Raw genomic sequence first — 222,768 nt, 5'->3', positions numbered from 1 at the left:
GATCCGGCAGTGCTCCGCAGGCCTTTGCGGCCGTGCCCGCCTCTTCACAAGGCACCTGACAGCCCTTGTGTCCCTTGATTATGTCTGCTAAAACACTTCAGACAACACGCAGCAGTTCACGCGGTTTGTGTGAATGGAATTACGGCCGTTTCGCGTGGTTGAGCGGAGCCTGTAGTTTCATCTGTTCACTGAGGAGCCTTCTGCGCAAGGAGCTTCCGGACCGTCTGGAGAAAGACGCGGGAGCAGAAAGCCCCCGTTGTTTCGGCGGGGAGCGCAGTGCGGCGCCGCGGGCTGCAGCCCGGCACGATCCCGTACAGCCCTGCTTGGCCTGGCCTGGCTTCTCATAAACCCATGGGATTTCAAATAGTCTCTGAAACATCGAGTAGCCACAGCCTCTCCCCCCTCGGAAGTGCTGCGTTCCCTTCTTTCATCATAAACGATATGCATGAGAGTTTCGTATACGCCTGTTTGCCTTGTGAGCAAAGTCCTAAGGCCTCTGACGGTATATCCTCATTTCAGACCAAAGGAGGGGCAACAGGCCGTAGAAAACAACTTATTTTATGTGAAACAAACACGGGGGGGGTGGGGGTGGGGGTGGGGGTGGAAATGAAGCAAGTCAAAATGAGATCCAGAGAGAAAAAGCAGCAGAGAACTCCAGGCAGTTTCCATTGCACTGAGAAGTACAAGGAATAAGCAGATATAATTTAAGGCTGTTCAGGGCAAAAGTTTGGAGGATAAAAGCAGCACAAAGTAGTCGTACATTTGATCAGCATCCACTGCCTCTCTAGTGCTTCCTGTTTCTGAATTAATAGGTACCGTTAGGAGGAGGTTTGAGGGTAAGAACTATGATTTCTTGGGTGTAGAGTGTCCATGAAGATGCAAGAAAAGTGTAACCAGAACCTTAGCAGGTGACTTTTGAGGAGCTTAATTTACATCTGATTTCAAACTGATAAAGCGAAAATAGATGTGTCCTATAATTTGTCTTTTGTTACAAGAGGTGCAGTTGTGCAGCGACTCTGAAAACGACTGCAACAATATGTCTGTCCTCACAGTTCCATAAATAATATGGCAGAATAAATTATTTAATGTCCTGAAGCATTCAGACGCTATAATGACACATACTGCAGCAACGCTCACAGGGAAAATTACGATTTTCTCTTCAGAGCAGAGTTTGAATGGGGAGCCGTAAATAAGACAAAAGGTCATGCATTTAGCAGTGAAGAAAACAAAGGGCTGAATGTGCCTATAAGCCTACAAACACTCCATTGGCCATTGAGTGTACTGAATAAATTGGTGTCCTGTGGAAAAATAGTATGGTCAGGTAATTCAGTTTGCAATATTTTGCATATCAGATTAAATTATGAGTGCGCAGGCAATCTTAATTTTGGCTAGCCCTAAATTTTGCAGCAATTGTAACATATTTAATGTGCTTCAGTGCAGTTTCTCAGTGGGTTAAATCTCAACCAGAAATTTTAAGTCACCATACATCTTCAGGACACTACATAATGGGGTCAGACTTGTTATTAACAGATTTTGACCACGCAAATAATTTATCCTGTCATGCAAGCTTCAGCTAGCACCAATTACAACAAGCTATAGTGCTTTAAAAAATAAATTGGGACCAGACACCAAAATGCTTTGCCTTTCCTGACCTAACTGAGAGTTCAGCCACAGGAGGTTACAGTAATGCAGTATGCATTTATTTCATACATTGTTTTGGGATAATGAATTGTCCTAAAATTTATATACTATGATATATAGATATATACTATGATAGATAGATATATACTATGATAGGTGCACATGTCAAAGAGGAGCCTGGTTTCCTTGGCCTCCAGTCCTCCTATTTATTTGTTGTTGCTTTTATTTCTACCTAGCATTGGTTAATTAAATAGTTTGCATGTATATCTATAGATATTGACCAAGAAGTATCTCTACTGGAAGAACAGCATTCATTTTTTATACTTAGCTATGAGAAAATAAAAAGGTAGATTTTTGTCATAACAGATAGTTAATAGGTAAATAGTTGTAACAGATAAAAATCCAGGGGAAAGAAAAAAAAATCCAGGAAGGTAGTGAATCTATTCACATTTCTACTTTTTCTATATAAAATTGATCATTTATATTTTATTTAATTTTTTGCATGAAGCTTCTGATGCAGTTCTCTCTGCATCAGAAGTAGTATATAGGATTCCAAGTTTTGATTATCAGATCTTCCTCTGATCTGATGTGCAACCCTGGTCGTGGTGTGTAACCTTGTGCCTGGGTAGGTGAGGAACATCCAACAAAACGGAGCCTGGGCGCCTCTGGGAAACAGTGAGACGCAAACCTTGGCTGCATCGATTCCCGTGCATACAGTGGCTAACTCATACCTGTCTCCTAGGTATTCTGGTTTTTTTTACGTGTTTGTGAAGTATTCTGTTGATCCTTAGATGGAGTGCACTGTCCAAAAATAAACTCTTGTTATGGGAGTTTGATTGAACGGATTTTGGGCTTTACAGTCTTCAGGGTTTGCCAGCTAGGCATATATACATGGCACATGAATTGTGGTTGGTGCAAGGATTCATTTGCCAAAACTATGGCTGGCCATTTTCTTCTTTTTTCCTTATTATGAAAATTAGTGAATTTCCTTGGTCTTTTGGTTATTGCCTTTGGAATGTTTCCAGCACTAGATGAGATTTTTAAATCCAAGAAGGCTTAGCTGCTAAACGTTCTTTCAGGAGAAATGTATTTAAAGAGATAGACGCCACCCTAAATATCTTTCAGTGACCGTGACCCCATCAGTACGACAAAGCACTGCATGAAACAAAAGAGGCGTCGTTTTTCCTCCTCTCTTCTTCCAGTCCTTTGGTCTTTACCTTTCGCCAGCATTGGATTTATAAATGTAAACAAAACTTGTCCCTGCAGCTCGTTCTTGAGCAGTTGTAGAGCGCACTGGCAACGGCGCTGTTTGTTTTCGTTTTCCTACGTACGTTCTGAATCTGCTGTGACATTTTAATAATGAGCAGGACGCCCGAAGCACCCCTCGTGCCGTTAAGCCTTCTGAAGTATCATTTCCCTTTTACATAAGAAGTATGTGTGTGAGAGTGTGTCAAAGAGAGGGGACGGATGGGTTTTATTCCATCGGTTTATTTTTAACTTGTGATTCAAGTCTGAAAACAAGAGAATTGAAACCTTGGAATTCAGGTCGTAAACATACTGGAGAAAGTTTCTGTAAAATGGCTTATTTGATGAGAATTTAAAAACAAGCTGTAGCAGGCAGAACCACACAGACACATCTGCGTCTCCTAAACTATAGACGGCACCTGGTGAGATTCAGTCCATCCCGTGCTAGCTGGAAGGTGACCACGGCACTGTCAGGCAACACCCCTCTAGCTAAATCCGGGTGGTTTAGTTTTCAGTGCGGTGATGATACAGCGATATGGGGTGTAATGGTGGTTGTGCAAACTCCGTATCCCCATGCATTATCTCCCTGGCAACTTTTGAAGTGGCCCACGACGCTGCATCTTTACTGCGCTATTTTCTAAGTTAGACAAAGCCAGTATGGATTGCCTGTAGTACACTAAATACCAAGCATTACGTGTGTATCGCAGTCGCTGCTAGGACTGCGGTGCAGTGCAGACATACTGCGTGCAGCGCTAAACCAGCTAGCACAGCTCCTGGTGGCGATCAAGCTGCAGCAGCAGGGAGCTCCAGGTGGGCCAGGTGCTGGAGTAGGTGTCTTGCTGCTCGCATCAGTTATGCGAACCGTGCTCAGCTCTGTGCTGCCCCAAAGCCTACAGCAAGGGAGGGCTTTGTGATTCAAGTGGGATGCCAAACTCAACTTGCTGAGCTACCTTAAATAGCAAAATTTTCATCGTGCTTTGTGAAGGTGTTTGCCAGATACTTAAATTAATTCCATATGTCTGGCCTGTCAGCAGCGGCTCCGACCTTTCCCAGTTGGTCTCAGATGGAAAGGTTAGAACCGGTAATCAGCCTGCATTGCTTCAACTTTTGAAATCTGTCCAAACACCACTCAGAATTATTTGCTACAAATGGCCAGGTTCTACAGTAGCTGAAGAGACCTGTTTGTTTTCAGAATACTCATGCAAGACTATTTCTTAGAACAATACCACACTTCAGTTTGCATCTTTCATCCTAAAAACTCCTGAAGTGCTCTATGAATGCAGAGCTGATGCATCTTTCCACATAAGTCAGTGGAGATTTTACCTTTACGAATGAGGGAGGCAAAACAATTTAGACCAACACTGCATAGCACAATGTATGACAGTGAGCGTAAGGAGAAATTTTAGCCCAAGGACTCTGGACAAACCCTACTGTATGGAAAGCACATGAGCAAGAGTAATACATATAGCTACACTAATGTTTTTATTAAAATCTTTTGTTGAGAAGTGTCCCACAGTGAATTAAAGGACAGTCCTATCTGGCCTGAAGGGTAGAGACTCTGCTGTGTGAACCTGAGTGCCCTTCGTTGCTGCTGAAGTTGCTGCATTTGTTGAACTCCCTTGAGAATTTCGCAGTTCCTTTCAAGGGGAATATGGTGATGCATCACGGTGTGGCATTTGCTCAGCACTTTATGGGACAGAAGAGAACTGACCCTGGCAAAACTCAGAGCAGTTTCCATAGAATCTTAGTATTTTAATTCTCATTCTTTGATCAAGCCTTAGTTGTGCAAAACTCTCGTATATTTCAAAGCCTCCTTGAGTGACTATGAGATAAAAAGCCTGTTTTTCAAATGTGTAGCATCTCCTCTCTCTTTCTCTCTCTCTGATGTCAATGAGAGTTTTACCATTCAGTAGAAGTCGACCATAGATATGTTGGTAGCTGGTGCTGTATAAATATTTAATCTGGGGCATACTATTAGAAGTGTAGGCTGAAAATGGAACTCTTGGCCTACTATTTCATGGGAGTTGGCATACATTATCAGAGTAATTCTAGCATACATATTCTCATTTATCCAAACAGTGCATGTATTTTTTCCATATAGACAATACTGGACATATGTTTTGGTAGGAGCGAAGAACAAACTGAAACAAACTGTTTTCAAGACAAAACCAAAGCTGTATGTTCCTGTCCATTTTGAATCCCTTTCCCCACAGCCAAGAAACTGAATCTGCTCACAGAGCAACGAGAAGCGTTCAGTTAAAATAAGAAGATTCCCTCCGTGATCTGTTAGACTTGTTTGACACAGACCATAGCTGTTCCTGGGTGGTTGACAACACTGATTTCATGGCTGATCTAGTACGTTTCTGAGAAGAACATTAGTGTCCACTCGTCTGGAAGGTTTTTTATGCCAAGTGAGTTGGATCTGTCCATGTGGAAGACACACTTCACATAGCAGACTGTATCCTAGGCGTTACTGTGTTTTTCTTCACTCTTGCCCTTCAGGGTAAATCAACAGAAGGATGGAAATAGCAATCAGGCAGATAGAGAAAGTATCTTAATATTATCCTGGAGTAAATTATTTGTCTCATAATATTGGCACATAACTGAAGAACGTTTACAATAAACTTAACTTATTAAAAGCAGTAATTTATCCTCTGATTAAGCACTATAGTAGAAATATAAACAAAGGATAATCTGGATTTGAATTTACGTCTTCATCTGTCTCAGAATCGTCTCAATTTGGTGAGTTCCAGTGAAATTAACTGGAACTTCCAGTGCACCAGGGTGGCTGACAGACTGACATGCCCTGCATGACAGAGACATTTTCTGTGTTGCAAGAAAGGGCTAATCACAGAAAAAAACATTTTCAGTTTGGCATCCAGATGACCACCTACATTGACTGCAAGTGTGTCTGTCTAACACATGGGGGTATGGATTGAAACGAGAGGACAGGGAGCCAGGAGGCATCAATCCTGCCTCTGTTTCTGTCACTGATTCACTGGAACTCTGGACAAATTATTTAGTCTTTTTTTCTTCTGTTTAGGCTTCTGTAAAAGTAAAAAATGAAGTATCTGCCTTAGTCTATGGAGGCTTAAGTGATTAGTTTGGGTTAGTATGGAGGTTTAAGTGATTAGTAGAGTTTATATGCTCTCCTAAAATAATTCACCAACTTGAACATTTGGGGTCCCATCCATCCAAAAAAATAACAACCTCCACTAATTAATAATAATTTCTAATATCTTACCGATAAGATAGCAGGTAGAAATTTCCCACGTTATTCTAAATCGGGGACTGATTTGTATTGTTGATGCAGGAAGGAAAGATGAGCATGTGGATGCACACAGCAGCTATATTCTTAGTTTTTCAATGCACTGACTTGCTGTGTGACTTTGGAAGAGTCACAAGCATAATTTGCAATTTTTTTTTAAAAAAAGGAGCATGATTTGGATCTCTATATAATGGATTGGGGATTAAAAAAAATTTATTAGCTTTCCACATGAGAAAATTCTGTGTGTTTAGTTTTTTGGGTTTTGAGTTTTTTTTTAAGGGGGACTGTTAGATACCTGAACAGGTTGTTTAACTTCATACCTTAAGGCAACTGGGATGACAAATCTTTCAAAAATGTATAATTTTTCCAAGCAAGCAAAGAAATTAAAAAACAAAGAACTTTAAACAGCTAATTTTTGACTGGTCTTGTACAACCATTTCTCTGTTTTGCAGTGATCAGAGGAAAGTCTCTGGAGTACTTTGATAAATAGTCTTGAATTTCAAAAGTAAAAAGCAAGCAAAAATCCTTCGTTGGCTCTAGGACATTGTGAGAGGGATGCACTACGTCGTGACAAGATGCACTGTAATAAGCCAAATATTAGCAAAAAGCGTTGGACCGAAGTAGTGTGTTTTTGGTGAGGATTGTGACTGTTTGATTCAAGTGGCGGCGTGTTTGCAAACGGCTGTCAGTCACGCAGCTTGCAGGAGAAGGCTCCTCTCGGCGCCGTTGCTGAGGGGGCTGGCACGGCTCAGCGCACCCTTGGAGCAGCCCGAGACTTAACGGCAGCCTCGCGGCACGCCGGAGCCAAGGGCAGCCCGTGGGAAGGAGATTATTGGGCAGTACGGCAGGCGAAGAGAGCAGCCGGGTTACTGAAACCTCCTAGCTCTGCTTTCTCTTCAAGTTAGCCTAGCAGTCCGAGCGGTGGGCTGGCAGACAGAGCTCTTAAGCCTCTGAACAGCTGGATTCTTCCCTGAGTTACTTAATATTTCTCGAGTGTTTCCACCTGTGGGAGAGAAAGAGAATATATTTTGTGTAATGTTTGGGAATCTCTAACTGAAGTACAGAATCAGTATAAAGTAGTGTTATTTTGAAACCAAGAGATCAGAAAAAGAGTGATTTTGCAACTTAACAGTTACTAGATGGGGGATAATTTGTCTGTTTTCTAGTCCTACTCATTTATGGTAACACTGGTGAGCTCTACACCTTAATCAGAAAAAAAGGTGTGAACTGAAGCTAGTAGCTGATAAGCCAAGACAAATACTTAACACCTTAAACTGAGAAATTGTATCGCAGCCCCTTATAACTAGAGGTGGTTTTTTTTAACAGTGGGACCATCCTGTCTTTCCTGTTCTCTGGTAGATTTTGCATGCAAACAAATAAGCCACAGTTAGCGACTTCCGGATGGGTAGCTTGTATGGAAGGTGCTGCCCAGCTGTGTTCTCCGGAAACTCAAATGATTGATAAGGTGATAATAGAATGAGAAGCTCATATTACAGAATATAGAAGATGTGCTTAAAATATCAGAGTGATCAGGCTGTTCAGTACCATGTTGTGTACACCTCTGCACAGAGCAACTGAGGTTTATCATCTGTAAAGTTTGTTATCAGAAAACTCTGCTGGTAGAGCCTAAAGCAGCAAGGTACTTAAAGCACACACAGAACTTTACACCACTAATAGTTGATGAAAGCAATGAAAGTTATTCAAAGATCTTACTTAATTTGGACCATAGTAATTGAAATTAACTTCTTGGATTGGTTTAGTTAATTTGGTAGGGCATAAACAAATTTAGAGAGGGCACTGAATTTCCAGTAATGAATTGCAAAGTTATGTCTGCACCTGCCTTGCCTGGAGAAACTGCTTATATTTAGTTCATTTCAGGGCTGAAGAATTAATTTGGTGTGAGCAAGTACGGTTTGTCTCACAGTGACTGTGGTGTGTTGTATAAATCCCATCTAGTGCTTGGTGTTGCTAGGGTTAACATTCTTTGAGCAAGGGAATATATTTCTTTGTTTTTAGCTGCCAAGCATTAAGGCCCGTTCTTTGACATGAGGCTACTCCGAGGCAGCTTGGTGAGGAGGATCTTCAGTGGCCTGGGAACTGGAGGGAGAGAAGAGGGTGTTCCTCACTCCTGTTTTGCGTGGGTATCAGTAATGGGTGAATCTTCTTTCCTCTTCACTCGCTGGGCACTGGCAATCAGCTAACTCTCAGCCTTAACCTCTATACAAAGATAAATCCATATCCTTCTATAATAATCCCAAATGCTGTGGTTTACCATAGTAATACTGCAGTATTTGGAGGTTTTACAGTAGTTGCAGTCTTTTGCAATGAATTGCAGTCCTGACCGGACAGTTGCTGTGATCTGAGTCCGACACCTTCCTCTCTATCTAGTTGCTCTGCTGTATGGACTCAGGCTTCCAAATCACACCATCAGCAAACGGCTGCAAAGCTTGTGCCGCCTAAGAGATGCCTAAGGAGGAGCCTGGCCTTCGTAAGGAGGAAAACACAAGCAGCCCGGCTCCTTGAAGCAGCCCAGCTTTTAAAGTAAGCATAAAGGAGTGCTGCAAACCTTAAATATTCAAGGTCATCATGGAAAGGTGGAGAACAGGAAGATTTGATGTCCGTGTCCATGTCCGTGTCATCCAAAGCAATCCATGTTAAAGAAAACTTTAAAAGTGAGATAGCTGGTCTTTCTCAGTGTCTGGATTTTGCTTCAGAACATCTCACCTTTTACTTCGGACTGAAAACACCACGATTACCAAATCCTTGGCATTAGGCTTCACAGCAAAGTCCCATATAGAGCTGCTGTGTTTCACTACAGAGGTGTTAGTAATTCAGCAACGGATGAAGAAATCTGTCTGCAGTAATCACTAGCACTTGGCGCTGCTCTTACGCCTCTCATTCACAAATCTCAGTGGGCTTCACGTCCCAGCAGCAGCGTGCGGTACCGTCCGGCAGAGCAAACCGGGCGTTGCTCCGTTTTCGTGTTCTCTGAGCTCAGCTCGTTGGATTCACGCTATATTCTTAGAAGCTGTTAGAAGTTGTCGGGGATTACAGGCTGCTGCCTGAGGGCTCTTCAAGGACAGCCTGAAGTGCCTGGTAGAAAAAATAACCGTTCTTAGTTCTGGACATATTACACCTACCTGCCATATTAAAGGACCTAACATCTTCACTCGTTTAATTGAGGTAGTTTGTGGAGACTTTATAAATAAAGTTTCAGAGCAAACTGAGTTGATTAACTGAAATTTCCTTGAATGAAAAACAACATTTCAGTCATTATAGAAATGATTCTTTGGCAGAAGCATTGAAAAGAAACTGTAATAACAATGTAAATTAGATAGTGAGAAAGGAAAACATAAACAGATTAGAAGTACTGACTTGAGTTAGGATCAGAGCTCTTAAAACACTGCTAGCACTCTTGTCTTTCTGGGAATTACCAGATAATTGCAAAAGAGTATTTTGTATCCTGCAGAAAAAGCATGTTAATCAGCATTGTTGCCACAGCACCATGCTGTTGCATTTATCCAGTGCTACAGTGGAAGCTGTGCATGTTCTGGATCCTCTCTGGATTCAGTACAGATCTGTCGTGTGTGGCTGGTTTCCTCCGACTCAGTGCTGCGTGAGACCTTTTTTGTTTCTGAGAAGTCACAAACGTGTAACATTTTCCATCTGTCTCTCTGTCCTTATACCAGCATGTCACACTGCAGGACAGAGCAGGATTATCTCTTGGTTGCTATTAAAAATCGTTTTAGATCCAAATTCATGAACAGCGAAAGAACAATTTCACACATTTTGTTGTGGGCATGGAGAAAATCACATATTTATGTCAGAATGACCACCTTCCTCTATTCTGCTTATTTAGCAGTATTTTTTTTTACTATATACAACTAGTAGAATGAATTAATTCCTAGGATTACTCCGCTGGTTTCACTAGATAACTTTGAGGCCATGTTCATCTCAAGGTAATCCTGGGTTCACTATACCAATCAAAATCAGAAAAAAACCCTTAAGAAATAGTAGTCTTTTGCTCTTTTTACATCTCTTTCCACATTCGTAAAGCATTCTGCCTCTGGTGAGCTGTCTTAGATCTCCATGTCAGAGATCATATCAGTTTATTGTTAATGAAAGCTAATGCACAGCAGACCACCAGTGAAGCCCTGTATGAGGAACTTGCACATGGACAGGAAATTACTGCATTGTGTGCACGGCTGTTAAGAGAAATGCCAACAGAATGAATACTCATATAATGCTGAATGTTATTAAAAATGGATTCCCAAGGTATTCTAGATTGGTGTAGATTTTTAGAAACCATAGTTCTATTCAGCAGTTAGAATGCAAAGAGGAGGGAAGGCTGAAAAGCTGTAGTGACACGTAGCTTAAGCCTGAAAGGTTATTCAGTGATAAAGGAGCAAGATCCCATTATTGTTGTCTTGTATGGTTTTGATTGCTTTAGGGCTTGAACCATACCTCTCTTCTCTGCATTTCCTGCTGGTTAGCTTAGGTTCAGATAGCTGGCTTTCTAGAATTCCTTTCCTGAGTATTTAATCATTCCCCTGAATTATGAAGGAACCTGCCTGCTTGCCTGTGTCTGAGCTGTGGATCCCCCAGGTAGCAAAGTACTGCAAACTTATATAACCATAAAAACCATAAAAAAGCAAGCTACTTAAAGGCCAAATTCCAATGATTTTTGAAGAGCCTTGGCCTCCAGAGTGATTATGCACTGTAAATGGTGCCTAATATCTTAAGCCATTTAGGCATATTTGAAAATATCCTTTCTGTTGTAGTGCTCCACCTCTAAAATCGCTCAAATAGCACTTCTATACCTCAGAAGAGTTTTGAGAAGAAATACACTGAAACTATAAGTCATGCAAATGCTGTGGTAGAGATAAATACCCAGTGAGAGAACTAGCAAAAAGGTGTTTGAACTATTACCCGCGGCTCCTATGTATTTGAACCCAGAGTAACCTGGAGATGCTGGTCAGCTTAATGAAACTCAGCAGACAGGTGAGTGGCCACCCGTGGTTGGCACTTAGAGCAGAGCAGCCGTAGGTCTCTCCTGTAAGCATCTACAATCGCTACATATTCTGCCTTTCTGTACAATCTGAAACCAAAAGTGAATCATTGGCACCTCACTTGAACAACACTTAGAGCATTTAAGTGAGCTTGTGCTCTTGCGGAGCCTTATGTTAAACACAAATGAGGACCGAAGTCCTCTCCACGGGAGAGGTATGTCCTGCGGGGAGGCACTGCTGGATCATCGACGTGCCCTTACGGTGGTTTGAGGTCTCAGGAGGCGCTACAGTCCTTACGGAAACTGATCCCTGGGGTTTACACTGGAAGAGCTAAGAGTGGCGCTTCCCTGCGCTTAGCGAGCCGTTCGTCTAGAGTTTGGTTAAGACTCAGCAATTGCTCTAATGTACTAAACAGCCATCAGACAACGATTACTTCACTTATTCATCCCTAGAGGTCCGGCAGCAGGTGAAAGGCCCACTGAGATGAATTCAGCCTTGACGCAAGGAAGGGTACCTGCTACTTAATTTAGGGGAGATTATACTTACTGGTAGTAGGACTGAATTTAATTGGATCATGCTTGTTCTGTTTGGAATGGAAAGCAAAGTAACATCAGTTGCAGAAACAATTTCAGAAATGAAGTTGGGTTTGACCAGTGGTTTCAGGTGTGAGTTCGTAGATGTCTCTTTCTAAAAGCAAGTCAAACCTTGGTTGTATTCTGGTTCCCAGCAATCTTTCCTTTCTTCCTGCTGTAATGCAGCTTACATGCACCATAAACCTGTCACCTTAAGAAGGATCTAAGCTGTTCTGTTTGTTGGTTTATGGATGCAGTGCTCAACAAGGTCTAGAATTTAGAAGTACTTGGGGAAGGTGAGTTTAATTTCCAGAGCTACCAAATACTTCTCCGAGGACTTTTAACCATTGGCCTCAGAGGACTAATTTTCAGAAATATGAAGAGTAGGTTGCCTGTGGCTTCAAATTTGTTCTTATGAAGCCATATGTGATGTCTCGAAAGGGCTGTTTCCTGGCTCCAGAAGGATTTTTTAAAAATATTTATGTTTTAACAGCTTGAAGCTATTAAATAAGTGGTGTAAGCTGGGCTTTTCATTGTTTCAAAACAACACCTACGTTGGCCTGTTACTGATGTCAGAAATTGGCACAGTGTGCTCCTTGTCAAACTGCCTAATTGGGACTCTTGCTAGCTAGCTGGAAAGTAGGTTTTGACTTGATCTGTCTGATGCTGGAAGGAGAATTCATGGCACGGTTGTAAGAGACTAAGTTCTTCCAGTTAGTATTCTGATAAAATAGATCACTTGGCCATTTATTTTTATTGGGAGCCTTAGTGACACTGCAAATGAGAACCGCATGGGATATTTTTATCAAAAATTATTACAGTTCCTTCACTGTTGAGATGAGATGTTGATATATTTGACAACTGTGTGGGTTTGGTATACTATGTTAAAAACAATGTAAAATTCTTTGAACTTCAGTTTTAAGGACAGGGCCATTATAGTGATTTCTGGTCAGGTCTGTTACATGAAGCTTCACTCGATAATTCTTGCATCCAGCTTGTATCTTCTATTTGCCTATAGTATAGCTTTGAAAAAATGACCTTTATGTAAAGCCGTCAACTAGTAGAGAATCCTTTGTGTGCTCATTACATTGCTCCAGTGATTAATTATTCTCACCTTTTTTTACAATAATTTGAACCAGGATCCAGTATTTTATACGTCTGTTAAATAAGTGCACGTCTGTTACTTTCCAAAGCTTTAGAGCAAAATCCTCTCCCATATCTTGCTGGACAGAGTCCAAGTTGTCTACTTGAGGAATGATATGTAAAAAAGAGAATGTTCTAGCCAGAAAAGTCGCCACCCAGACAGAATTCTTGATACTGGATCAGGTTATCGGTCCAGATAAGTCATATCTTTTATACAGAGGAACATCTGATATAACAGAATGTTTGTCTCTGCTTTGACACGTGGCAGAGAGATTTCTTTCTTCCAGCTCCTGCAGTTGATCAGATTACAAGTTTAAACATGAGGTTTAACTCTATTATTGTTTCACATCCACAAGTATTTCTAGTATTTGGGAAAACTGCTAGACCTGTTTTGGAGTAAGGACCTTCTGGATGTTACCGAACTCTAGTTCCGTACTGTTCCTCTAACCTGCCATTCCTTTCCACCCTTTCCTTGATGAAAGAGTGCCTTGCTGTGCATTCAGTCATTGCTATCAGTAATTTTCATGTACCTATTTATCTGGAACAGAGAAGTTCTCTGCAACAACAACAACTACAACAATAGTGTTAATAATACCCGCAGTGAGACAAATAGAGCTGACTGTGAGTGTGCAAGGAAATACGGAAGGGGACATTCTGCACAGTGAGAAAGTCTGACAGAGATAATACTAATTAGGACAGGACAGAGCAGAAATAACAAATTGGCAGACAGTTGGAGCAGAGGACTACTGGACCTCTTAAAGGACAAGCAACGAACAATTCCTTTGATTTATGTTTTGTGTATCCCTGTGCCAAGAGGGATAGAATAGTCCCATGCCCGTGTAGTGTTTGCCTGCACATGACACAGAAGGAATGAGAGAACTTAGGTCTTGAGAGTGACAGCCAGTGACTCAGTGGGTAGCTACTTAGCTTCCCTTGTGTTTGTAAAATAGGAATGATGCATTCAACAAGAACTTAAGTGAGGCTTGATAAACAGAGAGTAAAGCATGCCAGGCATCTATGATAAAATGGACAATGATATTTTCTTCACTACTAGACAGAAGAGGGGACAATAGCAAAAAAGCCCACAAACCATCCTCTGCTGGGATGAAGTTGCGATTTCCCTGGTCTTCTTGTTGAACTAAGGTCTGTTTTTCTGAACTGAAAGAGTGTGTGAAAGGAAACCAAAAGCTAAGGTTTACTTATAGCTTCCTGTGCAACAAGCTAGCAGCTAAATCAAAATTTGCCTTTATTGTCATTATAATATTGATTTATTGATGTAATAAGACAGAAATTGATCTTATTCTTCCCTCCATTGTCATCTTCTCATCTGTATTTTCCAGGACTGCACTGATTTCCTAACAGTATAGCGCACACAGTAAAATTAAACCCTAGGTTGGAGACCCAATCAGAAGTCTGAGCAGAGATTCTCACCAAGCCTCCAGAATGAGTTCCAATTAGACTAATCATAGCTTGGAAATATGTAGTGACTTTGACTATCCAAAGGGCATGAGGTACTGAGTTGCTTTTGCAGATGGAAAATGTTGAGCTAAACCATTGGAAAACAGGACTTGGGATCTGGATTTATCTGCTTTTCCGTCCAGTATTGTTTAGATACCACATTTAGTCTACATTTAACATAATTTGGGAGGTTAATAGCTAAAATGTCTCAAACAGTCACAACCAAAGTCTTTGGACTGTTCTAGGTCCCTCGGTAGAAACTGCCTGGCCAGTATCTGCCTGCTGATGAATCAGACCTGCTCCCAGGTCTGGATCAAGGACTTGACTGGCTGGTGACCTGCTGAAGGTCATACGACACATCAGGGACAGGGCTGAGAAAAGAACCCTGGAGCTGTGACTTTCCCAATTTCCTTGCCTGAATCACTTCAAATCCTTGCAGTTGTATTCCTTCTGCAGCCTCTTTATGATAAGATTTTCATCACTGACTGGCAAAAAATAAGGATTTTATCAAGTTTGATTTTTTTGTAATAGTTTAAAATGAGAAGAACTGGTGAAAGCTGTTTTAGATACTGTGATGGACCAGAAGAGAAAAGCTTTTTATGATCTTTGCAGATCATATCAGTGTCTCCTGTTTTGATGGTAGTCAGCACTCGCTTTTCTTTTTGTTTTGGCTTCTCTCCGTGCAAGGTATTTGTAGCAAGGGATTATTGTACATCAAATAGAGCTCTTTCAGTTTTATCTTGTTGATTGCTTTTCTTGCCAATTGCCTTTAAACTGAATTCAGAGTTTTATAACTTGATGACAGATAACCACAACACTGAGATTTTTTTTGAAAGGTGAATCTTCTGTTCCCACCTATGTTTCACTGCCTCATCAAACAGCTCTTTGGTGCTATGAAAGCATGGTATTACTCAAAGTGTGTGTGTGTATGTGTGTATGCATACATATATATGTATATACACACACACAAACTTGGGCCTGATGACATCGTTCATGTTCCCTACTTAGGGTGGTAGGAAAACTAATGAGTGACTGTTCCTTAATCAACTTTTCCATACTTTTTGGGATTTCATATCTTATAGCTGGCACTATTTTTTAAATCAGTTGAACTGGCTTACGTTAGTTTGAAAAACTTTGTCCTGTGAAAACCAAATATACTCCTTTGTTAAATGCTAAGCACTTACTGTTAGGTGCTCAGCCTGTCTCAGGAGCAATTACAGTATTAGTTCATAGCACAGATCCAGAAAGAAAAGAGGGAGTTCAGTCATGGAGCTGTTCTTCAAAATATTTTTGCTAGTACCTTGGTTCAAAATGTCTTTCACCTGGAGAAAGACACTCATGTTAGATTTCTTATGGACTATGGATCTACTGATCCTTGATTAGTTCTTGTAGTAAGAGACCTGTGTGTTCCTTACTTTAGTTGTTGCAGAACCATCAAGGAGTTAAATGGGAAACGAGTACCCATGGAGGGGGAAGGAATGTTGAGGAGGAAGCGTGCCACTTGGTGGGGCACTGAAAAGGAGGAAGGCCCAAGGCATGGGGGACCTTGTGGTCCAACTGATACACGTCAGAGGAATGGATACCACCCAGGGTCATGTCTCAGGCATATTCCTGGAGCACAAGCCAGGCATGCTATCTATCTCAGTACTGCTCCCGTCCAGGAGGCTCGAATATGACAGGTATCCAAAGACTGGATCCAGCAGAGCGGCCTTGTATTTGAGTAAAGGAGGATCCCAGCTTGGGCAGTGACAGCTTCATTTGTACTTAGTTTCGCAGCTTCTTTCTGAAATATGCTTCACTCTAAATTACTGGTATACATATTGATGTGAACCCCATTCACACATAGCACATGGGGCTCAGGCTGCTGGGATGTTTTGGTTGTGCACCCTTTGCTCCTCTATGGACACGCGACATTCTCTGTAGTGAACCAAACCTTCTGCGATGGGAGAATGCAGTGGGAGAAGTGTTGCTTCTTCAGTGTATTTCAGAGTCAGTAAACCTTCACTTTCTCTGCTACTGGAATCCCTTTGACAGATCACTTAGCCTCTCTTCTTTGTAGCACTCATTCTAAAATTGGGAAGAAAACAATGCTCATTTGCACCTAGGAGGCTTTGGAGGCCTCCTGGAGGCAGTGTTATCAATGCTGATACTCCTGCCAGAACTGCTCAAGGGTGCAGATGTGTATTTTGCTTTGATGGGAGACTGTTCACCTGGAAAGGAGACCTTGGGACCTGCAGATTAGTTTACCCAGGTGCGGTGATTACAAACCTCTTTGTTACGACAGCACAAAGACTCCATAAGAAAACCTAACACAATGATTTTCTGACCTCTGGATCTTTTTTTTTTTTTGCTCTGATTGTTGCTTTTGGGGTATCCTGAGTGATTGTCTCAAACTAGAGTAGAATTAAATCCTGTTTTTAAGTTTCTCTAAGCACGAATATCACTGTTAACATACATCTCCAATGGAACTTGAATATTTACTCTGTTGTGGTCTGCATTAACAAATGCCTTTAGAAACAAGTTGAGCAAACAACGCTAACTGGCGCTTACTGGTTTTTGCTTTGATTCCTTCCAGAATAATAGCAAACTTGCCAGGTATCCAGGTTTGTATTTAAACAAATGCATTGAGAAATGAAATCGGAAGTTTGTTCATCTGATATAAAAAGCTTATAAGCAGTATAGAAAACATTTCAGTGAAAAATGCATATGAGGGTGTCAGACTCTTATGTTCTGCAACTGTTTTAAGAAAGTACAGCTTTCAGAGGACTTTGGGTGATAGCTTTACCACTTCCTCTTCAAATGTCTTTGTTGTGTGCTTTCTGGTACTATTTTTTGTGCCTCTTCTGCTGTACTTCACTGCTGCACAGCAAGTTTCCATGGATTTACCACAGAAGTGAGGGCTAAGTGCTGGTATTTTTTTAGATAACCTTTTAACCTACAAGCATCTGTTTACTAACTGGCACTCATGTTTGCTCTGAGATAACTTAGTAAAGAGAAGATTACTACAGACTTGTATATAAGTAAAAAGGAAGACAAAGATGGAGAAAGTAGTTTACAGTTCTAATTTTTTTAGTGGGATTTTCACCTCAAACGGTGTTGGTAACATGTCTGAAGAGAGTGTAGTTAGCCTGTGGTGTAAGCTGCACATTAGCCGGACTGGTCTGATGGGTTGCAGTCTGTTTGCCTTGTCAGTGGCCTGCGTGGGGAAAAGGGGTCCTGCAGCTCAGGAGTTCTGCTGTTCCAGTTTGGGATACATCTTCATGGTACTGAGACCTCTTTGAACAGCCAGAAAATGTGGATTTGTCAAAGAGCTTCTTGTGCTACTATAAAGTTTGAAGATTTATCCAGAGCCAGAACTTGTCATTAAGTTATCCTTCCCATTGCATGGTCAGCAAGATCAACTACAGAGCTGATGCTTCCCCCAAAATACAAACTGAATTTGTCAATTAGGTTTGCTGGGAAGACTGTGATATGCATAACTCATACGGAAGATTGATATCAGTCTAAAAACCGGGGGAAGATGGTGGAGGCCTGTGTTCCATAAGGGTATGCGTGTGATTTCTTCTCATGGCACTTATTTCAGCATTGTTAGCATTTTCAAGTTTTTGCCCTGTTTTGATAAATAACAAGGAATAGGAAAACTAATGACCTCTAAACTTATTTTAACAGATTTGGAAGGAAAATGTCAACCTGTTTCTATCATTCAGATTTTCTTTCTTTGTACCTGGGCTAACTTTCCTTGGGGAAGGGAGAGGGAGTGGTATACACGAACACATTTGCTTCTTGCGATAGGACACCCTGTGATAGGATCTTTGAGTGAACAGGGTCATTCGTGTACTATCTCTCAAAACCTAAGGCAGGTTTCTGCAGTGTTCAGTCCATCTGTTACCGAAATTGCCTTCACTGGACAGCAGCTGTGATGTCTTCCCTTCATGTGATGATGCAGAATGAAAGTCTCTCTGCATAAATTATCATAAAGCATACCCTGGCTCCACTGTTATGAAGAGAGGAGATCACTAAGTTACTGCGATGGATCTGCCATGTCACTGTCAGGACTTGCCTGTATTTGTAAAATGCTCCTCATGAACAATGGAAGTTTGTCTCCTGAGGAATTTCAAATGGGAAAGGCAAAACAGCATCTGGTGGCTGCTAACGGAAGCAGCTCCTAGTTTAGTTTGGTCGTCAGACCCTTCCATCGTCGGCCAAAACTTCCCCACGCAGCCAGTTTACATACCTGGGAAAAATGACTATTTGGGCTTAGTGCATTGCTGTAAATGGAGTTATGCTAGCTGCGGTATTATCAGCAGTAGTCAAAATTTATTAAACGCTCTATGTGAATTTATCGATTCTTTCATTAAGAGACCTTTTATGTCTCCTGCTGATGATGGGTTTACATACTGCTGGACTCGTAGTAAAGCCCCAGCTTTCTGAGCGTGACCGTATGCAGAGTGACGGCACTTCCCGATGCGGAGGTGCATGTGCTGTGCTGGTGAGCGCTTCTGGGCGGCCACGCTCTGAGGTTCGGTCCAAAGTGCAAGACTTGGTGCGCAGTCCACATGGGCTGGGGGCAGTGGTACATTTCACATTTTTCTAAATGGAGCCAAATGGAGCTATTGCAGAGCCAGTGCTCCACCTCACAGGGAAGGAAGGCGCTCCAGGCAAACCCTGCTCTCCATGAAAGAGTGCTGTAAAGCATATGCTGCAGGGCTCTCGTTTTACGAAGCCTACAGACTCAGATTGTTCCAAACCCAAAGAGGTTTTCCTAGTAGGGTGAAGTGCCTCTACACCCATCTCCGGATACAAGCCCCCAAAATATGGTGAGTTATAGTGGTCGTCTTCTTCACTAGCTTGCCAGCTTCAGTGGGAATGCAGATTATGCTTCAGGATCCTGTCACGCTGATTCAGAGGCTTCAGGAAACATAGCTTAGGTGGGACTCTTTCTCTTAGCACGCTGCTTCTGCTTCTGCCAAAACATAATTTGGCCGTTATCAGCTAGTGGGTTTTCATTTTCACGTGTGGGAGTACATCTGTATAATAAAAAGTTGTCTCCTACTGAGAGGCCTGAGTCAGAACTACTTTTCAGATCCTTCCTGTGGCTGAGGGTTTTTCATGCGTTTCAGCTTCAGTCAGCGTTTAAAACCAAATAGGCTGTATTCATGTGTTTTAAATAATGCAACTTGATCAAGGAGACCACACACAAGAGAAGAGCTGCAGAATCAGACCATTAACATGGACTGATGGACATTTTAAAAGAAGCAAATCTTCTCTTTTCTCTCTGCTACTTTGAGAAAGTTGTTTAATTGAAAGGAAGTAGTAATAATGGGAATCAAAAATGGAGCTTTGCTTGTGTCCCAATTAATGCTGTTCAAATTGTAGCCTCTGGCTGTTTTGATGAATGCGCTATCATATGGTATGTACATTTTGAAGCTGAAATCTGTTTATTCCTTTTATGGGGCAAAGAGTGAAGAAAAAATATTATCAGCTCACCTAATCAGAGCTGTGGCAGGAGGAGGGGGAAATGAAGCCCATGGAAACTTTTTGTTTGCGTTGTAAATTTTATTGTTCCCAAATTCTGTGCTGTAATAAAAGAAATTCTGCTACGCTTATATCTTTAGAGCTCCATATTTCCACCAACTATGCTGCTAAATCTTTTGTGGCTTTCTGCAGTTCCAGTAAGGATATGGTATTTTGGCTGTTCAGAATTGAGGTTTCCTAGGTCATTAAAGGTGTTGTGTCAGGAGTGTTGCTGGGACCACAAGGAGATAAATAAGGTGTCATCCAACCCTGGTCAAGTTATAGTCCTTGTGTTTAGCCACTCCACCTCAGTCCAGACTGGAAAAACAGTAGCACTGAAAGTTTTTTTCAACAGATTAAGGATCTATCTGCCTTTCCAAGGGTTTTCTGGTACAGCGAAGGCAGTGGAGCTGAATTGCCAAGTTCTCCCAGGGAAGAATATTGTGTATTTTTAGAACAGAAATGAAAAAACAAAACAAAACAGTTCCCTGAACATAATATCAAAGGCCTTTTGTATTGATATAAATGATTTGTATCCATGGTGGGTTAGCTATGCCTATTGCCTTTCTCCATCCTAACTGAAATATCCATGTTAACCTTATTCGAGTGCAGGCCATACCTTGACGATTCTTCCTCACTGAAACAATCTAGTCTTACATGAAATTTCTGAATCTCTAAGTCACTACAGCTCCTTCTTCAGCATCAGAATTGGATGATTCAGTGGCAGGCCAGGAAGTGTCACCGTTGTTACTAATTAGGTTGATTTAAGCCGTGAAGCATGGCATTTAATATCTCTTCTAAAACTTTTAGCATCCACTCTTATATTTCTTTCTGCTCTTTTTATCCAAATAAATTATTTTGCGTTTTGCTGAAATTTTATCTTCTCTGATGTTCTTTGACATTTCCCAATCTGATCGCATATTAAGTGGATGGAAAACCCATCTTAAATGACTGTTGGAATTTGCCACTATTTTGATTTTTGTTTTGTTTTTTTTTGTTGCTAACATCATGAGCTTCCATTCTGCCCATCTGTTGTCTTTGGAATGTTTATTTTATGTATTTTTATCACATATCTTCTTCATTTGCTGCTAGTGAAAATACCATTTTAAATACAAAAATGTTGTGAAACCTTTCTTGCTTTTTTAACCCCCCCCTCAAAAAAAAAAAAAAACAACTTTAAAAGATGTTGGAGTCTGGCTGCATTTGTTCTGAGTTTGAACATGTCTATTATAATGGGATTCCTGTTCTCAACCATTGCTTCTACAGAAAAACAAGAACTATGCTCTCTGATCGTATTTTGTATTAACAGCTTTGAACTTCCGCTATGTAAATTCTGCCCTAAAACAATTAAAAACCCAAGGAATGTGATCAGACTTCTTGGTTTCTCCTCTTGAGTGCTCAATGGGAGACTGGAAAGGCGGCGCACCTGAGCAAACTGCACCGGGGACAGTCGCTGTTGAACCTCCTTAACACGTCTCGGGAGCAGGGAGGGAGGATCCAGCCCCGCTTGGCGTGTGATCGCAATCTGCCTGCCAGATGGGAGCTGCCTGCAAGGCCCAGCTGGAAAGCTTTTGGAGCACGGGAGGAAAATCTGCGACTCTCTTCCCCTCCCGTCCCCTCTCAGTTGTGTTTATTCTAAATTCTGGCAATTGCAGTTGGATCTGTGGCTTGACTCCTTGCACGTGCCTTGCCGCTTGACTCTCCTCCCTCCCCTGCGGCCTGAGCAACCTTTTTATCGATCTTGTTTCTAGCACTGGTATCAGGAAGGTGCCTGCTTGCAACCTGGTCTCCCTCTGCTTTGGAAGTGCTGTGTACAGAGCATCATGATGAGAAACAGCAGTGTGTAAATACTGCATTTTCCACTATTTGTTCATTACCAAATCCAACAGTTCCTTAGGTGCTTGGTACTTGTGCATTTCACAGGGTAAGTTGTAGAGAGTTATATGTGGCTTCCTTTTTCTGTGGGTAGACATACCTTCTTCTAGGAAAAGAAATAATCCTGGATAGCCCATATGTTTACTACTAGATCTTCATATCCTTAATCATTTTTTAAAAGATGATATCATTAAGTGAATAAGATGAAAAATCAAAATTAATAATTAAGACTCCATTCCAAACCTACAGTCACCATTGCAGTTTGAACTATTGCTTATGAAGTAACACTGATCTGAATGAATTCTTTACACATTTACATGCTTTTTTAGGCTGGAATCAAACTTTTTGCATGTTCTGGTTACGTACAACCATTCCTGTATTATTGTGCTGTGAATTATTGTGTGAATGTCCTTTTTAAGGAGACACCTGTATGATTACATAACAAATTCTACAGCACTGCGTTTTTAAAGAGGTTAAGGGGAGATTCTTCCTGAATTAGATACTGTTGAATTTGCTTGGTGAAATCAACTGCAGGGAATCTGGTTTTCACTTGAGCCCTGGCTATTCGGCATTAAACTATGAAGATATTTTAAAGTGAAGCTGGGAAAGTTGTGTAACTCCACAGGGAGCGGTTTCTAGAACTAACTCCAGATTTGAATTTTCTCACTGTGTTTCTCCAATTTAGTGATTTGTTTGTTCTATATCCATGACTACGTAGCTGTGAGAAGCACGCTTTTTTCATCAAATCTGGCTTGTACGAAATATTTGCAGTCTTCCCAGTAATTCCTAGTTTGTTGGTTTCCAGGACTGTCCGCATCAATCCTCTGGCAAGGCCCCACCAACGTGCCTCGCTCCTTGCTTGAGGGAATTTCTTAGGTGTTTCATCTCCAGCTACAGAACGATGAAGCTGTCGGTACTGGTCTCGCTCCTCTCGGTCTGTGAGAAGGTTTGCCTGTGAATCAAAGACTTGTTATTTTGGAATTATGAAACTTGCTGGATCTTCACACTCATTTCATACAGTCACAGTTACCCTTTTGGGGTAATGAACTCAATTTACTGCTGATACAGGTCATTTGTCCAAATTCGTATCTGTAAGATTTTGTTTGGGACAGTATAAAATCACCCCACAGAGTTATGCCTATGTGTTTTTATAGCTTTTGCTTTTTGCCTTGGTAGCTAGTTAAACTTCTAATGAATGCGTTTTTTTTTTGTTTTTTTTTGGCAGAATTGGTCAAATGCTAATGAAAAGGCCGCATTCATCACTTTGTGATCACTGTGTCTTTCCTTTTCCCCAGACTGCTGATATGAAAGGATTGACCTTACAGCTCATGAATAATTTACTTTCCTATTAGGCAGGTTGTTGCTATTTTGTTGTCACCGCTGCCCATCTACTGATCTTGTTAGAGATAATTAATATTTGTAAAGCAGTTTGAGATTTTGGATGGAAGAGGTGCAAATGGTGACAGTGATCTATGTTTTAACAATAAATGCTGAACCAGTTCACTGTAAGAAACTTTCTTGTAATGATTGCTTTAACTTGATAAGCTCAGTGGAAAAAACACTATTTACTGGTAGCAAGTAGAAATGCTTCCTAAGAGCTTATCTATGTTGCACTTTTCACACTTTGTGGTAATCATCTTTTTAACACCAACAGGCAGTGCCTTGTCTCTTTCTAGCTTTGCGATCATATTATGCTAGTCATGTATCATAAAAATACCTGTGTTCTAAGTTCCTCTGTAATTCAAGTACATCCGACAACTATGTGGCTCTCCAGCAAGAGATCCATTCTTTTTCTATATGAAAAATAAGAACTTATCAAAGAATTTATGAATAATTCTGTCAGTCATTAAATTAAATAAAAAATAGTTCTTGTAAGGATTTCTTAACTTGATGTCCAGATAGTTACTGATGCCACAAAGAGAAAAGGATCTGCTTCTTTTAAAAGTTAGTTTAAGGCATCTTGATTTTTGTGCTACAGATCAGATGGTTACACTTCTGAGGGTTTGCAGTGGCACCGCTACTGAGAAGAGATAAAAATTTTGCTAAAGAAACTCTTGGTATTAAAGTGTAATAGGAAGTAGGAGAAAAGAGGAAATGACTTAATCCCGTTAAAAGTAGTGATCAAGCTTTGTAAGTGAACATGCTTTTGGAGGGTTTAAATCTCAAAAGTCTGAAGAATTTGAGGAGGCAGAGTTCATATGGTTTGAGTGTGGCAATTCTGCATTGCCATCCCTAATATTTCTCTTCAGTGTTTCATTTTAATTCTTACTCTTTTCTAGGCTTACATCGCTTCAATTTGGGAAGCTGCAGGACTTCTACTGTACAGCTTACCATCAAGTCAGAGATGCTTTCTCTCGACCTGATCTCCTATTTAATAGTTTTTCTTTTGTTTGTTTGGTCAGTTCTGGTATCAGGCACACCAGCAGCTTTAGGGGACTAACTTTCCTGCATCCTGGTGAAGAGCGCAGTGAAAAACTGCCTACTGTATTGCGCCGCCATCTGTCAAGCGGAGCTCCCATCCGCTGTGAATTAGTTTATGGGGTAAGGCACATTTTAGGAAGCCACATTTTAGGAAGTCACTAGTCTTCCTGAATTTGCAGCTTCCCTTGCTCAGTGATTCCTTATTGCTTTCACTTCGTAGCAACGTATGGGTATCAGTCACTATTTCTGTTGACCTGGTTCTTTTTTAACCTGGATACTTTGTGAACTGGAGCTGTTTTGGATGAGAAGTGGCAGCTGGGGGAATAAGGATCAATAACTATTCCTCACATAGAAAATTTAACTTAAGTTAAACCTGAACCACGCATGCATAACAAGTCATTTATGGATTAGTGGTACCTAACTTTGCACAGAATATCTTAGAGCAAAAATGCTGTAGTGTCGATGCATAGTTTTCATACAATGTTTTAAACATTTCCAGTTGAATGGCTACAGTGTTCTGCATGCTGTTCTTATGTGGCCTGGCTCAGGTTTGCCAGTTATGAAACTAGTGACATTGCTGAGTGATTTTTCTCAGGAAATAGTGCTCCCTCTGCTCTGGCCCAGGTCTGTGCTCGTACAGCATATTCCGCATTAGGCTGCAGCATGTGCCGAGGCTGGTGTCAGCTCAATTTCCTCCTCTTAAGCGTGTGCCAAGGGCTAGATGCCAAAAGCTGGCAATGAAACAGCACTGAGAAGAACCTAGACCAGGAACGAAAGGGGACATGGGAAGGATGCCAGGCCTTAAAGAAACGGGATAAAGCAGCTGCCGTGGTGGTGACTGAGAAAGAGTTGCATCTCCCAACGCTGTTTCCCTTAGCCCATTAGAACGGAGAGGAACTGTTAAAGCTAGATACAACTTTTTGTCTTTTTCTGTGATTATTTCTGGCCCATATGCATGTTGGCTTGGGGGGAAAAACTAACCAAAATACTGAACAAAACCTCTATGAAAACACTCTGTTCCACACATATTCGGTCATCTTGTCCTCTTTTCAGTGCAAAATATAATAGATGACAAGATTGGTGATATTGTTTAATGACTGTAAAGGGGTCGGCCTATGCGGTGATGAAGATGCTGTAAGAACCTGCTTAGAACGGTACTGCTGCCTGGAAATAGGAGTCTTCAACCTTGATTGTAAACAAGGGAGAGGATTGAGTATGTTCTTTGGCCTGTGACATGAAAACAGCTGTATGAGTAGTCCATATGGTTTCATACTTTTTTGTTGATGTGCCTAATGCCTGCTTGAAATACATTTCATTCTCCTGAGCTGGTGCCTCTTCTAAACTGCTGTTGGATACTGCGTCCACATTGCATTGCATCTAAGGGCATCCTTCTTCCGAGATGCGCTTTAATTATTCTATAAGACTGATCTTGAACCTTCTCAGAACAACCACAATTAAAAGACCTAGAGGTCAGGACCCTACACCCATTGCCGTACCCTCTTCAGGAAGACGCTATTGCTCCTCTTCCCTTTCCCCCTTGTGACTTGGAGAAGAAAGGAGCCCCTGCAAGAGAACTGGGAGAGCTCGCTTAACACGACTCACTCACGTTTGTTCTGCTGAAAAGGCAGAGAGGGTTTTCTGCTGAAGTCTGGTAGTTTCTTCCTGTAAATACGCTACTGCAAACTCCTTATCAGTTTGTAGCTATGTAAACCTGTGAAAAGCAGAATTATTCCTATAAAAATAGTCAACAGTATTGAAAATCCGTGTGGATGATTTACCTACTTATATAGCAGAAAGGCTATGCCCCACTATATTTATTACCCTTTTGAATGAATTTATAAGCAGCACTGTATATTCAGTTCTATCTGTCTGGTGATTTAATTCAGCAAACAGTATATGAAGTAATCCTTTTAATAATATCTAAGTAAGGTGAATTGATTTCTCTGGAGTGAGAGGAAGGTAACATTTTTCTAGAATACTATGGAAGCTTATGTGTATTTTAAAACAGATGCATACACAGGTCTGAAAAGCAGCTTAAATGGTAAATCGGCATGCAGCAAGTGAAGTGGAGAATTGAGGTGGAGCCATGAAAAGGAGCACAGCAAAATCCTTTTGCACCCAGAGCAGGCTGTAGAGCTAACCAGCGTTAGCGCTGATGCACAACACGGGGTTCGCAGCGAGCAGGCAGCCTGCGGCGCCGTACGGGCACGAGATGCGGCACCGCTGGGTGGCCTTGCTGCTTCGAAGGCGGCCCTGGCGGCTGAGCGCTGGCACAGTCCTTGGGCAGAGCACGCTTCGAGCCTTGCGTCCTTGCGAGCAGGCAGGCTGCGTTGTCCTCGCTACTGCCGCCGAAGCCACGCGATAGACGTGAGCGCGGCCTTCGCACGGCCGCTGGGCTGGTGCACGCGCAGGTGGCGGAGCTCGGCTTTGCACGCGCGTTTTACACTGCTCTGCGCGTTCTGGTGGTGTTGCGTCTAACGTACATCCCTTAAGTGTTTTGGAGTGCTTGCCCCATAATGTAGGATTATGTGCTTACTGAAAAGAGATATGTTTTTACAGGGATAGCTAATTTGATGTCACACCTCTGCAATGCTGTGAAATACCAGCAGAAACAAGACATAGATAGTTCTCAACTCGATGCATGTAGTCAAGGTCGCGGCTGTATTTTCTAGTGGTAAAATGAATAAAGAAATCCATTTGCTGTCTGTGAGGTTGAAAACTAAAATATGTATGCTGTGCCTCCACTTGGGCTTTGGAGACAGCTAATCCATCTTTTGTTCTTGATTTATTTTTTAGAGAGGTCAGTGCCTTCGTTTCTGAGCCGTGTTTTTGGAGAGCCCAAACTAAATGGGACTTTCTAAAGTACCGTAGTCCTGAGATCCCGTCTGTGCCTTGGCATCACACTGTCATTGCTTTACAGAGCCTGCTACTTTACATTTCAGAAGCTTTTTTAAATTCGGAGGAATTAAAAAGGTGAATTAAAAACAGCAGCACTTCCAGGGAGGAGTTTTTCGAGATGTTCAGTGTTTGGTCTAAGTCATGGTACCTAAGGGGAAGACTCGCAGCGAGCAGCGAAATCTCTGCCGCGTGCTTTGGCGAGAGCATCCCGGCTGTGTTCGCGACGGCGCTGCGCGGGTACCCGCCTGGCGGGCGCCAGCAGCCCGGCCTCGCCGCCGTCCCGAGGCGGAAGCGCGGCGGCGGCCGAGCAGAGGTGCTGGCGCCGGCGGAAAGGATTCGGCGTGGGGCTGGGGCTGCACTTGGCACGAGCCCTGCGGAGGGGCTGATCTCCGGAGCGCCACACGGGGCCGAGGAGATCCGGGGGGCTGGCGAGGCACCGGGGCATCCGGAGTCGGGGCGTCCCGGCACCGTGCTGCTTCCCCAGCAGCAACCCCGCACCGAGCGGGGATTTGCTCCCGCGCGTTGCTCGTGAAGTAACGAGCACCTTGGCATCGCCGGGGGCGGTTTGTAAGGAAGCCTGGCACCCTCCTGCTCCTGCACCCCGCTGCTTGGGCCGTGGTGCCTCCGGCTGGGCCTTTCCTTCTTCCCGGACCGCTGCTCCGAGCATCGCGCCGCTCGCTCTGCGAGGGTGGTCTTTCTTCCTCAGCCTGAAAATCGCAGATATTAAAAGTCCACAGCAATTGTTAATATTTTTTCTAGTATCATTTAACCGGTAGCTTCTCTCCTACTGTGTACAGTTCACTATTTTGCGGCAAAATATCTTTTGTCCTCTTTCTCTTCTCCTCCTTGAGGCATTTGAATCTCCGCATGTTTAGGCATCTGTGAATCTGTATATGTTTAATTAATAGCTAATGTGTATACCACTGTGACTGTGAAACAGATTTTTCTTACCGCACTGATCAGGGGGAGGGGGGAGAAGGAAACATGCCATAACGTTGGGCACACGAGAAATCGGTGCTCAGTGCCAGCGTGGATTAGCGCAGTTCTCTCCGCAAAGTCGTTGCGGCCGTAGCTGGAACGCGCTGGGACGTTCCTGACATTGTGTAAAGCGAGGGCGCCGCTCGAGCCCCGTCGAGGGCCGTCGCAAGAGGAACCGGCCTGTCCCGGGCGACTGAGGCGCGGTACGCACGGCTCCGTTTGCGGTGACGTGCGGTTCGTCTCGGGGGACTGCTGGAGCATGCCTCTGGGGACACAAGGAGAAGCTCCGCGTCTGTCCACCATCACATTCAGCAGAACTGCGAAAGAAGCAGTCAGTCGACACATGGTGAGTTAAAAGAGGAGAAAAAAGAGACTAAACATCAGGGTGTAACTGAACAACAGCAGAGCTGCTATTTTTGACGGAGATCTTCGAGCCTTCCTGGTACCGAGTCCCACACAGTTGCTGCATCTCTAGCAAACACAGCGTTTCCTCTCTGCATGGTTCAGGTCTCCAACCAGAGGAAGCTGCTTAAATAGAATTTTTTGTACTGCTTTTGGTAAAAAAAAAACCCTGCCTCTCTTGGGTCTCGGTGTTGTAAAAGCTTCCTTGGCTTATCGGTGGAATATCTATTAGGTGACACTTGTCTTCGCTCTGAAGCTCTGCCAGCCGCTGCCAGGCAGTGTCTCATCACACAGTAAATCTGCCTTTAACTGTGTCGGAACAAAAGCCTAATGCAGTGTGCAAAATAGAAAGAGGGAGACAAAAGTGATAAAAATCAAATTAGGTTCACTGTGCACACAAACTTTCAAACCCAAAGCACGCTGTTGCTGGGAACAGGGGGAGCAAACCGAGCTTTAAAAATGAAGACATAAAAGCAGATTGCTGTCTTTGCTTCCCTTCTTTTGGACTTGCTTTGCATTCTGCAGTCATGACCAGGAGGGACCACAATTAGGGGCAGGCAGATGTGCCGGTAGCTAATTGCTGTGCTGGTTTAAAGTACTACTTCCCTTCTCCCCCAAGTGTCTGTTACTGTTCCTGTGCCATAACTAACTGCCCTGCGGCAGCTGGCAAAGGGGGTCTGCGGGCACTTCATCCATGCGAGCACGAAGTCCGCAGCCCGGCCTCAACTGCTGCATGGGCGAAGGTGCCAGGCTTTATAACGGGGTGGCAAGGAGCGCTTGCACGCCACGTTCCTGGCAGCTGGATGAGGGTCCAGTGACCCTTGCAGAGCAGTGGTAAGAAATGGTTCGGGCGCGGTAACATCTCGTGGTGGCGAACGTCTGCCTAAGCCCATTAGCAGACCCAGTAGGAGCATTTGGCCAGTTCTAGGCATGTTGATACAGCACATATTAGCAAAGTGTGTGTGTTGCTTAGCTATTCTAGGAAAGTGTGGTTTATGCTACTGTAGTAACCCCCCCTCCTCTACGGTAAGCTGTCTCCCCAAAGAGGCATCTTTATCAGAACGACTCCATCTATTTTAGGCCCTCCGTCAGCACTGCCATGCTGCCCTAGGATCAAGCCTCTTCCACCACACGTCGGCAGAGCTAACTGGCAGAAGTGCATAGCGTAGATCAACCCTGACTCTATTTAAAGAGGAACGATCAGCTGTTCTCGCCCAAAAGCAGCAGCTTTATTAGAACGACTGAAAAAAATCTGTGCTTTATCAGGCCCCAGTATGTGTGATGCATTTTTGCTGAAGAGCCACAGCAGTGGTACTTTTAGCGTCGGTTATGGCTTACCATAGAGAGAAATGCCAAGAATACCTGCAGTAAGTTTTACGAGCTGGAAGACAGCCTAGCTTTTCTTCAGCCAAATCAAATACTTTGGGGTCGTAAGAGTATATTAGCTCCTCAAAGGCCTTCCTCGAAATATGTCTGAAGCTGACCCAAAGCCAACTGAAGTCAGTGGGGGGTGATCTATTGACTTCACGTGGCTTTTGATCCAGACTCCAACGGGGCCCTAAAACGCGGTTGTCTTTGTAGCATCGCCCTGCTGCAGCTGCTGAGAAGGCATTAAGCTGCACAGCTTGGTGTTGGCTGCAGGTCTGGGTTCTCCCTGAGCTTTTATCCAGTCCTTCTCGCTCAGGCATCCTCATGTATTTCCCAATCCAATTTTGCAGCTGCTGACCCAGAAATGGGTAGCTGGATAAGGAACAGACAGGCCCTCTCAGGACTCGCAGAGATTTGGGTTTTGGAGCGATCAATCAACAGCAGCCATTGATCAAGTGATGCAATTAGTATCGCCCAGGCTTTGGGTTCTGATCGTGTTTCCCTTGTACTTTTTCACTAGTTCTGTAGGGGAGTTTCGCCCTTCTTGCATCTTGTTTTTGAAAGCAGCTGCGTTATCTAGGCAGAGCATCAGCTTTAATTCTATTCAGTTCTGAAGAAAACCTATGTTCAGACAACGTTAAGGAGGGGAGGGATGAGGGAACGCTACTGAGGCCTGTACCATCCTGTAGCTGTTTTCTTCTGCCTGGCCGTGGCACACACTTGGAAAGGAAGCAGTTGCCACCGCAGAGGCTTTTGCTTGTTTGGAGGAAGGCTCTCAGCAGATAGATATTAACTACAAATGCTGTTTACTGTGAATGAGTAGGGAAAGCCAAGAAGTTTGCAGCTCTGTGTTGCACTCAGAAAACATTCCCCAGCTCCTCAATTTAATTTTTTCCCCTTGCAGATTTTGTCAGGCTGACTTTCACAACACCACAGTTATACCTTAAGAATTTGAAGATGCTGATGTGTCAAAATAAGTCTGGTTTTGCTCCCAAAATGGGATCGTATCCAAGCGGAAGAATTTAAAAAATGTGTCAAGTTGGCCCTGTGTGCAATTTTATTGTGAAATGCAAAATTAAGGTTTTGGTACACACCTGTATTACTCCAGCTTCATGAAGGTGTAATTTCCAGTGAGCTGACTAAGTTACATCTGTATGGAAATAGAGTATACCACAATTTCAAACTGTGGCATAGATTAGGGCAGTTTGCATTTCACTCTAAACGGGACCTGTGCTGTGTTGGGGGCCAAGGGCCTTTGGTGCAGGTAGTCAGTTGCTTTCAGCTTTACCTCTGCATCTCTTTTCTTCTTTTCTTGCATTACCTCGCTTATCTCTTTCATTCCGTGTCCTTCTTTTCCTCTTTTCTTCTGTTTAGCTTTCTCTCTTTTTCTCATCCTTATTATGCCAGTCAATCACAATGGGGTTCATTTGTGGACCTCACCATGTAATAGTAGTGATAATTACAAGTATTTTCCTTTTTTTTTTTTTTTTTTACCGTGTGAAAATACAAATATACAGGCAGTATATATTTATGGCTTGCACCAAGGGTTGGCTTTGCCATACAAGCAAGTCTGGGTGTCGTCTGGGCCCTAGCAGAAGGCAATGTTTTTTTTGGGGGAAAAAAATAAAAGAAATTGCTTGTTGCAGTGGTGCAGACTGAACAATTTTCAGTCAGCCTGTGCAGTAAACCCCTAGAGAGCCAGCCCTCGAACGTGCAGGCTGCTTCCCTCTTCACACTGGCTCTTCAGCTCATATAGCTGTGATTATCCTAAGCCACTTTGCATTCAAGTGAGTTGATGGAGGAAATCAGTAAATCCCTGTCTGATAAATTAATTCTGAAGCCAAGAACTTTGGAAGCAACTTATAATTGGGAGTGTTGCTGTTTTTCTGTATGCACCCAGTAGCATATAATCCATAGGATGAAACGTTCATGAATAATGCACTGAATCCATTTCTTTTTGTTCAGCCTGAGTTCCTAAAAGCTCATCCCTCCAGTTGGGCAACGACTAAACCTGTGATATCTCGGATATTATAATGAAACCGTTAGAGCTCTTGGAGCTGCTGAGCGCAAGGGCTGGGCTCCGAGGTCTCTGTGCTGCCGCCGTTCCCATCAGCATGGAAGGGTGTCCACAGGCGTTTGGCCACGAGTGCGGCCAGTCTGCTTGTTGTCACTGACCAAGCGAAGAGAGGGGCAGTAGGGAAGGGAGCCTTTGCTGCACAAAGTCGCGTGTATTATCTGTGATTATTTTAATGACTGTTGACTGTGGAGCGCTAGGAGCTTGTGTGCCTTAATTTGCCTCTAACTATGAAGAGAATATTCCTCTGATCACTAAGCCTGCAATATATCCACATTGCAGAGTGGTATAGATGGGCTACCTCAGATGCTCTTAGCTTGACTGCAGCACCAGGGACACTGGTATGGTCTGTAAAAACTGCATGGGACTTAGCCAAACTTGCCAGGAATGGGGCCACAAAGCTGTGGCTTCTTCCGGGACTGATCTGGTGAATGACGGGAAGGCTGTTGCACAACCTCTCCTCAAACGTGCCTTTTGGCAGCGTGCAGCTTGCTGAGCTGGCTACAGGCGCTGCCGAGCTGCTCTGCGCGCCCGGGTAGCGCGGTGCTGCCTTGCAAGTTGTTGCGTGTCAGAGCTGTGTGGCCGTGTCCTTTGCTGCTCGGCACAACTTGCTTCCAGCCCCTCTGGGCAACTGGAGGCTTCCCAGTGTGCGATTGCTCTTGGATTCTGCTAACATCTAGTTTTCTGAAAAAACCCTTATTTGTACAAACGTATCTATTAACATAGCGCTGTTTGCCACAAGGAAAAGAAATGAGCGCGTGCCGAAGCGATGAACGCTTGCGTGCTGCAGTCTCAGCGTGTGACCAGCGGATTGTTTTAAATGGTGACACTTGGTAAAGACATTTCCTTCCCGATTCAAGACCTCATCCGGTTGGAAGTGGCCGAAACCTCGCTGGACAGTGAGGGGGGTCCTTAACCTCGCCCTGCCCGGCCCCCAGCTCCGGCAGCGGCTCTTCCACCTCTTTCGGGGCAGAGGGGCCGCTAGAGGGGGATGCCGCACGCGTTTTGCTAGCGGAGCGCGCAGCTCTTGGCCCGCTGGGGACGTGCTGGGGGCCAAGGGCCGGGGGCCAGGTCCAGGCTGGCGGGGCTGCAGCGAGCCCGGAGAGCCTCGCCGCCTGCCGCGCCTTCGCCCTCGTCCCCGCTCCTGCCCGGCGGGACCGCGTGCTCCCGCGCAGCGGCTGGGCGCTGAGCCTCCGGAGCGGGGGCAGGCGCGTGCGCTCTTTTACGCCGCCAAACTCGGGTGGCCGACAGCGCTATGGCGAGACGCCGAGTCTCCATTCGTGCTGAGGACAGTTGCCTGCCTCCTTGTCGATGCGCGTCAATTGCTCCGCTGCTCCGCGTGGCTTTAACCACCACGGCTTTAAGGTTCTGAGAGATGCGCTCGTGGGGAAGGAAGGCGTTTGGCGTGCAGAGCTGCTGCGCGGGTCAGCAGCACCCACCGGAGACAAGTGTGCTGGGGGCCTGCGCGGAGCTCAGGCGTGGGAGCGGGGCACGGCAGCGAGAGCGTCACACGAACCTCACGTCACTGACTCTCTCGGCACAAGCCTGCTTACCCAGCCCTCTACGGGGTTTATTTGGGCGCTAACACTGAAATTTCTCAGTTTGATCCCATCCCCTTCTTCCCTTTCCTGGATCTTTCTTTCTCGCGTTCTCTCCTTTATTGACATTCCTTACTGTCCTAACCACTCTGTCCTAACAGAAAACCATAAAAAGAACATCGTCTCCTGTATTTTAACAGAGGTGAAACTTAGCTTACACAAACGAGCAAGATCCTCTGTGATCTCTCAAAAAAAAGGACTGGCCGTTTCCCTTCCGCCTCTTCTGGAGATTTGGAGAGCCGTACGGTTGGGCTGCGAGAGGAAGAGCTTCCTACTCCCGCGTGTTTTACGGAGAGGGGGTGCTTAAAAAAGCTCTCCACGCTGCGATTCAGGAAATGACACGGTCGTGCTGGAATTCACAATGAAGCTGCGAATGTAGCTGGAGCCCTCGGTCTCACCACGGGAAGGCCCCTTCGGCTGGCTTTATTCGGCCCTAACGAGAGGGCCGAATTCCCCTTGAAAAGCATGTTTTCCTTTTGGCCCCTTTCCCCCATCAGCTGCTGTCACTTTGAACAGAGGGCCCTGAATGCGGCTTCCCCTCAGCCTGCGTGCCCCCCTTGGACCGCGCCGAGCGAGGGACGCGCCGGCCTACAGAAACGGGCCTCTGAAGCCCCGAACAATGGCGCTTTGTGCGAGCAGAACAGTGGAGTCACAGTTTCCCAGGCTTTTCCTTTCTTCCTCTCCCTCCGCTCCCCCTCTCCCGCCTGGAGATGCCTAGCAATGAGGGGAGCAGCCGCGGCGGCTGGGCGATAAACAAAAGGGACGAGGGAGCCCCTGGGCCGCACGGCCTTCCCTCTCCCCGAGGGTCCGCGTCCGGCTGCAGGAGCTGGCAGTGATTTGTCTCAAGTGCAACAGGACTGAGTAATTTCAGCGAGAAACGCGAGCCGTGGGGGAAAGCAGGGCTCCAGCGATAACCTGAAAAACTTCACAGCCGTGCCTGGCTGTTGCAAACCTTGGGACGGAGGGTGAAAACATCTTGGAATCGGTCCTGTGAAGGCCGAGTGATGTAGCGCGTTGAGGTCCGCTGCTCCGAGATGCTCAGCGTTTCCTGCAACGCGCTGGGTGCCCTCGTGGCTTGGCGGCTCGCTGGTTTAGGCCACCCTCGCGGTGCCGGGGTCGTCACCCTGCAGCACTGCTCAGCGCGGTCCGAGAACCTGCAGCGAGGAGCAATGCAGTGAAGCAAAAAACGGGACACGTAGGCTGGATCCCTGCAGAAAGTCCCTGGGGATCTGTTCTGCTGTATAGCGGTCTCATGAACGAAGGAGTGGAAGCTCAGTTAATATGGGCACAACGACAGCGATACCTCACACACGGCTTTTCATCCACAGACGTGAAAGTACCCCGCAGGAGACAGCAGAGATGTTAAGTGCGTTTGCACATGGGGAAACAAGGGCATGCCCAAGGTCTCGGGGGCCCGGGCTGGATCCCCGCGCGCCCCATCCGCTGCTGTGCGCACGCTCCTCCCCGCGCCCCTCGTTGCTGTCGGGAAGCAGGAGCCGCTGCTGGCAATGCCCGGCCCTGGTGAGGCGTGGGCTAGCAAGGGAGCAGGTCTTTGTCGGCTCTTGTTTCTGGGCCTGGTTGGCAAATAAAATTAAGCATCACGTAAATCCAATGTACAATGTAGTGTAGCCTGGGGGTGGTTGACTCTGCTGCATACGATGGGACCGTGTACAGTGACCACCAAAAGCAGGTCCTCGGCGTGTTGGGGCAGCTGGCCGAAGGCGGTGGTGGCCAAGGGGCAGTTTCGCAGCCACAGAGCGCAGGGACGCACATACCTGTTTGCCCGTTCACGGCGCACCCCCCCTTGCCCATGCAAAGCTCTGGGCTGCCTTCGGTGCATGCGAGACTCAAGCAGGGTCCAGGCTTCGGCTGTGTTGTGGTTATAATTTATTCATCCCAAAGTACTTAAAAATGTGGCGAATAAATTTCATTATCATCATTTTACAGATGGGGAAACCGAGACCATGTGTGATCTAAATTAATTGCAGACAATAAGTAGCAGTGACCCAAATGTCAGAAAAACAAGTTAGTGCCCAACAACCACTGACGTGTTAGAGTGTTTCTTTGATTTCAGTTGGACTCTGATTCATAGTTTTGAAAGGTTTGCTTCATGGAATTAGCCCAGAAAATATTGCCTGCTTTCCCATGTCCTATCTTCATGAGCTACTGTGCTGTCTGTATCATCTGGAAAGAAAGTGGTAGGAAAAGCTGCTTTTTATTTATAGGATGCATAGTCACAAGCAGTCCTAATCTGCAAGGTGTAGAGCCACCAGTGATATAAATGGATCAAGAAATAGCTGCATCTTGCATGTGACAAAAATGGGCTTCATCGTACAAAAGAAAATTGCTATCATATAACCTACAGATGGGAGTTGAAAACATATAGTTCTTTGTATGATAGTCTTAATACCTGCAGGATCTGGCCTCGTATCTGTAGTCATTGATATTGCTAGATCTGATTGATTGTTCATAAACAGTAATTCAGGGATGATAAAAAGACATTGTTAAAAGAGCAGCGAGCTCCTCCTCTAGTGCAAGTTCTTTTTTTGGTCTGTTGCTACAGCAACTCCGTACTAAGAACAAAGATGACAGCAAGATATTAAATTCTGCACAACTCAATTGACTCTTGATTTGCCTTCTTTTTTCCCTTCAGTAACTGAATCCTACTCCACTAATTGCGTTAGATTTTAGATAGAAATTATGCCTTTCTGTGGCAAGAATTCCTGTATTGCTTTTCCCCCCTTCACCTTAGAACCTAATTAAATCATATTAACTTACTTAAATCCAGTGGGTGATTATAAATTTTGGATTTCTTGGATTTATTTCTTTTAAATGTCGACATTGTGTATTTTAAGCCACAACTGGTATTCTGTATCAAAATCCCCAAAGCCTTAATAGTCTTTAAAAAAGAAACAAACAGTTTTTGGCAAGTTCATTTTTGGCAAAGTTCAGTTCATGCCAATGGCATAAATCAAAAATGTATAATCAAAATTACTGTAACAGGGGTCATCTGAATTTATGAATGTTAAAATTGTTTTTTAAGGGAATACTGCATTTTGGTTCTGTTTTTCCCCCCACAATCTTGAATTCTTGTAGAGTGGGCCACTAGCAGGCTATTACATCTGTATCTCTGGCTTCACTTGTGCACATGCAAGAGCACCAACTTACGGTAGAATACAATTTGAGAAATGACCCATATAGTCTTTGATGGAACTGTCATCTTCATAGTCCTAAAACTTGACTGTCTGAGGCAAAGAGCTTCTACATGGAGATAGTTAAAGTTGAACCTTTGGAGCAAACATGTTCTGTCACCCTAAACTTGACTCCCTGTCATCTGCACGTGCATCTTGCAAAGGACTCTTCTCAGGCCAGGGTTAATCGTGTGCTCTTCACTGTGGCAAATGGGTGCAAAGAAAGAAAAGGATGAGACAAAATTTACAGTGCTACCAAAACCCTGATGGACTCCTGGGAGCTGGTAACCAGAAGAGAATAGCAGTACCTGTGCTGGGCAAGTCCAGATTACACCAGTCTGCACCCAAGCCTTGAACGCCGTGGGAAGCCAGCCTAGCACGTAGAGTGTCTATGCCATGCGGGCAGGTGAGTGGATGGCGCCAGCCAGCGCAGGACCGCTCTGTGGGGCCGACCCATTTCTCTCACGAATGCAGGGTGCAGGAAACCTTCACTCCTTGGAGAGTGAGAGAAAAGGGGAAAATGGAGACAAAGAAGAACAATGACATAAGGAGAGAGGAGTTTGATTGTAGCATGTTAAATATGACATATTTAGCTTTCCTCCTAAATAGCTGGAATACAAATAACAGTATTGCCTTGTCAGCTTCAGACTCAGCACGGTTTGTAAAGGAGTGACAAGCCCAGGCAGAAGTCTGTGTCACTGTGGTTTCAGTGCAAGATTGCATCTAAGGAAGAAGAGTAGCAGAAGGAACTAGGAAACAAGGTTCCTCTCTTTGCCTGAAAGGTGTTGTGCAAAAGCATGTAGCAGTAGGGTTAGGTGGTACAGGGCAAAGGTCTCCAACCTGTCCTATGTATAGGACTTAAGTAGCTACTTGGATTTCAGATGCACACCTTGGATATTAATATGCAAATAATAGTGTTATACAGATGATGCATCCTTCTGAAAAAGCCTGGGAAAATAGACCCTCTCCTCTTTTTTAGAGGCAGCTGTAAATATTTCACCCAGTGAGGAAGGATGTGGATTGTTTTGAATGTTTCCATGCTAAAGAAACATATCTTCAGTCACCTTTCATTATTCACCCAATTCCTCTATATTCAATGAAATCGAAATTGGCATTGGTGTATCCATTTCTTTGAAGAATAAACTATGCAGGCACAAACAGAATGTGCAGATCACAGCACAGGAATTAAAGTGTACCTTTGGTCGTATGGCCTTTTAATCTCTCTAAGGAAATAAGATGTAGCAGATCTTTAACAGGAAGCTGTTAGCAAGAGACGTTTCACAACTGCTTAAGCAACATGCAGTGCAACATTGGCCTTGTATAGTTGCGCCAAATTCTGAATAGATGGTGACCCAAATGCCTTTTACAGGAGAATTATAGCTACTGGAAAGAATTACAATTGCTAAGTTGTTTACCAAACACCTTATGTTTTTAGTATAAAGTAAATATTCTCCCTTACTTGTAGTGACTTGAATCATTGGCCAACGTGATGCAAAGTTCTACCGTTACTCTACAAAGGCCTGAAAATGATACCAGTGAGAAGGAAAGGTACTCAGATGGACTCATATTTTTAAAGTTCTGTTTTTCTTCTCTGAATGTTAATGTTTTCAAAGATACTCCTCTCATATTTTTGAAGATATTATTTTACTTATGGTCAGGCTGTTGGAAACGCAAAGAAAAACAGTAACTTCTGGGATGCTTTACCTGAAGAACACCACATTGGCTCCCAAACTGCATCCTCCTAAGCAAACTGTGAGGCAAAGAAGCCTTTCCAGAGAGTTCCCAGTAGGAACAGGCTTTTTGCCAGTGGACATTAATAAAGGTAGAACACAAATAACCTGGAGAAGAGATGGTGGAACCCATTTATAGCAAGTTTGTTATTGTAGAAATCTTGTTTGGCGTTGTCTTTAGCAGCTCACTTTCCAAAAGATTCGCAGCATTGCTAATGTGTTGGCTCAAGGCCATCATCCTAGGACCGATGGAGAACCTGAGCACAAACAGACTTGGACCCTGCCACCAGTTTCACTGCTATGCCTAGTGCTGAACATTGCTCCCAGGGCAGCTGAAGGTCAGCTCATTTGATCCTCCTAGAACTGTATTGGCAAACTGCTCAGTGTAAGGAAAGCTGTAGAGACAAGTGATAGCAATTTACTAGTTTGGCTTCTGGCTCCTTTTTTTCCCCCTTAAAATTGCAGCTTTTCTTTAATTATCGCTCCACGGGGGCTGCGCTCTCCCATGCCGTTTGAAGCGTGGTCTGCCAGCCAGTGATGGTAATGCAGCAGCTACCATTGCTCAGACAGGTTCTGAGTATTGTGCTGCTTATTGTGGGGTTGCTGGAAAGGGCTATTTCCAGTTTCCTGGTGGGAATGGGAAAGAGAAGTTACATCTAGAGTCAGCGTTTTAGCCAGCAATGCAAATCCGAAGCGTAGTAGCCAGACTATGGAGATCCTGCTGCAGCTGCAATACTAAACATAAGGAGAAAGGGGGCTGCCTTTTTTTAGATCTGCTCCCTAGTTTGTTCTTCCAGCTCTACATCCCCAGACACTGGAGTGACCGCGAAAAACTGTATGAGTACAATGCTAGAGAAATCCAACACGCTTTTCATCTGAGCGTCTCAGATGGCTCAAGAATGTCTTAAGCCTTTCAGCCTCCCGGAGTTTTCACATAGAGAACTTAAGGCATAAAGAAATCAAGAGTTTGTCTGAATTTTCCTTATGCTTGTAGTTATTTTGGGCACGAAGGCAGGGTACATCGATGTAGCTATGCAAGTGTCAAGTTGCAAAGGCACTGCACACACAAAGAGAAAAGGGTACAGAAGAGAACTAGTTCTTTTACTTGTTGAGGCGACTAGATAACAGAACTCTGCTGGCAGAGGAAAATACGCAGTGCTCACAAAACACTGTAAACAACTGCCGTATTACCTGTCTCCAACCAGTTTGTTTTTGCATTGGGAAAGGGCTATGTGAAAGTCTTTTCCCAGCAGTTCAGCTCCGTTAGGGCCCTGCGAATATACCCAGGGTAGACCTGCCGTGAGGACTGGATTCTTATCCCCTTGTTCGTATTTCGTGGCTTTTATTCCACAGATGATCCCGCCAAAACTGAGGGCTCTCTTGCAGGAGCAGCCGAATCCAAGTCTGGCTGTTCTCGGTGGTTTGTGCAGGTCACACAAGCCCCCCCAACTCTGATAAACCCAGGTATGGAGTAGCGACGGCTCCGGTTCAAAGGTCTCTGAAAGGCAGAAAGCGCAAGGAAGATTTGGGGTTGGGCAGTGCGGACTGCCTTGCTCTGGGACGGGTAACTGGCAGCAACGCTACGTCTGTTGGAACTTGCTTAAAGAAGTGGAGGGTTTTGACGAGTCTCTGGATGTGTGTGTCAGCGGAGGCTCGGCATGCCCATCCGGCCCGTCCCCGCGCCTGCCCGTTCAAAGCCTCGCCGCTGCCGCGGCTGGCGTGACCTGCCTTGGAGCAGCACCGTGGGCGCATCCCTGTGCAAACAGCATTCGCCCGCTGTTCCGAGGCAACTGGATGCGTTGTGTGCCTCATGAAACACTTACAGTCCGAGGCCGGACACAAAGAGTGCAAGACAGCTTCTGCCTAAAGAATTTCCTTTAATTTAGGAACTGCTTTAAGCAAACATTACCTCTGCTTCCTGAGCACACACAAGGCTACTGCCCTGGAAATAATCTGCATTAGCCTTACTGGAGTGACCACGTTGCCATAGTGACTGTTGGTTCCTCTGTACCTCAAGCTTGAAGTATTTATTATGATTAAATCCCATCCCATTCTTCATTTAAAAATCCTGTGTTGAAAGTGTCACAAAGCAAATTATAATTTAATCCTTCCTTTAGAAAACTATTTTAAGTAGAAATTCCACAAATCTTCTTAGACTCTGATATTTAGTAAAGATCATTAATTTGTGATGGGATTATTTTTCTTCAGACATTGCTGCTTCTTTATTTTTAGTGATATCTGAATAGCAGAAAATCTTGATACTATTATATAATTTCGTGTTTGCTTTTTTTTTCTCTCTTACCTTTGTAGCACAGACTATTTTGATCAAAGGTGTTTAACATCCTCAGATACTAAACTTTGACCTCAGAGAGAACCACACATGTTTGAACTAATCTGGCAAGAAAATCAAAACCTGTCCTGTGACACAGCTTGTTATCAGAGGATTTTGTACTTACCCTCCTAATATCTTTGAATATTAAAAGGAAAAATAACTGCTACTGGGATTAATCTATTTAAAAAATGTCTCTCATTTATCTTTTTTTTGTTTTTAGAGGAGAGATAGTTAACCCTTTTTGCCCATAAATCCAGTTTTCCAAAGAATGATTGTCTGATTGATATCAATCCTCCCCCCTTAAAGGATCCAGTCACTTCTGCTCTCAGATACTGCTAAATACCATTATCTTTCACCTGGCAGCTGTGTGCATCAATAACCATGCAGCAAGAAAAAAGGTTTCAGGTCTGATTACCAGTCGTCTAGGAGCAGATGTACAAAAACCTATGACTGAAGTTTTGGGGCAGAGATCTGGGAAAGAATGTGGCTGTTCCACAAAGGAAGCATAATTCAGTAATTTACTTCTATAAAGTTATTACGCACACAGTTGTGTGAAGAGGTGGTGCGAGATTAAGGTTCTGCTGGCCTGATTTTTGAATGAACAGGCCAGGAGCTGCAAGCAGAGCAGTCCATCAATGAGTTAGGTCATCCCAAGTGCTAGGAAACTCCTCCTATCATACCACTCCATTATCAGTTAAGACATATACCACACATGCAACTGAAAAAATGCCCCAAAAAAACCTGTGTTGACATGTGTTAGGGCATTCTTAATTTATTATTTTTTCTAGAACTATTTATGTTATTTCTCTGCCAGGCTCCACTGGCATTAAGGACCCAACCGTACTGGTCTTCATTGCAAAGGAAGACAGAAATGGAAATCTCTGTATTTTAAAAGCCTGTAATTGTTATGCAATGTTATGTAGCTTTCCTTGCTTTGGGAAGTTACAAACCATTGTTTTATACAACAGATCTTCTTTCGCTTCCTAAGGGCACTTTGTCCAGAGCCTTCATATCCCTGGAAGGGGAATTTGTTGACACCCCCCAATCTCCTTTGGCATCCCCTTTCCAACCCTGCTCCAAGCAAAGCTCTGGGCTTTCTGTTTTTCTTCCACAACCCTAAGCCCGGGTGGACTTCTTGAGGCACCTCAGACTCCCTTGGCAGGTAACGCAGCAGTTTGTTGCTCACAAAAAGTCAGGTTTCTGCTTGTCCTTGGGTAAGATCAAAGCCAACCTTTAGTGCTGGTGCATGCGGGGGGAGGGCTGGGGCAAGAGAGGTTTCCGTCCCCGCGTGTCCTGCTTTGCACGCCTGGCGCAGGGAGCGTGGTTGGATGGGTTGTGGGCTGAACCGCTTACGGATCTCATGCAGTCTGCGCTACAGGAGACCGCTGCAGGGCTGCCACTTGGCTGGCAAAATGGTTGTTATTATTCTGCTTTCTCACTACAGTAGTTCTGCCAAAAACTGAGTTTTTATGGAGAGCATGTGCTTTTGGAGCAGTAGCTAATGCTTAGTTTGAATGGTGCGGTGGAGAAGCGTATTAATGGAGAGGACTCTGCAGATTCTCCGTAACAGACTGAGGTTATCCCCTGAACTTTTTGTTTGATAGGTGATTTATTATGGTCTGTAAAATGCCTGAGACACTCTCATTTCTTCCTTTCTTCAATTACAATATCTTAGTATTTTTTCCTCTTTGTATTTGCACCTTAACACCTTGGAATCAGCTCTTAACTCTGCTCATCCTTGTCCTCTGTTAAGGTCCCTTCCACCTCTGATTTTACGGACAGCATCCCTCTAGGAAAAAAAAAGCAGCTTTCCATGTTCCCATTTTGTACAAGCTTGTGTTATCTTTCTAGTTTCATTTATCACAATCACTATGAACTTACTAGATCTCTGACCTCTCTTCCATTTCCCTTTTGTCAGCTGTTACATCACCCACCAAAAGTCCCTCACCTGACCTAAGCAAAATGCTGGGTAAGTTCCTCTTCCAGCCACCTCTCTGCACATGGCATTTTGACTCATTCTTCTCTGGCTTCTGCATCTTCCATAACTGTGAGTCCATCCTATTAAGTGATAATGTGTCTTACTGCCAGCTGGCTTATTTTTCCCTTTCCACTCTGCTGTGAAACTGCTCAAACCAAGCTAACTGTTGTGTCAAACCAAGCTAACTTTTATGTCAAAATGTCCTTGACGCACAGTGTCAGGGATATCAATGAGTAACGCAAATCAAACAGAGAGGGGCAGGGCCAGCGTGCTCCCTGCGCTGCTGATGGATGGACCATTTGGAGCGGGCACAACTTCCTGGCTTCCCCATCCCAAATTAATAGCTGGTTTTCCCTTTTTCTTTAATCTCAGTTCGGTGATTGCTGGGACGTCCTTCCAGATGTCTCAGTTGTCCTTAGGACTTCACTGGTGTTTTCCACATCCCCCCTCACCTTCCTTGCCAGGACAAGGGTGTAGGTCCTGGCACCTGAGTCTCTTGTGCGTCCTTTCAGCACTTCCCCAGGATTATTCACATTTTTCTTCACTTATTTCACGTGTGCCCGTGCTCTTTCCTACCCGTGATCCCTCGGCTCTACCTCTGCACGTGCCCGGCTGTCTAAAGCTGTTTGCTCCCTTCCCCTCTGCATGCCAAAGACACCGAGCTCCTTCAGCGCTGGCCGAAGTGGGGGAAACCGCGGCGGCTCAGCCCTGCCGCCGCAGGCCTGTGCTCTGCAGGCTGCCCCTTCCCGCAGCAGCGGCTTTGGGTCTCCGCACTGTGGCTGCTCCAAATTCAGAATGCTCTTCTGTGCTGCCTGCTAGAGCTAGGTAAATTATTTGTTTAATAGGCTTCACTTATTTTTTGTAAGTTGGCAGAATAACTGTGAATCATCAAATCTCCTTGAATTCCCTCCACACAAAGCACCAACAAAAGGGTTCATTGTGCACACTGGTAATTTGAGTTTAGCTGGGACTGGACAGAGAAATCATACAGCGGGTCTGGCTTCCCAGGAGGCTGGATACACAGGCATTGCCAGCACAAGCAATGCTATGTGCAATTTTGAAAACTCTTTGCTGACAGAAGTGTGACACAGGGTACCAACTACTCTTTCTTACTTAACTGGAAAACTCCTAAAAAAGAGCCTTAAAAAGAATTGGTTTGGTTTGCAGTCTTGCTCTCTGGACCCCCACACTTTCAACCAGCGGAGGAGAAAATATAATGCCAGAAGGCAAGGTTTTGAGTGGGAGGATTTAATAAAATCACAAGCAGTGTGTTGGCACTTGGGAAGGCCGGCCCAAACAGCAGGGCTTTAACAGAGTGCAGCCTTGTACGTCATACATTTGCAAAGTATGATTTTCCCAAAATAGATGTATTTCAGCACACACCAAGGAAACGGGGCAAGGGGTTAATTTTTTGGTGGTTTAACAGAAGGGAGAACAAACTGAGACTTCCACAAGTTAGCCTCCGCGTGCACTGTGACGTGGTTGCTCCGCAGTGATCATCAAATGCAGGAGTTTCTCCCTAGAAAGGTGCCTTTAGGTGTGCCCTGACGCTGAAGAACTCTCGAGTGCTAACCTCACTGCTGGGCTTAGAAAAGCAGATACTTTTCTGGTTTGTTGCTCTGAAGAAAGGGATTTGCTGTGTTTTGGGACCTGGAATATTCTTGACGCAGAGTTTTAAGAGATATAGCAGTTAGGGGATATTACGGCTGGAGCTGAATAGCCTTTGCATTAAATGTGTCTAGCAAACCTCTTTTATTCTGCTGATTTTATTATTGCTTCTTTGCTGTTAAACGCACTGGGACCGAGTTTTGCTGCGTAGGTACGGATCCGGCACGCCGTCCCGGAGGCGAGCCGGCGCCGCGACGGGCTGTGCGGAGACAGGTCCGTGTCACGTAACCTAGGCATAACCGGCACGCGCGGGGCTTAGAGGTGCCACCCCGAGAGCTCCCGTCTCTTAGTCACAGTAAGTCACATAACCTGGATGTATCTCAGCTGCCAACTCCGTTTATTTTTAATCTCATAATATTTAACACCTTTGCCCTGGAGGAACAGCCTATATAACCCGGCATACTGCTGTAACAGTGGGAGCTTACTAGTTTTATGGCTTTAGGCCTTTAGCCTCCGCAGCTGTGGAGAGGCAATTCCTTGAAAGCTCGGGAATAAAATAACGCGTCCGGGGTGTGAAGCCTTTGGAGCCAGTCCCGCCGCTCCCGGCCGGCTGGGGTCAGCAGCGCCGGGCTTCTCCGGGAGCGGGGCCGCGGCCCGGGCCTCGCGGCCGGCTGGGGTCTGAGGGCGCGGAGCGAGCGCCCTTCCCCCGGCGGGAAGCGCTCGCAGCGCGGGCGGCGGGACCGGGGCGGCCCTGCCCGAGGCCCCGCAGGTGCCGCGGCGAAGCGGCGGAGCGTCTCGTCAGTCAGTCAGTCAGTCAGGGAGGGGGGAGGGGAGGGGAGGGGAGGGGAGGGGAGGGGAGGGGAGGGGAGGGGAGGGGAGGGGCGGGAGGGCAGCGCGAGGCCCCGCCCCGCCCCGCCCCGCCGCGCGCGGCCCCGCCCCGCAACCTGAGGCGGGAGCGCCGCCAGGAGCGCGGCGCGGCTGCTCGCGGTCCCGCTGCCGCTGAGGCCGGGGCGCGGCTGCGCGGCGCGGCGGCCCCGGCGCCGCCAATGAAGGGAGCCGCTGCGGCGAGCGGGGCTGCGCCTGGGCGGCGGGGCCGCGGCCGGGTGCGGGGGCGCTGAGCGGCGCGGGCTCGGCGGGGAAGATGTCATCTCAGGCCAAGTTCAAGAAGGACAAGGAGATCATCGCCGAGTACGAGGCGCAGGTGAAGGGTGAGTGACCGCCCAGGGGGCCGCGGGGGCTCGCTGCGCCGCGCCGGGCCGCGCCGGGGGCTGCGGGAGCCGCATTGCAGCTGCGCGGCGCGGGGGAGCCCGCGGGGCCGGGGCCGCTGCCCCCTCCTCACCCTCCCCCCGGGGCGGCGCGGCGCGGAGCGGAGCCCCTTTGTGCGCGGGAGCCCGCGCGGGCACGTGCGGGAGCGGCGCGGGGCGGCGTCCGCGCCCCCGCGCAGCTGCCCGCCGGCCGCGACGGGCGCGGCGCTGCGTTGCGTTGCGTTGCGTTGCTCTGCGCGGCGCCGAGCGCGGGCGGCGCCGCGGGACGCACCTGGCGCGCGGGAGCCGCCGCAGCGGCCGGGCGGGTCGGCGCCGTTCTCCGCTCGCCGCCTCGCCGCGGGGGCCGGGACGAGCAGCCCCGTCGCCGTCCCCGCCCGCCGCCGTGCCGACGGCGCTGCCTCCGCGCAGCCCGGCTGGGGTCCGCGGTGGCGAGAGCAGCCTTTGGGGACGGTTCCTGCCAGGGGAAGGAGCGAGGCGCTGCGGCCGCGCCGGCTGCGCGGGGAGATCGCGGCCCCGGGAGCGCCGCTCGTGCGCGGGCTCCGCGGCGCGGTGGCTTGGGAAGAGCCCGCTGCGGTCCCGCGGCGCTGCGAAAAGTTCTGGTCGGCTTCTGCCTCCCGCTCGGGGAGGCCCCGTCGTGTGCGGCTCCTGTGCGAGGAGCCTGCCGTGCTTCGCCCCCCGCGAGCCCCGGGGACGGTGGCGTGCGAGCACCGCTCTTGCAGGACGGAGGCTTCCGAAGCAAACCGCCTTGCCGCTAAATACTAGAGCGAAACGTAGTCAAAGACTGCGCCTAGGGAGGCTACTGAGTGCCAAGCGTCAGGCTCCACGTTAGCTTTTATTACAACTAGACTTACTATGGAAAAGCTGATATCCCCTGAAACACTCTTACCGGTGCCTGTTGTCTAGTTAAAGCAGGTATGCTAATGTGTGCTTTCGCCATCAGACACAAAAAACCCTAATGCCTGTGTAGCTTCATCCCTATTATAAAAATGTGTTTTTTAACATCACTATCAAACTGTATTGACCAATGTTTTTGGATGGCCCATAATTTTGTAGATAACTTCAATTTGTAAATGCTGCTCCTTATGGGAAGGATTTGTCATTTTGTTAGTTGATGACAAAGAATTCCTTTACCCCCTTCCTAATTTACCCTCTTTGACTGTATACTTAATGCCTTTTCATTAACTTGCCCCTTCTTTCCCCCACAATTGTATGCAATTGCCTTCTCTGTCCTTTCACAGCTATTTCTTTTATATAGGTATGCATTCACTGTTTTGTTGTATAAATCTCTGATTAAAACAGACTTACTTAAAAATATAAAATAGCTTTTCTGTAACTGAGCTGTGAACATATAAACTAAACAACTTTCTTTTTTCACTGGAGGTCACTTTGTGCGTTGAATCTTGAGCTCAGTTCAACCATGTCTTCTCCTCACATATATCATTTTGAAAAACTGGCTGCCTGAATGCTACAATGCAGTGCCAGATGGAAGGATTTTGGGGAAGGGGGCTGTCTCTTGATTTGGTGCCATTGTTTACTTCCTTGCATTTCAGTCCTTTGTCGTTGGCTTTGAAGAATGATCTAACAGTCACAACATGTTCTACTTGGTGCCAATTACCTTTCTTCTTGTGTATAATTTGGGCAAATTGATGTTATTGCACCCTGCAGTTAAGCAGATGAAATATTCTTTTAGCCTGTAGTATCGCTCTGTTTTTGGAGGGGGGAGGAGGTTGCATTTATTCATAGAGGCCGCTCCGCGTTTCCGGGTTGTTTTTAAAGATGTACTGGGCCAGATGTGGTTCCTACTTCTCACATCCTTTGGGCTGTGGGAGGGCCGCTGAAGGCAGGATTGGGTCTAATCTGTTCCAAAAAGTTTTGCTGCGGACGTCTCCAGTACTATTTTTTTGTTGTTGTTGTTTATGGCTGTTTGGAAATACTCATTTGCCATGATTATTCTTGGCCTGGCTTCTACAGCCTCATGGCTTCCACATGTTGGATCATTGACATTGGAGTTGTATTGCAAGGGTGGTTTATTTCAAGACAGCTATCACGTTTTGGGCCGCTCTTCTGGACAGCAGTAATGCAGAGTTTGCTGATAGAACTGTGATGATTTTTCTGGTACTACTTCTTGCCTAGTTATATCTCCAGAAATACCCATTTTCTGATTTAGGTTGCCAGGTCTGTATTTTAATCTGAATAAAGGTTACTTCAGATCTGGCTGAAGGATGCCAGCCCTGAAAGGGAAGGGGACTGTTAAGGAGAGCACCCAAGGGAACCGGAGACCGAAGCTGTGAAATCAAGGGGAGAGGAACCGAGCTGGCGGGGGTGAGTCACCCCTGCCATGTTTGGGTTTTGCGGAGGTTCGGCTCCGCTGGGATCGGTGGGGTGCGCTGTGCCTGAAGCCGGGACGAGCCGGGCAAGGTCAGACCCCGAGCCGTGCGTGGCTGTACGCAGCTCCGTGCCCTTTGAGGCTCGGGGGACTGTGTCGCCAGAGGCGTTCCCAGGTCTGCCCGTAGGTGGATCGAGCTCCGCTGAAAATGCAGCGTAGCCTCTGCTAGGCAGATGGGCTGCGGCATTCGTGGGCTCTCGCCTCGGCAGCTGCGACCTCCTGTTGTCGCCTCCCTGCAGGATCGGCGGTTCTGCCCTTGTCACACTGCTAAACTGTCAGATTGGAGATAAAAATCTAACTCCGCAAAATCGATGCAGAGTTTTGCTGCAGCCAGCGTTCTCTCATTAAATAGTTACAGCGGGAGCCAGCGTGACCTGGCAGAAACGTTCAGTTTAGCGCCTTTGGGTGGTTGCTTCGCTCCCAGGGACCCGGGAGGGGCAGGCAGTTGGAACGAGCTGTGCGGGAAGGCAGCTGGGTTCCTGCTTCGACAAGGCCGTGCTCCGTGATTGCTCCTGTACCTCGCGCACAAGCGTAATGCAGTGGTGTCTTGTTGATGTCGGCGAAAAGTGACACGTGGAGAAGGCTTGTCATCGTCTAAATCTCCTGCTGAGGCTGTGATAGCGACCCAAAACACCTAGTTCCGCTTCTGCTTTCCTCGTCGTAATGACTGATTTCTTTGGACTTGATCTAGGTACTTCATGTAGGCCACCTCATTACCACAGATACCCTTTTTGTTCTCTTCATGGGCTTAATCGTTATTCTATTCTTATCTAAACCCATGCTACGTTAGCGAAGAATTTGGATCCCCAAATCTCCAGAGAATGACTAAAATGGAAAAGAAATAGCGAGAGAAAAAAGGGGGAGTGAGGGTGAAAGAGACTAATGGAAACAAACTGTTGGCACAGAACAGCTGACATATGAAGATGATAAAAGATGAAAATTTGAAGAAGTGACGTCTGGGTGTGGAGGCTGGGACCGAGTTCTGAATGCAGCACAGCAGAGCAGTGCACCTGACGCGGTCAAGAAAAAAGCAGGGAAACCCCGCGTGCTGGTTCCAGGTAGTACATCAGCATGGCAGAAATGAAGGTGGTTCACAGTGGAGGCTGGCCTAAAATTCCGCCCCCTCCAGTTTCTCTTGCCCTTAGCGCGGAGAGAGTGAGTACTGACACCTACTGCATCAGTTTCTTGCAGAGGAAACTTTTGAGACACGTGATGCTATGTTAACTGATAACCTCCTCATTCAGTGCGTCAGGTCCGGAAGAAAGAGGACCTGAGTTCTGTCTCTTAATCCCTTATCAAGATGGGGGCAACTAAACTTAAAAAAAGGCAAGTCCATGGGGTTGAAGAAACCATTGCTTCATTGCATCTGATATCAAAAATGAAAACCGCTTATTTTCCCGACAAAGTGTGTGATTTCAGATAGATCCTAGTTGAATGGATACATCTTTTAATACAGTAGCTGTTTCAGTGGTTTGTATGCAAAAAACAAAAGTTGCAGTTATCTGGGAAAGGAAAAAGGGGTCAATGTGAAAATCCTGAAAGTATCTTGATGGGATAGATATGGATGATATTCCAATATAATAAATCCCGGGAGAGCTAAGAGAAGTAAAGTGAGAATATTTACCAGGAAAAGTAACCCTGTGCTTGCTGAAAAAGAAGAGTGGCAGGAGGAAGAAAGTGAAATTTAACGAGAACTTTAGTTAGTTTATACTCAACCCAAAACTACACACTTCTATTATTGAAGTTACTGGGGAATTTCCTGCAGGATCCAGCCCAGACTGCAGTGTGCAGAAAGCCGAAGAAGAACTGAAAACGCAGGGGTGTAGGGCAGGGCTGTAGCGATGGTGTCAGCAAGCTGGAAAGATGTCAGAGAAGTTTAGAAACGGCCACAGTGCTGGCTGGCTTGGTCTGCGAGGGCAGTTTGAAGGGCCGGAGGGGTCGGCCAGTGCGGAGGGGTGGCTCGCAGCACGACAGTCGCCCAGCAGTGCAAAGACCAAAGTCGCCCAGGTATCGCTAGTGGAGTCAGAGAGCTAGCTAAGGGATAACAGGGCAAAAAAAAAAAAAGAAAAAAAAAAAGTAGTTTTGTTTAGACTAATAATTAGGGAAGTTTTGCTAAAAACCCACTTGCTCAGGCTACTGAGAAGTAGAGCAAAGGCCCCGGGTCCTTGGGAGACGGCGTGTCGGTAACAGGAGCGCAGGACCTGAGCCCTGCCTCTGACCTGTGTGCCCTGCGCGCTTCCGTGCCCGTGAAAATCGGTGCGTTCGCAGTTTGCGTGGGGACTGAATGACTGGCCTGAGGTGAATTAACTAGTGAACAGTCTTTATGCGCAGGGGTGATTCATCAGCCCTCTCTGGGGAATTGCATCTGCTCCGCTCATGGCGGGAAGGAGTCATCCTGGAAGTGCCCTGAGAAGATACAGGGCGTGCGCAGGGCGTGCGCAGGGTGCGCGTGATGCTCGCGGGGTACGTTGCCGTCGCAGGAAGGGGCTCCCACGGGGTGTCGTTGAGAGGAGGGCTGGGAGGGGGCTGATAGCACGGGGCGCTGTTACATGGTGGTGATGGTAGGTGCCTGAGGCTTCGAACTGGCGCCTCTTCGTTTTTAAGAGCGGAAATATCTAATCGTCGCTGTCTGTGTGGCTGCTGCAGGCTGTCCGTCCTTCCAGCTAGCTCTCTGCAGCGTGGGCCATCTGTCTGTTCGTGAGGACCTTTCTCGTTCACCTCTCGAATACGTTTGCTGCTGACGGGTGCGTTCCCGTGGTGAGGTCTCTCCTGTCAGTTACCGTGTCGTGGGTCCTTACTTTCCCTTCTGCTGCTGATCTGCATCCTTCTTCAGCTGTCAGAGGATGAGAGAGCTGGCCCCAGGACTGGCAACAGATGCTTGCTTGATGGCACCAAAAACAAAATATTAAGAGTACCTTTTAGAATGCAGGCTTTCTTTTTGTCTTTCTTAGATTAGCGGGTAGGAATGGTTGCATTAAAAATAAACGTCAATAAAGATGTAGTCACGTATTTACAACTGCTACATTAGAGCTACTTCTACTATACAGTAGATCCCTGGATGCACAGTTTAAAGCCAGTGTTTTCAGACATACGATCTTAATTGGTATTTGGCCAGAAAGATAAATCTTTTCTTCCTCATTACTGTCAAATGCATGATTTGTTGTTTTAAACGCAGCGAAACTATCCAGTTCTAATTATGTAGATGCAACCATTTGTGAGCATTATAAATCTCGGAGAAAATTGGGCATCCCGTTGATTGGCTGTTTAATTTCATATCGCTTCCTGAAGCTTTTGTTAACCCTGGCAAAATTCAGGTCGTTGTACGATTCCTTTAGTCACTGTTGGTTTGAAGGCTGCTGTGAGGCGGTAGCATCTTGTTGTGCCGCGCGGCCGGCAGGTGAACCGCGTCCCTGGTGACGCGGTGGGCAGTAGTCTTTTGCTGGCGCATCTGGCTGCGCAGGGTTAAAGACGTGATCCCTTCCACTTTAAGGACTCTTAGTTGCTGTGTGAATTGGGAATAAAACTAGAGTTTTGATGGCTTTAGTACATGAAAATGTTTTCCCGTTTTCATAGGAGACTTGGTTAATTTACCAGCTTTGTTAGTTTCATTTTACTTTTCCTGTTGCAGCAGCTGCATCCTTTCTTATATATTTATTGCTGTTTCCTACCTATTACTCTCTCCCCACTTTGCCCAGGAAATTTTAGGAATATTTCCATACCAAATTATTTTCTGGGATTAGCGCTTTTTCAGAAGGAAAGCTCAGTTGCCACTTGGAGGCATCTAGCCTTGAAACTTGACAGCCCGTTTAATAAAATGATTCTGTGCAAAGGAGAGGAAAGTTTACCCCTGTGGGCAGGCCGGTAGGTAATTGCTAAATATTTATCACAGAAACGGATATAAAATTTCCATTGGCTTAATTGTCTTGTTTTATAAAATCTGCGGAAGTAAGATCTGAGGGCCAGCTGGTGCGCTTTGGCGCAGCTCCCTGGGCTTCAGTGGAGCCTTGCTGGTGGAATTGCCTGCAGATAGCAGGAGAGCAGATCCTCATGCATCTGATCTAGTTTCTGATGTTAGACTTCAGAGTAAACGCTCGATGTTGTTCCCCGTTCAGCTGATTCTGTATAAATTTGTTTTTTATTACCTGCCATTTATTCTCCATGTCTGTATGTTTTCTCACTGAGGTCTGACAGCACAGTCCTGACAGACGTGTTTTACCGAAAGACCCACGCTCAGGGACTAGGAGGGCCATGTGCGGAGAAGAGCAAAAAGAGAAGGACGTATAAAGATTAATTGATACTCTCTAATGGAAACAAATTGAATCCATCAGAGATGTTTCCTATGAAGCAAGCATCCAGAGCGCTTCTGCAGAGAGGCCAGGACAGTTCAACTGAATCGGCAGATCCTTGGAAGCGGTCGACCGTCAGCAGCCACGTACATTCGCTGGTGGGATGGAGCTTCCTAGGTGATCGGAGAAATGCCTTAGGACAGGCCTCGTCCGCTGTCGGCGGGAGGAGGAGGAGCTGCTGTCCTAGTAACTGGTTAGAAATGCGGCGTGTGTGTGTTCCTGGAAGCCTTGTGTCTGATACAGGCCTGTACACGACTTCAGCTCTGTGTGCGCCCTGCTGACCAGCCTGGGCAGGGAGCAGTGGCACAACACCTAGCTTTACTGTAGCCTAACCGGAGGCAGAGCTGTCCTCTGCTGCTGTTGGTTCAGCCTGTAGCATACTATAATACAGGCAGTAAAAGTTAGGTTTGCGAAGTCACTGCAGCTGAGACTTCTTTTTAAAAGATTGCTAAATCCAAAGACTCTGAGTGTGTGGCCTAATTTAAAAAATGAGGAGCTGAACAGAGGCCTAAAAGCCTGTGTACTGGCTTTCTAGCAGAATATGGTTTAATCTAAGAAAAAATAATGACAATTGACATCATTAAAGCATTTCTTCCTCATAATACACATATCTTTGTTACTTGCTGTTTGAAGGTCTTAAAACAAAAGCACCACAGAACGGAGGTGTCTCATGGTGTGAAAAAGAGAAACATTACTTTCGTTTTAAAGATGGAGAAACAGTTGAACGAGGGTGGTTAAGTGACAAATAATGAACCTTCTACAGAACTCATTTCTGTTGAGTACAAGTCCTCGGCTTCTGCTCTTAGGCTGTGCTCATCTCCCTGCACCTTGTCACTTGTTCATAGAGCTCGATTATGCATGTGGACTCTGAGGTTGTGTTTCTCCTTCTTACCGTGCGGCGAGGGAGGGGGAAACTGAAACACTGAATTCAAGGCTGATTAGTACAACCTGGCCAGTCAGAACGGGGCAGAAGCTGCATTTAGCAGAGCTACGTTTTAAACCCTTGGGTTCACGTGGAAGCATCTGTTTAGAACAGAAGCAAGCAGCTACTCCTCGGGCTGACGGCCCTGGGGGAGAGCCTGCACTTCGGATGAAAAGGCTGCCGACTCAGCAGTCTCCCCACTCTTTCTCTCGGTGCTCCTTGCCAGTTGAAGCAGAGGGGAACGCGGGCTTCCCCTTTCTGTATTTCTCAGCTTATGCGCTGCGGATGCAAGACAAACAGTCCTTTTCACAAGGCATTTGGCTCCAGGATTTTTTTTTCCCCTCAGCTTAAAGGAGAAAGCTCTTGTACTTGCTTGGGCATGCAGTTTAAATCATCACTGGCGTTTCTCTTGGTCCTTTAAACTGGGATTTGCTGACTTTTCTTTTGCTTGAGATCCCCGAGTTTGTGGTTTTGTGCTCCAGAATCGTTACCTGCACAGGGAAATGCATTTCTTGCTGTCAGGATCACAGCAGGCCCTGTTCTTCATTCACAGAGATTTTTAGGGGTAATTAACCTGTATTTTGGCCCAGATGATAAAAATGACTGTTGACAGTACCAGGGAAAGCAACAGAGCCTTCCCAGGAGAAGTGCAGCACTCTGTTTAGGCTGCCCTCCTCTGCCCTTTGGTCTTGAGGGGAAAAACCCCAGACGGTTCTTGTTCCTCTTCCGGCTTGAAGCGTTGCAGATCGTAAGATCAGTCCTAATAAGGTTTGGTAGAAATCCACCAAGCTTTCACTGGCTTGCAGGTTTTTTTAAGGCCTTCCTGTCCCTTGCGCCCCAGGCACGAGGGAAAGGTTGACCATAAAGTGAGCGATCTGTCCCCCTTGCGACACGTCAGCGATCGACCTTTGATTTCGGGGAAGCTGCTCCACGTTGCAGTTAAGGCTGCTGGAGAAGCCCCAAAGAGAAGACTTTTGCTGTGCGCCTCGTTGCATGGCTGGGGTGGGGTGGGGGAGGCCAGAGCGCACAGCGCTTTGGGATTATGCTGGGTTTATTCACTGAAACTGTGTTTTTTTGTCATCTGGCTGCCTCTGCCTGCCTGGTGCAGATAGCAAGGACCTGTTTCAAGCCAGAGGTGCCTCAAAGGGGCTTTGGTCCTGGCCTAGGGCTGTGTCAGTGGTCCCAGACCCTAGCATCACGATCTCCCTGCTGATTAGTTTCAGTTCAGATTTTTCTCATTAAGGTGACTTGTGCTGTTATCTAACACGTTTTAAAAAAAATAATCAAATTCAGCTGTGTTTGGAAGTGTGCTGTGGTACAGAGGTCTCCTTTGGGCTTTGTTCTGCTTTGGAGGCCTACTTTATATCCTTGAAGTCCTGCCTCCCTAGCTGAAGGCCCTTGGGTGGGAATGAGGAGCAGCGAGCGTGTGCGTGCACGCGTGCACAGTGCACCGTCCCGAGTCGAGTCACTTGCTGTCAGCAGGTCACGGAGGCTCCCGTTACTTCTGTGTGAGCGATGAGCGCGGCCCTGCTCGCTTTGCCCTCTCCGGTAGGAATGGCCTGGGCCTCAAGCAGCCTTGTTACCTCTGTGATGAGAAGCGCTGTGCGCTTCTGATGATGAGTGCAAGTGACTGGCAGTGGGTTGTCCTCAGGGAAGATGTTTGACTTTGGAAGCTGCTGCTTCTGGTTCCTTGCAAGAGCTGAAGTTCTGCAGCCTGCCACACTGTGAGGCCTTTGCTTAGAGCCAATGGCTATTTCACTAGGAAAAAAGAATATTTTGACCTTTGTAAATCTAGCTGTTTTCTCGTTTAATAGCTATCGGGTGCTTTAGTGCAGTGGGCATTATTTATCAATCTATCCGTCTTCCTAATGATAGTAAAAACCTCTGACAACATTTATTCATGGCCTACAGCTAGTCCTGGTTCCAGGTGAAGAATTTTAGGGGCTGTAAGAGTCCAACCCCGAATACGCTTCATGTGCTTAGCTGACATTTATAAGCTCCTGCAAGGTGTAGTATTTTAAGTTCCATGTGCACAGTTTCAGCATCTGTCAAGAGCAGGATTTACTCTCCCATTCTGCTGGTCCACTGAAGGTGGCAACCTCCCTCCCCCATGAGCTGTTAATTTTTCTTTTTTCTTTCCTTGCCTGCATTTGGCTTTGTTTCAATAGCTGTTTGTCAAGCTACCACCCACAGCAGCAACAGCAATCGCCTTCTGAAATGCGTTTACCAAGCTTTAGAGGCATTTGTACTCCTGACATGTGGCCAGTGACTGAGAGCTGAAATAAGTAACACATGGCTTCAGTTCAGGGCTGGAGAAAGGAGTCATTACATGGGGGTTCGTATCGCACGTTGCCAGTCTCTTGCAAACACGGCATAAAATAATTTCCCCTTTCTTACGACCTGGATGGCTATTTAATCCTGAATTTTGATTTAATCCCAGAAGGCTTCTGCTAAGCTGCCAGCACATCTTCCTGTTTAAAAAAATGAGTATTTCTTACTAATAACTATTGTGTTGTGTTCGCCCCACCTCTGTGTATTTTATTGGTATGTATCATAGCAGCAAGGAAGGACATAGAAACGAGTAAACAGTGTTAGCCCACGCACTAGCAATGATAGTAATAGTCTATACCTATCGCTGACCTCCTTAAGCTTCCAGTCTTTACCTCCATGCTCCCTCTTTGTGCCTGCAGTTGTTGGGTGTAATCTAGGCTGTTCGCCTCTCCAAGGACCTGACTTGTAAACTGGTCTCTGAAAAACTGGCTCGAGATGGCTTACTCCGGTGTCCCTCTTCTCGCCCCCGAAAGGCAGCTGCTGTGGCTGGGGAGGAGGCGGCTGCTGAGCAGCACATTACAACATACGGTTTTAGGGCAGGGCGTGAAGAAGAGCGTCTGAATAAAACCGCTGAGGGACTTTACGTAGTCGTAGTGTTATTTCCCCGATTGGAAAGGGGTCGGCGTGACATGGCTAATGCGTTTCTCCGTGCCACGGTGCTGTGGGATCCTTGATGACCGTGAGTGGTCAGCAGCTCGGTTTTAGAGTTTGTGTGAAAAACAGCGCCATCGACAGCACAGCCGGGGAATATACAGCCTCTTGTTATTTGTCCCCGTCTCGGTGTTGCCCAAGTGTTGCCGTTACTCATCGGTGAGGAGGCAGCTGTTAGGATCCATTCCGTGGCAGGGACCGAGATGTTTTAAATCATCCTCTTTGGCTTAAATCGTCCCCTTTGTTTTAAAGACAAAGGTGTGTAAAAGGAGATGGTGTTAAAATTCCAGTGCTGTAATTGCTGTTGTGTCCTTGCATTTTCCGGAAGGCGGGTCCTCAGACTCGGTCGTGTGGGCATAGCCTGGTCCACGGCGGGAGCAGCGGCAGTGCCCCCGAGCCGCCTGCGTGCGCGGCAGGTGGTACTCGTGCGTGTGTTTGGGTATCACGTTGCTGCGGCGTGTCTGTCTACTTATGGGTACCCAACAGCCGGGAAACCCCCGGCAGGGGAGCCTGAAACTGGAAGAAAGACTGTGGCTGTAACAGGTTCCCTTGCTTGTGCGCCTCTTGCTGTATAACCATCTTGAAATGATGTGTCTCCTTGAAAGATGGACGTTAATGACAAAACGGCTTGTTACCTGTCCTGGTGTATTCCTTTTGCGATTGCTCAAGCCGGGCTGGCATTTGGGGGGGATTCTCTGTGAAGACGTTTGGCCCGGCAGGCTGTCAGTCTGGGGGTTGGAGAGCCCGAGAAAACTACAGAACCTCTCTGCGTCCAGCGGTCTCAGAAAAGATTTTGCATCTGAGCCCATTGCTGCTCTTTCCTTTGGAGCTGGGGAATAGCTTTGAAGAAAAAAGATGTTTCTTCCTTGCCATTTTCACCTAGGCCGTTGGGAAGAACAGTCATGTATATCGCAAGGGATTGCAATCCCTAATGCTTCTTGTTTTGCAAAATAGCTCTGTAAAATACTGCTCTGTCTTGTAGCATGACAGGTGCGTGGGAAAGCTCAAAGAGGTCTGTTTTCTGTTAAAATAACTAACAATAACTGATTTTTATGGTCAGACTTCTTAGGTAAGCAGTCTTTTTTTTTTATTTTTTTTTTTAAGTTAACTTTGCTATATTGCTTGTATTGTAAGATTAGATCTTTAAAAAGAAACCAGAATACAAAACCATGTAAACGATCAGAGATCTGGAGCTGGAGGTCTGGCTTTAATGATGCCCATTGAGAGAAAAGGGAGGGAGCCCTGTTTTCCACTGCCTTTCTCCGTCTGTTGGACCAACTTCGCCCTTTGCACATGTTTCACATTCACATTTGCACATGTGTTTTGTGGATCAGAGGCTCAAAGGTTTGTCTACTCCTGTCTCAAAGGCAAGTGCCAGGTGTTTGGGCAGAGCAGAAGTCCCTGTCGTGGACTTGAAGAAACGGTAGCTTCCCCTTCACCAGCAGATTGTTGTGTGTGTTTTTTTTTTTAAAGATATTGTAGCATTGATTAGTTCTGCTTGTTTGAAAAGTTAGTCACAGTCTTGAGGCTATTCTGTGTCTCGTTTGGAGCCGGAGATGCTCTCTGCTGCTTAGTCAGGATGGTTTGTTCAGTGAAGATGTCCTGAAGACCAGATTCTTAGGTCAAGGTTACTGGTTAGGTATTTTTAGGTTGCTGGCCTTTATATATGTGTGTGTGTATACACACACACACATTTATATAAATGAGAACATTTTTCACTCTGTCAAATGCATTGTTTAATCAAGAAGTGGTCTATAACTAATGGGAATAAAAGTCTGCTTTTTCTGTAGTAACCCTTGCAATATAATGAAAATATTGTCTTTTGCTAAGGTGAATAGGATTTCCCCTTACTGTACGTTGAAAGTTGACGTACTAAAATCAATTAAATGCTTTTCAGAAAGGCATCGGTATATGTAAGCTTATGGTCTGCCGGCAGCTGAGCTCTGAGTGAGCTTGGAGCAGCGAGTTACTGTTTGCACTCGGGGTGATGCATAAAGCTGCTGGCTGAGGCAAGGTCCTGCTGCACTAGGGTACCACGCACATAACCAAAAAGTACTTGCTGTCCAACAAGAGTGATTTAATGGTTTTAAATGAGCTAGCTTTGGGAAGAAGCCTGCATTTAAATCTCTCTCTCTCTTTTTTTTTTTTCTCCCTACTTCATGCAAATTTAACTGTATGATGACACTGTAAGTTTGTCATTGAGATTACAGAAAAACTCACGGAAGAGTAAGGGCTAAAGATCAAACTCTTGGTGAGGCAGTCTAAACCTTTTGTGTTGGCAAAGGCTCTAGAGAGAGTTAAAGATTTCCTCTGTGTGAAAAAAGTTTAACTGGTATTTGGAAAGACCCTAAATGATCTTTTATACAAGACAGCCTGTTAACTTTTGAAATTTTAAAGCTATAGATGTTTATCTGATCTGGAGAGAAAAAAAGTCCAGCCTTCGTTTTACAAAGTTGGCAGCATAGTAGGATTAAAACTGGAAGAGATCTTGATGACTGGAGCGGCGCGGCTGGTCAGTGATGACGGGGAGATGAAACCTCGTGCCGACTAAGAACCGTTGGGGAACGTGGCCAAGGAAAACTGCGTGAAACGGTGGGCCGTCGCTTGGCACGACGTGGGAACGGAGCTGTCGACCCTCCTTGAAACCGCTTTGCGTCCTCATGGAAAGTGATGCCCTACAGCTATGTGACACTAGGGAGACACCGTGTTTACCTGGTCAGTGAGGGAAGAAATACTATCTGAAGAATTAGCATGCCAAGAGCAGGGAACGTATTTAGCTCTTCTTCTTAAATTCTGTGTTGTCTTGTTTGCCCTTGGGAGGCAATAAGTTATTCCAGATTTACGCTGTTAGTGCAGAATTTGACCCGTGACCATTGTGGAATTGCATCTCGGGGTGCTGGAGGCGGGACGTGGAGGTCCGTGCAGCCCTGCGGCTGAAGGGAAGCCCTGGATCGCTTAGGAGTACAGTGACCTCCACTGGGAGGAGATGCGCAGACACTGGGCCTTCTAAGAAAGCACTGTTGTAGGCAGCTGCTTTAGCCTGTCTCTGCTGTTTTGGGGAGATGTGCAAATTCGTCCGGAGGGAGAGCATGCTCTAAATGACAGTGAAAGGGTGGTAAGTCCCGCTCCGCCAAAAGGTTATAGAGTTTTGTCTGAAAATACGACTCGGCTGCTGCTGAGTGCAGTATCGTTCTTTGAGGGTTTGAAGCAGTCCCCTCGAGTCGGTGGGGTGCTTCCCGTTGACTTTGGCATGTGGTGCTTAATGCCCTTAAGCTCATGTGCCAAAATCCTTGCCTGCTCTAGGGATTGTACGATATACGCTGCAAGATTAGAAAACAGTTGCACTGAATTCTTCATCTCGTTTTTCATACTGCTGCAACTGAAGTGTCTGCCTCGGCCTCTCTAAAACAGACAGTCTGCAGAAGGCTGGAGAACTTTAGGAAACCTGGCGAAGGGCTCCAGCTTTGCTACTTCCCTTTTCAATAGGTAGACGACCTTGTCTGTTGTCACAGAAAGTACTTAGCAATAATGTCATGCATGAGAGTGTTAATTTCCTACTGGGAAACTATTTGTACGTTGCTGCTCAACAGAGTGAAACCCCACCCTGTATGGGCTGGAGTACCTTGATGTGTTTTTATTTGGTAGTGTTGCCAAATGATTGCTTCTTTCTGGAGACGGGCGTATTTTTTTAAAAGGGCTGAGTGCTTCTGCAGTCAATACTGTGTACAGTTCAATATGCTGAGGTTGGCATAATCAAATACTATGCTTGAGGATTTAATATGATTGCCAGAGAGATCAGAAAATATTTTCTGTCTCCATGTAGAGGATTGCACAACTGGCCAGATACGTTGTAGTTTCCCCTGCAGCAGCAAAGCAATTCTCTGAGAGAGGATGCTGGGTTAAATAACACTTGCATTTCTGTAAATATCCATGTAACAGCTTCAAAATGTTTAAGAGTATTAATGATTTTACTTTCCCAGTGCTTCCAAAAGGCAGGCAGGAGTGTTACCGCTGTTCAGCTGATGGAGGAAATGCAGAGGTACAGAGACCCAGACAAGAGGAAAGCGGTTAGATGCAGGAACAGAAGTCAGGTCCTTGAACTCCGTGTCTTGCACACGGATCAGAACCTGCCCGTGCACCGGTGGTTTGCTTTGGTAAGACATACCCACTGTACCACCGCAGCTATTGTGTAGCCTATATACTGTATTATTCTCCTTTAACCATCTGCTTGAAACCTGGTTGTTTTGCGAGGCCCAGAAAACCATCTGAATGGCTGATCTGTGGTGAGGAATCGCACTGAGGTCCCCGGGCTCCTCTTGCCTGCCTTGCTATATTCAGCTGTCGTTTCCTGTCCTCAAGTGAGACTGTAGGCTCGTCAGGGCAGGGGCGAAACGTTCCTCTGTCTGCGGTGCAGAAATAGATGGATCTTCCTCACCAGAGTGCAAATAATACATAATTTCCCATTCTAGAGATTTACTGCGGCTCCAGGAAAGAGCAAGCTGTCACATAATCTTAGCTCCATCATGGGTAGGAAAATGTGGGTTATTTAACAGTATTGTACAGAAATATCGATATTTCAGGACGACTAGCCTTACTCTTGATGGAAACCAGTTCATTTCACACCTGAGGAGAACTGCGGTGTGTTTTGTGGCTAGCGCTGTGTACGTACATTGGCCAGAGAGAGATGGAGAAGAGGGGTTTGTTGTACAGGTTCTTTGCAGCAAATGGCTCGTAAGTGCCCTGTGGAGGTATATGTGTGTTCAACGTTTTGCCCAGAGAAACTGTAAGGCTGCTGATGTCTTGATCTCATAATGTCCCCATGTTTGGGAGCTCTTTGAAATGACTGCAACAGTCAGGTACAGAGGTTTTGCAAGACTGAGCTTATATTTAGCTAGATTTTCCTTTAACCACTCTTGATTTTACTTTCCACTGAGCACAGCCAGTGTTTTGTAGGGACTTTCAAACTTATATTTTTTTTTTTTACCATTAAAGTGAATGGGACTTCAGCTGTTGTACTGAATGAAACTGGAATCAGGATCTCCACTGTAGTTTTATTTTTTTGGGCAATTGAGGAAAAATCTGAGGAGGTATGGCAAAAACTGAACAAAAATAAAATAGCAGCGATGAACCAGTTCTAACTTACAGTATTATGGTACAGTATATATTCAATGATTTGGAAAACAGGCTGTCAGCAGCAGGTTTTTACAAAGCATTTTTTGTTTCTTTTAGAACTTCTTGTTTGATGGCATTCTGAGTTATTCACATTTTAAAAAGCTGTTTTTCCTGCACAGTGCTTCTATGTTCTTGACCTACTCTTGCTAAAATCCCTAAAGAAACAATAAGCAGACACACAGTAAGTGAAAATGTCATGTTATAAACCCCTGAAAGTGAAACCATAACAAAAAGAGTACTTATGTAGTCATTGCTCTTGTGGGATGGCAGTTTGAGACGCACTGTTGGAATAACAATAATCTGTTTCATTAAGAGGTCAGTTCAAAACTAAGGGTGACCAAGAAGAAGAGGAAAAACAAATGCATACTGTTTGCCTTCCCTCCTAAGCATATGGTATATTCCTGTACATCTCGCTGATTGCGCTGTTGATATAGTTCTCTACAACTGCTGCAGAAGGGCGCATACTTGTTCCTGCTTTGCAAATGCTTTCTGAATACTTTGAGATGACATCCATGTGAGAGGAGTGTTTAATGGATGGCTTACCTCTCCCGAGGCAGGGGAGGGAAGGAGATAATTTTGCAGGCCACAAAATCAGGGAATAACTTCTTTAGCATTAAAACTTCTTCTTTTATATTCAAGAACATTTCTTAGAGGTTACTTCACACAAATACATAGATAAGAACGTTTGTCTGCAGTTTTTCATTTCCAGACTCGAGCGTACTCCCAGCTGCCTCAAAAGACACAATCCAGACATTCTGACAGGCTTGTGACACACATCTTTTACTTTAGAACTGGGAAAATTATATCCAGCTAGCTATGAATCTTACTGTTTCCAAACTGTAGTGTTTTCAAACACATCATCCTTCTGGACATTGTGGAAATGTGGAGAGCAAGGGATCTGCTTGGGACGTATCTTTGATGTTGGAAAGCGTGGACAGGAACCCAAACCTACACTCCTGACTTCTGTGCCAGGCTTGGCAACCCACTGGTGCTACAGCCCTGAGTCATATGGCTTCTTTGCACCTCGGTTTCTTCACCTGAAGAATGGGGTTAACGATGCTATCTGTCTTGAGGAACGTGTAACACGGGAGGTTTCATGAAGAGTGGTGGTGTTTTGAGGATTTAAGAGGTAATGTCTTAAAGATGAGGCGCACCAGTAGAACTGGTTCTTCAGTATGAACGGGGTGGAACTGGGCTGCTTTTCTCAGCCACAGAGTGTTCTCCTTGCGGAGACAGTCTAGCTGCTCTGACAGCCAGCTTTCACAAAACGGCGGTGATGAACTCCGAGAGAGCAGCTGTGTGTCGTGGGAGCATTCACGCAGGAATAGCCTTCTCTTCAGATGTCCCACGTGTCTGCGTTTTAGAACCAGGGGGGAGCCCTGTTTATCCCATTTGTTCCCGGTGCATTTAGTCTCATCAGTGTGCCAGAAATTTGTTTGGAGGCTGAACCGCATCCTCACTGGTGAGGATGTTTGCTGCAATGTCCTCGAATATGTTGTAGCTCACAGTGACGATAAAAAGTTTTTTATGAACACCAAACTAAATGCTAAGCCAGCAGAAATTCATGCTGACCGTATGTCTTTTGGAAAAAAATAAGCCTTTAGTGAACTTTCCCTAGCTCTTCCTTAGCTCTTTTTAGGGGCTTTATCATCCTGCACATGTCCAGAACTCGCTAGAAAGAACTTATCATCCCCAATGACATCTTTGTGTGGATGCTCTCTTAAATTTCCGAGTAGCTCAGTTATTCCTTGTAATCTTGCCATCCAAATGACGTGGTACTTGCAAACCTGGAAGGACAGCTATTCTTTGCAGGGTCTGAATTGCCAACGTGTTTGCTGTGACTCTGGTTGCAACTTTAATGGGCATCAGACATCTAGAAAGTGGGAAGGGTGGTGCTTTCTTCTGGAACTGCTCTGATGCTGCTCCTTGATTTATTTATTTATTTATTTTTCTTTCTTTTCTTTTTTCTTTTCTTCAACTAGATGGTATCTTTAGGTCTGTCTCAAAATGAAACTGTGTATCCCTGGTAACACTTTCTTTACACTCTTCTGCTTTTGGCCTTCTTGCAAAACTCATTCAGAATTGCACATTGTGGAAGCTCTGTTCTCTTTTAATTGTTGTTTGTCATCATGGGAATTGCTTGTTCTAAAACCAATTATAACCTGACAAAACTGATCTGTCTTATTTACAAATATATCCATCTGGTTGTGGACTGCCTGATATCATTGCCAGAATAATATCAGGCCTTTTTTGCTACTGCTGGGTTACTGAAGAGTTCCTAAGCTGGCATCACGCAGAGTTGCGCGGCAGCTTGCAATGTGTATTTTTGCATGTGCGTCCTGTATAGGAAAGAGACAGTTGATTTTTAAAGTAACAAGTTCCATGTAAAACCAAAAGAGAGAAAACATTATTTAGAGTTTTGGATCTCTGTATCAGCCGGCACAGAGCCTCACGGCACTTTCGGAGCGTGCGATATGGTAGAGCGTATTAATCTAGCTGCTGAAGAGACGCTCCTCTGGGCATTGATATCTGATATTTCAGACCTCACCACAAGCGATGAAACTGTCCTGGCTGTTCTCAGGCGGCAGATGGCTGCTGAAGTGTAGCTGTAGCCCTTGGTTTCAGAAGAAGCATGTGCATGTACGTGTGTGAGAGATGAAGTCGAGAAACCTGAATTGCCTGGAAAGGACTGGAGTTAAGTATAATTTTAGTAGGGATTCAGTGCCTTTTAGCTGTTGTTGCAACAGCTCCTGGAGCTAGGATTGCTGGCCGCAAGAGGAAGAGTCAGCTTGATTCCTGATTTTCAAGGAACATGTTAGATAATTGAGAAAGGACTCGATTCCTACATGGAAGCCGCAGTCTTCTGGTAAGTTTAATGCAGAAAATAGGCAAGAGTAGGAGGCAAACGTGTGAGGAGCAAAGCTCCTATTTCTGTGCGCGTTCCTAGGAATCAATTTTGTAAAGGCTCAAAAAAGGAGGAAAAATGGATGATTGGTGTCAGGACATTGGAACTTAAAAACCATCGCAATCGGTAGCCCAAACTATTTCAGACTAAAATAGTCTCAGAAGTCTTTCCATGAATGTTCGGTTGCGCTTATAAAAGGTCTGAGATGTCATGAGTCAGTACTGATTTCACCCTCAGGCCAGCGATTCAAAGCTGAATATAGTGGATAGAAGCATTCACTGAAAGCATCAGTTTCTTGCCTGCTCTGTGTATTATCCCCAAAGAGCAGAAAACTGAGACATAAGTATGTAAACAGATTCCTCATGAGGGAAGGAGAGCAGGTTTGTCCCCTAGATGAAGTAATTAAAATTAGCATGTCTAGGTTTTGATATATAACTGGAGATGAGTGAATTAGTGTGAATAATGTATGTGACAAATCTGGGCCTGTTTTCGTTTGTGATTTATATAGGAATGAACTTTAACTTTTTTACTTATAAATAATCAGTTTTCACAGCCTGGCTCTAACTGCAGCTTTATAAATAGGTACAAACTGGAAATACAGAATGCCGAAATCTGCATTAAAAAAACCTGTGTCTACGTGAGTGTTTAAGTTTTCTATTTCCCTATCACCATAGTAACTGAACATCTTATACAGTGGTGAACTAATCTTGCAGAGTGAGTATGAGGTGGGACACCTCCATTTCGCTTGTGGGGAGCTGAGACGACGGACCACCTTGTCAGCAGCGTTTGCGGTGTGCAGTTTCCTTGACTTCAGCTGTGGAAACCAGGTGTGTAGCCAAAAGGAGGCATTTGGCAGCACTGCAGTGAACTCGGCCTAAATCATCCCAGTAGAGGGTTGGTGCCTGGGTGTGAATGCCAGAAAAGAAACTCCCGGATGTTTGATCAAATAAAAATAAAGATCCGTTTAAGAAGGTGTATATCCGCCAGCATTTATGGCAAAAATGCAGTAGGACCGTGATGTAGCCAGGGGGGTCTTGCGTGCGGGGGGTGCTGCTCGGCAGGGCGGTGCGCCACGACCGCGCTGACGGCTCCCGCGTACCGCGCTGCTGCTGCTGGCCTGGCGTGCGCCGGGCTCCCTGCGCTTATTTCCGAGGGATGCGGAGTCGCTCTGTGCACGCTCGGTGGCCCTGCGTACCCAGAGCGAGCGGCCAGCCGCCCAGGACGTGCACACCTTGCACCGCTGCCCGGTGGCCGTTTGCTTGGGGTGGTGTCAAAAGCGGACGAAGCTGCGCGCGCCCACGGTAGCTGCCTTCGCGCGGACGGCTCCCGCGCTGCTCGGCTCCCGCTTCAGCCCGATTCTAGCAATGACGAGGCTTTTCTTTGAATCCTGGGTTTTAGCTCACACCTTTAGCGTCGCGAGAACGTGTGCTTTTTGTTGTTGGGCTTTTTTTTAAGTGTTAGGTGCTATAACGCTGCAACTAGCGTTTCCGTTGTAACGAGGGTTTTCCCATAATTCTCTCAAGCAGTGTCTATTTCCTGTCGCTTGCAGGATTGTTAGCGTGTTTTTAATAAGAAGTTTCCTCTGAAAATCATTAGAAACAATCCTTTGGTTTTCCCCTGCCCCGTTTATCAGACCGTAGTTTGTTGTTGAAAAATGCAGGTGTGGTGCTCCGTGGAAAATAAACATTTTTTTGACCATGTGATTAATGTGAATATACACGGTTTACAGTTTAGAGTGATTTTGCTACTAGTCTGTTCACAGGGGTACGTAGTCTCCCAATCTCTCTTTTGGTTCTTTATAAATATGAGACAAGTAATGACTTATACTGAGTACAGTGGACTACTGAAAGCAGATGGTGAAATAGAAGAAAGCATAATAACAAAAAGAAAAGAGAACTTGAACCTTCTCTGAAAAAACAAGCTTTCGATATGCGTCAGGACTAAGCTGCTGTGGCCACTGCAGCTATAAACTAATGCTGTATTTTCTGTTACTTCTCTATTACAAGAATCAGTGAGTCCAAAGTGGGTATTTACCGCTGGGTGAATAATGCTGTAAGGTGTTCGCCCAGCTAGCGTCCCGTTTCTCAGCGTGCGTTGGCTTTGCCTGAAGCACTGCAGCCCTGCAGATGAATGTGGGTATTTGTACTTCTCGTTTTAAAGTGGGACAGAAATGTAGACGTGGTCAAAATAAGACTGAGATTGTACATTGTTTTTAGCAGCAGAGATTAATTTTGTTCACTAGTTTTAAATCTGAATAGAAAATCATACTTCCATGATGATGATCTTTTAAAGGAAAGATAATTAGATCTTTGTATAATACAGCTGTTGTTCATCCAGCAGTTAATAAAATACCCTAGCTGGAGGCAACATAATGGACATAAATTATGTGAGAAGGGATCTTGTGATATTTTGGGAGAGACGGGGAGAGTAAATAATCCATTAACACTTACAGTAAAATTGTTGGGATAAAAACCATGTATTTAAAAAACGTTCCCTTGCTTATAACTATTAATAAAATCTGTGGTTAAATTTACTTTTACATTTGCGTATCACTTTGGACAACAAAGACTGACTGATTTCCCACCTTGGTTTCTGGTTGAAGTCACAAGGTTTGATTCAAAGGCTGCTGAAATTACAGGGAGATTTTTTCATTGAATTCAAGGGTTTGGAATTACCTCCTAATAAGATACAGTCATGTAGCATTTAGATTTCCATTATTTCAGGGAAATATTAATATCTAATCTTCCATCTTTTCACTGAAATAATGACAATATTTTTATTCTTAATTTACTTTTTAAAAAACTTTCAAGAAAAGCATAAACCTCAGTTTTGATCCTAAAATTACTTTACCAGCATTCTTAGAAGAAGAGGGTTATTTGTGAAGGTCTCAGATGTTTTCTTTCATGCATTTTGCCTCCCCTGGTTTATCTGTCCCTAGCCTGCTGCCTTCCTCTGCTTCAGCATATTTTGCTTAATTAGTTCCCTAAAGGCCATTATGTGTGATTTTTTTTCCCGAAAAGGGAATGAGTGCAAGGCCATCAAAATGATAAAGACCTTGAGAGTGCTCTGGTTGTTGTTTTGTATTAACATATGAATGAGGCCTCTTCCCTCCCCCCCCCCCTTTTTTTTTCCCTGAGAAGCAGAATACAACTGTTGGGAGAAGTTTCATGTTTATCCCCCTGAAATAGCTGTAGCTTTGCCTCTTTTGTACGAATAACCGTTATTTTAGAATATTTCTAAGGGGAGATTTCTAGCCAGTCCGAAGAGCCCAGACTTAGCATTCGTGCTTCGCCAGTGCGCGGGCGAATTGCCGAATTGCGGCAGCGCGGGAGGCGGGATGGGAGCGCGGAGCCGCGGGAGCCCCGGCGGGGTGGCCTGCGCCCTGGCGGTCCCCGGCTCGGCGAGCTGCCTGCCCCAAAGATTTCTCAGCTCTTTCCCCCGCCAGCTTTTTTTTTTTTTTTTTTTTTTTTTTTAAATCCCCCCTCCAGACTGGCATTTTTTCAGTTGGCTTAATAAACTGCCTATTATTTCCACAACAAACCATCTCTCTTCTCTATCCTTCGAACTTCCTGACAGCTTAGACGTCCCTGGCAGATGTTCATCTAATCTGTTTATAAAAACCTCCAGTGATGGGAGATCCCACGTCGTCCCTGGTTAGTCTGTTAACTGGTTCTCATTAGACTGTTTTCCTCAGTATTTAAACCAAATTTTATCTTGTGGAAATAAAGCTGATTTCTTTTTGTGTTTCCCTCAGGGCTCATGAAAACCAATTGATCACCATCCTCAGTACAACATCACCTTATGTAGCGGAAGACTTAACCTGTCTTCTTTCAGTTCCCTCTTTTCGAGGCTGAACAAAACTTTCCTTTTAAGACTGTATTTTCTGTTTTTCTTACCTCTTTTGGTTCTCTCGCTTGCCTTGTCTCTGGTTTGTGTAAAACCTTATTAGATGTGATGTTCCAGACTAGGCACTGTGCGTTGCCGGTGCCAACTGGAGGAGAGCAGTCGTCCTCCCATCCCACACGTTATCCTCCTGCTTCCCTCTCCCGGAGTGGGAGATGCCCTTTGTGGAGCAGCCGTGCTCTGCTCGTCCCGCGCAGGCCGTGTTCTTCCGTAAGCCCCCTGCTCTGCTTCGTTGCCGCCTAGCCAGTTACTCAAACTTCTGAGTTTGGTTTTTGCATTTTTTTTTTTTGATGTTTAGTGTCTTTTATTTGGCCTCCTTCAATTTCTGTTACTGAGTTTTTAAAAAAAAATGAGGTGGGCGGGGGAAAAGCCAAAGCTTTGAGAATCCTAAGCTGCCTTCAGGTCCTCTTAGGTTTGTGGCAGTCCTGGGTACGAGAAGCGCACTCTGTACCGTCGTTTGGAAGAGCTGCGCGTAGCTGGCCCTGGGACGGACTCGGAGGCATCCCCCTTTAAAACGCTCCCTGTGCTGGATAGCAAATAGCCCTCTTCTGCTTCCCCAACCGGGTGGCTTTGGGATTCTCTCTCTGTTGCTTGTGCTCATCTCATACCTCTGTATAAGCCAAGCTTCTGATTTTTATTTTTTATTCTGTTGTAAAGCTGTAGCCAATAGTTCAGTGGAGCTGGTAAATTGAAGACAGTCACAAATGCAGTATTGTACTAGGTTGCTAATTTGACTGGCTGATGAGATAAACATCCAGGTTGGCTTTATCGCCATTGAACCCTGCCAAACTGAGATGAGTTGGTGACTCTCTCTTGTTTCAGAACTGCTCACCCATTTTTATTTCTCTGCCTGTTACATCATCTGTTCCCAAGCACCATCAGATTGACTGACTCCTCTTCAGTGGTCCTGTTTCTCATGTGAGCTATTGTGGTATGAAGCCGTGAACACTAGAGTTGCATTTTCTGTATACTTTGCTTTTACCAGTTAGGTACAGGATGCATCTAAGCCAAACCTGTTTTAATTCTCTTGTAAATCAGATTGGTGTCTGTATTACCATGTGCTAACCAGAGCAGACATGCTGCTTTTTCTTTTTTCTTTTTTTATCAGTAGGTTTCAGTGTGGTGAGTGATGCTTTCACAGCTCATTATTCATAGGGGGGTGCAAATGGAAAAGTAGGAATGCCTCAGTTCATCAGCATATGCATTTATCATATTGTTTGAAGTGGCATCTTTAGTGGCGTTGGCTGTTGTGCTCTGTATGCTATTGGTAGCTTGGTAATAAGTGAAATATGGCCTGGCCTCAGCAACTGGGAATTGTCATGAAGAAAAACTGGCTTCTCTTAGAATAAGCTTGAGCTGGAAGAGAAGGGAAGAACAGGGAAACATCACACTCCAGGGAAAAGATTGCTTTAGAGAAGCCATTAAACCTTTTTTCTAGTCTAGTTGTATCCTTGGTAAAGAAAACAAACCATTATGCTAATCCTCTATCTAAAATGTTTGACCAGCTCTTTCAAGGAAGTTGCTGTGGGTTCTGAGGGGGAAACAGCCGATGCACCAGAGGGTTGCATTGCTGGTCACAGGGGTCTTGACAGACAACTTGGGGCAACAGGAACCTCAAGGAGTTCAGCGAAGGGAAGTGCAGAGCCCTGTCCCTAGGGAGGAATGACCCCATGCGCCTGTACATGCTGGGGAACGACCGGCTGGAGAGCAGCTTGGCGGAGAAGAACCTAGGGGTCCTGGGCTGCCTGAGGAGGAGCATCGCTGTCGGGTCGAGGGAGGTGATCCTTGCCCTCTGCTCGGCACTGGTGAGACCCATCTGGAGTGCTGAGTCCAGTGCTGGCCTCCCCAGTACGAGAGAGACATGGACTTACTGGAGCGACTCCAGCAAAGGGCAGTGAGGATGGTGAAGGGACTGGAGCATCTCTCATGCGAGGAGAGGCTGGGAGAGCTGGGACTCTTCAGCCTGGGGAAGAGGAGGCTCGGGGGGGATCTCTGCAATGGGGATAAGTATCCAATGGGAGGATGTAAAGAAGATGAAGTCAGATTCTTCTCGGTGTATCCAGTGACAGGACAAGAGGCGATGGGCATGAATTGAAACACAGGAAATTCCCTTTAAACATACAGTAAACAAGCGTGTTTGTGTTTAAGGGGTGCTCGAACAGTGGAGCAGGCTGCCCAGAGAGGATGTGGGATCTCCATCCTTGGAGATATTCAAACCCAACTGGATGTGGTCCTGGGCAGCCTGCTCTAGGTGACCCTGCTTTGAACAGGGGGGTTGGACCAGATGTTCTCCAAGGGTCCTCAAGCTTTTGTGATTCTGAAGGTCTGGAGACACTCCCAGCTAAGAAGAGAATTTGTCAGTCTGGATTTAGCAAAGGGGGGAAAAAGTCTAAATGGGTGTTTGACTCCCCCCTCAGCCTTTCTTCTGGAGATTTATGGTGGTTTTCCTCCGGATCCTGCGGGCTCCTTGGGCATGGCAAGACGGGTGCTGCGGGGCACTGCCTCACCGCAGCTGTGCCCTGACAGTTGTTTCTGCAGTCTTGGAGCCAAAGTGTAACCAGGGGAGGGATGGGCTCTGCCGGAATTAATAAAAACAGATATTCAGATCATCGATTCCTTTTATCTGGATATTCTGCAGTGTGCTTGGCAGCCTTTGAGAAATTTCCTCGGAGAAGGAGAGGCCCCGTACTGTCCTGCCGGCTGCCGGGGCGCTGTGCTCGTGCATAAGCAGAGCCCGCCTGCTCCCGCCTGCAGCTCGTTCTGCTCCTAAACGATGTACTGGTGTGGATGGATATCAGGTATCTTCTGGCCTACTTTACTTCACCATTTTAGGTGAGATAGGCCAAAATTATCTTAATGAGTAGCTGTGAGTTGTTTTAATGCAGCTTGGAGAAGAACTCGTGCATTGAGAATATCATCAACTAAGAATACCTTTTACTGTTATAAAACCAGAAGAATTAAATCTCTGAGTAAGTATGCATTAAGCTACAAAATTGCATGAATACATGTGTATGACTATAGGTGTATCTTCCTCTGTAGCAAAAAGATATATTTATGCCCACCACTGGTAAGCAGTTGTTCTTTCCTTAAGAAAATAACTACAGATTTCAAATGCAAAACGTACTGAAATACTAAAATCGATTCCTGCTTGTGGATGTAAATCACTATGGAAATTATCAGTTTAATTCAGTTCATTCTGATCCAGACCACTACTCTCACATTTGCAGTTCTCTAGCTGAAAGTTTGTTTTCAGGAGATGATTTTGAAATGGAAGCTTCAGGTGAGTGTAAGCTCTAGACAAGTTCTGAACGGCTCCGCAGCTAGGGTGGTGCAGAAACCTTGGGACTGGAAAAACACAGTAAGCTCTGGACCTGGATTTTTAGGTATTGTGGGTGAAGTGTCAGGGAAAGGGGAGTGTTTATATACCTGGGTAAGAGAGAGAAACAGCAAAACAGGGAGCACAATCTAAGAGTGTTTCAGCCTCTAATAAATTTAGTAATTATTATCTGATAAAAAATTTATAGACAAACTTGAATTTGTTTCTCCACTCTGCTTCTGGCCAATTTACCTTACTGAGCCTTGATTTATAGTTCTCTTCGGTAAGAAGATATGCATAAAAAGTGCAAATATGAAGTTTTTTTGTTTTTTGTTTTTTTGTGTGTGTGTTTTTTTTTTTTTAAATAAAAGAAAGGCAGGGGAGCGATAGTCTTGGGTTCATTGTATGTTAAACATTTTAAAAGTGCACTAATAAAATAACGATGGGCTGGACTCCAACCGAACTAAAAATATTTCATGTAATTCACTAACGTCTTTCCTATTACGATGCCAGAATGTTTGTCATGACTTTGAGGAGGTAGCAAATGCAATTTGGAGGGAGTTTTATCTGTCTATTTTTAAAGCAGGACCTCCGGATTTGTGCATTGGGTGAAATCCTACTTGTGGAGCTTCCTGCTATTGCTAAGAAGGCACTTAAATGTTTCTTCTTGTTCTTGCGTTTCATTTGATCCAATTAGTGTACTGCAGGTCCCTTAAATAGTGCTATGTGAAGCTATTCAGTTTAATAACGTTTAAAGGAAATTACAGATGTTAAATGCTCGGCTTGCTCTGCCCTGTGATGACTGGGGTGGGGGGTGTGTGGACTGTATATAGCCTGTGGTCCCACGTTTGGTGGCAGAGCCGAAGCTAAACTTAGGCATTTCCCGTTTCTGGCCGCTTGCCGCTGCGGGGACCCTGCGTCTGCTGGCACCGAGGTCCGCGTGGCCACGAGCAGAGCAGGGCAAGGGGAACTGCTCGGTGACTTTCTTCTCCTCCCCGGCTGGCGCAGGGAACGGTTAGCGCCCCGTGCAGCTCGGGACGTGCAGTTTAGAGGGGACCCTTAGGAAAAGCGGGCTTGGGCCAGAAATCCTAGCATCTCAGCAGCAACGGGAGGCTTGTTTTGCTGCAGTGGAGCTTGTGCTTGGAAATGATAATCCCATGTTAAGACTGAAAGGCTGAAAAACGCAGTCCCCTTTCCAGCTTGTTCCCACCGTTGGAGTCCCCAGCAAGGACTGGCGAAGGCACGGAGTGACTCACCTCCCCGGGATGCACCGCCTCTGGAGCGGCTGTGAGTGCTAACCAGCCAGTGGGTGGATGGAGCGGCGCCAGTGTGAATATTTAGGAAAAAATGTTCACGGCTTTGCTTCACAAAGCTTGTCTCTGCTCTTCATCTGGAGAACACGCTATAGGGAGTTTTTTGTCTCTTCTCGATAAGCTGGGGTCTGTTTACACCAACTTCATACATACAATTATGAGTAATCGAATAGCGTACTATGAGATGCTTAGGCCAGTGAGTGTTAGTCACGTATAGATATATGAGTAGGTCCTTCCTTCTTCTTCTTCTTAGTAATACCTTCTTCCTCTTCTTATTAGTATTTTCTTCCTCTTCTTAGTAATATCCTCTTCCTCTTAGTAGTATCATGTATTTTTAATAATATATATTTTCATGGGACTTTGCAAAGTATGATGACCATTCTTTGACTATCCTAAGATCATGCTTTAGACAAAAGTGGGACCTGCCTGTGCCTCTATCTCTCTTTGCCATATGGTGCAACTCCTTACTCTGCAGTAAGGACACCACCATCCTCTGTGTTTCTCTGTCAGCGTTCAGTAGATGCCATTTTACCGGAGAGGGTGTCGTGAACAAGACCTATTAGTGATAGTAAAACTTAGCATTTTGTCCTATTTGCATTTATTAGCATGCACTAATTATTCCTAGAGATAATTACCCTTTACCAATTCACATTAATTTAGATTACTTTGAAAAGCAATCAAGAGGAGCAGGGAACGATAATACATCAAAGTGAATAACGGTATGTCACAAGAGAAATATGATGCATTTTTATGTAACAAACCATGTCAAGTAACAGCCAACCTTTTCCTTCAAACTGTAATTATGTGAACTCGATTTGATGGTTGGTGCTAAAGGCCATCAGTCAAAAGTGTTCCCCATCTTAAAGTCCAATTCATACATAACACTGTTATGTATCCCTTACAGTAAGGAAAAAACAAAGTCATCTTGTGAGGTGACAATATGAGAGTGCACCAAAAAAAAAGTGATAACAGCCATTCTACCATTGAAAAGTTGCTTCTCTGTCCCTGAACGAGTAGGTTTAAATTTTTAACTGCTTTTATTATCACGGGGCATCTGAAACTTAGGAATGCAATAAATTCTGGCCAGCTTTAGGCGATGAGGGCGGGCACTGGCCATGATGCTGAGCGGGAGATTTCAGTCTGCTGCTGCTTCCGCAGGGGTGCAAGCGATGGCTAGGCTGCGCCAGGACAGCCGGATCCGGGTGCTGGAGGGAAACGAGGGTGCGCCTGTGAGGGCCTGAAGGACTGTATGTCTCTGCGGTGCTGTTAAACGTTACCGTCTTTAGATCACTGCTAGCCTTTCCTGGGTTCGAACTAGGCGCACGGAGGTGAGAAACCCAGGGTCGCAAGAAACACACGGCCTACAAATAAATGCTTACTAAATTTTTGGTCTGGCTTACGGCGGGTAGATGCTGATCTGAAAGCCGAATGCAATGAGATGAAAGATGAGAGAGTCTCGGAAGACAAAAAAATGTTAGGTGAATAATCCTTAGAAAAGGGCAGGAAATGGCAAGATTCTGTTTAAGTCAAAGGACAGAATGAGCAATGGAGTATAGGTTTGGGGTTTCAGTGGTCATGTGCGTGTTGGAAGAGAATAAAAATGCCCTTACATTGAGATAGTGCTCAATATGCTTCAGCAGTTAAAAACCTGGTTTCTCAATTCAGTGAGATAAATCTCCTGTTTTTTCAATGAGCTCGAAACTATCTCTCTGAAGGATCTGCCAATGTTTGGTCAGCTGGAGCTGCTGTACAAGAACAACCTAATAACTTTGTGTAATACTGATCGATATCGACTATTCATAGATAGCACAAACCACCTTTTAGTCTGAGTGCCTGACCAAAGGAATCGTTCTCGCACAGAAGGCGATATATACTGATGTATCATATGCAATTCCTGGATTTTTTGCTGGCATTGACAAAATTTTAATAACTGAAAAGAAATCTCCATTTGGGAGGATTTGTATGTGTATTGGTTACAGTATTTACATGCAGGGAAGTCTTTGAGCATCAGTTTGATTAGTCTCCGGTAACACGGTGTGTCAGTAGGCAGGGCTGGGATGTTGCTCAGACTGGTTTAGTGTATTCTGCCGCAAATGCGGTGGCACATTCCACATTCGTTATTGCTGCTACCTAGGTAAATACCCCTAAGTTTATTTGTTCAGTGCTTCATCTTTCTGCTGTCAAATGCAAATAAAGAAGCTCTCTGAAACTGTATACTGTATCAGGAGATATGCTACTCATTCCACCGCAGTGGCTTATGTTAAAAGAAAATCAATAGTTATTGTATGATTATAGTCTTCTATTTAATCCTAGCACTGAGCAAAGGATATAGCCATAAAGTTATGAACTCATGTGAGGATCAGTGAGAGCATCTTGTTGCCTTTGTATAAAATCTTGTATTTAAGAAGATCTGTATTCAGCATAAGGATATGAGAAAATATAGATTTCTACCAAAAGTGTTTCAAATTTTAATTTGATTTTTTTTTTTAAATTATTTGGTAAGCATTTGTGTGCAATAGCAAAGCATCAAAGGAAACTAAAGGATTCTGAATGTTTTTCTGTATTTTGGAATCCAGAATCATGAAATCTGTTGCTGTATCCGAGCTGTCTGGAGCCTAAGGGATTCCTCAGACCATGCCATACTGCATTTTGCCTTTTCAACAGTAGGTGCAGTTCAGCGGAGCGGTTTCAGTCTACAAAGTGCTATGTGCTGCTGATGGTGAGCTGTTTACACTCATAGGCTGTGCCTTGCACCACCAACCGGGAACTAGAACGCTCTTTAAAATAAATTTAGCATCAGACACAAAAAAGGGCTTGTCATCATTGCTCTGTGGCTTTGGGTTTTGACCGCAGTTGTCCCGCAGCAGTTGAGATGAGTCGGGGCTTTTCAGATTGCCGCCTGGTTTAGACGTAGGAGGGCTGGGAGCGGGGCGCTCGCTGCGGAGAGCTCGGGATCCTGGACGCGGCACGGCCCAGTCCAGGCCGTCTTCCAACGGGCAGAGCAGCGCGCGTGACTCACTTCACTCTTCAGGAGCGGCGCTGTGTCACTAGTCCTCTTTAACCTTTGCAATAAAGAGATTGCAGTATTACCTTGAATTTTTTTAGGAGATGTTGGGTAATAGATGTGATGTGAACAAAAACACTCTCAGAACTGTCTGTTTAGGTGGTCTTTGATATACGACAGGAAAGACTTCACGTAGTAACTGGGCACCAGAATGGACAGTGCATTTGGAAGCTAGTAAAGTGAGGGCACTTCTGAGCTCTGCTTATATTGCATCTGCTAGCTTATAAAAATGTGATGTTTCTGGGGCTGCCAGAGTCGTAACTGGAGTGTTACTGCTGTCGCAGGAGATGGTGGATTCTTCTCTGTCTTGTATTTATGTGGCCTGTATCTCTGTGTACTATATTTCAAGTAAATGAAATACCGTGATGGCATGAAGATTCAAAATTCACATCTGGATCTGAGTTTCAGGCACCTTTGAGGTATGTTAGTTTATTATTGCTGTGGTTCACAAAAGCCTTGTTGTGGTGTTGAACAAATAAAGGAGTTTATATGTGTACATTTGGATTAGAGACCTGGACAAAGCATTTGTTTCTGGAGTTGATGATTTCCATCTCTGGTTAATAGACCCAGGATATTTGGTAATTTGAAAATCCTTGGTCTTCAGGCTGCTTCACCCAAGGCAAGTTTCCAGTTTCATAGGATTTGCTCATTAGTAAGTGAGGTGCCTACTTGCAACAGCAGAATAGAGGGGAAGTCCCAATTCACTGTTTTTTGGCACACTGGAGAAAGCAATTGTAAGTGTCAGCGGGAGGTAGGTTCAAAACAAGTGATTGGTATGAGCAGACCCCAAAGAGCTCCCGAACGCTGGATCAGCCAGCACAACTTGTTGATGGGAGCGTCTGACGCAGAACCAGGCCGTAATAATAAGAGCTTGTAGTAATAACAAGTGATTTTTTGGATGCTGTAGCTGCTGTTAGGTATACATACTGCATCCCGGGATGTCGGGTCGTTTTGCGTGAAGTGTGATGGAGATTGACAGCCCGTGATGGAGCAGCCGTCTCTGGCTGAGGCTGATCGTGGACAGAGTCGAGGAGGTTGTTCCTACCCTACTCTCTGCCGTGTTGTCAGGAGAGGGGATCCCCACCTTGCCAAGGCTGTGGTATAACTCGTATTTGTCTCACTCTTGCCTACTGGCTTATAGCGTACTGACTAATTGAGAGAGACCTTAGATCAATGGAAACGGGTACAAAGCAATTGGGTTTAAAGGGGTGGGTGGCTGCTGATACGGAGAAAATCTCCCAGACTCTCTAAAATTCTGACATTCAGTGCTGATCCTGGAGTCTCCGGTGTCTACCTTTGTAGCAGCGCTGTAGTAACCTACAGCTATGGGGTAATTAAAAGCTTTTATTCCCCTGGGCTGATTTAAAATAAGGATTTTTCTCTTCAGTATCTGAGAGAGCCCATTAGGGACACTTAGGGATCAGAATATGCAGGGCTGAATTCCAAAAAAGTGCTGATTAGAATTTTTATTTTTATTTTTTCCATTTTGATTTAACATTACCATACTGGGGGCTGTTCTAGGACAAGCCTGTGGTTTAGCTGACAGTCCTCCCTCTCCTGCTGAAACTTTAAGATGTTTGCTTTTTTCCTGATCCTAATCTGACAGGTGCCCATCAGCTCAGAAGCGTGTGCTTGCTGTTGCCACATGGGATCTGGTCTATCTTGCTTCTCAATAATATCGAAAATACTTGGGATCTGTCGGCAGTGAGTTATATGGGAAGCGCCCTGCCTGGGTATGAGGGGGAGCAACGAGGGGACTGTTGAACTGCGCCAAGGTCTGAAAGCAGAGGACTGAGGTCGGTGGAGCTTTGCGATGTGTTTACTGAACGGTTATGCAAACCGCAAGAAGAGCGAGGCGGCGGCGAAGAGAACGCGCTCCCTGCGCTGGGAGCTCGTGGTTTGTGCAGAGATAGCGAACAGATGGGTTGGGGTAGGGAGGAAGTGTCCCCAGTTTGCGTGCTAAAAATAAATCGCTGCGGATAGGGATTCTGACCTGAATTCCAGACGCGCTCGGTGCCGAGTAGTAGGCTGCTCCGGGAGCTGCCTGTGTGCGTGAATGTGTGTGTGTGTGTGTGTGCGCGCACGGAGAAGGGACGGCAGGGTGCTGAGCGGACGTGGGAAGGCAGGACGGGAAGCGGAAGGGCCCACATCCATCCCTCTGCGCGGCATTTCATCCGCCTGGACGCCCGATCTGGTGGTCTTGCTCCAGAGTCGGTCAGAGGAGGTACCTCTACAGTGCCCAACTGCATTGTATTTTGAGATAATGAGATTTAGGCTTTAATTTAGGTCTGGCTGAAGAGAGGGTGTTAAACAAATTCTAGAGTCAAGTAAATTTGGCTGAGCTGATGCAAGGAGCAGAGCAAGGATAACGCGTGGAGCTGAGTGAGGAAACGATGGCCTTGCGAAGAGCCAGGAGGATGCCCATTTCTTAAGAGAGTTAATCGAAGTGGACGATGATGATGAGTGTCTCAAGGGCAGAGGTTAAAGGTGCTGCTGAGCGAGCTTGCCGTGAGAACCAGGACGAAGCCTTTTGTAATTCCGTGCATGGGAATAGATGATGATGAAGTGATGCACCAAGGGAGCTTGGCCCCGAGGAAGGAGGCGTGCGACAGGACGGGTCTTTTGGGAGCTGCTGCTGTTTGGTGGAAGAGGAGCGTTCACAAAGAAGCTCTTGCGGTGAACTCATGTTTGGTTGCTCTGCAGTTTTAATACTGCTGAAATACTGGCTGACGCCTTCTAAGCAAAGACCACTTGAAGCAGAAAAGATAACATACATCTGGACTGCTACCAAAGTATAATATATTGCACGTGTATATTATAGGCTCAAGGAATTAAATTTGAAATAGCCGTGCCTATAAGCTCCTTGGACAAAGGAAATTCCAAGGAAAAAAACAGTTGTTTTCTTGCTAAGCTTGACTTGCTGTTATTATGAAGGTCACTTTGTTGCATATTTGGACAGCCATGAGTTACTTGTTTAACAACTCTGTACTTCTAAAAAATTTTTACTGTAGAAGAAAATATTGTGCCAGATTTCTGTCAAGCTATCAGTGGGGTTTTCATACATATAGGAACAATGAATAAACACTTTCCAAAGTCATTTTTCACTCCCAGACTGACAAATCTGGAGAAGAAGCTTTTTCCTGTCATGCAGATCAGTTAGAGAGAGAGATTAATTTTCATAGGGACTACGAATGTGCTACGTTGTTAAATGGAGTGAGAGCCTCTGATTAGATTCACTGCTGGGAGTGGACAGGGAAGATGTTTTATTTTTGTTTTTAGAAGGTCGTCTCCAGGGTTGTTCCAATGTCAAAACCTGTTCTAAAAGATGCCAGCTAGAAATTGCCTGAGGATGTTGACCCTTGGAGATGGGAACCAAGGGAAGTTCAGGATATCTGTGCAGAGGCACTGAGTATTCCTTTTTGTTACAGAGGGGGTCGAGAAGAACTTCAATAAAAATCCTTCAGATGGAATGCAGAATCATACCATAGTAATGCATAAAAAGAGATGCCTGTAATGCAGTGCCTCTACCTAAAGCCCGTGTTTTAAAGAAGGAAGTACCAATACACCGTATGTTGTAAACTCTGAATTCCTAAGAGTTTCTTAATAGGTGCTAGTCTGTTCAGCAAAGATCTCTAACATTCAGAGACTGTGTTCCAAGAAGAGGTGGGAAATTCAGTCTGGACTTGATTGCTGAAGAAACATAATTTCTGAACAGACTCTTTTTAGTTATCATGAATATATGGAAAATATATGTGTCAATATTTGGTATTTGTCAGTCAGGTGGTTGGCCTACGTGTGGAAAATCCTTTCTTATCTCTCTTTATAGCGTATTTCCAGTTATGATTCCTTCCTTGATTCTCTCTCCAATTAGCTTAAGTTAGCATTGGCAATGTTAGCATAGCTTGCATAAGCATCCAAGAGACCAAGTAAGATCTAAGGGGAGAAGGCTGAAAAGAAGCTGTCCGTTAGTTTAAAGCGGACAACAGCAGCTTAGTGTTTTTTTGCATCTCTGCTTAAAACTATCTTCTGCCTCAACTCAGGCATGCTCCGAGCTGGTTGCCCCATAAGATCTGAGGTCCATTGCCAAGCTGTTATTCCTAGCAGATTTAGCCAGGTTTGGTTTCTTTGAACTTTTGAAGGGGAGGAGGAGGAGGAAGAAAGAAAGTGCACCACAAGGGAGTATCTAGTTCCCCCAAAATAAGATGAAAATTGTCTCTTCTATATCAGTTTTGGAAGAATGAAGTGTTAGAACTGCATGTTCGAATGATGAATGTGGTATTTTCAAAAGCAAATATAGTTAAACAATTTCTAAATAGGAAAGGGATGATAGTGAATCAGCAGAGCGGGAGGATGTAAATATTGTATCTGACGCTGGAGACGCAGCTGGGATAAGGCATAAGAGCATAAGGAAGCTGGGAGATTCTAGGGTGTACCGGAAGATCTGTAGGATATTTTGAAAAGTTGTCAGAAGAAAACCCTGAAAATAACAAGGTGTTCTCAAGATACATATTATAGAGTTAAATGATTGATTTCCTTTTGTCCTCTGTTAGATTAAGTCTGATTCACCACTTCAGTTTTTCTCATTAAATTTCAGCTGTCAAGGTGGTGGAAAGGAGCTGACTCAGATTCGCTCTGAGTTCTCGTGAGCTAGTGCAGTGATGCTCTTGTTTTCGTACTTGGATTTCCAGCCGAATGCTGCGGAGGGAGAGTTCAGAGCAGTAAATACGCCCTTAATTTAACACAGTGTTAAAAGAGAAAATCTACAGTAACTGGCTGTGCATGCTGTTTTTAATAGAGATGCAAAGTGCTGGGTCTGACCTTCTTCAGGAGGCGCTCGGGTGCCCTCGTGTTGGCTCCCGCGCTGGCTGAGAAGGCAGCTAACGGCCTCGAGCGAGGCAGCAGATGCCCCAGTAGCTGTGGAACTGGAGAGGAGCCTATAGGGCTGTTTCCTACTGAAAGTCCAATCTGAATAAATAAAATGGAATTCGGGTTCTTCCAGTTATTTCCAACGAATAGATTATGCTAAATGAGACTGAAGTCAGAGGACGCTGTGCTGGATCCCGCACGCTGTCGTTTGTTCGGCGTGAGTCAGTGTCGGGGCGGCAGAGCTTGCAAGAGAAGAGCCCGACGTGGGGAATCTGAGGGAGTGCAGGAGGGAATGCCAAGCGGGACGCTGAGAAAGCACGGGAAGGCCGAGCTCCATCCTGAGTTAGCTCAAAGGAGAGGAAAAATAATACGCGGGTTAAAGGCCTGATTCCAGAGCGCTGCGCTGACGAGGCTGCCCATGCGAATAAAGGTTGCAGGATCGAGTGTTAGTTGTAATCGGCTTTGCTGCCAGCGGGCCCCTGCGGAGAGCTGCGTTTCGGTCCTCTCCTGTGCTCGCTGGTATATCGCCTGTGCAACGCAGCGCCCTATAGCTAGGGCAGCACTGAAGGCAAGCGCGCGCATGGAAAGCAAGCAGAAGCCTTAAATAGAAATACTTAAGCAGGGGAGAGGACTGGGAGATCCCTGACAGCAATCTTCAAAGTAAAACACAGAGCAGAACAAGGAAGTATACTGAACATAGATAAATGGGAATATTTTGACTAATCCTTAAGGCTTGGAATTTGTGTTGGCACCAAGAAGGGGCGGGGGAGAAGGGAAAAGAGCTAACTGGTCTCCTGAAAAAGCTAGTAAGGGGAAGCTGGAGGCTGGGGATGAGGCATGGTGCTACTGTGATGTGTTTTGCAGCTGTGTTAGAGGTTGGAGAGCTGCCTTCAGACACAGCTCAGATTTCCTGTTGTAGCTGGGGGGGCACATGAATGCTGAAATGGTTTTTTGAAAGCGTTGCATGGTTTTAAAGAGAGTAATGCGTAGGGTCCAAACAGCAATACACTTCCTAGTACTTGCCAAGATTAGGGCAGCAGTGGTTGCAATGTTAGTTGTTCTTGGGAGATCGGTGCTGGCGGAGGGCATTGGCTTGAAGAGTACAGCAAAGGCATACTTAGATAGCATTTTTTTCCTCCCTTGTGTACTGAATCTCTTAATTTCTAAGAACTTCTTGTCCGAAGGAAACACCTGCTTTTTTTTTTTTTTTAACCCCTGCTTTGTTGTAGAGCTTTTTTCTGCATTGTTTGTTCCTTTGTTGTTCACTAGCTTAAAAATAAATGATTAGGAGTTGAAGGTAAAGATGCCGTGTCTCTGCCTGTGGAAGGGCAGAGAAGAGACTCATGGAGGCAGCTGCCCACAGGGCGGGCTGAGCAGATCGCTGGCCTCGTAGTTAGGGTATGGCAGTCCTGCCCTGCCACTGCATCTTGCTTTTTTTGTGTAGATGGCTTTTCTCATACATATGAGATGGGATGCGTGCCTACTTGCGTGCCCGTTTATGCATCCGTCATGTGCATTTGCTGTGACTGTGCAGTTAGAGGATATTTGTAAGTGTGGGATGTGACTTTATATGCAGTATACAGTCACCCTACGTGAAGGCTTAGGGTATAGATATGACGGTGCATACTTCTTTTGTGTGGTAGATGACTTGAAAGCAAGAGGCTTACAGGCTTTGTGTGTGAGTTTCCCCACCTTGACGTGCCAGTCTGTGCCGCATAGGAGCCTCACGGAGTTTAATGAATGTAAAGCATTTTGATCCTCCAGTGGAGGAGAAAATGGAGGGATTAGTGGAACTCATATGAAAGTGAAGTCAAAGCAGAGATGTCTGGGAGAGGTTTTGGAGCAGTGTATCTTAGTGGTAAACGGTGGGTGAGCACTGGAGTTTTCACAACCACAGCTGACTATTTAGAAAGATAAATGGAAAATAGTGTTTTGATATACTTTGCCTTTGAAGACTATCTGTCTCTAAAGTCATGAAATATGGTATATGAAATGTGTATTTGCAAGGAGATTTATTGACATAATCACTTCCTTTGCTCCTTGTAGTGGCCTTCTGCAGCTGTATTTTTGAAATAAATCACCTAAACCAGAGACTGACAGGTTTAATTCACCCTCCAGCTGGAGCAGGACTGTGCCCACCAGCATGCTTTCCTGTGCTTTCCCCAGTCTAATTTTCATGATACAGTGATGTGGTTTCTAACACTTCCTCTTAGTCTTCATTTTCAGTACTTAGTTTAGGTAAAAATCCATTGCTTTATTTAGAGCAATCGCCATGTGTTCCCACTGCTCTGTTCCTCGCCTTTTCCCCTGCTACTTTATCCAGTTACTGATGTTGCTGGGTGAAATCTGGGCCTCACAGAAGCAAATGGACTCTTTGCTCCCAGCAAGCCCCGACCCAGCGGTCGCACTGAGTCAGCTGCTGCCCCTTAAGCTTTTGCGAGCCGAGTCTTACCAAGCTGGAGGAAAACAACAGACAGTTGCCTGGATGCTCCGAGACCCTCCCGGCACAAACAGGCTTTGGTAGCAACTGAGGATGTTCTGCTGGCATGCAAAAACCTGCCAATTTTGACATCCGTGTGGAATTCCTCCCTTTGCTCCGTGCTGTGCTATCAGGTCCTTGAGGCTTCTCTGAATCTCCGAATGGGATTGTATTTTAGGATTGGGTAGGTGTCCTCGCTGGGTAGTTGCTCCTGGGTGGCGGTGGGTAGCAAGGGTTGCGAGTGGCTGACGCCGTGTCTTCCTTCTGTGTATCTTGTTAAAGTTTGAATTTCAGGTGGGCGGGCAGTTAATTAGTCCTTCTGCAACATCTGTGCAGGCTGCAGTATGAGCTTATTTTAGAAGAGTGAAAATCGGGAGTAATTAGCAATCTGCTTCAGGAGGAGTTTGCAGAAGACAGATGTCAGCTACGTCGCGCCCAGGGGACTGGGCTCTTCACCGACTTTCAGCCGGTGTGTCTCCGTTGTAGCCTGTGGGGCTGCGTGAGCGTAAGTTGGTACGACATTTAAGTGCAAGTATCTCTGCTGATAACCAGCAGCTGAAATAAAGCAATTGCAAATAACCAGTACGGAAGTTCCTGGGCTTGCTTGCTTCTGTTGTGTTTTACATGTAAGGTGTAATGTCACCATCTATAAGACGTGAGAAGGGAAATTTGACAGTAGGGCTATACCGGAAGGGAAGATTTGTCTGTAACCGGAGGTTCAAACAAGGCTACAAAAACCCGTGAAGGACGGGCTGCTGGCGGTTTTGCCCCAGTGCCTTGCTACCCAGTTTGGCCAGTGTAAAGCTAACATGGGTGTGCTGGTGCATGCGGTGGGTCAGGCAGTGGCAAACTCCAGCTGACACTGTGTGTAGGATTTCTGAACCAAGGTTGGACCTACTATTAGGTAGTTAGAAGTTCAAATAAACAAACAAATGAGAATCTTTATTTGCTTCAGCCTGCTGGGACGATACGTTACTGATATATGCATATTTTTTTTTAAACTGAGCATTTTTATTTGATTGGTATTGCTGTAGACCTCAGTAAACCTGAAAGCTGCATTATTTTTAGCTTGTATGAAGCGATGTGAATGAAAAGAATCCAAGAACTCGCCATATCAGAACATGTCTGGAAAATAAGGAAAGTCTTTTTTTCCTCACCAGAAGGAATGCTTACGTCCCAGTCTCGTCTTCCTTGCCTGTGTGGTAAGGGAAAGCGTGGCAGGAGAGTTCTGCAGAAAAAGCATTGCAGAGCTTCTGGCTACGTGCATACCAAGCGACTAGAGTGAAATATTTGAGGGATTATTTCCCAGAAGCGGTGGACACCTGCAGGGACAGCCGGCTCCAGCCAGAGCTGCAGCACAGCCGCTGCTGGGGAGCGCTTTCTGTTCGGAGGGCGCTTCGGGGAAAAAATACGTAAACTGGTGCACAGCAGTCGCGCTTGCCCGCTGACTCGCTTCCGGCTGCGAGCGGCCCCGATACCTTTTGTAGCTTCAAAGCTCTTTGTTATTTTCTGGGTGGGAATTTAGCACTTCCCTTTCCCTTGGGGACCTTTTTGATGGAGTTGTCATTTTTAATAATGAGCTTGACGGTGAATTTGGCTCAGGGGCAGGTCCGTGCTCAGAGAGGGAGTCGGATGTTCCTGGGTGCCTTGCACGCAGTCCCGGGATGAGCGAGCTCCCCGGAGCCGGCAGCTGCGTGAGCACCGCAGCCCTCCCGAGTGCTCCCGCGTGCTGTCTGTCCTTCCCGGCCCGGCTAGCCGCCCTGCGGGAAGGCGGCGGGCTGCGGCGGCTGAGCGGTCGCTGCGATGATGCAGGGTGCGTGTACCTGCCTGCCTTTAGGCAGGGAACCCGAGCTCGCTCATTGGACGAGTTGTTTCTGGCAGAAAGCGTGAGCGGTGGAAAAATCCTCGGGCGTTATTTTATGCGTGCTGTGGGTATTGCACTGTGGGACGAGGAGATGGATGTGGGAGATGCCCGAGCGGATTTGCTTAAAAAAGGGGGATAGAATTTGCGTCACTGGCAATTTCCTTCCCGCCCCGCTCCCCTTTGGCTGTGCTGGTAAATGAGTCGTGTTTGCTGCCTTTCTTTTGAGTCTTTGGAGGTGCTGGAGCCAGCTGGGAATAACCAGCTCTAGGAATGCTTGCAGGGAGCTCTGGGGAACAACAGGCAGCGTTTTAGCTGTGTCATTACGCTGAGGAGCTTCGCTGGAAGAGAAGTGGAGAGGATGAAAAACATGAAGCAGTGGAAGCCTCTCTTTAAAAAAAAACAAAACAAAACCCTGAGCGTGGTGTTATCATAACTTTCCATGTAAGAAAGGAGGAGGACATTGCATGGATTTCATTTTGATGGGAAATGTGACAGTACCAATGCTTATGCATGCCTCAGTTTATTACATTTCATTTATTATTATTATTTTTTAAATGAGGGGCTGTGCCCTTAAACTAGTCTGGCCACAGTTCCCTTAGAAAGCACGCAGAGGGCCTACAAAGAGTTCTGCCTCAGTGGAAACAGTGCAAGAGAGGGGAAATCTTTTTATTTGCATGATTATTTTTGCCAAAGGACTTTTCAAATGAGTCGTCCGTCGGGGACCTTGTGCAAAGGGCAGCATTAGCCAAGGTGGGTGGAAGTGGCGGAGGCGCTGTCCATTGCTTGCTTGAACAGTCCTTCCTTTGCATTGGGAACTCCTCAGGGAACAAGGAGTGAGATCTGGACTCCAAGCGTTTCCTGGCTCCAAGCGTTTCCTTCCTCCCAGCGTGTTGCCCTGAGCCTGCTCCAGCCCCCGGCATGCAGCATCTCTGAGCTTACGTCTCAGTTTCTCTTCCTGATGGAGTGGTAGAGCAAGTTTCCGCAGCTGTCCTGCCCTGTAGCCGGTTGTGTCCAAGGTGGATCTACCTCGGGGCCCCGGCGGGTGCTCCGGGGCTCGGTGAGCTTCCAGGACTCTCTGGTTGCAAGGGAGGCTGTGCTGCCGTGGCTTGGGCGCACTGAAGCGCTTATATCTACAAAGATGGCATTACAGTGTACAAGTACTTATGTAATAATATTGCTGTATCAATTAGCCTACTCGTTTTAAAGAACAAATTGGTAGCAGACTAGATAAAGAAGATAGGCTGGAGCATCGTTTACCGGGGGAAAAACACAATTCATCTGATATTCCCGAGAATCACTCCCTTGTAAGGAAAGGAAGCAGAACCCAATATGCCTTTCCCCTAGTTTTTTCATGTTATTTTCACTTTCTTGTTTTTCTCTGCCACATATGGGAGCTGTGGTGGCTCTTGCATGTAGAAGTGAAAGAATGTGTTAAGAAAAGAAAATGTCAGTGAACATTAAGTACAGAAGAAACAACATTATTTCATCATGAGAGAAAAAATATATTGTGCATGTGTAGCATCTTACTGGCAAGGAAAAAATAATTGGTATCCTTCAAGTACTCTCTATCGGGACATACAGGGTCTGAAGAGGCTGAGCGTAGCCTTGCCCACTTGCAGTGGTAAAATGCAGCAGGATGTGTTGACCGGTTCTAGATCAGATGAATTAATTGAGTGGAGTAAATTTTGTCCTGGTGAATGTCAAAATTTTCAGCTGGTACCTTTCCTTCTTGCTCTTGAGGATGCACTGTCTGGGGTCAGGAAGAGCTGCCGTACCACCATAGGATATTTTTGTATGTGTTTTGTTTTCATTTGAAGTGTTTATCTGTAACCATCTGGTTCTGTGCCTGCTAACAAAGAAAGCCTGGAACGCTGGGGAAGATGGTGAGAGGAGACAATATGCTTTACGCTGACTTTCAGCTTAAAAGAAAGCAATGTGATCACTTCATACCATAGGATGTGGTGAGTCTTACAGAAAAGAAGCAAGTAAAGGTGATTATCTCTGTACTTTGTGGGTGACAGCTGCACAATCAGATGATCCCAATAAGATGCATATTATCGGCCTCAAGTTTAGCTGTCTGCAGCCTGAAGCATGCTCAGTGTCTGTAGTCGATGACGAATTCATGATGAAATTGTGGAGTATTTGGCTGGGGTCCTGTGTGTCATGGAAAGCCCTTATGAGACCATCTCTGCATGCTTGTGGCTTTGACCATCACACGTTCTTTACGTTCCAAACATTTGTACCTTCCCTCTCGAATACAACAGTGCATAAGGTATAATAGGGCTTTTTTCACCCTAAAACTAACTTCAGTTAAAAACAGATCAGCGTAAAAGAATGGGTAACCAAACTTGACCCAGTTTTGAGAACAAAAATTTCTCATCAGACAAACATGAAACTACTATTTAATACAGTACTGCAGCCTGCAGTGACTGTACGTTCTGCAAGGAAGTAATTTTTCTTCATTTAAAAAGTCTGCTGACTTGGACCGAGAAAAAACATAGGCATCTACTAACTGCATCTCTGTGTTAAAGGTTGTGTTCTGAGGGCCTGTGGGCTCTGTTTGGCCTATGAGATGTGCTTTGGCTGCCCCTGAAATGAATGATCGTCCAAAGTTGTAGTCATGGATATAAGGTGTCTCCTCTTTCATGTGACAGAAAGTGCAGGACAGTAACCGGGGGCTCTGGCAAAGAGCAGAATATACTGTCATCAACTTGATTGAAGTCTAGTGTCTGTATTTGGCATGTGGGCAGTCTAGGGAAGGAGCACCCCATAGATGAAGATTTGGAGAGATTGGGGCCCCAGATCAAAACCATGTTTCATTTTGTTTTACGAAGCCAAAAGCATGTCTGTCTCCCCCTCCCCTTCCTTGTCTTTGCCAGAGCTGTCTGCTCTCCTCTATTCTGAAGCTGAATTTGCAGACATTAGAGGAGTCTGAACTGGTTCTTTCCCCTTTCAGAAAGGCATTGAACGATGAAATTCCTCTTTATCTTTAGGCTTCCTTTCTTTAGTTTCCAAGCTGGCTGGATCTGAGGACAGAGAATATTCTTTTATTGGTCACTGCATAATTTTCCCTTACTATCCCAATGTTATGTTTTTTTCCTGGAAAGGAGGAGGAGTGAAGAGGGGTGTTGGCTTTGTGCCACATTTGGCTGATTTCTTCTGAGGCAGAAACTTCAGAGGTGGAAACCCCGTTGATTCTGTGGCAGTAGATTAGACTTGTTAGTCATGTGTACTATAGGAAGGCCTGAAGGGCAACTGCTGATCGAGACAGTATACAGAGCACACTTTCCCCTTCCCATCAGTATGTTTATTCTTGCTAGGACTGCAAATGCACGGTGGGGATAATTAACCAAGAGGACCTGAAAGAAGAGTGTTTCTAGGTGATTAGGACATGCCTCATATGAAGTACAGTAATCTCCTGGAAACGCACGGGCCCTTTTGGTTTGGAGGCATAATTTTCTTGAGCGGGTCACTCAACGCCATCTCTGGCTTTCTCTGCTTGGGTCTATACTCGGCAGTTATGCTTCCGGTTGGTTTGGTCTAACCCTTTTCCTGAAGGATATGCCTGCTGCCTTTCTTGCTAATGAGTCTGTGTTACAAGGCCACTGATTCAAATGTTTCTATTGGAGACTTCACGATTTTGTCTTAATTGCGTTTTCTACAGAGAAAACGCATGCGCTGCCACAACAGCTCCACAGTACTCAGAGCTGATGTGGACCATGGGATCAGTTCAGAGCAACCCCCGCGGCCCAGCCAAGGACTGGGGAACGTGCTCGCTGGGACCATGGGAGAAGTTGAGTGAGCTTACCAAAACCAGCTCATCTGTCTGCAGGAAGGAAGTCAAAAGGGGAAGCGTATCAACTTTGAATACAGAGTTATCGCTCTTACCGCTACTCCCCTGCTTGTGTTACGGTAGGGGGTCGTAGCTGGAATCCGTTTTCAGAGGGATCTGGAGAGCTCCCGAGATTGGGCTGGTCTCCTCCTTGGCATTGCTTTTGTTCGTCTTCCCTGGTGCGCACAAACTGGGTCCCAGCACCCAGAGCCCAGATTCAGAATATAAACTCAGCTGGGCACACGTCTCCTTTAGCCCTCCATAGGTCATGAGATGTTGAAATTTTAAATGGGGAAACGCTTTTGTGCCCTAAGGAAAAGTTGTAACAATCCTTGGGATTTGGATGAGCTGTGAGCTAATGCATAAGGCATTTGTGCTTGCCACAGACTCGAAAACAATTGGCTTCTTGTGCAATTTGGTTGTATTTGGAGAGCGTGTGTGTGGGATGTTTATGTATACTCTCACTCATTCATTCTTTCGCTTAGAATGGGAGGTGCTGGGCAACCTTAAGTATAGGCAGTGCTCAATCCACTCTGAGTAAGAGGGATTATATGGGGAGGTAAGTATGATAGGATGTATAAGTAACCTTCCTAAGAATTTCTTTGGCTAAGAATCCGGAGTCCTCCGGCGGTCAGTTATACAATCGGACAGCTAACCTTCTCCCAGGCAGCTTCTCTCAGACTTCTTTCTGCACCATCTGGCTTGAACCTTCCCTCTAACATGATTTGCATGTTTACTTTTCTTGCTTTTTATCTCCTTATTGTGTAATGGACTGTACTTGGCTCAGCCTCTGCAACTGGATCTTCGTACCACCACAGAGCAATAGTTCCAAAACATGGCTTTTTGTCTTTATTATGCTGCAGCGCGCTCTCCCTCTCATGCACAGCTTCGGGGCTGTCGTCTGTGACTGTGACCCTCCCCAGTGATGTTCACTGGTTTACGTGAGCCAGGGATCTGATGGGTAAAGCCAGGTGAGCGGTTGCAGTCATCGCCTGTGCCCGCGTTCACCTTAGGGTGCGGACTCATGAAACCTCACAAGCCGTTCTTTGCTAGGATTTTCTGTTCTTGACTAAGTTCACCTGGGACCAGCTAGCTTTGCTTTGGTCTGGGCAGCAGGACGTCATGGCGAACAGTCACCGAAGGTTGGGTTGGAATGGAAGTGCCCCCTGCACGCCGTGGGCACGCCGGGGCGGCGGGTGCTCTTCTCCCCGCAGCCTTGCTGGCGGCACTGCGCCGGCAGGGCCGGGCTGCTGCTGAGGCAAAGCTGAGCGTGTCCGTGCCGGATGCAGTCTCTAAGGAGCTCTTGCCTGTATTGTTTTTAGGAACATAAATCAAGCAAATATAAGAAATTGGGCAGCTGCTGTTGTCAGATGTGCCAATTTCTATGTGCTCTTAAATTTGAGTCTACTGATTTGTAATGTGTTTTTAATTGTTATTATCTGTGTCCTTCATAGCTGGCGAGCAGTTTGGCCTCAGTGCAAAGTACAAGCTCATTTCAATTGCGACGTGGCATGGCTGGGGACAGAGAACAGTGGCAGAGAAGTCAGAGGAAAGACTGTATATATACATGTGTGTGTATGTATGTATATGTATGTATATCTGTAAAGTTGGTGTAATAATCCTTCCCTCCTTCTCAGAGATTCTTTGAGGTTATATTATTGCAATTTATAGGATGCTTTCAGATGCTAGATGAAAGGCTCTTTGAAGAATTATTTTATATATATATGTGTGTGTATATATATAAATTTATATTTTTATATAATTTTATGTATATAATATATAATTTTATACACACACACACACACACACACATATATTTTACCACTGGATGCAAGTAGGGGTGTAAAGCATTAGCCTAGAAGAGAATTGTTTCAGTGGATTCATAGGCGTACACGTTTTTAAGACCAGAAGGTGCTACTAGATGATCTGATCTGACTTCTGGGTACAATATTTTACCCTGTTATTCCTTTATTTAAAAAAAAAAAAAAAATCCAGTAGCTCATATTTATGTGGATACCTAAGGCCAATGCTAGTAACCTGATTCTAAAGCTCCGCTCTTTTTAATGATCTGTAAAATCTTTCCATGTCTAGATTAAGGAATGTAAGGTGCTTGAATGAACCATTTAATGATCTTCTCCTTTATTCCATTTTAGTGACTCAGGGTGTGATTCACATTCCTGTACAGCTCTCTTTCTCTAAGTTTAAATAAACTCTCTTTTGCATTTTAATAGCCCCAAAACACAAAGCTCCAGTTACGTCATTTAGGAACATTCAGTGTATAAAAGACTTTCTCCATCCAATCCTAACAGAGACAATGCCCCTGAATTGAATGCACTGTGTTTTTCATTCTGGAAAAAGTGGGCAGATAACGCCTTTGGAACTGATGCAACCTGCAAAGTTTGTAGCACATGAGGGCAGCCAGAATATCTTTTTTCTCTCGGGAAAGAAAGAACACCATCTGTTTTTGTGAAGCTTCCTTTTATTCTTCTTAAATCTTGAACAAACACAACAAATCAGTTTGGCTCTTTCTTTCTGATGCTTTAACCAGTTCTAGTGGATCGCTTGCTTCTTCCTTGTATTCCTAACCAGAAAAAGTAGAGGAGAATCAAAACCAAACAAAGCCAGCTTTTCAGTTCTCCCCACTTTCCCCATGCTGCTTTTGCTTTCTTCACATGAGTAAAGCACTTGATTTTGTAACGTGGCATTTTCCTGTGGAACAAACTAAGGAATTAATGTTCTCTAAAAATTAGAGGGTCTCTGGATTGTCTTTTTTCCTCTATCAATTTCTGAGAGCAGTACAGCAGTATGAGAACTTTTCACTAAAAAGCTGTGGCTCGATATATCTGTCCTACCAAGCAGATTTAGGGTTATTCTTCGCAGTGGTGTGTTTCTCCTTCTCTCGCTTCAGCATAGTTCAGTCTGACCTGCTTTGACTAATCCTTGCCTGTGCATGAACTACCAATTTTTCCTAAGCGGTCAGAGAAGCTATTTCCTGTAGCTTAGCCAGATCTGAATCAATGCCTAAAACATTCCTGCTGCTGATACCTCTGCGTCCTCCCTCTGGGCTCTCGTTAATAAAGGATTGACCTAATCTAGTCTACAAAGTGTTTCCGCACCTTCTTTTTTTTGTGCTTATTTCATTCTGTTTGTGCAGATTTGTGCTGTGCTAATGTGCTGTTGTTGTTACTACATCAACACATATAAAACATTGGGAGCACACCAAGAAAAAGAATTTCCTGAAAGGTTGGATTGATTGCAGCTACTCCACCAGAGTAAAACTTGCTGAGGAAATAATTAGGACTGATTAATTTTGATGGAATTTCTAACTGTGGTGCACGAGGTATTGATGTAGGCTGGAATCTCCCTAAATAAATGGCCAAAATGAGATTTTTCAGGAAATTAAATAAAGAAAGAGGTATACAAGTCAAAACCGGGGATGACAAGTGGTCAGATCAGTGGCGGCCTCTCTTCATGGCCACTGAAACGCTTACCCAAATCTGGTTCACAAGACTGGTGTCTGTAACTAGGCACAGATGCCCATGCATGCAATTTGAAAAGACTTCAGGACCATCTAGTATAAGGGAGTCTACTGCATTAGTGTGAATTACTGCTCTTAATCGTAAAGGAAGCCCTGCAATGCTTAGGCTTTGCCTTGGTGCTTTATTTTGACAGCTGCTGACTTTTCTTCCTCTTCTGTGACTCTCACTGAACAATTTCTTCTATGCGATTGCACGATGTTAATCTTCCTTTTTGCAGTAAATGCCAGTTGCATAACCAGTGGTATCATAGTTTTGTGGAGAGCGTGACCCCTGTTGGAGATCTGACTGCTACTTCTCGGAAGTATTTCTTTATTTTACATTCAAACTTGAATTTTAGCTTGTGAAATGGAAAAGTAGGATAAGGGAGTTTTCTTTTTTTTTCTTTTTTCCCCCCACTGTACCATTTTGAGCATCATTTTTTTGGGGGGTGTTGTGGCAAGTGATATTGTTGGAGCTGGTAGATGACTCCCTGCTGCGATTAGCATGTGAAAATGTATTGGTGGAAGTGTGAAAGCAATTGATGGAAAGAAGTCAGGGATAATCTAGGAACCTAAAAGTTTCACAGCTTAAATCGCTGGAGATGCGAAAGGACTGTTAGAAACAGTGAGGGCAAATCTGGGTGGATTCTAGGTGTTTCTAGGTGGATTCAGTCCTCTTCTTCCTTCATGAGACTCTCCAGAAGACAGGAATCATCCACTGTAAGATTAAGCCTGTATTTTGAGGGCAAAGTGATAAAGTTTCTTCCATGTATCCATGCTGGCCTAAAGTTTTTTCAGCTCCGTACAATGGCAGAGCCTAGGAAGAGAGAGGCAGGGAAGTGCATCGAAAGCCCTGAGCAGAAACTGGGTGTTCTGAGTCCAGCCTTTAAGAAAGGTGGTGGTGGCATCCGTTTGCACAAGTACTGAACGCACCTTGCTTTTATTTACTCACTGGAAAAATAACTTAGTACTATTGAGGTTGGACTGACTGCTTGCTTTGATGCTCTTGCAAAGTTCGAAGAGAAAGCCTCAGGTTCCAGGACATAAGAACTTGAGGCATTTTTAGTTTTCTAAACCCCAGTTTAAACCCAGTGAAATACTTTTCACTGTGCTAGGTATTTTCTCTCCTCCACAGAAGACAAAAGATCTTTGGGAATTGGTATGCGGAGGCAGAAGATTGGATATACCATACAGAAGCTGGAAGACCAACTTGGAGACACTGTGCAACAATACAGTGAAATTTGGCAGGTAGAAAAATTGTGTATAGGTGAAGGCATTGCTTTAGATAGAATTTCCCCATTGTTTTATCCTGCGGACCAAATCCTATAACTCTTCTAGCACCTAAAAGTTCTCCTGCTGACCTCAAGAACAGCTTTAAGTTTCAGTTGAAGCAAAGGATGATGTAAGTTAAAAGTAAGAGACGTTGATAGGAATAAACGTGGAAGCTTTCACTGTGTCCTCCGCTGTTGTGCCTGACTCTGGTTGTTTTCCCATTTGCTGTGTTTTCTTTTAGTGGTTTTTCATTGTGTGCTTTCTTAAAATATCCTGTGAAGTACTCCACAAAGAACAAATTTATTCTTTATAATTGTAATGAGAGAATTAACTACAACTAGAAATGCTTTCAAGAAAAAAATGATGCTGGATTTTAGGATTAACGATGGCAACTTTTGTTTCAGTTGTAACCAGAAATGTCTACATACTACTCGTATAGAAAAAACGGGCAGTGAAGGTTTTGACTCTTGACTCTGATAGCAGCTTTTTGTACAGGCAGGAGTGGCCGGAGGGAAAGTCAATAGCAAATAAAATGTGATTACGCTTTCTTTGTGCATTTCCCTCATTACAGCACTTCTAGTGATGCCGATGCTTTTTCTTTGATGATCTATTGTCTGCCAGCCCTGCTCAGGAATTGCTTCTTTAGCTTGTTCACGCCTTTATCGCAGCTTTTCATTACTGCCTAGCGCCGTCGTCGTATATCAGCGCTGGCTGATTGCGAGCGGTGCTCTTGGGAGGAAGGGCACGGAGGCAATCGCAGCGCTCGCGTGGGGCCCCGCAAGCGTGGCAGCATCTCAGGTGGTTTTATTCCAGGTCTCTTCCTTTGTGTAGGATTTAGAGCTGGAGGAGACCTCCGAGTAGGCAGGCTTGTTTGTCTTAGTCTGAAGAATCGTGTTTGGTGTGGTTTTCACTTGACCCGCAGCTGGGCTTTTCCTGCTCTGTGCAGATTAGGGTAGTTACTGATAAAGGCTGAGTTTGTGTCTGTACGTCCTGAGTAGAAATTCTGTGTCAATGGTTTTTGCTGCATCAGCAGGTGCAAGTGTAGCCAAACAGCTTTTGCAGATTTCTGCTTCTGGATTCTTGCGGGAGACTTGTTTCTTCCGCAGAGAAGGGCGGCAGAAACGGGCTGGAAGTGTATTGGCGTAGTCCGTATTTCCAAAGTGCCTGACACAGCCGGTCTCCTCTCCCCTGAAAGCGCTGCTGACAGAATGGGGCACCTCTCTTACAAATGTCGGTGTGCTTATTTACGATCTCTGCCCTTATGTTAGGGGAAGGGCGGGCAAAGATGGGAAAGAGCATCTTCGGTTAAGCGCCACGCTCGGCTCTGGGCCTCTACAAGGCTTGGTTTATTCCCCTAATAGGTGAATGTGAGAAGAGAGTTTCCTCACGTGTCTTCTGCAAACAGGGCACAGGCAGGGGGAAATGGGATGCGCTCCGATCGGCTCACCGACACGAGCGTTCCCTGAACTGAAGTAGACAACGATCAAACAACGTAGTCAAAGTGCCGGAGAGGACACCTAGCTGCCGTCGCTCCCGAGAGGGGGACAGGGGGCAAGGAGGCTTTTTCTGTGGTTGCTGTGCTTTCCATTGCACGGGGCTGTGAGGGCTCTCTTCCCCGCGGACGTCGGAAGGACCTCTGCTAACGCTCTGCAGGAGAGGCCGCAGGAGACGAAACGGTCTCTGGTCATAACGTGCTTCCTTGCGTGCTTTCCTTTTGCTCTCCGAGAAACGCTTACCCTGTTTCTGGCTGTTCCCCCTAACAAAAAGCAGAAGAAGTCATGAAAATAAGTATTTTTGCTGCCTAAATTTAGCCCCCAAAAGCTCGCCTGGTCCCAGCAACATCTCATGTGGTAAACCACAGCTTGAAAGTAAGGGTCAGCCACATCTTCAAAATATCTCTGACGGACATGAATAAATACCTGCTGCAGGGACTCTGGCTGCACACATACCCCCCTTCCTGGAGAGAGCTTTCGTCTCTCTAAAGAAGTTCAGGTTATTTGTTTTGTTTTTTGTGGGCACAGACTGAAACGAAACAGACGCCGCATTGAGCGCGAGGCAGTGTCTGAAGTTAGCTCGGAGCTGGGTTTGAGAAAGCTAAATCTGATGCTGTTATTAAATAGCGTGAAAAATTTAATGCTCTGGTGAAAAATCTCGCTATGGAAACAGGTTCTTCTCTGTTGCCGCAGATATTTTTGTTGGCCAGTTCAGGCTCTCTGGACCTGGATCTGCTCTGAATTCAAACCAAGACTGGCCTGGTGCCTCTTGGCCACAGACCTGCTTGAGCTGGCCAGAGTTTCGTTTTCATTAGAGCTGAAATCCTCATTTTCTGTGTGTTTTCTCGAGCTTTTGCATGTCAGCGTTGACTTTACTTTTCATTTGGTTCTTTCTTCCTTGCGTCCGTTTCCATTTAAACATTTGTACCTACACTAATGTATGTTCCATACGCTCTGACAGCTATGAAGAGGATGTGTGTTTTAAGACACTGGCCGAATGTGTTCTTCCTGTGGTCCCACTGGGCCGGGTTCTAGCTTTCGCAATATTAGTGTAATTCTGGAGGGACTCTTTGAAACCCAAAGACTTATCCGCTGTTAGAGGCTGTAAGAGCATGCCCCGTTGTTACAGCGGCGCTGAGTTTAGCATGGGTATTACACCCTGTAGAATATATACTGCACAGTAGGGATTCTTGGAGGGATGACTGTTACCTCTCCAAGTAAATATTAAAATGGCATCTTTCTCTGGAAGAATACATGAGGATGAATGCTGAACGGTCATGCTTGGAGTATTGTTCCTTGTGATGGATTTAAATGTACTATGTTCAATTTTTCCTTGCTCCAAATGGTAGAGTCTGGCTAGTTGAAGTAGTATTGTGGTTTTACTCTCATTTCTATTTTAAAATCTCTTTCTGCCAAAATTAATACTTACGGTACCTGTCAAGTTTGTTATCTGGGTCCGGTGTTTTCCTTGCTTCAGACGTGTGTTGCTGGCTTCTTTGTCCACTGTCGTCATTGCTCTACTTTGTGATCCTGTGCATCTCATGTGTTTCAAACCAAACAGCTGTTGGCATCTCCGTTAGCCTCTGGATGAGGGAGCTTTTGGGCAGCAACAGTTGTCCCTGCTTTCCCCTTCCTTTGCTGCTGGCAATCCTGTACTTCAGTTCCAGATCCCACCTGGAAGAACAGGCATCCCAGACTGTGTCCCCAGTATGCCATGGAGCATGCTCCTGTCAGATCATCAGGTATGGCCATTTTTGCAAAATCTGAAGGACCGTCCTTTCCCATTTTATGGGACAAGTTTTCCCAAGCAGGTTTAACAAATCACTGCTTGTGGTTATGTTGTTAGTCTGTTCTGTGTGGTCCATAGGAATCGGATGTTTTGGCTCCTTGTTTCCACTGTTTGAAAAAGGCATACTACATATGTGCATATCCACATGTACATGTGCACTAACTCTTTCTCTCTCCTACTTGCTGCATTACATCTGGTTTTGAGACTTGCTGTGCCAGAATTTTGTTGCAAAATCCTGAGTCATTTCTGGCTAACTGACATGGCAATTATTGTTAAGGAAGGACCTTCTTCCAAAACGGAGGAAAATTATTCTGCTTGTATAATTAAGAGTCCTGACCTCTATTTTAAGGTGTCATGTGGTTGGCTTTTCCATACTCTTCATGAAACTTTTGACTGAGGACATTTAGAAGAAGGCTGAAATTGAAGAAGAGACTTTTTTTGCGGTGAAGACAAACTCATGCCATCATAAAGATTTCAACTGCTCCATTGCTGAAATTTGGTCTTTTTAAAAATTGATCAGCAGTTGAACCATGAAGCAGAAGTTCTGCTATCAGCCCTGGTTTGTAAGAGAGACTGTGAATTTGGTGCAATCTGGGTCTGCATCTCTGTGCTGAAGTATCCTTCTGCCTCCGTTTTTGTTCCTGCAGCGTTGATGAAAAATTGGTCCAGGGAAAAGGTGGCTGTAATGGACTTCTTGAGAATTACTGCCTCTTTCCATTGCAAAGGAGTGGGCAGCAAGGCCAAAGACTAGAAGTGACAGGGTTCCTGGTGAAAAAGAGTGCATGCCCCAGCTGAGCTGGATAACAGCCCTGGAATAACCTCCTTCAAATCAGAGCTGAATCTTTCAAGAAGTCTAAGGAAATTGGAGACCTAATTTGCATGAATGGAAATGAAATGTCAGAACACATTGACAGTTTTGGTAATCTCAGCATAAAAACCTGTGTTGAGTGAAAGAACAGTATTATTGACTGGTTATTTTTCCAGATGAGGTAGGTTCAGTTGGTAAGGTGGTGGTTTTGGGTGCATAAAGTGTTGTTAGCACTAGACGTTTACATGTTTCAGAAAGCGATTGAACAGATTAATGAAAAAATCTGTCAAGACTTACTGAACTAATACAGGTCTATATGAAAGATGCCCGAATAGAGATGAGTGTGAAAGGTGAAACCCTGTGACTCCTAAATTTTGTGTGAGGTCATTTTCAAACCTGTACTTCAATGTCAGCATCACTGCTCACCTGAAATTGCCTGGTTTTAGGGATGTGGTTCTGAATAATAATTTTGGCTTTGGAGAGGGAGGGAGACATTTTTTTCTTGAGGGACTAGTGAAAACTGAAGGATCTAGCACATTTCTCTCCAAACAACTCTTATCTCCAAATGTTTCTGATAGGAAGTTTGGATCCAAATGTGCGGGTTTGGTTCTTCACATCAGGCCTTCCTACGTAATGCTTTTACTTCACATGGAAATGTTTCTTTACTTATCTCGATAGACCATAGATGCTTCTTAAGTTATTGGGAGAAAGAATATTAAATGACTAAATTCTGCTTTATATTTTTCCCTTCTTCACTAATAATGCTGAACATCTTGCCAGGTTCTTTAGAAAACAGTGTAGTCATCAGCAGACTGAATTCATTAGGGAAAGGCATTTAGACACTCGGTATTCGAGAGCTGCTGACGCCCCATGGAAAAATTTGCAATACATTCACTTGAGGACCGATTTTGCTTTTGTGATTATCTGGATGTTTTTTGTCCATCCTTGAATTTGTTTTTCTTATTAAGAAAATGTATTTGGACTCTGGACTTCAGGGTTGTGTGTTTTTTTTTTTTTTTTTTTTTTAATTATTTCCTTTTGTTAATTTTTAGTCACCAGGCAGTATTAAATTTTTTTTAGCTGTGATAGAAGCATTGCAAATTTTTTTTTTAAATAAAATAAAATGGAAAATAGCTTATTGGTTTCAGAGGTAGATGGGCGGTGGTTCTTCCCCCTCCGTTACCTTAGCCCTCAAGAATGAAACGGGGGAAGAAGGGAGATTTCCTCTCGCATCAGCAGAAGGGTTTCTGGATGGGAGCCCGATGCTCGGGTGGAGGCTGTGCCTGTCCCCGGGGACCGCGCTCACCCCTCGCGCCCGGCGGCTGCTGCCGCCCCCCTGAGCTGCTGCCTCGGTCGGCGAGGGCGAGGATGCTGCCTCGCTGCCTGGCACGGCCCCGGCCTCGCAGCCGGTGCGCGGGGACGGCCGGGAGCCCCGCTGCGAGGGCGCAACGTTAGTGCGAAGCAGCCTGATATTGGGGGCTTTGTCGTTCCCGAATCGTCCCCCCGCCCCAGCCTGCTTCCGCAGCATGGCAAAACTTCCTGGTCTGATGTGGAACAACAATTCACAAGCAAAAGCTAGTTTTTTTTTTCCTCCTAGAAGCTGGTTTGTGTTTTCCTTGGTCTCGAAAAGGAAAGACCGCAGTATGCCCCGTAATGACATGTTGTTTCATGATGAAAGCTCATGGGACGGCCGCTCGCTGGTGTTTTCAAAATGCAAGGGAAGCTGCAGCTGATGACAGGAATGCTTTCTGCTGCGTTCGGTTTGTTCCAGATCCTCCTGTTGGTCGCCTCAGACGGCAGGTTTACGCTTTCCATCTGGCGCGTGTGTGGTTTGAAATCCTGTTTCTGCTTTTAAATTTAACATAATTGCAACACACCATTATATTTGTTGTCAGACAGTTTTATCCGTGGAAAGTTTTGGTCTTGAGACTAGACAAGTTAAGAATAAACACTATTTTAATTTTTTTTTTTTTCCTTTACTGGCCAAGGAAAGCAGGCCTTCCTAGCAGGGCAAAGTTGTCTCTGAGCTTGGAAATACGGTGTGCAAATGGAAGAAAACTGTGTGCTTTGCTTCATTTGAAATGCTTGTTCTTGTACTGTGTGCCTCTTCAGCGTGAGCAAGTCTGGTTATCTCCAGATGTGAATTCAGAGCCTGTTTTTGAGGAAAACATTACCATACTGTCAGTAACTTTTGCAGATGTGGTTACAAAAACTTAGGACCAACCCGTCCTCTGCTTCAAGTGACCACTGTCATTTCCATAGCTCACAACTAAAGCAAAACAGAACCTTTAAAGAACAAAGAGCAAAATCTTCTACTTCAGTGACTATCGGTGGGAGAATTTTGTCTGGCTTGTTCTTAAGTGCTTGTCCAGTTTATTTTTACTCATTTCAAGACTTTATTGCCACCACTTCAGTTTTGATTTTTGTTCTCAGAGAGCTACATCTAGAAGTTGCCCTGGTTTTCCTTTTCTCTTTATATAAAACAAGGGAGTGTTTTGTGGCTAGTCTGATGAGGAAGATCCCTCCAGTAAAAACTGGACTAAACATCACCAACGCATTTCACGCAGGCCACAAAAGAGGTATAAGTCTTGCTGTTGTTACTAGTAGAGCTCTCTCTGTGGTGGGGAGGATAGGCTAATGGAAGTAATTAGGTTGGTTTTGAAGATTTCTTTCATCCTCCTAAGTGGAGTGTGAAAGGGTCTTGGTAAACCAGTTCAAGAGGCTTGGATGAGTCCACCAACAGCTTCTGGTGAACACCAAGCGAAACGTGCTGTGGCTCTGTCCCAGGGTGCATTGTTTTGAGCAAAAACTTGTTTTTTCAGGGACTGCTTCTAGTTTCAAAGTTATAACGATCTAAGTGAATTAATTAGGTCAGTTCTGCTATCAGTTATTACTACTTTAATTCTGTTAAAATCATGATTTTCTTTGGGTCCTGACAGAGGCTTTAAGGAAGGGACCTTGTCCAGCTCCGACTCGGCTTTCATTTCAGTTTTGCTTTGTCAGTGGCTCTTGGAATGATGCCGAATCGTCTTGTCCTTGCGCGGTTGTGCTGATACCTACCCTTGGTGGAGCTGCATTGGTGTCATGTAGTTGACATCTTCATTCTTGTTTTGTTTATTTAATGAGAGATTTTTATAAAGTTTTTTCTCGGTGCCAGTGCTTGCCTTGTGCTCTGGTAGGAGCGCCTTGGTTTGAAGCAAGGAGCGGCTGCAGACCAAATGTGATGCTTTTTGGCGTATATGAAGGATATGAAGTAGGAAAATGATGACTTCCCCCCCGCCCCAGGATCCTCTCTCCCTTGGCAGCCTTTGCAGCAGGCCCAGCCAAACTCTTGTTCCTGAAGCAACACCACAAAATGGAAAGGGCATTTGTCCTTCTAATACTTTGCTGCTTTTTTTTCTTTTTAGACCTGGTCACTTATAATCAACAACTTTGCAGCACTTCTACTGTGTGAGGAGTAATGTTTGTTAGAAGGCTGACTAATTTGGTGCGTTTCAGAAGCAGGAAGGACATCAGTCGTATCGAGGCACTGCTGCGTTAGAGGTACTTACTGCCGGAAGGTGTTGCAGGCAAGGCAGCGTTACGTACGTGTCGGAATAGGAGACCGAAGCAGGGACTCCTGGCTCTGCAACTGACTTGTTGTTTGACTTTGTAAGACGATGTCTTTGTTCATCACTTATTATGCAGCTGTAAAGTACACTATAATTCCTTTCTGGCCTATAAAGAAGGTTACTGCAAGTTTGGAAAGTACTCTGAGATTCTTTGAAGGAAGAAACAGAAGAGGGGAAAGAAAACCTGTATGTTTTTAATAAGGTAAATGTGAAGTTTCTTTTAACCAGAAAGAAATGAACTTGATTTCCTGCAAGCCGCTTCTACCGAAGCAGTGAGACTCCACTTTGGTGTTTATAGGAGCAGTATTGATCACAGGTGGCTTTTTTGAAAGGATTCACTTGTTGCCCCGGTTTTATTCCTACCAACGTTGCTTTTTCGTGGAGCGCTCTTGAAGTCTGCGTCTGGCTTCATACGTGTGTACAGACATCCCTCATCAGATTCCCTTGAGTCCTGTCCTGTCACGCGCTACGATCAGTTTAAAATGTGTGTAGAAGCTCTGTCTTTGAGGCAGCAGCCTGGAGGCCCCAGAGCCTTGCAAGTATGAGATAATGCAGAGGAGGAGTGTTGCATCTGCCCCTCCGTGTTGCTTAAGATTTCTTCCACCGAGGGTTGCCATACATTTATCTTCTTCTGTAACTGTTTGCTGCCCTTCATGTCACTTTTGATTTTCACTTCAGACATAGTCTTCCACTAATGTGCCTGCACCTGCATTGGGTAGAAACACCTAGTTTGGTCCATGCAACACTTCTAAAATTATTTTCATTGAAAAGAGATTCATGTCTGCCTTTTGTTAACATAAAGTTTACTGTGCTCAGGGGAGGAGACACTCCATGCTGATGAACACTGCTAGCACAAACGAAGAGATCAGCCTTTTTGGGATGTGTGAGCTTCCAATGGGTGGTGAGACATCTTGTTGCTGGTGGGGAACAGGGGTGAGATCATGGTTTAAATTGTTCTATTGCAGCAGGCAAGGCACATCTTGTGGGACCTCCCCTGTTTGATCTAACTTGGCGTGGGATTAGCATGTGGATTTTTGGAATGCAGCTCAGCCTTATGCTTTATACTGAATGAAGATGCATGGGACAGCATGGCAGAGAGCTCTTCTCTTGCTGTGTTGGGTTTTGTCTTGTCTTTGAAAAGTTCCGGCTCTATCAAAGCCTTCTCCTATAGGGTTATTTACAACGCCTTTTGGCCGTAGGAAGTGGAAATGAGTGAAGTCTTGGGTCAAATTTAGCCCTCTTATAAGCGTGATGTCTGCTTACTCCAGAATTAATTTGATTTGTGAGGCTTCTTGGGGAAAAAGTCAATGCCACGGAATTTTCAGTGTATGCTATGGGTCAGAGGAAAGTCCTCAGTGCATCCATGTTTTGTCTTTCCTTTATTCGCTGTGCCATTGACTGATTTAAAAGCAGTTGACTTTGATACAGGTCCTATATATAAACAAATAGCTGGGTGAGGCCACTTTTGTGTGTATACTATTTTGCCTACAGTGGGAACCTGTGCTGTCTTAGCATTTCCATTTTGTCTCTTATTCTTTTGTGGCAGTATGCTTGTTTTGTAGTCTTGGAAGGTGTTTTACGACCTAGGAAGAGATTTGAATTCTAGGATAGCATTTCTAGTGGGAAGGAATTCCGCTTTCTAAAATGTTGAGAAACAGTAAAATGGAAATAATTCTATACTGGTCTAACCATGTAGTATCTGAGGATTATAACCTATTTCTAATCAGGTTTGTTCTATTCCCACATTTGCTTTTTTCATGAAGGGTGCCTTTCTAATTTTTCTTTTGAAAATATAAAAAGCAAAACTTGGTTCAATTTCTTTGTTACTAAAATTTCATGACTTTTCTCATTTGCATTTTGAGTATCAATGGGAGGAAAACAAATTATCAGTGTTTTCTTAAATCTGGCCTAACCTGTTGCACTAGCTACGGTGGTTTGCTGAGAAGAGCGATGTATGCAATAGACTTATTTTGTATGCGTCACCTAAAACAAGGAAGGAGAGGAAGAATTTCTTTCATATTTGACGTGGAGCTGGGAGAGGCTGCGAAACCTCGCCTGCAGAGCGGAGCGACCGAATGAGCAGCGTGTTGGGAGAGAGCTGACTCGCTCCTGCTGGCTTTGAAGTGAGCAGAGAGGCCTCTCTGATCAGGTTATTCTCCCGCGTCCGCTGCTCTTCCCCCGGCTCCCTTTAGCATGAAGCACTGCAAGGAGCCTCTGGCTCAGGTGGTCTGACCTATTTAGGATCAAATACACCTCCGCGGAAGGTCTTCTCTATTAGATCCCGTTTATGCCCTGTATTAGAGCCTTCGATACGTTGCGTTGTACAGCTTGCATCGCGTGAGTTTTCCCTGCAGGAGAGTTGCACAGGGTGCTGCTGGAGAAGAGGAGATGGGACAACTCTTCTGCTCTAGCATTTGTCTCCCCGTCTCTCCCCCTTTCCACGTGGTTGCTTTCCGCTGTAAGTCACAGCACAGACCCTGTGGCCTGGAGGAGAGTGGAGGTGAGGTGATCGTGGTGAGCTTCCTCCAGCTCTTGGTGTTTCTCCAAGGCGCTGTACTGATCTCAGGATTCTTGGTCTAGTTTTGAAAGACTTGCAGGGGGTTGCAGGAAGAAGAGGCTGACTTTTGGTTAGCAGCCCTTTCTCCAGGCGTTTCATATTATGCAGCAGCTGCTCGGGGGAGCTGGAGTGTCCCAGAGGTGCCCCGCTTTGGCTTACGCTGCTGGGCAGAGCGTTGCTGCTTGTTGTCCCCATGCATAGCCGTTGGCTTCCCTGTCGGGGGAAGCACGAATGCCTCGCCGAGTCCTTCTCACCAGGAGTTACTTGTGCTGCTGTAAAAACTGGTCACGTTGAGATAGAGGATTAAATACAGATTTCATAAGGATGCTATTTACTGCCCTTGCCTTGGCTTCCGTATATTTGGCTGGGTTCCCATGTAGCTGGAAGACCCCTGGCCTGCAGGGATTACACTAGCTCGCCGTTTAGGGAATGCAGTGTGATAGACTGAATTTACACTCCATAGAAAACACTTCCTAAAAAGTCACTATAAACTCATTTTTACCCATTCTACTTGGACTCACAAAGATGATACATGCAGAGATGATTCTTAGAGTCACTGATATGACAGGGGCTGACAACTATAGAGAAATGTTAATGGAAAAAGCTTAACGAAGGACAATACAGCACTAAATAGTGTACCCTGATACGCACCCGTTTACCCTTAAGTCTGTGCATATCTGCATGGGTTTGGGACAGCCACTTGATGCTGGAAATGTGGCCAGCAGAAAAAACTCAGAGTGGTTTATTTACCTGTTTATTTTTCTGCAGATGAGTCGAGTTTTCAGAGGAGTTTCGTTCGGAACAAAATATGTAGGTAACCGGAGAGAGCAGGAGGGAGGAAAATAAACTGTGAGCGGTAGTTAGAGTATTATAGTTGAGCTGCTGCCAAAGTTAGCAGGAGAATTCAATAAACTTCTGTCTGGCTGATGAATTACTGGGAGACGATTCTGCGAAGGTTTGACATTCCCCCCCGATGCTGCGGTAGCTACTGCTGCTCGTGAGGTTGTCTGGGTGATGGTTATTTTAAGTAATGCACCACTGGGATTATAAAATGGATCCGATGGTGCACATGGTTATGGGCACCGCGCCTCTGGTAACTATGCCCTGCTTTCAGGAGTACCAGCACAACCGGTTTGTTTATATCGTGTTATTTAGGCTGCAGTTAGTTTTGAAAGGAAGGATTACTTCCATTGCTTTTATTGTTTTGCAATAGAACCTCGCAGTGTTGTGAAATGACTGAGGTAGGAGGAGAAGGTGTGGAGCTTGGTGGCAATGTGTGTGTTGCTTCTGGAACCAAAGAACTGCCATCAGTGCTTCAAAATCTTGCAGATTTGGTGTTCTTAATAATGGGCAAGATAGGTTTGCTCCAGCACTAACTTCTGAGCGCAGAGGGTTTAGGAGCGGCTGGCATTTGGAGTGGTCGCTGAGATTCAGATCTTGACCGTGTTGCTCAAGTGTGATATCCTGGGCAGAGCTGTCCGAAACACTAGCCGATAACTTGGCAGCGCCGAGGTCAGTAAGGTGTGCTGAGTTCAGAAGACTCACCAGTCAGATCTGCTGCTTTTGGGGTTGGCGTGAGCAATCAGACTGCAAGTTTTAAAATCATTTACACTGATATGCTTGCAGAAATGGAATTTGTGTTTGTGCTTTGGCTGCTTTTTTTCCTGCAGGTATGGCAGAAAGTCTGCTATGCGCTGAAGTATTTGGGCCGGGCTTGCAGAAAACTCAAAACATCCTACGCTGAGTAGAAGTGCTGCCGCTTCCTCTCAGTAGTGATTAGATTATTGGGATGTGTTTCGGTGCAGAAATGAGTGATAAGTACGTACAGGCTTGGGGCAGGGTTTCAGAAACGGGCTTGGTTAGCAGCAAAATGAAGATGGTATTTTCTTAACCCCGGTTCCTCTGAAGTGCTTGTCTGTGTTTCCAAACCACACAACTATGAGTTTCTTCTCGGAGGACAGCTGCTTCCAGGCTTCCCCACCTCCTGCCTGACACTCAGCCCAAAGGGCAAAAGGGTTTTCTAGGAGGAAAAGACTAGCTCAGACCAAGATCCAATTTCAGACATTTTTCACTTCCTTTTATAGTAGTTACAAACTGAGAGATTACCTGGCAGCCCAGGGCATAATGGTCTAAAAGCGCAGTGTGGGTAAGAAGGCAAAAATGCGGCCGTTGCACGGAACAGCCTTCGGTTTGGTGATGGATCTGGGAACGGGCCCATCTCGTGATACCCCCGGCTAAAGTGGGGATTAAAGAATCATATGAAAAACAAGTTGAAGTGTATGAAAAAAAGCCAATGCCACGTGAGCTGTTTTCAGACTCGAGAGACGATTTTTTTATTCAATCTGAAACTTCTAGTTTCAGATGAAAGGCTTGTCTTGCTCTTTGTTTTACTAAGAGCCGAATCGCTTGTCGTTTTCTAGACAGGGTTGTTAATAACGGCGTGTGTAAGGAAAGGAGAGAGACTTGTTTGCTTGCTTTGAGCCGTTTGTTCTCCTCCTTCCCTGCAGCTTTTCAGATATATTTACTACCCAGGGTATTTTCAGACTGATGTTTGGGAGAGCTGCATGGCGGAAAAGAGAAAACACAACTGGAAATTCTTCGAGATGCTCCGGTTTGTGGTCTTTGTAGCTCCTTGGCTTTTTAAGCTGAATAGTGTCACTGTTCAGATCTGCCTAAATCTTGGCCTGGATTCAGCCCCCGCGAGATAGATGCTCTTTTCCCAGCACGTCCTTTGGGTCGCCGCGTGGCTGCCGCCGAGTCGCTTGAACCGCGGCTCCGTTGCCGCACCCGGATCGCGGAGCTAAGGGTGCTGGTTGAGGAGGGGCTGGAGCGACGCTGGCGAAAAGCACCGCGTGCGTAACGTCGGCACCGCCGAGTGGGAGCAGCGGCGCGGGCGAACCTGCTCTGCCCCGCTCGTCTTAGTGCGCTGATTTCCCGTAGGGGCTGAGCCCGTGCGGCGAGCGCGTCACGCGGGTTGCCGTTTTGGCGCTCTTCCTGCGCTGCGTAACCTAAGGCAACTGGGTTTGTGCGTGTTTAACAACCCTGCCGGAATCGTAATTCTGAGTCAAGGCTACCAGCGCATTAGGTAGCGTGTGGAGGCCTCTCCCGAGGGAGCTCGTTGAACGGCTGAAAAATGGGATGGCAAAGCACTAGAAAATACAGACGAAGTAACCCTGTGTTGAAGAGGGTTGGTCCGTTGGTGAAGAAAAAGCACGCGTAATCTAAAGGGGAAAACAAAAGAATTGTGGAATCAGGTGGCCCTCGTTGTATATTCCATGTTTGTAGAAGAATTGGATTTCCTTTGAGTCCAGCTTGCCGTATTATATTTGCAATAAACTATTGGGTCTAATCCCAGCTGTAAGGAAAATAATCTTTTTTTTTTGTTGCCAAGCATGTTTTCTCACTTGTCACAAATCGGAGGGGTGAAACATATGTTAGAGGAACGACTGTCCTAGACTGCCCATTTTGAAGATAAGTAGAACATATCATTTTCCTGGACAGATCATCCAGCATCTTCACAAGCACTAAATTCACTTCGAAATCCAATGCTCTTCATATCCATCTCCCGGAGCAGTAAACACTGCAGTTCTTAGAGATTGTTGAGTCTCGGAGATTTTTTTGGTGTTTGAAAAGGATACCTCTGATACTGAATACTGTTGTCTATTTCTGAGCTTGTTTTGAAAATATCCCAGTTGTCTCTTAGCTGTAAGGAGGAGGGGAGGAAAAAAAAAAAAAAGGAAGGAAGAAAAGAAAAAAAAACAGGTCAGAACCACCTCCTCCCCCCTCCTTTTCCTCATGCATATTTGGTAATCAGAGCACCAGCTGGAAATTTAGTATTTATGAATTCTGCTCGATCCCTGTTTAACTGCAGTGACCCTTCAGGGATTGTGCCGCAAAGCTGCGAGTATTAACCTACTCCAGAAGCTAAGCGTGGCCCAATTTACTGCAGCGGCCCTTCGTTAGCATGACGAGGCATTATTGTTCCAGGCCCTCGTTCATTCTCAGGCCTGATCCCCAAATTTACGCGTGCATGCGCACACGCATGCACGATGCACGCACGCACGCGCTCAAGAGGCGAGTGCAGAGAAGCGCCCGCCTGGTTCCTCCGGCAGCAGGAGGGCGCAGCTTCTCTCTCGGCTGTGCCCGGGGAGCGCGGGTTTCCGTGACAAGCTCCGCTCCGAGGGACCAGAGCAGCTTCCCGTAATCCCTCGTGGTCCTTCTGTTTGTGAGAGGCTCCTCTTGAGGGAGCTGGGAGCAGCTGGTGGGTGGCAGCGGGCGGGAGGCCGGGGGATGGTCCTCGCGCTCCCGTGGCAGTGCCGGCAGTCCTGCTCGCCGGCTCCGGGTCGCAGCGCTGCACTGGACCGGGTGCGCGCGGAGGGGCCGAGCACGTGCCGCGGGAGGCGCGAGCTCCGCAGGAGGCATGCTAGGGACTCGGCTCCGCGCGGTGAGGGACACGAAGTGGGGAGAGCTGTCCGAAACACCGCTCTGCAGCCTCGGGGCTCTAGCCCGTGCCAAAGCCTTTCCAACTCAAATGCACCAAAGTGCTAGCAAAGTCTTGCCAATGAGGTTTGTGCCAGAATACACAGCTCTTTCCACGCATTTGACCTATCCTGTCACCCTTGCAGCCATCTCCTTGTCCCTAGCCCTCCCTGGAGATTCCTGCGTTAGTAAAGGAAGAGCCGAGAGTCTTACTGGGAGGAAGAAGGACATGGTGAGTGGGGATGGAAGGGACTGGCTGGGGTAGAACAGGGGCTCCAAGGGAAGGTTTCGCACCATCCTGAATAAAAACCTGTAGGTTCCCCATCTTTGGACATATTGCACAGTGATGACAGTGGAGAAAGGAGTTTGTCCTTAAACCATAAAGTGAAGGGTTCTGTTGGAGCAGGAGCTTTCTCTGTAAAGGATGCTGCCATACCCACATGCTCCGTTTTAATTCTTCAGAGCTTAGGGAAAAATTGGTCCTTGCCCCAGGGCTGGGTGGACTACAGCGACGACATGCTGGTCCTGCACAGCATCTTCCCTTGCAGAAGAAGTTTTCCAGGTGAAAACCACTGTTATTGCTGCTGTTTCATGGCTATTGCAGTAGCTGCCACTGATTTCTCTCCAGTACTGGGGTAATCTTTTGCTGGGCTCCGCTCGGAGTCCAGTCCGCTGGCTGTCTTGAGGCATTTCAGCCTGTCTACGTTTTTGTTCTGCTCAAACATCTTTTGGATTTTGAACGAAACCTCAGCAAACCCAACCACCTGCCCTACTGCCGAGGGCCCTGCGAGGTGGATTGGAAGCTCACGGCTTCTCCAAGGAAACCCGCCGGGGCTCCAAGCAGCCGTGCTGGCGCTGGGACTGCTGCCCCGCGCGCCTGCTGTTGAGAAGAGTCTGCCGTGCCTGCATCTCGCTTAACGGGAAGGGTACTGCCAAAGCCTGCGCTTTGGGGCTGCTGGGGCAGCAAGGAAAACGAAAGGGTGGGGAGGATGCAGCTCCCGGCCTGCTGCGCATTCAGCGTCTCTTCTGAACTTCCCAGGGAAGACGCCGCTGGCGGGGCTGGGGTCGGGCTGCGAGCGCGCGGAGCGGCCGCGCACCTGCCCCCGGCCCTTTGAAGGGGGCAGGAGCAGCGGAGCGAGACCCTCCTCGGGCTCTGCGGGGCTGCCCGGGCTGAAAGGGGAGCCGAGGAGGGAGGGAGGGAGGGAGGAGGCGTCTGCGGGCTTTCGTCGCAGCCCGTTGCTAGAGAAACCCCTTCTTTTGTCTGTGCGTGTCTGGAGCAGCTGCCGCATTCAGAGCCCCGCTCTTCTCGCCCGCCCGCCCGGCGGGGTTGCGCCGCCGGGGGAAGGGGAGGCTCGCTAAAAATAAGATAATGCTGAGCAGCAGGCGGCACGGTTACCCTCCTGGCTTGTGCGGATGTGGTGACGAGGGCACGTTTGCGTGGGAGGCCTCGCTCCGGCCCTGAGCTGGAGAAGGCGGCTCGGTGCCTGCTCGGGGGGATCTGCGGAGTTGCCTCTCGCGGATTTGCGGGGGGACGAAGATAGGCAGCAAGTTTTGCTGGTTAGAGTATTGCTGGAGGCCGGCACCTTGCGCTTGGCTCTTGCGATCTCTGCTGTTCCAGTTCAGGCTATTTACCTTCTTGCACTGCATGTCGTTGTGCAGTTTTTCCCCGTGTGGAATGGGCTCTCCTTAATAAGCCCATCCTAGACATATCTTATGATGCATTGCCCGTATGTGAATTTTGCAACAAAACTGTTTTATTTCGGATAGAATTCTGAGTTATTTGTTCAGTCAAATGACTTGTTAGAAATTTTGCTTAAATACAGTTTGTGAGAAATGCCTGTTTTATAGGATTTCTGAGCCAGTGAGTGCTCTTCAGCAAAGAGAAAACTAACTGGTCTGGTAGCTCCTGCAAAAGAGGAAGCATTTTTAAAAGGCCAGGTTGGGAGTCTCCTGCTTGCATTGGTTAACCATCATTTCAGCTCTGTCTTGAGAGGCAAAGCAGATGGTTTTCAGTTGAGTCTGCTCAGTAGCAGTAGCTTAGCGGAAGTGAAAAGCCTCCTGTACGGCAGGATACCTAGCGAGTCGTCGCATTGTTGGTGAGCCCTGTTTTAGCCCCGACAGAACAGATTCACATACGTAACGTACATCTTGACAGTCAGAAAAATATATGTATATTCTTTTGCTTATCAGTATGGGAATTAAGGGCTAGATGCACAGAAGTATTTAAATAGCAAGTTCTTATTCAGGTAGAGAATCTCGCTGAAACCGAAGAACCAAGGCCAAACGCAAGCAGTGCCTCTCGACCTGAGGAGGGATTGCACGGCCCGATGTCAGTGTCCGGGACAGGGTCTAGCGCTCGTGCTGCGGGGCTGGAGCCTCCTTCTCGGCCCCTGGGCACGGCGGCAGGCGGCTCTGCCATGTGGCAGCCTGTCCCTTGGCACAGGCAGTCACGCTGTGTTGCGCTCGACACCCACCAACAACTTACTTCTGTGGCCAAAAGTAGGGTTCCTGTATCTATTTCACGTACTGGATATGCATGAGGAGATATGGTTGGGGAGAGGCAAGAGGTCTTCTAAATTCCTCTACTGATTAGCACCAGGCAAATCTGCCCTGTAGCTCGCTCCTTACTAGATAACAGAGAATGCACATGGGAGAGCGTGATATTTGAATGCCCCAGCTGGCAGGAAGAGCTGCAGTCAGGGCTTGCACCTTATTGCACCAGAAGGTTCAACGAGGAAGCGCCTTTCTGCGGGGAACCAGGCCTCATTATTTCCACTGCTCCCTGAACCGTGGGTTCAAGGGATGGTGCTGAAGAAGAACGGGAGAAGCATTTGGGTCCTGCATCTTGCATTGCATCGAGCCTTTTTTGGTAAAAGGCTCAGCCAGCATCCGAGTGACTTTTGCTTACAGGGATAAACGTGTGGATTAGTATAAAGCTGTGTTTTATGCCTGTGAGTTTCATATTGAAGATACAGCAATGAAAAGTTCTATGATTCATATTACGTGGTGGTTTGCCCTCAGATGAGACAAGCAAAAGTAAGTGAAAAACAATGCCTTCTGCTCTTCAGCTTGCAGTTGCTTCGCTGAAACTTTTGATTGTTGTTTAAAGTGTTTCAATGTTTATGAAGAAAGTAATTTCTAGAGTAAAAGCATACTGCTGATCATCACCATAACTTGGTTGGTATGTGTTTGTTTCCACTGTGGTTGATGCCAGTTAAAAAGCTTGCCCCTTATCAGTGTTTGAGGTACCAAGTATCAGAGCCAGGGGTTACTGGAAGAGGGGAAGACTTACAAAATAACGTCTGGAGAACAAGATTGTCTCACTTAACTCCATTTGCTGCCAAAGGATGAAATCCTAGCTCCACTGAAGGTAGTGGGAGTTTTGCCATAGCCTCAGCTGGGGCCAGGATTTCAACATGGTTTTCGTAAACGTCCGAAATTCGGAGATTCTCCTGCCCAGGCATCTAAATATATGAGGACACAAGTAATCAGTGGTATATCTGATGGTAGATTCACTTGCAAAGTTGTATTGATCTGGTGGCATTAGGGTTTCATTGTTATATTTTAAAAGATGAGACCATATGGAAAACATCCTTGAGTAAGCTGTGAGTGGAACCAGTTGAAGCAGCTACTTGCTAATAATGTTTTGGAACTGAGCACGCTGTGTTCATTTTGACCTCTCCTCTTAAGCGTGTTACTTCTAATATGAATGTTCCAATTGGCCACAATTTGTCCCAAAGTATTTTGTTCTTTATAAAATACTGCATCATCTTCATCGTCAGAGGTATGGTATTTGAATGAGTGTGATCATGCTCTGGCTCTGTGCATCGCTGCCAGTATTGTCCTTGCTGGAGAATGGACCAGATGAACAGTCTAGGAAAAAAATGAGATTTAGGCCTGATCAGCTAGCTAAAGCGTCAAATTAAACCAAACAAAAACTTATCAGAAGTCTTAACGTGAAGGCACGTTCCCAAACTTTACATTTTCATTAGCACACCTGTGAATGAGTTTCCAGCCCAAATACAGAACTCCCTCAAGATATGAGTCTGTCTTGTCATGATGTTAATCACATGAATGCCAGTAATTTGGAAGATCCATGTTTTTAGAAGTTAAATAGAAGTACTTCTTAGATTCAGCTTGTTTTGTTACCCTGCGTTAGCTTTTCTTGTTCATACACTGTTTGCAGTAAGCATGGAATTCGTTCGCCTTTCCACTGAAATTTAACCTTGCACAATGGAAGAACAAGGTTCAGCTGCAACCATGGGGTTACCCAAGGCAGTGGGAATGGGGCCTCTGCAGAACATCTCCATCTCCAGCTGACTCGGACAGCTGCAGGTATTCAGTGCCTGTGGTATTTGGACCATTTTAGAGACGAGATTTATGTTAAGAAGGCAACAAAAAAATACTTTTCCCAGGAGATCTTTCTGCCACTTTGTGCAGTAGACTTCTCTCTGTTGGCATGGAGTGCTGCCTTTAGAAACGGGCATCATGGAGCTTGTTATTCTACTAGAAATGCTGTCTAAGTCACCGTAAATCTTCTTGTTGTATCAGAGGAGGAGCAGCGCCTAATGTTATAAAAGCCATAAAGGAAAGGATTGCTTTCTCCGTGTCGCTCCCGGAGACCTCTGTAGAGGCACAGTGCTTGCTGCAAGTCGTATGCAGAGAATTTCAGTCAGGTTCAGTTTTTGTAATTGGGTTGTAATAATCATAATGTCAAAATATGCCACGTCTGAGCTACCTACCTCCTTCCATGGCCGTGTAGGACTGTTAAGGACCCGCTGCTGATACATCAAATCCAGCCTTCGGCCCCAAGCAGCACAGTGTCCTGTTCACGTTAGTTTTCACCAATGTCTCCAACTGGCTGACCCAGAATCTTATGGATTTTCTGCTTTCTCACTTAAGTGGCCAGTTTGTATCCATTTATCTTACGCTAGTAATCTTTATTTAGGTTTAAATTGCTCCTTTCTTGGGGCTGTTTCCCCTCCCGTTGCTATATTTGTAAACAGCAATTGTATCTCATCTCAGCTCTCATTTTCTTGAAGTAGCTTTTGAATAGCTTTGTCAAGCTTTTTTACATTTTTTTTAATGTTGTGATACATTTACAAACCTGCCAAAGCTTGAATGTAAAACATTTTTCTCATCTCTTTGCTAGCCGTGCAATACTCTCATACCACTTCAGTGCTGTCATTCGGGGACTGTTTGCGATGGTGTTTATCCTTGCTCAAGGGTGTTAGCTTGTACACAGTGCAGCATGTTGTGGGGTTTCTCAGCAGTGCTGGCCGCGGCAATCACAATCTCGTTTTCCTTCTACTTCTCCGTCATCTCACCCTGAAGCCTTTCTCCGGGGGCTGGCTCTCGGTGAAGTGCAGGTATTCTCGGGGATCTTTGACTAAGGAGGGATTTGCCATATTTGGGATCTTGGTAGCCTTGGTTTGAGCGTAGGACCTGTCATTCAGGCTTTGCAAGGGCCATGTTCTCCCATGTTGGGCAATTTTAAAAATAGTCTTGGAGACGGAGATCTTCATCTAACTACAGAACGGGTGAACCAACGCGAGCTTTCCTTGCTAGCTGGGAGAGATGATCTGTAGCAGTTCATTCTTCATTCCCGGTCAAGGCCGGAGCTTCTCTGCTGCGACTGTGTGTAGCACCAAAGAGCTGCTCGCTGGTCTGACCTGCCTCTACACCACCAAAGTGCGATTGGGAAAGCTGGTCTTCGGGTGAACAACCCACAGACTGCGGTCCAGCAGCACCTTTTCAGGTGGGCCTTAACTCAGTGGTACGTCACCTCGGAAAATTTGACCGTTGCTTATGTGTCAAGCACTTATGTACGTGGCTTAGGAATGATGAACAGTCATCAGTTATGATATGGGCTAAGTAACCGTAAAATATTTACAAAAGCCAAATTGTCAGATCTTCTGATTACAGATGCTCCATGTCTCCGTTGGATTAGTAGTCCTGCAGTCCATCTTAAACATTGCTTCTCTGCCTCCGCTTGCCAAGGAATTTTGTTTTCCCCAATATCACTGCCATTGTAGTTCAGAAAAGCTGAGGAAATAATTTTTCTTGCATTTTCTGCCACTGATTCTGCATTTTAAATAATAATACAATTGCTCACACTGGAAACTGCTTTCTTATAAACAGAACCAAACAAACTGGGGGAAAAAAGCAGCAAATCTTGAAAGCGGGTTGTCCAGGAGAGTTCAAGGGAACTCAGCTCTTTAGCAGAATGGCTTGTTTTGTTTTTCTTGCTTGGCACTGTTTGTGATTTCATATATTGTAAATTAAATCATGGGAGCATTTCAGACGAACTGCTGTGGAAACGTGACCAGCTACACAGTTTTATTTAATGTTTTGCTTTCTGCTTTTTGGCAAATGCCTCCATGTCCTGCTAAAGGAGTTTAGTAGTTTGTTGATCTCTACTAAATGTTCCTATAAATTTCAAATTCAGTAACACAGATCGTGAGGTGGTTATTTTCCCCATGCAGACCTGTGGCATTTGTGGTTATGTCCAAATGGTGTTGGAGAAAACCCAGAGTTGGAGAGTTTTCCTAGGGAGATTTGCTGTTCATGGCAAGGAGCTTATTTTTAGTCTAGTGAGGAAAGCTCCTAACGTGGATATTGAAGAATATGTATTAGCTGAACCAAGAAAGGTTCTGAGCCCAGTTAGGGCCGTTTCTTTGAGCAGCATTTAGCTTTTATAGCAAGGCTTCAGAATGACTTGTTACTGGTGTTCCCAGAGCCATCCCATTTCCTTTCAGTTTGTCAATTATTTTTATTTGGTGTAAATAAGGACTTGCTGTCGTTATGCTTCTGTGAATTCTAGGAGACATGGACCTGCCACCGTATAATAGTGTTTCTGGTGTATGTTTCTCCTGCTGCGAGCAGAAATGTCTCCTCCTGCTTCAGCCTTTTAGTGACAACCGAGGAGGAAGCAAGACGGAGCAAGGATGGTGTTTCATGAGATTATAGCAGTTTACCACCACGCTTTGGGGAAGGGGAGTGTGGATGAGCGTCTGCAGCCCGAGCCCGCGCCCGGACTGTCGTTCGCAGCTCTGCGACGGCCGCGCAAGCCCCCTCCTCAAAGCGCCCCTCGGAACGCGCCTGCGGCGGCCGCCTCTCGTCGCCGACTCGCCCGCGGCCCCGCGGGGGCTGAGCTGCGCGGGGGGGTTTGCGGCCCCTCGCCGTTCCCGGGACTGCGCTCCCGCGGCAACCCTCCGGAGCGGGAGCAAGGCCCGGCACCCCGCGGCCGTTGTCGCCGTCCCCATCGTGGTTACGGACCTCGCTGCAGGCTCGGAGGAGCCCAGCGCGGCTCTGCCTCCAGCTCCTGTGCTTTGGGCTTGTCTCGCTCCGGTCCCTGCTAAAACCCAGTCCTTCCGCGAGGCAAATAAATCAAATGCGTGAAAATGGCTCACTTCTCTCCAGCTGCTGAAACGCAACCAGCGATTTCTTCCTGCAGGTGTCCTTGTCTTTCTAGCTCTGTCTTCCAAAGCTTAAAGGTTTAGGGTCAGGCACTGAAGAAATGCTTTCCCTGACAGTGAAAATACAGTCGAAGATTATAGTTAAAGGTACAATTGAAGATTATAGTTAAAGGCTTGTTAATACCCCCCGACAGACCGGGCAGATGAAGCTCATACTGCTGCTGGCCATGAAGCTGTTCCAAACAGCGCTGGTGAAGGTAGGGCACGCGTTGGTCTGGATTCTCGGCTGGCGTCCATCGAGGTGGCACCCTTGACTCCAGCAGCCGCACGTTTAGTTTATACTCACCGAGCGCGCGGTGTTTCTGTCTCTAGGTGCTTCGGCAGGTTACTGACAAGCTGCTGAGAGGCTGCGTTGGGGGGAGGATGGAGGGTGGCTGCAATCGAGCAGGAAACGGTGGCCGTTCGTGGAGTGAGACTGATCTCCAGCTCCGTGCAAGGGTGAGGGAAAACGGATGCCCTCCGAATGCTCCTGCGTGTTCCCTAGGCAGCAGGCATGAAGGGAGGAAAAAGGCTTTTCTGCCTGCCCGTATTTTTTCATTGTTATCTGAAAAGGCTACTTAAGAACAAGTTCATTTTAGCTGAAAAGAGGGCGCCTCGTAAACGCAGCAGAAAAGTAACTATGGAAGCAGGAGACTAACAATGGAGGCTCTGTCGGATGCTGTGTTTTTTGAGTGACAGACTCGTGGAAACCTCTGGAGCACTGAAGAATGTCTTTTTCTTGTTATTGCTTCCGTCTTCTGCATTAGTGATGCCAGTAACCCTTAATTTTATTTCTGCTGCAAACCTTTTCCATTCAAAACGCAGCAACAACTCCTGGGGGTCGGTGGCCATGTCCGTTTATCTGTGCGACCGCTCGTAGCTGAGTGGTGTTTGGGTCGCAATTAACGGGCTGCCCAAGTCCGGTGAGACCGCCCTTTGCCTCCGCGTGCTTAGCTGGCACCGGCAGGGGTGAGCTGCTGAGCTTGAAAACGTCAACGCAACGTGTCACGAGAATGGGGGAAGCGAAAAAACTTCTTTGGACGCAGGTCGGAACGTGCCCGCCTGCCTGAATGACCGCGAATGTCCGTAGCCCTCATGGTAGCACTGAAGTGCCACTGTAGAGGCCTCTTTAGGACCAGGACGCTCAGATAGGTCAACACAGAAACGGGACCACGGGGGAGAGGGACCCGTGTCCTGCCCTTCCTGGCTGAGCGATGGCGCCGCGTCCGTGAGCGAGTCTCGGTCGCAGTGAGCGGCAGGAGGCAATCCGTGCCGAATCCCTCCGCAGAGGCTGCTCGTTACGGGTCGTGATAGGCACAAACTGCAAATTCCCTTTGCCTAGAGCAGGCGGTAGTAAGGGCTGCTAGCAGCCTTGATAATTCTCTGCATTTACTGCTGGCGTCTGAACTGCCTTGAATGATCCCTGCAAGAGTTAAGGAGAAATCTTTGTGCCAGATATGAAGATCAAATGAGCAGCAGGAGCTCGGATCCTGAAAGAAATAAGAGGTAGGAAATTGAAAAGATTGGAGGAGTATTATCAATATTCCCTGTATTTCTGAGCATTGTCACTGTTGTTAAGGACTATTCTAGAAAACTCAGGTTGTAATCTGCTATGAAAAGAGAGCTGGAGATCAAATTTGTGGTTTTTTTTTTTTTTAAAAAAATTTGTTTCAAACTCGCTCGGCAAAGCAGAGAGCTGCAAAGCAAGTCCTGTGTTGGCACTAGCAGGAGTGGGAATGTGAAATCCATATGGGATGTGATGAAACTTCCACTGACCTTGTGTGGGAAGGAAACAGTTGTCAGCAGGGGAACGTGAAGGCTTTAAAAATGTTTTGTTATGAAGCTGGTACCTTTGTGTCCTGTAAGAATGTAGCGGTGGTTTTTAGGAGGCTCGATTCGAAGGTGGTCGGTCCTTGCCGCCCTCGGCTCCGGTGAACGCCGCTGTCGACCACTGCGGCTGCAAAACGGGCAAAACGCTTGGCCATGGAAGAAGCAGCCACGTGTGCGATCAGGCAAGCCGTACCCAGGGAGGGAGCGCCGTTTCTGACAAGCTCTGGCTGGCGGCTCTGCCTTCGCCATCGCGCGCCCCGTCGCTGCTCGGACGGAGCGGCGGGGGAGCCACAGGAAGCCACGAGCGAGTAGGTCGTCCCGGCCCGTGGATCCCGCGGCGCATCCCAGCACTCGCCTGGCACCAGCGTTCCTGCGGAGTGGTCTTTCTGGTGAAATCGGGGCTGCGCTGCCCACGCGTGCGCAGGGTCTTTCTGCGAAGCCTGGACTATTTTTTTTTCAGCAAAAGTCGGAGTTCCAGCTCCCAAGGTCTGCTTTCAGGTGTCACGACCGAATTCTGCGTTCCTAATGTCCTCCCAGCTTTTCCGCACGTTATGGCGTATCTTTGTAGCAAAACCGATGTAAATACTACTGCGTGGCATTAAAGCATCCTTGCTTCCCCCTCCAGGGAAAGTGCCGTTGCAAGGGGACAAATGCATTTTCTGTGTGTGAGGGCAAACGGGAAGAAGAGGGGATGGAAAAACATAGAGCTGTTTGCAAGATGTGTAGCTCTGTGTTTTTGCGCAATCCTGGATACCATAGAAATAGGATACTGTTTATTTTGGCTCCGGAGTAAAGACTAGGGCACTCTGACACCAGTAGTTTTGAGCGCTTGTTTGCAATGAGCATTTCATTTCTTCTTTTCCATTCTTTTAGCAGCCATAATTTAAAAAAGGGTATTTCTGGCATTGCTTATATGGCTCGAATTGATTTGCTTTCTGTGGTGCGTTTGAGGTGCTCTGCAACTCAGCCGTGCGTGAGGGCTGGCGTTTCGGTATGCAGCAGACGCGGGGGGTCACGGGGGAGTCCTGGCCGCGCGGCCTCCTGGGTGGAGGCAGCAGTTGTGCCGAACTTCTCTGCTACCCAATGCTCTTCATCTTCTACCCTGGGGGCTCCAGTATTTCTCATTCCTGTTTTCAGCAAAAACCTTGTGTTTGCAGATCAAATTAAAACTGGTCAGAACTGAGTTAGCGCTTTGGCTCGCATGGGCAAGGGGTACACGGGGTGCCCTATCCAGACAGACTTTTGGAATGGAAAATGGCTTTGCTATGTGACTAAGTGAAGTATGTTGAATCCCTAACCAAGATCAGCCTCAAATGCATTTGTATGAACAATTTTGCTATCTTCTCTCAAAAAATTAGCATACAGGAAACACTTTAAAAGCAGTGTTCCTTTCCCTGCATTGTCTGAATTGCTGCTTTGTCTTCCAGCACATCTGTGTTTGAGTTGCTGCAGACCTAGGTTTGGCTTGGGCTTCCTACCAGCATTCGACATCTGACCAGATCTGAATTTTCCCCCAAACTTAGGGCTCTTCTGATTTTACTTTTGGTTATAGCCCATATGCCACCTGTATTCTGTTTGATGCTTAATCTTGTTAACTTCCACAGTGGGTCCTTTAGTTATTTTGCCGTGATGCTTAACTCATGGAAAAGAGATAAAGGGTGATATTTTTTTGAAGCAAGGCAAGATCAGCGCAGCCCCGGTTGGCTTGGGGAAGTGGAAGCTGGAAGTTTCTCTGTGCATAATATACTGGTCCTGTTCAGGTGGTCTGGTTTTTGGTGTTTGGTCCAGTTGTGATTGCAGTGGCAGGCAGAATCCACATGCGTTGAGCACTGCCGTGAGGTTGGTGGCCGCTCAGGAGTTGAGCTGGTATTTTGGGTATGTTGATAGAATGAGTGAAACCATTTTCTGGTAGCTCTCTGCGGACCAAAGACAGGACTTTAAATCAAGTAGACAGTCACACCCAAGTAATACAGCAGCCTACTCTGGATCAAACCTACCTTAAGCTCATGCTGTGCTATCTCAGGCCAGTGCTGAGGTGTCGCCTAAGGAATGGGCCAAGTAAAAGTGGCTTTAAAGAAACTATTTAATGACCACCATGCTGCTGCTACGGAAGAAATGTGCAGTACCAAAACTAATACCTGTGCCAGGTTGTGGAACAAACCTGAAAGCAGAGAGCAAGCGGTTGGTGTGACCTAAAGAGCTGACTCTCTTGTTTTAGCCCAAGGAGGATCCCACTTAGGGCGACTGATTAACTTTGGAGTTACCTTTTACTTTTCAGCATGTTCATTATTTTCAAGGAGCTCTTGCTTTTTATGTGACCTTCACGCAGCCTGCAGCCTCTGCGTCCGTTGCTGCAATCATTAAATTAACCAGTAATGAGGTTGCTGCAGGTGTCGGTGTTCCTGCAGCTCTCTGAGTTCACCTGTGAGGCTCCAAGCGGCTCAGGCTCATAAGGTATTTGTTATCTGAAGGAATGTTGAAAAATACCAGATTCTCACAATGTCAATTTTAACCTCCTCAACATTGAATCCTCAAATCTCAAGAGCTTGAAATTGCCCATAAAGCCATGAGCAGAGTTAATCTCTGAGCAGTCCGTAGCTTGTAAGTGTGGGAATCTTTTGTGATTTCAGACAGCGCTTTGCAGCGTTGTTACTTGACAATTCCTCAGTTCGTTGTCCAGCATGGACTAATGATCATCCGGACATCTGGACTGTAGCTGCGATGGTGAAGGACAGCCTGATGCTGCCAGGAGCCCTGCAGGGCTAGCCTGCCCTACCTATGCATGCGTACTCGAGACTCTTCCATACATCGAAACGATACTGCTGTATTATCTTGGTTCAGGTCATTGGGCTTCCTAATTATAATGCAGCGATTTCATGCTTGTGTGCTTAGGCGGTACAGATATTTTTAGTTTGCTGTGGCTCTTGCAGGCAAGTTACCATTTGTCATCTTACTATGCTGAATTTACAGAAGGAACCGGGGATGAAAACTAGTCCTCTGGCCAAAGAGTTTTCCAGACATTAAGATTTTCTTCTTAATTCAGGCTGGATCTTTCTATCACGTAGACAGTGACAGTGCAGTATGTTGCAGCCTTGCACCAGAGGGTTAAAAAGTGCAATCTCCTGTTATTACAGAAAAATCCAGGCAGAAAATCACCAAAGACTTGTATTTGCAGTCTGATTCTTGTAGTCCTTGTAAGTGGCCAAGTACTCTCCTCTCCCCGTGAAGCAGGGCAGAAGAGGACTCCGCACCTCTTGCAGAAGATGCTTGTGGTCTTGTGGGGCTGGTCCTGCTCCGCTCAGGGTAATGGCGCTGAGGTTTTCCTGCTGTAATCCCTGCTGCCAGCCAGAGGAGTCTGCTGCGAGACACCTTCTCCTTCGCCTGTCAGGTCCTCGCAGTCCTGCGAAGAGAGCGCTGGAGCTGGCAGTGCTGTGGCACAACAAAATTTATGAGCTCCACGGCAGAGCTTTTAAACTAAACAAGAACCCACGCGTATCTATCTTCTTTCTTTCCCCTGTCTTGCTGATATGCCGCTTGACTGATAATGGACCCAGTGAGATGTGCTGGAGGAATGAAATCTGAGGCTGCCCATTTCAGTGAGCCTTGATGCAGAACTTCTCCAGGAATGACAAATTGCATTTCTCCTGCTTGTATGTGTGCACATGCGTGGTGGTGTGCATGCGTCTGATCTTGCTCGGTGAGGCACTGAGTTTGGGAGCTAAATATTAATAAATTTTAAGCTCATAAGGTGAAGGAAGGGAAGCTGTGACCCGTCTTCTGGACGTTGTGTTCAAGCTGAGGTTTGACGTTAGCCTGGGTGATTAGCTTCAGTGGCATCAGAATCGTGCTCTTTCTCCCCTTTCTCTTGCTCCTGTCCTCTATCCTCCCCCCCACCCCCTTCAAAAAAAAAAAAAAAGGACAGAAGTTTAGGCGTTTATAAATCAAGAAAACTTGATGTTAACAGACGTACGTCAGCTTAGATCAGGTGCAGATCTGGTCCATTATGTTTAAAAAAAATCACTTGGCGGTGAACTCTGTAATATTGGTATCGGCAGCGCTGTACTGCCAGAGGCCATCGGTAATGTGCCTGCACGCTCAGGAGCAGCAGCTTTCCGGCCGGAGGGTTTTTGGCTGAGTGTAGGCTCCCTTCTCCGGGCTGCACCGTTCTGCAAGGCTATGAAAGACAGCTGCAGGGTACTTGGGCGAAGAACACGTGGAGATGGGGCTTCTCCCCGTGTTTGCTGGGCTGCGTAGCTCAGTGGGATATAGGCAGCGCGTTGCTGCTTTTGCAGGGCAGGTGCACGGTGCTAGATCTTCGGAGCAAAGGAAAGATTCGACGGTACGGAAGAGGGGGAGTTGAGCTGGTGGCGGCGTTACTTCTGCTGGTGTTGGGCCGGCAGCAAGGCAGCACGGGAGGACCGGGAGAGAGCACGGGGCGGAGGGGCTGGGCGGTTTTTGTGGGGTGTCCCTCGCCAGTTTGTCCCAGTCTAGCCCTGAGCGCGTACGCTGGGAGGGGCGCAGGCGTGATGCTGCGCTCCCACGGCGGAGCGCCTCCGTCTGCTCTTTTGCAATATCCGCTTTGCAAACGGATCCTCTTCGGGTCTCTCACCGACGTGAAAAATGCAGAATCACAAGCCTTAGGAAGGATGCGTGATATATTGTGTGTTGTTTATAAAACGTTTATAGCATTATAAAGTAATTTCTGTGGGTGGACTGAAATGGCACATAAGGCACTCGCTGCCCTTTTAGTCCATCCACTGCTCAGCCTGGTCGTTTGTGCCCCGAAGGATTTTTCCTGCAGTTGTGCCTTGGTTTTTCCCCTCATTTCTGGCCCTCCCTGTCCCCTCCCTCCGGGCAGGGTTGAGCTGCAGCTTCTGCAAGAAGCCGCCGCTCCCTGCTCCGTCTTTGGAGGCTCCGCGGTGCTCTAGAGCCATGAGCAAAGCGCTTTGGTTGAAACCCTCTCGCGCGCTTGGGAAGCAGCTTGGAAGGGCGTTTCCTTCGCTCCCCCCACGGCTGCTGGCCTTGCCGAGAGAGCAAGCGGCCCGGCCGTGCTTCGCGAGCGTCGTTTCCCGCTCCGGTTCGCGCCGCTGGCCGCCAGGAACAAGCCCTGCGGAAGAGATTGGCAGCCCCTGCCGCGTTATGTAAGAAGCGGGAGCTGGAGAAAATGCAATTGGTCTTTTACCGCGTGAGATAAAAGTGCTGTCAAAGCGAGCCTGGTAGAGACGGAAAATACGAGTCTGACATATAAAGAGGAGAAACATGAAAGCAGCCTTCCAATAATATTCATGCGCTGAAGAGAACTTAATATGCCTGGGGTTATCAGTTACTGGCAGTGCTAGATAAATACCAGGATTGGAGAGCAGATTTATCCGATTCTTGTGGGATGCTTATTTATTATAGGTTCAAACAGGTGCTGAGACGTGCGTGCAAGCTGCCCCCGCTCCGTTTGCTCTCCCTCTTCCGCGCGCAGACACCTCCTCCTTTCATCCCAGAATCCCTCTTCGTTAAAGGTGGTTGGGCTGATACAGCCCAGCATGTCACAGCATTTGAAGATCCTGATCAGAAAGCAAAATAACGTGAAACAAGTTTTATGGGATTTTATGGGCTCAAATTTGGGGGGTCTGAAAGACCATTTAAACCTTTCAGTAAACGGCAGGCTTGACTTAACCAGTTAACCCAGCAGTATTTTGGGAAGTGAATGAAAAAGAATGCACATTTGTAACGGCAGCATTCTTGAGTTCATTGTCAGCTTTTCTAGTCGGTCTTAAAATGATCATTTATCAAAAGATAACATGTTAGTTTATATGCAAAGAACACAGAATTCCAAGTAATACTAGATAAACTGAAGTAGCATTTTTTTTTAGTTTCAAAAAAGCAGTTGAAGAACTCTAAGGGTTAGTTTCTGTGTATGTATGCAACTATTTATTTTGACAAAGAACAAGTATTTAATATGAGACCAGAGAATGAAATTCTTCAGCTCTCACTTGGAAAAAATTTCCATTGACTGTAACAAGCTTTGAATTAAATTTGAGGCTTGTAAGGGAGCCGTGCTCTAGTAATACCTGTGAGATTTGCTGTAAGGCAGTGAAAGACAATTCTCGTGGCGTTCGTTGCTTACGTTATGTTTTCTTTTTCTCTTTTGTGTGCGTTCAGAAATCCGCACTCAGCTGGTGGAGCAGTTCAAATGCCTGGAACAGCAGTCGGAGTCGCGTCTGCAACTCTTGCAGGACCTCCAGGAGTTCTTCCGTCGGAAAGCCGAGATAGAGCTGGAGTACTCCAGGAGCCTGGAGAAATTAGCTGAACGATTCTCCTCCAAGATACGCAGCTCCAGGGAGCACCAGTTCAAGTAAGCAGGCGTTTCCAGGAGCAAGATAATGCAAAATGATGGGCCAGAAACGGGTTAAAAAGCTAGTGTTTTTTTTCTTCTTTTTTTTGGGGGGGGGCAGGGTGGGGGATTAGCTGCAAAGTTAAGAATTTGATTAAAATAAGTAGCAACAATGGTGGCCTTCTCTGTGTTATCACTGTGCAGTGTTTGCAAGGAGTAAGAACTGGAAACCTGTTTTTTCAGAGAGATTTTCGCCACAGTAGTATTTTTAGTTGTGCTGCCTGAATTAGGCTTATGTGCTTCTTCAAGCAGTACAATAAATATATGAATTAGGGACTGGGAAGAAATCAAGTCCCTTGATTTTATTTTTAAGGGGCTTGAATTCAGCCACTGCTTTGATAGTGCAAATAATGGTAAGCCCATTTTATAAACCTGGATTTATGTGCCTAGTCCAATCTTTAGATGTTGGAGCGCTTCAAATTGCACATAGATCTGTTTACTGGCTCAGACTTGGAGGCAGCTTCCGGAAATCTAATTTATTAAAGTCTTTTTAATAAAATATGTATGCTTTATATGCACATGCTCATACAATGTTGAAGATAGGATGTTCACACCGCGTGCTTCCAGCGCGGTGCTGCAGCTGCAGCCCCTTACCTTCGTCTCCCCTGGCCAGAGCATTTGTCTCTGTCTCGTTTTCCGACAGCTGCCTTCGTGAAATGGTTTCTCACCTGGGAGTACATCCTTTGCTCGAGATGAAACTCGTGTCATTCAATCCGGTGGCCAAAGGCTGTAGCTGTTGTGCAGCTCCTTTCCTAGAGGTTTTGCCTGTCTGATGCACTTAACCTTGCTATAGCCCCCGGCTCTTTACAGCCTCTTTCTTTCTCCAGCCCCCTGTGACTTTTTTCCATTTCAGCGGCAAAAGCAGCAATTTCTGCTGCTACATTACTAAATCCTATTTATTCCATATTACTAAATCCTATTTCATCTGTTTACTCAGTCTCTCTAGTGAGCAACCGTTTTCTGTTGTCTTATGCAAAAGTCCACTTGAAATGAATTGCTATTCAAATGCTATTTGTTCTTTTTGCAGCTGACTGTTACTTTTCTTTTGTTTGGTGCTTGACTGGCATTGCTGAATCATATTTCAGGGATAACAGTCCTGGGGAAAGAGTTTGTGATTACGGGTTCAGGAAAGTGCCCATCTTCCAGAGCTGGGAGTCCACGAAGGTTTGTTGTGTGCACCTCTCCCATCCGCTGAGAGATCAGCGCCATGGCACTCCCAAGGAAGCTGGGGGCGTTGCTTATTTCCTTTATGGTATTGGAAGGATGCTCTGTAATTTGCAGCATCTACAGGTCTTTGTAACATATCTAGGCACAAGTGCCCGGTGTTTTGGGGTGGTACTGACAGTGTAAACAGGATCAGCTTGATTTCAGTACACACCTCTGCTGAGTCCTTGATGTCTCGTTCCATTCTGAGAGAGAACCAATGCTACTTTCTTAGTACTTTTTTTTCCAATCTGCTTTGTGCCTACCCTATAGTAGACTCCTCTGGACTGTGTTTCCCCAGCTTGCTTATGAATGTCATTATTTTGATGAGGCTTTTGACACCCTTAAGAAATATGGTGTCTTCGACTTCCCCTTTGTCCCTGTGTAGCCATGTGCAGCAGGCTGTGGTCGAACCTTTAATAATGGTAATTGTTGCGGTGCCACCGTTGCGCTATTCATTATGACTCTGGGTTGACAGGCTCTTCCGCGCTTTCATATGTGATTGTTTTGTCTGCACATGGTAGCAAAGGGAGATTTTTCTGGAGTCAGCCTGCCTTCCTCTCCCTTGATTCGGTGGTGGGAGGTGGGGTACAGACTCCAGCCCCGGTGCAGTTTGACTTGAACATCTTGGATAATTAGGAGCGGGTGTTTCAAGGCTTCAGCTGCGCAGTGTAACTGAGTTAAGCATGGGCTATAACCTTCTCTTTGTAGGACTTGACGGTGAGGACAGTCTCGTTGAGCTCTAAGCCTGGGAGTGCCTAAAACCTCTCTCCGACAGAGTTGTCTGCGATAGCGTTGTCTGTGCGAGCGGGCGGCAGTCTCGCGGCGCGCAGCAAACCTGCGTGCTCGTCTCGTGCACGGCACCGTATGGAGGCCGAACAGTGGGCAGTCTCCGTGGCAGCTTGTACACGTCTTTGGCATTGGGGAGAAGCCGCTGGGATTTGAATACGTGATCAGCTACAGCTGTCGGAGGGTAATAGGCTGAAGCGAAAGCATGAAAGTGGATGGGGGCACGCGGGGCTCAGGCAGGCGAGAACTTTCTGGAGGAGCAGCTGTGGCCGCGTGCCAGGTCAGTAAGCAGCGCTGCTCCGCTGGCCGGGCTCGAATAGTCGTCTGGGGCTGAACTTCGACCCTGAGACAGGCAGCTCTAGATGCTGACAAGAGTCGAGGGGATCAATGTTTTGCTACCTGGGCTTTTATTTGTGTTTTTGCTTTAAAGCGGTAGGGAGTTTTAGGTTCGAATTCTGTGCCTTTTCCTGTTTATCTGTAGCATGAAAACCTGTTCTTTGGCGAAGAATAAATCCCGAGCTTGAGGATATACAGACTCCACCGATGGTCTGTGCTTCCCGGAGAGCCCATGGCCAAACTTGTCTTCTGCTGGAGCCAGTCGGGCTTGCCGCAGACCCGCCTGGGAGCGGGCTGGCCCGCCGGCCGCAACGTGCCGCGGCGCGCGGGTCCTTCGTCGCAGCCGGGCTGGTCACCTTTGGCTTCTGTAGACGCGTGCCACTTGCAGAGCCTGCATTTGGTCTTCGTCTCTTCCATCGATCGCTTCATTCACTTACTGCAGTCCCACTTTTATTCCCGGGCTCTCCCCCAGCGCTTTGTTCGCTGAATTACTGTAATCCGCAGCGCTCAGCTCCGCGCTTGCCGTCCCGAGCGGCAGTGGTCTGCGGCGCTGCAGACCGTCGCCCCGGCGGGGGAGACGGCTTGTGGGCAGCCCGCAGGGGCCTCTGGGGCTGCGTGGCAGGCGCCGGCCGGACCCGCCGCCGCGCTGCTCTGGCTCCCGTCAGGCCTGGGGCCTGCCCGTCTTTGGGCAGAAACCTGTTGCTTTTCTTCAGTGTTGTCTTGCAGGTGTGCCTGAAGGGACGTCGCCACGGATTTCTTCTCAGGAGCTGAGGGTACGCGGGCTCACACGCGTTCTTGGCAGGAAAAGTGTCTGTTGGAAAAGGCAGTTTCTCTGAAATCAGTACGTTTTATAGGAATAAAAAAAAAAGTACAGCTGAAACATTTGAAACAAATCATTTTGGCTTCCTCGTTAAGAGAATCTCAAAATGTTTCAGTTGGACAGTGTAAAATGTTCTGTTTCAGTTGTATAATTTTTTTTTAATTTTGATTCACTTTTGGTCAATTTGCTTCTAACGTTAAATGTAATACATGGAAAAACTGCAAATTTGTCAAAATGGAACATGTCAAAATAATTAATTGCTCCAATTAAGTGTGAAATATTCATGGAAATTTCCCTCAAAAGAACATTTTTCTGACTACCTCTGACCGCAGGTGACTCGGGGTGTTAGGTTCAAACCGGGATGCCCCCTTCAGCGTGACCTTACCCAGCAAGGCAGGTGCTGGCGTGCTTGCTTTGGTGACACGACGTGGCTCCAGGGGACTTTTCCAATTGACTAATTGGACACGCGCTCCGGTTCGTGGGAATCTTTGTTGTCTGCAGTGTGAGATGGATTAAGACCATAGTAAATATTCAGCATACATGAATATATTCATGTTGTGCACAGACATTTCATGTTAGCATTGGAAACATTTGAAATGTTTAGCAAGCGAATTTCCTCCAGTGCAGTTTAGTGGACAAAATGCAGTATAACAGATTGCACGGCGAATGCTCGCTTTTCCGAAGTGAAAGTGGCAGCCGTATTAGTAGAACGAAGCGGGGAGAAAAAGGCAAAACTTTCTCTCCCTTGTAAAGCATTCGAGGGATTTCCAGGGATGTCCCTTTCCCTTGACGTCTTCCAAAGCGTCCGGTTTGGGCTCCGGCAGAGCTTACTTGTGCATTGCCGATGTCCCTGTGTGGAAGTGCTCCCGCAGCTGCGCGGGATTTCCGAGAGCCCGAAGGAGACTCGGACACACGTTCCTGGGGATCGGAGCACAGCCAGCGATCAGCGCGGAGTTTCATGAAAACGTGCAGCTAGGCAGGCGCAGCATCTGGTGGACGGACGGGCGGACGGAGGAGGCCGCGCACGGCTGATTAGCAGCCAGTTCCCGGCGAGCGCAGCTGCAGGGCCCTTATTGCCCCGAGCGAAGATGAAGCCGCAGGCTCATGGGCGAGGTGCGAGCGACTGGGGAAGAAATTCAAACCCGGAGTTGCTTGTGTTACGTTTCGTTCACAGACCAGCGCTGGCTCTGGCGTGGCTCTTGTCGCTGCTCCTGCAGCGCTTCGCAACGGGGAGGTTTGTTGGGGAGGCCCAAAGAAATGCCGCGGTCCTGAGGAGGCCGCTGACAGAGCTGGGAACGGAGGCTGTGCTTCCCGAGTCCCTGTCTGGGGGTCTGTCCAGCAGGTTGCTATACTTCTTCCATGAGAATATGTCTAGCAAGGGAGATTGCACGGTCCGAGCCTTCCTTACAGTGTTCGCATCTTGTTTAATGCCGCTTCCCTGCCGTAGCGGTAACTCGCTCGGTAGAAATCTTCCTGAAGGACGGACGCGGAGGTGCCCTCGGATTTTCCTTCCTTCCTTCCTTAAGCAGAGGGCACTGATTTATAATAGTATCTTTCAAGTTATTTAGGAAAACGGGTAGAGCCGGGTGAAGAGACCCTGCGCCCAGCGTGTGCCCCGCGCGCAGCTGACGGGAACGGCGCGCTTGCCGCAGGGCGAGCTGAAGGGCGCTGGGCGAAGTGACGGCGATGGTGACTTTCTGAGCCGACTCTCGGGGCGATGCGCGAGCTCGTTGAACCAGGAAACGTCCAACAGCCCCGGAGGAAGGGAATGGCGCGACGGAAGCAGGACGAGGATGCGGTCGACTGAAAGCTGATGCTTCATCTCTGCTTTAGCAGACGAAGCTGTCCAGCCTCCGTTTTGCCCAGAGAGACGTGGCTATCCTGCGCCGAGCAGGACGTAGTAGAGCAAATCGGCCAGTGCAGTGAGCCTGGCTGAAACCTTCCCCCATAGGTATTACGGGAAATAGGAGCAGGAGCAGCAGGTCGGGGCTTGATTAGAAAATTCAAGCAGCCGATCTGTAAGGCACAGTGCCAACAGAAGCTGGTCGTCGGGCTCGTCTTCCCCGTGGCCCGAGGACCGTGGGACGCCGGTGCTACCTGAGAGGCAGTGGTGGGGAACCGTAAGCAGCCCGTGCCACCGTGGGGCTGCTGGGAAGGCGGCGGCAGGGCAGGGACGGGCGGGAGGGACATCTGGGTCCCCCTCTGTCGGCGTGGCAGCACTGGTCTCCTGCGTGGACCAGTTATCGCGTGGACCTGGCCATCCTCGTACTGCGGGGCAGCGTATAGCGGAAAGGCTTCTGGAGCCGGTGTTTTCCCAGCGAGCCGTGGGATGGAAGGCTGTTCCTTCCTGTCCAGGCAGAGCCTTATGGTGGGCCACGTTTCTTTTTGGCACCCTTGGCCTGAATGCGGAAAGCCCTTCTCTTTTTGCTTGAGTGTTTGTTTTCCTGTGGAAGCTGGAATGGATGCGTCCTGATAAACTCCAGGAGGCTGCTGTCTCCGTGGGCAGTGGACTGGGCAAGCAGTTGTCCCGGGTGCTGAGCTGAGCGTCATCGCTGGAGAGGATCGCGGCTGCGCAAGCCCAGCACATACCTCCCGGCTTCAGGGACAGAAACACCAGTCTGTCCTTGCAGTGGTGCCGTGGAGTTAGGAAAGGAGATCAGAGCACGCAGCGTAACGTCAAGTTCCTTGTCTTGCACGGAGGCGAGAAGTTTTCTTTCGCTTTCTTTGAAAAGCTGATCTCGGAAATGTTATGTCTCAGAAATTCAGAGTTCGTTTGGCCCCGTCCTCATTCGGTGACTGTGGGGATTTGAGGCTCTGCTCAGGAACCGAGAGGTTGCCTTTGACTCTGGGTTGTATCTCGGCGAGCAGCGACCCTGGTCACGATCACATACCCCTGGGAGCTGTAGGGGTGTCTGTTCTCATCTGCAGCTACACCCCTTTATTATTTCAAATCTTTATTTAAACTTTAATCTCCCGAGTTGATTTTAGCCTTTGTTTAAACTGCTGAGCAATTATGCTTGGCCAGTCGTGCAGTGCCGTCACAGTTTATTGCACTCAGCTGTCCCAGCTGGGGCTACCTGGAAGGGGCACGTAAGGGGCACTCGGTGTAGACGTACTGTGTCTCAGAGCCGCTCTCCATGCCTTTTCCTCCAGCGTTGTTACAGGGTGCGTTGTGGCCCCAGAGAAGGCACTGGAAGTGCTGATTTTGTTGAGCGGGCGTCTGGCATTTGCTTGTCTCCTGAGTTCTCCTCTCTGGCCTGGCTGATTCCCTGGCAATGGTCTCGTTTCCAGGCTCTCGACTGACCTTAGTGTCCTGGCTCACAGCTGTTCTTTTCAGAGCTGATTTTGAAGAGTCGCTTGGAGGCTCTGAGCGAGTCAGGTGGAGCTCTTCCATGTCCCGAGGTGGGATGCAGGGCAGCCGTCCCTCCCAACGCCCGTCGCGGGAGGGACTGGATCCCTGCTGCTGCTGTCCCGTAAAGCCAGTCGCACATCTCGCGCTGCTTCTCCTCCAGTCCCTGATGCCATGGGTGCAATCAGAGTAACATCATGTGGTCTAGCAGTCCTGTTGGCGATGCCTAGGGGAGCTGGAGGAAGCCGTATGCAACACGAGGAGTCTCTGACGCTGCGCTTTTTTCTTTCCCAGCCGTTCTTGACCTTTTTATCATTGTTTTGTCACATTTTCTAATGCATTTGCCCTTTTTATCCGCTCTCCTTGGTTGGTGTAGCTAAACTCAGTAAAGTAATAGAGTGTGACACCTACTTCAGAGCTCTTAACATGCTGGCTGCAGTTTTGCTTTTCCTTTCGATTTTATTTTACCAGTTGGATGAGAATGTACGTAGAATGTGTTTTCCTGGTGGATCTTGGAGGCTGTATTTGGGCTAATGCAGCTAGGTCAGCACTGGAGCTTCCAAGGACGTTCATCAATTTTTAAATGGACATAATATATTATTATATTAATTGCAGTAATATATTATTAAATATGAGGAATCCACAGAGAGAATGGAAAATGAACATAACAAAATCAAGCTGTTTATTATCTTTGTGTTATTTATCTAGTTTGCTAGATTTTGTTCTTTCTTTCCCTCTCTCCTGACTTCACCGGTTTATCTTGGGGAAGAGGAATGTTTCCCTTCTCATCCTGAACAGTGGATGGTGAGGAAAGGTACAGGCCTGAGTAACTAACTGGTTCTGTTAAGCTTTGGGTGCTCTTCTAATAGCTTTTTCTCTTCCAGTAGCCACTAAATTGCTCACTGTTTTGTCTCCCAACTGTGAGACAGATGCCAATGCCAGAAGTAATTTACTGGAGTGCTCATTCTGTTTTTTCTGTATTTATCTTTCATGCTGCATCCTAAAACTCTAACTTCAGGGACTATAAATCTGCTTTAACTGAGAAAGCAAGTCCAAAAAAACATCTGAGGCCCTAGAGGCCAGAAGCCCATATGAACACGTGCTATAAGAATCTGGCAAAAATGCCCTCTTTTTATCAAGGAGAATGCTCTGGTATATCCTTTAGCTTTGCCTCCACCCTGCTTTGAGCACCTCCAAAATCTTCTTTCTACCTCACCTGTTGTCTGTCTTTTGCTGTGTGTTTTTTTTTTCTTTTTCCTTTGATTGATTGGCTTTTTGTGCTTGCAGTCTCAAGACCTATGAGAGATTTACCTCAGTGCGTTGCTCCTGCCTAAGAATTAAAGCTTTTTATCTTCTAGGAAGTTCAGATAATGTTTTGATTCTATTAATTGCTTTAATCCAAAGATTTTAGCTAAAATCACATCTCTGAAGGTTGCATTGGTTCCTATCTAGCCGTTTTGAGTTCGGTCCCTACCGCCAGAAGTCCACCCAGGCCATGCCACGTTACACGATCCCTTATGCTGATTGCGAGAGGAATTGATCTGCACCAGGTGACAGCAGAGTGCAGGGAGCTAAACTGCTGCTTATCTGTGTTTGGCCTCTGTAACCCCAGATAATGAAGGCTATTTCTCACAGTTGGCTTCCCAGAGGGTTTCTTTCCCTGGACTCCCGTGCCAGCTGTGTTGAGGGTTTTCTCTCTCCCCGCAGGGGTCTTGCTTTGCATGAACTGTGAGATTTTCCCATCTGATTGCACGCCACGGGCTTCATGAAGGTCCATAGTGGGCTCAGTAACCGTTGCTCAGTTTTACGTGGTGTAAACGCCAATGCCAGAAGCTTGCCCTCTGGGACAGAATAACCAAATTTGGAAAAGGAGCGGGTTGCCTGCTCCTGGACAGACTTTCGGAAGTTTTGTGTTTATTTTGTATGCTGCAGATTACCGCTTTCTACTTTTAGTGAAGGCTCATCTCCCCTGACCCATGAATGGGCTGATGGAGCCTCCTGTAGGGGCAGGTTCTCCGTGGAGGTCCACCTGAGACGAACCTCTGGAGGTGGTCGGGTACAGAGCCACAAAGCTGCACGCGCGCGCACACGCTTCCTCTGCGTGCGGAGCCCATGAGACCGGCTGGCCGTTTAGCCTTGTGTTTAAATGAGGGCTCTTAAAATCTGGCTCTGTGGTGTGGACCACTGAGCTCTGAACATGTAAAAGGAGCAAACCCGTTCTAGGTGCAGACTGCCGAGGAGCTGCGTTCAGTCGCGTTGCCGTTAGGCTCCTGGACAAGTTCGCACTTACTATAGCCGCTGTCGTGGCTGGTTAAGTCGGGATTGAGCTAAAAGCATGAAGTGCTTTGCCTTGAATGGGAAGGCAGAGCTGGAGCGGACGTGCCTGCCGCGTGGGTGAGCGCAGAGAACGCGTGCAAAAACATTTCTTTTGGCCTCTTACCCCAAACCAGGAGTGGTTACAGGTAAACCTGTCTCAGGTGCATTGCCGCAAGTTGGAGTCGGCCTAATCAGATGCAGAAGCGACCGAGTGACATGAGTTTAATGAGTTACAGGGTCACCCATCAGAACCGGGGTGGGCAAGGGTTGGCAAACAGCCGGCTGCTGCCGTGCAGCTCGTGGGCTGCGCGCTGTTGTGCCAGGGTGGTTCACCTCCACCTGGTGCCGTGTCTGCATCTCGATTAGGGTGATTCCAGTTTTCAGAGTTGAACTGAGCATTCCTGGTGAACGCTATGGATGTAGTTGTACCTGTCTGAGATTTCAAGCTTGGAAGAATTGTGGGAACTTCTCAAGGACTTAGCTTGCTTCTTCCAAACGATTACAACAGGATTTACCCACCTTAAAAAGGCATCGTGCAGATTTAACTTGGGTTTATGAAGCACTTGAATATTGTTTTCTTCTGAGATTATATACAGTGTAAAAATATTGTATGTATTCAGCTAGTCGGAAGGCAGTGTGCTGGACAGTCTATTGCTGGATCTTTTTCTCCCTTTCACTTTTGGTGTAAATTTGCAGTTCAAGTTGTGGTTAATCATGACTTTTGTGTTACTAGTCAAGTGGAGCGTGAAACTTGGAAAAGATTTAGACACAGAAATTACTAGTCTGTCTCACTGGCTAACTGAGATTTTGCCAACTGGGTGTGTGCATGAGGAGAGGAAGAAGATCTGAATGCCAGACCTGCATAGCTAGAAACACTCCCAGCAAAGCAATCGGTCCCGGCTTCCCGCACAGCTGGGTTACAGGGATGCGGGGGAGCGGAGACCTGCCCGCAGGGCCCGGAGCCGCCTCCGGCTCCACGCTCCTCTCCGGGGCAGGTTGGGGTGGACGGGTAGCCTTCGGTTCGGCGGCACGGCCCAAGCGTGCTAGCAGCTTTTTCCTCGTAGTGCATCGCGACGCGTGGCTTCTGGACGCGGCTGGGGCGGCTGATCGGCTCTCGCCTCGCCTCAGGCTGCCTCGCGCGTTTTCGGTCCTCCAGAGCTGCTGCACAGAGGATCTGCACTGTGTTGCTGGAGCATTGCTGATTAACCTTTTGCACCTTCCTGAAAGCATAGTTACGCAGCGGTGGACCGGAAAGCACAGCAGGTGAACCGGATCCCCCTTGTCTTATGTGCCCGCAAAAGTCGGAGGAGGGAGGAAAACCACGGCTGCTTAGAGCAGGTTATATAAAAAGGTGCATACATATTGGCTGAAGTGCAGGTTTGTGCCTGGGGTCAGCATCAGAGCATCTTCCTTCCACAGAAAAACACTTATTTTGCTGGCCACAGGAAGCTGTAGGAGGCTGGTAAATAAGGACAGAGCTGTGGGAGAAGGAAGCTTAGAGCAAAGAATGGGAAATCCTTGGCTTGATTGAAACCTTTGCATGTAATATTTAGACTGAGAGCCTCTGTGTTGACAGAGATATTTAAGGCACCCTTCCTGCAGGAGCGAGCGCCAAAGGAGGAGCGCAGCGCTGTGGTCAGGTCAGCGGCGAGCCCGCCGGGTGTTTTACGGCCGCGGCGGCCTGCCAGGGTGGCACCGCGGCGTCCCGGGCGGCTCGGCAGCTCGCCGAGCCGCAGTGTCTGGCCAGGAGGATGTGGCGCCGGCCTCGCCGAGGACCTGCGGTGCGCTGGCAAGCTCCCGGGGAGTCTCCGGTCCTGCACCGCGGTGAAGGGGTGCCGGAGGAGAACCGATGCTCAGGCAGTGAAAGTGCAGCTGGGACGAGGCAAAGAGCAGGTGCCTGCGTGTGGTTTTGTAGTTGTAAAACTCTTCTTGACAGCAGCGCTGTCAAGCCCCTGCGCTGGACGAGCGCGAGAGCCAGGCACTCAAAATGCAGAAGATTGGATTAGAAATGGCCAGGCTGTGCCTTGGAACAGAAGTCAGATTCTCTGTCTTTTGGTGTCTGAGGTTTCTCAGTGCTCTGCAGTTGCATCTTCGAGCTTGCCCTACAATGATGAAGATTAGATTTTTTGTTGTTGTTGTTGTTATTGTTGGTTCATTAAAAACTGATTCTCTGTGCAACACATTTCTCTAGGAGATGGAGCTTAAGAAAAACACCAGTTATCCCACGACTGACAGTAGAATTGATGGCTGGTAACACAGTGTGGGATATCGCTAGTGATGCTACTAGTTTTTAAGATAGATCATTTCTAATCTGAATAAACACAATGAGACTTTTCCCATTACATATTTACTGTGCTGTGACTGGCACATTAAACCTCTGAACCCTGATGAAGACCCCATATGGATACCAAGGAATTAATTAGTAATGGGTTCAGTGATTCGAAATGTCTGTGTCTAATGCAAACAGCTATGCAAACATTTGCTTGTGAAATTGGAAGGTTACCTGAAGCATTTGCTTCATAGCACAATCAGAAAAGTGTTGGAACAGAAAAGACCTATTAAACACCCCATTCCACGTTTCTGCTAACAGAAGAGTATTCGTTATAGTGTACAATCTGGTATCCTGGCTCTGCAGCTGTATTTCTCATCTGGCTGTGGCTCCTGTCATTGTGGCTGACTGAAGACTTTCTGAGATTTCTTGAAGGCAGACAATTGGCCTAATATGCTATTTTTCATTCTGAGCGGTGCTCTTTGGCACTGCCCTTGTCCGTCTTCTAGGCTTTGCTGTTCCACGCTGCTGGAGTTTCTGCTCCGCTGCAGTAAGTAATCGCAGGCCTGGGCAGGAGGAGATTAGGGATGTTAGCAACGCAAGATGCTGTGACCAGATGTCCTTCCCGCAGATCAGCGGGATGGAGCTCTGTGCTCTCAGACATACGTCCAGCAAAATGACACCTTTGCGGTTATGGTTGTGCACTGAAGAAGCAGGTTGGGTTTATATCAGCTGTTGTGAGTGGTAGTCAAGTATTTGACCAATGTTGCAGTGGTTTCTGAGGAGGGGAGGTAGCAAGGAGGAGCTCATGCTCCTCTCTGAGGGCAGGATGAACTGTAGCAGATTTATGCTCTGGAGGAAGGCAGCATTAATATGTGGATCACATTCATTTGAAAATTAATTGCCTTTCTGAATTGTTCACTTGGCCTTTTGATTTTTTTTCACATTTCCCTAGGAAAGATCAGCACCTGCTTTCCCCTGTGAACTGCTGGTATCTGGTTCTGACACAGACTCGGCGAGAGAGCAGAGATCATGCCACCCTGAATGACATTTTCATGAACAATGTCATCGTCCGTCTATCACAGATCAGTGAGGATGTCATCAGACTCTTTAAAAAGGTAACCAAAGCAGTGATGTAGTTCTATTCAGTCAGGATCCATCCTTATATTTTCCTCCCCCCCCCCCCAAAATGGAATTTTCTGCGGCTTTCTGCACAAACTGGAGGCTATTCGAAGATAGAAGATGAATCTGCTTATGGGGCATTTAGATTTTTGAGATTGAATTTAGCCATATTTTTGTCATGGGAATGTTTAGAATTATAAAACAATTTGAAGTGTCTTGGTGAAAATGCAGACTTTAAAACAATTAGAGAATAGCATGGCTTTGTGATCCTGGTTCAGCAAGGCAGTGAGAATTTTGACGATGGAAGTAGAGCCAAAGTTGCACCCAAAGCTGCAGTCAGCAGTTTCAGCGTCTCAGGCACACTCATATCCCCCCAGAACAATGTAAATAAGTGTTTAAAAAAAAAGCCAACATGGTTAAACAGCAGAGAAAAGTAACAAGACTTTCTAAGAAGTACATGTCGTATCTGAATGAGCAACATAGAGAATAGCTTAAACTCTGAAAAGTGAAAATATTAAAACCAATATAAGTCAGGCCAAATGAGATTTTCAGGGACAACTTACTAAAAGCATAAAAGCTAACAAAAACTTCTCCAAAATCACGAGAAAGAAACCTGCTGTGGAATGTGAAGGGGGCATAGGTGACCCGAGGTGCAAAAAAGAATATGAGGTAATAGCAAAAAGCTGACTGAATTCTTTGTGCCGGTATTCATTATGGAAAAGCTTAGACTGGAGACTTGCTTTGTGGGGGAACCAGTCTGAAGAATCTTCTCCAGTTGAATTGTCAGTAGATGTTTTAGAGCAAATCCATACAAGGGATTATCATTTATCATTCCTTCTAGATAATACTTACACAGCAGTACTAAAGAAACTGAGATATAAAATGGTCAAATGACGAGCCGTGATGCGTAACGTAATGCTTAAATTGCTGTCAGTGCCAGAGAAATGGAAGGTGGAAAATATGATGACTTTTTTTTTTTTTTTTTTAAAGACTCCTGAAGGGCTTTTCGGAGAACAGATCAGCATATCTGACTTTAAAAACAGGCTGTTGGGTGAAACTTTAGTAAGAGTAGAATTAGCAGACGTTCAGGCAGATGCAACGGAAGAATCAGTGTAGCTTTCTGAAGAGAAGAATCATGCCTCAGAAATCTGCTGGAGTTTTTAAAGGAGTCAGTGATCATGGCACAGTGTCTCCAATGTCTTAAAGGCTTTGGAAAAGGTCCCTCCCTGCAGTTCTTAAAGAAAAGAAGCTGTTGAAGAAGGAGGAGTGGTTTTCTGGATTAACGACTGGTTAAAAGACAGGAAACAAAACAAACGAGAATTTCAGTGGAGTTCTCAATAGGTCATTTGGAAAAGGGATGAATAGTAAGCTGACAAAGTCCGCTGATGATACAGAATTATTAGTGATAACCAAATTTAAAGTGAGCATCAAAGACTTGCAGGGATCTCACAGTGCTTAGTGAAGCAGATCTCACAGTGAGGTAGGCTGGGATTCTTCAGCTGGCTGGAGGTCATGAATGTGCTCAGTGGCACGTCGCTTGCCCTCTCCCTTCGCTCCCTTCGGCGATGCTGTACCAGGCTAGACAGACCTTTTGTCTGGCTATATTGTTGTTCTTTATTTATCGTAATTTTTGTAGCTTATTTTCCACAGGAGCGGCTGGACAATTGTAGTTAAGTGAGCAGGGCAAGTTCTGTGGCATGTCCGACTTTCCAGATAGTAGAAATGTGCTAAAAACAGTTGTTATCTTAAAATTTTAGCCAACTAGAGAGTAAACTTAATGTGATAGTTTCATGGGCAGAGTCCTCTAGTTTATAGATTTGACCTAGAAATTAAATGATGAGAGCAGGTTGGGGTTGCTGATCTGATACGGGATATTGTCCCTTTTCCTGTCCCTGTGGCCTCCAGAAATTGGACAGATTTGGGATTTATTGGTTAAGTCAGTTCTAAATCAGTCTCAGAATCTCCCTTCTGTTTGCATTTTACTGTGAAACGTGTTTTGAGATGCATATTAAGACTTCCTGCGTACCCTTCCTAAATCCGTGAATGGTATATCTCATTTTAAACTATAGTAGGACACATCCAACTGACATTCAAGCAAGGGCATAAATACAGTGTTTCAAAAATTTTCCCCATGACAAGTCAATCCACCAAGACAAGATGATAAAATATTTCATGCATTCAGCAGGATTATTTCTTTGTATTTGCTTTCCCTCCCTTCCTCCCTCTTCCTTTTTGAATTTAAATTTCAGCTTTAAGACAAAATGCTTATATTTTACAGAAACTGTTCCTCCTTGTTTCTCCCTCCCCCATGCCTGCAGAGGTAAAGTGGTATTGACTCCATCTGCAGCCTGCCAAAGCCAGCACCTGCTTTTAATCAAAAGGAGGCTGTACAACTGAGTTGTGGAGATCTGTGATTTCACTTGCATTTGTCCCTTGAGGTTTAAATTGTAGTAGGACTCGCGTGTCCATGGAAATAATGATCAGCTAAATCACTGAAAAGGCTTGTTTTGTGTCATCATTTGCCCTTAATGTGGATGGGGAGGCGGACACTTCTAGGGATAGGCAGGTCATTTCTTTAACCTCTTGTGTACTGTGCCCAAAAGAGGAGCTGGAGCTGCGTTTCTCATTTTCCAGCAATATTTTGGTGAGAAGATTTAGGCATGTGTATGGGAATAAGAGCATCTTGGTAAAAGGCTTGTTAAGACATCCAGTCTAGTCCTACAACTGGCACTAGATTGTTCAGAGGATCTGTCTTTTGGTGTTTTATCTGGTCTGTGTTTGAATATGGTAAGCGAAGTGCTGCAAGCTCTTCTCCTGGAGAGCCTGGGCTGTAGAGGACTTAGGCAAATAAACCAGCTCCAGAAGGGTTAAGGGCATCTGCAGTTGCGGTTCAGCTGTTTGGTTTTGTTGTAGATTGCTCTTTGATGGTAAATTAGAGTAACGTTTTCTTCCAGAGATGTCACTTCTAATTCCTCCCATCTAGAATTTATTAATGGGTTGTGACATGCTGTGGGTACACAGAGGAACTGGAAGGTTTTGTGTTTTGCACTTTCATTATGTAAATGTAAACAATTGCAGCAAGGAAAAGGCTCCGCAATATCTGGGGTACGAGGATGTGCATAACTGAGAAGCAATTGATCAGTAGGGTGGTGATTTGCCAACAAAGATGCCGAGTGCCGAGCTGTGTCTCCCCTTACCTTCCCTGGATACGCTCACCACCATTGTGGGTCATTCATCAGTAAATTGGGGCTTTGCATTTTGTTCATCTCCACTGAAGTGTTTTACCCTCCCGGTGACCTGCAGCATATGGTCTGTTCAACTCATCCTGACGTTCAGCCAGTCATCGGTTAGGCACACGTTTCATCACGGCCGGCTGGAGAGCCTTTTTGCTTATCCCAAACCCAAGAAAGATGGAAAAATTTGAGGCTCTGAGCTAGTGGGGATTAAGTTTTTAGTGTTTTGAGTTGGAGAGATTTAGCTGAGCCAACTGCAGGCCTGATCTTACTCCAGCTGAGGCCGGTATGATGGCTTGCGTTGGCCTCGGCAGGGCTTAGGGAAGGTATAAAATGGATTATCAAATGGTGGAGGAGAAGAAGCTATATTACATTTCTCAAATCTTTGGCAAATTTGGTTTTGCAGGCTATAAACCTTTGCGGAGCTCGAGCCCATGGCTGGGGGCCTCTCTGCTGTGGCTGCGTTTGGTAACAGGACAGCTCTGCAAGTTGTTCGGCAGTTTGTGCAAGCTGCAGTTGCACCTTTGCATTGCAATGATACCTTGAGATCATTTATTTTAATCTTAAAGGAAGCAATATTTTCTCCAAAGCTGAGAGAGGAATTCATTTCTCACTGCTGCTGGATGAACCGCAGGATTGTGATTTTTTTTCTGTAGAATTCTGTTAATGCTGGTAACATTTGGATCGGGATGTTTCTGTCTTATGTATCTGTTTTCCATTTTCCACTTTAGAATCAGTTCTTTTTTGGCTTAATATGTGACAACTTTGCTAGCTTTGAAAGTAGGCCTTCCAAAGAAAAATGCAACTCCTCCTCTCATTGTCCATTTCTTTTGAATATCACAGAGCACTGTGAAATAGGAAAAAAGCAGACTACAGCCCCTCAGGGAACCGAGTTATACTGCAAGTTGTAGAAATCTGCAAAGGACTCAGCAAGGGCTAGTTTTTCAGGACAGTGATGATAGCATTTAGGTTTTTGATGAGGTTTGATGGGGTGGAAAATGAGAGATTTGTTGCAGCCAGTATTTGAAACTGCTTCTCCATGAGAATTTAAATACAGAATCAAAGAGAACTTATAAAGATGTTAAGTTGGTAAATCAGTGTACCTCACTGAAACCCATTGTGTTTTTCCCTAGGCACCATAGGCAATATATATCCAGGGTGTCAGCTGGCCTTTTGGCTCAGCATACCCAAAAAGGAGAAGACTATATATATATATATTTTTTTAGAGAAACAGCAGGAGAGAGAAAAAAAAATCTTGGTGTACATATGTTTTTAAGGGAGAAAAAAGCCTTGTTAGTAAGGTGGTCCTGATAAGTGGAAACAGCTGGGAATCCCAGGAGACGAGAAAGCTAGAAGATGTTGAAAAAACTATTGAAAATAAAAATGAAACTCTAGGCTCTAAGTCACAGTTTGGAAAAAAACCAGCAAAGCCAAGAAAGGAAATGGGTGAAGCTTGCAATGAAAATTGAAAAATTGATGGAGATTGAATTTCTAAAATTGGCAGATGGAGGAATTAGATACAGAGGCAATGACTTTTAAATAAGAAGTATGTATTTGTACAGAACACATGCAAGTGTGCACTTAATTCACACGTACATACATATCTGCATATTGGATGTATTTGTGTGCCTGTGTGCTATTAAGTGTTTGGGTAATAAAATGGTGCAGAGAGTCAAATGTAGAGAAATGTTAAGTGATGCACATAAAGAAAAACAACTTTCTAAGTTGGATGCATAAGACTGGGCTCTGCAGGAGCTTTGTAACGGGATCTTGGAGGTAAAATAGCAAGTTCTTATGAGCATGTCAGCAGGAAACCAAAAATTAGGAATTGCTGAGAACAGAGCAGAAAATATAGTTAATCCTCTGCAAATCTATGGCATGCTTGCCTCTCAAATCCTGTTTGTTTTTCTTTGTACGTGGTGGGAGGGAAGGAGTGGAAACTATAGCAAAAGTACAGAGAAGACGGATGAAAAATACGGACTGTCCCCCATGTGGAAATGTCTGTTTAGACTGGGAGAGAAGAAGAGCTGATCCAGGGGAATATGATTCAGTTCTACAAAGTCACAGTTGGCGTGGAGACGGGGCACCTTCTCCTCAAGGATGAAAACTTGTGGGTTTGAAAAGCCCCCTGAGAGATAAGACGTTCCAAAAAAAAAAAAAAAAAAAAAAGTAAAAAAAAAGAGTAAAACTGTGAAACCCTCTGGAATTTGAATCACCTCTTCACTGGAAGATGATGTTGTGGATGCTGTAAGCTTGACATGTTCAAGACGTACTAGGACAAATTTATGCGAGAAAATTATGAAAAGCTGCTTGTAAAACACGAAGACGCCATTTCTGATTCAGAAAGTTCCCTGAGCTGTAAACCGTGTGAGATGGAGAGACTGTATTAGATCGATATCCGTCAGGACGTTTGCTCTGTTTTTCCTCTTCCCTAAGCATCCGCTTCTGGCCGCTGTGGGACGCAGCGTGGTCGGCTGGACGGACCTTTGGTCTGGCCCAGTGTGCCTGCCTCACACGCACCTCTTTTACGCGATAGCTCTTGCGTCTCGTCTCCTCTGCGGCCAAACTCGGTTATTGCTTGTAAGTATGGGAAGTAGCACTGGTGTTTCGGTACTTTGGAAAGAGGCGCCGCTTTTTTGCTCAGCGCTTCCGCAAGCGTTCAGCCTTCATCAGGCTGCGGGCAGAGAGCAGCCCGGCCAGTTCTGGCGCTTCCCGTCCCTTCCCCCTGCTCCGTTCTTGTTGTCCTCGAGGGGCAGAGCACCGCTACAGCGGGACGCTTGCGGCGATCCTTAATGTGGCGCAGCCGTTTGGGGTGGTGCCGGCCAGGAGCAGCTGTGCGAGGAGAGAGGATTGCAGCCCCCGTGGTGGGGGCTGTGCGAGGGGTCTGGCCGGCGAGACAGAGCTCCTTGGGCACCGGCGGCATCGTCGGGGGCACGAGCTGAACGGGGATCGCTTTGATCGGTGGCAATGCCGCGTCTCCTGGAACGGGCGCGAATGGCGCAGATCTGGGAACAGACGTTTGGAGAACTCTTCAGGGAGGAAATCTGCCGGTCTGCAAGAGGATCTGTAGACAGTTTTGGTGTCATTTATGCATAAGCAGAATGATAAATGTCACTTACTGATCCGTAGGCCTTTTATTGGCCTTTTAGGTATTCTTGAAATCCATCCAAATATATCCCAATTATAACTGTGGAAACTTTTTCCTTCTTGAATATCTGAATATAGAATTTACTGAATTATGCAGTTCTTCCTGATGTGGTCTCAAGGCAGAGCTTGGAGATGCTTGTAATTGATACTGTAAAATGTGAGTCAGGTCTGGATTTGGACTTTGATGGTTGCCTTGTTACAAAATGGGGAATTGTTCCCATCCAGTGATTTGTTTTCTTTCTTCCCCTTACTCTCCTGCTTTTCCCAAATGCGGAAGGTAGGAATTCCTCTCTCGGGTGATCTGGACAGGTGAGGGCATGATTTGGCTCAGCCTCTGAACTCACGTTGTTCGGCTGAACCCCTGCAAAACCCTGCAGACTGAAGCCATTGAAATGTTCACACAGCTACAATCCAAACCCCTACATCTGGATTTTATCCCAGCAGTTAAGTGAACTGTGCATCTTTCTTCTCCCTGTAATGCTTCAGAATTCAGTATTTAACGTGTTGCTGCAACTGAGCGCGTCAGCTACGTTGCATCTCAGTGTGGATGATGTGGGGGCACAAACAGCAATATATTGGGTGTTTTCCTGACACCTGGCCTTGCTTCTGTGACCCTGTAATCTGAAGCCACGACACGTGTTAAAATTTTCATAGCAAGAGTTTGTTGGGGCCTAGAGACCCGAGACTAACGTCCTTCATTAGTTATGCTGAGGCTGGGTAGTGTTCTGCTGGTGACTTTTATAGTGAAGGAAAAGCCCAAAGGGATATTAAACGTGTCTCAGCATTTTTATAAAAAGACCCGGTAATGATATCATTTACTTGTTGCATTGGCTGGTTAAAGTCCCGGGGACAAAGGGCAATTGTCCTCCAGTGGATATGGTTTCTTGTTACCCAGAAACTATCAGTTCCCCACAGCGGGGTAACAGGTTTCCTCAGAGAGATTTTGAGAGTCGGGCACAATGTCGTCTGGAGATCAGGAACTGCTTGTCCAGGCTCAGAGAAGCACAAACGTTAGCCCCAGAAATGCTTTGGTGTCGCTGGCACATGCCTTGCCTTTGGGACGCATGCTCAGTGTAGCTGAAAATGGGCCTGGAATTTCTCATGTCTCCCATTTTGAATCTCCCGGTACAAGATATGAAAGAGGGGATGCATCATCTTCAGCTTTAGGCTTCTGCAGTGCAGGCATCTGTGTTTGAGCCTGTTACCTGGACTTGCGCTGCAATCATGCAGAGAGATAGGCCCATCTAAAATGCCGTGTGGTCCATTTTAACGTCTGTCTTTGAGATGATTTGTGGCTAGCCTGGTTCTCTCCACCGCGTCCATATGACCAGCTCAGCTGTAGACATGACGCTCCAGATACCCGATTTGGTCAGGTGAAGCCTAGTGAAAACCTTTGCTGTTTTTCTCGTTGCTTTTACCTCCGCACGCCAGGTCTCTCGGTTGATGCTCAAGGTATTTTCTGTTAAGGACCAGGAGTGGCAGACCAAAGCCGAACCTGAGGAGGCTTTCTGCATTGCGGTTCCCTTCGAGAGCCCGGGGGCCGAACGGGCTGCAGCGGCTGCTGGGTTTGCCCTGCCCTGAGGTGGCTTCGTTTCGGCGGCGGCCAGGCCTGCTGCTCAGCCCGGCAGCCTCCCTCGGCGCGAACGCTTGGTTTGAAAGCGATGGGTGGCTTGGGTGTGGGTTACAGAGCTGCGGGAGCTCAGGAGAGAAAATTGGTTTTGGCTGTTCAGCACTTCTGGAACAGTTTAAAGGCCTCTGTACAGTACTGTCTTTGGGAGGCCATTCCGCTGTTTGCTCGTGTGGTTTTTTTTGTGTTTTTTTTGTGTTTTTTTGGGGTTTTTTTGGTCTGCGTTTTCTGGGGCTGCAGGCCTGGCTGCAATTCCTTCTGCATCTTTCTTCCCCCTTTGAGCTAGGCTGAAAATATCACGAGGAAGTTTTGCCTGATTGTGTTTTAGTTGATCTAGTCCCTAAGGAAGCCAGAAGTGCAGAGGCATGTAGCGAAAATGAAGAGTAATAGGAGGCAGGGGAAGAAGTTAATGGAACGTATCGGGTTCTTCGGCACGGCTGCCTCTGGGGCTGGTTCTGGAGACGGGCTGGGATTTGAAGGACTTATGAACTGTAGGATTTCCTCCGCTCATTAACAGTCCTTGACGCAGAGAGGATACGTGGATGTGGTAAAGCGAACTTCGGTTGCAAATGCAAAGCCCGGGGAGCGTGTTGCCTCTGTGGTGTTTTTTCTTCTTTCCCGGCAGAAACCCTCCTGGGAAATGCAGGGCCTGGAGGAAGTGCTCTGGTCATCTGAGGCGTGAGAAGCCTCATCAGTCTGCCGTCGGCGAGCGCGACGGAGCTGCGCGGTTACTTGAGCGCACTGCGGAGCTCCTGCCGGGCTGTTGCAGAGGAGAACCTCCGGGTGGGTAGGGGAGCCCTCCGGGCAGCACGGAGGACCAGAGTCCGCTGTTCAAGCGCCTCTGGCCTGTAGCTTAGCCGGACGATCGAAACGAAGAGACGGCCTCCCTGCCTCCTCTGCGAGACAGGCAAACCCTGCTAATGAGGAAAAGAGAGGAAGGAAACTCAATTGGGCAAATTTCCCTGGAGCTTCAAGTCTCTGCATCGTGTTCCTGGCTCGGCAGGAGATTATCAAGGCAAGTGCTAGTGCTACTAATAGGCAGGCAATAAATGGAGATGCTAAGAAACGTCACTGCGGAGATCTGATTTGATCTCTTGTCAGACCGAATCTCTTCTGCTGCTTAAATCTCACGGCACGTTCTCATGGCAGATGCAAATTCTGGGCAAGGGAAGCACTGTAGGTCCACTCAGGCAGGTGTTTTCTCCCTTTTTTTACCTCCTGCTGTGGTAGAGGGAAAGATATTTGCTGCTTCTTCCAAGTATGGAATATGGAATATTTTTGAGGCAGAGCATTGCTGCGTCTGAAATAACTGTGCTGCATTATTCCCCGACCTGGGATTTAATTACGTGCCATGACAGTGAATTTAATTATGTCCCGTACTGCAGTGCTCTGGGTGGGGACATAATGAAGAAGTGGTGTCGGTCTAAAAGGAAGGTTTTTTTTCTTTTTCTTTAAAAAAGGCATTCTTTGTCAATAGTCTGTGTTACTTCTTTCCATTGCTTTTTTCTTTGTCTGCAGCAGCAGGAATTTTAATAAAACCTGCTAAGCTGAACCCACTGCTATCCCGCCAAGCAACTGTGTTTTCTAAATAGGAATGGAAGACATAAAGCAGGCAGCTAAATTAGAGTTTGGGTTTTGCAGATGGTGCCAGTGAATTGAAATGTGCTGCATGACATTTTGGCTTTGCCTCCCACAAATACACCAATGTAATTTTTCTGCTGTAAGAAGGGAAGACTGCAAACTCAGAGATGAGAGTCCTTCAGCTTCTGTCCTGCCTGCGTTTGGAACAGGCTCCAGCATCGTGAAGTTGGGTGCTGCCATCATGGATGCCTGGTCTCTTTACACCAGCCGCTGGGAAATAATCCGGCCCGTGGAGATCGCTGAGGTAGTTTAGTGCTGGTAGATCACCCGCTGGGGAGAGACCCTGGGGCTGGCGGAGAGAAGGATGCTTACAGGGAGTCAAGAGAACATGACAGAACAGCTAAAATTACATCAACTTCTGGGAGGCTTGTGACAATGCTGAAGAGCACTTTGGTCTTCATCAACAGCATCTAGAGCGTTTGGATTATAGTGTCTGTAAGCAAATAGGTCTTTAAATGTAGTACACACCTACGGTCCCTCAGTGTCAATGTGACTCATGAGAATGACACGCTTTTGACAACAGATCTGTTTTTTGTTGCTCTATTTAAGAGTCTAAATTTAGGTTTGAAAATTATGGCTTCATTGCCTTCCCTTCAGTCGCGCAGGAAATCTGGGGCAGAGGCAGAAGCTGCAGCTGACTTTGGGCTCCTGCCTTTACCGCAAGCCCACCCACCCCCATTTACTTTGGGGAACGCTTGGTGCTGGGCCTGGGTTTGGCTCAGGCAAAACAGGGGTCAGCTGGGAGGTTCAGCCGTGAACGGGGACTGCTGCCGGCTTAGGGGCTTTGGGGTCGGAGACCATCGTTTTTGACTAAGGCCCGCGTAACTCTCAGAGGGGATGTTGCCCTGCTATCTTTGGGAGATGCATGTTTTTAATAGCTCTGCTGCTTATTAGCCAGCTACAGCTGAGATTTTCAAGAGCAGCTAGCGCATGCCCGTTCCTGTGGGGAGGGAGGGGACCGACCGGGATTTCCTGGCGGACCCGGCTTCCAGATGGCTGGGGCTACTTAGCACGTTCTGGTAATTGGCATCTTTTTGGCATCTCACGCACATAAGAATGGCAGCAGCATGAACCACTCGTGACTTCTGAAAATTTGACTCTCTGAAATATTCTGATACTAATTCAGAGATAAACTATGATTACTATATATTCACTGAAAGCACAGTGCTTTTATTCTTTAGATTCCTTGCTTAGCGCTTTGCGTTGAACTTTTAATAATCTAAGCTTAAACTTTCATGTATGTAGGTCGCCCAGCTAGCTTTAATTAGAAGGCCTCTCTGTGTTGTGGGCATCTTTAGTCAGCCAGCCAATAAGCCCACGGGAAGCTTTTTCCCACATTCAGTTATTTGAGGAAATCTAGAAGAAACTGCTCAGGTTTTTTGGGGGGTGGAGGAGGTGAAGCGGGGAGACTATGCTATACTTAGTTTAAACACATCTTCAAATTATAATAAGTGTTTCCTAGCCAAGAAGATTCCACAGAGAGATTTGGGGTGTAATTACAAGGGAAGCAGGAAAGCAGTGCATGCACATCTGCAGTAGCATCCAACCGCTGGATTTTGGAGTAGGAGTTGACTTGATTTGCAGCCAAGCTTAAATGATTAGCAGCTCCCTAACAAATGGCCTCTCTTGTGAAATATCCTGTTCATACTGCAGGAGGCAGGCGACTAGATCCGCTTCATCTTGCTTGGCAAAAAAAGAAAATACAAATTGATAATAGGATTTCAACAGAAGGGGAGGAGGTGAGGGGGGAGGATGCCATGAATTTTTACATTCACAGTGGGTTTTCTCCTAAGCTCACTAAACATTGGCTGTTGCAAAATTGGAAAGTTTATTACGTAAGTGGTATGGTTATTTTGTGGTATGTATCCTTTCTGAGACATTTTGATTCACTCATGTCAAAATAGTGGAAAATGAGCTACTGAAGACAAAGGAAACGGGGAAGATGGGTCATGGGCAAGGTGAAAGCAAAAGTTGAAATGCTCAGTCTAGGAAGCCCTAATAATCTTCATTCTGAAATATCAAAGTTGCATGTGAAATTGCAAGTCTCGCAGCAACTGTCTTGAATAAATCTATCAAATTGGGAATGATGCCTCATGGCTGGAAAATGCAAATGTAAGTGATTCACGTACCCCAAATGTTCATTGTATAAAGGTTATAGTTATACAGGGGAGTTAGTCTAGCACTAGCATGTAGCCAGCTCTGTGAGGAAAATACAACAGCCACTTATCCACTTGAGATAATGCTGCATTTGTTGAAAATATAAGAAGTCAAGCTATAAAAATCACTCCTGGCTATGGAGCACACCCGGCTTTCATGCAGCCTGCCAGTCTTAATATGGAACACATACCCGAAATGGAGAAGTGTGGAAAATATTAGATCCACAGAGTTGACTGTGGACTGGAAATGGATTTTGCCAGGGGAAGAGCAAAACAGTATTGTCTGTAATTCCAGATTCATCCCTGTGGATTTGCAAGATAAATAAATTATATGGGATGTTCCTCATCATGCTCTCTGAAACCCAGGTCGGGTGTTCCATGGACAAACACAGACCTCAAACAAAAATACAGCAATTCTGAAATAGCGTGTGGATTTGCTTTACCATATGTATTCATTTTTATAATTTTCCATTTTATTTTGATACAGATTTATGGAAAATGAAATGAAAATGCTGGTTTGCTTTTAAACTTCCCAGTGCCGCTGTCCTAGGCAGATTGGAAGAGGAGACCATCTGTATTTTGGTTTTAATGTTTATAAATGGAAAAAACAGAGCCCAGATGTGGATTGGCAGCCCTATTGATGCTGTCTTTTCAGTTTCTGGAGCAGGAAGGATATTAGACAGGATTTGTGAAGTGTTGTAAATAAGGCCCCCGAGGCATTTTTCATGCTGCGGGGCAGTTTCATTTATAAAATGATATCTATAATTAAAATGTACACAGTTTTGTTAACTCCGGTACAGAGCAAAGCATGGAAAACCTTGTGTGTCGGGGGAGCCACCAGAGGGCAAGTCTCCGAGGTGGCAGAAGGTGTTTAAGAAAGGCATTACCAGAAACCGGCTGTGCTGCCAGGATCCACCCACTCCATTGCAAACCGAAAGAGGGAAAGAAAAAACCCTACAGGCACAAAAGCAATGTGAAAAATGCAGCCAGGCAGCGGCAGCATAAATAAGTTGTTGTGTTTTTGTTCTCTGTGGGATGGGTGTGAATGCATTTGCTAGGGATTACCAGGATCCACTTGGACGCAAGAGCCGGGAGGGTTTGGAGCAAATATGTCTTGCTTCACAGTGATTCAGACCTCGGTTCGGTTCCTAAAAGAAGGGGAGGACGATTCCCGTCTTTGCTGTTGGGCCAGATCACCAGCTTTTCCAGAGCCCGTCCCTTCTGCCCGTGCCCTGATGTCCCCTACCAGTACTCCGGCGTCCCCGAGAACCTGCCAAGTACCTCTGGTCGGGAAGAAATCTGCCGCCTCGTTGCTCGAGGTGCCGGGGCGGTAGCTGCCGTCCCCCTCGCCAGAGAGGGGCAGAGCCGTCGCCCCGCGGCGCTGGTGGCCGAGGAGCAGGACGCTCGGCTGGGGACTCCCTCAGCGTGGGCACGGTGGCTCGCCGGCCCCGCGGGAGGCTCGGCGCGCGTCGCCTACCCGCTGCTAGTCCCGAAGGTGGGAGCTGGCGAAACGCAGCGAGGTCCCGGCCGCCCCCTTCCTGCCTCGCCGGCCGAGGAGCGCGGGCTCGTGCACCTCCACGCCGCCGGAAGACCCGCCGGCCCGGCGCTGCCAACGCTGCCAACGCTGTGGGTGGACCTGGCTAGCGCCAGCCACAGAGCAGGCAGATCGTTCTTGTGAATTCGGGCTGGGAAATGGATTTATATATGCATGGGCTATTTGGAAGTCACATAGTTTAACTTTCCTCCTTCAGAATGTGTTTTCCTTTTAAAAATGCACATTTTGAGCGTAACAGAATCTCAACTTACTCTTTTTGCCTTCCAGAGCAAGGAAATTGGCTTACAGATGCATGAAGAACTCCTGAAAGTCACCAATGAGCTTTACACAGTAAGTAATGAACTGCTCCTGTTCACGTCTAGCCTGTGCAGCGAGGGAAACGTAGGCAATTTAATTTGTTAGAACAAAATGTCAGTTAAGCATTACAGTTACTTTTGGAGTCTCTCTCTCCCTCGTGCCATCTTGTGGTACAGCCAGTTCTTTTTTCAGGAGTTAGAAACATTTCACTCTTCGCTGGTTTTGACTGAAGCAGAGGAGAATTTACCAGCTATCCTACAGCGAAGAACTTCCGCGTTTCCGTCAGACTATGGATCAGGTTGTCTAATTGCTTCACTTGAGCGTGAAGGGAAATGTTTTGGGCATGATTCAGTGCCGTATCTGGTGTCTGTAACGTTCACACCTGCCATGGCTTCTCTGCAGTGCTGCCGTTAGGCCCCTTCCAGTTTTCACTCGTTCGGTACTTTCCACCAGGCGCTAATGGTTCAGAAAGTTGCGTTCTGTATTGGCAGTGCTAATTTGTGGCTGGAACTTGACCTGTTCTTGCGAGTCTGGTGGCCTGCTGGGGATGGCTGAGTGAGACCCTCTGCCGCTGAATTCATGAAACTTAAACTTCTGTGTGCACTCAGCTGAATCTCCTTGATTAAGCCCCCGAGGAGCAGTTTCCTTGCAGATGTTGTACAGGCGTAGGACTCCAGGTGAAAGCACAGCCCTGCTGCTCGGGACAGCTCTCTTCAAATAGGTTTTCATGAGTAGGGCAGTAAAAATCCTTGTTTTGCTTCTGTCTCTTGCCCCTTGGGAATTGTTTTATTTTATTTTACTTTATTTTTTTGGGTTTAATATCCATGAAGCAATGTGAAGGCTGTCTTGGGTAGGAATGTTCAGACAGTATATTTTCTCTCCTCAGTTGTATCTGTTACCTGTACATAAATTGTACTGTAGTAGGTTTATTCCTAAACACTCTTTTTATTCCATCATTTTGAAAAAGTAGGCCTAAATGACAGACCATGAGTGATATTATTTGAAATTTCTACCATAAATCTTCCTTTAACAGGTTTCTTTCTGCACTGGTTGTTGAATGGGTTCAGTTTTTGTGAGAGCTGCAGTGTGGGTGGACAGGCAGACGAGATTAAAAAGCCTCTGTGAGATTCGGGATTGCATTGCTGATGGTTTAATATCACAAGCTGTGTTAGCGGTAGCAACTAATTAATCTTAATTACAGCAACAGCATGACAGATGCACGACAAAGAAAGATTAACAAGGGCTGGACTAACCCTAAATACCGGTAGATCCAGCTACTCGAAACTCAGACACAGGACGGAAACATTGAGCGAAGGACACAGTTCAAGTCAACTTGAGTATGAAGTGTGTTGAGGTCTGAAATGCATGCAGTTCTCCGAGGAAAATGTAGACTGTAATTTTGGTCCTGCTGAGTCTGTGGCAAAACTGGTCTTCACTAGAACCAAGATTTCACTCCATTTACTTCTTTGCTCCCACATGCAGTGCAGAATGGGTTTAAATGGATAAACAGATGGGAGTTGTTGGAGGAACTTTGCATTTGCTTTGAACTGACCTAGCAGTTAAGATAACAAACTGATTATGTCATCCTGCTGCAAATGAATGTTCGGAAGAGACATGCTTATTTCAGAAATTACAGTAAAATGTGAAGAAAAAGCAAACCTTATTGGGCAAACAAGGTCATCTTAAATGTATTCAGTACAAACCCTCCCTACTCCAGTAAATAGTTTTCTGTTCTTGAGATATCAAGTAAAACAAGCTTAATTGCATACTTGGTTTGTAGGTTAATCCAGCATGTCAGTGTCATTTTGGGACATCTTCACTTTGAACTGATGTTTGCATGTTCACTGCAACATTTTGTGTACCCAAGAGCAGCACATTCAATAACAGTAGCTGCTGACAAAATCATGTGCAGAATAAGGACCACTGGCTCAAAAGACACAGCTTATTCCTGCAGAATGACATGCGTCTTTGGCAGCACTGGGGAATCATTTATCCTCTCTGTGGCCAAAACATATATCCCTAGTACCTTTGAGCCCTCGTTGGACTGCTTTTTAAGACTTTGAGAGGGGAATCCCATGTAGAGTGTGGAAACTATAATTTTTTTCTTCTTTTTTGCTTCTTGGGCATTTGCTGTTTCAAACTTAAGCCAAAATAACTAAGTGGATTTTAATTCAGCTGTGTTGCTGTTTTGATGCAAGTCACTATGTGGACTCTCTCAATGTGGAAAGAAATTAACCTAAGAAAACCTGCCCTGACTTTATTTAAAAAAGAAATAGGTGACTTACTTTCTGAAATAAGTGCTCATGAACAGTTTTGCACAGAAATAATTAAGCTGTGAATTAAAATCAGTTTCATTATTTTGATTCCTGCTTATGGATTTGAGTAGACATTGTCAGATTTGTGTCTGTAAAGGTTCGAGGTTCCTTTTTGCCTTTGCTCACAGGTCATTTTCTGTATTGTATGCATTCATGTTTGAAGAGTCAGGCTAAAATTGGAATAAGAAAAAAAATAACCCCAAAGCAATGTTCTGGTAATGTTTTCTGTAAGCTCCATGTAATGATGTGCTACTTGATGTATGGAACTAATGATGTGCTATTTGATGTATGGAACTCTGTTTGCTGTAATGCAGAGACAAGGCAATAGCTGAAGGCAGCATATTGAAATTCATGGAAGTGCCGTGATATTAACCTGGGCGAGTCTTTGTCACAAGGTATTATTCAAGAGGATTATTAAGTGTGAAATGAATTGAATTAATTAGAATAATATCTACCGATATATCACCCAAGTTAAAAATGATAATAGTCATCAGTCCTTGTATGGCAGGACAGAAATTGTCTGGAGGAGATTTTCTCCTTCTGTAACGAGCACTGCGATGGGGGAGGTCGTGCCTCCTTGTTTAGTGTATGTTTTCTGCAAGCATCACACTGTAGAAATCTTTGGCCTTTAAGAAAAGGGCATGTTTTCTTTCATGCTTTCTTAAAAGACCAGTGTTGCTGGTATCACTAACATGGGAGACGGAGGTCGAATTCTGTCAGTCCAAAAGATTTGGACCTTACGCCATGGGTCTGCGTTAGGTTGTGCCAGAGGCTCCGAGGAGATGAGGGCCGGGGGTCTCCAGCATGCTCCGATGGCCGTGCTCTTCCCTGCTTCCCCATGGGCTTGTATTTTGGTGGTCTTGACCTCAGGAGGGCCTAAGCGCGTGCTTAAGGCTGATCATGTGGTTAAGTCCTTTACCGAGTCAGAACCTTAATGATGAGCTATTTAGAAATATAAAGCACTTCTAGCTGAAGACAGCAAGCAGTACATTTGTGGCCGGTATTTTGGAAGTGGCCTTTATCCAGAACATGTTATTAATATTGGAAAACACAACTTGTGTTGTCAAATAGCTAATGAACATTGGAACATATTTTTCTCCCTCCGCTGCAGCTAATTAATTTATTTGCAGAAAGATCCCAGGGACGCAGCTGTGGCAGCTTTTCTTTGCAACACAATAGCAGGAGACAGGGACAGCATGACTTTATTCCAACCATCGAGGAGGTGTGAGAGAATTAGGGATCAAAGGGTTGATTGCTGCAGTATAGGTTGTCCCCATTCAAAATCAAGGCAGATTTTAGAACAAGCAAAATCACCCCTGAACTTCCAAATGCAAGCTGCGTTACGCAGCATCAGATGAGGAGCATGGTTTGCAGTGAGCTGACATGGGCCTTCGTTTCAGCAATGTGAATGCTGAAGTCAGGGGGGAAAATACTTGGACTGGTGGTCATGTTAAGTCCTTTATGTTTTCTTAAGGAGGCTTTCAGAGAAGTTTCAAACCTGATTCCCTTGTTATCTTTTCAGGTTCAAGCAGGGATGAAATATGGAGGAGGCAAAAGGGCCTTTGTTAAGGAAAGTTCCTCTCATCGTTAGCAAATAAGTCCGTAACATCTGTGCAAAGTTACCAGACTGTGTGGGTTTTGGGCATCTCTTATGCACTCTGCATCTTGTCTTTTATTCTGGCTGCTTGGTGTTTTCTGTGCAGTAACCAAAGCAGTTGAAGTCGATAGAAAAAAAGGATTATAACAGCATGTGGATCCGGCTTGTGACTGAGCAGAGGTAGGCTTGGGTGAACAAAGACAGTTGATTAAATAATTGCGCTGAAATGTTTCTGGCTAGGTAATGGTGTCATAATCTTTAGAGTTCACAAAAATCATGCAAATTGGGCCATCGTTTAATTGTTGGGCTGCTCCATTGCAGCAACACGGTTGCATTGAGTTGGGGCCTCCCAGGGAGCTGGAGAAACCCTTCTCCTTGCTGCCAGCCTGCGCTGAGGTTCGGGACTTCTCCTGTTTCGCTTCTCTCGGGGCTTTTCACAAAAAGATGGAAGCAGTGAAGAGGAGGAGGGCTCACTGAAGCCCCCGTTAGTCTTTCTCTTTAGGAAAAACCCCAGAAAGTATCTGTTCCATGTGTGTCCTGTGACTTTGACTGCGGAAACTGCAGTTTGAAATGTGTGGCTCAGCTCTTCATTAGAATTTGCAGGATTTTGAAATTAAGCAGCTCAGAAACGAGACTCAAGTCTTTGCTTACTACTTCTTGCAATTGCCTGAAATTATAAATCTCAGAGACGGCACGTTTCTGCAGACTTCGATAAGGCATTTGGAGCCCGTTTACAGCTGACGTTTGTGCTTGGCGAGAAAAGAGATCATATGTTTCAGCCTAACCTGTTCCAAGTGAAACCCTCTTAGGTTCTTTCTGACAACCACAGCTGTGGAAAACTCTGTATTTTCCTCATTAAGGCTTGTGCAGACTTATTCCGCTTTTGTGGGTTCATGTTCCCTTTTAACTTGTGGGCCTCGCTTCCGCCTCAGCCATGGCAGCGTTTCATGGCATTTCTGTCCAAAAATACGAGTTGGTTCAGCTGTGCTCAAAATTCAGCTTGCTCTCGCACTTCGCGGCGAGACTGGCGCAAGTTTGGGACTAGCCGCAAGCTGGTTAGGTGTGCGAGCTGCCCCGAGCTGCCCGCTGAGTCGGGGATGAATTCGGAGCTGAAATAGAGGTCGGAATGGAGCCTGTGGGAGATTTTCTGACCTTGACATCTGTGGCAGGGTCCTGGGGCCACTTTATTCTGAAAACTCAGGAAACATTTGCCTAGCAGCGTTGACAACTCAGCTGACATTTGCAAGGAGCTTTTGCTGAGCTAGGAGGACATCGTTTTAGTTCAGCTCTATTTGCCTTTAATTCAGGAGGACCTGTTTGCCGGCAGGTATTGGTAATACTTGACTTATACTTTTTTCGTACAAAAGCTGGGTTTTTTTTTTTCCTTTCGCTCCAGCTGATGTTGTTTCTGCTCGTGTGAAAGATTTTATCCATTTCTTTCCGACATGACAGCATTTCTCTTGCAAAATATTGGTGTTATCTTATATACGGTTATAAACGGAGCTCTGGAAAAAAGCTTGTTTTAGAGAAGCGTGTTGCTTCTGAGGAGAACGAAGGAGCTATTTGTGCAAGTATGGAGGATGACTGATTAAAAATACGTTGCTCTGAGCCGAGTTGCCGGCGGTTATTACCGCGGGCGGGAAGGGAAGCCCTGGCGCCGTTCCTGCGCGCGAACGTCTGACGCACGGCAGAGCCGTGGCAGACCCCGAGGCCGGCGGGGTCGAGGCCAGCACGTGCCCCGGGGGCTGTGGCAGGATTTCGGCAGCCCTGGGCAGAGCCCGGTTGTGTGACAAGGTGCGCTCGAGGCCAGAGCTGTCCCTCTGCTGCATCTTTTTCCCTGCCCGGGGCCGCGGAGCTGTTAAGTCTCTGGAGAATCAGTAACCCGAAGTCCTTGTAAATTTGTTTTCTTTAACATTGCTGGAGGGATGGAGACAGGAAGGGAGCTTGCTGCCTCAAAATCTGTGCCAGGCTGCAGTTCAGCATCCTCGTCCTCCTCCCCGTCGCCGCGGCAGACGTTTGCAACGGTCCCTCCGAGCACGGGCAGGAACTGGCGAATGCAGCCAGGCGTCCTCTCCCACTGTGGCTGCCTGTTTGCCTTCGCCCTGTGTTCGGGAGCTGCTAAATAAAACGCTTGGCACGGAGAGCCTGCAGATGAGCTAAGCCGGCTCCTTCGTGGGGGCGCTCAGCACTCCTCTCCGTGGTGCTGCGCTCCTTGGCAGTAGCCGAGGGTCCGGCCCTTTGCTCGGGCTAAATAGAGGCACAGAGCATGAAAGCACATCACAGCAGCCCCGTACGGCGGCTCTTGGAATGAACGCCTGGAAAGAGAGCAAAAATAGCACTGAATCAAAGACCGAGCTTTCAGAAGTGTCGGCGGTTTTAATATCTCCGTTTTGGGACGCTGAACCTGAGTTGCCGCAGGCAGGCTTTGCTTTTCTGAGAACCGGGTACTCGGCATGCAGAAGTCATCAGTTAAGATCATGGCCGGTATCTGCTGCGATGACAATATCCGCTGCTGGCGATGCCGTGGGCGGCGTGCTGCGAAGCAGGATTTTGCCGCTGACTTTGCAGTCCTGGCCTGTCCGGCCTGCGGCCCAGCCAATTTGCGCGGGCGTGCTGGGGAAACGAGAGCGGACGTGGAGATCAGGCCAGGCAGCAGGAAGCGCGGCTGTGAAATGAAGGCCAGACCTTACCGCAGGGGAAGGGCTGCAGCACGCGGCTCTGAACCTCTGGGGAGCAGCTGATGTGCCCTGTGCCCATGCAGCCGGGGAGACCTGCAGCATCCCGAACCCCCGGCGTGAGCCGTGGCGTTCCTTTCTGCCCTTGTTTGATTGCCTTGAGCGTGTGGATGTCAAGATCGTATTGGCATCTTGGTAATTGGTAAAGACAACTTGAAAGATGCAGTTGTGTAGTGGTTTGGATAGTCTGATGGTGTTAAAGCCTTTACGTAACGGGACAGAAAGGGGATGGAATCTGATATTTGCCTTTGGGGCTACAGTCCATCCGTAAGCCTCACAGCAACAGGAATTATTTCTGTTTCAGTCCCATATTCAGTCTTTTTCCCAAAGCCATTCTACTGGTAAACCCAATTTGGGGGCTTTAATTACTTTGCACTGCTAGCTGTTCATTTGTGGAGTAAATGGCAGGTCTCTAGGATATCATCAGTGTGTGAATGCCAGTCTCAGCAGATCTGTTTTGGAGAGCTCCTGTTCCGAAAGGCTTTGGAAAGCTCTTTGAACCTCTCAGAAGAATGCCATCAACTGGGCAGCTGTCCGGCGGGCTGTCTGGCTCCCCTGTGATGCCTTTGATACCCTCCTTGCTGTACTCTCTAATAAATGGGGTGGCTGTTCACGTACCCCATCTATCTTATTCTTTTTTTTTTTTAAATCCCAGGCCATTTCAGGGGGATTACATTGTAAGATAGTGTGGTCTGCGGTGCTCTTCCAGCCAGCTGGCTCTCTGTGCAGGGTGGAGTTGTATGACACCGTGGAGAAAGGGCTGGCGTGTCTTCAGCAAACCAAAGCCTGCTCAAGTGCCGTTAGTGTTTTAGAGCTAATGGCAATGACCCGCGCCCAGCTGTGCGGGCGGCAGGACTGTAAGACACCTCTATGTGCTTGGCAGTATCAGGTCTTCCTACATTGTGGTTTATACATCATGGGACCAACGGGGACTTCCTCACTGCTTTGCTGCAACCCCCCTCTTTTTAGTAGGAGACCCATCAAAAGGAAAGAGGCAGAGCCGTGCCGTTGCCTCAGCAAGGGAGCGGACCATGCTGGGTCACGGCTGATGGAGAGCGCGCTCCGTCTGTAGAAGGAGAGAAGTACGGGGAGATACTGCCGTGGGCTGGCCCACTCTGCTGCCTGGTTCAGTGCCTGGGGTCCACCCTTCGACTGGCCTGTGTGTCTCAGTCCCGTGGCCGGCAGTGCCCAGGCAGCTGTCGTGAAGCTCTGACCTGCAGAGCTAAGCCAGGCATCTCAAGCCTTGTCAAGGCAATGTGAAATAAAACATCCAAATCCTGAAGGGAGTTGAGGAAAGGCGACAATGCGACTAAAGGCATAAAGCAAGAAGAGCACGTGTCCTTCTTGCCAACACTATTAAAATGATCGCAATGTGCCCTTTGGGCTTTTATTTTTAAAGGTAAATGCTGTAGCAGAATTTGTGCCACGAGGAGTTTTCCTTGCAGTAGACCAGCTTCATGTATCCACAGTCACTGAGTGTTGCTGCAGTCCACCATGGCATTGACTGTTCTTACTGGCAGCAGTAAAACCAGAATTAAGTGATCGTAGTAGACGAGCTCCATTTTTGCTTGGAAATTGCAGCTCTTCCACCTTCAGGATGATGTCCGATGTCAGGATGGTAAAACAGGAATTTATCACACTGATGGACTGGCTTAGCAAGTTCAACTGTAGGAAGAGAGAGGTTGGGTCAAAAGTGACTTAAGGTTGATTTTGGGCTCTCTGCGGTCTCGGGCATGGAGAAGCCAGTCTGCCTGTCCCAGCTGCAAAGCACTAAGTTATTTCCCATTTCTCCCTGGCAAGAGAAACAGTGCAATGTGAATAGCAGGTGAGTGCTGGAAGGCATGTCTTAGTCTGTCCCCTGCAGCAGGCACTGAGCAGGGAATAACCGTTCTAATGCCAGGTCTACGCTTTTTGGAAATAGGACTAATGCTAGGCTTAATTTTAGGGACTTTTTCTTCCCACCTTGTTGTTCCTTATAAATGCTGTAGTGGCCTCAAACAGCCTTGGCCCAGCTGAGGCTCTGCCCCACGCTGTTTGCAGCTATCATGTTAGCCTCGTGCATAAATACTGGTGCTTCCTGTGTTCACAGAGTCGGACACTCACAAATTCCTGTTTCCTCAGGTGATGAAAACTTACCACATGTATCATGCAGAAAGCATCAGCGCTGAGAGCAAGCTGAAAGAGGCAGAGAAGCAGGAAGAAAAACAGTTCAACAAGTCAGGGGACATCAGTGTGAACCTGCTGCGGCATGAGGACCGGCCTCAGCGACGGAGCTCCGTCAAGAAGATTGAGAAGATGAAGGAAAAGGTGGGTGAGTGGGAAGGAAGGAAGAGGAAGGAGATGGTGGAAGCCAGGCTGGAGTCAGGGGTGCCGTCCGAAGGGTCAGAGAGGCTCCAATGGACACTGAGGAAGGGAGTGTGCTAGTACGTCTAATTTGGTATGGTAACACTCTGTCGTCCAGACAGAGGACGCTGCTATGGAGGGTTGTGGCTGCTCATGGACCGTACTTGATGTTTCATGTTTTATTGCTAGAAACAGTGCTTTTAACAATGAACAATAGCTGTCCCGGGATTCATTCAGTCGGAGACTTGGCGGGGTGTTGGATGTATAAAATAACCATGAGCCTTCCTCCACAAACTGCCCTGGGAGGCCAAGTGCAGCATTCGGTTGGCTTCCCCAGTCAAAACACTTAACTCCATCCCAGCTTCAGCAAATCCCCGTGGTTCTCAGCAACTCCAAAATTGTTTAACTCTTCTGTTAATTTTTTCTTTCTTCTGTTAATTTCTGAGAACGATCAACAGCTTCCTCTGAAAGGAAACATTTGTTTGCATGCCTGTTCACCCAGCACTGGAATACTGTCTATCAGAAATCCTCTTTGAAGGGTTAATCTTTTGTGCTAAACCTATAGACTAGCGATCTTCCTGAACAAATGCCCCAGATCCAAGCACATCTGCATTTGTACAGTTTTCAATTTTGGATCCTGTTCTAAAACTTGTAGCTTGAGCCTCTGGGCCAGATTCCACTTTGATACAGCTGCATAAATCTGGAGTAAATCCAGATGTATGTCAGTGTATCTGGGAGGAAAATTTGGCCCTCTAGTTTTGATTGATGCCAAAGCCTCTATGAATGTACAGATGAAAGGACGGCAGCTGTGCTCTGAATGTACTGGGCACATCTGAGCAGAACGCGCTTATTGTGCGTTGGCTGAATGAGCCACGGATGTTCAGATGGATTCTCCTCCATCCTGGCAAAGGTGCCTGTTTTTGTACCTGATCACAAATTTTATTAATTAACATGTCACACCCAGGCGCCAGGGTGCTCTGGGGCCCTGCAGCAAGAGCAACTGTGAAAGGAGCATCCTGTTTGTGCGCTGACACTCCGTTTTGCTTTTTCAGAGACAAGCCAAATATTCTGAAAACAAGCTGAAGTGTACTAAAGCCAGGAATGACTACCTGCTGAACCTGGCAGCCACCAACGCAGCTGTCAGTAAATACTACATCCACGATGTCTCCGACCTCATCGATGTAAGTGCTTCCTCCCTCTGTGTGTGTGTCCTGACAAGTGCGCAGCTGAATCTTGGGCATGGTTTGGTCCTTTGATGCACTCTCATGCACATGTGGTGGTAATGAAGGGGGATTTGTTGGGACTTTAAAATACACTGAACTGGAGCTTGAAAATGTATTGTAAATGTGGATTTCTTTTTTCGTGTGTTGCTTTTTCCTCCCAGCTGCCCACACGGATTTGACTCTCCCCTCGGTTGTTACAGGCGTACGTTGGCAGAACTGGAGCTGCCACTATGTGGGAGTTGGCCTTCACTGAATTTTAGGGTGGCCACATGAGCAACAAATTAATTGATTCATGTTTCTGCTACATATAAACTTCTTCTTTCATCAGTATCTGGAAAAAAATGAAGTTTTTCATTGTAACTGTAGGTTATGAGCCAACCTGAACCAACACAAACATACCTTCATGAGTGCATAAGCACAGGAGTCCAGATTTGGATTCAGCCTCCCAGCTTTGTGGTTCAGGTTGTCTCATATAAATTTACAAACGAGAAATTATTTGAATGTTTTCTGCCTCTTTCTTGTCATTTCATAAGCATGTTAATATTTCGTTGTCAATGCATATTGGTTCTGGCTTCAGAACCATGTCGAAATGGCATTTTCCTCCATCTTAAAGCAATGGCTTCATCTTACTACGGCTGCAACACAGTATGATTTCCTGCAGCTGGAGCTTTTCAAAGTCCAAAGCATTTGGCACAGAATTTGCCTTGGGGCAAGCCAGGTGATCCTGAAGTTACCTCCTGTCCCATTGATTATTCTGTATTTGAAATGGATAAACTCTCATGAGGATCAGGTGCATCCTCATTTTTGTGGCTGAAAGCAGAAAATTTTTCTGTCTGCAGTTTCCATCACCTCTGAGTAGGTGCTTCCCTCTCCTTAACTTTGGTGGTTAAGCACATGCTGGCAGTTAAGCACATGTGGAAGTGCTTTCTGGGCTAGGGAGAGCGCTTGCTGATTTTTATCCTAAGTGCTCATTGCATTGAATTGCCTCAGGGCAGTGACTCCTGGAAGCAGGTTTTGTAGTGATGGGAGGAATTGAACCCGTGTGTGTATTAGTGACTCCAGTGAGCTGCTTTTAAGTGATTCAGGAGATGGGGTTTCCGTCTCTTCCTTTAAGAAGCGTCTCCGCAGTGTTATGGATTGCGCTACACAGAATTTCTGCTTAAGTTGTTTCAGTGATCACATAAATAACTCTAATCTATAAGTGCCAAGTTTCGTTCTGGCTTCATCATTACCTGAATGCATAATTTAAAAATGTGCTTTGATGTTTATCTCTATTAACCCACTAACCTATATTTATTGATCCAAGTGTTAATTAAAATAAGTCAGATGCAAAACCCTTGAGGATGTCAGGATTTTAAGATCAGATAAAATATATACTTAGTATGTCCTTTCTGTTCTCTTTATTATTTAAGACATGCTTAGCCATGTTAAAAAATTACACAATAACTTGTAAATGGAACCATTTGGACAGAAAAGTATGGTAACATCTTACTGGTTTGCCCCCTGGGGTTTCCGGGTTTTGTTTTGTATTTTCTGGAGGGTTTTTTTGATCGTTTTTTTTGTTGTTGTTGTTTTAAAAAGTGACTTCTATTTCTTGGAGTACTTGAGACTTTGATTTCCTGGAGAGCTGCCGAATTCCAGTTTAGCTCTGGCTGTTTGTATTATTCCTCCCAACTTTATTTCCTTGCTGACACTTCCATTGGAGTCAGCAGATGGCTTTTCTTCCTCATTCCAGAAATCCCTTCAGGGGACTTTAACTAAAGCATCTTCAATGCTGTGCAACTAAATTTCCCTAATTATATATTCTGTTCACCAAAGAAAACAAAATATTGCTATGGATGCGTGAGTTGTACTTGGGTGTCCTAATTTTAAACCCCCAAAAAGGAGAGCAGTTTATTTGAACAGACTCTTGTACAAATGCAGTGTATTTTACCGTACCCCACCGATAATGCAAGCAGTTGAAAGAAAAGGCAGGTATCGGTACCAGCAGCACTGGGCTTGTGTAGGTGTGTAGGAGATCGCCGTCGGAGCGGAGGGGTCCGTCTGCCCGGGAGGTCCCAGGTGGGAGCAGAGCTCCGTGCCAGCATGCGAGCTGCCTCTCCGTGCTTTGATGGGCTCCCTGCCGTGCCGATGCCTTTCGGTTCTGCTGATACCTCCAGCTCCTCCACGCTGCCTTGCCACGAGGGACGATTAATGATCGAAGGGGTTGTCTTTCTGGAACGCAAGTGTGGTGATGGAAGGGCTCCCGCGCTCTCTTCCTGTCGAGTGCAAATTGCCGCTTGGAGTTTTGTGATTTGTACGCAAATCCGAACTGCCGGAACGCTGGAGCAGCTAATTTAGCAGCGTTTCCCCCAAATCCCAGATGACTGGATGTCATCTATTAGGCACAGCCTTGACGTTTCTTGCGCTCTCAGCATCGCTGCAGAGCTGTGACTTTGCTAACAAAGCCTTTCTCCTAATCTCCCGCTCTGCTGAGAAACAAGGTCTCAGCTGTTCTGGGAGACGGTGGAGAGATCTCCTAGGGCTTCTGGTTTTAATGAGAAATGTAAAACGCCACCGGAGTAGCCGTGAAGCGGCACAGGACGCGTCCTTCCCGGTTCCGTCTCCAGTGACGTTCCTGGCCTTTAGAAAGGAAGAGAGGGACACAGGGAAAGACCAAATTAGGCTTGGATTTGAAGTGCACCGTTGTGCCTAGTCCCTCGAAAGAGGCATGTGTTGCAGGAAAACGCCTGGGTTCTTGTCTCCTTTCTGTCGTTAACTCGCTGTGTGACCAAGCTAATCTCTTTGGCCATGTATGTAAAATGGAGGTAATATTGCTCATCTCTCCCTCTGGAGTTGTGTGTGAAATAGCTGTAAAACCTTTGGAAGTGGTCAGATGAAAGATATCACTAGATTTAGCAGAGCGATATGCAACACTCGATGTCGATGCATACTTACTGATACACCAGACTTGTTCAATCTCCTTTAAATCGTTTTGAAGCAGCGGCTTGCTGCTCTATGGATTGGTATGTTGCCACGTCTAAGACAAACAAGTAAAGGAGAGAGGAACAACAATCAAAATTGTAGTGCTAAAAGTCTTCTTCAAGATTAGTTTTATCACAGTAAAGTTCTAGGTCTTGCAGAAAAGTCAAGAGAGTAGAAACCAGAAGAAAAAACAGAAGATGTATGTCTGTTTAAAAAAAAAAAAAGTAAAGAAAAAGAGGAAAAAGGGGAGCTGAGTAGAGTAACTGGGGAGGAGAACTGCTTGTTTCCGAGCTGTTGCTGGTGCAGCAGAGGGTTAGGAGTTGGGCTGCTGCTCTCTGGTGCTAAAGCGATGGGTGGCAGAACCGCAGGGACACACAGGTTTTACTCCGGGATTTGCCACCGACTCAGCTGAAGAGCTTGAACAAATAGCCCAGACTGCGATGTCGAAGTGCGATCTTTGCATCTGCAGGGCTGTTAAGCAGCACTGCGGTCAGTCCCAGGCCATGGTGGTGGCAGCCTGCTTGGCGGAGAGCAGTCGCTGGGCTGTAACCGGGCTGTTAGACATCGTGGCTGTATTTCATGCGCCTGGGCTAGACTCCTTAATAAAAAAAGATACTTGAAGGTGGTGAAGCCACAGACCATTTTATTAGGATCTATTTTTGGGCATCTTCGACAGCTCAAATTGTCCTCGTTTCCATCTGTACTTAATTGCCTGGGCATATTTGTGCTTGCAAAACTGAAGCTGGGCAGAAGCTTGACTTTCTGTGCCGTGTTTTCCCCATGTGACTACACGGGGATGTTGTTTCCCATTCGTCTGGATAACTTGGCATGACTCCGTTGGCTTTAATGAAGAGACACTGATTTGTACAAGCTGAGAGTCTCTTTCTGGGGGATTCGTACTGTTATTTGAAGCAATTTTTCCTACATAAAAAGCCTTTCAGATCCACCAAGGCACAGAAGTTCCTCCTACTCTGTTGTCCTTTGCGTGGGCTTTCTGCCAGATATCGGACTCCTGCCAGCAAACTAAGAACCAGGTATGTTTTATCACGGAAACTCCTTGCAAAGCGCAGCCTTAACAGCACCGTCATGCAGAGCAGCATCTGTAGCTCAGAACCAGCTCTCCGAGTTACAAGTGCCTGTGCTTCAGCTTGATATACGGTACGTCTCTAGCTAAGGTCTAGCTTCAGGGGATTTCAAATAAAGTCAACAGTATAGCAATAAATAGAATAAACAGCTTCCATCAGGAGGAATTAGTCCCTCTCGAAAGACTCGGTGCAGCTCTACGGCGCAGCTGCTGCCCGTGTTGCTCAGCTCCCGGCGCTGCTGCTGGCAGCCCCGGGCCACTCGGGGCTCCCCGGGAGCCTCCCCGGGAAAGAGCACATCCGCGTTTTTGGGAAGGAGCCGCGAGCCGAGGCGGTAGAGATGCCGCGCAGCCAGGCGAACGCGAGCGCTTTGCTTCGGGAGGCGCCGCGGCGCGAAGGGCAGTGGCAGCCCGCGGCAGGTTCTGGCACTGCGGTGCGCACCCGAGGGACGGGGGCTCCCCGAGGGGTGGCCGGTTTCTGTGATGCTACGGGTCAGGGCTGAGAACACCGATCCGAGGCTGCGGAGTTAACCCTTGAGTTTTGACAGCGCGACAACACGTGCCTGAGCTTTTAGAAAGCCGCAAGCGGTCGCCCTGGGGCGTGAAGTGCCCGGTCGGGGTAAATGAGAGCGATGCAACCGGGAATATCTCTGCCATGAAGAGTTTCTTCATTTTCAGGGAATAAACAGAAGGAAAAAGGATTAGATTTGTATCATCCTTTCCAACACGGAGCTTGTGTGGATGAAGGAAGGTGGGGAAACGTTTGCATTTGTTTGATTCTTCTCCCAGAAATTTGATGCCATATTTTTCATGTAACAGTACCTGATTTAGTAAACTTTCCTTGGAGTCTCTGGCATTCTTATACGTAGGTTGTTAATAACAGCCACTCATTTGTCAGTGGGGACTGTAACTCATGATGACATGATAGTCTGATCTACAGGTTTTACTAAGCTGTTCTTACAGTGCTGTTTTAAACTAAAAAAAAAATCCAACCAATACAGATCTCTCAAATTTTGCCAGTCCTGGTTTAATAATATGGCAAAACCACACTTTTGCCAAAGATTGCACCTGGTAAATAGCTTCTTCCTTGCTTGGACACCACAGACATTGGAACAGGCTTGCTAAATTAATTAAGCACATTGCTGATAGTTTTATGACTCAGAAGTGTCATACAGTCCGTAAATTGTATTACATGAAGACCATGATCAGTCTTGGTCTGATAGACCTTGTTTGCTTGGTACAGAAAAGCAGCAGTACTTTCCTTCAGAAAAAAAAAAATTCCTTCTTGACAGTTTCTGCTTCTTTTCCCAGTAGCCTGGAAGAATAGCCTCAAGGTCCTACAGTCCTTTAGAAGATGAATTTGCCAATTAATTAATCTTAAAAAAAGAACCCACCCCCCCCTCGAAACACACACCCACACCCCCAAAAACCCCAACACACACATAGAAAAGCCCTAAGAAAATATACATAGGTTAGGGAGTGCTATAGAGAGATTAAGGAACAAAATAAAATGTAAGTTAAAAATCCTCCAGAAAAAAACCTGCTCCAGGGACCATAGAGTTAATTAACTGTAGCTGGATTTTGAAAAGGACGACATAATTTTAGGCTTGGTAATATTTGTAGTTAAGCAACCTTTGATTAGAAGTAATCAAATCTCATGCTTCAGGGCATGAGCTGATTGCTGCAAGGGTCAGGAAGGATCCTTTTCTTCCCCTGCTCCCTACCATACAAGCACGTCGTTCCATATTTGGCTAAAAATAAATCAGTTGTTTAGCCTATTTTAAAAATTTAGTTTCCTCTGAAGTTTCTGTCTTCGTTGCTGCCTCAGGTGACTCAGTGAACTGGATGGACCAAGCGTTTGCTCCTCCGGAAGAGATTTATGATAACTGCTGAGCATTACCAGTCAGGACATGGCTGATATTTGGGGGCATGAAAAGGTTTAAAAGATATATACTTGTCAGTGAGTTGCAGCAGAAAGCTGGCCTGGTAACGCATACATCACATCTGCGTTGCTCTGTGCGCGCACGTTTCCCCGGTTTGAACCGATTCCGGGGATCTTCAGCCCGCTGCCCGTGCGGACGAGGACCTGGCCTCGAGCCGCTGACGTCTCGGGGGCTGCGCTCAGCCCTGCCGCGTGCGGCGGACGGCTCAGCCTCGTCTCGCTGCTCCTCGGGCCACGCGCGAGCACCTGGATGGTTGCCTAGCCCCGGAGACACCGATCGGCCTCCTCGATCCTTGAAACCCCCTTGGAAAGGGGCGTTTTTCCGTCGCTCCGCTTTGCGTGCTGTTACGCGCATCGGCGCACCGCGGTCGCTGGCTCCGTTAGCATCAGGCTGGCCAGCTTGATATTGGGGATAATATCCATCCAGGAGAGAGAGCCCAGTGGTTTATTTGCTCCTTCTCATCGTTTCTGAGCAATCTTTTGTGGCTGCTGACGCGTCTCAGGCCTTTCTGCCTTCTCCTGGTGCAGTTTAATTTCCTTTGCTGTCCGGATCCATTTACAGCATGCAAAGCCTGTTTGTTGTGGTCGAGTGTTTCTTTACAAGCGTTTAACGTATCTGCACCAGAATACCTTTTGTAACTGAGTTTGTTTCGATGCTCTATTTGCTTTAAGGGAAACACGGTAACTGTAGGCTGCAAAGATGCTACTGTTTTCTGCATTTAAATACACCATGAATAAATGTTCTCCATAAAAATAAATGGGAACAGTAACAGTTTCTATTCTCTTTCAACATTCTTCCAAAGATCTGAAAACACTTTCAGGTATGAATTGAGGCACTTACATAGTACCCAACATTATGATGGCCAAGTGCAGATATTATAGTGATAAACACTATTTTATGCCTTGCAGCAGGCAGGTTAAATACCTTTTAGTTATTTAACAGATGAAAAAATTGAGACACATGAGTCAGTAATTTAGAAAGCATTTCATTTTCTCCTAAGTCCAGTAGTGTTTTAGCCTTGGTTGTATATAATTCTACAGCATTTCTATAAAACTGTAGAATTCATAATAAATTGCGTCAGATTACTCCAAAAAAAGCCTCATCGCCGCCTTTAACTGCTGTCACTCTTTCTTTTCTGAAGACAATGTCTAGTTCGCTTTGCTTGAGGCAATTTGCTTGATACATCAGGTGGAACTACAGTTAATGAGCCCAAGCGTGTGAAGAGGGCAAAGGGAGCAGCGGAGCTGTGCAGAGGTTTCTGCCCGGCCCGTAGAAGCGGCTCCTCGTGTGCGGCGGCGAACGCTCACGGGTCATCGTCCGCTTGCAGAGTGCTTCAGGCTCGCACGATTTCTACCTGCTGAACGTCGGTTTGTTCTTAACACGGGAAAAGAAGTAGAATTTTGATGTGGTTTGTGTTTCTCCGCTGTGATCAGTGGCAAACTCAGTGGCCCCACCACTTTGAACTGTCCCAGACCTGATTTTGGAAAGATTTCCCGTGGAGCTGCTGCTGGGAGTCACCAGGGCCCTGGGAAAATCTGGCTCTCGTTTAGCTGCCTAATTGTGGCTGTCTAGGGGAGGGTGGTTAAGATGCTTATCCAAGATTTGAGACGCGCGTTTGGTTCCCTGCTTCTCACCAGGCTTCCTTGTGGCTTTGGGCAAACCATCTAATTTCTGCCTTTTTCCACCCCTGCGTCTAAAATGGGGCTAATGGCTCTTTCTCACCTCGTGGGCGTGTCGGGAGAAGGAGTATTTTAAAGGCGATGGGGTATTCGGACGCTATGGCAATGAGGGTGGTGAGGGTGAGAGGAGAGGGAATCGTATAAATACCTAATACGGATGGAAGCGGGAGACAAACTCTTCCGAAGCTGCGGAGAAGGTGGGACCTGAGCACCCGAGAACGCGGTGCAGAGCACGCCTGGGAGTCTGGCGCAGCTGCGGCGCTGCCGAGAACTGCCCATGGGGCGGAAGGAGAGGTGGGACCGGTCGCTCGCTGGCCGGGAGGGTCCCTGCAGCCCGGCCGGTCCTTCCCTCTCCTCCGGCACAAAACCGCGGCGGAGGAGCGACGGAGCGGGGGGACGCGGCTGGGAGCAGCCCGGGTCTGTGGCACTTCAACCGAAGCCAAGTGCCTTCACCTCCTGGGTCTCAGTTTATTTCTCTGGTTGAAACTGTAATATTTCCACCCCTCGCCAGGGGTGTTAGGAGACTTAATGAATTAATATACTGAGAGCTTTGAGCTCTTCAGATGAAAGGCCCTGCAGAAGTGCTAAGCATTATTATTTGTGGTTCTAATTTATTTCCCATCAAAGGGATGAGAGGGGTGAGAAAATGCCATTTGTTCTGGAGCTGGGAGCAGGAGTTGGAAGTCTGTCTTTTGCTTTGCGTGTTTCTTTGAGGATTTTTTTTAAAAGTCCGTGCTCTGTCTTGTCTTTTCTGAGCAGCAGCGTGTGAAGCATCCGGCGCGGTGCTAATGCCCGGAGGCTTCAGGGGGCTGCGGGACGCGGCTGGCGCGGGGGCTGCCCTGGTTCTCAGCAGCAGCAGAGTCCTGGGCCCTGCGGCCGCTGCGAGCTTCAGCATGAGTTCAGCAGCCAAAGCAAAGGGGAGTCCTCGCATCTGGATCTCTTTCCAAAGCACCCAGCGTTCTCCTGAGCCATCTCTCCACAAATTCCGTGGCTTTCAGTGATTTTCCTTTGTAATAACTCTGCCAATTTTGGATGCTTTGGAAATTCCCTCCCTGGGACACGGGCAGATATTTTCTCCTGGTGTTGCATTTTTCTAGCCAAATAGCAACAATTTTCAAGGGATGGGAGAATTACCATGACACAGATTTGGAGGTATTTTGGGACGCTCAGGGAATCCTTTTTTCAGAGCACGGAGCTGTGATGAGCTGGTCGCGAGGGGAGAGCAGACCCCGCTCCTTCTGCCCGGCGGCACCCCGTCGACAGGTCCGCTGGCCGCCTGTGGGTCCGGGAGCAGACCTTGCCCTAATCCCCGCGGCCGGCGGCACGCGGATGTGCGGTGCCCGGCTCTCGGCGGTGCCCCGCCGCAGCCGGTTCCTGCCCAGGGCTGCGCCTCCTGGCCGGCACCGCTCAGCTGCCATTGCACGCCCTGCTCCGAGAGGGGCACGGATGCGGCCGAGAAGAGCAGGGCGCTAGGTGCGGCATGGCATCGCCTCCATCGCTAATCGATTGCCGTGTGCAACCCTGGAGCAGTTGTGTGGGTGTTGTGCTAAAATTAACTCGAGGGGGAGAGTTCACAGGGCAATCGCTAGGCTTTGCCCCAGGTGGAGAATGGAAATTCTCCCAGTTCTCCAAGAATTAGTTTTGCACGTTGCTTGATGATTTCTGAAGGAAGCAGCATATCAGTTCTTTTCAACTAATAAGGGCAGAAGCTAAACCGAAGCAGGATAAATGAGGTCTATGAGCGTTTGACTGTTCATGCAACATCCTCGTTACTGCACACGTGGTTGTGGCCGCTTTACAAGACTAGATCAGGGCAGGCAAAGCGCGCCTGTGTCGGAGAGCGGAAAGCGGCTCGTCGTGTTGCTGCTGCTGCTTTTATCGCAGACTAAAACAAATAAATCCCTCTCTGACTTGATCTGAATTGAGGGTTGTCCCTTCAGATCAGCAGGAAGGACGAGATGACTTTTTCGGCTGGAGTTGTTTGTGGCAGCAGCTGAGTTTTTGCGTTTTACTTCGAGTTTGTCAATAGTAATGTTTTGATGCAGAATCACTTTTTATGCATTTCTACATTGTGATTGATTTCTGTAGATCCTGTAGAACTGGAAAAGGTGCTTTTGAAATGGCAGCTCAGAACAGGGAGTGCTGTAGCTCTAGAAAAGTCGGTCTGTGTTTGGGTTCATTCAGATTACACCAGCCTCGAATAAGTATACTGGGGACATGTGATTATGAAACCCTTAAAAATGGATAAAGCCATAATTATCTAACTTTTTGTCCTGTGTCGGGAACCTCAGCCCTCTCTTCCGTCCCCCTCTTGCTTCCAACCTTCCTGTCCCCTCCTGTCCCCACGGCAGGACATCCGTTGGCATCCGAACCCTGGGCGCTTCTTTGGTGCCTGTCTTTGCCCCTCGCTCCCGCTCCTCCGGGCAAGCGCTCCTCGTAGCTTGCTTCCAGCAGCGGCAGCCCGGCGAACCCGAGCTGCGTGGAGGTTTTGCGCTGGGGCCGGAGCTGCCTTTGGGGATGGGGAGGAGAGTTGCAAAGAGTTGCTTTTTGCTCGGCTATGATTAAGCGCTCGGAGCAGCAAATCCCTGTGCTGTTGCTATACTTAACATGCCAAACTCAATTATATTGAAAAGAGAGTTTAAAAACAGACTTTTGTCTAATGTACAGTATTTTGGCAGCAATTAGCTCTGAGTTTTATCATTTTCTCCAAGGTGAACATGAGAACGATCAGTTATGCATGAGAAACTGCTCTGTCATGAGAGAGGAAGGCAACTTCCTAGCGCAGATAAGAGGGTTTGTGCTCAGAGCTAGCAGGGCGTTTTTCAGTGCCACCTTACTTTAGCATCCAACTGTGTTTGACTATTTTGGGAAATGGTTTCTTTGTGTAAAAAGTCCGTGCAGGAACGTTCACAAGGTGAAAAGGAAAGCCCTAGGAGTGGCCAGCGGAACAGGCCCGGTGGCCGTTTCTTTCCTGGGAGGCCTCCGGGAGATCATGGGTATGGCCATCAGGGAGGCGCCTGCGGTCGCGCTTGCCCCGAGTCCCAGCTGAGCAGCTAGCCGGGAAGAACAGAGTGCTTTTGGATGATTCTTTCTTCTGCCTTGTCTGAGAAGATCCCGTGTCTTTCCCAGTAAGATGAAGGGCATTAGATCCTAGGGCCTGGGCAAGGTTCCAGTACAGGGCAATTGCGCTGCCTGTCTTTCTGTTCTCCTACCGTTTGTTCTCCTTTAGTCCTCCTTCTTTCTTGCCCTTTTGTATGGTAGTGTGGTACACTATTAAATATACCCCAGTGCAATGGGGTGATGTTTCACTGGGCCATATAATGCTTTTTTTGGGGGGGGGGTAATGTACACATGACCCTCCAGAATAAAGATGATAGTATTTGTGCGGTATCTGTATTTGATACTGATCCTTCTTTGGTATTTCTCAGTGCTGTGATCTGGGATTCCATGCCAGTCTAGCTCGAACCTTCAGGACATACCTGTCTGCTGAATATAACCTAGAAACCTCACGTCATGAGGGCCTGGACATCATTGAGAACGCTGTGGACAACTTAGATGCGCGAAGTGACAAGCACACGATCATGGACATGTGCAACCAGGTCTTCTGCCCACCTCTGAAGTTCGAATTCCAGCCCCACATGGGGGATGAGGTACTGTACTCATGGACAGTGGCTGCAGACGTTCCTCAGAGCCAGGTCTCGGCTGGCTGCCCCTTGTTCTTAACCATGATAATTAAATTATTTCTGATTCCTTATCCCTTTGCTCTGTCTTCATATGCTTTTATTCGTGTTTCCTTTCTTAATGGGACACTTGGCTCATTAAGGCTCCTCCTTTTAGTCTGCCTCTTACTCAGTATCTCTCCCAATTAGAAAGCCTGTGATTTGATCCTCAGCTGAACTGCCCAAAAGATTTGTAGAAGTGGAACTTTGATTTACCTGCTGTAATTGAAAGACTTCAGGGTGCAGCTTTAAAATGCTGAGTAGAAAATGCTTTGTGCTGGCCCAGCACGGGACACGGCTGATTAGAAACTGGGCCACCCAGTCTCTCTAGAGCCTGTGGGTGCTAGGAGGAGTCGTTTAGGTTTTTAAATGTGTATGTCTGGTCAATGTATGGCCCACTGCATTGCCTCCCGTCTCTCTCTGGTGTCACTGCTGTCACAGGTATGCCAAGTGAGTGCCCAGCAGCCTGTGCAGACTGAATTGCTGATGCGGTACCACCAGCTGCAGTCTCGACTGGCCACCCTCAAGATAGAGAATGAAGAGGTAAGAAAGTAGGTCTGCGTCTGCTGCCTGCGCTTCCTTCCCCTCGGCCATGTGGCTGGCCTCGCAGGCAACGTTGCTCAGCCTTTACCCAGCACGCAGGGTATTCCCACTTGCGGCTGCTTTGCTCTGGGTTGGAGCCCTTCCACCGACGGTGCTGGGCGCTCCCGTTGACTGCAGTTGACGCAGGAGCGAGCCCACTGCTTACGAGCTGCTTGTTGGCCAGTTGTGGTGGCTCAAGATGTGTCGTTTACCAGACTGCTTCCAAACCGTGCTGTCTTCTATTTCTGATAGGTACGAAAAACTCTGGATGCTACAATGCAGACTTTGCAAGACATGCTGACAGTGGAAGATTTTGATGTTTCAGATGCCTTCCAGCATAGTCGCTCCACTGAGTCAGTCAAATCAGCTGCTTCAGAGACCTACATGAGTAAAATAAACATTGCCAAGAGGAGAGCCAACCAACAGGAAACTGAAATGTTCTATTTTACAGTGAGTCTCATCTCATGCGGTATGGGACATAAAGCATTAGTTGCTAGGGCTGAGTCCCAATTTAAATGCTCGTTAGTGAAGAGCAAGAACCAATTCAGTTTCTTTAAGTATTTGTCTTGTTTGATTTGGAATTGGAATGCATTTCTCAGTGGCATGGCAATGCGTAGAGAATGGCAATCTTTTTTGCTATTATTTTAGAAGGAACAAATGGAGAAACCAGATGTGACCCAAAACTTAAATCAGTAGGAGAAGCTCAGAACTGGGCAGCAGAGTCCAGCAGGGCTTGGAGTGTGTCACCATTTGGTGGCAGTTCCTGAAGGACTTTACTATTTTGAGCTATCAGTCGAACCTTCCTCTTCTAGCCTGCACAGATAAAATCTGCCCTTGGCTCCAGAGGTGAATTAAAGAGTCATTTGCACCTCGTGTAGGATATTGGAGGAAGCTGCCATCGCCTGGCTGTGTAATGCATTTCTGTTGTGTGCATGACTGAGTAGAGGGAGAGTGGGGACTGTCTCCTGCAGCCTTGGGCTGCTACTTTACTTCTGTGCAGATTTTTAGGTTTTATGTTAACATACTTGAAATATAAACAAAAAGACATCAGTTCAGTAGAAGTACCCCTCATTTAAACATGGTTATTTGGGTAAGTAGGCTAAAGTTAGTAGCATCTTGCAGTATTTATATATGCACAGAAAAGTTCTTAGTTTCTCTGTAACAGTGTTGTTATTCCAATTCAGGAAAAAGAAAACAGGGGGGAAAAAAAAAAGCATCACAGTTTTGGTTCTGGGTTGTGTTGGATTTTCTTTTAATGCTTTTTGCAAGAATTTGTGATCTTTCTCATTCTCTGACTTTCATTTTCCATCTCCGTCTTCCTTACTCCCCCTATCTGTAAAACTATTTGCTCTTGAGCATTACTGGGTATAAAACAATCTCACAGTAAAACGAGAAGTTATGCTGCACGGTTTCTGTCGTTCAGTGCCTAAAGCATCTGAGCTGGGAAGATCTCGCGCGCTGGCAGTTCTCCCTGCTTCCTCGCTGGTTCGCACAAAGGCTGGGCGCCTGCGGGTGGAAGGAAAACCTCTTTGCTTGCTCGGGCTGTTCCCAGCGGCCTCACAAAAGCAGGCTTTCTTTGGGCTCTTTTCTCTGGGGCTCCTGGCGTTCCCCGGCACAAGGTGCAACGCCAAGGCGACCGGGCTGGTGAGACCGGCGGGGCAGTCGCGTGAGCAGGGAGCAGGGTGCTCGGCTCGGTCCTGCTGGGCTGCTCAAGTGGGGTTTGGCGGGGTCTCTCTGCTTCTCCCACCCAGCGCCCCCGCAGCAGCCCCCCAGGCAGAACTGTGCATCAGTTACAGACTGTTTTTGCCAAGAGTCCTAACTTTGCTTTATTTTTAATTCCAGAAATTTAAGGAGTATTTGAATGGCAGTAACCTTATCACCAAGCTGCAGGCTAAACATGACTTACTGAAGCAGACTCTGGGAGAAGGTGAGTCACAGGGTTAGGTCCAGAGGGAAACCTCCCATCACCCACGGCAGTCTTAAACCAGGCCTTTGGCTTTGAGTCTTACCTGCTGTTCTTGTTTTCCTGAGCGACTGATCGTCTCTGTGGTTGCTTTAGAATACTGAGTTTAACCAGTGACACGAAAAATCATTATTTCCCTGGCTCATTGTTCTTTTCCACCTTTCTGTGGGAGTGTGTATATTTGTTTGAAACTTATGCTTTGAATCTTATACTTTGAATTTGTTTGAATCTTATATTGTCTGCAAAAGTGCTGCATTACTGCTCCAGCAGCAAAGAGGTTCCCACCCACATCTGTGCCGTTGTCTTTTTCCTTTCTCTCGCCCTTCTTCCCAGCTCAGTGCAGCCCTAAACAGATGCATTTTCTTGCCGTTGATGCTAGGCTTCTGTGCTAATTTGTCAGCAGCCTTGCTGATTTAAGAGGCCCTTTGTCCCCTTGGCCATAGGTTACTGTCCCTGTCACTGTCCTGATTTATATGTGACTTGCTCTAAAGTGATCCTTGTTTTTAGAACTAACTTTTTTATAGCAAGCTTTTCTTACCCCAGATAATTTCCCAAGTGTGGTTTAGAGCACAGGCACGCAAAGAGCAGGCTTAACACACCCGGGAGGGCACTAACTTCTGAGGGCGGCAGGAGCACACGGCTCAGGTGGGGACCTCTTCAACGGGATCCATCGCTGGTGATCGCGGTGTGCAACCACGGCCCCAGAGAGAGGTTTTTAGCTCTTTTAAAGGGTTTTAAAAATTACATTCTTTCCAGCATGAAGGACCTGGAGTTAGAATCCTGATTCTCCAACAGGAGAGAATATATTTAGATTAAAATGCCTATATCTATATTTTAAAGATAAACAGTCCGTGGGCTTGTTTTAACAATACAAAAACTGGACTCCTCATCTCAAAGTAAAAAAACAAGTTTTTGTTAGCTATTATGCCAAACATATTTCTCTGCCAAATTTATTTAGCCTTAAAATCCACCTTCTACTCAGATCCTGTGATATGTTCCATTCAGTGAACACTGAGCCATGTCTAAAGGAAGAAATGTAAATATAAAGAAAGCCGCAAGGGTAGATACATAGGGTCTCATTAACGTATTTCTTTTCCCAGAAATTTCAGTACACTGTATAGCTGCCTTCACCGCTCAGCACCCTGCAAGGGCAGGTGACTAGCAACCCCTTTACATCCTAACTGAGGCAGTCCGGTATTTCGTACCAGTGTGGGTGTGGATCGCGTTAGATGCAGTCCGTTACTACGTACTGCCGGACAGATCTCCCGGCAGTGGTTTCTGAATTCAGGCTTTGACATACGCAAGGTGGATGAAGCGTGTGGTTAGCAGAAATTGGAGCTGTCTAAGCTCGTCCCGGAGATCACAGATGTTAATGCAGGCAACGGGGCTGTGTAATGGAGACAGTGCAAGGACTCTTCTATAGATCAGTGCAAAAAGCGATTAATCTCTTGAAGACGCTGTTCTTCTACACAAAAGCACCGTTGCCTTACTTAGGAGGGAAAGTGCAGCGTTAGTCATGTTCATTCATTGAGAGTTGTGTGAAAGCAGCCATGGAACATTTTCACATGAAAACTTTCAGAATTTTCTTCCAGGTCATGGGATCATACTGCTATGTAGACATTCAGCAAATATTTAGCCCAGAAATGTAGAAGGCTGTGTTTCAGCATGGACTGGTTCTCACTAGAATGAAGTCTGGATTTGCAAAGTATTTGCTGTGGAATTCTTTGCTTTTTCAGTGAGGAATTGGCTGCAAGCTTGGTTTCTGCAGGTGCCAAGGGAGAGCAGGAAGGAGGAATGTGTAGCCAAATGGTTCCTTTTATGTGCCTTAAAAAAAGGAAGAATAAATCAGCTTTCCTGGCCTTGGGAGAAGGGCACAAACAGCGTGTGAAATTAGTTTACACTTTTTTCAGTAGACTGACAAATACTTCAAAAAATGAACAGATCTTGTCATTGGTGATATCCTGCCATTTATATAAATACAGGCACTAAAAATACACGAAGGGAAAGAGAATATTGACAGCCAGAATAGAGTCTGCCTGATCATGATTAGATGGACTGTTATCTCATAGGAAAAGCTAAGGAACCAAGTACTCCGCTGTATTCAGATGCTATTAGTGGTCCTCCATGAGGCAGTTGGATAATCTCAGCTTCCTCCCCAGGGGCTTTAGCCCTTATCAGACTACCCCTTTCCAATTTGAATTTGGCCAATCTCCAGCTAGTGTAAATGAGCACTTATTGCAGAGGACCTGCAGTGCATCTGGTTATTTTTTACAAGATGGGCTTCATATTGCAAATAAGCCTTTAATGCCAGTGGGAATCAAAGGCACTTTCCCTCTCTTGTGACCAATCCTTGGACTTCTGGGATGTCTCTTAGGGGCAGTGGGCTCGCTTAACAACTGGCTTCACATCTTCTGTCGCCTGCAGGAGCTTCAGGCACTTTCAGTTTGTCTTTTGCCGCAAACAATTAACTTAGTGCTTAAAGAACCAAAAGCATGTGTGTGAGTGTTTGCGCATGTGCGTTTTATAACTCATTTTCTGGTAACTGATGGGGAGAAATGATAGAGACTTATGTGTGTTTTTCTTTCTAGGTGAAAGAGCTGAGTGTGGAACAACCAGGTGAGACGTTTCTTCAATTTCGTCTGCTTTTTGGGAAGGGTCTTTGGCTCACTTCGGCAAAAGGAGGGTGGCTGTGGAAAAGGTAGTTTGCTTTGTTGTCAGTTGACACAGCTTGGAGAGGTTGGGATTTAACTATCTTCCAGCTGCCGTGCGCTGGGAAGCTGGAGGCAAACCCAAGCTCCTGCTTCTCGGCTGCGTTGTTTTAAGTGGATTAATTAGAATGATGACAAACAGGCTCTTGTTTTTGCTGCAGTGTAATTTCTAGCTGACTAGCTCTGAAGTGCCTGGAAGTGCTGTGTCAGCACGGTGCATTGCGGTGCCTTGACAGACACAGCTGAGGCTGAGTTGTGTCCAGGCAACACAAGCGCGCCTACCTGCTCCCTGCCATCCCAGTTCATTTCAGGACTTTGATATGCCACCTAAAAGCCTCTCCCAGCTCTGGCTCCTTTGCCTAGGAGCACGGAGAGTGCTGATATTCCGGGGCTTTTATCCCCCTACATCAGGAGTTAGTGTGAGGGGTGGATGTAGCAGGGAGGAGCCTTTGATCCGTGTCCAGCCCACGGAGCGTTTGCACAGAGCTCTAGCGGCTTCCTGTGATTGCGTTGCTTTCGTAACAGTAAGACGCGAGCCGGCAAAGCCTCTAAACATATCTCCAGAACTTGTAGGAGCTCTGCGTTATCTTTTTACAACCCTATTTTAGTGCTTAATAAATCTGCAATACCAGCAAGTTGTCCCCATTCCATGCTAGAAATGCCGAAGCAGATGGTGACGCCTGGGCTCCTTTTCCAGGCAGGAAAAGAGGCGGCATTAGCAGAGGGCGTAAGGCAGCAGGGTGCCTTGATCTGCTGCCTTCTGGCTCGAGGTGAACCGTGCTGCGAGGCGACAGGCCTGAGAGTGGCGTCAGCCCCCCCGGGGTGTCCGGGCAAGGTGTCTTTCACGCCCCACGCGGGCTGGGCCGTGGGACGTGCAGACATCGTGCTAACCTTGCATGGGGAGCATTCGTAACTCAGCCCCTAAGGGTGACGGAGGCACGGAGGGGCCGTAGCCGTTAGCCCCCGCCGTTAGCCAGATGGGCAGGGGCCAGTCCTCGAGCTACAAGGGCCCCAGCCTTGCTCTGCTCGTGTACCGCCGCAGTCGCGTCCCGGGGAGTCGCTTGTAGCCGCGCTGCAGGAGGCATCTGCTTGCCTGGCCGGCGTGCACCCCAGCTGGCCGTTGACTTCTGAGACCTGTGCTCTCAGGTCCTTTTCAGATCACCGGTTATGCCAGCAGCTCCTGCTCCCTAATCACTGCCTTTCCCAGGAGATCCTCAAAAAAACCCGTCTGAAGCCAGCTGCCATGCAGCGTTCTCTAAGACCTGAAATGCCCCAGATGTGTTTGCATTCACATGGCAGGAGAGGGGTTGCAGATGCAGTCTGTAAGTTGAGCTCTGATCCTTTAGGTGTACCAGGCAGGGTTATCTGCTGAACTGACTGATGAAAGGACACCAAAACCAAAACAAGTAGGGAAAATTGTACTGAGAGTTGGGTCCTGGGTACTTTCTTTATCAGGAGCGGGTGTTATTGCAGGCCAAAATAATCAAGGGAGCGAATAACAGCCTCCTACGTGCGGGCTGATGGCACAGCTCCCTGCTGCTTCTGTTTGCTTTTGTTTCAGCATTTGCTTTTACTCCACAAAGGAAAATAAACAGGAGAAATTCTCTGTTTTGTGCACAGCAGCACTGTATGTGTTGTCAGAACAACCTTCCCGCCAGCAGGTTGGAGTCGGAGCGCCCCGGCCTCGCTGCTCCAGGGCATCGTGCAGCGAGAGGGGATTGCACAGCAGCAAACATCCCTGGCTTCCCCTGGGCTGCAGCATGTGGCTGCTCAGCTGAGGGGCAGAGGGGCACTTCCCTGGACAGCAGTCACTTCTGCTCCTCAGCTGCCAGTTCAAAAAATGCTTATAAGGTGTAAGAGCGTAGAGTCAAATTGTTTCTTTCAGTTAAAGGCACTTGGTTAAGGTACCAGTGGATCACAGTTATCACCTTTGCATCGTAGGCTTTTGTAAAATGTACGTGTCCATTCAGCTTGGCTCTGTGAGAACTTTTGCATGACGGCTCCTAGCACTGATTTTGTCTGCGGTCATGATCTCTCCTCCCCTACAGGCATTGATGTAGCCAGAGGTAGAGGACAGATTGGAACTTGGTTATAGAATTTACTATTTATGCTATTTTTCTCCCTCTTATAGATCTAGGTACTTTATCTTACATCTTTAATTGTCAGAAGAAGAAATCAAAGTGTGAACAATGTTTTTGATAAGTGGCCATCCAAAATCCTGACCACTGCACTAAAATAAGCCACACGTTTCCATGGCCTCATGTGCAGAAGCAACGGGCATCCGTAACCCTTGCTGAAGTCAGTAGGGTCTTCAAGACCTGTTGCCCCCTGCTAATGAGGTCCTCGGTCACTAGCTGGTCGGGGGTAGGGTTGCACCACTTTCTGGTGTGGGTGCCTGCCTTTTGGGTTTCTGCGGAGTGCCTGGTGGGTTCTGTGCTGCACACCTTGCCTCGAAGTTGTGGGCTTGCTCGTGTGCGTTGACTGGCTCACTTTTTGTTGCATTTGGTTTCGGTTTTCTTTTTTCTTTTTTTTTTAATCTTGGGATCCCGGGTTTTGCAGGAAATAGACTGGCTACTTTGCGAGTGCCAGAAGGATTGAAGGCCACATCCCTGTGAATGTCTCCCAAACAAAAGTTAGGTACAGAGAGGTGGAGGTGTCCCCACTTCCCTTCCCCTTGCTGTCTAAGAGTAGAATGAGGGCCATTTGGGAATAAACAGGATTTTCCCTGTGTTTTCCTGAGGCTAACTGTGGCTTACTTCGGTTCTGTCAAGGAATCGGTTGAACCTTTTAGGTGTTCTTAGTGCTCGTTCGGGATGACAGAGCGCTGAACTGGTGTAAGCAGCAGGTAAATGTTAACGTCCCTGCTGAGCACCAGTGCCCGTCATTTTACTTCTCAAATGTCATCCCTGGTACTCGCACAAACGCTGAGCAGCAGCTGTGATACACGGCATCTCGGGGGAGAGTTAGATGTGCAGACCGTGGGTGCCACGCGCAGTTGCAACCAGCAGCGTTTAGCAGCTTTATTATTCCCTGGCTTGAATGAAGCAAGTTCTGCACGAAGAAAACTCCTAGTCACGATTCCTTCACTAAGACTGGTTGTCAGCTTAGCTTATTGCTGTGTCCCTGTCTGATTTCTGGAGGTGACTGCTTTTTATGGTAAGGACCAGGACTCTTCAGGAAGGGTGCAGAGTGTGCTGGGAGCCAAATGTCTAGTCCTCGCAGAGGGATTTTTCCGTTTGATTTATTCTTTTTATTTCCGGTCATAACCTTTAAGATCTCGCCCTGTCATTGTATTTATGTTGGTGTTTTGTTGATTTCTTTTGTTCCATTTTCTCCCAGGCCCCCATGTCTTCCCCCTAAACCACAGAAAATGAGGAGACCTAGGCCTCTCTCAGTCTATAATCATAAACTCTTTAACGGCAATATGGAAACGTTCATTAAGGTACTTGCTGACTAACAGTAAGAGTTTATGAACGCTACAAATGTAATGGTGGCTCGTCTTTCCTAATTGCTGACGCTTTCCTTTCTCGAACGTGGTCCTTCTAACCCCACCTGCACACAGTTAGCATGGCTGGTACGCTCCGAGCCTCAGTGAAGACGTCTCTCCGCGGCTGTTCCCCGTGGCAGTGCGTTCCTCACGTAGCCTGTCACGTTAGTGTCCGCGCAGACCGGCCCGAGGGACTTTTCTGAAGATCAAGCAGGGGGAAAAAACCCAACCTTGAAAGGTCACGCTGTTTAGGTTGATGGAGCCCTTTGTGTTTGAGGAATGGAGCTGCCGTGAAAGGAAGAGCAAGAAACGCTCGTTCCCCTCTTCCCCGGGCAGCTGGGCACCTTGAGGTGGGGAAACCACCGACAAGTCAACGGTGTCCCCAAAGGCGGCGGATGCCCAGCGATGTGCTGCCTAGGAACCTCAACAACGTCCCACCACCACCTTTGCAGAGCGCTGGTGTGTCCCCTCCCCACCATGGCGGTGCGAAAAGATAAAATGACTCAAACTCAGCAAATCAGACTTCCCTTGAAACACTGTGTATCTGGGTGGCTGTGGGAGAGGGAAAATGTTCTAGTCTGCTCCCTAAAAAATGATAAAATAAAAATCAGCCCAGTCAGTTCATCTCGGAGCCAACCGCGATAACGGACCGACGTCCTCTAATACAACTGAGTACTTGCAGTCTTGAAAAGCTGCCTTCCTCTCCCGTCACAAAGGGAATTAATTTGCACAGAAAACAAGAATCGCATGTCATTCCAGAGTCAGTGAGCCTCTCCTTTGAAAGCACGTTACCTTTTAATACTCCAGAAAATGAGATACTAGTAGTAAGAAGCTTACATGCTGACTTAGGCCCAAGTCAGCAGTCCGTCCTCACTCCGCAAAATACATAATCTTGTGCCTAAGTCCGGTCCTGTGCTTAAGCACTTTGCTTCAACACCCAGAACTCGCAGGCCGTCTGGAGGGAGGGAAGTGCAATGGTGCTTCCTTCGCATTCATCTTCCAACACCGGAGCAAAATGACTCCCGAATGGCTGCTGAGTGGTTTCCTCCTAGCCATCAGTGACCGCTGCTCTTTGATATGTACAGCATCAGCTTGGTGAAGGGGGACCAAAATATGTTCTTTACCTGAATTAGGCTGAACTTGGAATAACTGAGCTGACCCAGAAGAATCCCAGGGGAGGAGGGCCTTTGGTCGTGTTAGTCCCAGGAAATTACCCAGAAGGAGAGTAATAATGAGATTTGGACATGGGGTTTATCCCAAAGGATGCATCCGGTTGTCGAACTCTCAGTCCTCCAGAATCCAGCCTTTATCATTGCCTGGTTGCCGGAAAGATTTTCAGAGAAAGTGATGCAATTCCAATTGCTCAGATTTTAAGCCTGTACTGAAGAGAGTGCTAGTGAAAATACTGTAAGAAAAAGAGAGAGAAAATGTTGGGTTAGGTAAACTAATAGGCATAGTCCAGCTCTGATTTATTCCCTTACACTCTTTTAGTGCCACCGTAAGCCTAAAAGCAGTATTTATAAATGGTGCACTGTCGCAAGTAATAAACAGGCCAGACTGACAAAGCCATTAATCTCTTTAATACCTGTAATTACTCCTTGCTTAAACTGATTTTTAAAAAACTAATACTTATTAAAGCCCAGCCTGTTAAATATTGCTGAGGAGGAATTAGCTGCGCTGGAAATGCCTCTGAACGGAGTGGTGTCCCGCGCGGCGCGGAGGGTCCCCGGAGGCGCTCCCGCGGGAGCATCTTTGTGCCGGCGGAGGCTGCCCTCCTTCCCTGCAGCAGCGCGAGCCGTGCGGAGAGGCAGCCTGCACAACGCGGGACGTGCGGAGAGAGAGGCGGCTTCTGTCCGTCACTGAGGCTCGGCGCAGCACCTGACCGGGGAGGGAGGCGGGGAGGGTGGACAGCCCGAGAGCCTGCAGCCGTCCTTGCTGAGCTGCCATTGCATTTGAGCGTTCATGGCCTCCGAAAGATATACTTAACCTTTAACTGAACTTATCCTTGCTTAATCTTTTCTTTTTCTCCCGCTCTGCTGCTTTTTTGTGTTCTCAGAGGAAGAAGGAATGCGCGAACGAGAAATCAGGTATTTACTAGAGGCCCGTCTCCGAGACGGACTAAATTAACCAGGGAGATGGCACCGTACCCTGCTGGAAAAACCAGCAACCAGGCAAAGCCCCTAAGGAATATAAGCGTCCACTTACGAAGCCAAACACATCTGCAGACTTTCCCCAGCTCCCTCCACGGGGGCCTGGGGGGGAAGCGGCTTCAGCACAACGGCCCAGACTCGCTGTCGGGTCGGGCGCAAGCAGTTCGGTTCAGCTGCCCTTTCCGTGGCGCCTGCTGGCAGCGGCCCTTTCTTCAGGGGGCAATGCCCTTGCAAGCTCTGCGACGCAAAGCTTCGTCAGGCAGGTGTAGCCCAGGTTTGGTTTTGGCTCACAACTGCGCCTTTGAAATGGAGTGGCCGTGATCCAGTTGCAGCAGTCCCCTATCTCAACCGGATAACGAGCAAGAGGGTTTAGCGCACTTAGTGACAGCTTTTTTGCGAATAACTGGCTGCACCTAGTGTATTCAGCACCGTTTGGCTTTGTGCGTAGCGCCTCCTTTTCTTGCCTATCCTCTCACTAAACTCAATGGCACTGATTTTCAAATCTGAGTTTTTGCAATCTTTAATACGTTTCCGGTACATTGTTATCAATAAACCAGTAAGATTTGACTTTCTTTTTTTCTTTCTTGAAGGATTCAGGACAGGCTATTCCGCTTGTAGTAGAAAGCTGCATTCGTTACATCAATTTGTATGGTAAGTGAATTCAGTCATATCAGTAGAAGCTTTCTGCTAAAGAAATTAAGTACTTGCAGTTAGCAGTGAAGTGTAATAGAGATGCCTTCAGCCCGAGCTGCATGGGCTCAGGTTATAATTATAATAGCATTGACTATGATGTAACGTTGGATGAGTGACAAATATTTAGGTCCTGTTAGTACTTATTCAGGTTAAATTGTTTGCTTAGGCCCCAGGCCAATAGGAGCTCTTCCAGCGCTTTGATCTAGGGGGCCCTGATTGGAGATTATGGGTAGAAATGGATTTTATATACTGTATACTGTTCCTTTCTTCTCCCTTACATGCATGGAGAAGGAGACATGCCTCCATCCGTATAGGACCTATCAGTGCCTATAGCTACAACAGAAAACCCTCTCAAAGGACATGCTGCATGAGATGCTTCAAGGTGGCCGTGCCACACGCCCTGCCGGCCACCGCCTCCAAGCCACGCGGTTTGTCTCCGTTTAGTGTCACCCCGTTCAGGTGTCACCTGCTCCTACTTCAGAAATCAGTCGTTTTTTCCCCCACTGCAGCACTTATCGAAAGGGAGCCTCCAGGGCTGTTTTTCGCCGTGGATTTTGACACGCAAGGGCAAGGAGGCTCTGCATCAGCCCTGTGGCTGTGTTTGTCTAGTGCTGCACTGGTCAATATGGAAAATCAGTACAGGACTTTGATCCATAACTAACTTCTGTCCAAGGACCTTCCTGTTCATGAAGTGTGAGCTCTGTGGAGCACAAGCTCTTCAGATGCATCTACTTTTAGTTTCCACTGTTCTCTACCAAAAAGTAGTGTATTGTGTTGAGTGTCACCCATTAAATCTCCTCAGATTTCAGTAAAACTAAACAATTGACTTATTAAGGTTTGAAGTTGTTTCCAACACTGTTGTACAGATCTTTTAAAAAAAAAAAAAAAAAAATTTGTTCTTTTCCAGGCCTTCAGCAACAGGGTATTTTTAGAGTTCCTGGCTCTCAGGTTGAAGTCAATGACATCAAGAATTCATTTGAAAGAGGTATGCTGCCATGGTGTGCAGACAGCAGCTAGGACACTGACACTGACCCTTTCCTTCTGTGCATCTGGGGAGCAGAGATTGTTGGTGGGAATTTCCGTGTGTGCTGGGTGCTGGTATGGTTCATTAGATGTTTTGTGTATCCCATGCTAAAGGCTTATCTGTTACGAGGAACTAGGAAGTTTTCTCCCCTTCTAGATATCCTAGCGTTGTGCCTCCAGCAATAGTGAAGAATAATCACTTAAGGAAAGAATATCAAAACAGGGATAGATATAGAGATCCTTTCCACAATCATTAATTAAGAACATGAAAGCCTCAGATGAGAGCCATAAAATAGCCTGAGGGTCCATTTTCAAGGAGCTTTTATCAATTCTCAGGACAGTAAGAGGATAGTAGGAAAGGTCGGAACATTATTTCTGTGCTTTCGATGGTGTGATGGTATTCACATGAAATAATTACATTCACTCTCCTAGCTGGTGGAGTACATCACACGGGGGTTGCGTGAATTTTGCCACCTTCCCACAGCTGTTTGTCAAGGAAGAAGCAGCGTTATCATGTATCTGGTGACAGTGTTGGTTGTGGAGTTGCTAATGATTCTGCTGAGAGAGCAGCATCAAGATTGTAAGACTGGCAGGACAGGGCAGAGCAATCGTGCTTTCACTGGGTGAAGCTGAAGCTGTGAAAGGGACAGTCCAAATGACGGTCCAATCTAACAACATTGGAAGGGTCCAGGTGAAGGTGGCCAGGACAGCAAAGAAGGTTACGGTTGGATTTTCAAAGACCAGAGGATTTGCACATCCAATGTAAGAGGAATCAGTATCCAATCCCTTAGGTTTTGAAAGCTTTTACAGATCTAAGCCAATACAATCCTATCCAGAACCATTCTGTCTATTCCAGGGGCATAACTACATCCTCCAGCCAACCCTGTCTTTTCAGGCTGTCACCTACCAATGTTTAGATCTGCTCAGATCTCTAAGCTGTTGCCTTAAATGGAAAAACGCAATGGTCTGGATACTGTGAAGAACTGATTAATAACATCATCTTCAGGAAAGGTTTAAAATCTCCTTAATAAACTGTGCGCCCATGGTCTCAGCATGATGCTGTGTAACAGAGTACCTTATTAAACTATTCTCTTGCTGAGAAAATGCATAGCATTACCATTCCACACATGGGAGGATTTTCCACTGTGGGTTAGGGAGAAGGACTTACTGTGTTAGTCCAACTTGGCAATAATGCTGGAAATAAAACTCTTCCCTGGGCAGGCGAAGATCCCCTTGCTGATGATCAAAATGAACGTGACATTAACTCAGTGGCTGGAGTCTTGAAGCTGTATTTCCGAGGACTGGAAAACCCTCTCTTTCCTAAGGAAAGGTTTCAAGATTTGATATCTACTATAAGTAAGTACATGTGATGGGTATTCTTGGAGAATAGGGTGGGACAAGAAAAGCATTAAACAGGGTGCAAATAAACCTGAGCTTTGCAGACAGCAGCTTATGCTGTAAGAAGGGCTATAGGGCTTCAATGGAGGTTGTTAGGAAAGGACGTTAAGAGTGTACGTTGTCAGGGATAAGAAGCAGCTGGAGGTGCAGAAGAGGTAAAACATCTTGCTGTGACTGTTTGTAACGTCTTGACATCATGAGTGTCACCGAAGAGTCATCTTCGAGCTTAGGCGCATGGGCTGCACATACAGCAAGCTTGCATGCATGTGTGTTTGGTGGTTGCATGAGGGGACGCTGGTTACTTGAACAGGGTGGGTAACTATCTTGCCTGTACAGGTCTCTCTCTATGCGTCATGGCTATTTCTGTTTATCAAATGTCATGCAGGCATAGCTTCTGGGACCCAAAGGGGTTTTGCTGCCATAACTCACCATCTTCCACAAGACGTAAAGTAGTGGTCAATAACTCTTAGCTAATCAAAAAGCTTCTCTGAACCGTGAACCGTCTGCAAAATTGGGTTCAAGCTCACCCAATTCACCTTTCTCACAGTATTTGCTATTTGCATTTCCTGTCCCAAACAAAACCAGAAAGTGCTTTGTGACATGAGCGGAGGTAGAGGCTGGGGCTTTTTAACCATGAAAAGTCTGGGGTTGCTTCCAGGGGAAGAGTCTGGTTGCTTCTTACTCTGTTCTGAATTCTCCTCCCAGCTCTGCTTATTCCTCTGCAACTGAAGAAACGGATATCCCAGCTGGGGTTTATTTCTCTCAGTACCTCGTAGTGATGACATATATTTATTGGCAAGTCATGGAAATTACTCCCCTGGGGAAAAAGAAAAAGGCAGAATGAATTTGATGCTTCAGAGATCATGAAGCGTGTGGTACCCTTTGGCTTATGGATGACTCTCTTTTACAAGAGAGGTGTCCAGCGTGCGTTGTGGTGGGGTTCCAGAGCGCGTAAGCGTGTGTCTCTGTGAGAGAGCTTCGGTGGGACTGGCTGGTGAGCGTATACTGAAGTCCTTCCCTTCGTTTTAACTGCTCATGGTGCCTTTCCCTCTTCTTAATGTTAATATGCCTGACTGCTAGAGATCAAGTGACGTCAAGGAAGACAGATGATATCTAGAGGGGGTTGACATGGGAATGGGCTTGTTCCAGAAGGAGCAGAAGGTGCTCTCATTTTTCAAGAACAGTTGTGTTATATTTAGCTTCAGGAAACTTGCCGTTGCTTTCAGTTTTGATGTGTAAAGCGGTGCTGCACACCTGTAGCACGGCAAACAAAGGAAGCTCTTTCTACACCAGCTCCGTGCTCCGGACAGGGTGTTTTAGCTCAGCTTGCAGAGCTCGCTCCGGCCGCCTTCCCCGAGGTCCGGTGGAGAAGGGGGCAAAGGGGGCCTGGCCCGCCTGCAGCCTCGGCGCCGGAGAACGCGCTCGGTGCTGGGTGACACCACTGTGAGCACTTGCAGCTGGGCCTGCGCTTTGGAAACATCCCAAATGAAAGGCCAATTTGCACAATTATTAAGCTTTTGGGATCTTTTCATTGCAAACATCATCTGTTAATTTTCTGGATGGTTTTTCTCTCCTCTCCTTCTGCATTTTTCTTTTTCAATAAGAACCTTCCTTTTCCTCATCTTTCTTTTCTTTTTCTGCTGCTCTTGGTACCTTTGAATTAAGGACAGATTTTAAATGAAGTCAGGTGCCTAATTCCCATAAAAATCTGGCTTTAAATGGCTTCAGATTTTCTGTCACATAAATACAGGCTGTGTAATAGGTGTCCCAGCCTAAACAGATGGAAGAAACCTCCTTCCTTTGAGAAGTGCTCCTCAGTAAAATGCCGTCCTTGCTGTAAGATGTTCTGCCTTGCTTTGTTACTAAGGGAGAAAGGTTAAACTCGTCTGAGCGGCCCGGCTGGGCTCTCCACTGCCGTGCACCCCAGAGCCGCTTGGGTGCCCCTTGGCTGGCGGCAGGGTGTCCTGAGCGCCGCTCTTTGCAGCAGGGCCGCGTGGCTCTGCTGCTGGTGGGGTCAGGAAGCCAGGCTCACGGGTGACGAATGGAAGGCTGCTTTTCCCTTCTGCTTTATGGAGATCTGAGAGTTTACATGGAAACGCTTCTCAAATGCACGGGAGAAATAGATGGATAGAAAAGGCACTTTGTTTGCAAAGGCTCATTCAGGGGTGTGCCTGCATTATAAAGTGATCGATGGTTACTCCATTAATTCCTCTGAATTACAGCCAGTTGAAACATTTTGCTAAGTGAAAAAATTTAAGTGCACTGAGACAATTTGTTCCTCTGGGTTTCGGAGCAGATATCTATTGATGTTGCAATCTTTCTTTATCCAGTTCTTATTTATTTGATTCTTTTACAAATTTCCTTCTCTTAAGTAAAAGCAAACTGAAAAGCTAGAGAACCCAGTGAGCAGTAACAGGGGACAAATACCTTCCTCAAAAGGAAAAATCTGCAAAATCAAAATAAATAATAGAAAAATTTACATTTTTGAACTGCAGCCAAATTTTGCTCAGAATCTTAGAACAAATGGCACCCCAGCTACATGTTGTCAGTGAATTTTGTTATGATTAGCAAATGTCAAAGTTTGAGCCAGCATGATAAAGTAAGCAGCTCTCCGCTGATGATGGTTCCTTCCCTGGATCTAAGGCTGACTGGTCTCAGGAGAGCTTCGATACTCTGTCTGCTTTTCCATAGAATAAAAGCCACAGGATTAACCATTTATACAGCATACTGAGCAGATAATAGCTTTAAAAAAGAGGTAGCCTTGGGGGTTGGCACGTGCTGGCAGCTTCGGCAGGGGCTGTGCTGAGCCCATCCCTGGGCCGGGGGCAGAGCAGGGCTCTTGCAGCAGTGGGGTGCAGTGGCTGGTGCACACCCGGCTGAAAACAAAATAGCTCTAAGTCATGTTTTCTCATACAGAAATAGGGCGTTTTTTGATACTGGGTCCAGGCTTTGTGTGCTGTTACGGAGAGAAGTAAATCTTAAAGTGCTGGCTCAGAATTGGTTCAGATTCACGTCAAGACCTGTGGGAATTTAACTCAAGCAGAAGGACTGAGGAGGACCTGATGGTTAAACCCATAAAATAATAATGTTAATAAAAAGCTCATTTTAGAATCTGCGCAAAACCAAGCAGTGCTCTATTTTCCAGTGGCTGTATTGACTAAGGCTTTGGAGAAATAGTGTATTTGTTGAGGAATGAACTAAATAATGCTTAAATTGTCATTTTAAAAATAAAACAATGGAAATCTCTTTATTTGTTGTTTTTGCTGAATCTGAATGTACATATGACTTCAGCTGTGGAAGAGCACTATGCCTGATGATTGATTTGCTCCCTTAATGCCAAATGATGGCTCAGATCTGGAAACATGCTGTTGTTTTTCTTGGGTAGTGGGCTCCTAGATCTGGAACAAGTCCCTCTGGTGCTGTGTTGTCTGATTCTGACACAGTTTCAAGATTTACTTTCTATCCATGTGTTCCAGAAATCGAGAACCCCACGGAGAGAGTGCACCAGATCCAGCAAATCATCGTCACTCTGCCCCGGGCTGTCATCGTTGTCATGAGATATCTTTTTGCTTTCCTTAATCAGTGAGTCTTTTAGTTCTCTTTCACCGAGTTCCTTCGTGCTCTCCTTTTCTTTCAGGGCTTCCCTGTCATTGTTACACGAATCATTTTTGGTATTGTTATGGAGAGTCGTATTTTGCTTTTTCCTCTGCCTTGCCCAGCCGTGGCTGTGTTTTGGGCAAGACGCACAGCTCTGTGATGTTTGCTTTTTGAGAGAGCTTTGGGAGGGCTTTTGTTGGTGGGGGCTTCTTTGAGCCGACAGGGTAAGTCGGGACCGTACCCCTCTAACGCCTGTGCTTGCAGCTTGTCGCAGTACAGCGATGAGAACATGATGGATCCCTACAACCTGGCCATCTGCTTTGGGCCAACCTTGATGCACATTCCAGATGGGCAGGATCCGGTATCCTGCCAAGCCCATGTCAATGAGGTCATCAAAACCATCATCATTAATCACGAGGGCATCTTCCCCAGCCACAGAGAACTGGAAGGACCTGTCTACGAGAAGTGCATGACTGGAGGCGAGGAGTATTGGTAAGGAATGGGTGGCAGGAGTGAGTGACTTCATTGTTTTTACAACTTAACAAAGCCGGATCCCCTCCTTAGCGTTATCTTCTTGCGCTGTAAGTTGAGAGTGAAGCCGTGACAAAATGCAGGACTCTGGCTTGATTTCTGATAAACGGGGAGCTGACTTCAGCTCATAGGAGTGTAGGAGAAGGGCTCTCAAGAGCGGGTCCTCGTGAGGCTGGGGTGCGAAGAGAGCTTTGGGGAAGTTCAGGCTTGATCTTCAGGAAATCTGAGCCTGGGCTGAGCACAGTTCTGGGATGAATTAGCCCCCCTGCAGAGGGGGCATGTCCTTTGGCATTTATTTCTGTTAAACATTATGAATTAGGTGTGCGAGTGGTATGCATTTGACACCATTAAGCTGTTTTGCACTAGCTAAGTATCTGATTCCATACCAGGCTGTCTTCATGGCTCTTAGTTATAAGTATCTTCATAAAACTAAGAGAATTTTACAAACTTAACTAATTAGTCTATACTTATACCTTAGTTTTGCATTTAATTTTAGCCTTGTCAATGAAATTAGACCAGACAGTTTCACCAAGTTTTTCTTTTCATTTCTCTTATGCTGGTTCGGCATTAAAATCTTGATAAAAACTTTAGAAGAAACATTTTTGTTTTTTCTTAAATATGAGTATTAATATTTATAAAAATTCTTTTAGCTGCAGATTCACAGAAGTGTCTTCATAGAGAAATAAAATTTTAGGTCAGTTGTAACCAAATTCTTCCTAGACCAGGAGTTCTGAGTAAAGTTCTGTAGTTCCATAATAATTTGGTAGGACAAAATTCTTTAACCTGAAGTCTGGTTTGATACTTTCTCTGTGTCCTTCTAGGTCCTTTTGTTCTGTCCATGTTAGATGAGTATGTTTGCACTAGTGAACTGTGGACTGGATCAGCTGTGTGCAACTTCATTGCACAGCTTTTTTCTAGTATATCATTCCCCCTACTTGTATCCACAGAATACGAACTCTCTCTCTAAAAGAAGAAATCTCAAATTAGAGCACTAAATGATAATACATATTTATCTTGAGGATGCTGGAATTCTAAACTGGCATTCAGATCTGAGTGTTAACAAACCAGGATTTATAATAGGCTTGACCTGATTTATCTGAAAGTTTTATACATCTCTGAGACCTAATCTTCCCTGATTCAGATCACATGTCGCCATCATTACCGATGCAAACAGAGGATAAAATGTTAAAATTCATTGTGAATGAGTGAGTGGAAAATTTTAATTTGGTACCATTTTATACTTGTTTTGCCAAATGTGAGTAAGACACACAAGCAACAGAACGTACAGTTCTGGACCTGAAGATCATGGTGTTTCAGGCTGTTTCCAGTTCTCAAAGCAAGTGCAGAGAACTTGCTGTGATTTAAAATGAGCAAAGGGCCCCATCTCAGTCCTGTGAAAATGAAAAGCATAACTCCTTCAGGTATCATTGGGGCCAGATTTCCCCCCAGCAAATTATTTTTGCTAAGTATCTTGGGATCAGAATCTCATTCTTCTTTTTCTAAAGCACCATATACTTTATTTTAGTGACAGCCCCCACAGTGAGCCAGGCACCATCGATGAAGTTGACCATGACAACGGCACAGAGCCACACACCAGTGATGACGGTGAGCATAGACATAAGCGGTGGAAAATTGGGTCTGTGTTAGAAGAGTCATTCATGCAAGAAAGCAAAGTGTATTCCGCTCCTAGTCAAATTAGGCTGGATTACTATATGGCGCTTTACTGGGGAAGATGTTTCTGTGTGTTTGATAATGCATGTGCCTATAAATAACCATTCCTTATAGATTTTCATCATAGGATGTGCATAGACCTTCACTGCAGTCTCATTCCATGGCAGGATACGAAGGGGTTCCGTATTTGGAATTGTTCCACGAGATCCCGTTTTTCTTTTTCTTTTTTCTTTGTTCTCCCTGTCATCTGTGTTTACGCGCAGCCATGTGATGGCAGGGACCTGGGGAAAAGCAGCGAGGACTTGCTGTGTGAAACGGGCTCACAAGAACAGAAGGGGAGGCTGGGGAATGACTGTGTGTATGTGTGACCAGCTCTCTGGTCACTCCAGGCCCTTGAATGTGTTGTGGGAAAAGAGGGAATTTCAGTGGTCCACTTTGGAGCCCTCTGAAGTGAGGGAGTTTCAGCTGCTTTCTTTGGGCTGCGGATCATATCCTTTCAAGCAGCCATCCTCTTCGCAAAAGTGGAGTGCGTCTTCGTTTAAGATAGCTGCATCCTGGTTTTGCCCGCGGTCCCTTCGGTTTCCTTTGATGGCAAAATACATCCATGCTGTTTTTTCGCTTGTTAAGCCTGCAGAGCCGCCCTTGCTTTGGAGGGTGAACCGGGATGTGGTGTTTGCTAAGACTGTGTGGACAGGTGCAGCCGGATGTGAATTCCTTGCTAAATGTATCAATATTTCGTTAATACTCTGGATGAGGCTCACGTCCAGCTTTCTATAAGCTCGTGTCTGTCTGCACCATCTGTGTAAACAAGCTGAGCTTCACGTACAGGATCTCAGGAAAAGCTTTGAAGCTCGCCCTGATCGCGGAGACGAGCACTGAAATGGGGACGCTGGGGCAGAGCGGGACGAGGAGCGCGCTCGTTACAAGACGCGATACCCAAATCAGAAGAAGCCGTTTGCTTCCCGCGCCCCAGGCGGCGTTCGTAGCTTAGTCGCAGGGTGAGAGAGGGACGGGCCTGGGAGCGGAGCCGGCACTGCTGCGAGACAGCGAACGTGCCGCCCCACGCCACCACTTCAACTGCGAGGCTTTGCTGAGCGGAAGGGCCCCTTCGAGCCCTGCAGGACGTCCTCTGGCCCACACCGGTCGTCTGCTTTCTTCACAGCCGTCATCTCCCTTGCGCTCTGCCCCTGCAAGAGTGCCGATGCCTTCCTGGCGCTCATGGGAATGGCACGAGGGGCTGGCGCGCTGGCTGGCACGAGGCGGGCAAGGATGGGGGGAGGCAGGCAGCGGGTCTGGGTCGGACGGCTGAGGACTTGCTCTTAGCGTAAAATGCACTCCACGTCTTCCAGTGCTAGCAACAAACGGGAGCTGACATGACTGAGAGCTGAAGGAGAGCAAGCCACCATTTAGCCAATTTTATGCTTGGACGGTCACATTAATAGTTCTGATTGGAGTTTCCGGGTGATTAACTGTAATGCAAGAGTGGAAGAGAGGAGCAGCATTATTTTATGAATCTACATATTCCTTCTTCCCATCTCCCTCGCCCCATGCACGCTCCCTGCTGAGAAACTCAGTATTTTATCATGCATCTGAAAAGCCCTTCTGATAGCCTCTCCTATTACGTTTCCTCCGGAGAGCATTCTCTATCGATCCTGCTGTAATAGTCCCAAGCACCATGTCGTTCACATTAGCGCAGATATGTATTTTAAGCTGGGGGAAATCTGTCTGTTGAAGTGACCTGTCTGGCGTGAGACAGAGAAGGGCAGGGCTCTGACTCAGTATCTCACGGATTCTGCTCCCTCCGTGTGGATTTTGTTGCTAAGCGGGAAGGTGGGTCACATCCAGATCGCTGCTGATGCTGAGCCCACGAGTCAATGACACGGCAGATGGAGTGGAGCAAGCTACCATATTCTAATGAGAATGTGACAGATTTGAAAGAACTAGGCTAATTTGCTGTATTTAGCTTTGCCATCGGCCCTGTCAGTCCCCGTTTTCCCGTGCTGTCAGTCTCCGGGTAGGGTTTAAAGCGATTGGGTGTCTCAAATAATCAAGTTACGTTAACCGTTTTCTTGCTGGCCCCCGAGAGCCGTTAGAGGTAGCTGAGTGGTGGCAGCCTGCTTTTCGTTTTTATCGCAGGCTGAAGCGAGGCAGCGTGCAGGTTCTGCCCTCCCGGTCCGGAGCGATGCGCTGCCTCTGCCTCGTAGTGGCTGAGGCAGCTCCTCCCCGTTGGAAGCAGGTCTGCGGAAGAGCCCCGCTCCTCCCCAGGCTGCTGAATGCAAACCGGACTCGTGCGCGGGTGCACCCGGCAGCTCCCACCGCAACGCTCTCGGCCGGGCCGCGTGCTAACTGCAGCCTGCTCTGCCAGCGCGCTGATCCTCAGGCCCTGAGCTCCCACTCTGTAGATCCCTGGTGTTTGATAGAGCTCAAATGAGGAAGAGGGGAGAAGCTGCGAGGCGGAGGTTTGCGAAGGGCCTGCAGACGTGGGGTGTGTGCAGTGCTGAATGGCCGCGTGGCCGGAGCTTGTATCGTCGTTTCTGTGGGAATCCCCAAAGGGGGATTGGTTACTCATCAATAATTCAGGCCCAACTGCCTCCAGGATAAGGAAAGGAATTGAAGAGAAGGTAAGTGGGGCTTTGATCACAGTATCTGACACAGCTTGACAAGGCTCCAATCTAGAAAATAATGGGGGTCTGTAACCAAAGAAGTCACTTTAAAATAAATATAGGTAGAGGAATATATGTGCAGGCGAAGATGCCATATGCACACAGGGAAATTTCAACTACTCCCTATCTGGTTTGTAACTTTTTGTAATTGCTGATAGCTTGTGAGTCTGTAAGAAATTGCAGGAAGGCTGGAAGAACAAAAAGAACTGATCAGTCTGAAAATAAGATGGTTTGCACTCAGTATAAGATGCTCTCAGGAAGCTGGGGCAGCAGCGTTAGTGCTGTTCAGGTGAGATGCCTCTTCCTAGGGTTTGGTGTGCCCGCATGACTGTTGAACTGACCTTTCCTCTCTTTGTGCTTCTCTCCTTTGCAGAAGTGGAGCAGATTGAAGCCATAGCCAAGTTTGACTATATTGGACGGTCCCCACGAGAGCTCTCCTTCAAGAAAGGGGCCTCGCTCCTCCTGTACCATCGGGCTTCGGAGGACTGGTGGGAAGGGAGACATAACGGTGTGGATGGCCTCATACCCCACCAGTACATTGTGGTGCAAGACATGTGAGTATTGGCAGTGTCTGTTAATCCAGGATGTTAAAATAACTTGCCTACACTAGGGTCATCTTTAGCCACCTAAACAGGTGGCCTGGTTTTCCAAGGTTTAATGACTTTACTGATTAAACCTGCTCTGATCACTTGTGCTTCTCCATTTATTGGCTCAGATTGTTTCTTGTTCAGACTTTTAAAGCCAAACACTAAAGACTATACTTGAGTGTGCTTGAACCCCATCTGTCGTTGGCCTCCAGAGTAACTTGGCACGATCCAGACTTAATATTGGCTCTACCCCATGTGTAGGTTGACGCAGCAATGTTCACTGCCTACTTTGCCTGTAGCAGATCCCAGAGTCCTTTACAGGTGCCAATTCTGTTATAAGTCCTGTGCCCAGGATTCATTAAGATGGCAACTACAGCACAGGGGATATGGAGATGTGATGTTCACGTTCGTGTTTTCCCAAGCTCTGGCTAGTGTCCGAAGCTGTGGCCTTGGTCTGGCCCTGTGCTAAGTCTGGATCTGGAGTGGTAGTATTCAGGTGTGAGTTTTGGTTGGATCCTAGCGTCTCTCTGAGGTAAAGAGCCCTGTTATGTTTCAGCCTGATATGGAGTCTCATTTTTCATAGGGATGATGCGTTCTCCGACAGTTTGAGTCAGAAGGCGGACAGCGAGGCAAGCAGCGGACCCCTGCTGGATGATAAAGCCTCATCCAAGAATGACATCCAGTCTCCGACAGATCATATTCCGGACTATGGATTTGGGGGAGTCATGGGCCGGTAGGGAAACTCTCTCATTTTCCTACGAACACAGAGGTGATTAGTGTTGTGTTCAGGGCAAGTCAGCATGTTGTGTAGGGCAAGATAGACGGCAAACTGCTAATAAGTGCTACAGAAGGATATGAAATGTGGATTGCTTAATGTAGATCCTAACAACTAAAAAAAATGCAATGCTTTCCCTTTCTTGGTACTCTCTAAAATATGTATCTCCCCTCTTAGCTTAGTCTTTGGAAGCCGAAAGGCTTGAATTTGGTTTGATCTGAATTTTCAGAGCTGATAGATTATCTTACAGCATGCAACCAGGTGCTTTTGATCTGTTGGACGGTGACCTAGTCTTGTAATGAATTCTTTGCAGAGTGAGATTGAGGTCTGACGGTGCAGCTATCCCTCGCCGTCGAAGCGGGGGGGACACCCACAGCCCCCCCAGAGGGCTGGGTCCTGGCATAGACACTCCTCCTCGAGCAGCGGCCTGTCCTAGCAGCCCCCACAAAATACCACTTAACAGAGGCAGGATTGAGAGTCCCGAAAAGCGCAGAATGGCGACATTCGGCAGTGCAGGGAGCATCAATTATCCAGACAGGAAGGCCTTGTCTGATGGCCACCCGCTGAGATCGACTTGTGGATCGACTAGACACAGTAGTCTTGGAGATCAGAAATCTCTAGAAGCAGAAGCGCTTGCTGAGGTAAGAGGGTTGTGAAGTGACTCTTGGTGCCCAGGGATCTAGAGGCTAAAATAAAATTCACTTGGATAACAGTACAGAGCCTCTTTCATCTCAAAGCACTTCAAAATTATAGTACTGTTGTTGCAGCTGTGATGGTTTAAGGATAAAAATGAAAAGCCGAAGGCTTGCCTGCTTTTCCAACTGTATCGGTTGGTCTAATAAAAGATACTGCCTCTTCCTGCAAACCTTGTTTCTTCAAAATAATAGACAGAAATGTTCGATCCACCACTGAAATGCGGCTGGCAGCTCTTAGCTCTTGCAGGAAGAGAAGTACATTATCTTCATTTGAAACTCTATATGAGACTTAGAAGGAGAAAACTGGATTTGCCAAATTAAAATTTGGTTGATACATCTTAACTGGTGCTCAGTATTTGGAGAAAAGTGCTTCAGGTTTGCTAATGGCTATTTGTAGCTAGGACCTCAAAATGTAAGCGTAATCAAAATATCATACCAGCAGTCATGCAATGTCTTCAACATCACCTTAGGCCATCAGTTCCACGGTTCTCATTAAATTCTCGTTACCTGCAGCATAGCCCGCAGGTCTCCTCACTGGAGATATCAGTCATGTCACACTAAGCCTGGTGAAATCTTAGACTGTGATCCTACTGTGGCACAGGCTGCAAAATTCTTCAGTGTCTTGGGGACCGTTTAGTCCAGGCACAGTCCCACATTAGCGTGTCCGACTGGCGATGGGTCGGGGCCAGCTTGGTGGCCATGGGCTGGAGTCAGGCAGGCACCCCTCCGAGGAGGTGGGTGGTGATGAACCTTGGTGTTTTCAGCTTCAGCGTTGGCTGGTTTGTTTGCTCACGGCAGTGAGGACCGTGCGGAGGTGCCTCTTCGCACCGGTAAGAAATCGGAGGGCAGCAGGCGGCAGCTTGGCGGTGGTGACTGCTGTGGAGAGCCCCCGTGACCAAGCCGTTAATTCTTGGGCTTCATTCGCTCTTCAAGTGAATGAATTGTTGGAGATGCAGCAATGTGCTGGGACTCTGCCGTACCCCCTCGGGCCTTGGTCCACCTCCCACTGAGCTCGGCGGGGGTCTTCCCAAAGCTTTTAACGATACTGGAGTTTCGCTGGGAGCAAAGAGCTTTGCAGGCCTTTGAGGCTTGCCGTGAGAAAGCGGTGGCATTCCCGGTGTTTTTAAGAGTAGAGTGTTACTGCACAGCAAACAAGTAGTGATAGTAAGAGTTATACAGCAGTCCAGCAGAATTTCTGTTTGTGGGGAAACACGCATTGCCTGTTATTTTTCCAAATGCAACAGGAATTTGATGTACGCTTCCCTCCACATTAACACAGACTAAGATCATAAAGCCGTAATGGATAATCTGGTCTCAACTCCTGTAGTTAACAGGATACCTCTGTACTGGACAAGGGTCAGAAGTACCCGCTGGCTGTCACGCCAGCCTTCAAACCCTGATGATTTGCTCTCATGAGCAAGTCTCCTTCCTGTCTTTCCCAGCTGACTGCAGAGCAGGTCTCGCGTGTCCAGGCTCAGGAGAAGGCCCGGGTGGGAGTGGAGATGGCAGTGTCTCGGAGCGGTGCGGACAGGGCTGCTCAGGGTCCCGTATTTCAGCAGTTTCCAGGCTTGGTTTGCGGGAGTGCCGCCATCAGCTGCGGTAGCAGCAGCTGTGGGACGGTGGGATGCCCACGAGGAGGAGTGCAGCTCCTGGGGAACGGTTTGCCCATCGCTTTGAAATAGCCTGCATGCCACAGGGGGCTTTGGCACAGTTTGTTTATGTAGAATCTAGTGTAGAATCTAGTGGTTTTTAATGGGATAATTAAGACCAATTGCAGAAAGGAAGGGCTTCTGCTGTCCTGTTTGTTTTCCCACCGTTTGCGGTCTTTGGTCGCTTCCTTCGCAGCGTAGCACGCAGCTTCTCGGTTTCTCAAGGGCTTGTTTGATGTGCACGAATGGCAAAGGGGTGGTCCTGGTCTAGCAAGGCGCCCGGGTTTCAGCTAAGGCTGAAACTTCAGCCCTGGCAGGGGGTAAACGCACGCACGCAAGCGGCTGCCGTGGCTCGGCTGGAGGGCGGCAACGCGTGCGGCCGGGCTGGGGGGGCTGCGGACCTGCCCCAGAGCAGCTAAGGACACCGCACGATTTGCACGGTTTTCCTTGTTTGTTTTGTTTTTTATGTTGGGAAAGATTATCAGCTGATATAAGTAAGTACCTGCCTTGAAGTCAGGAGAGCGACTGACCTCGGTAGTCCTAATGCCTCGCGCTGGGAGAATATTTTCACTTGTTTTCCGAGCAGTTCAGCTGGAGCTGACTTGGCAATTAATTCCCTTCTGCTGATACTTTGAGCATTATCTGAGGCTCACCAAGCACCTTGTACACGTTAGAAAATTAAGGGCTTGTCTACACAAGGACAGCGAGGAAAGTTGACCAGAGTTGCTTTTTAAACAGGATTGATTCAGTTGCCTTAAATCACTTTGCAAATGCTTTCTTTCTGCATTGAAGTGGCCTTAATTCCGTTAAGACTGATTTAAGTGAAGCCAAATTAGGGCCTCTCCGTTTCTGAACGAGAAGATCAGCAGTACGTTTGAAGGCAATTTAGCTAATTTACTTTAAATTGACATTTCTAGTTGAATTGGGTTCACTTTCTGGGGGATCTCTGCGAGACACTTAAGTCTGAGGATACCTTGCCCCTTGGAAAACAAGAGCTCGGGTGACAAGGGCGGGCTGTGACGCGGGAGCTGAGCGGCGGCTCCTTTGCTGCCGAGGACCCTCCTGCGGCGAAGCCCTGCTCCGCCGGGAAGGCGTCCGGAGCCGCCGCGCGGGGTCGGGCGCCGCGGAGCGCCGGCGGGCGTCGCGCCCCGAATCGGACCGTCCCCCCTTTCGCACCCGGCGCGTCGGACCGGTTGTCCCCCGGCCCTGAAACCGGCCCCGGCCGCTCGCGCGACTGCCCCTAGGGGAGACGGAGCTCCCCGGAGAGGACGCGCGCCGTTCGCACGCTGTTCCCGGGCTCCTGTAAGGTTTTGTGCCGTTCTAACGCGGCAGCGGCACCGTCCTCTCGTTAGGTCTTTGATTTAGCGTTTTTCCCGCTCTCCTGGTGCAGGGCCTTGTCTCTGGCTCTGTTTTATTTACGGCAAGTTGCCGTTTTGTTGCTCTCTCTACATACATTCCTATACATTTCCAGCCCTGCACGTGCCATTCCCTTACAGACATAAGCGTATTAGAGGATTCGTTTGCCTAACAGAGGCGGCAATGCAGCTGCTTTTGAAAAATGTGCTACAGTGCTCAGGGTCAGTACGAACATGTCTTATCTCACTGAAACTATGGACAAAATAATTCACCAGATAGGACGTTTGGGCTAGTGTTTATGTGCCGCTCACGGCTGGCTGGCTTGGAAACTGGAGACCAAACTCCTGTTGACTTAGAGGCGCAGGGCGCGTTTGTGCAGTCGGAGTTTGGGCCCTGCGTCTTCCTTCAAAGCTCTTGCTTTGCCCGGAGGCCCGGTGCTGGAGGACATCACCATCCTGGGCCGGAGAAACCCCCCCAAGTGTGCATGCACACGCACACACACATGCATGCATGGTGCTTCAGAGCAGAGGCCAGGAGGAACCGGAAAACAAGTGCTCTGTGTCTGGGCCACCGGGGCATTGCCGCGGGGACGCTGCAGCGGGGCATTGCTGCTGGTACGGCGGGGGCATTGCAGCGGGGCATTGCCACTGGTGTAGCTAGGCATCGTGGCGGAGGCACTGCTGCTGATGCGGCAAGGGGGCCGTGCTGCCAGCACGGCGAGGGCATTGCCACGGGGGCATTTGCCGCTGATGTGGGCAAAGCCGTTGCAGCGGGGGCGTTGCTGCCAGCACAGCGAGGGCATTGCAGCGGGGGCATTGCTGCCTGTGTGCCGAGGGCATTGCAGCGGGGCATTTGCCACTGGTGTGGTAAAGCCATTGCAGCGGGGGCATTGCTGCCAGCAATGTGAGGGTATTGCAGTGCAGCCATTGCTGCCGGCATGGCGAAGGCATTGCAGCAGGGGCACTGCTGCCCACGTGGTAGGGGCATTGCTGCTGGCAGTACGAGGGCATTGCAGTGGGGCATTGCTGCCGGCACAGTGGGGCGTTGCAGAGGGGCATTGCTGCTGGTGTGGTGGGGACATTGCAGTGGGGCATTGCCACCAGCATGGCAGCGGCATTGCTGCTGTGGTGGCAGGGGCATTGCAGCGAAGCATTGCTGCTGGCGTGGCGGGGGCATTGCAGCGAAGCATTGCTGCTGGTGTGGCGGGGGCATTGCAGCGAAGCATTGCTGCTGGTGCGGCGGGGGCATTGCAGCGAAGCATTGCTGCTGTGGTGGCGGGGGCATTGCAGCGAAGCATTGCTGCTGTGGTGGTGGGGGCATTGCAGCGAAGCATTGCTGCTGGCGTGGCGGGGGCATTGCAGCGAAGCATTGCTGCTGGCGTGGCGGGGGCATTGCAGCGAAGCATTGCTGCTGGCGTGGCGGGGGCATTGCAGTGGGCATTGCTGCCGGTGTGGCAGGGGCATTGCAGCGAAGCATTGCTGCTGGCGTGGCGGGGGCATTGCAGCGAAGCATTGCTGCTGGTGTGGCGGGGGCATTGCAGCGAAGCATTGCTGCCGGTGTGGCAGGGGCATTGCAGCGAAGCATTGCTGCCGGTGTGGCAGGGGCATTGCAGCGAAGCATTGCTGCCGGTGTGGCAGGGGCATTGCAGCGAAGCATTGCTGCCGGTGTGGCAGGGGCATTGCAGCGAAGCATTGCTGCCGGTGTGGCGGGGGCATTGCAGCGAAGCATTGCTGCTGTGGTGGCGGGGGCATTGCAGCGAAGCATTGCTGCCGGTGTGGCGGGGGCATTGCAGCGAAGCATTGCTGCCGGTGTGGCGGGGGCATTGCAGCGAAGCATTGCTGCCAGCGTGGCGGGGGCATTGCAGTGGGCATTGCTGCTGTGGTGGCGGGGGCATTGCAGCGAAGCATTGCTGCTGGCGTGGCGGGGGCATTGCAGCAAAGCATTGCTGCCGGTGTGGCGGGGGCATTGCAGTGAAGCATTGCTGCTGGCGTGGCGGGGGCATTGCAGCGAAGCATTGCTGCCGGCGTGGCGGGGGCATTGCAGTGGGCATTGCTGCCGGCACGGCAGGGGTGGAGCGCAGGAGGGCTGGGGCATTGCTGCGGTGCGGGGTGCTGACGTCCTTTTGTCGGTGGCATTGGCAGGACATCGAGAAGACCATGAGCACGGCGCTGAACGAGCTGCGCGAGCTGGAGCGGCAGAACACGGCGAAGCAGGCCCCCGACGTGGTGCTGGACACGCTGGAGCCCATGAAGAACCCGCCGATGGGCTCCGTCAGCTCGGAGCCCGCCAGCCCGCTCCACACCATCATGATCCGCGACCCCGACGCCGCCATGCGGCGCAGCAGCAGCTCCACCACGGAGATGATGACCACCTTCAAGCCGGCGCTGTCGGCGCGGCTGGCCGGGGCGCAGCTGCGTCCCCCGCCCATGCGGCCGGTGCGGCCCGTGGTGCAGCACCGCTCCAGCAGCAGCAGCAGCTCCGGCGTGGGCAGCCCCGCCGTCACCCCCACCGAGAAGCTCTTCCCCAACAGCTCCGCCGACAAGTCCGGCACCATGTAGGGATCGCGGGGTTCGGGGGCGGAAGCGGCAGCTCTCCCAGACCTCGCCCGACGCGACGGCGGAAAGGCAAGACCGTGCTCGAAAGGGAACTCTGGAAGGGAAACCGCGGCCGAGCCTCAGGCCCCGTGGTTTGATTATGCCGATATATAAATACATACACACATCCGTGCGGAAACATGTGCCCAGATTGCAGTTAAACTGCGTGGCAGAGTAAGACGGCAGTTCTGCGCATTGTCACTGGAGAACACGCGTTATATGTAGAAGTATATAAAAAAAAAATAGTGTACAGAGTTCAGTAACTTTTTTTTTCAAGTAGATTTACCTCAGAAACTGGCTCTGAAATGTCCTCTCTAGCGATGTTTGGTTGATTTTGTTCTTTTCAGGATATTTGTGTGTGCGCGCGCGTGTATGTGTGTGGAGGTACATAGCAACTGTGCACCGAGCAATACAGGGCCAATCCTGGGATTCATATTCTGCTCCTGCCGGTATTTAAAAAAAATAAAATGAAATGAAGGGAACCTGCACTGGCTTCTGGTCAGTGCTTGGCCCGCCGAGGAGAGTTCAAATGCGTAAGCGACAGTGTTCGTCAGGCTGGATGGAGAATCTTTTCAAATTGAGTCCTAATATTCCTCCGTTTGCACCCTGAATTCCCTGGCTAATAGGCTCCCGCTGGGAGCGTGTACAGTGTGCGGATATGGATAAGTAACAGTTTCTATTCCTTCCATTTCTGTGTAGGGGAAAAACTAGCAATGCCTGCGCCACAGCGTAGCACAGCGCTTTGTGTACAGGTGGAATCCACAAAACTCTGATTTTCTTGAAGATTTCAAAACGAGCAAGGACTAGTGGGAAACCTGTGGTAAAACACGAATAGGTTAACTTATACAGTTTTGAGATATGTCATTTCCCTTTCCCCACACGCTTTTTGTTTTTTAACTAATAGTATCTCGACAAATGGGACTAAACAGGCGAGGAGGCTTTGGTACAATAACATTCCTTTATTTAAAGTTGCACAGCAGTACATGAGGGTCTTGATTCAGATTGTGTCTTCTTGCATGAAAAGCATGAGCCATATTTGACCATATCAGATGCATAACTGATCTGATGGGGTGATATTTTGCACTTTCTGTACTGTACTATGTATTACAACAGTTTGAGTTTATGCAAAAGAAAATACATTTTTGTTTTTCCTCTGAACATTTAACCCAGAGAAAAAAATATGCAGAAAGACCCGGGGATTGCATGGTACTTGGGTGATCGAGTCTCTTCTGTAGTCGCTGAATACAAGACACTCCATGCTTCTCCCGTAGCTTTTTATTTTCCTGCTTGTACAGATTTCCCTGCGGTTCAGTCTGGTCGCTCCCGCGTGACCTCGGCCAGCCTGAACACGAGCCGGGCTGCGATGGGTCTCTTCCAGCTGCGCGGAAAAGCCGCGGGAGCAGCTCCTGAGCGGTCGGTCGTCCTCTCCTGGTATCTCCGGTTTCTGCCGCGGCGTCCGTCCCCGAGCAGAAGTCAGCAAGCCTCGTGCAGCTCTCCGCCTCCCACGGCCGTTTCTTTCCCGTTTTGCTCCTCTCCGACACCTCCCACCACTGCAGGCCACGGAGCTCCTGGCGCCTCCGGACCCGACGGACGGACGGGGCGTCTCGCCGCGGCCGGCCGCGTCCCGGCGGGCTAGCGATCCCCGGTGCCACGGTGAGGGGCGGCCGCGGCACTGCCTCCTCCCGTGCCGCCTCCGAACTGCCTCCTGCCTGTTCCCGTCTCTCCGTGTGTTGCTGTACTCGCTTACGTGCTGCAAAGTAGCTGTTCACGTGCAAACTGTACAAAAAATAGGCTGAAGTTAGATGGAAGCCAATGCCACTCACCAAATCTTTGCACTTAGTAGATAGCTCAATGTTAAAAAAAAAAAAAGAAAAGAAAGAAAAAAGACAAGAAAAAAGAAAAAAAATAAAAAACAAAACCACAAAAACCTAACCTTTCGGTGTACAGTGTGGGGGGAAAAGTACTGTATGTAGTGATCCTGTTATTGTCCCTCAATATAATGCTATAAGGGGAAAAGGTGTTTACGTACTCGTCTATTAACATTGTTGACATCTGTAATTACCACAATTAGTTCATATCGATGTTTATTTTTCTTCATAATTTTTCCCCCCTTTCCTAAACTTAGACTAACCCTGAGGTCAATGCCTCTGTCATTATGGGCAGCAGATGTTCAAACAGTCTGTCAGTCTGTGCTAGTAATGAACCAGCAAATGTGCTTTTAGGGGGAGGGAAGAAACCCATTTGGCACGAGAGTTGTGTATTCGTTGCCAGTAATTTTTTTTCCATTTAGTTCCTGGAGAACATTCACTTTGCCAGTCTTCTGGTTTTTTATATACTTTCAGAGATGACTTGCTAGTAAAACCATTTTTATTAGTTTTTTTTCCTCCCTTCTTACGTTCAAAGATACGGTACAAATTCCAGTGTCTTTCTATTAAATTATTGCCTTTCATTTTCCTTTGTTTTGTTTTGTTGTGGTTTTTAATACAGTTGTTTTCTTATCTTTAAGTGCCTTTTTGAGCACCAGAACAAATGCTTGGAATTAATGTACTAGGAGCTGTACACATCATGATTTCATTTGTACAGTTATGTTCTGCTGTGGGTGATTGCTTTTAAAGTCCTTTTTAATTTTTTTAAAGAAAAAAACAGGACGTTTTGTTGAAGAATAAACTACCCCTTTTTAATATGGAATTCAAATTGTAGTTTTAACTACTGTAAATTTAAGGAAAAAATGTATTTTTCTGTAATTTAACTTGACACAAAATTTAACCACTTATGTTGTAGAAGTATCATAACTGGAACCTGCTCATGTTTTATGAGTATCTTTATCCTGATCTTTGATACCTCTTTAAAGACTTAGACTGTAGGCTTCAAAGTGTTCACAGAGTTGTTCACTTAGACTGTGAAAATTTAAAATTTAACAATTGAATTTAGAGAGTGCTGGGAGCACCCGTCCTGCGGGTCGTTCTCTGGTGTCCCACCAGACCCGTTGGAGCAGCTCTGCTGCTTGGTGGGGCCGGCGGGGCTGTCCTCATGGACATGTCCGTGGTGATGGAGGAGGTGACTCACCTGGTTCTCTGTGGCCCCGTCCTCGGGGACATGTCCATGGTGATGGAGGAGGTGACTCACGTGGTTCTCTGTGGCCCCATCCTCATGGACATGTCCATGGCAGTGGAGGAGGTGACTCACGTGGTTATCTGTGGCCCCATCCTCATGGACATGTCCATGGCAGTGGAGGATGTGACTCACCTGGTTCTTTGTGGCCCCATCCTCATGGACGTGTCCATGGTGATGGAGGAGGTGACTCACATGGTTCTCTGTGGCCCCATCCTCGGGGACATGTCCATGGTGATGGAGGAGGTGACTCACGTGGTTATCTGTGGCCCCATCCTCATGGACATGTCCATGGCAGTGGAGGATGTGACTCACCTGGTTCTTTGTGGCCCCATCCTCATGGACGTGTCCATGGTGATGGAGGAGGTGACTCACATGGTTCTCTGTGGCCCCATCCTCGGGGACATGTCCATGGTGATGGAGGAGGTGACTCACATGGTTCTTTGTGGCCCCGTCCTCATGGACATGTCCATGGTGATGAAGGAGGTGACTCACATGGTTCTTTGTGGCCCCGTCCTCATGGACATGTCCATGGCAGTGGAGGAGGTGACTCGCATGGTTCTTTGTGGCCCCATCCTTATGGACATGTCCATGGCAGTGGAGGAGGTGACTCACATGGTTATCTGTGGCCCCATCCTCATGGACATGTCCATGGCAGTGGAGGATGTGACTCACATGGTTCTCTGTGGCCCCATCCTCATGGACGTGTCCATGGTGGTGGAGGAGGTGGCCCGCACGGAGGTCAGTTCTCTGCTGTGCAGAGCGAGCACAGACCTCCTGGACCGGCTCCTGCAGAAACCCTGTGCCCGCCTCCCCCGGACAAAGCACCGAAGCCGCTCTGCTGATCCCAGCGGTCGCTGGTTTCTGATAAACCTTTTCGTTCGCCCATTTTCATGGCAGCTCAGTGGAGCTGGTCGCTCTCAACTCGGCAATGCATTGAATGGTGCTGACTTTAAAGCAATCGCACCCACTCTGATCTCTTCTCTGTACAGGCTCTTAAGCAACTAGTGTAAATGTGTCAGTCCCTTAACGATAATGAGAGTGCACTTTTCTTCCTTAGACTGAAGTATACCTGATAGATTCTTTTTGTAAATCCTGGACTGTATTATTTAACTAGCAGTGTTGTGGTTTTCACAGTACGACAGTAGATACCTGATGCTGATCTGCTTCTGAGTGGCTGGGTTGTTTAGTTCATTTGGGGGGTTTTTGGTGATGCCAGGAAACCTTAGGAACCTGCTGGTTGGCTGCCCTTCGTAATGATTGTCGTCCTCCCTATGGATATCGTCTCTGTAACGTATGATAAATGCCATTCAGTTAGAGTGTCTGAGTGGATCCTGTCCTGTATGCTGATGATGCCATGTAGATGAAGCCACTGGTTGGATGTGGACTCATCCCGTTGAATAAAACAGCTTAACTTTTCTCAAAAACGTTAGTCGTGGTTTCAGAACATTTGCAGTTTCAGCACTGAGTTTGGGAATCATCCGTCGCCTTTCCTGTGCGTTTGCCACCTTCCTGTCATCCGTCGCCCGTGTCAGAGCGGTCCGGAGGCCATGGCCAGGGGTGACGCACTGTCATGAGCATCGCGCGAGCCCAGACGCGGTGGGGATGGAAATCTGGGAGAAGTGAGGACTGCGTGAGCATGGGGAGAAAGGGGCACAGTGAAAATGGGGGGGCCTGTCGCGCCCCAGAACGGGGACTTGGGGAGCGATGGAGGTGACGCTGTGGCCACCTCGCCTGCTCCGGGGTTTGGTGCGGCACGTGCCTGTTCCTGCCCCTTCCTCCGGCTGCAGGATTTCGACCCCAGTCTGCTACGGGAGGAGGAGGCACCTGAGCGTGAGTAGTGGTCCCCAGGGTCGGGAGGGGGTGGCCGTCAAGGACCAGGGTCGCAGCTGGCGGCAGCTGAAATGAGTTGAAGCTTCTCCTGGTCGTGGCTCCCCCGTAGCTGGTGAGCTCGGCCTGCTGCGGTCCAGGATGACTTGATTCATTTAGCGCGCGTGTGTGTTTGGGTTACCTGCTGAGCGCCCGGGTGGACGCTTTCCGCCCGGTCCTGCCGGTACGGGGGAGATGCCCAGGGAGGAGGGACGTGGGCCAGGAAGGGGCTGCAAGCGGCGCAGGTCTGCACGTGGCCGCTGGTGCGAGAGGACCTGTGCTGATTTACGCTGGCGGAGGAGGGAGGTGCCCCTGGGCTCCCAGATCCTCCTCTGCTCTCATAAAACTGTATTTAAAATGCATTTATATAAACTAGAAGGGGACCGTTCTTCCTGTTACTTTGAACAAATGTTTGCATTGAAGTTCACTGCGTTGAAACTGCGGTTATTAAATTGGCATGAGTGGAAGAAAACTGAGGAAAAAATATCCTTGATGGTTTGATATCTCGCTTTGCCCTGCCGTGTCAGTCTCGATTTCCAGCCTCCTGCTCCCCGTGTCCCGCAGTAGCAAGGAGCCGCCGGTGCCATGGTGACTCCGTGGTGGCTCCATGCTCGCGGGCAAGCGGACGAACCGCCGTGGTCCAGGCCGTCCCGTGCCACGCTGCCCTGGTAGGAGCAGCTCCCGTGCGGCTGCGCCGGACCCCGGTGCGTCTCCGGGGCCTCCTGCGCTGCTCACTGGCGGGAACCGAGCCGTTCCCACAAAGCTTTCCGGAGGACGCCAGCTCGGTTCATGCTTCCGATGCGTGGGTCTGTCCCGAGCCTGGTTTTGTCTCCTGCTTGGTCTCTCTGAGGCAGTTCTGGTTTGGAAAGGTCCCTGTAGGAGCCAGTGTGCTTAATGAGCCAAAAAAGCCTTTTTCAGCAGCCAAGTGCCTCCTTAATCAACAAATCGATAACTGATTTCCAATCAGAAGTCCCTGCTTCCCGGGAATCCTGATCAATCCTGGTCCTGCTACGCTGTTTGTCCCGATACTCCTGCCGACGGGTCTCGGTGTGTAACGGGAAGGTGGTTAAATGGGGAACTCGGAGCTAAGCGTGCTTCGTTCCTCGGGCTCTATCGAAGGAGCTGACTCATCTCAGCCGACGACCATGGAAAAGCCCAAGGCCGGAGCACGTGCTACCCTCCGTGGAGTACCTCGGCGTCAAGCGGGATTGTTCACAGTGGGGAGCAGCACGTTAATGAAAAATAAAGGGTGTCATCCCCGAATGCAGGTCAGGAGATGCCATTTTCCCCGGGGAACGTGCCCAGGAGGCATCTCCAGGCGTGGGGGCCCTTTGGCGCGGGTCGGGCTGCGCTAGCACCGGACGGGGCTGCCCAGGCTGCTCCTGGCGCGTGGCGGCCGGCTCCTCCTCGGCAGAGCAGCGGGTGCCACCCCGGAGCGGGGCGGCGCGGGGGGCTGAGGACAGTGCGTGGCTGCGCCTGCCGCGGCTGCTCCCCGTGATGCACTGATTCACCCCAACACGTCCCCTCCCGATACGCAGGAGCCAGCAAGAGCCCTGGAGGGGGAAACTGCTGCTCGTCTCCCCCGCAGCCGGGCTGGGCGGGCAGCTCCGGCGCTGAGAGCCGGGAGCCAGGCGGCGTTCCGGCGGGTCCGTCCCCAGCCGGCCGGCGTGCCAGGCAGGGCCTTGCGGTGTCTGTGGCGTGGACGCTGCCACTGGGTTGCACATCCTTCCCTTTCAGCCAGGGAGCCGTTAGCTGGCTTGTGGTCCTCGGCTCGTCGTGGTCCTCGGCTCGTCGTGGTCCTTGGCTCGTCGTGGTCCGTGGCTCTTCATTCTCAGGCCAGTCAGACACCTGCAAAATGCCAAAGCGTCGTACGTGGCTGCAAAGCTCCCCGGCTCCGCAGCCCCGACTGCCTCACTGCTTCTCCCTCTGCCACAGAACCAGTGTGTTTCCCCCACTATTTTTCGTTTTCTGTGCTTGCCTTTCTGTCTTTCGCCAGCAGGTGGCGACAAACACAAATTTATCGGCCTTGATCTTGTTGGTGGGATGAGAAGCAAAGTTCGTCCCCTCCAGGAGCTCTCGGTGAGGATTATACCCAGATTGAATTCTCCACGCGGGCTTTGCATTTGATTAGGGAAGTCTTACAGTGCAATCCAATTAATAAGGAGAACGTTCTTTAACTCAGTTTAGGGGGTATTTTGCAGTTCCTCTCTCCTGCCGTCTGTGCAATGACGGCTTTGGTTATATAAACCGGCCCATTTCGTGCAGTTTCCTTCTACTTCTTCACTTGCTGCAGTAAACTACTAGTTGCTTTAGAGGAAGGTGCTGCAATAGGTGTTGATGACTGATAATTTCGGAGCGGTCCACCTCCAGGAAAAGTCCATAACTTTCTGTGTAATTGGTAGGTAGCTCATGCTCCAGATCATGAAGGTTTATGTGCCTTATCTGTGTAGGGCACCTGCGGTCATGCGCTTTAATAATACATATGCGATGCTAAGTGCCTTTTAGGCGATGTGCTGCTCCGTCTGGATAATGGGCTCCCTGCTGGCTGGGCAATGCGTGGCGACGTCTCGGTTGCAGCTGCAATGCAGGGCACCATCTCAGAATACGTGTGCTCATGGCCCCAACACAAATCCTGCCGAATGCCGGGTTTTTAAAAAAAAGGGCAGTTCCCAAGCTGCCAGGTGCGTCTTGCACGTGTATTTACGCACGGCTACCCCAGGCGTGCACTGCTGGTGTTGCCGTGCTAATCGGGACTTTGCACGACCCATCCGACATCTCCCCCGTGTTTGTGCGGTCGATGTCTGTCGAAGAAGTCAAACGACCGTATCTGCCCGGCTCGGCAGTTCTCCCGCCTTTCCTTGGACCTGGACGTGGCGTCGGCAGTGCCGAGGTGACCGCGGGGCAGGTGTTGCTGGTGCTCCCGGTTTGTCCCCTGCCAGCACCTTGCGCTGGGGAACGTCGAGGGACTTGGCGCACGAGCCAGGTGATGAAAAAGGAGATGGAGGTAAAAGCGATGTCTTCCTGGCTTTGCATTCAGGTAAAAAAAACTTCTGACAAAGCTGTGGTGAGCTTGGTTTGGAGGGTCAAACTGCAGCTCATGAAAAGACCATTTTGGGAGGGGACCTTTCTGCTTTTCCTTCTCTCCTCTCCGGGGAGCAGGTCCTTGGTTCCTGCTCCGGGTCCTTGCTTCTTGGTCCAGATCAGCTGCAGGTGCAGGAGCCATGGAGGGGAAAGTCTCTGCATGTTTTGGGGAAAAGACTGGGAATCAAAGATTTCTGCAAGGAGTTGATGTAATCTCTTCATAGAGATTTTCCTCCACCAAGATTTTTGCAAGAAAGAAAGAAAGAGGGGAGGAAAGTGGAGGCAAGCTCACCGTTTGAATATTAAATACCACCTGAGTGCTGGTATTTAGAGTCCCAGTTGTGCCCTTAACTTGCTTTACTACTCTGCTAGTTACCAAAAAAGACATTAAAATCTGTATTTATGGTTTGTGCAACCTATACATTGCACTCTAATTATTTTCCAGGCCCACTTGAGCACTGCCTTATGAATCTCGCAGTATACGGAAATCAAAGGAGAGGGGATTTGCATGCTGATTTGCATGCAGGTACACCCTTCCTTGTCCTTGCTCCGATCACTTGAGACGAGGATGGATGGGCTTCGCGCAGCCTGAGCGGTGCCGCGGCTGCCAAGCCGGAGCAGAGCAAACGTCAGGGCTTGCTTGGCTGCTCCAGCAGCTCGTTAGCGCAGGGCATCGTCGCTGCCTGCCGGGAGGCTCCTCTCCCGGGGAGCAAAGACGCAGGCGGAGCGAGCTGCGGTTGGGTCGGGGAGGAGGAAACCCTGGGTGAAGAGCTGCTCCGAAACAGCCGTGCAGATGGGCGGCTCGGGCGTCTCGTCGGCGAGCGGGACGAGCAGTGGGGCACGTTGTTGCTACCCGGTTCGTGTGGACCAGCGGTGCATCTTGCTGCCGGCAGGATGCGTTGCAGGGGCTCTCGTGGCCCGGCCCCGGGGCAGGACGGAGCCTTATCGCCGTGCCCGTCCCCTCCCCAGCTGGCCAACGCTCAGCCACGGAGCCTTGGAGCACGAGCAGCGGATGCAAAGGCAGCGGAGAGGGGACGTCAGACTGGGGCGCAGCGATCGGCCGACCTGCTGCCGGTGGGAGGACCGGTTACCGCTGCAGCTCCAGGAAAGCTGGATGAGCTTTCTTCAGGGTGGGCGGCTAACGCCACATTGCAAAAGTGGCAGAGACCATATAAGGCCTGCCCGAGACTTTTAGATGCAAAATAATTGTATTCGGAAAAGAACATCTAGTTTGGTCATTTCCGTGTGTTTTGCAATGTATTTTCTACGGTGTCGGGGTCGCTGGAGCAGCGGTGTAACGCAGCCAGGATTTATGCCGCTGTTCTCACCGGGCTGTCCGGGACACTGTCCTTCCAAGTGAGATCATGTTCCTGTTGATTCTCCTTATCGGAGAATGGGCGGCATCTGAAGCGAAGTCGTGCTCTTTTATTTGAAAGCAAACAAGAGCTCGGCATCCAACTGGTAATCCTCTGGCTTCCTCTGCCGAGCAACAGCAGCTCGGTCTTGATGTCAACGATAATTATTGCATTGCACAAGAAGTAAATTTTCCCTGGAAATTTTCTTGTATGTTAAGCATTTCTTAATCCTGAGATTCATGACAATGTATCAGAAGGGAAAATCAGCAAAGAAGATATGAGGATCATGACAGAGAACAAATGATTACGAAATAAATTTTCCTCAAGACTGACTTTAAATCTTGTTTGAGATGCTTTTTACAGATAAACTAGCTCTCCCGTCCCCAAGATCGGAAATCTGAGACTGTTTCAGAAGAACTGACAGAAGCAATGGGGTCAACGCGAGAGCGATGCTGACTCGGGACTGGAAGGGAATGTAATGTGGGTTTTTTTTCTCTTTGATTAGGTCACTAACCGAAGCAGCCTGTCTGCTGTGAAATATGTGTATTAGAGAGTGTCATCGCCGTGATATATTTCTTTCCATAGGCGACTTGATAATGGCATTACTCTTAAGTGATCATGTGAAAGCGAGCCAGGGTTTCCTGCCTGAATGAGCAGGAATAAATCCAGTATTTCACGGGAGCGCACGCTGCAGCGCCTTTGCCTCTGTAATAGACCCCATTTGTTTTTTAGACAACATTGACTGTGGAAGCAACTTCCATTGATTCCTTGTTGAGGAGTCTCTCGTTTTCATCTTTCCGATAAAAGATGCTTTCCTCGTTAAGGACCGACTTGCTCCGAGATAAAACAGACAAATTGCGAGACGACCGGTGACGTTTGTCCGCAGCTGTGAGGAGGCGACGAGCGCGGGAGCGTCGTCGTTGCTCTTAAGACGCGGCGTCCTCGCAGAGACGCCAGGAAGAGCAGGGCGGCGGCGAAAGGATTAGCTGTTAGGCCGGCAAGTCGGTGGTGCAAAGCAACTATATTCTCAGTGCGATATATGAGCGAGCATTGGGGCTGACCGACGAAGGCTGCAGCTCCAGGAAGGGTCGCGCTGGTGCTGCGGCCGCGTCGCCCGTGCCGGTCCTCGGGCTCGTGAAGGGCTTTGCGAGCGAGCCTGGATCCGAAACGGCATCTTGGCCTATGCCGGCGATCGCTGGGTGATTAATTAGGGGAGATGCTCTCAGCGTAGTTTGCCTTGAGGCTCACGTGTGCCTTGCAGATGCGCCTAAGGGGAGTCTGTCGCTCGTGATGCTCGTAGCTCACAAATGGAAAAAAAATGACCTGAAAATGCGAAAGAAACGGCAGCAGGATTCAAAGTGATTAATGCTTTGAGCCTGGGCTCTGCCAGCCTTGTCCCGGGCTCGGGCTTGGCCCCGGGGACGCTGCGGCCGGCGTGCCCGGGACGAGCAGCGTCGCTGCCTCGTTACCGTCGATAGGGGTCTGCATTAATCGCACCCTCGTTAATTAATTGCACCCTCATCGCTTGTGGCTGGACCGTGTCCGTCCCGGGCCGTTTGGTGCACGTTTTTCTCCCCGGCGCTTTATGTGTGGCACATTCACCTTCCACCGCTGCTGCCCCGAGGACACGGCTCTTCAGTCACGGGTTATTTACATCCCCGGCGGAGCGGCGGGAGCAGATGCAGGGATTTTCACGGAGCCACGTGGTGCAGCTCTTCCTCGGCGGGCGGGTGTGTGTTTCGGAGCTGTTCCCCAGCAGCGTGCGTTTAATTTATCGTGGCACGGGGAAAGGGTTTGCCCAACAAGACCGACTCTTGAGCCTGGCAGCGCAGGTCCTTAAGAGCACGGTAAGTCCCGGGGCTGCTCGAGGAGAGGCGCCGTGGCTCCAGCATCTCCCCAGAGCACCGCTCCTCCGTCCTGGGGGCATATGGGATTGCAATGGGGAAAGGAAGGTTTTGCAGCCTATTCCCAGCCCCGCGGTGGCTCCCGGTCCCTCCCGGTCCCCGTGCATCCGCCGGGACGGGGCGATCTGCGCTAGTCCTTCCCCGGCACCATGATCACCACCGACTGCTTGTCCCAGTTGCATTTCCCACCAACAGCATTTCCCAGTCTCTTACTAAAAAAAAAGTGTGTGTGTATATATATATATATGTATATATTTTTTTTCCCCGGCTCCGGTGGACACTGCAGGGCTGCGTGGAGCTGGGAGCCTTTCCGGGAAGACAGCCGGGGCTGGGAAGCGGCGTGGGGCCACGGCTTGGTGCTCCGTGTTAGGAGCCTCGCGGGAGCAGCTTGCCGGAAATGGGATTCACCGAGCATTTAAAATCTCGCATCGACATAGGAGCTGAAGGCGAAACGGCATTGCAATGCACAACGTGTACGTATTGCTATATAGGACACGTGCTGCTCCGCGGGACAAGCGGGGTTTTCCTCGCGGGACGGGCGCCCGTTCGGCAGCTCGCCGATCCCGAGGCTTCGCCGCCCGGCAGCAGAAGCGACCCGGGGGCTTGTGAGAGGCCTCCGGGGCGCGAGGTCGCGCTCCTGGAAAAAAAAAGTCTTGCATAAGTCAAAACATCTGCTCGTGCATGACTAATGCTCCCCCTGCGCGGTGGCACGAGTTCACGGGAATTACATAAATGACCGTTCCCTGCAAAAAGTTGTACGTTGTTCATAGGTCTTTCGGGGACAGACCTCGTGTTCAGCAGCCCATTCGCTCGCGCCGCTTGCTAACGGGTCTGAACCCGGATGATTCACGCGCTCTGCTGCCCAGATCACATTTCCGAAACGATCAGATCTCAACAAAGCCAAAAATCTGTTGTTCCCCGATGTGGCTCGGCCCCGCTTCGCCAGGCTGGGAGGGTCGTTTCATTCCTGCCGGCGTCACGTTAACTGGGACGCTTACATAGATGTGTATTTTTAAAGCAAACCTGATTGATTTGCGCCGCTGGCACGAGCCGGCTGGGCTCAGCCCGCGAGCAGCGGTGCTGGAGGCGCCGTACCCCATGCTCTAGCCCAAACGAGATGTTCCTTCCCGTCTTCTCAGCCTGGCCCAATCTTAACCAGTTTAAGCAGGGCTTTGCTTTCTATAGCGTCTTCTTCCAAGCTCTGAAATGCGTCTGGCAGCTCGGTGCAAACGCGTTTCTCAGTACGGCGAGGGCTGCCGGGGAGGGAGTGGGGATTTTGCAGACTGTGCCCCAGAAAGGTGAAGCAGTAGAGAAACAGCGATAAAAGCCTGCCTGACTTGTGATGCTGACTGGCAATAAGGAAAATGACATAACTGAGGATTTGCATTTTTTTAGGCTTAAGGATGCGTATTGGCAAGTTCCTGGAAAATTATGTTACGGTTCATTTCTCTTTTGGAAAGCGCAAGGAAATGATTTAAAGAACTGTCAGCTAAAGCAGCCATGAGACGCTATTTCATTCAGGCTGTACTTTCCCATTCTTGCAGTATTTCTGGCCAAATATCTTTCTGAATTCTTTGTTTACTTGTTTGCGTCTGCAAACCTGCAGCTGGGCCAGGGTGCGCGGGGAGAAACCAGGAGCGAGGTGGGAGCTGCGGCCGGTCGTGGTGCGAGGCTCTGCAGTGGCTCTTTCGTTTAACGTCAAGGATGGGAGGAATCGGGTTGAACCACCATTACGTCGATTTTAAAGGATCAATATGTCTCGCTTGACTGGCAGAGGACTGGAACCGAAGGGCGCAAAGACTGAGCCCAGCACACGCGCTGCAAAAACCCAGGCTGGGACCGTGGCAGCGTTTAATGTGAAAACATTGCGATGTGTTTTGTATACTTCCAACGGAAATGTTTCCATGCTGTCGGAACAGACACGGCTTAACCGGTGCAGTTTTTCTCCATGCAGAAACGTCGGTGTCCCCGTGCTTGCAGCGCTGGAGAAGCCGTGGTTTTGGTGCCAGACCTGCTCGCTGGTGCGGCGCTGGCCGGGCCGGGTGGCGGGGGGGGAGCGTGCCGCGTGCCGAGACCTCCCGACCTCCCGGGACACGGCTCCCGGGAAAGCGGGAAGGTGAAGACGGGGGGGCGGAGGTGGGTGGGAGCTGCTCCGGAATGAGGGGGGAAGGTGAAGAAAACTCATGTATTTTGCAAAACACCCTACAGAAACACACGGAACATAGCAAAAATATGCAGAGCAAAAGCTGCTCTCAGTAGTTTTATACGTTTGCGCGCACACATTGCTCCGCAGCAGGTGAACAGGGTCTTCCTTGTGCCACACACCGCGCTCCCAGGCTTAGGCAGGAAAAATGGGATCCGTTTCTCTCCATCCGGGAGGTCCAGTTTCCAGCCTGGTTCTAAATACTCGTTGTCTGCTCTTAAAATCCTGAGTCTGTCTGTAACACGAGAGAGAATTTTTGCTGTTGGTTAGGCTTGGTTTGCGTTGTGTTGAACTGGGCCCGGGAGTGGGTGTCCGAGGTCAAGCTTAGGTCCTGGGAATGGACCTTGGAGGTTAATGTTTAGGAAGGTGCAGGCGAGATTAACTTGATCCCGGTTATTTCATGTCCTTTCATTCACTCCTTCTCATGCGGGGACGCCTGGAGATGCACTGGACTAACTCAGCGTCTGGGGCGGGAAGGAAATTATTTTTAACGAGCTCGTGAGGCTAAGTAGCCCCCTCGGATGAGCGCAGCAGCTGCAGAATCGCTGCAGACCCAGGCTGCGAGCGGGCTGCAAACAGCAGCAGCCTGCCAGAGCCGAGAAGCTCCGAGCTTCCCAAGGCGACAGCGCTCGGGCTTGCGGGTGAGGATCGCGTCCGTGTCCCGCGCGCACGGGAGCCACGCGTGGGGCTGGGACCGCGGCAGCGCCGGAGCGCCGGGATGCTCCTCCGCCAGGGCTGCGGCTGCCGCTCTCGCTCCGGTCCGGCAGGAGGCAGCGCCCTAGCCGACTCGTACGTCCTTTTTGTATAAAAAGGTGGTATAAACTGACACATGCTAATTTGAGAAAAATTCATTTTATTAAATTATTAAAGATGTGTTAAGTGTAGCATTAGCTTTAAGCAAGCTATATTTTAAGTTTAAGATTTAAGGCAGAGCCGGAATAAATAATGGGGATAACCTAGTATTCTCGGTGGTCTTTAGATCGGAGTAAACAGCTGACGTTCCCCAGGAAGGAAGAACGGGAATCTAACGAACCGTAGCCACGTGGTTTCCGTAATGTGCAACACCACGATTTTGCCATGGGCTCGCAAGGCTCCTGGGTCACTCGCCGCTGCGGCCAGCTCGTGCAAACACCCGCTCACTGGTGCTCGCTGCGCCGACGCTGATTTATGCCTCTGGCAATCCACGGCACGACGACACCGTGACGCCTCGGCTGCTTTTCCCTGTAAAAGCCCGTTTTGTGCAAGCCAGCAGAAGGCAGCGCGGGACAGCAGTAGGCTTCGCGGGCCGTGTTGGACCCGCTTCGGGGCAAATCGCCCCAGTTTGACCGAGTCTGCAAAGCGGCTTCCCAGCCTTGCCCGCTTCGGGGCAAATCGCCCCAGTTTGACCGAGTTTGCAAAGCGGCTTCCCAGCCTTGCCCCAGCCTGGCCCTCGCGTCAGAGGCGCGGACGGGAGGCGAGCGGCGCGGGGGTGAGCCGGCTCTCGCGCCGACCGCCTGCTCTGCAGCGAGCAGTCGTCCCCGGAGCGTCGCGCTGCCTCCTGCAGCCGCAGCCGGCCTCGGACGCCCGCGCTGGGCGGCTTCCCTCCGCGTGCCGGTTACAAAACACGGTTTCAGAAGACGTCTCTGTATTTCCTAGAAGAGAGGTGGCTAGCGAATACGGCCACTCGGCACCCCGGGGTTTTCCTGTAAAACAGGAGTTAGCGAAAGCCCGGGGGGGGGGGGGTTGCTGTGGGTTGGATGTGGTCCTGGAGCAGCTGTGTGTTTTGGAAGCAAGTGCCGCCTCCCTGCTCGGAGGCGCGGGATGAGCCTGTGGGTGCTGGATCCGCTCCCGGCAGCCGGCGGTGCGGAAACTGCTTTCGGGTCGTTTTAGTAAAGAGTGCATTACACTGCGGCTTCGCTAACTGAAACGGGAGCAAATGCAAAGTTTGGGGGGGGTCTCGAAGGACTCGCAGTCTCAAAGTCGAAATCCTCGTGCCCTGGAAATCCAGAAGCGCCGGAGACGGAGATGCGTTGCTCTGCGTCACGGTCTCTCTGGGTCGCGGCCGCCCGGCTCGCGCGCGGTGATGCACCCGCTTGCTTCCGCCGTGCCCACCGCAGCCGGGGGCTTCGCGGCCGCCTCCGCCTCGGCAGCCCGCTCCCTCGGGCGAGGAGCAAACCGAGGCTTTTCCAGGCGGTTGCTCCTCCCGCCCCTGGTGCCAGGCCACGCAAAGTCAGGAGCCGTTCAGGGCCGACAAGACGAGCGCCGGAGGCGACCTGGGGAAAGGTCTGCGTCCGCGCCTGCTGCAGCTTTGGGCACGTGAAGATTAGAAACTCGGGCGCTGGCAATTTCTTACTTTGCTTAAAAGCTAAAAGCAGAAATGTTTTGTCCTCTGGGTTACTGGTATTTATTAAAGTAAACGTGTAGTTATTTATTAAGCGAGCTGCTCCGTGGCGGCGCTGGAAGAACTCGGGACGCTGCACGGGAACCTGGGGCACGCGGCGGGCGGGCAAGCGAGGTTCGCGCTGCCGCTCCTAACGGTGTTTTATTCCTGCTTTAGTGTGCCGCTGCATTTCATTGGATTTATTTCAGTATTAAGCCTGCCGCCACTTAAATAATACTCCTGGCCATAGTGTACTAGGCTTCCTCTCTCTCTCGCGGGGCGCGAGGATGACTACAGTCCGCTGCACCGAGGGATTTGTCCGAAGCCATGAAGGAAGCTTAAGGCGGAGACAAATCCAGCGCGGATCCCACCGGGAGGCAGCAAATCTGACCAACCCGTCGCTCTGCGAGCTGGGAAGTGCATCTGCCGCCGTTAATGGGAGAAACCCCGCCAGTGCCAGCACTCGGGCTCCAACAAGACCTTTCACGCAGGGTCTAACGAGGCAGTTTGAAAAGCGAGAGGAGGAGGATCGCCGAGATAAACCTGTTGTAAGGTGGGTGCAAAACCACTCGGGAATCTGTATTTGGAGGGTGGTTGCCAGCGGTTGTCTGCCACATTGGGATAGGAGGCGAAAGGGATTTCTGCTGGCTCTCTCGTGCCCAGAGCCGTCCCAATTTCTCAATGACTCAGGCGCTAAAACAGCGCGTCCCCATTAGAACCGCGGGGGCGGAGAAGCCACAAATGGGTGGGAATCTGTGTTTTTCAGAAGGACTGCGAGAAAGTAGAGCAGTGCCCTAACCAGAGAGAGAGAAAGCAAGGAGCAATTCAGTAAAGGCTCATTAGATGTTCTGCTGGAAAAGGTCTGGAGGTTACTGTGGATCAGAAGCTGAATTTAACTGAGGATGTCGCGGTGCTGTGAAAAGGGCGGGTGCAAGGGTGGGTTGCGAAAACGGGTCTGTCGCACGCGAGGGACGAAGTTCCCCGTCTTGGTTGCGACTCGGTGAGGCTTCAGCGGGAGCGCTTCGGCTGCTGCGCCCGAGGCCAGCTGTGCATCCCGCAGGGAAAGGGCGGCCCGCAGGGCCGGGTGGGAAGGCTTGGGGACGCCTGACTAAGGGAAGGAGACTTGAGCCTTCAAGCAGATAAACAGGTGGGTACAAAGGAGAAGGAAATAGTCTGTTCTCCTTGTCCAGGGACCAGAAGTAGTGGGTTTAAACTGCAGTTAGGGGGATTCAGGCTGGGCACGAGGACAGTGGAGACAGTGGAGCTCTAGAAGTGCTCGTTTAAGGGCAGTGAGGAACCTTTCAGAGCAGATCGGACAAACCCCCAGCTCAGATGCTGGAGATCCTGTTTTGGAAACAACCGCGACAGACCACACGGTCCCTTCCAAGCCTATTTTGCTCTTATTTCATGCGAGTCTGACTGATGATGAGATCACCTTATCCGGCAGTCCTTGTTTCGCTGCATGTCCCCAGCACATCACTGCTCTTTCAGGGCCTCAGTTTCTCCATCTTTAACGTGCAATAGCTAAAAATGGCTCCCCAGCCCACAGCAGCCCCGTGGCCATGAGGACGTTTGCACGGCCCTTCCAAAGCAGGAACTGCTGCAGATGTGCAGATGCAAAGCGGTACGTTTTTTTTTTTTTTTCCCCTCTGTTGGCTTTTTGTCATAAGAAAACAGTATTTCCAAGAAAGCGCAAGCAGAACTGAAAGGTGAAACGCAGCCGTGCGGCGCTGCTGGATGCACTAGCAGAGCTTTCCTGGTTTTAGGTCGCTGCTGTAGCTGCAGGATCTCTCATGTCACGCAAGTGTTTTAATATTGGTGATGGGAGGTTTTTTAGAAGGGCAGCAAGCGAGAAGGAGCCGCGCACTTGCTAGAAGCTGCTTTTTTGTGTTTCACTTCCGCTGTTTCAGACAAGAACATCCGTCTCCGAAAGCCTCGAAAGCCCGCCAGGCATCCCACCCTCTGCCGGAGGAAGGGAGACGAAGGGTAAACGCTCCTCGCTTTATTTGCTTTATCTGGTTTTGTTTAGCCTGATTTATTTGGTGCTTGAGGATCTCAGGTGCACACATGCACGTACAACGTAAAGACCGGGGCTGGCGAGCCTGGCGCTCGCCCTGCGGCCCCGGCGTCCCTACATCCTCCTTTGAGAAAGCGTCTCCGCACAGAGCAGGAAGATCTGAGTGCATGAAACTACCTGGAGGAAAAAAATAGGGTCCTGCCTTAAAAAAAAAGTGAGCGTGAAGGGAGGACGGGAGCAGCCCCGGCAGGGCCTGTCGCTCCTCCATCCCTGCCCCTCCGCCCAGGCAGACCGCCGTCCCCCTTCTTGCAGCCCATCGAACCAAGGGAAGGGCAGCAGGGTCTTCCCCGGCTCCGGGGAGGATGTGTGCGTTCGCACGCACGAGTGCATCCCCTCCCGGGCTTGAAATGCTCCTCTGCGTTTGCTTCACTTCACCCTGCTCCGTTGTTTTTCACCTAACGCAGTGGCAATAAACTCCGATGTTTGCACCAGACCGTGAAAGTCTTTTATTCAGCCTAAGTGTCATGAAGGAGGTCGGATGAGTGCAAGTCTCATAAAGACTCTTTTAATGACTAATAAACCCCAGAATACCTGGACGCTTTCTCTTACTGAGGTTTTGGTTTTTTTTCCCAGGTGTGGATGTTTAGGGATCTATCGGGCGGAACGTGGGAGTCCCGCAGCCTTCAGGCTAAACGAGCGCTCTGACGCTCGGTGGCGTGTCGTGCAGCAGGGAGAAGTCCATCCCTCTCTGCGACAGGCGTTTCGGCACGCCGAGGGACGCACGGCGTTGCACGGGCTAAGCGCATGGTTAAAGGGGCACCAGGGCTTGCACGCCGCTGGAGCGGCCCAGGAGCAAACCCGGAGGCCTTAAACCTCCTCCTTCCCCTCTCTCCGGTGGCTGTGCTGGGACGGGGATTCGTCCTGATGGAAGAGGGGAAGGGGGAAAGCGCGCAGGGACACCGTGCACCTTATATATTACGGAACAAACTTACCTTTCAGCATTGAGTAATTGCATGCGTAAAATATATGTAGCCTAAGGATTCTGAAAATTCATTCTTTTTAGCATTTAAGAGTTGTTTTCCTGAATACTTAAAATATATATATATATATATATTTTAAGCTCACACTTTGAACACTGTGCGCTTCACTATACTTGCTGTGTGGCTGATGAATAGTTTTCACTTGTGTAAATTCTGCTCATTTCAAAAACGTTTCTAATCCAAGAATCTCCACCCATTCACAACTTGGCCATCACCTGTGGGTACATCTGGGTCTGGAGGGGCAGTGACCGGCGGACTAGCTAACTCCTCCTGGAACTCCTTCCAGGCTCCTCAGATGCATCCCTTCCCATCTCTATTCCCTACGGATACTTAAGTGCAATACTTGGCTCTTCGGTCAAGTCCATATCTATTTTAAGGACCTCTTTTGCAAGGAATAAATTCATCTGCATGGTAAGGAAAAAAATTTTTAAATTAATTGCTGCAGCTGGATATGCAGTGACTGCTTTAAAGAATGATTTTTTTTTTTCCTTTTCAATTTATCAAAATGAAAAGTACTCACTTTCCATTGCAAGATCATTGCTTGGAAGCCTAAACTATAGCAAGGAAAAAAGGCAAAACAGAAACAGCAGTAGTAGTAGTAGTAGTAAAGTGTTTTTTTTAATTCTTGTAGCAATGTCCAGTTAATCAAAACCAGCCCTTTTTAAACATTTTCCAACCTGTAGATTTCTTTCCCCAAACCGGACATTTCAGTTCCGTTGTATCTGGGCCTGGAAACGGTCTTGGAGTCTCCGCCATGCCCAGAGCCGCAGCTCTGCATGCAGCCGTGTGCAGGCACGTGCGTGTGCCGCGGTGGCACGCCGTCTGCCCGGAGCCAGACCTGCCTCGTCTCCCTCTCGCTCCTGTCCGACGGGCAGCGCTTAACCCGCGGTGGATCGGGGCCCTGGGGAACGCTGCCACGAGCTGAAGGTCTCGAGGGAAAAAGTTGTATTCTTAACTGAACCCAAAAGTTGCATTTTTAATTAAAAAGCTGGAAAGTGCTGCAGGGGCCAGGGCCTGGTGAAAAATATATTCGCCCTGTGTCGCATTTCATAGTGGTTAATGATGGGGAAAATAAACCAAGTGTCCGTGAAATGATAAATACTGCCTCAGAATGAACACAACGTAATCTTTAGTAAAAGAAAAAAGCCCCGTGATGAGCATTTCCTGGCAAATCGGCAGACATATGGGACAACAGGCTAGGAATAACTCATACCAAAATTATACTCATAAATCCTTCAGCTGAAAAACGGCTAAATCTGTGCAGGAGAGCTGAAATATCAACTGAGAAAGACTTAAATTAATATACACATGTTTTTGCCTATGCGTTTTACTTGTTTTACCTGTGGCAGGCAAAGCCGCTGCTCCCTGCGCGTCCCTCCAGCGCTGGACCTTGCGGGCTGCCCGCGCTCGGCTCCAGCGCCGTCGGCCTCGCTCTAGCACGAAACGCCTGCAGCGATCTTGCTCGCCCTGCCCGTCTCGTCGCAGCTCAAGGGAAAGCTTCAATATTGTTCCTGGCTCAGCTGGATGCTAACTCCAACAGTTTTTGGTGCAAGTTTCCATGCTGCTCTGCAGAACAGTCAGATTTTTTTTTTCCCCTGCTTGTTTACATTGGCCTAAAATCACAGAAGTAGACGAGGGGGAGGTGAAAAAAGAAGAGAGAGGAGAGAGAGAAAAAAAAAAGGGATTTTGTTCATGCTTTCAAGGCGCTTGTGTGTGTGCTGTGACCGGACCGTCACGGACCCGCGGCACTGCCAACGGTGCGGCGTGGTGGCACCTGCCGGGACGACCTCCGCGGAGGGCGAGAAATGCGTTTTGACCAGTGAAAGGTTATTAGTGTCTCCCTGTTGCCTTTCGTACTTGAAATGAAGCTACTGAAGCTCGCGGTATCGGTTCCCCCTCTGCGCGGCTGGACGCGAGGCTGGTGTACCTTCCTTTGCCAAGAAAAGGGTAGTGAGAACTGGCGTTAAAACGGAGGCTTTTAGCCAAGAGTTAAAGACGCAAAGAAGAAAACAGCCTCTGAATCAGGCTCTGATCCTCCCTGTTGTCTTGGAATCTCAACATACTTTCTATTTGTTAATAAAAATTAAGAAATAAGCATTTCAGGGCCCTTGACGAGAGGGCCCAGGCCTCCG

General features: G+C 47.4%; 1 protein-coding gene across 3 annotated transcripts; it reads left to right on the top strand.

Annotated features, from left to right (window-relative positions):
* The first annotated feature begins 45,421 nt into the window (after window positions 1–45,421).
* SRGAP3 (SLIT-ROBO Rho GTPase activating protein 3) lies at window positions 45,422–204,151 on the top strand. 3 transcript variants are annotated; one of them, XM_067303530.1, is made up of 22 exons: window positions 45,422–45,511; window positions 123,885–124,077; window positions 136,154–136,316; window positions 149,947–150,009; window positions 158,745–158,930; window positions 160,019–160,147; window positions 171,285–171,506; window positions 172,017–172,118; window positions 172,410–172,607; window positions 174,000–174,084; window positions 176,709–176,736; window positions 180,168–180,270; window positions 183,056–183,116; window positions 184,066–184,143; window positions 185,403–185,537; window positions 189,056–189,161; window positions 189,441–189,668; window positions 191,233–191,312; window positions 194,415–194,595; window positions 195,212–195,361; window positions 195,717–196,044; window positions 202,993–204,151. In XM_067303530.1, the coding sequence occupies exons 1-22, from the start codon at window positions 45,445–45,447 to the stop codon at window positions 203,026–203,028; spliced, it is 2,922 nt and encodes a 973-aa protein (XP_067159631.1). In that variant the 5' UTR covers window positions 45,422–45,444; the 3' UTR covers window positions 203,029–204,151. The 3 variants fall into 3 exon arrangements, with proteins under 3 accessions (XP_067159631.1, XP_067159629.1, XP_067159630.1); XM_067303528.1 differs by having other exon boundaries at window positions 201,245–204,151; XM_067303529.1 differs by lacking the exons at window positions 184,066–184,143; window positions 185,403–185,537 and having other exon boundaries at window positions 201,245–204,151.
* The last annotated feature ends 18,617 nt before the right edge of the window (window positions 204,152–222,768 follow it).

Source organism: Apteryx mantelli, chromosome 12, assembly GCF_036417845.1.
Source record: "Apteryx mantelli isolate bAptMan1 chromosome 12, bAptMan1.hap1, whole genome shotgun sequence".
Classification (NCBI taxonomy): domain Eukaryota; kingdom Metazoa; phylum Chordata; class Aves; order Apterygiformes; family Apterygidae; genus Apteryx; species Apteryx mantelli.
Note: the sequence above shows the minus strand (reverse complement) of the source record. Positions and strands in the feature narration are given on the sequence as shown.

Bases quoted from the DNA above. Each gene is read 5' to 3' on its own strand.
- SRGAP3 (XM_067303528.1), top strand. From the start codon at position 45,445: ATGTCATCTCAGGCCAAGTTCAAGAAGGACAAGGAGATCATCGCCGAG. The intron at 160,148-171,284 runs GTAAGTGCTTCC...GGTATTTCTCAG, and splicing joins ATGTCTCCGACCTCATCGAT to TGCTGTGATCTGGGATTCCA. The intron at 194,596-195,211 runs GTGAGTATTGGC...CATTTTTCATAG, and splicing joins TACATTGTGGTGCAAGACAT to GGATGATGCGTTCTCCGACA.